The sequence below is a fragment of the Rattus rattus genome, chromosome 1 (assembly GCF_011064425.1).
Source record: "Rattus rattus isolate New Zealand chromosome 1, Rrattus_CSIRO_v1, whole genome shotgun sequence".
NCBI classification, from domain to species: Eukaryota; Metazoa; Chordata; class Mammalia; order Rodentia; family Muridae; genus Rattus; species Rattus rattus.
Genome location: NC_046154.1, coordinates 124,201,123 through 124,489,480, shown reverse-complemented (window position 1 = coordinate 124,489,480; position 288,358 = coordinate 124,201,123). Strand labels below are relative to the sequence as shown.

Sequence of the window (288,358 nt, the reverse complement as noted above, 5' to 3'; positions counted from 1 at the left end):
GACTGGGTTTATGATATATCAGATGGTAATAAGGATTCTCTTGCAAATGAGGCTGGAGTCCATTTGTGTTACAATGTGGCAAAGAATGTATCTGTATTCTATCCTTGTCCTTAGACTTTCAGGGAGGCAGAGTTTAAAAGTAATAAGCAAACTAAGTTAGGTATCCTGGAATGTCACTGCAACACTGGTACTTGGAAAGCAAGAGTATAACGGTTGGGAGATAGGAAGAAGACTGAGGTAGAAGAGTGGTGGCATTGTAAATTCATAGCCAGTATGAGACAGATCTAGAGATTGAATCTAAGAAGACCTAAATAATCTTTCTGAGTTCTGTGGACTGAATTCTGGGTGTTCTGTAATTTTTTTGCTAATATCCACTTATTATTATTATAGTGAGTAGATACCATGCATATTCTTTTAGGTCTGAGTTACCTCACTTAGGATGACATTTTCTAGTTCCATCCATTTGCTTGCAAAACTCAAGATATTCTCATGCATAATATATGAGTAATATTCTATTGTGTAGATAAACCACATTTTCTGTATCCATTCTTCTGTTATAGAACATCTGGGTTGTTTCCAGCTTCTAGGTATCACGAACAAGGCCACTGTTTGTGGAACACATGCTTCTGTGGCATGGTAGGGCATCTTTTGGGAATATGCCCAAGAGTATTATTTCTAGATCTTCAGGTAGATCTATTTTTATTTTCTGTGGAATTCTAGATTTGTTCCAGACTGAAAATGTCCCACCAGAATAGAAGAGTGTACTATTTGGCAGTATGTGCTGTCCATGAGATTTTGATCCATTCTGATTGGTCTAAATGTCAGGGGTTGATTTGAAAACATTTCCCTGATCACTAAAGCATACTTTACTTTTTTGAATATTGTATTTTTTTATTTACATTTCAAATGCTATTCCCTCTCCTGGTTTCCTTGTCCATAAACCCATTATCTCTCTCTGCTTCTATGAGGATGCTCCCTCACCCACCCATGCACTCCCTCCCACCTCTGCTCTGACATTCCCCTACACTGGGGGTCCAGCCTTGTCAGGACCAAGGGTTTCTCTTTCCATTGGTGCCCAACAAGGCCATCCTCTGATACATATGCACCTGGGGCCATAAGTCCATCCCTGTGTACTCTTAGAATGGCAGTTTAGTCCCTGGGAGCTCTGGGGGGTAGGAGGCCTGGTTCAGATACTCCTTGGGTTGTACACCCCTCAGCTTCAGTCCTTTCTCTAACTTTGTCCAGGCCCCCGTTCTCATTCAATGGTTGGCGCAGCATCTGCCTCTGTATTTTTCCATGCTCTGGCAGAGCCTCTCAGAGACAGCTCTACCAGGCTCCCTGACAGCATACACTTCTTGGCATCTGCCATGGCTTTGATGGTTCTTGAATGGATATCCAGATGGGACAATAGCCTTTCCACCGCTCTGTTCCACACTTTGTCTCCATATTTACTCCTGCGGTATTTTGTTTCCCTTCTAAGAAAGAAATGAAGCATCCACACTTTGGTCTTCCTTCTTCTTGAGCTAAATGTGGTCTGTGAATTGTATCTTGGGTAATCTGAGCTTTTGGGATAACATCCACTTATCAATGAGTGCATACCATATGTGTTGTTTTGTGATTGGGTTACCTCACTCAGGATGATATTTTCTAGTTCCACCCATTTGTCTAAGAATTTCATGAACATTCTTTAAGTGCTTCTCAGCCATTCATGATTCTTCTGTTTTCAATTTTCTGTTTATTTCTATACCCCATTTTTTTGATGGGGTTGAAATTTTGGTTGTTAGCTTCTTATGTTCTTTATATATTTTGGATATTAGCCCTCTTAACAGATGTGGGGTTAGTAAAAATGTTTTCCCAGCCTCTAGGTTGCCATTTTGTCCTATTGACAATGTTCTTTGCCTTAAAAAAAGCTTTCCAGTTTCATGAGGTCTTATTTATCAATTCTTGATCTTAGAACATGAGCCATTGGAGTTCTGTTTAGGAAATTTCCCCCTGTGCCAATGAATTTAAGGCTCTTCCTCACTTTTTCTTCTATTAAATTCGCTGTATCTGGCTTTATCTTGAGGTCCTTGATCCACTTGGACTTGAGCTCTGTACAAGGTAACAAATATTTTCATTTTTCTACATATAGACTGTCAGCTAGACCAGTACCATTTATTGCAATACTTTGTTTTCCATTGTTTTAGCTAATTTGTCAAAGATCAAGCATCTGTAAGTGTGTGATTTTACTTCTAGGTCTTCAATTCTATTCCATTGATCAATGTGTCTGTCTCTGTACCAATACTACTCAGTTTTTATCACTATTGCTCTCTAGTATAGCTTGAGGTCCTGTATGGTGATTCTCCCAGAAGCTCTTTTACTGTTAAGAATTGTTTTCACTATTTTAGGTTTTTTGCCTTTCCAGATGAATTTGAGAATTGTTCTTTCCATGACTTTGAAGAATTGTGTTGCAATTTTGATGGGGATTTCATTGAATCTGTAAATTGCTTTTGGTAGGATGGCCATTTTTACTATGTTAATTCTGCCAATCCATGAGCATGGGAGATCTCTTGATTTTCTGAGATCTTTGATTTCTTTCTTGAGATACTTCATGTTATTTTCAGACAGATCTTTCACTTGCATGGTTAGAGTTACCTCGAAGTATTTTATTTTATTTGTGGCTATTGTGAAGGGAGTTGTTTCCCTAATTTCTTTCTTAGCTTCTTTATCATTTGTATAAAGGAGGCTACTGATGTAGTTGAATTAATTTTATATCCAGCCACTTTGCTGACATTGTTTATCATCTGTAGCTCATTGGTAGGATTTTTGGGGACGCTTATATATACTATCATATCATCTGCAAATAGTAATACCTATACTTTTTATTTGTCAATATGTATCTCCTTGATCTTTTTGTTGTCTTACTGTTCTAGCTAGAACTTCGAATTTTATATTGAATAAATATGGGAAGAGTGGGCATCCTTTTCTTGTTCCCAATTTTCCTGGAATTGCTTCAAGTATCTCTCCATTTAATTTGATACTGGCTAAGGATCCAAAGGACCAAAAATAAAAATAAAAAAGTAAAAAAAAAAAAAAAAAAAGGATCCAGGACCCAAGTGAAGACACCTCAATCCCACTTGGAAGGAAGAAGAAAATAGGAAAGGGACAGGGGGGGGAAGAAAACATAATCAGGCATTGGGTGGAAGAACTAAAGCCCTGAGGGCCAATAGAAAGAATGGAAACAGGCAACCTCGGGAGGTTGGAGTCAGGGGAGACCCTCCAGAATGTACCAGAGACCTGTGAGGTGAGAGACTCTCAGGACTCAAAGCAGGGGTGGACATTAGATGAAATGCCCTACAGTGGGGAGAGGGAACTTGTAGAGCCCACCTCCAGCAGAAAAACAGGGCATCAAGTGAAGGATGGGGTTGTCATTACACAGTCAAAAACTCTAACCCATAATTGTTCCTGTCTGAAAGAACTGCAGGGACAAAAATGGAGAAGAGCCTGAGGAAAAGGAGGTGCAGTGACTGTCCCAAAGTTGGATCCAGCTCAGGGAGAGTCACCAAGGCCTGATACTATTACTGAGGCTATGGAGTGCTCACAAAAAGGGGCCTATCGTGATTGACCTCCATAAAATCCAACAAGCAGCTGAAAGAGTCAGATGCAAATCTTTACATCCAACAAATGGACAGAAGCTGCTGAGCCCTGTGGTTAAATTAAGGGAAAACTGGTAGACGCTGAAAGGAGAGCAACCCTGTAGGGGGGACAGCAGTCTCAATTAAGCTGGACCCCCGAGATCTCTCAGACACTTGACCACCAACCAGGCAAAGCTGATATGAGGCCCCCAACACAGAGGGCAGTCAAAGAAGATGCACTGAACCCTCAAGAAACCGGGGCTACAGGGAGTGGGGAGGTGGGGAAGGGGTGAGGATGGGGACATCCTTGTGGAGACAAGGGTGGGGGATATTTGATGTGGAACAAACAGAGGGTGGGCAAGAAAGGGTCTAAAATCTGGAGTGAAAAAAAGAATAAAATTAAAAAACAAAAGAAAGAACAAAAGAAACTATAACCTGAAAAAAACATAAAAATTAAAAAAAACATAAACAAATAAGACTCCTTTGGTGTGAACATTTCAAAACAGAACAGCATTCGACTGTGGCATGGGCACTAGTGGTCGTTTTTGGGGGTTATTTTTTGTTTTTGTTTTTGTTTTTTGACTTTTTGGGGTTTTGTTTTGTTTTGTTTACCAAGTTAGTATAAGCACTGGGAGAAAATATACAGAAGCAATCCTCTTATTTGTCTTGATTAAATGTCTGACAAAGCAACTGAAGGGATTTATTTTGACTCAGGGTTTGGGAGATGGGGTGGAGTTTTTAAAAATATCAGTTTCCTTTAAAAAAGCGAAGTGGTTTTTCCTGGACCAGCTCAGAAATCAGTAATCCCCACCAGTCACAGTCTTTCATTTAAAAGACTGTGCCTTGTAAAGCAAGAAACTTTATGACACTCTCATGCACCGAGCTCTCTATAAAGCTGTCTTCCCAGGACTTGTATTACATGTGTCATGTTTAGCCATACAAGGACTCGAAGTCCATTGATGTCATGATCTAAGACATCCCTACTACCGCTTAAGATAGCTATAGAACTTGATATCTTCCATGTGATGTCAATTGTGCAAGCACACAGAATTCAGCCAATACATGGAGTCTTCCACCAATATATCAAAAGAAAACTTAGAAAGCCAGATAATGTATACCAGAATCAAATTCCCTATGAGAAACTCTTAAGAAGACAGTGTGTATAAAGTTGAAAGAGTAGAGATGAAGACACAGTGTACACCCTCAAAACTGGAAAATCCAATAATATGAAACATTTACCAAGCAAAGCTTCAGGGTACAATATGGCTACAATGAGGGCTGCAACCAGAAAGGCCAAGAGGGATTTACTGCCCAAGCTATTTGGAGCTTGAAAGATGGACACAAAGCTACAGGATTTATTAGCTGTTTCCTGTATTGCTTTCATTCCATTACTCCTTGCTGTATTTTTTATCCCTTCCCCTTTTTAATAGGAAAGTAGATGGCGTCTTACCATTTTATATTTGAAGGATATAATTTTCATTTTTTTTTTGCAGAGCTAAGACCTACAAGTTTACATTGAATCTCACAGGAGACCTTAAGCATAAACTTTTGAAAGATCATAGGAGTTTGAAGACTGAGAGTGCTTGCAGATGGAGTAGATATAAAATAGACATGAACATTTAAAAGCTAGCGGCACAATGTTATGGTTTCGTGTTAATTATTTTTCAAGAGGCCATGGAAGTATTTCTCAGGTCAGGTTTTATAGGATTAATTTTCAAAATTAACATAAATATAAGGAAACAACTAAGCTTCCAAACTCTCATAATACGAGCAAATAAAAATATTACATTAGATTTTCTCATGACTAATATTTTCTTCTTGTTAATAACTGAGAACATAAAAATGACAATACACCTTATAGAAATGGGAAAACTAAATGTTTAGTAAGTGATCAGAAAAGTCTCCTCTTTCTAAACACACATATTATTTCCCTCACAGTTGAAATTATGCATGGATTATTTGAAATTCTAAATCAACAATTAGCTATATTTCATATAGAAAAGGTCAATGAATCCGAAACCTCCCTTCAGATAAAGAATGAAGTCTTTGATGCATTTGGCCTGAGTTTGTGCAGGGTGATTAATAGGGGTCTATTTGCCTTCTTCTACATGAAGACATACAATATGACCAGCAAGATTTATTGAAGATTCTGGTTTTTTTCTAGTGTGGACTTCTGGCTACTTTATCAAAATGGAGATGTCCAAATGTGTTTAGATTTATGTCCAGATCTTCAATTTGATTCCATTAATCAATAAAATGCAGTTTTTAACTGTACTGTACTGTAGTTTTCATAGAAATAGTTCCTTTATTGGGGATTAAACTAAATTATTTAGTTATGGTTTTGATCAAATACAATGAATCTGTGATGTCTTTAGCTAGGGTGGCCATTTTTACTATGCTAATCCTTCTATGAACACAGTAGGTCTCTATCTTCTGATATTCTCCTCAATTTCTTCAGAGATTTAAAGTTTTTATCATATAAGTCTTCTTCAACTTGCTTGGATAAAGTTACCCCAAGATATTTTATGTTATTTAAGGCTGTTGTGAAAGGTGTTGTTTCTCTCATTACTTTCTCAGTCCACTTGCCATCTGTATATAAGTAGACTACTAACTTTTGTTGTTGTTATTATTGTTGTTGCTGTTGTTGTTGTTAAGCATGTATCCAGACACTTCATTGGAAATGTTTATATCATAGAGTCTCCCAAAGGTCAATGAATTTCCAATTTGTATCCCCTCCTCCTTCAGTTCCATCAAATACTATATTGAATGGAAGTCTTTGAATTGCATTTGATGTTGATCATAGGTTTGGTGCAAATTGCCTTTTGTTATCTTTAAGTGTGATTAATTTCATCATGAATGAGTCAAAGGTCATTTATTGCATTTAATGGAATGATAATGTGTTTTTTCTTTCAGTTTGTTCATATGATAGATTCCATTTTCTGATTTTTATATATTAAACAACTGCTGTAGGGCCAGGATAAAGTCTGCTTGATCTTGGTAATGATCTTTTTCATGCATTTTGGGATTTGGTTTGCAAATATTTTATTGAGTATTTTTGCATCTATAGTCTTAAGGAAATTTAGTGTGTAATTCTTTCTTTGTTGAGTCTTTATGTGGTTTGACCTCAAAATTGAGCAATGGAGTTTCTATTTTGTCAATAATTTCAGGAGTATTGTTTAACTCTTATTTGAAATTTTAGTATGTTTTATACCTACCATCTTACCTGAGATTTTCTGTTTTTGTTGTTATTGTTGTTGCTGTTGTTGTTGTTATTTTTGTGGTGGTGGTGGTTTGGAAGACTTTTAATGGCTGATTCTATTTCGCAAGTGAGTTACAGGTCTATTTAAATTGTTTACTTAATATTTATTTAAGTTTGACTAAGTGGTACCTATCCAGAAAATTATTTATTTCTTAGAGATTTTCCAATTTGTTGGAGTACAGTATACACTTATGATTCTCTGCTGAATCAACTAAAAACAGGCACAAAACATTTCGAGCTCACATAAATTAACACAACAAGCATTGAGCATACATGGGTTCACAGTAGGTCCTCTGCATATGTATTATAGCTATTAGCATAGTATTTCTATGGAACTCCTAACTGTTTTGCCTACTCTTGGAAGTCTTCCTTCTATTAGATTACCACGTCCAACTTCAATATGGAAGTTTTTCCTTTATCTTATAATATTTTATTTTGTTATGTGTGGCTACTATCTTTTACAAGCCTGTTCTTTTATAATGAGAGACAGAAAAGAAGTGAATCCAAAATGGAGGGGAGGAGAGATAGGGAGGTACTGGGAAGAGTAGAGGGAAAGGAAACTATAATCAAAATATATTGTATTAGAAAAGAACCTATTCTCACATTTAAAAATTGATCTTCTTTCATACTAAAACAAAAGCCAATATCCAAACCAAAACTCTTCTGCCCAGGAAACAACAAAAACAAATCCCAGCAGATGAACTGGAACTCCTCCCTCTCCTTCAATAAACAAAAGCTACATTATTTGTCTACTAATTCATGATGCCGATGACTTATTAAAATCCAATGATTGTTAAGTAGCAAAATTGAGTGTGCATATAAGTTTATAAATAATAAAATCCTAATTGTATATCCAGTGAATGAACATACAGAAGGAAAGGGGCAGTATCAGCATAGTGAGGTTTCATTTCCTTGCTGCTTCTTTTAAGAACAGTGACCTAGATTTCCTGTGAAATATCCTCCTGCAATTTCACCTCCTCTAAATGACTGACTTTGAGGCTGGGTGCTTCTAATCAGTAAATCATGATTGCTGACTGAGTCTCCATTATCAATAACAGCACTGATGGGGCATTTAACCCTCATAACAATCTTTGGAAGTAAGAATTACAGTTGCTTTCATTTCCCCCGAAGCATACCAACACCCAGGGAGTTGAGGTCACTTGCAAAAACACCATCAAACAATGGGGATACAACAGAAATGAAAGATTGGAACAAAGAGAGATCCTCATATAACAGGGATGGGACATATTTGTAAAAGTCAACTGCTAAAATCAGAAAGAAAAAAGACTAATACCAGCAAGAATAAAAATTTAATGAGATATAGAGAAAAAGCCAGTATCTAAACTCAAAATGAGCTCTTAATGACACCCAGGAAAGCAAGTAAGCCAGGTGCATAAAAAAAAAAAACATTATAAAATATCAGATGTTAGCTTCTTCTGTAGGACCATCTGTCAGGAAAAATGAGGACAGATTATAGCCTTATCACTAGAAGCTCTCGCCTCCTTGAGCTGATCTACTCTGAGTTTCCCTGTGGATTAACAAAATAAAATCGACCTCTTGCTGTCAGTTTGAAGTCAATGCTGCCTAAATATTTGAAGGTAAATCGCATTCCTTGATGAATCTTTAGTTCATAAGACAATATTTAACACAAAAGTATTTGATGCTTTTGTTTAGTTCATATATAAATGAGAGGCAGGGATGACCTTATATGCTCAAAATTGTCAATCAGCCCTTAGTAAATAACACAGCAGTCCTGTTTTCTATTGACACAGCACTCGATGGCTTATTTCTACACTTTTACACTGGATCTTTACTACCATTCTGCAGCAAACACTAATTAGAATCATCTCTCAACAGATGCAATTTGTTTCAAACATAAGTGACATCTTCAGCCTAATATCAGTAAAGTTAGAAAGACACTGGCCTGGTGAATAAAGAGAAAGTGTGAAATACACATCTGCTTAATAAAACAATGGGGCATTGTACAAAAGAGTCAGAAGTTAAGGATTAAATCTAGATAAAAGTAAGGCATGGAGACATTATTTCTTACAAATTGAGTGTGTATACAATTTACACATTCTCGAATCCCTCTATTGAAGCCAGTGTTGGCTGTATTTTCGATAAAGCTGCCGAGGAGGAGAATGTGAAAGCTTATCCTCTCCTGCCTTACTCATCTGCAAAAAACAAAAAACAGCACCTCCAATAAAGCAGGCGTTCTGGACCTCCATCTTGACTTTCAGCTTCCATAATTATTGCTGTTGTTTAAAACTCTACTTGACAAACCCATGGCTCCAGCTGCATATGTAGCAGAGGATGGCCTTGTTGGGCACCAATGGAAGGAGAAACCCTTGGTCCTGACAAGGCTGGACCCCCCCCCAGTGTAGGGGAATGTCAGGGGGGCCAGAAGGGGGGTGGATGGGGAGGGGAACACCCTTATAGAAAAAGGGAAAAAGGGGAGGGGGACTGGATAGGAGACTTATGTCTGGGAAACCGGGACAGGGAATAACATTTGAAATATAAATAAAAAAAATCCAATGAAAGAAAAAAATATAGAGGTCATAACCTCAATTGGCATTATCCAAATGTGAAATGAGCAGATGTGTTCGGGGCAGCATTTACCTGTATTGATTTGCATGCTTCATCATAGCCTGACTTCTGAACATACAAAATGTACACGGGTCACAGGACATTCTAAAGTGCTCTGCACCAACAATGAATGCTACCTAAAACATCTTAGTTGAGCTTTGAGACTATTACGCATTATGAATTTCAGTGCTTTTACTATGCATACAAAGATTTCCGCTCTCACAGAAAAATCACAGCTTAATTATAGAAAACACAGGTTTTTAATACTTTCCTGCAATCATTCCTTATCATGTAAGTTTTAAATTAGTGCAGCTTTTAATGACACAAAGTTTGAACATTGCATTTAATTTTTAAGATTGCTCTTTGATTTAATGACTTGTATGTCATTAAAAAGCTCATTAAATGAATTTTGGCTTAGAATTAGGACAAAATTTCTAACAATTTCTGAAATGGCCCAAAACATTCTTCTGACATTTTATAATAAATGTTTTTGTAAAGTAGCATTTTCAGCATTGATAATTATAATAAAAATCAAAACAGCAATCAATTCTGGGAAATGTTGAAGGTATTCTATATCCTGCAGTATTGTGTTCACTCAAGATATAAGTATATAAAAATAAATTCAACCTCATAATTAGAATAAAAATCCGCTTTCATTTAGAAGTAAAATTATATACATGTGTCAAATAATTTGCTTTTCTTTATGATTTATTATCAGTAAACTTTTGATTTGCATACAAATTAGATATGCTTATATACTCAAGGCACTTAAACATTCCTTAGGCAAAGGGTTACAAGCTGTAAAATTTTATGAAGCATTGGTCTAAGTTACCTAATCTGTCATTTTTTAATCATAGCAGCCATATGAAATCAAGTCATGTTTATGAGAAAATCAATAGAAAGAGAAGCAAGAAGCTATTCATTTGCTCATCTAAAACACAGATAGCACATCTGTAGGTGGTAGAGGCAATCTACTATGTGACAGCCTCAGTCTCAGGTGAGTTTCGATAGGACAGAAACAGAGGAATTTCTGGAATAATCTTTTAAGTGACTGAGCTGAAAGCAAAAATGTAAATGATATCTGGGTCAAGAATGATCTAAATGCTTATGTTCTTCCCCAAATTTCTGATGAAAATCTAAACACCGTCATGTACATTTCAAAACAAATTGGGACCATCATCTAAATATCAGAACCAATCAAAAGTTCCCAGAGAATTGTTTAAACAATCTGTTTCAGAGTCACTTTTCTCAAACTAAGATGTTTGACAAAAACATGCTTCATAATTCTGAAAGCAGGAATAGTGAGACATGTCTCTACTAGAAATAAAGTCTCTTTGCTCCCTCATGTCCCATTGTACATCCCGGAGGACTTTGTCTTTGACTGTGACAGCTTACCTAACATAAGTCTGGATTATCCCTGCTCAAAAGTGAATTCTTTGGGAACTAACTTGAGCAAGTACATACAGGCAGAATTCCTCCATGGAAGGAAATGTGACAGTTAAATACACTCTCAGGCAGTTTGTGCCCCAAAATCTCTGCTGTGGCTATGTTCCCAGAAAATCTCATTCTACTATGGTTTTCCAAAATAAGAACTGCCCATATAAGAGTAAAGCCTTTCCATAATTTGCGTAGAGTGGCATAATCTAAGACTCTTCAATTTAGCAACATGAAACTGAATACTCTACTCATAGTATACATGAATCAAGCTTTTTATAATCAATAGACTTTATAGTAGGCATTCATTAATAAATTTTCTTCTCCTTAAGAAAAGAAGTTAGTTACTTCTAACTCTTGGAGTAACTCATTCCTCTTTGTCCTCATGACTAAACATTTGCAGATCAAAGACAACACCCTGGACAAGATGTGAAATCAGCTTTGAAAAATGCTGGGTGACTGCCAACTACTCCAACCATGACCTGGGTGCTAAAATATCAGAGTTTACACTAATGTTTCCCATCATTAAGAAGAAAGACTCCATATCCCTAGAGTTGAAACACAAGCAATCTGAAGAACTCTGACACTAGTTGCCCCTCTCACCCCTACGTCATCCAATCTTCCTCTTTCCAAAATGAGCAGCTGTACTCCATGTAGTTACTGCAACCAAAGTCTCCAACTCTTTCTGACAGAATCTTCACCTTTTCATAAAATGTGCAAGTATTCCACCGGCCTGTTGAAATACCAGTGAAAATAAGTAATTTAAGCTAGAAAGGGCTCTCATATCATACAAAAGAAGAAGCAACAGGGTGAAGAAAGTGATCCTAGGTTTTATGTGCTCATGCAGAGTCACATTAGGGTCCTTAAAAATTATAAACTATGACTTGAATAAGGAAGAAGACAGATACTTAAGGAAAAAGGCTTCTGATTGCTTGGGAACACGCTGAATTGGATCATTAGCGGAAGGAGGACAATGTAACAACAGCCGCCAATCAATGCTTCCCTGTTCCCTTCTTTATACTTCAAAACTGTAAGTAGTCAAAGATGAGTTCAGAACATTCAAGCACACTACAATTTGTCCAATATTCCTCTGTGTCAGGTTCATGTGAGATAAATGGAAAAATAAAGGTAAAACTGGTGATTTTTCTAGCATAAAAACTACTGAGAATGTGGTATATTTGGTGTTTGTGTTCAGACTCATTTTTACCAGATATTATTTTCATATATGATAAAAGTATAAGTTTCTCCAGGGAGCCTGAGGTTATCAGGCTTTCATTACAATCATTAGTGACACGGCACATGTTTTCATTGTTCTTTCTGTAACATGAACAAATGATTCCTGAGCTTGAACTCACTATTTAACCATGTGGATTGGTAATAGGGAAAAAGGAAACACTTAAAAACCACTCACTGGGCTGGGGAAACCATGGCTTATGCAGGAACGCACTTACTGTTCAGATCCCAGAACCTACATAAAAAAGCAAAAGTAGAAGAAAATTTCAATAATGCTTGTAAAGGCTGCATGGAAACATTATTGCATAAACTTACTTAAATTATACAACATACACACAAACACACTCACACAACACATACACACATATATATTATATATGCATATTGTTATATGATATGGGGTTCTAATGTACCCCAAGAATCATAGACTAACTAAAACCCAATGTTAAGCATATGAAACCTCTCTTCAAATTCTTTGTCACAGGTATCCAAGAAATTTCTCCCAAATTTCTATAGGAGATTGCCATATCCCTCGGTTGCCTCCCAGAAACTGAAAGTAAGCTTGCTGTATACACCACACACTTAGGATACTTGGAAAAACAGAGCTGGAAGTAACCTAGAAGCTTTTCACTGAGAATTGGCTCACAGTATTAGAATTTGACATACCTACCAAGGAAAGAAAGCAATGATTGGTTCTACACAGCTAAAACAATTACCATCCAAAACAATTAGTCAAGCCACTACAATTAGTCAGGCAAGGTTTTCTCAACAGTACAATACTGATATTCTTAGAGATGACCAATAGTTATCTAATTGAACTAATATTTCATTCCAAGGAAGGAATTAATGCCATAAACATACCCAAATGTTTGTAGATAAAAAAAAGGTATAGACCCCAGAAAAGAACCTACAACTGCTATTTAGAGAAAGGACTGAAGGAGCTGAAGGGGTTTGCATCCCATAGGAGAATCAATATCAACCAATCAGATTCCCCCAGAGCTACCAACCAGACTCACCAAACCTCCAAGGGACTAAACCACCAACCAAAGAGTACACATGGAGGGACCCGCAGCTCCAGCTGCATATGTAGCAGAGGATGGCATTGTCTGGCATCAGTGGGAGGAGAGGCCCTTGGTCCTAGGAAGGCTCGACGCCCCAATGTAGGGTAATGCCAGGGCGGTGAGGCAGGAAGGAGTGGGTGGGTTAGTGGGAGAGCAGCCTCATAGAAGCAGGGAGAGGGAGGATGTGATAGGGAGTTTCTGGAGGGGAAACTGGGAAAGGGGATAGCAATAGAAATGCAATAAATAAAATATCTAATAAAAGAAAAAACAAGAGAGAGAGGGAGAAAAAGAGAGAGAGAGAGAGAGAGAGAGAAAGAAAAAAAAAAAAAAAAAAAAAAACAAAACTAAAAGCCCAAAACTACCAACCAACTCCCAAAACAAAAAAACAAAACAACATCAAACTATAACAAAATAAAAACACACAAAAATACTGTTGCACCCATAACTTCCAAACAAGCTGCTTTTATTATTATCTTGTAATGTTTATTGTTGTCTTTAATTGATTATTTTTCTTAAACAATTTGCTATGAATGTGCTTTCTCCTCCCTCTGCTCCTCATTCTCCTATCCTCACTCACTCCCTTTCTGTCTCTGATTATTAAACAAACAGGCTTCTAAGGGATACGAAAAAATAAAATATAATGTAATAATAATTTAAAAACAGCTCAGAATAGGGCAAAGTACACAAGAAGAAAAGAGGCCAAGAGTAGGCATAAGAATTGAATATCAAGTGTTATAGCTTCAGACACGTGGTTGTTAGCACACTCAAGAATTCCAAAAAAATGCAACAATGAAAACCTGTAAGTGGAAAAAAGGGGAAAAAATAAGTAAAATTTTAAAAGGTAAAAGAAAAACCTTCCTCTAAACCCAAATCCCATGTGGGAGAGAGCTGAACTCTCAGAAGTGTGGATAATCCTGAGAGATCAGAGGAGACCACCACTTCTGCTCACATTCCTGGACCAAGAGGAACCTGCTTAGAGCCCTGTGGACATAGGAAACTAGAAGCAGTCAGGGTGAGGATTCTTCTACTTTCACCTGCATCCAGAGCTGAAAGCCAGTCACCAGGAGTACTGACACATCTGAGAGGAGAGGTAAGACCACCACAACTTCTCCAGTGGACCCTACTGGAGCCCTCAGGACACATGAACCTAGGAGCAGTCTAGTTTGTACCCACACCCTTAGTTGGCCTGGTCCCACAGGTCTCTGTACCCAGATCCCACTGAAAAAAGCCAGTCTCAAGAAGTGCTGACACCAGGCTAACAGGAGGATCAAGCCACTATCAGAGAAAGCGAGATTGCTTAATAACAGAGACAACCTGTGCAAGACGCAAGCACAGGAACCTGAGCAACAGACTTCAAGACTACTTGGCATCATCAGAGCCCAGTTCTCCCAACAAAGCAAATATTGGATATCCCAACACACCAGGCCTTCTTAAAAGGGGGAACTAAAGTATTCATAGGAGGAGATATGGAGACAAAGTTTGGAGCAGAGACTGAAGGAATGGCCATTCAGAGCCTGACCCACCTGGAGATCCAGCCCATATACATACAGCTTCAAACCCAGAACCAAGAAGTGCATGCTGACAGGAACCTGATATAGTTGTCTCCTGAGAGGCTCAGCATGACAAATACAGAGGCGAATGCTGACAGCCAACCAAGGAACTAAAAAGAATGTCCCCATTGGAGGAGTAAGAGAAAGGATTGAAGGAGCTGAAGTAGCTTGCATCCCCATAAGAACAATACCAAACAACCAGAGCTCCCAGGTACTAAACCACTACCCAAAGAGTACACATGGACATGCCTATGGTTCCAGCTTCATGTGTAGTAGAGGAGAGCCTTGTTGGGCACTAGTGGGAGGAGAAGCCCTGTCCTGCCAAGGCTGGACCCTCCAGTGTAGGAGAATGTCAGAGTGGTTGGGTAGGGAACACCCTCATACAAGAAGGGGGAGGGGGAATGAGATAGGGGGTTTTTGTATGTGAAACAGAGAAAGAGTAACATTTGAAATGTAAATAAAAAAATACCCAATAGAAAAAAAGAAGAGTCAAAGGAAGGATTTAGGGCCCTGAAATGGACAGGAAGACCAACCAAGTCAATTCACCTTGACCAGTGTGGGCTCTCAGAGATTAAACCACCAACCAAAGAGCATACATGATCTGAACCTTGCCCCTCATACTATGTAGCAGATGTGCAGCTTGGTCTTCATGCTCATTCCCCAACAACTGGGGTGGGGGCTGTTCTTGACTCTGTTGCCTGCCTGTGAATCCTGTTCCCCTAACTGGGCTGTCTGGCTGGCTTAGTGGGAAAGGGTGTGCCAAATTGTGCAAACACTTTATGTGCTAGGGTTTGGGGGATACGGAGAGGTGACTCTATTCTCTCAGAGGAGAAGAAGATGGGGAGTTGGGGGAGGGACTGTGGGGGAGGAGGTCCAGGAGCAAGTTGCAGCTTTGGGGATATGAAGTGAATAAAAAATTAGCAAGACGCAATACAGCCTTGTTAAAAACCAAAATAAATAAATAAATAAATAAATAATAAAAGAGAGAAAGAAAAGAAAAACCCTATGACATTATGCCAAGGAATCTTACAACGTGTCATTGAGTCCATTTTTATGGGCTATCTACTGCTAGGTGTACAACTTATCCTGAAGAGCAGTTTGTTCTCCTGAAGAAACTCCTTTAGACAAAAACTAAAATTGAATTTTCAAGTGGTTATCAACTGGGGATAACTTCTGGTTTAAAGACGGAACATGTGTCCACTTCTCCTTTCAGCTCTAGGACTGCATCAGACAGTGACCCATGCAGTTCTTATGCATGCTGCCTCTGTATTTGTGAATTCACATGTGGTGAGCCCTGTTGAACTTAGAAGACCTTGTTTCTTTGATGTCCTCCATTTCTTCTTGTTCTTGAATTCTTTCTGCTGTTTCTTGCACAGGGTTCCCTGAACCTCTAGGGGAGGCTCCTGTTTCAGACTGAGTTTCAGAGGTATCACCTTCTCTGGACATTATTTGGATAATACGGGAGGGAGCGTCTATGATGATAGCTAAGCAAGAATGTCATTAGCAATCATTTTATTACTAGGATCCTTTAGTAAAATAGGCTTCTAAAACATCCAATTTTCAAGCTTTTATCTTTCAGATCATGAAGAGGTTGATTATAGAACAAGTTTACTGAGAAAACAATTGGCCCCATTATGAATAATCATAAGGCATTGATTTTATTTTTCTTTGTTTTGTGTTTGATTTCTTTTCTTGGTTAGCTCAGTCAGTGAACAGTAGACCATATCAGAGTTACCAAAACAGTATGCCTCATTTCATTTCTTACTGACCAAAAAGAACACCATAAAGAAGGTAATTTATAATCACCAAAACTTTATCAGTCTGTGACTTGGGAGACTAGAAGTGTAGATTAAAGATGTTTGACCTGACAAGAACCTTCTGGTGCCTCATTCATGGAAGTAACACAAAAAAGAAAACAGGAAGCTAAAATCATCCTTTCACAAAAAGGAAGAAAGAAAGAAAGAAAGAAAGAAAGAAAGAAAGAAAGAAAGGAAGAAAGGAAGGAAGGAAGAAAGGAAGGAAGGAAGGAAGAAAGGAAGAAAGAAAGAAAAGAAAAGAAAAAATCACTGAGTTAGAATATTTTAACACAACTTTTTCAAATGTTAGAAATAAAAGAGTTTGCCTTTGAAATTTTGGTATATTTACTTATGCATTACATTATAAGCTGGATTTCTTCCTTGTCACATCTTGAAGATGAATTTGGAATTTGAGTCAAATTCCAAAGAACTACTATCAGACTTGATTATTCACCAGAAAGACCACTGACCTCAGAAAAGCCACAATACAGTTAATCTTTTATTACAACAAAATGTCATGAATTAAAAAAAAAACAGGCTTTTGAGTTCAAATTCAGCAAATACTTAGAATTCTGCTAGAAAGGACTTGTGACAATTTGTCCTTGATGATTTTGGCCAAGGAACTTCTCCCAGGTCTTTGTGTTCAGAGATTTTATAAAAAGTCAGGAAGAAAAGTTATTTGCATGAGTGACTCTAGTTCCTGAAACAAAGAAACTATATGGGTTTTATTTTATAAATTATCTAATTACAGAGGTTACTTTTGGCTGGAGGTCTCAAATAGACATGAAAATTCTTATCAGAAAATTCCTGGGGTTCAGAGTTTACCTCCCAAAAGGTAACTCAAGGACAGGCAAGACAAAGTTTTGCTTGGGAATGGGCATGGTTGAGCCACTTGACCTGTTCAGTCAAAAGTTTGTTCAGGATCCATTTCTGTTTCTTCATAAAAGAGAAACCACCCAAAGTAAAAATAAACAATGTAAACATATTTCTTATTGGTTCAACAAACAAGTATCTTGTTTTTCCATAGTTGTCTATGATATAAAAAATTAGATCAAAATTGAATGTTTTCAAAATATTTTTTTCAAAATAGATTCATTTGCAACTGATAGCTTTCCAACTCTAAAATTTAGAAGCTTAAAACAAATATGATAGTATTTATCTTAAACATTTGGACTGGTTGAAAATACCTGCTCTAAGCTGGACTCAATTGGATTCACTCAAAAATAACAGCAAACTAATTAGAGTCTTGCTATTCCCAGATAGGGCTTTACTTGAGGTCTTTCAGGTGTTTCCCAACCTTCTCCTAGAGAAAATTAATTGTCAAAATACATTGTGTTTCTATGGTAGATCAGTAAGACAGCCAATATATGCTTGTCCTATTAGTAAAATCAGTTTAGGTGATCAATTCCATAGTCAAAAGACAAGAAAAAGCACCTTACTAACAAGAGGTTCCTGAGAAGTTAAATCAAAACACTTTAATGCAAATGTCTGAGAACTAAAGGCCTAAAATAAAATGTATCATAGTAAAAAAAAGAGAGAGAGAGAGAGAGAGAGAGAGAGAGAGAGAGAAACCACTTAATTTTCTGCAATAAAAATCTTCTTCGTTATCTTCTAAAGTAATCACCATTTCAGGTATAGCACCAGGGAAAATTAACAAGTTAGTCAGGAAACTCAACAGGAAAAAAGTGACATGTAGATTGATAATTGTTGTATAGACTCTAGCTTTTCTTATATACTAGTAGTTTTCACTAAGTGAATAGGGAAAACTGCTACAGATTAATTTCCTATCCTCCATTGAAGCTAACTGTGGCCGTGTAATTAGGTTTTTCTCAAAGAAATATGTGTGCCAATTCCGCAACACTGCTGAAAGTGAAATTACTTCCCATGGGAGCATTTCCTCATTTCTTCCAACATATTGTCAAGGCCACATTTCTGACGAAGTCCTAAGAATACAAACCTATTTCTACACAGATTTAAGAATCTCTGCCACTCCACCTAGACTATCAGGACAGCAGGCTGACAGAGAAACTTCTAGTTCCCATTCCTCCAGAAGGAGGTCCCAATCACTAACATAACAGAGTCCAATTCTATCTTAGTTTTCTGCTGAGTTCCCCTAATAATTTCTCAGTAATAGTTAATTTAGATCTCAATAACAAGAATCCTAAATGAATAACTTCTTAGGATAAAAGACCAAAACTTACCCTCTAAGCAACAGAAATCTTGGCATCAAGAAAGCTCTACATGGCAGATCCTGAGATAATGGTCTGAAGTATTGGTTCCAGAACCTCAACAGACCTAGGAGACCAGTATTGCTAACATGAAACCCCTATTCTTAGCTATTGATTCACTGCTTCATGTACCACCGAGATTACTGTGAGCACTTTAAAGATAGATGTTTGGTTATTTTATCTCTGTCCTACATATTGTGATTATGCAAAGATTAATCTCCTATCCTGCTTAACCACAATTCATTTGTGAAACTGGCTTCCCAGGGTGGGTAGCAGAAGCTAGGCCGTTGGGACTCTCTGAAGGCCAATAAACACACACCAGGTACCTATGTTTCTACATGTTCATAGTATGTGTAGAACACTATTTGAGTAAGTTAAAGAGGTAGATAGATAGATAGATAGATAGATAGATAGATAGATAGATAGATAGATAGATAGATAGATAGATTCAATAGTAAAGCCAAATAAAGTCTCATTCATGGGAAGGGGAAAATTCTCATTCATGTCCTAAAGAAAATACATCGTTAGAAGCCCAACAAGCACTGTTTGACAAAACAGATTTAGAAGAATCTCATTGTCCTTCATTATCACAGATAATCAAAATCTGGTGGATTTCTAGCCGGCACGAAATGTTCATACTATGTAACTGGTTTATGGCACAGGCTACAAACAATCAAGATGAATATCAGCCTTGGCATCTGAACAGGATTCTAAAGACCATCCACCTACCCTGCAGCAAAACAGCGAAACATAATTAAACCCAAAAGCTTGGTGTTAACCCTGCAGATGTTAGAATGTGGAAGGCCTGAGCTACAGAATAGCTCTCAGGAGAAACCGAGCAGGCTGTTTGCCTCAGTTTTATATTTGAGTTATCGCTATGACCATAAGCATGCCTGCCAACTGAAAAATAGCACTGTGTGGAGTGTTGGGCATTGGCTCAAATTATTGGACTACAAGTTGACATGCACATGGATGAAATATATGAAATAAAATAAGGAGTATTTGGGAAAACAATTAAATTAAATGCAATTGAACATAGAGAGTAATGCATATTTTATAAACACTAGTAAAAGGGTATACTCTGTGGTGTTACATAAGAAGAGGGAGTCAATCTAAATCAAGTTCTAGCTCTATCCATCTTGGTCACATAGCCAAAGGATGCTTTGTGCAACCATAAGGACACTTGCTCAACAATGTTCATTCCTGCTCTATTTATAATAGCCAGAAATTGGGGGGGAACCCCTAGATATCCCTCAACAGAAGAATGAATACAGAAAATGTGGTACTTTATGAAATAGAGTATTGCTTGGATAATTTTTTTAAAAGGACATCATGAAATTTGCAGGAAAATAGATAAAACTAGAACAAATCATTCTGAGTGGGGTAACCCAGTTACAGAAAAATAACTATGGCATGTATTTACTTATATGTAGATATGAAACATTAAATAAATGATAACCAAACTACAACTCATAGACTCAGATGATAGGTATAGAGGAAGAGACTAGAGGGGAGTGGTTCATGATGAGAGAATGGGAGGGAGAGAAATGAAAGGAAAAGTGATGTAATTATAATATCAAACATAAAAGAAACAATACAACATAATTATAAAATGTATAGACTGTGTGATGAGCAAAAGCGAAATTTGATGGTAGGGGAATCTAAAGGATTTGAATACCTCAGTTACATGAGACTTGATTCTCCAAAAGAATAAATATTGGTGGGAGGACAATTGTTTTAGCAATGAGAAAGCAAGGACAGCTAGGGGGGCACTAAGAGCAAGAACCCTCAAGATAGGAGTTTTGAGGTAGGTCACCTGTGTGAACCTGTTTGTAGGTCAGAAAATGACCCAAGATGAAAAGTCAAGATATAAATATTTTAAAAGAAGACCATAAAGGAAAAACAAGGGAAAATCTGACCTTCTGAAGCACCGGTATGTCTCGCAACCTAGTTAGATAACTGTATGAAATATGAGAGAAAAACATTCACCAATTTTCTCTGAAAATACTGCTGGTTCCTTAGAAAGAAAATCTTTTAACCTCCCGGCAGCCCCAAAATTATGCCACAGCTTAAACTCTCCATTAAGTTCAAAACATGAATTTTCAGAATTTAGAGGTGAACTTGGGAAAGAAAGAGCAGTACCTTCTTGTTTCTTTATTGTGATTTCAGACTAAAAATGTTTTTCTTTGGTGTTGAGCAACTTAACTCCACAGAGAATCTATTCCCTCCAAGCAATGATCACCCACTGTGATGGTTTGCATATGCTTGGCCCAGGGAGTGGCACTATTAGAAGGTGTGGCCTTGTTAGGGGAAGTGTGTCACTGTGGGGTGGGTTTGGGGACCCTCCTCCTAGCACCTCCTAGGATGCTGAGTCTGTTCTGGCTTTGGTGAAGATGTACAACTCTGCTCCTCCTGCACTATGCCTGCCTGGATGCTGCCCTGCTCCCTCCTTGATGATAATGGATTGAACCTCTGAACCTGAAAACCAGCCCCCATTAAATATTGTCCTTTATAAAACTTGCATTGATCATGGTGTCTGTTCACAGCAATAAAACCCTAACTAAGACACCTACTAACAGAATTTCAGTTGGAAAGTCAATTAGCACAATTTAATATATCTAATATTATTGATTTGTTAAACAACCAGAAATAGTTTCCTACAATATAATGCCATTCTGCCTAGTAATTACAATACAAGACCAGATAGCCAGACTTCAGTAAGGAGGAACTAAGGAGATTTGACATTACAATTCCTGAAGATTTTTCTCTCCCAGGGAAATTACTTCATATAGCTTGGGATATATTTTTTAATTTTTAGATTTATTTAACTTAATGTGTATAAATATTTTGCTAGTATGCATATACATATATGTGCTAGTATACATATATACTATGTGTGTCTGTTGCAGCCCCTTGAAGTGGGGTCATGTATGGTTACAAGTCACCATATAGATGCTGGAAAGTGTTAGCCACCCCTCCAGGATCATAGGGATAACTAGTAGTATAATTCTACGACATAGTTAATCTCTTCTTTCTCTTATATTAAAAAAACAGATTTTATAATAAAAACATTTCCAAGGATTACTAATATAAGGCAATTTACTCAAAAGTAATGTTCAACAGATTTTTAAAGCAAAATCATGAGTTGATTATTCTAAATTCCTTTCTATTATTCCTATTGGTCATCTGTACTCTTCTGACATTTAAGAAGCCAATACAATTTGTTTGTTTGTTATGTGTTATTTCACCTTGACAAAATGCTTTTCAAGCATTTATAACAAAGATCATATAGATTAATGCATTAACATTTACACTGTTCCCTAAATATCATTCTGAAACTCATTCCATGAAACAATTATGTCCTTCAAATTTCTCCAACAGTCAAAATTCTGACACAAATCTAATGTATAGTATTTACAGACCAATTTGGGGTGTGTAACTAAGAAATGGTGGGGTGACTTGTTCTGAGGGTGGACTCAGAATTTCAATCTTTCTTCATTCATGGAACATTTTACTGTACATCCTCTGTTGCTGGCCAGATTTCCATACTGATTACCCACAATTCAAGTAGATCCTTGGTACATCAATGAAATGCCTAAAAGATAAATTTTATCATAATTTTTTCAGAGCTTAAACTCATTGCTGGCTTTATTTACATGAAAGTCAGACTTGGTGTCCTATTTCAGTTCATCTCTAACTAATTCTTTTTCTCCTTTTTACATTTCAAACTCTGAGTGTCTAGATTTCAAGCTCTCCATATTTCTCCACGTTCTATCTGAGCTCTTTGGCTAAGAACTTTTTCAGAGGCTTGCCTGTGTCCTTGAACAATAAGTGCTACCAATATCTGAATCCTTTATTCAGTAATTCTGGAAAGTATCAAACTGCTTTTGAAGAATCATTTCAAGCCACACAAGTGGATCCATGCCTAAAATACCAGCTCTTGGAGAGTAGAGCCAGGAGGGTGGATCAGCACAAGGTCCTTTAATGCTAGTGTAATCTATAGAGTACATCATAAGTCAACCATGGTTATCTAGCAAGACTCCTTTAAAAGTTTCATCTTTGTACAGTACATAACAGATAACTCAAAAATTTACAACCTGTCAAAATGCAAACTCCATATCTGTGGAGAACTGTGCTGGTTAGTTTTTGTCAACGTGACATAACCTAAAGTCACCTGTGAAGAGTGAACTTCTCTTGAAAACAAAAAGTATAAGATTGACCTGTTGATTAGTCCGTGGGACATTTTCTTGTTTAAAGATGGATTGTGAGAGTACAGCTCATTGTGGACCTTGTCACCACTCCACAGGTGGTCCTGGGTTCTAAAAGAAAGCAGGCTGAACATGCCTGTGGAAACAAGCCTGTAAGCAGCACTCCTCCCATAGTCTTTGCTATATCTCCTTCCTCCAGGTTCTTTCCCTGATTGCAGTCCTGCCTAAAAAATGATTAGTCAGGAAGCTCCAAATTCAAGTACAGCCTAAAGTACAAGCAAGCAAGCATACGAACAAACAAAAACTACCTAAAAAGTTATCACATGTATGAACAAAAGAATTTTCAATAACTTTTGACCTGGTAACATTTAGATTCACCTCAACTTTTACCACATGAAAATTTCTCCTCAGAACCCCTCCCCTAAAAATACTATTTCCTTTTTAGCACATATAATAGTTTCTAATACATCTTTTTCCCCCTCCCATAGGATCTGCATTACAATATTTATGGCATTCAGTCACACTAATTCATTTTTATGTCTCTCTATTACAGCCAAGAAGAAGGGCATCTTATACAGTGTGTGTTGGGTAAATGCTAACTAAATGAACTGAGTACTAGATTTGTCTTATTTAGAATAGTCTACTCTTTGTTTCTTGGCCCCACTCTATAGCGTCACGGTTGATAATGGATTTTTCACACGAAAGGATGCAACCAAAAGAGTAGGGAGCTCTGTGATTGGACCTAGAGTTCTGTGATCTTATTCAATGGCATTTAAATTCTAGCTTCATCTTCTGGTTAACCTTAACTCTGTTCTATTTTTTAAGTTTCTCAAAATCTATATATCAAACGTACCCATACTGTTACAGAGGTAGGAAGCTCAGAAAGCTATTAAATAATTCATGTCCCTATGACTAACTAACTGAAATGTGGTGATTTATAAGGAGGAAAGAATCAGTCAGCCAATGGTTCTAGAATCTGGGAAATCTAAGAACATGATTCCAGCATCTGTTCCACATGCGAGGTCTTCTTACTATTTCAAAACAGTGCAGAGATGTTTGGAGAGACAACTTGGCGGATAAAGTGCTTGTGGCACAAGCCTGAGAACTAACCTTCTTCCATGTTAAATTCTGGGATGTATGATGGCCGCCAGTAATCCCAGCATTGAATACAGAGATGGGGAAATTTAAGGCAGAAGCTGGCTAACTGCGCAAGTCAGCATCATTGAGATCTGCTTTTAAAGGGACTCTGCCTCTGTAATCAATTCAAGAACACTGGAAGAGACACCCAGTCAAATGCAGGCCTCCACACATAGTTACACACTTGAACATACATGTTCACCTACACACATGTAAATATACACAGACATACACCTAAAGTGCACATGCATGCACATGCAAAGACTTATTGAGAACATCACAAAGAAAGGAGAGCAATCTGCTAGTTCGAGGACCACACCTTTAAGACTCACCTGTCACTACTTCCCAAAAGGCTTGTCTCTTATTGACATTTAAATTTAAATGACATTTAAATTTGGAACCAAAGTCCTAACACATTTTGAGAAATGCATTCAAACCACATCAGAAAGTAATATAAGCCTAAAATGAACTACACATGTCTAATCTATCCCTCCAACTGCCTTATTGTAGGCATGTGAGACTCCTTTTTCTCCAATCTCATTTGCTTCCAAGTAGGTTCTGCCCTGGCAAAACAGAGTACTTTCATCGGACCCTACTAGAAAGGAGGACATCCATAACCTTTGTGCTATAAACAAATTGTAAAATCATTGTGATTTTGCTCAAAACCTAGAAATCTTACCAGCTTTGCTACTTCACCCCATGACCACCCTCACCGGAATGATGACTGAATGCTGAAGGGACACTTCCACATATTGCTCCCCCGCAAAAAGAGATATTCCTGGAAATCGAACAGTAGATTTCATTTCTATTTTAATTCTTCTGCTTTGAAACAACTCTATGTTAGCACAGAAAATAGTTGATTAGAATTCCTGTTAATCAGAAGTTATTGGGTTCAAAAATAGTTTTTTCATGAAAATTAAGAGCAGAAAAAGGTAAAGAAAAACAGGAAAGGGACGACATCTTCTCCTTTCATTAAGACTGTTTCTGCTCCTGAATGCGGTACTCTTTACCATCCATTAATGTTTACGAGAAAGTAATTAAATAATAAATTCAAGGTTAAAACCTATGTCAATGACAGATGAGTACCTAAGTATGACTTGGCAAGGCTTAAAACTCTCAAAAATCCCTCACACCCAGTATCTTGACAAAGCTCTACAAAGGATAATTTTAAACTATGTATACGCTGTCGGTACTTTTTATTCAATATAAAAGTAGAGTGATTGATGGGATTATTTGTATCTATTTCATTTTGTTTCATTTTCCTTTTGTGACTATGTTCCATTATTCTGTGTCAAAAGTAAATATACTTTGATTCAAAACACCATCAAGTTGTTGTCAAATTTAGATGGGTTTAATATGAACAATCGCATTTTTCATATTCTTCCTGAATAATAAAGCACACAGCTTGGGATTTTATTGCCGTACAAAAATATGTTCTCTCCGTGTAAGTGGATGTAGAGAGCAGAATCAGGCTTTGCCAATATGCTCAACCGAGGTATATTAAATCGGACCTAAGTCTTCAAATATTTCGTGTTTGGTGAAAATAAATCATTTATGAGTTAACTCTCCTCATGCTGACTTGTAAAACCTGCAGCCAAAGGCATTTCCACAGCATTAAAATTCTCTACTGCGTGTCGCTTGCCTTGACAGAGCACTAAAGGCAAAGCCAGCAGAAACATTCAATTTCCTCCTTGTCTTCTGATTAAAAGAAGAAGCCAGTACTAAAAGGACTTTCTGGCCTCAATAACGTGCAAATTTTCTCTTTTACTTTTTTTCCTTGCAGCTATGTTGGTAACAGACATCTGTGCTTTCAGCAAACATATAAAACTTAGCAACAAAGAATGGACAGGGGCTGAACTTAATCAAGTGACAGCTAACGTGCTTTTACAACTCTTCTCATATCTTGATTGTGTTGTTGTTGTTGTTGTTGTTTACATGCTGTTGTTGTTGTTGTTTACATTTTAAATCTTCTGCATTTTTCAAACTCCTCTCATGTAAGGCACAGCCATGTGACCTGATGTTTCCCAATCAAGTATACCACAAGAAGGTGAATTTGTCAACTGGAAAACATTATGGCAAGCTACATAGTAGGAGATTTGTCTCCTGGCAAAGGAGGCCGTGAAAGCATTTTGTTTGAAGAGCATCAGTAACAGGGCTCCTCTTGCCCAGTCCCAGTTGCCAGCAGCAGGAATTAGCCACCAAGTAGACCTCTTCCTACCACATTCTTCAATAGTGATTGGCAAGCATTGGTGCCAGATCCCTAAGGCTCCTCAAACTCTTCCCCTTTAAACTCTGTGTGCCATGTAAAACCCAGTAGAACCTCACTTTATAATCACCCCCCAAACTCAGAGCTCAGGTCTGGATAGTTTTGCAAGCTTTATAGATTATACCTCTAAATGGTGCACTTTCTTCCAAATATTGTTAGTTTTACACCTTGGAAAATCCATTTATTATTTAAATGACTTTGACTTTAATGACTTGTTTTTTGCAACATCCTACATTTTCTATGCATGAACTTAAGTATGTTCTGCAAGACCTCGAATTAATGACTACATGGGTAAAACCATTCTACAGAACATAAACATATGATTTTTAATATTTTTACCACTTAAATTTGTAACAACAATTGGACTGGAGAAATCGAGCAAGTGGATAAGAGAACTCATTACCCTTGCAGAGAACTCAGGTTCAGTTCCCTGTACTAACATCAATATCTGCAGACACCAAGCAGCAAATGCCTTTGGGTAAAACGAGAGAAAGAGAGAGAGAGAGAGAGAGAGAGAGAGAGAGAGAGAGAGAGAGAGAGAGAGAGAGAATTCTACCACTGCTCACATGGTTTTCACAATTACGAGCAGTATATAAGAGGTTAAACGTGCTACTTTGGGGATTTATTTTCATATTTTATATCTCAGGTAAAAAACTTTTATTTATTATGCTGGATAATTTCAGAATTACTTATTCCACGTCTCCCAGACTGGCTAATTGTATATTATTCCCATGTTTCAGAGTTGAAGAATTTTGATAAATAGTATTGCTAATTATCAAAAATCATAATGCAAGCACACAGAAGAATGATGTTCAAGTGAAGATTTGCCTGACATCAAGGCCCACGCCATTTCATATCTCATCATCATTCATCCAAGTGGTTGCCCAACTACATTTAAAATCTCTGTCCTGGGATCATGGTAAGTCTGCCACCTTTTCTTTTACAATGTGCATCAGCAAGAACTAATGAGCTCTCAATCCCACTTATTAAAAAATAGTCTTTCCTTATAGTCATGCTAAGTAACAAAATCTCTCAGTTAGCTACCAGTTTGCAAATATATGAGGAGAATATCATAACCAATTCCAGAAACACCACACCATGCTCATCACACCCAGATGCACATGTAAGTACACATACATTCTCCGACTTATACTGGCCACACACCTCCCCTGGGTCAATCTTTCTCCAGTTTCTTAGAATACTGTCAAAAATTTGTCTGCCAAACCTTCCTTAAAGCTGGGTTTTTCCCATTCTTTCCATCACAATGTCACTATCTTATGCCTTCTTAAAATTAATTAAAAGTGACTCACTAAGGATACAAAGCTACCAACTGGTCAAATACAAGACGTCTGTGTACTCTCTTCTTGCTAATAGATATTAATGTCCCTCATCAGGCATTCAGGATTTTGTCATTGTATTTCCATGCATTTATTCACATTTGAATACACAGATGATAAGGTATTATCTGATAGCCTGTTTCTATATTAGCAGCTTTGCCTAAGATATCAGCTATGATAGACTTTTTCACTATAGGGACTGAAATATCAGAACACTTACAATGTGGTAGGCAGAAAACAATGTGTTGAAGTATTCTAACTGCCTTGGTGGAAATTTCAACCAAACACTGACTCTAAATCTTTTTATACTTGAACTGGAAATAATTCCTAGCTAAGTAGCATATGTACTGTTCACATTATAAAATGGCCCAAGTCCCTAGTAGGCCCCCAGATCTTAGCACAACTGACTGATGGTGATGCTATTCAGGTTGTAAGATACAGAACACTACCTATTAAAACAAAAACAAGGAAAAATCTAACCTATCAAAGTCCATAGTTCTGTGTAAAGTCTCTAAATTTATTAACCTTGCTTTTGTGCTTCTGTAGTTGCTTTTCTGGCTAACCATTCTTGTTAACTGAAGTATGTCACCATAGGACAGTTTCTGTGCTTAAAAGTTTATTGAGAAAGTCATAGCCTTAAACCTGGAAGCCAAACAGCTAGTGTAGTAACCAGTTGCCTAATAAAGACATTCTATCAGCTTAAATGCATGTCAGGGCAGTCTTCTCTGGTGTACCCCATAACAATAATTATATATTTCTCCTCCAGGGAGATCAAAGTAACTAACCATTTAAACTGACCATTGAAGAAGAAATGGGCAGCATGCCATCACAGACAGGACTCAAGGTGAATTCAGAGGAATTGAACAATCAACAAAGAAGCAAGAATATATTCAGTACTGCTCTGTACTGGAGGAGGAATTGGGCATCAATGAGATCATTAATCTTTCTGGTCAACTGGATGCCTGGGAGACTAGTAGCACCTCTCTAGGTATATGAACATTTTCATATGCCTACAAACTAAGGATTTATTTTGGATTAATTGTTCAATTAACGTTTTGCTGAGGCAGAACATCATGGCAGACAGGAAGTAGTGTCACAGAGCTGTATCTTGTCCTTGGGCCCTTCCTTTTATTTTTTCATCTTTCTGGCTTCCATATGAGTAGGTCTGCCACACTACTTACAGTCTATCATGATGCTCTGCCTCAGCTTGTGTCCAAAGCAATGGTGGCAACTAAGAGTGATTCGAACTATTAATCCAAAATAAGTCCTTCTAGTATGGATAGATAACTGCACAGAAGTGTTTACAACACAAGAACGAGGACTTGAATTTTAGTTCTAGGACCCACATAAAACCAGACATGCAGCACAAGTGATCGATAATCCCTATATAGATATAGAGGGCAGAGACAAAACAATCTCTGATATCCTCAGTCCATTTTCTTGGACTACAGACCCTACCTCAAAAGGGGGCAAAGTAATGATTGACACCTGAGATTATTCTCTGACCTCCATACCCATGCTGGCATTTCCACACACAAACACAAGGTCACACACACACACACACACACAATTTTTAAAAAATTTGTTCTCCTTTTCAATTATTTTTCTCCAATACTTGTCTTATAAATAAGTCTGAAGAACATAGGATGGGATAAGGAATAAGAAAAAAAAATATAAGTAGGAATGAGAAAAGGAGAACTGTGTTATATAATATATGTCACAGTTTCACTCATCTAAACCAGCTATTATCTCTCACAGTGCCAACCTAGTGATACCCACTCCACTTTCCCTCTACTATTCCTATGTTCCACCATGTAGATTGCATCTATCCATATCTATCTATATAGAAATGCATTACATATAGTAATAGACATTTACCTATTTGCCTAAAACTGTCCATAAAAGTCCTAAATATTTTTTCTTAACAAAATAATAACTATAATAATCATTACAAAACAGGGAGGGACAGACTGTAAGACCTAAAGGCAATAAGGCAATAGATGACAGAAAAAGAAGAAGGAGAAGGAGGAGGAGGAGGAGGAGACGATGAAAGGGAGGGGGAGGTAGAGAATGGGAGAGGAAGGGGAGTAAGAGAAAAGAAAGGAATAAGAAAGAAAGAGAGAGACAGAAGAAAGGCAGACAGACAAACACACATAAACAAACAATATAGTGTACTCTCTACCCAACATGAAAGTTGTAAATATGAACTGAAAGCAACCACAGGATCAAGCTAGACAAAAGTCCCAAGAATCCCAGAGGGCAGAGGCAGTCACAAAACCCCACTGTGATAAGAGGAACTGCTGGCTATTGATGACAGTTGGGAAGGAAAAGTAGGTTTTCTTCAATAATCTGGCTGCTTATAGACAGAATAAATGTTGAGTTGAAAGTTTTGCGAGTGGGTTGCTGTTTTTATCACCCCACTGGGGTTCCTGCCTGGCTACAGGAGGTGGACTCTCCAGGTTCCATATCACTAAAGTAGTGAGTCACAGCGAAGGTCACCCTCATTGATTCTTGGGTGCCTCCCTTACCCCAGGTCTCTGTCTCATTCTGGACATGCCCTTGCCTACCTCCTCACTCCCATCAGTTGCAGGTTTCCATTCATTTCCATTCATTTCCATGGCCATCTCGCTATCTCTCCTATTCTTCCCACATCTGATTCTGAACAAACTATTCCTATCCCCAACCTCCCTTCCTCTCAGCTTCCTTCCCCCATCTGCCTCTTATGACTATTTTATTTCCTCTTCTAAGTGAGATTCAAGTTTCCTTACTTAGGCCTTCCTTCTTGTTTAGCTTCTTTGGGTCTGTGGAGTGTAGCACAGTTTCTATATTTTATGGCTAATACTCACTTATAAGTGATTACATTCCATGAATGTCCTTTTTTGGACTGGATTATCTCACTCAGAATGATATTCTCAAGTTCTGTCCATTCACCTGCAAAACTCATGATGTCTTTGTTTTTAATACCTGAATAATATTCTGTTGTGTAGATGTGCCACATTTTCTTCATCCATCGTTCACCCAGCAGCTGACACAGATACAGACACCCACAACAAACAGTGAATGGAGCTTGGGGACACATATGGAAAAATAGCAGAAAGAACTGAAGCTCCTAAACAGAATGGAAACTCCACAGGAAGACGAACAGAGTCAACTGACCTGAACCCTGGGACTCTGAGAGTCTGACCCCCAGCCAAGGAACACACACAGGCTGAACCTAGTCCTCCCCACACATATGTAGCAGATGTGCAGCTTGGTCTTCATGTGGGTCCCAAACAACTGGAACAGGGGTTATCCCAAAGCTACTGTCTGTCCATGGGATGTGTTCCTCTAGCTCGGCGGCCTTGTCTGGCCTCAGTGGGAGAGGCAGCACCTTGCCTCAAAGAGACTTGAAATGCCAGGGATGGGGAATACCCAAGGGAACACTCACTCACTCAGAGGAGCAGGATTGGGGAAGGGGAAAGGTGTGTGGGAGGGGGTGATTGGGAGGGGGCAATGAACTGGACTTAAAGTAAGTAAGTTAGTAGTAGTAGTAGCAGTAGTAGTAGTAGTAGTAGTAGTAGTAGTAGTAGTAGTAGTAGTAGTAATATAAAGAATCTGACTGTTGAGAGACCACTCATACTTCAGCAGTTATCCCTACATTCAGAGAGCTGATGGCACACACTCAGTGAGCGAGGAGAGTAAAATAAACAAAGAAGTAAATAAGCTGTGGGCAGATGGTGGGGGGAAGAAATGGGGGAGGAGTCAAAACTGAGGGAATGGCTGAACTTGATCAAAACACACTGCATACATGCGTAAAGTTTGTCTTGTTAATATTCATTTGTACTCTATTTGCAAGATTATTTTTCCTGCATGTATGTATGTGCACCACATGAGTGTAGAGCCTTAGGGGGGCCAGAACAGGGTGTGGGTCTCCTAGAACTGCAGTTAGAGGTGGTTGTAAGCTGTCATGGAAATACACAGGATTGAGTCTAAGTCCTCTAGAAGGGCAACCAGTGCTTGTAACTGCTGAGCCACCTACTCAACCCTGTACAGATCCTTAAGCAATAAAAAGGTAAGAATGGACACTATTTGTGTGTGCTAAATGGGAGCATGCGATCCTCTAAACTGGTTAGTTTCTCTCTCCAGTGCTCCCTGGTTCACTGTCTGTCTGGTACTGAACCCACGCACATCTGTATTGCGTGCTAATTGGGTTTTCCTCCTTTAAAGATAATTTGATTTCAGACATCTGTCTTCAGGCTTCCTTCAGTCATTACTACACTGGCCCATATCCTCTCCCATAACCCCCCCCAAAAAGCCTTAAATTATGTCCCCTCAATTTTCTCTGGATTGGATTCTAGGCTCTAGTGCCTAAAATAAATATTTTATTCCAACTCCTGATGTCTTGGTCATACAGAAAAGATGTACTTAACATAGCTTCTTAGCATGTGCCATAAACAGTATTGCTTCTGCATTAATTCCCATTGTGGGTGTTTCTCTTCTATTTGTATAAAATATGACTTTTAAACAGAACTACTAAATGGCTCAAGGCATAAATCTGTTTTAGCTTCTTACAATTATACAATTCACACTTCATCCCTGAACAAATTTTTGAAAGGGACGTGTTTTACATAAACATTTTCCTATAGTCGATGGCCGGGGGTTATTAATAGCTCCCTTGTATGCAGTGCTAGAACATTGTTCTCTTTATCCTAGAGTTCTACAGAGCTAACTAAGACTCAGAACACATGAGAAACTAGGGTTTTCAGGTTTGGTTTTTGGTCTTATTCTCACTCACACGTGTAACTGCTTGCATCAATATTCACAGCTCTTGCTTCATTTTTGAAGATAAACAAGATTCAAATCTAAAATCTAGCTATGATGAAGTTAAATAAAGCTGAATGAGTTCATACACAAAAGGAAAACTAATACATAAGACTGTTATATACATGTTCTTTTGTAACCATAAATGACAAAAGGATATGTCTGTTTTGACTTCATAAATTCAAATAACTCCTTATTATATACGTTAGGACAGCTGACTGTTAAAAGGGAATTATAATTACACTACAAAACCAACACATATTTTGTGACTCAATGTATTGCATGCTTTGAGTTTAAACCAAGCTGAGTAATGTTAGAACATTCTTAACTTCAAAGTAAGAGAAACAGTGCTTTAATCCAGATTTAGTTAATGGCAGATCAATAAGTCAACCAATGTGAAATATACGTCTGTGTATTCCCATTTATATTTATTATGCTTTCTGATACATTTCTATTCTCTCAAATAATCTTGGTCATTCAAATGTAGATGAGCCATGAGTTATAGTGGCTGAATTCATGATGTTTTTCATTTATGATGGTGCAATAAAGCCAAACACATCAACAGCAAACTTTGAATGTGGATCTTGGCAATGTGTTGCACGATCCTCCTTCATAACAGTGGATAAGCTCCAGTTCTAGGCATCATCTCATCACAGAGGAAAGGAAGGAGCATCCTACAGGGTTACTGATTGGTGTATTACATCCATCTTCCACTTACATGTGGAAGTGGGTTTACTAGAATATAACAGTGCTGTTAAGTCCAGGAGCATCTGCACTGTTAGTAAGAGAAATGCTTGGATTAGATTAGCTTTGAGAACATAATCAGTGTCATGTGTAGAGAAATCTGAACTGAACTGACAGTGAGAGAAGAAAAAAAAGAAACCTTTTAATTAACTCCATTAAAGAGAAGGCACAGGATTAAAGAAAGAGGAAGTTTCTGTGCAGATGCAAACATGTTCAACTATGCTAAACAGATGCTCCAATGTTACCCTGCGTTCTCGAACAGATGCAATACATAAATCACTGTTCTATTTCAGTAAACAGCAGCTTCAAAACGAAAGAAAGGGCACATTTGGCAACAAGATATCATTGATTTTGTAAATTAAAAGTGTTGAAGATGAAATCTTGCAAAAGAGCTTGCTACAGTAGTCTTTGTACCTGGTGTCTACCCTTTCAATTGACCCAGTGAGATCAAGTTTAAGAGATAAAAAGTGAACAGATTAGAAGCTGATTTTGAATCACTGAATTGGTTTGGGTTTTTTTGTTGTTGTTGTTTTTTTATCAAGGCAAATTTGCATTGTAGCATGTTAATGTAAATTATAGTAGTAAATGTCATATCTCCATCTGGTTCAACAATCTGTTCAAATGTACAACTTTTAGAAGAAAAAATGGTTTATAATCTTTTAAAATATTGTTTTTGGTACCCTTCTTGACAATAAATTAGGTCTTGTTAAAACTGATTCTTCACCAATTACGCATCCTAGCAAAATGTCTTGGTGACATCTCAGAAGTGTACAAATGTGCTTTCTCTATTCCTAGAAAGGGTTTCACTGTCTCTGGACAACGTCCAACATCATAGTGCATCTGGATTAAATGCACACTCTGCATTTAGAAGTCACTGTGAGATCTAGAAGCTGTTCATAGTCACATACTCGCTTTAGAGGGGAAGGAAGTCAAAGAGGATAATGGTGCTTTTAAACACAGAAATGGCAAATTTATAGATCCTTCAGATTTAGTTTTCCAAGGCACTAGCACCTGTTTAATGAAAAGACCTCACCCGTTGTCTTGAAAGGAGCTTGAGCAGCAAGGCTAACATTCAAAATCCCACTTAATATCTACACCATTGAGCAGATGACATCACATTTGTGAAAGGAACTCATAAAACATCAGAGAGATATCAGTTATTGAAGGAAGGACAACCACAGTTCTCTCCTGCTTATGAATATTACAGAATATAAATCTGAATATTACATTCACATTACTGTGTTCATTTCCCAGACATCCATCTTTCTTTTTTTTTTTAATCTTTATTAACTTGATATTTCTTATTTGTTTGATTGTTATTCCCTTCCGGTTTGGCGCCAGCAACCCCTCCCCTCCCTTCTATATGGGTGTTCCCCTCCTCATCCTCCCCCCATTGCCGCCCTCCCCCTAACAATCACGTTCACTGGGGGTTCAGTCTTAGTAGGACCAAGGGGCTTCCCCTTCCACTGGTGCTCTTACCAGGCTATTCATTGCTACCTATGCAGTTGGAGTCCAGGGTCAGACCATGTATAGACTTTGGGTACTGGCTTAGTCCCTGGAAGCTATGGTTGTTTGGCATTGTTGTTGATATGAGGTCTCAAGCCCCTTCAAGCTCTTCTAGACCTTTCTCTGATTCCTTCAACGGGGATCCCGTTCTCATTTCAGTGGTTTGCTGCTGGCATTTGCTTATGTATTTGCTGTATTCTGGCTGTGTCTCTCAGGGGAGATCTACACCCGGTTCCTGTCGGCCTGCACTTCTTTGCTTCATCCATCTTATCTAGTTTGGTGGCTGTATATGTATGGGCCACATGTGGACACCCACCTTTCTGTGCCCCATAAGTTCAGGAGTTAAAGGCATGCACCACTGTGCTTATCCAAAGTCTTTAAAACATTAATTTAAATTTGACAGATGAAACAAAACTAAAATCTGAGAATATGAAATGAGTGCATTTCAAATGTTGCTTAGTTTAACGTGTTCTTTTTAACCAATTGTTAGAAGTTATAATTTGATACTTATCTTAGTATAAATACTGAAATAATTTTATTCAACCCTTTTTGAGTATAATGAATCCATTTTGTCTATATTTAAAACTCATCAAAGATTACCGTAAGATGATGAATGAGAGAATGGTTTACATACCTCATTATTATACACACACAATATAGTATAGACAATACATCAGGATCTGGTCAGTACAGGAGGAACTACATGGCATCAGAGAGATGTCCATGTTCAACAACCTATAGTCTATAAAGAGAAGAAAAAAAGCAAAATCATGAGGCTTCACATAGGTGAAAAGTGTAATGAATGTATAAATATAGTGTACAGGAAGAGAAACTTGTCATATTCTAGTCTATTATTCTGAATTTATTTTCAGTAAATACTCTGAAATCTTGCCCCATCAGATCATACAGAAGACTCTCTTGTTTATGTTTGAGATTGGCTTGATTTTTTGATTCAGGATCTCAAAAAATGTACTCTAGCTTGGCCTAGAACTTGCCCAATAGTCCAACTACTCTGAAATCTCTCTATAATGTTTTCTGAGCTTCCCCCATGCTGTTATTATGGGTAAAAAGCACCACCTCTGTCGCTCCAATTAGCTTCTTATATCCTTTTCTTCTTTATTGAAATTTTTCATAAAACATATTTTAATCATATTTCTCCTCCTCCACTCCTTATAATCACCCCCACCTCCCTGCTTACCTGAACTCATGTTTTAAAAAGGGGCCAAAAATTAAAATCAACACACACACACACACACACACACACGAGTTTTGGGGTTTTTGTTTTGTTTTGTTTTGTTTTTGGTTTTTTTTTTTTTTTTTGGATCAGTCCAATTACTCCTGGTATGACTAAAATTCTCAATATCACTCCATTGGAGCAAATTTGTATTGCTCTCCCAAATGGTATGCATTAAAAATAGTTTCTTTGTTGGGTGTAGGTCTTTGTGTTCAGTTCTCCTTCTCCATGCTGTGATTGTGTCTGGTTTGAATCTGTGCGTGTCCTGTGCATTCTGCCATGCTCTCTGTGATCTCATACGTGCATTAGTCCTGTTCTCTCTATAAGACAGTTTTCTTGGTGCCTTCTACCATATCTGGCTCTGATAAACTTTGCACCATCGCTTCTGCATAGGTACCTGAGTCCTGACAGAAAGACTTTGATATAAATATCCTATTTAGATCAGTATATGATACAGTCCCTATCAGAGAAGCTTTTTCTTGCATTAGACAGCAGCTAACACGGAGACTCATAATAGTGTATAACAGGACAATGGTAGGTATATTTTTTAGACTTCTTTGGGTGTCAGACTAATTCAGTCATACTACTCCTTGTGCCCTGGGCAGGGATAACTTATACTATGCTGCTTTTCCAGCACCAAACCGTTGCACTGTATGGCAGCAACTGGTTTCCCAAAGCTATGTGAGATAAATAGAAAGCAAGAAAATTACCTTCATCGGTTTGCAATTTGCTCATGCTGCCCTCCCCTCAATTAGTTCCTATCTACATACACGGCATAGTCAACATGGATGTGCTCTGAATCAGTTTGACAGCCAAGTATTTTAAGTATTTTTAATATTTCTTTATTGTGCTTATAAGTGCTTACCTACATGTATGTACATGATCCACATGCATACATGGCTCCTGTAGCAGCCAGAAGCGGGTATTGGATCTATTGGAATTGGAGTTATAGATCATGAACTGTCATACAAGTGTTGGGTACTGAACTTTCTGGGCACTGAAAGAACAGCCAGTGTTCTTAAACCTGGAGTCACCTCTCTACTTTCAATATGAATATTTTAAAGTAACAATGAAACAAAAGTGTGGGGACATAGACATGCAGAAACTAGAAAATCTGTGTAATTAAGCTGACTGACACTCCTTGGTTTCCTAATAATTAAGTTCCCAGATACTCTTTGATAGTCAGATAATGTTGATCACAATGGACAATGGCTAAAGTTCATCCAAAGAATTTTAAAGAACATAACATGAGCAAAAACAGAATAAAATATTGATGTTAGATTTCTTCTTTTTGAAGAAATGAAATGTTTTTATAATGACATGAAGAACCAGAATAGACCCTTCCTGCATTAATTTAATTTGGACCCTTCCTCCATTCATTCTTTGTTAAATACCAGAAATTTTCATTTATTTGTGTATTCACATTATTCCAAGATACCATTTAAGGTGTGAAACTATGAAAAACACTATACAGATCTTATCCCCATATTTCTATTGAGATTTTAAATATACTGTAATACCAAATGTTGTAGACATGCACCTAGGAAATGTGCCCACTATTCATTCGAAGGAAATTATAAAGTGCTCTTCCCTACAAATGTGCATCAGACTTTAAGAGTACGAGCTAACACAGTACATAAACATTAAGGGGAATAAATAAATTCAGTAGAACATATTTCATGAGAAAAATTACAACCATTATACAAAAGCCACCACAAGCTGTCATAGGACATATATTTGGTTTTAGATACAATATGAAAACAAAGTTTTAACTGAAAAACATGGTCGATATGCCCAAGATGTAGAGAACTGGGGTGTCAATGAGCATTAGGAGACACTTGGAGACTTGTTGCATGGCAAAGCAAATTAAGTGCAAGTTCCGGGAGAGCTTTCTAGTGAGGCACTATAAATCCTCTCCTTGAGTTTTATGTTGTCAGAAACAGTTGTGCCTTTTGATCTCTACCCAAAGAAAACGTCTTAAGTCCTGTGCTTCAAAAACCCATCCAACTTACATAATAAAACCTGGCCTCAGATGTAAAAGGCAGAAAAGAAAACATTCTTTGAGTCACTATTACTTGATTTTTCTTGGCTATTTTGTGTTATGTATTCTTGCATAAAGTCTTTCTGGAAAAGTAAAAATTAGGTTCAGTTATCATATCTTGAATCTTTAAACAGCAATGCTTTTTGAATATTTTTTGTGAATGTGACTGTGCATGGACCTTCCACAGTGTGCTTGTGGAGATAAGAAGACATTATGTAGAAGTCAGTTCTCTCTCTACATTGTGTGTGCCCTGGGGAATGAATTCAGCTCATCAATCATGGTGAGTTTACCCACTGAGCCATCTCATGAACCTTGCATCAAAGCTATTGATCAAGCATGACTACATGTGTGTTTGTATTTGTGGAATGGTCCCTCATAACTACAGCACTCATTCCTGAAGAGATGCTTCACTGGGTTTCTCACTTGTTTCCAAAACGTCCCTGATCCCCATTTTCTCTCCCAGTACTCTCTCCCTCCCTCCTCCTCCCAACCTGATCCTTCCTGTTCCAGGCCCCACTCCATCCCACACCTGCCCTAGGTGTTTATTTTATTTCCCCTCCCCATGGAGACTCAGGAAAATGGTGGATTGTAAAATGGGACTTGAGGCAAACTCAGAGGTGCGAGAAGATAGAGTTTATTACAAGTTAAGAAAGGAAAGTGTAAGGTTGTCTCTTCATGAACCTGAATTGTATATCATAGCAATTATCTCCAAGCAAAGGCTGCACAATGCACAGCCAGCTTCTGCCTTGGTCAACTTCAAATGACTCTCAGAGCTAATAGTAGGCAAATGATCATCAGGTAGATACCATATGAACTCCCTAAATTTTTGTCAAAAAACTATGCTTGCCTCTGGGGTTACAATTGTGAGCAAAAACAGCAGTGGTTAAGAGCAACATATTTTAACCAAAGCTACCACAGATCTACCAAAGAGACTACAGAGTATTAATAAACTCATATCCCTAGCAAACACAGAGAGAATATTAGCTCAGAACAAAGTGACTCAGATTTACTTCCACTACTCTGCAATGGCCCGCATGAAAATGGAAAACTGTCTATATTTAATGTGACAGAAAGTAAATATTAATCTCAAAGATTTAAGTAATTTATGGCTACAAATTTTACTCCATTTAATTTCATTAATCATTTTTAAGATGAACAAAATGAGCTTGGCCTGCTACCTCCACAGAGTGGTGCATATAAACGGCAATGGGTTTGAACAGCTACATATTTCTGTTTTCCTTTGATCATTTTATTTCTAGCATCTTCCAATATTTCTTACCCAGATGCTCCTTTTTTGATTTATTCCATGCCCATGTTATCAATTCAGGGAAAATTTAAAACATTTGGCTTTCTTAAGCATCTCTCAAATGTTCAACATATTCTGTATCAAATTAGTATTCATCCTCATTTCTTCAAAACCTTAAATTAAGACTTGATTTTAATTACTTCTCAATTATACCTTGACTACTCCTTTGAGTTTGTTATTTTAAATGAAGTTACTAGAAAAGGATTGGGTTTCAAAATGAAGTATGACAACTTCAGATTTAACTTCTGGTGTGGTCATGGGAGCTTCCTCAACAAGACATTTTCATGTAATTTGTTTTCTTTATTGATCATCTTCCTCTTATTTGTCACCTTAAATTTTCAAATATATCAACTCCTTTTCAAAAGAACATATAGACAGCAATAAGGATTCATTCATTGGCTGTCACAGATATGCAGACATGAGCACAAAGCAGATCTGGGTGAATATTGTGGCCAAAGGCCTTCCACTGACTGTAAAACATAGTTGAAAATATTGAAAATAGTGTGAAAATATTCGTAAATGCTTATTACCAGCTTAAGTTTGAAAAGCAGTATACGCAAGCTTTTTATATGAAAAATTATTGTGTCTTTCTTACCTTCCTATTAAATTCATAAGTAATGAAGCAACCATACATAAGAATAAGGAAAAATGGTGGGAGGTAGTGATGGTGGTAACAATCCCATTTATCAAATATCCAGTGTATTGTGAGCACGGGTTTTAATGAACCAATAAACTTCATCCCATCCAATTCTAGGAGAAATGTTCTACATTTTATCATCACATAGACAAGAAAATGGAGGCATATCGGTGGTATAGTGTGTTAGTTTGCTTTTTCATTGAACTTATAATCACCATGTCTAAAAGCAGCCAGGAGTGCGGCAGTGGGAATGTTTAACTCACGTTTCCTGCACTTAGTCCCTCCCAGAAGGAAGACAGGACCGCACTGAAGGAGGAGCAAAGCCAGAACCAGGCAGAGACCATGCAGGAACAGCAGCTCTTGTTCCTCATATTCACCTGTCTTTCTCGTGCACTGGACAGGCATGGTATTGCCCGTTGTGATACTTCTACAGGACTGAAAAACATATGTTCGTATTCGTGTCCTTCTCATAATTTCTCTAAATTCTACTTCTGTTTAGAAGTCAACAGACAACTCTTTTATCCTTCTTCACCAGCTGTGAACAAACTGTTTTGAAACACAGCATGTCCATATGCTGATGAATTAATAACCACAAACAGCTACTTCGGTCATCATCTTTGCAAAAGGTAAAGCAAGAGATTCCAACGAGCATGGTCTACCGTGCGAGCAGTGCTGCTGCTTTTAGAACAGTACAGGCCTTTTCCCCCTCTCAAGGACAATGGAGAATTCCCTAAGAGGAAGCAAACCGGAAGGAGAAGCCTTTTTGTTCAAAGTAGGAGGCAAGCAGCAGCTAATAAGAACAGAGCACACAGACAGCTGTGAAAGCATCTCCAAAATGGCTTGTCTCTAAAAACAAGACAGGAGCAGACAAGAGTTTCAGGAACCTTACAAGTAGACTGGGCTTTTAGGCGGCAGTTAATTGGTGAGACGGGATAAGGCTGAATCACGAACAGCCCTGGAACTGCCAGTCTTAGACGTCTGGAAGGAAGCAGAGTATAAAATGCTTCATTCAGAGACACACGTTGCTGTAAGAGTTGCTATAGGTCTTTAACTCAAGTATGTAGTGCCTTTAGCAAAAGAGATTTACAGTCAAGTTAGGAAAGCAGTAGTAGGCATAGCCTGAAATGTTTAAGAGTCTATACAAACTTACTGGACAACAACTCTAAAAGGTAACCTATTTCTCCCACATGGTATATTGTATATTTTATTTTAGCTAGTAGTGGAACTGTCACACCATTATAGGGTAACGAAATTTTAACTATGCATGGTGTGTGTGTGTGTGTGTGTGTGTGTGTGTGTGTGTGTGTGTGCGCACGCGCGCGTGTTTGGAAGCTTCTAGTTTAATAGCTTTCCTTATGATTTCTTAAAAAATTTTTCTGCCTTAATTATCCCACCCATATTCCCATATACCCTGCCCTTGCATCACTCAACCCAATTTAATGCCACTAACCAAAGAGTACACATGGAGTGACCCATAGCTCCAGCTGCATATGTAGCAGAGGATGGGCCTTGTTGGGCATCAATGGGAGAAGAGGCCCTTGGTCCTGTGAAGGATCGATGCCCCAGTCTAGAGGAATGCCAGGCGGTGAGGCAGAAGTGAGTGAGTAGGTGGGTGGGAGAGCACCCTCATGGAGGCAGGGATGGGGTGTTGGAATGGGGGTTTCCAGAAGGGAAACCAGGAAGAGGAGTAATGTTTGAAATGTAGATAAAGAAAACATCAAATAAAAAATGAGAAAGAAATTAACAACAACAAAAAAGAAAACAGAATAACTATACCACATAGATACAATGACTTGGAGAAAATAATAACTACAAAGGAATAATTATAAATTAAACTATAACAAATAAAAGAATAGTAACACAAATTCAAACTGCACTGAAAAAATTTTGAAATTAAACAAAAATTAAAGAATTCAATAATATGACAAAATACATAATACAGATAAATATATTACACTGAGTGCTAAATCAACATATTGGTTTCTTTCACAAAAACATAAAATAAATCAAGAAGGTTAAACTAAAGATAAGCAAATATAAACCAAGGCAAAAAGCATATACTAAAATAATACTATTTGAAATATCAATGTAAAAAGTATATACAACAAAAAGCATACTATAAGAGAAAAATACACATTCTAATGTGCAGAATTATACCTATGACTAATAAGCATGCAGACAATACTCAGAAAGTAAAGATTTTTAGATATGAATGAGATCTAACTTACAATATTGACCTCTATAAATAAAAGTTGTAGGAAATGAACAAACTATTTGGGAACAGACTGAAAGTTCCTTAAATTAAGAAAACACAAACACTTCTAGAGATAAAGTAATGAAATAAAAGATTGTACACACCCACTTATTTGTTTCCAAATAAGAACAATAGATTACAAAGGATGAAATCTCTAATTTGAATTCAGTATTGCTTTTATTTTTATCAGTCGTGAATACAGACAAACATTTTTCTTGATTTGTATCATTGCTACATATAAATTGTTGAAACAAGAAGAGTAAAACTACTATTTTTACCCAAATCCATTAACATATAGCTATAAATGAACTATGGAAGAACACTGCTTATAGAGGCCAACGAGATGACACAGAAGAGAAGCCTGCCATCATTCCTCATTCCCAGATTCAGTCTCCAGATACCACAAGGTGGAAGGAGAGGACCAACTCCTGAACGTTGTCTTCTGATCACCCCATGCTGTCTTTGTCACATGCACACCCACAAATGTATACATAGACACAAACACTCACATGTACTAACATACACACATAAACAAATAAAATGTTTAAAACTAACTTTCAATAATTATCTAACTAAAAGACAATTTTAACAGATTTTTTTTCAGAGTGCTTTTATTTGTTTCTATTTGTTATAGAAGTATTCACATTTATCTTGTAATTCAAAATTGCCACTCAAAACAATATATATAATACTTGTATAGGTTACCTACTTAAAACTAAAATTGTTTTCATCCTTTTGATAGAGTATAACATGAATATGTGGTATTATATAAAGACTTTTAATGTAAGACTCTATATAATAATATATAATTACTACAATAAAAATTTCTCATATGTAGGGGTTGGGGATTTAGCTCACTGGTAGAGCGCTTGCCTAGCAAGCGCAAGGCCCTGGGTTCGGTCCCCAGCTCCAAAAAAAAAAAAGAAAAGGAAAAAAATTTCTCATATGTAAGTGTCCTGCAAGCAAAAGAAATCAACCCACCAGAAGTCTAAATGTTCAAAACTTCTAGAAATCAGAAATGGTCACGTTCACTGACATTTAATAACAGAAACTAAGTAGAATGGGTTCATCTCTTGGTGACTATACAGTTCAAAGAGGACAGCAAAGGGTTAGAGGAAAGTTTACTCTTTGCATCCAGCAGTAGTAAAGCAGTGTCTCCCCAAACAGAAAGTAGGAGGACTTTACTGAGGAAATATTCAATGGTCATCACATGTGAAGGCGGACATCCCCTCTAGTGTTCATATGTCAACGAGGGTGCAGAGGGTACCTGGAAGAGAATGGGGGACAAGAGACATGAAGAAGGATGCCAAGACAAGAGTCTGATCAAGGCAACAATTTTATGGTTTCCCAAGGCTGAATTTATACCATAACAAGGGTAAGAGAGAGGGAAGTGTGAAACATTTACGTGGGCCAAGGATACAGTATTCGTTGGTCAGCTGATGTCAACAGGATATTGGTTTTTCAGAAAGGTTACAGGTCATCACATTGGGCATCTTGACGTCAGATGTATTTCTCGACAAGGTCACAACTTTATCATATCATTATTCATCTTGACCACCGGATTTATATTAGTCTTCTGCAGCTGGCTGGGGATTTTCCATGATCTCAGTCATACTTAACTCTAACCATAATATTAATATTAATAATGGAAGGTGTCAAGGGCATCATTCCCAACATTCATACTTCAGCATCACATTTCTCCATCATTGTAGGTTTACAAAAGGGCAGAGGAGAATATCTCAGGACAAAGTATTTGGTATTATAATGAGAAATTTTAACTCTTGGTTATCTACAAAGAGTGGGACAGAGTAACCCAACAGTTTTGTATGATTCCTTGTATGCTTCCCTGGAGAATATTATCTGAAACAAAATAGATGACATTTAAAAGATCAACAACACACAACACACACACACACACACACACACACACACACACACACACACACTTACATGCTTGCCATTAGGTGATATCCCTAAGGATGTCACTACTACAACTACAAGGTAATGTCACTGTACTGTTAATAAGTTGGCTAATGAGAATTTTAGAAAAAAAATCTTTAGGTCAGTGGCAGAAATTTATAAAAACCCATGCTTTAAAAACTGAGTCTAAATTTGAGCAAGCCAAAATTAAAAATTATCTGACAAAACTCAGAAGAAGCAGATTTTGTGCCAACTTTCTTACAAACTTAATTAATTTTACTTCTGATAAGCGCTCCTACCTAAAACCAAATAAATAAATAACTGGGAAAAATAATTGTATCTTACAGCCTAAAGCAATATCACCAAAATTTGGTACTAGATTAAATATTCTCAGAAAGAGGTGGAGATTAAATCCTTATTTATTATTAAACAAAATATTTGAAGATAAAATCTTTATATTGATTTTTAAAACTATGATTTTCTCTAATAAAATGTGTTGTATCAAACTTCACTCTCTTTTGAGTAATATTTTTCTCTTCTAATCAGCCTAATCAAAACATATCACTATAGCTTTATATGAGATAAGAGTCACAATTTAGAAAATATACCTAAACACTTCACATAAAATATATAAAAATTACATAGCTTTACTTGGCTTAAAAGCTTAAATGGAATATGATTAAAATATATTACAAATCAATACTTTCATCTCCCTATATACTTGGAAAATAATTTCTTATAGTATGTGTATAAGCTATTTAATGATTGTCTTCTAAAATACCTTCTCTACAATAAAAATGTGTATGCCAATTAATCTTTTAAAACTGTGCTAAAAGAAAGAATTTGATTCTATTTACAGGAATTCTCTTGGGAGTTCTTCTCAGTAGGATGTTCCTAAACAGAATAGGATTAGTAATCATGCCCATATCTAAATTGACATCAAAAAAGAAGGAAATATTTTTGGGATCATGATTTCAGAGGTATTAGAACAATGTGGTTTACCTGACCCATTTGCATGTTCATGAACCTGCATATTTGTTATGCGTTATATAATAAAGAACTCTATAAAGATGTGAAAATTTAAGGAAGTTCACTAGAAAAATCATGCTCACTTTCTATCTTTTCTATCCTAAGGTTTGTCTTTTAGTTCCAATGCTGCACTGCCTTGCCTAGAACTTTATGCTGCCTTCTCACTTTATATCTTGATTTAACAGCATGGCACCCAAAACAGTGAGTAAGAGTATCTTGACAGCAGTGCTTTTGTTCATGATAACACCCATTACATATGCTATGCACATACACTGATATAGAAAGTCACTCATTTAAAACCCTTCATCTGCATATTTTCATAACATACTTGTCTTATATTTGCTCTGGCAACAATTTCCACCTGTTACAGACACCCAAGGCAATACTTGCTTTATCTTATTTTTCAAGTCTTAGTAGTTATCACAAAATTGGGTATTTATATTAGTAGAAGTTAAAAATGTTTGCCTGTGGATACAAAGGAAGAAAAGGAGGCTAGGACTACCGCCAACTCTGCAAAACGAAAACTATGGAAATGATAATGTAGAAGAAAAGTGGACTTAATCAGGGTTGTTGAGAGCAAAAAAAAAGCAGGCATGGGCTGGAGGAGATAAAGGAATTCAATACAATATTTCGTCTCCCATAAATTTCTCTCTGCTTCTATTATGATGTTATTACATGCTGTCATTTATCTTGAATTTAGTCACAGAATGTCACAATTTTAGTAAGTGATTTCTCTCCCCAGTTTATAGATAATAAAGCATGGGATTTTGACTTTTTCAAAACAAAATATTTATTGGAGCTTTGATCTCAAGAAAAAGTCTATGCTATACAAAACTGCTAATAGTGAATTGGTAATTCTTGTCACATTTTAGGAATTATTCCATTTAAAAGTATTTTCTCTCTAAGATACTGCTTACTATCACTACTGTTAGAATAAATCATTGATGAAAAGTATAAATAGCTGAAAGAAGCATAGATTACTCAATATCTACATGCATATTTTAAACTTTGTACGTTATATTTTTCTTATGAAGTATTTTCTAACAGTTAGGATGAGAATTCCACAGTGGGATTTATGAGCAAGATGAATTCAGGGAAATCTATGTTGCACAGTGAAAACCCCAGACATCTAGCTGCAAATTCCTATGAAGTAGATAAGAATGAGTTGTTTGTGAAATTCATTCTATAAGTCATCAAGATTTAGTCTCTGTGATTTATGCAATTAGATTAAAAAATAACAGCAACTAATCACTTAATGAATTAGTAATAAATGTATAGGCTACTTTAACTTTTCTATATTTGTAATTACAAATCCTGAGCCACATTTTCTAATCCATTGATAGGGAGCTACTTTTCTCTTTTGATGACCTGCAGAATAGAGTAGCTTACAAACTTCCTTCTCAGGAACTCTTCTCTACCATAGCTTCAAGGAATAGAAAAACACAACTGCATCACAATACTTCTGTAGCAAAATTCTTTGATTCCGCCCAGATAGTCTCCTACATATACTGCTCTGTGACCATTTTCATTGTGATTACACCATTCTAAGTGCTACATAACGACAGAGTACAGCAAAGCTATAGAATACCATTCAGTTTTCAAAAGAGTGAAATATATTTTAGTTTCAAAAGATGATAATGCCATTCATTTGCCATACACTTATTAGAAACTAATTGCTCATTGCTCCATTTAATAAATATAATAATCTTTAAAATTGTATATTGCCATTTTTAATGAAAATTAGTAATTAAGGCTTAAAAAGATTAAGAAAATGTTTCTATAGTTATCAAATAAAAGAAAAGGAAAGGACAGACTCAGTAAAAGACATCATTATAACTTAGGACTGAAATTAGCATACCTGAGTCCTTGCTTTCCGGAACATAGCACTAAATTGTTTTCCACTCTCATTCTTGTCCTTATTCATACTCCGATCATAGCACAAACCTCATGAAACATATAGAGCCATCATCGATGTGGTTCCATTGCATAAAATGATCTCATTAAAAGAAATAACCATTAAAACAGATAAACACTATTAATATAAGTTAGAGAATATTAGTCCCCACTCATGTCCCTCAAAAGGCATTAAAGATACAGGTCCATACACTTGCTAGTAAAATATCTTGTCCCCAGTGCTATAATAGTCTACAAACTTGCAGTGTTTTCAGATACCGTGGTCTATGCAATTAGTCACAAATATCAGGAACTCAAGAGCATGTGCTGTGATCAATATAGATTAAGAAATACTAGCCTGTTATACCTATCCATATACAAATTTATCTATAAGAACAATAATAGAAAAAATTTATTCTTTATTTTTTGGATTTTTTTCATCTTTATTAACTTGAGTATTTCTTATTTATATTTCGATTGTTATTCCCCTTCCCAGTTTCCTGGCCAACATCCCCCGAACCTCTCCCCCTCCCCTTCTCTATCGGTGTTCCCCTCCCCATCCTCCCCCCATTACCGCCCTCCCTCCAACAATCACGTTCACTGGGGGTTCAGTCTTAGCAGGACCAAGGGCTTCCCCTTCCACTGGTGCTCTTACTAGGATATTCACTGCTACCTATGAGGTTAGAGTCCAGGATCAGTCCATGTATAGTCTTTGGGTAGTGGCTTAGTCCCTGGAAGCTCTGGTTGGTTGGCATTGTTGTTCATATGGGGTCTCAAGCCCCTTCAAGCTCTTTCAGTCCTTTCTAAGATTCCTTCAATGGGGGTCCCGTTCTCAGTTCAGTGGTTTAATGATGGCATTCGCCTATATATTTGCTGTATTCTGGCTGTGTCTCTCAGGAGAGATCTATATCCAGTTCCTATCGGCCTGCACTTCTTTGCTTCATCCATCTTGTCTAATTGGGTGGCTGTATATGTATGGGCCACATGTGGGGCAGGCTCTGAATGGGTGTTCCTTCTGCCTCTGTTCTAAACTTTGCCTCCCTATTCCCTGCCAAGGGTATTCTTGTTCCCCTTTTAAAGAAGGAGTGAAGCATTCGCATTTTGGTCATCCTTCTTGAGTTCCATGTGTTCTGTGCATCTAGGGTAATTCAAGCTAATGGCCACTTATCAATGAGTGTATACCAGGTATGCTTTTCTGTGATTGGGTTACCTCACTCAGGATGATATTTTCCAGTTCCATCCATTTGCCTATGAATTTCATAAAGTCATTGTTTTTGATAGCTGTGTAGATGTACCACATTTTCTGTATCCATTCCTCTGTTGAAGGGCATCTGGGTTCTTTCCAGCTTCTGGCTATTATAAATAAGTCTGCTATGAACACAGTGGACCATGTGTCTTTGTTATATGTTGGGGCATCTTTTGGGTATAAGCTATGAGAGGTATAGCTGGGTTCTCAGGCAGTTCAATGTCTAATTTTCTGAGGAACCTCCAGACTGATTTCCAGAACGGTTGTACCAGTTTGCAATCCCACCAAAAATGGAGGAGTGTTCCTCTTTCTCCACATCCTCCCCTGCATTTGCTGTGACCTAAGCTTTTTTTTTCTTTTTTTTTTTCAGAGCTGGGGACTGAACCCAGGGCCTTGTGCTTGCTAGGCAAGCGCTCTACCGCTGAGCTAAATTCCCAACCCCATCACCTGAGTTTTTGATCTTAGCCATTCTCACTGGTGTAAGGTGAAATCTCAGGGTTGTTTTGATTTGCATTTCCCTTATGACTAAAGATGTTGAACATTTCTTTAGGTGTTTCTCAGCCATTCGGCATTCCTCAGCTGTGGTTCTTTGTTTAGCTCTGAACCCCATTTTTAATAGGATTATTTGTCTCCCTGCGGTCTAACTTCTTGAGTTCTTTGTATATTTTGAATATAAGCCCTCTATCAGTTGTAGGATTGGTAAAGATCTTTTCCCAATCTATTGGTTGTCGTTTTGTCCTAACAACAGTGTCCTTTGCCTTACAGAAGCTTTGCAGTTTTACGAGATCCCATTTGTTGATTCTTTAGAGCATAAGCCATTGGTGTTTTGTTCAGGAAATTTTCTCCAGTGCCCATGTGTTCTAGATGCTTCCCCACTTTTTCTTCTATTAGTTTGAGTGTATCTGGTTTGATGAGGAGGTCCTTGATCCACTTGGACTTAAGATTTGTATAGGGTGATAAGCATGGATCGATCTGCATTCTTCTACATGCTGACCTCCAGTTGAACTAGCAGCATTTGCTGAAAATGCTATCTTTTTTCCATTGGATGGTTTTGGCTCCTTTGTCAAAAATCAAGTGCCCATAGGTGTGTGGGTTCATTTCTGGGTCTCTAATTCTATTCCACTGGTCTGTCTGTCTCTGTGCCAATATCATGCAGTTTTTATCACTATTGCTCTGTAATACTGCTTGAGTTCAGGGATAGTGATTCCCTCTGAAGTCCTTTTATTGTTGAGGATAGTTTTAGCTCTCCTGGGTTTTTTGTTATTCCAGATGAATTTGCAAATTGTTCTGTCTAACTCTTTGAAGAATTGAATTGGAATTTTGATGGGGATTGCATTGAATCTGTAGATCGCTTTTGGTAAAATGGTCATTTTTACTATATTAATCCTGCCAATCCATGAGCATGGGAGATCTTTCCATCTTCTGAGGTCTTCTTCAATTTCTTTCTTCAGAGGCTTGAAGTTCTTATTGTACAGATCTTTCACTTGCTTGGTTAAAGTCACACCAAGGTATTTTATATTATTTGGGACTATTATGAAGGGTATCGTTTCCCTAATTTCTTTCTCAGCTTTTTTCTCTTTTGTGTAGAAGAAGGCTACTGATTTCTTTGAGTTAATTTTATACCCAGCCTCTTTGCTGAAGGTGTTTATCAGATTTAGTATTTCTCTGGTGGAACTTTTGGGATCACTTAAATATACTATCATATCATCTGCAAATAGTGATATTTTGACTTCTTTTCCGATCTGTATCTCCTTGACCTCCTTTTGTTGTCTGATTGCTCTGGCTAGAACTTCAAGAACTATATTGAATAAGTGGGGAGAGAGTGGGCAGCCTTGTCTAGTCCCTGATTTTAGTGGAATTGCTTCAAGTTTCTCTCCATTTTGTTTAATGTTAGCTACTAGTTTGCTGTATATGGCTTTAAGTATGTTTAGGTATGGGCCTTGAATTTCTATTCTTTACAGGACTTTTATTGTGAGGGGGTGTTGAATTTTGTCAAACCTAACAGGTTTGAGTTAGTGAGACTGGATATTTTGCATACGTCTCTTTGTGTTTCCTGGGAGTCACATTAGCTTCTGGAGGCAACCATGAACATGCTGAGGATGCCATAAGACTTTGGAGACTTTCTAAACACCTGAGCACCTGAAATGGAAATGAAAATGCTGTCCTTTGCTCCTCCAGTCTAGCCATCGGCATTCTAAGCATCTAGTCACCTACACTGATATGTTTTAAGTAGAGTGGGTGGTTTCTGTTGTATTCCTGACAAAACTTTTCATGATGTATGCTATAGTTCTCTAACTAGCTTCTGCTTTAGAGCACATATCGTCTCCTGGAAGATAAATTAATGGGTCGGTGTCCATAGCTTACAATTTGGTTAAGCAACTGAATCTTACTGTGCTTATTCACTTGAGTAATAACTTCTGCCTGCTGGCTGCCACATAAAAGGTATTGCTCAGTCCATGATGTACTTATACCCACTATTCTCACAGCTTTCCTTACTGAACCAACTGAAGAGAGGGGAGAAAATGCCATGGCTCTTGCTCTCCTTATGAAAAAGAAAGGCACAAGTAGAAGAAAGAGTAATGTGCATAAAAATATAAAAATCAAGTGCCAAAGTAAGACAGAGCATCCTCCACCAGTGAATACCCTAGAAAACCTTACCCCTTTTCATTTATCTGTGGCATCATATATGTCAATAATGTAATTGACAGTCTTCACCAGAAAATTTTAGTTCAGTTGCTGTTTTTTCTCAGAAGAAAGAGAATAAGCCTGTGGGATAAACAAAATTATCCTAGAGAAAGTCTTTTGACTGGATCTCTGTGAGCTAAGACACTTCTCTTAGGTGATCTTATTGTATGAGACAATCTACATGTATACTTAAATCTGAGAATGTCCAAACTTCAAAGTATTAGAACCGGCATTAAAGTTAAACTCTAAAATTTAAGTTTTTATATCATTTCTGTTTCTATCTTTTTATTGTTTATCATTTCTCTGAGCCTTCAACTCATTCTTCAAAAGCTTTAGCTAGTTCTACAGTCCATTCTACCTCTATTGATTAGGAGTCTAAATCATACAGATAGGAATTATACGACAGGGGAGGTCTTTCTCTTCCTCTCTCCTGTGTATGCCAAGTAGTCCCAGAATTACTCTGGATATCTAAAAATGTCCCCACTATTCTTTATGAGGATATTTTAAAATTGAAATAGCAATATCAATCTTCAGAATTCACATTTTCAATATTAGAAGTGTCGTGTACAAATCAAAAAGAATAAGATATTTTTGTGCATCTGAAGCAAAATCCTGCTGAAGCAGATCACCAGCTTCAAAGGGAGACTGCCTCACTACCTGTTAACTGCACTGACACCTGCAGAGTCCTCCTCCAGAGCTTTTCAAGCGCTCCACCAGGGGGATAAGGATTAGCACTATCTACTTATAAAAAATATATAAACACACCCTTTATCTTTGAATATACAGTGATCTAAATTTGGAGACTCATTCTCATGAATATTTAAGTAATCAGTAAGCAGTAGTAATCATTTCCATTTTATAATTAAACTAGATGGGTCTTATTTTTAATTTAGGGTGAGTTATTTTCTTCTCTCTCTCCCTCTCTCTCTCTCAGGCAATCAAAGTAATTCTTGATGAATGTGTGATTTATCTAGTAAGGAACATCTACCAAAATAAGAAGACACTGTGCTCTGGGGGGAAATGTATTAAATCAGATAAATTTTGACTGGTATAATTAAAATGATGTTTAATTTTTTTAATTCTCAAGCTACAGATTTACATGCAAAAATACATAACGTTAGTACACACACACAAGCACACACACATATGATATATATATGCAAACTAGGAATGTGGAATTTGTATTCATAGAGAAATTATCTTCTTAAATCCATGTTTTCCTTTACTTTAATCATATTCCATACTAATTCCAACATCTACTTTTTAAAAATTATTTTTCATGAATTTGTTGACAAACTAAACATTTTAATAAAAGAATAACATTCATTTTATTCACCATTCATATTTATTTCTTCTTACCTACAGTAAGGGCAGAAATATTTTCCTTATGTTATTTTGCCTTAAAAGATAATTACAAGAGTACACATGACAAATTCATGGCTCAAGCTGCAAATTTAGCAGAGGATGGCCATGTTGGGCATGAATAAGAGGAGAATCCCTTGGTCCTGCCAAGACTGGACCCCCCAGTGCAGAGGAATGTCAGGGTGCGGAGGTGAGAAGGGGTGGATGGTTGGGTAGAGGAACACCCTCCTAGAAGAAGAGGGAGAGGGGACGGGATAGAAGGTTTATGGATGGGAAACTGGGAAAGGGGATAACATTTGAAATGTAAATTTTAAAAATCTAATAAAAATGTTTTAAAAGCCATAATTACACCATTGGATTTAGTAATGGCTTTTCCTGTACTAAAATTAACAGTAATTCTAAACCAACTCTGAGGGTAATGGTCTCCGGAATAAGATATGGGTATCTCATACTTCATGTAGCAGAGGCAACAGGAATGAATCTCTTCTAGCCCTGGATCTTGTGCCTGTTGCCTTGGCAACAATGGGTTACCTATCCCAGCACAATTCTGGTAGCAAGAACATCATTGAATGTTTAAGTTCTACCATTTACTGTGCTTTGATATTAACACAACTGTTAGGCATTGATGATATAAACTTAAATCTAATAAGTCGTGTTGTCCCTGATGCCAATCCGGTTCTTTCGGTGGATCAGTGTTCCAGAACACACACCTCTTCTTCATCAGCACAAGATTGCCCAAAGGTTGGCTCAAAATGAAACATGCCATCTGCTGTTTTCTGCCCCTTCTATGAATTTCTCACAGAAGCAATCCAATGCAGGCATTTGTCAAGTCCTCCAGGCAAAGAGCATGAATTCTTTTTTTTTTTTAACTCTGGTCACATCATTCACAGATGTTAGGTTGCATGAAACAGTAACGTTAAATAATTAAGGCGTATGACGCTTAAAATGTATATTAAGTTTTAAAAAATTCTTAATTATCCTAAAGAAGGAATCTTGCTCTCCATTTACAATGGTTATACAGGGAATACATTACACAGTGGATGGTTTGCTTCAATTTGTCCATTACTTCATCTAGTCTTTCGATATCATAAGTTTAGTTTGAATCAGAAGAAAAGTTGTAGAAAAACAATAATAATCTTTGTTCTAAATATCTTCTAGGATTTATTCCCAAACTAATAGTCAGGTAAACAATTATCATTAGGATACAATCTCTGTCCTCAAAGAGTCTAAAATCTAGAGAAGATAGAAAACCTATTAAAATGTAAGTATAGGGATTGGGATTTAGCTCAGTGGTAGAGCATTTGCCTAGCAAGTGCAAGGCCCTGGGTTCGGTCCCGAGCTCCAAAAAAAAGAAAAAAAATGTAAGTATAAACACATCAATGCTACAAGAGGAGGCACACAGAAGGTGGTGGAATCTTAGAAGACCTGAGCTTAAAATCTGGGGAAATTCAATGATTTGTTGTTTAGAATGTGTATTGAATTAAACTCTTGTACAGATATGAGTCATCACAATCTATCCTCAGAATAATGGCATAGAACATAAAGTACATATGGACAGAAGAATTGGGACACAATCTAAAACTCTTTTTAGAAGGATAAATAATTAAGTATTTTTTGACATTTTGTGTTGACAATCTCATATTGATTTGCTTAAGAATCCTAGCTCATTTTCATTTCTGAAGTTATGTGAGTATTAAGGAAGCTATGTTAACATGAGATCCAAAAATAACTGAATATGATTTACAAATCCAAAAAGAAAAAGTAGATAGGAGGAAAAAAATCAATTGGCAGGTACAGGCACTTGCCACCAAGCTGAACAAATGGAGTTCAAATCCCAAGATATACATGGTAGAAAAAGAGAATTGACCAAAACAAGTTTTCTCTGATACACACACATGTCACACACACACACACACACACACACACACACACACACACACACACACTAAATGAATGAATGATGAATGAATGAATGAATAATTAATTAACTAAATAAAAAATAAAAGTTCAAGTGGAAAAAAGTAATAATTGATGCTAAAAATTCTATTCATTTTCATTACAATTATTTCCTATCATGGAAGAGGAAACAAATTACAAGACACAAATCAAATAAAATATCCCTCAAGAAAAAAGTAATGAGCTTTAAAAAAAATCAATGATCTGAGTAGAAAACACTTTGTCTAGGTAGTAATAAAATTATCAAACTCTTTACAAAACCAAAGGAAATCAGTCAACTGGTTTGGAACAATAGAGGTCAGAGAAAGTCCCTACTGATGTTCCAGAAGTGAGACCAGGCATGCTTACAGAGCTCCACTACCCATGGGCCTGCAATTGCCTGCAGTCGCCAAATGGTTGGTGTAGAGGATACTGGGAAGTTTCTGGCCAGATTTCATATAGGCCCATCTGTTGAAGCCCATGAACTTGCCTGCAGGGGCAATAATGGCTTCTGTTGCTCTTCTGCCTTCCAAATCTTGCACAAGAGCCTCTCATGGGTAGAATCTAATCCAGAACCCTGCTGGCACAAACTCTGGAAATGTTATTAGCAGGAATCCAGGAGAAAACATGGGAGGGAGGAAATGGTGCTGAATTTCCATCAGGCCATCTGGCACATACATCAGAAACTCAACACTCTCACTTATTAAGAATAATTTTCTTTCATATTTTAGGGATTTATAAAATTAGCTCTTGCCCTATTTCTCATTTTATGCCAGGCTGGGAAACATATGCATGTTACGTGTTCTTCACTTTTCTCTCACTCTGGAATTACCAGGGAAAAAACATGGTCAAGTTATACGTACAACTGCCAGTGAATATGTCAAATCAACATGCTGAAAATGACAAATCTTTTCCCTAATTTTATTTAGAAACTCAAGGAAAAAACTTTCAAAATCATTTGTGCTCATTCAAGTAAATACACTGCTACAATTTTTGTAAGACTCACCAAATATTAAAAGTTAATATAAGGGTTGTAAGTGGAAAATATAAACAAAGACAATGATGCATATATATTAAATTATCTTAAAAATTTAATTATAAAATTAAAAGGAGAAAAATACTAACATGTTGTTTATAATGTGCAACATTAATCATAAAACTAAAAATGGAATGTAGGACACATGCCTCAGGGCTAGCTCCCAGAACTACAGTTTCTACCTTCATATAGACCTGACTTAGCATCTGTGGGAATCTTCCTTTTCTGGGATTCATCATTCTCATTTGCAGACACTGACAGGAAGAAATGATATAGCATACTCTGAGATTCTAGAACAGTGTTGACTCTAAGAAAGCCCTTGATGAATATCTCCTATGATACTCAGTAAGCATCTCCTTGGTGCATAGGGCACCATCTTATGTCCTAGTAGAAATGCAATACTGAACCCATTCAGCACAAAATTCCCAGAAGATGATGTTCAGGCAAGAGTGCCTACTGATGAGCCTGACCACTGGATACCTGGGAATCATATATGGAAAGGAGAAAATGGACCCCTGCAAATTATCTTCTAACCTCTATTCATGTACACACACATACACACAGAGAGACAAATAAGTAAATAAATAAGCCATTTTGAAACCATTTTAAATCAATGAGCCTGCCTTTATGGGACTTGTATTCTAGTATAAAACAAAGAAACAGTAATGTGTTGTTAGGAACAAAAGCATTAAAAGTCACAAATAGAGCAAGGAAGAAGGTAAAAAGTAATATAATTTATGGATCAAAATCAATAGAAAGTCTGTCTGAAGTGGTGATAGAGAACAAGAGACTTGATGACTGAGATATTTTCAGTTCACTGTCTAGAAGGTTGACCAGAACTCTCAAACAAGACTGATCACAAAGGATCCCGGGGAGTCATACAGGCCGAGCTCAAGAGAAGGTACAACAAGGAGGTCAGAAACATGATGTAGAAGCGTGAAGATGGGAAGCATTCATTGTGTGCACAAGCCTCAGAGCACTCTCTCTTTATACTTTGTACATCAATATTTCACTAACCCCTACTATGCAACCGGGAAAGCCAGATCATAGAGAAACTTCCAAACCATTCAATGAGTTCAGAAGTTTATTAAATAATTAAGGAAGTTGATATGAATTACTTGATACTTGAAGAAGTCATGTGATAAGTATGGTTATCTCTGAAGACTACATCCAAATCTCAGAAACTGTGAATGTCCTTCTCACATGACAAAGGAGAAGTACAGATGCTATTCAACTAGCTTGAAAAATGAAAGAGTATACAAAGCAGTCCAAATGTGCCTGACCCAACTACTGACACTAGAAAAAGGAGTAACTCTCTGCCCTATCCACTGAGGGAGTTTGGCATCTCTGGACCTCAGGAGGCTTGTAGAACCACTCCACCCTGGAGCCACATTGGGCTGCTTGAGGTCTGGAGCTCAGCCATAACCTCTGTATCCTTTGAGGATGTGACTGTGGAGTGCATTTTGCTGAATTTTCCCCCAAAAAAGGCTGTAGAGAGATGTGATGCAGGAAACCTGCAGGAACCTGGCTGTCATAGCAAAAAAAGCAAGAAAACTGGATCCTTGATGATGACTCTGAAAATTCAAGGAAAAATTTTCCCATTTCAGTTCAGACTGAATACAAACTATGTGAAAGTCAAGAATATGAAGAGAAACCTGGCACATGTAAGGAGTGTGGGAAATTCTTTAGTGCTCCTCAAAGTTTTCTGGAACATATGAAGACACACCGAAGAGAAAACTTATAAATTTAAACAAACTGCAGATGGTTTTAGCAGACACAGCTTTGTTCAGGGGCATGAAAGAATACGTGCTACAGAAAAGCCCTGTCTGTGTGTTAAAGCAGAGTGGGAAAGACTCTTTGACTCTTGCTGGTACTCAACAGCACATAACACATAATGGAGATGGGTCATATATATGTAAAGTATGTGGTAAAGCCTTTCACTTTTCCAGTTCTTTCCTGACACATAAAAGAACTCACACTGGAGAAGAGTTTTATATATGTAAGCAATGTGGCAAAACCTTTACTTATTCCAGTGGCCTTTGCTGCCGGGAAAGGATGCATAGTGGAGAGAAACTCTATGAATGCAAGCAATTTCTGAATGAAAGTCATGAACAAACTCACCATGGAATAAAATATATATGTAATCAATGTGGGATAATCCTCAGTGATCACAGTTCCCTTCAGTGCCATGAAAAGATCCATAGTTCAGAGAAACCCTATGTATACAAGCAATGTGGGAAAACATTCACTTGCTTTAGCACCTTGTGAAGACATGAACGAATTCATACTGGAATGAAACCCTATGAATGCAAGGTATGTGGGAAAGCCTTCGTAGATTGCAGTTTTCTTTAATGTCATGAAGGATTCATAGTGGAGAAAAACCCTATGTATGTAAGCTGTGCGGGAAAGTGTTCAGTTGTCAGGGCTCTCGGAAATGTCATGAAAGAATTCACAATGGAGAAAGGTTCTCTGCATGTAAGCAGTGTGGGAAAGTCTTCATGCATCACAATGATCTTCAGTACCATGAACAGATTCACAGGGGAGAAGGCCTATGGTTGTATGAAAACCTTTGTGTTGAGCAGTGCACTGAAAAAACCATGAGCAAATCCATAGTGGATTGAAACCTTTTCTATGCAGGGTGTGTGGGAAAGCCTTCACATTTTTATAGTTCCTGACATTGCCATGAAAGGATTCACACTGGGGAAAAACCCTATGTATGTAAAGAGTGTGGGAAAGCCTCTATGTATCACAGTTCTCTTCATTGCCATGGAAATATTCAGTGCAGAGAAACCCTCTGTGTGTAAGCTGTGTGGAACAGCCTTCACTTATCACACTTCACTTCAACACCATGAAAGAATCCACAGGGGAGAGAAACCATATGTATGTAAATTCTGTGCTAAAGCCTTCACTGATCATATTCTCTATGATGCAATGAAAGAATTCATGTTGGAGATAAACCATATGTATGTAAACAATGTAGAAAATCCTACAGTACTCATGGTTCCCTTAGATACCATGAAGGAATGAACTGTGTGCAAGTTACATTGAAAGACCTTCTTCTCTTTGAATAAGTTTTAATTTCATTAGCTCAAAAAAAAGCATGATTATAAGTTATGTGAATAAGCCTTAGCATGTTCTAGTTCTTTTAAAATAAAATGTGGAGACTTATCTCTAAATATAGACTAAAGGAAAGTTCCAGATCTTTCTAGCAAATATGATGGCATAATGAATTTAACTTGTATCAACTTAAAGCATGTGGGATTATCACTATTTGTCTCAATTCAGTTCTGAGAAACCATGATGGGGATGAGAAGATGGCTCAGTTTGTATAGTCTCTGCCATAAAAGCACACAAAAGGCAATAGTCTAGATTTTCCTACTAGGCTCTTGTCATACATCAACCTCCTGACTCTATGTGCAAGTATAATGTGTACCCACACATGAACACACATGAACACATGTCCATACACATCACACACATATAAGAACACATCACATCAAGAACCTCGGTTAGAAGAATCCTGTAAGTCTTCAGTTGGCCAGTATATCAAAATACACAATCAAAACCATATAAATGTAGGTCGAATTGTCTTTTGAAGCATACAGTGTCAAAGTGTGGTGCACTAGGATTCTGTTAACACAAGCAATATGAAGAGTCTGGTATAAAGTAGTTTGTGTAGAATGCTTCTGAAATTGCACAGTTTAGAGGAGGGTTTGTCAGTGGCACATTCATAGGTAGACCTGAATAATATAGAGTGCTCCTTATTTTATTCTTTAGAATAAATGTTTTAGTGAGATTATTTAATAAGCTTTACTTAAATAATTGCATGTACTTAATCTATAGTAAAGTCAGTTAATAACTTTTCCTGCTTTTAATTTAAATATTGAATTAAATGTCTTTCTAATATGTGAACTGCCTTAATTCTTCTGTATTTTTAAAATAATTGTGTCTAATGAACCTATAAAAAGGTTTAATTGGGGAAAAAAGAAAAAGAGGTGAAAGTGATTATCTAGGCATTGTTGGACTTCAATGTGGAAGAAGAGGCAATGGGCTAAAGACCACAGAGGCTTGTAAAAAACTGAGAAATGCAAACAAGTTCTCATCCCTAGAGGTTCCAGAGAAAAGTACAAGTCTGCCACCATCATCAATTAGCCTTCTGAACTATCATACTCTAAGGTAATAGGCTAGTGACTCCTCAGGTATGTTGGTGGGGATTTGTTACAGCAGGAAGAGAAAGCATACATGGTGAATGTGGCTGATTCGTAGCAAATAAACATCAGTGGCATTCACTCCAGTGTGCTGGCAAGAACAGTGGGAGGAAAACCTGTTGCAGGTACAGTAGCATAGCACTTGATGTGCTAATGGAGACTGTGACGAGTGTATTCAATGAACATACGCTATGGAAACCAAAACAAGAGGATAATTATGGATATACACTAAAACAGGAGGCTAATTGAATGAGAATGGCCCCTTAGGCACATACTTTGATTGTTAGTCATCAGGGACTGGCAATACTTGACAAGAATCACGGGCTTTGTGGTCCTTTTAGAGAAATGTGCCACTAGGGGTGACATTGAGTTTTCAAGAGCCCAAACCATGGCCAGTGTCTCTCTCTTCCTGCTGTCTGCACATCTGGATAGAGAACTCTCATCTACCTCTCTAGCACCATTATCTCCCTGGATGGTGACATGCTTCCTATCATGATAAACAGACTAAACCTCCAAAACGATAAGCAAGCACCCATTAAACATTTTTTATAATATGTGTGTTTGTGTGTGTGTGTGTGTGTGTGTGTGTGTGGTAACTTTTGAGTTACCATGGTCATAGCATCTCCTCACAGTAATAGAACACTGACTAAGAAAACAGCTAAGGAAAATTGAAGTTGAGTGCATATTACTTAATCTTCAAAGCAATGCTCTATCACAAAGGAAACACTGACATTTTGAAAGATTCTGGGTCAATGCTGGACCTACCTTTCATGTCTTTATCTGGTCTCTGGTTGTTCTTCATAGGTTTACCTTCTGACCATCTCTTCTAATTATTCCATCTAAAACATTTTAGTCTAGTTCTGTATCTTCAGAGACATTGAGTACAACCGTATCTGTCATGGTATTTTCCATGAAAGAACACCAAAGGGCTAGTTGATGGCCCATGTTCAAACCACTTGGTTCATAAGCATGAAGATCTGAGTTTAAATTCCCAGCACTCACATAAAAAATTGAACATATGGATCCTGGGAGCTCACTCAACATCTAGTCTAGTCCAAAAGGTAGACTAAAGTTTCAGTGAGGGACCATATTTCAAAAGAATGAAGTTAAAGCAGGCCATTTGGCATCCACAAATGCATGAACATTCATAATCATACACACACACACAGCAATTGTGCAACCCAATACATACACATATATGCATATGTTCATATGCATACACCCTAAATAAATAAATAAATAAATTTTTAATTAAAGAAAGCACACAACTGGCTTGTGTATTTGCAAAAAGATTGTTAATTAACAGGATGATGAAGGTCAATATACAGGAAGCCTTATATCAAATAGTGACAAAGAAAGTTGCCAAGGATTTTGTGAAATTTACACCTTTCGCCCAAATAGCAAAAGAAAGAGAGGGCCCAAATTAACAGAATTGCAAATGAGTAAATAAACATTACAACAGGCCACAAAGACAAATGAGACTATACTAAAGGAATAATTTAAAATCCAGTACACCATTAAGCTGGAAAACCTAAAAGAAATTGATGAATTTCTATATTCACCCAAATCACGAAAATTAAAGCAAGAAACCAACAACATAAACAGACCTGTAAAAATAAGATTGGAATAATAATCTAATGCCTCTAAGTAAAAAAGAAAAAAGTGAGGTCCCAGATGGCTTCGCAGCAAAACCTTACCGGGCTTTCAAAGAAGATCTATACCCAATTCTCCTTAAACTAAAGCAGAAACACAAGGAGAACTTCCAAAATCCTCCTATGAAGTTCAAAACAAAAAAAGATGCAAGTAAAAAAAACTACATGCTGATATTTCTGATAAACATAAACTTAAAAATTCTTACCAACAAAATATTTACAAATAGATAACATCAGAAAGATTATATATCACAACCCAGTAACATTTATTCCTGAAATGTAGTAATGGTGCAGCATGTGTAATTCATTAAATGTAATAAACCACAAAAATAGATTTGAATACAATAGATTTGAATAGACTTGCACCTATTTCCATCCACTGATAGATGAGACTTCTCAGGAAACAGTTATGCTAGATTCCTCTATATAGGCATAGCAGAGTATCATTCAAGACTCAACAAAGAAAGAAAACTTTAGATCAACTTTCCTTATGAACACTGATGCAAAAATACTCAAAGAAATATTCACAAACCAAATCCAAAATCATCATCTACAAAGTAGGCCTCACCCCATGGATGAAAGGATGGTTCAACCTATGAAAAATTCATCAACATTATCTACCATACAAACAAACTGAAAGGAAAATATCACATGACCATCTCAGTAGATGATCAACATTTGAAAATATCCAATACCTTTTCATGTTAAAAGTCTTGGAGAGATCAGAGTTACAAGGTACATAGCTAAACATAAGAAGAGGAATATATAGCAAGCCAAGAGCCAACATTAAATTAAGTGGAGAGAAAAAATAAAGGAATTTCACTAGCATCAGGAATAAGACAAGGTTGTCCATGTTCTCTTTGTCTATTATACATGATACTTAAAGTTCTAGCTACAGCAATAAGTCATAGACTATTAAATAAGAATATCACAGCCATCAGAATCAAAGTACACCTCCTCATAAACAGTGGAAACTTCTCTAAAATAGGCCACATTCTAGATCACAAGATGAATCTTGAAAAAAAAAGACTTTAAATATAGTATCAACTCCACATGGGCATAATACTATAGAACCTAGTCAAAGCTTGTGGCTGGAGAGGGCATGAGCCAGAAGGACAAAAATATTAGTATAGTTATCAAGCTGCCTTCAAAGTTTATACTTTAGCTTTATACCCATAGAGAAGTACCACTTCACTTGAAGCAAAGAGGACACCATTTGTAAAGAGGGTTGATTACTCCAAAGACTCATATTTGATCAAAGTACTAAGTAACTGATGGTTGCTAAGCTCTAAATGATGTACCTCTGTTAACCTCCTTTCAAGGCCTCGAGAAGGAAAGGAAGAGATCTGAATGGAGATAGCATGAGAAGAAAAGAAAAACAAAACACAAGATACAACGCAATCCTTATCAAAATTCCAACACAATTCTTTGTAGAATTAGAAAGTAATTTGCTAACTCATTTGGAATAACAAAAAAACACAAACAAACAACAAAAAAAACAAAAACAAAAAACAAAAACAGGATGGCAAAAAGGATCCACAACAATAAAAGAACTTCTGGGGGAATCTCCATCCCAGACAGCAAGCTGTGTTACAGAGCTGTAGTGATAAAAACTGGTTTGGTACAGAGACAGGCAGGAAAATCAATGGAATGGGATGGAAGACCCAGAAATGAAGCCACACACTTATGGTTACTTGAACTTTGACAAAAGAGCTAAAACCATTCAATAGAAAAAAGGTAGCATTTTCAGCAAATGGTGCTATTTCAACTGCAGGTCAGCATGTAGAAGAATGCAGATCAATCCATTCTTTTGTTTTTCCAGCTAGCCACTTTATACTACCAAACGTCCATCTTTGCCTGTTTGTTTATTCATAAGAATAAATTAATTTATTCAACAGCATCTTTTTAAATTTTTTTAACATTTTTATTGGATTTTTAAATCTACTCTTCAAATGTTACCTCCCTTCCTGGTTTCCTGTCCATAAACTCACTATCGCAGCCCCCTTCCCCTTCTTCTATGAAGGTGTTCCTCGACCTATCCCCCGCCCCTTCACACCTTGCTTCCCTGAACTTTCCCTGCACTGGAGGGTCCAGCCTTGGCAGGACCAAGGGTTTCTCCTCCCATTGGTGCCCAACATGGCCATCTTATGCTAAATATGCACCTGGAGACATGGCTCTATACATGTGTACTCTTTGGACCATGGTTTAGTTCCTGAGAGCTCTGGTTGGTTGGTATTGTTGTACTTATGGGGTTGCAAGCCCCTTCAGCTTTTTCAATCCTTTCTCTAACTCCTCCAATGGGGACCTCATTCTCAGTTCAATGGTTTGTGGCTAGCATTCACCTCAGTATTTGACATGCTCTGGCAAAGACTCTCAAGAGGCAAGCTATATCAGACTGCTATCAGAAATCACTTTTTAGAATCAGCAATCTTGCATCTGTTTGGTGGCTATATGTATATGGACTGTATATCCATGTGAGACAGGCTCTGGATGGCCATTCCTTCAGTCTGTTCCAGACTTTGTCTCTATATCTCCTCCTATAAATAATTTTCCCCCTTCTAGGAAGAACTGAAGCGTCTGAACTTTAGGCTTCCTTCTTCTTGAGCTTCATTTGGTCTCTGAATTGTATCTTGGATAATCTGAGCTTTGGGGCTGATATCCACTTATCAGTGAGTGCATATCATGTGTGGTTATTTTTGTCATTGGGTTACCTCACTCAGGATGATTATTTTCTAGTTCCATCCATTTGCCTATGAATTTCATGAAGTCATTGTTTTTGATAGCTGAGTAGTACTCCATTGTCTAGATGTACCACATTTTCTGTATCCATTCCTCTGTTGAAGGGCATCTGGGTTCTTTCCAGCTTCTGGCTATTATAAATAAGGCTGCTATGAACAGAGTGGAACATGTGTAAAGGACTGGAAAACAATTTTCCAAGCAAATCGTCCCAAGAAACAAGTGGGAGTAGCCATTGTAATATCAAATGAAATCAACTTTCAACCATAGTTATCACAAAAGATAAGGAAGAGCACTTCATATTAATCAAAGAAAAAAATCCACCAATGTTGGGAGTTATCCCCCTAAAACCCTCCATTATTGATGCCAATATTATAGTTAAAGTTAAGTAAGATAAAATGGAAAAATGCTAGAATAAAAATTGATGACTGGATGCATTAAGAAGTCAGGATGATGAAAAATACCCAGCCAGCTGGAGAAGGCTAATACAAATCTGGAGTCAGGTTGCCTAATGATATAACAAACTTGTGACCTTTCTGAGAAACCAATATCCTGTTGATGTCAGCTGATTATTTGACCCTAAGAGCACAGTGTCCTTGGCTTGCGTGAATATTTCCTGCTTCCCCCTCCCTCTGTTACCCCTGCTATGGTATAAATTCAGCCTTGGGAAAAAATAAAATTTGTCGCCTTGATCAGACACCTGTCTTGGCATCCTTCTTTGTGCCTCTTGTCCTCCATTCTTTCCTAGGTGGTCACCAACATCTGCTGACTTCCCAGCGGGTTGGGGCGCACCAAGAAGAACTGTCAATTCTGAACATCTATGCTCCAAATGCAAAGGTGCCCACATGTATAAAAAAAAAAAAAACTTTACTGAAGCTCAAAGCACATATTGCACCACATACAATAATAGTTAGAGACTTCAACACCCCACTGTCATCAATGGACAGATCATGGAAACAGCAACTAAACAGAGAAATATTGAAACTAACAGAAGTTTTGAACCAAATGGAGTGAAGAGATATCTATAGAACATTTCATCCTAAAACAAAAGAGTATACATCCTTCTCAGCACCTCATGGTAACGTCTGGAAAATTGACCATATAATTAGTCACAAATCGGTCTCAACAGATAGAATAAGATTGAAATAATCCCATGCATTCTATCTATAAACTAAGTTTGGTCTTCAATAAAATTGAAAACATCAGAAAGCCCACATATACATGGAAACTGAACAACACTATACTTAAAGATAACTTCATCAAGGAAGAAGTAAAAAAAAAAAGAAGAAGAAATTGAGAACTTTTTAGAGTTTAATGAAAATGGAAACATACCCAAAATTATGGGACACAAATGGAAGTAGTGCTAAGAGGAAAACTTATATCTCTGAAGGCCTCCAAAAAAGAAAAAATAAACTGGAGGGAACATGTGCTAACTTGACAATACACCTGAAAACTCTAGAACAAAAAGAAGCAAATACACCCAAGAGGAGTAGATGGCGGGAAATAATCAAACTCAGAGCTGAAATTAACCAAGTAAAAACAAAAAAGAACTATACAAAGAATAAAAAACCCAGGATCTGCTTCTTTGAGAAAACAAATAAGATAGATTAAACCTTAACCAGACTAACCAAATGGCACAGAGACAGTATCCAAATTACCAAACTCAAAAATGAAAAGTAAGCCATAACAACAGAAACTGAGAAAATTTTAAAAAATCATCAAATCCTACTATAAAAGCGTATATTCAACAAAACTGGAAAATCTAGAGGAAATGGACAATTTTCTAGACAGATATCAGGCACCAAAGTAAACAAAATCAGATAAACCATCTAAACAACCCCATAACCCATAAAGAAACAGAAGCAGTCATTAACAGTCTCCCAATCAAAAAAATCCCAGGACCAGGTGGGTTTAGTGCAGAATTCTATCAGACCTTCAAAGAAGACCTCATAACAATACTCTTCAAACTGTTCCACAAAATAAAAACAGAAGGATTACTACCCAATTCATTCTTTGAAGCCACAGTTATGTTTACACCTAAACCACACAAAAATCCAACAAAGAAAGAGAACTTCAGACCAATTTCCCTTATGAATATCAATGCAAAAATACTCAGTAAAATTCTCACATACCAAATCCAAGAACACATCAAAATGATCATCCATCATGATCAAGTAGGCTTCATCCCAGGGATACAAGGATGGTTCAATATTGGGAAAACAATCAACATAATTCACAAACTCAAAAACCACATTATCATCTCATTTGACAAAATTCAATACCCCTTCATAATAAAAGTCTTGGAAAGATCAGGAAGTCAAGGCCCATAGCTAAACATAATAAAAGTAATATACAGCAAATGAGTAGCCTACATCAAGGTAAATACAGAAACTTGAAGCAATTCCACTAAAATCAGGGATTAGACAAGGCTACCCACTCTCCCCCTACTTATTCAATATAATATTTGAAATCCTAGCCAGAACAATTAGACAACCAGAAGAGGTCAAAGGGTTACAAATTGGAAAGAAGAAATCAAAATACCACTATTTGAAGATGATATGATAGTATACTTAAGTGACCCCAAAAGTTACACCAGAGAACTACTAAGACTGATAAACAACTTCAGCAAAGTGGCTGTATATAAAATTAACTCAAATAAATCAGTAACTTTCCTCTACTCAAAAAAAAAAAAAACAGGAGGAGAAAGAAATTAGGAAAATGATGCCCTTCACAATAGTCACAAATGATATAAAATACCTTGGTGTGACTCTAACCAAGCAAGTATAACAGATCTGTATGACAAGAACTTCAAATCTCTGAAGAAAGAAAGTAAAGAAGATCTTAGAAGATGGAAAGATCTCCCAAGCTCCTGGATTGGCAGGAATAATATTGTAAAAATGGCCATCTTGCCAAAAGCAATCTATAGATTCAATGCAATCCCCATCAAAATTCCAACTCAATTCTTCATAAAATTAGAAAGAGAAATTTACAAATTCATTTGGAATAACAAAAAATCCAGGATAGAGAAAACGATTCTCAAAAATAAAAGGACTTCTGGGGGGGGGGGATCACCATCCCTGACCTCAAGCTGTATTACAGAACAACTGTGATAAAAATTGCATAGAATTTGATCAGCGCCAGGTAAATCAATGGAATAGAAGTAAATATCCAGAAATGAACCCACAGACCTATGGTCACTTGATCTTTAACAATGGAGCTAAAACTCTCCAATGAAAAAGAGATAGCATTTTCAACAAATGGTATTGGTTCAAATGGAGGTCAGCATGTAGAATAATGCAAATTGAACCATTCTAATCCCCTTTTACAGAGCTGAAGTCTAAGTGGATAATAAACCTTCACATAAAACCAGATGCACTGAATCTAATAGATGAGGAAGAGCCTGGATCACATTGGCACGGGGAAAAATTTCCTGAACAGAACACCAATGACTTAGGCTCTAAGATCAAGAATTGATCTCACATAATTGCACAGCTTCTATAAGGCAAAGAACACTGTCAACAGGACAAAACGGCAATGAACTGATAATAATCCCATTAAAATTGGGGTACAGAGTTAAAGAATTCTCAGCTGAGGATTATCGAATGGCTGAAAAGCACCTAAAGAAATGTCCAACATCCTTAGTCATCAGGGAAATGCAAATCAAAACAACCCTGAGAACAAAACAACCCCACCTCATACCAGTCAGAATGGCTAAGATCAAAACTCAGGTGACAGCAGATGCTGGCCAGGATATGGTGAAAGAGGAGCACTTCTCCATTTTTGATGAGATTATAAGCTGGTACAACCACTCTGGAAATCAGCTTGGCAGTTCCTCAGAAAATTGGATGTAGTACTACCTAAGGACCCAGCTATACCACTCCTGGGCATATATTCAAATGATGCTCCAACATATAACAAGGACATATGCTCCACTATGTTCATAGCAGTCTTATTTATACTAGTGAAAAACTGGAAAGAACCCAGAAGCCCTTCAACAGAGGAATGGATACAGAAAATGTGGTACATTTACACAATGGATTACTACTCACCTATTAAAAACAATGACTTCATAAAATTCTTAGGCAAATGAATAGAACTAGAAAATATCATCCTGAGTGAGGTACCCAGTCCCCAAAAAACACACATGGTATGTACTCACTGTTAAGTGGATATCAGTCCAAAGGCTCTGACTACCCAAGATACAATCCACAGACCATATGAAGCTCATGAAAAAGTAAGACAAAAATGTAGATACTTCATTCCTTCTTAGAAGGAATACTCACAGGAGGAAATACAGGCACAAAGAGTAGAGCAGGAACTGAAGAAAAGATCATTCAGAGACTGTCCCACTAGGGTATCCATCCCATATGCAGCCACCAAACCTAGTCACTGTTGCTGATGCCATGAACTGTTTGCTGACAGGAACTTGATATGGATGACTCCTGAACGGCTCTGCCAGAGCCTTACTGATACAGATGAGGATGCTTGCAGTTCACCATCAGACTGAGCATGGGGACCCCAATGCAAGAGTTAGAGAAAGGACTGAAGGAGCTGAAGGGTTTTGCAATCACATAGGAAGAACAACAATATCAACCAACCAGACCCCCACAGAGCTTCCAGGGACTAAACCACCAACCAGTTAGTACACATGGAGTTTCCCATGGCTCCAGCAGAGGATGGCATTGGCTGGCATCAGTAAGAGAAGACCTTGGTCCTGTGAAGACGCGATTCCCCAGTGTAGGGGAATGCCAGGGCGTTAAGGTAGGAGTAGGTGGATTGGAATGGGAGCATCTTCATAGAAGCAGGAGGAGGCAGGAGATGAAATGGAAGAGGGGGGTTACAGGAGATAACCTTTGAAATGTAAAGGCATAAAATATACAATAAAAATAAAATAAAATATATACAAATAAAAAAAGAAACAGGGTATCTTGCTATTGTAGGTAAAGATTAAATGAACGAATTAACGAACGAACAAACGAATGAATGAATGAATGAATGAATGAATGAATGAATGAATGAATGAATTACCAATAAATCACTGGTCTTGGTGACATGCACCTGTAATCCCAACACTTAGGTGGAAGCCGATGAATCAAGCAGGAGGCTACAAGTTTTGAGGCCAACTTGGACGATATAGTATGACCCAATTAAGAGGGAAGAAGTGTGAAGGAAAGATGAGAGTCAATAACTCCAACCTAAAATTAAATTCAGGTCAGAATTCAACATGTATAAATATTTAAGAAAAACATCAATCTGTTACTTCGTTTTTATGCACACACTCTCCGTGTTTAAGAGTCCAAAAAATCTCTTCCTGCCAGTGTAAAATAGATACTCAGTACCAAAAGACTGTATCATGACTGGTAGAAATTTTTGTTTGTCTGTGTTTTTTTTTCTTAGCATTATAGTACATTTTTCTAACAGATAATGGTTTCCTACATTTGGTGAAATGGAGGCCAAATCTATTACCTCCTCTCCTGCCAGCAATCACACACTTAGCATTCAAATTATGCTTTGAAAATGAGATGTAAATGTAGAAAATATGCATAAAATAACCTACAGTATGCCTCTGTAACAAAGAAATGTTATCTATCCCTAAATAAATAAATAAATACATGCATGCATACATACATACATACATAGATGGATAAATAAATGAAAATAAAAACTACTTGTAAACTGCTAAATGGGAAGCTTGGCAATGAGATTGGGCCGATGCCTTAGCAGATAAGGATAAAACAACATAATAAAATAAGTTTTATTTTCTTCTTAAGAAAAATGTGTATAGTAACAAAAGAGAAATGACAGGGGAGGCCAAAAGGGGCATTTAAAAATGACTATTCAGAATAATCCAGAAGTCATAACCTGACACCAAGATAACTATGCAAATAGATTCTAGTACACCTCAAGTGAGGACAGATGTACTGAACCAGTGTTGTTCTGAATCATTATCTCTTTACTGGTCCACGTCCACCAAGGGACATGGTACAAGCTCATCTACTTACTGGGGCAGGTTGCATGCATAAAAAGGAGGAATAAATAGATCAGGTAAAACAGCAATTGTGGCTTTCAAAACGGGGGTATAAACATGGATGTTATCTAATCTTTAAAACTGCTAACTTCAAAGTAAAATTTTCCTGTATAGAAGTGAGTTGTGCCAAAAGTCTAAAATTAGTATTTTTCAAACTGACACACATCACAGTTAAGTAGATGGCTGCATAAACACAGGATTGTTGGACTCCACTCCACAGTTTCAATTTTAGAAAACCAGGAATAAGGCCAGAGAATTCTTATTTCTAGCCAAGTATCCAGATGTTATAGTGGCACTGGTCAGAAGTTTACACTTGAGAGCCACTGCTTTTATTCAGGGGAGTTTTAAACCACTGTAAAAAAAATAAGGATTTATGACAATTCTCGTTAGTGTCACTTTGCAGCTGCCTGTATGCACATCAAACTGTGTTGTTTTCATTTAATTAATAAAAAGTCAGAATGAAGAGTCTGGATAAAATGAACAGGCTCAGACCAACCCCTGCATGTGTCCTTTCTGAATGCTGCATTGATAAATGACTTTTGAGGATTGTTATTTCCTTGTATAGATTCCGGATTCTCACTTATCACAGCACTATAATCCCAATCCCAATTCCAGATCACCATCCCTAGGCCTCACTGATAGAACAACAACAAAATAATAATAGTCCCTTCTTCTTCCAATGGAGTAGATCAACCCCACCGTACGGAACAGGTCAAGTAAGCATTTGCTATGAATGAGTATTAGCATCTCTTCGGTATAGCCCCCAAGATACCTCTCCAATATTGTGCCAAGACTTCTATGCCTGTCAAAGTGTCTTCCATTGACCTCAAATTGCCTCAGAGTAGTATATCATTAACAGGATTCCCTACAAAAGCAACTTTCTCCATGCTACTCAGCCCCTGTCCTAAATACTCTGTTCATATATTCTACTCATTAAAAGTACTTAGAGATTTTGATTTCACTTTTTGTTGTTTTTCTTAGTTTTGTTTTGTTGGGAAAAAGGAAGAACATGAAGTAGGGTGAATAGAGGGATGGGAGATCTGAGAAGAGGTTAGGAAGGGATGTATGATCAAAACAGACATACATGTTCTACAAAGATTAATAAAAAATTGAAATGCTTAACAAAGCACATATTTTGTGCAGTCCTAATGCTACATTTCTTGTGCCTTTGATAAGAAAGGAGTTATAATTTTTAAAGGTAAAAAAATTCAAATGTGAAATTCTGAAAACATGCCCTTACACATCCACTTGACCTTGTTTCTGCTACAGTCTACTACCAGAGATCATAGTATCCAATGGTTGGATAGTTGAGCTGGTAATCACCGCTGCAGTGTAGGATTCAGATTCACATTCAGATATTAATAACCACATGATTTCCCCAGTGCAGCTCTATTAGTTAGTTTTTACTGAATTATTTTTAAAAAATCCAAATAGATAATACTACTTGAGTGATATGGAAACTTTACCATCAGACCTGTGACATGCCTTATTAGTTTGAAATTAAACCAGTTATTATATACCTTGGATGAAAAATTTTGTCTTACAATACACAGATATATATATATAAAAATTATAGGTTCCATCCAAGTCTCACTGCCTCACACAACTATCGAAAATATCCTAATAAACTGCACCCTATATATCCTGGATCTTTCTGCTTCTTTTATGTGGCCTTGCAGTGCTCAGACCAGTCTCAAACACTGGGATTAGGCCATCTCGTAATACCTAGTTTTCAAAATTAGCATTAAAATTTCTGGTCCCAAGAACTTTGAAATTGTAGATTGATGTTACAAATACTTCATTTAGCTTAGTCAAAAATATTTTCACATGTAAATAATATTCAATAAAATTGTAAAAAATAAAAAATAGGAAAGTACATTTCATAAAACCTGTGGGTTGCTAAAACGCACAGCTGCTGAATGCTAGAACTGGCTCGGTAATCTTTCTCTGGTATAAATAGTCTGATCTGTTTGCTCAAGTTGCTTCTTTCTAGTGACTTATAATGCTAATTCTACTACAAATAAAAATACTCTAAATATCAAATTTCTAAGAGAAATAAAAGAATTTACAATATATAAGTTAAATATACTAGTAGAGATCAAGTAATGTAAGTCATAAGAAAAATTAGTTCAAAAATAATCTGGTATTTGGAAGAATTATAATATAATTAAATATTTCTTCATTCCAAATCATCCCATATTCCTTGCTCTCCTTTAAAGTCATGGCCTCTTATCTTTTAATTGTTGTTACGCATATGTGTGACATACATGCAAATATTTCTAAGTGTGTAAATATGACCATTTTAATCTGTGCACTGTTTCTTGTATGTATATGATTCCAGGGATATCTATTTAGTATTAGACAAATTTGTGTGCTCTTCCCTTTGAAAGCCTATGTTTTCACTTTCAGTATTCTTAATTGCCTAAAGTTTTTGTTAGGTTTGAGATCTCATTAGATTTCAAATACCCACCCAAGTTAACATGTCTATTGGTGTTTTCCATCCCTCTCAAGGAAACTACTCTTTTCAACAGATGGAGACCATTACAGAAAACCACAAGTGATTGAAATACACAGTTGTTGGCACACACACTTTGGCAATAACTAACAGTAACTCTCTGATTGGACTTAAGACCTGCTCAAGAAGATGGAAATTATGCCTAGTACTGAAACCCTAGCCAATCACTCAGGGATAGTGAAGTCATGAATCTTGGAGGAAAACCTATGACTATCATTTTACTGAACTGGCACGATCCATAACTTATTCTAAATATTTGTCTTTATGCCCACAAATTAGTACAACCCTTAACCCTCATCAGGGAAACTTCCCTTTGCAACACTCAGAGACTATTTCGGAAAACTACAACCAATCAAAGTATGGAGTTGTGGAGCTCATTCCCGTAGGATACACGTGCAATATGATCACACCCCTAAGTCTCAGGGAACATTGCAGAACAGGGGGTAGAAAGATTACTAGAGCTAGAGGACTAGCCAAACATGAACTTACCAAACGTTGAAAAGGCTACCCAGAGGCAAGAACCACATTCTCATCCTGACCTCTGAAAGACCCCCACATCTGTGAACAGCTTCTGTAGACTCACCTACCAATGAAACAACCAGAGGTGTGATAAACTGGAACCAAGGAACTAATGTTGATAATCAAGACCAGAACCAAGAAGACATGACTGCACTTCAGGCTCTATAGCCCTATCCAATGATCATCCCTTCATTTTCAATCCACCTTTATTTAATACCCAATATCAACTTAGCAGAATGGCTAATTTGCTAGCCCTGTTTTATCCTCATTTATCCCTTTAGAATTTCTTCTCTTTTTCCTCCTTCTTCCCTTTCTCATTTTCCTTCTGGTAGCATAACCCAAAAAAACTTAGAATGACCTGATTTACAATTCAACCTCCTGAGAGTTGGCATGGATTAAGGTTATCTGATAGCATTTCTATATCTCTCTGTCATTCTACATTTAATCAAAACAGCCTCTTCTCTGCTTCCCAACATCCCTACTGCTCCATTCCTATGTTTACTTTTCCTTATTCTACTTCTATTCTAATAGTAGAAAATGTATTACTGCATACAGTACAATTAGTGTTTATTTACTTCATAACATGTTGGAACATAAGAGGTGATCGTGGTTTTTATTTCACCATTACTATATGTACATGTTATGGCAAATCCTTGATAAAATATTTATTTCCAGGTCAGGCAATAGTTCGTTCCTTTAATCTCAGCACTTGGGCAGCAGAAGCAGGAAGATCTCTGAGTTTGGGGCCAGTCTTGTCTACATAATGAGTTCCAGAACAGCCAGGGCTACACAGAGAAACCTTGTCCTGAAAAATGAAAACAAAACAAAAAGTAAGAATAATTTATTTCCAGACTGCATTTTTCAAAATTACTGGGGATTGAGATATGATCTCTAAACCAGATCTCCAAAAGATGTGTGAAGAAATACTTCAGACTAAGGGGAAAAATAAACTATCCACATGGCTACAGGAAAGAATAAGCCATAGTACAATTAATTAAGTGAATGAAGAATAGAAAGATACCAAAAATTTTAAAAGTCAACAGTGACAAAAAATAGTGCACACTTTCAATAATTATAAATATTGATTGTCTCAACTCCTCCCAAAAAGACCCAGTGTAGCAGACTAAATTAAAGAGGAAAAGTGAATTTAGTTGGAGGGAATAGATATAAGATGGGTATGAGAAGGATAAAAATATATAATTATATTTAATTATTTTTAACGAAAGAAACAAATAAATAAAACCACAATCTATTGGTTGTCTTCAAACAACATACTTCACCATTAAAGACAGATATAGCCATTAGGTCTAAGAAAGGAGAAAGGTATTCTAAGCACCTGATTTCTTACCAAGATACCAAAAAATTGTAGAAAAGACAGCCTCTTTAATAAATAATGCTGAGAAAATTATGTATCTACATGTAAAATGATGAAACCCATATCCCTCTCAGTAACCATACAAAATTCAGTTCCAGGGTCTGTGAGATGACTTAGTAGGTAAGGCACTTGCCTCCGAGCCAAACGTCCCAAGTTCCATCTTCAGAGCCCATTTAGTAGAAGATGAGAAACAATTCCCACATACTGTCATCTGGCTGCTATATTTGCACACAAGTCCACACACATGTATACACACACATTAAATAAATATAGCAAAAACTTTTACATTCCATATGAACAATTATATTATTATAAGACTGGAAAATATGAAATGGTTGGAGAAAATACTTGAAGCTTGAGGCATAGAAAGACTTCCTGGGCATGACTCCAGTCACAAGAAATCATGTCAACAACAGACAAATGGCTCTTATGAAATTAAGTTCTACATTGCAAAGGAAACAATTAGTCAAATACAAAACAGCCTGCAGAAGGGGAGAATATTCACTACTTGTACATCTGAAAAAAGATTACTATCTAAAATACACAAAGAATACAAAAAAATTAAACAACAAGAACTCCAACAGCCCAACAAGGCAATGGACTAATGAATAAACAGACTATTTTCAAAAAGATTAAGTAAAAATGTCAGAATAAACATACAAAAACTATGTTCATCATAGAATTATAAATTAAGACCTCATTGAGTTTCTGCCTGAACCAAGTTTTCATTTCCACCTCTAATGTCCATAGCAACAACAACAAAAAAAAGCTAAAGAAATTCTTCATTGGAGGAACGTGCTAGAAAACAACTAATGTAAGTCTAAGGAGTCATCTCAAGCAATAAGAATATTCATCTTCTGTGTAGTAATGAGAGAAGCAAGCCTCACATGCTCCTGTGCCTTAGGGTTTGTCACTCAGCCTTTGTGAATAAGATGGATGCAGCCATGAATGATAGACAACTTGAGATGAATGGAGAAATTTGTGGAACCAAAGAGAGCTATGTCAAGAGAAGACTGACAAAGGCAAGTTTCCACTTAACTGTCAAAAATATCTTCTGATATTAAAGATATTTCTGAAGAACATTGTCTGGGAGGTCTTTTGGAACGGTATAGGAAAGTGGAAAGGATTGAAATCATGACCTCATGGCTGTCAAAGACAGTAGAAAGAGGAGAACCTCCTTTGTTGTCTTTTGTTGACCATGACTTCAAGAGTAAAGTCATTCATAAATACCATACTATGAATGGCCACAGCTGTGAAGTGTAAAAATCCCTGTCAAAGAAAAAGGTAGCTGGTGTTTCATGTATCAAAGAGGTCAAAATGTTTTTGAAAACTTGGGTGGTAGCCATGGAAGTGGTTTTGGTGGCAATGACAATTATGGTCATGGCAGCTTTGTTGGCAGTCATAGTGATAATAGAAAAGATAGCAGTAGAATTGATTATCATAGGTTTGGTAATGATGAGAGCAATTTTGAGGATAATGGAATTTTCAATCTCTTTGGCAATTGCAACAATTAATATTCAAATTTTAATCTAAAAGAGGATAAAATTTTTGAGGCAAAGTGTTGGCTCCTACGGTAGTAGAACCGCAAAACTAAGGTGAGTGCAATGGTGCTAGCAGGAGCTATGTCAGTGAAGATGGTTCTAATTTTCACCAAGAAACAAATCTTAGCAGGAAAGAAAAGCCAGAGAAGTGACAAGAAGCCAAAAATTACAAAATATTATGAACTCAGCAAAGTACAGCAAATCACTGCTACAAAGGTGACTTTTTTTAGGTAAAACCCATGTGTATGGGCAAAAACATTCATGCTGTTTGTGATAACTGTATAACAGGTTATTTTCATTTCTTTTACATGAAACATGTAAAGTTTTTCAACAAGGGGTTTTCATGTAGATTTCTTCTATCACTGATGATATGGCTTGCTACATATAAAAGCCAGATCATGATGCTTAGTAAATGTCTTTTTAAATCTGCTACATAAAGTTAGTGCACTCTGAAGCCAATTTGGTAAACTTCCCCAACAGTATAAAGTTAAAATTGCTTCAGAGTAATGCCAGGTTCCATTTTAAAAGTGTTTATAACTGCTTAGAAGGAGAAGCCTTCCCATGCTCACCACCAATGTCATTTCTTGAAATAGTCTTTCTAAGCTTATTAACATACATTCTTTCTCAAATTTCCTTTGCTCTAAAGCTCTGGTATGTATACATATGAATTATGTTTATAAAATTAGGATGAAAGTTTATATACCCTGCTTATTTAGCTTGTTGGGTATTTATTCCCCAAAAACTTTAGTTTCCCTTACTGATTTTTTAAAACACTATTAAGAATTCATAGGTGTATTCAATGGAATAAGACTGTATCTGACTCCCTATTTTCCCCCTTCAACTGTCTTCACACCCCTCCTATATACCCCCTCCTCTCTCTTCCTTATGATCTACAAAGTCCAGTTAGTGTTACCCATATACACATAGTAGATGAAGCACTGGAAACCTACCATTGGTCATGTCTTTGAATATTAGTAGCAATATAACATATACGAATAGTTTTGTTTCAAATGTATAAGAATAAAATTAATTATAAAATAATGCTAATGATTAGTGCACAACTACTGTAAAAAATAAAACATTATCCAAATATAAAATCACCATGAAACATACACTATTTCCTTGTGCTACAGTTTTCATTACTTTGTAGTACACTTTAAAAATATTTCAAAATATATTATCAGTTTTCTGATGACTACACTGGAAGACTAAACATTAGGGATATTTAAAAATCAATTCAGTGAAACAGGTGAGTTATTTGATATTAAAGAAAAATGTGTAGCATTTATTTTACAGAAAAAAGGACACAACATTGCTCACAAGGGCACTCTACTGGAACCTTTGTCTCTCAAGTTTGATTTTTCTGCCTCATCCCCCATTCAGGCTGTGATCCTAGCTTTACCTGCACTGCTTATTGCTTTTTCCAGCCAACCTAGAGTAATTAAAGCAGTACAATAATATCCAAGAACGTAGATGTAGTGGTAATGAAGAGACAACAAGCAAAGGTTTTATAGAGGGCAGATCAAAAATAAGTCATTATTTCATATAAAAATCATAACAGGAATACCAAATGAGTAAGTGGGCCACCAACAACACAGGAACCCAGGAGAAGCTAAAGGCTGTAGGTAAAACTGGTGGATTTCCTTTTAAGGGGTTGAAGAGTGAAGTGATTGGAAGACTGGAATGAGGTAGACTCTGACTTCTGAAAGAACAAGTAGTCCTTCAGTAGTTCTGACATACCTAAGAGCACAGGTAAGACAACCACTTCTGCTCCAAAGTACCTGCCCAGAGCCCTAGGACAAAGGAACCGAGGAGCAGTCTGAGACAGGATCCTTAGAATTTCTGCCTGCTCCCTGAGCTGACCCTGTGCTACAGCTGTCTATACCCCAGATCACGCTGGGAGAAGGCTGGTCTCCATGAGTGCTGACACACAGGCTTACAGGAGTGTCAAGCCACTGTCAGAGACAGCAAGACCAGCTAACACCAAGGACAACCTGATGGCAAGATGCAAGTGCAGGAACCTAAGAAAGAGAAAGCAAGATTACTTGGCGTCATCAGAGACTAGTTTTCCCACCAAAACAAATACTGGATATCCCAACACACACCTGAAAAGCAAGATTTGAATTTAAAAGCACTTCTCATGGTTATGTTAAAGGACTTTAAGAAGGACATAAATTCCTTAAAGGACAGGACAACACAGGTAAACAAGTAGAAGCCCTTAAAGAAGAAACACAAAAATCCTGTAAAGATTTAAAGAAATAAAAAAACCTAACAGGTCAAGGAATTGAACAAAACCATCCAGGATCTAAAAATGGAAATAGAAACAATAAAAAAATCACAAAGTGAGACAATCCTGGAGATAAAAAACCTAGGAAAGAGAACAATAGTCATAGGTATAACCATTACCAACAGAATACAAGAAATAGAAGAGAAAATCTCAGGGGCAGAAGATACCATAGAAAATATTGACCCAACCTTAAAACAAAATAAAAAATGCAAAAAGGTCCTAACCCCAAACATCCAGGAAATCCAGGATAAATGAGAAGATCAAACCTATAGGCAATAGCTATAGAAGAAAGCAAAGATTCCCAACTTGAAAGGCCAGTAAATACCTTCAATAAAATTATAGAATAAAACTTCCCTAACCTAAAGAAAGAGAAGTCCATAAACATACAAGAAGCCTAAAGAACTCCAAATAGATTAAACCAGAAAAGAAATTCCTCCTGTCACATACTAGTCAAAACACCTAATGCCCCCCAAAAAAGAAAGAATAATAAAAGCAGTAAGAAGAAAAGGTCAAGTAACATATAAAGGCAGACCTATCAGAATTACACTAGACTTCTCACCAGAGACTATGAAACCCAGAAGATCCTGGTAAGGTGTCATGCAGACCCTAAGGGAACACAAATGCCAGCCCAGGCTATTATAGCCAGCAAAACTCTGAATTAACATAGATGGAGAAAACAAGATATTCCATGACAATATCAAATTTACACAAAATCTTTCTACAAATCCAGCCCTACAAAGGCTAATAGATGGAAAAATCCAACACAAGGAGGGAAACTACACCCTAGAAAAAGTAAGAAAGTAATCTAATTTCAAATAACCTAAAAGAAGATAGTCACACAAACATAATTCTACCTCTAACAACAAAAATAACGTAGACAACAGTCATTGGTCCCTAACATCTCTCAACATCAACTCAATTTCCCCCCAAAAAGGCATAGACTAACAGACTAGATTTGTATAGAGACCCAGCATTTTGATGCACACAGTAAACACATATCAGTCAAAAAGACAGACACTACCTCAGAGTAAAATGCTGGAAAACTATTTTCTAAGCAAATGGTCCCAAGTAACAACCTGGAGTACCCATTCTAATATCAAATAAAATCTACTGCCAACCAAAAGTTATCAAAATAAAAAGATAAGGAAGGACATTTCATATTCATCAAAGGAAAAATCCACCAAGATGAACTCTCAATGCTCAATATCTAAAGCACCCACATTCATAAAAGGAACCTTACTAAAGCTTGAAGCACACATTGCATTTCACACAATAATAGTGGGAGATCTTAACACCTCAATCTCATCAATGGACAGATCATGGAAACAGAAAGTAAACAGAGACACAGAGAAATTAACAGAGGTTATGAACCAAATGTATTTAACAAATATTTATAGAATATTCCATTCTAAAACAAAATCTTCTCAGCACTTCATGGAACCTTCTCTAAAATTGACCATACAGTTGGGCACTAAACAGGCCTCAACAGATATAAGAAGATGGAAATAATCCCTTATATCCCATCAGATCACCACAGATTAAGACTGGTTTCCACTAACAACAAAAAAACAACAGAAAGCCCACATACACATGGAAGTAGAACAATGCTCTGCTCAAGGATAACTTGGTCAAGGAAGAAATAAAGAAAGAAATTAAAGACTTCTTAGAATTAACGAAAATGAAGGCACAACATACCCAAACTTATGGGACACAATGCAAGCAGTGCTGAGAGGAAACTGACAGGTCTGAGTGCCTCCAAAAAGAAACTGGAAAGAACATACCCTAGCAGCTTGACAGCACACCTAAAAGCTCTAGAACAAAATGAATCTACACCAAGAGGAGTAGATGGAAGGAAATAATCAAACACCGGGCTAAAATCAACCAAGTAGAAACAAAAAGGACCATACAAAGAATGAACAAAGCCAGGAACTGATTCTTTGAGAAAATCAACAAGATAGATAAACTGTTAGCCAGACTAACCAGGGGACACAGAGAGAGTATCCAAATAAACAAAATGAGAAGTGCTAAGAAAGACATAACAAGAGAAACTGAGAAAATTTAAAAGAATCATCAGATCCTACTACAAATACCTATATTCAACAAAACTGGAAAATCTGGAGGAAATGGACAATTTTCTATACAGATACCGGGTACCAAAGTTAAATCAGAATCAGATAAACCATCTAAACAGTTCCATAACTCCTAAAGAAATAGAAGCAGGTATTAAGAGTCCAAAAAAAAAAAAAAAAAAAAAAAAGCCCAGGACCAGATGAATTTAGTGCAGAATTCTATCAGACCTTCATAGAAGACCTCATACCAATACTGTCCAAACTATTCCATAAAATAGAAACAGAAGGAACACTATCCAATTCCTTCTATGAAGCCACAATTATGCTTATACTTAAACCACACAAAGACCCAACAAAGAAAGAACTTCAGACCAATTTCCCTTTTAAATATCAATGCAAAAATACAAAATTCAACACACCTTCATTTTAAAAGTCTTAGAAAGATCAGAAGTTCAAGGCTCCTACCTAAACATAGTGAAAGCAATATACACCAAACCAATAGGCAACATCAAACTAAATGGAGAGAAACTTGAAGCAATCCCACTAAAATAAGGGACTAGACAAGACTGCCCACTCTCCCCCTACCTATTCAATATAGTACTGGATGTTCTAAGCAGAGTAATCAGACAACAAAAGGAGGTCAAAGAGAAACAAAATGGAAAGGAAGAAGTCAAAGTATCACTATTTGTAGATGACATGATAGTATTCTTAAGTGACCCAAAAAAGTTCCCCCAGAGAACTACTAAGCCTGATAAACAACTTCAACAATTATCTGGGTATAAAATTGACTCAAACAAATCAGGAGCCTTCCTCTACGCAAAGGATAAACAGTCTGAGAAAGAAATTAGAGAAATGTCACTTTTCAAAATAGATCCAAATACCTCAGTGTGACTCTAACCAAACAAGTCAAAGATATATGTATGACAAGAACTTAAAGTCTCTGAAGAAAGAAATTGAAGATCTCAGAAAGTGGAAAGACCTCCCATGCTCATGGATTGGCAGGATTAATGTAGTAAAAATGGCCATTTTGCCAAAGGCAATCTACAGATTTAATGCAATCCCCATCAAAATTCCAACTCAATTCTTCATAGAGTTAGAGCAATTTGCAAATTCATTTGGAATAACAAAAAACCCAGGATAGCAAAAACTATACTCAACAATAAAATTACTATCCCTGACCTCAAGCAGTATTACAAAGCACTAGTGATAAAAACAACTGTATAGTAGTGGAACAGAAACAGTCAGGTAGATCAGTGAAATAGAACTGAAGACACAGAAATGAACCCACACACCTATGGTCCCTTGATCTTTGATAAAGGAGCTAAAACCATCTACTAGAAAAAAAAGATAGCATTTTCAACAAATGGTGCTGTATCAACTGGAGGTCAGCATATAGAAGAATGCAAATTGATCCATTTTTATCGCCTGTACAAAGTTCAAGTGGATGAAAGACCTCCACATAAAACCAGATACACTGAAACTAATAAAGATAAAGTGGGGGAGAGCCTTGAATACATGCACACTGGGAAAAAATTCCTGAACAGAATACCAATGGTTTATGTTCTAAGATGAAAAATCAACAAATGGGATTTCCTTAAATTGCAAAACTTCTTTAAGGCAAAGGACATTGTCATTTTAAGGCAAAGGACAAAACAGCAACCAACAGATTGGGAAAAGATCTCTGCCAATCCTCCATCTGACAGAGGGCTAATATCCAATATATACAAAGAATTCAAGAAGTTAGACTCCTAAAAATCAAATAACCCTATTTAAAAATGGTGTACAGAGCTAAACAACATATTCTCAACTGAGGAGTATCGAATGGCTGAGAAGCACCTAAAGAAATGTTCAATATCCTTAGTCATGAGGGAAATGCAAATCAAAACAACCCTGAGATACCACTGTATACCAGTCAGAATGGCTAAGATAAAATACTCAGGAGACAACAGATAATGGCAAGGATGTGGAGAAAGAGGAACACTCCTCCATTGTTGGTGGGATTGCAAGCTGGTACAAGTTCTCTATAAATCAGTCTGGTAGTTTCTCAGAAAATTGGACATAGTATTACCTGAAGACCCAGCTATACCTCTCCTGGGCATATACCCAAAAGATGCTCCAATATACAACAAAGACACATGCTCCAATATGTTCATAGCAGCCTTATTTATAATAGCCAGAAGCTGGAAAGAACCCAGATGCCCTTCAACAGAGGAATGGATACAGAAAACATGGTACATCTACACAATGGAGTATTACTCAGCTCTCAAAAACAATAACTTCATAAGATTCATAGGCAAATGGATGGAGCTAGAAAATATCATCCTGAGTGAGGTAATCCAATCTCAAAAAAATACACATAGCATGCACTCACTGATAAGTGGGTATTGGGTCAAATGCTCAAATTACCCAATGATACAATCCATAGATCACATGAAGCTCAAGAAGAATGACTAAGGTACAGATGCTTCAGACCTTCTTAGAAGGGGAAAATACAGAATACCAATGTATTCAAAGGAGGAAATATGGAGACAAAGTGTGGAGCAGAGACTAAAGGAAAGGCCATCCAATGACTGCCCCAAATGGGGATCCAGCCCATATATATACAGCCACCAAAACTAAACAATATTGATGAATCCAAGAAGTGCATGCTGACAGTAGCCTGATATAGCTGTTGCCTGAGAGGCTCTGCCAGAGCATAACAAATACAGAGGTAAATGCTAGGAGCGAACCATTGAACTGAGAATGAGGTCCCCATTAGAGGAGTTAGAGAAAGGATTGAAAGAGTTGAAGGGGCTTGCAAACCAATATGGACAACAATACCAACCAACCAGAGCTCCCAGGGATTAAACCACCATCCAGAGTACACATCGACAGACTTATGACTCCAGCTACATATGAAGCAGAGGATGGCCTTGTTGGGCACCAATGGGAGGAGAAGTCCTTGGTCCTGCCAAAACTGAATCTCCAGTATAAGGGAATGTCAGGGTGGGGATGCCAGGAGGAGTGGGTGGTTCGGGTGGTTCGGGAGGGGGAACATCTCATAGAATAAAGGGGAGGAGGGATCCTATAGGGGGTTAATGGACAGGAAACCGGGGAAGAGGATAACATTTGAAATGTAAATAAAAAATATCCAATAAAAGAAGAACTAATGCACATTCTAAGTGATATTTCAAATGGATGCAGATTTCAAAAACCTTCAGTTCTGACTACCCTTATCTAATAAAGATGTTTTGTGCTTGGTAAATTTGAATGCTAAGAAATAATCTGCTTGTGCTAGGTCCAACACCAACACATACATGAACCAACCTTTCATAAACTAGCAGCTATTTTTTAAAAGCCGTTGAATATATATTTATTGGAATAAACAATACCTTAGCTTGGCTCAGATTCCTGAGGCTTTACAACAGATTATTCATAAATTAGAACATAAAAAAAAACACCATTAAAAGCAGCTTAACTGGGAAGCTAATTGTAGATACACAATCTTCTTTGGGAATTGAACTTTTAATCTCCTTACATTTCAGTAGATCATGATGTTCAATTAATTGAAATGCTTTTAGTTAGCTCACTAGATGAAAATAAATGAGCAATTATGGTCCACACTCGGTTCCAAAAACAAGAAAACTTTACACACATACCTCATCTTCATTCACGGAAAAAATCCATCACAATATGATTACTGTTCCTCCTACACTAACATAAGGATTTTTTCAAAACATTTATTCTGTTAGTCACAGCCTAAACTAATATAGTATTCATTAGTCACAGATGCGACTAGCTATTAACGATTTCCTGAAGGCATTTTTACTCTTAATGTCTGTTACATTTGCTGCTCATACATTTTAATTGTAAATTTAAGACTTCAAATGTTATAATCAAAGAAACAGAAAGAATTGCTGGTGACTGAAGTACTTTACTTAAAATCATGTTAGTGTCTCAAATGTCCATGTCAGCTGAATTGTTTCCTATGTGCTCACATTGCACCTGTAGCTGACTGAAGAAAAATTATTAATATGCTAAATGTGTTTATTCCACAAAAATTACCATTACAAACAATTCTAAATAGAGTCACAGAGATTTTATGATATAAAAGTTTTTTTGAGTATCAGTTTCTGTAACTCAACCTTATGAATTTGGGAGTCATTAAAGATTCCATGCCATCAATTCAAGAAAAATCTTAATATAGTTAGAAGTTTTATTTGAGCATTTTTTAAGTCTAAAGCTAGTAGTTTACTAACTGCTTAAAATTAAAAAAAGAATGTAAAATAAATATCTTTAGTCCCCTTGGAGCGTGGTATGATCTGTACCTATGTACAATGCAGAAAAAGCTGTGTCTCTGTTTCTTACCTACAGTGGATACTGCACTGTAGTTTAACAAATCTGTGTTGTGGGTTTCCAGAGAATATTGTGTTGTCAACAGAAACTGCTTCCTACAATGCTACTGTGGGTGACTGGATGCTATGTCTGTCTGCAGCTTCCTGATTTATCTGGAGAGAGATATCCTCATCCTCGAAACTGACAAGAAGGATGATTTACCCGGGCAAGCTTGGGACTGTTTTATAATACCCTCAGACAAAGACAGTTACTGTTCGTAATTGCTGGGGTTGGGCTCACATGCTTCTTCCATAGAAGTTGTGTTCTGATGTCCACAAACCTTCCTCTCTCATAATATTGTTTAATTACTTAACAAACATTTATTAAATACTTGATTTATACAAAATAATGTTTGTAAGTTACCGTATACACTACCAAACTTGGTCCACAGATGAAATTCAAATTGAATTAAATGCTTTGTCTTTTGAATGATAATAAACTGAAAATTTAGTCATAATTTAATTCCTACCTTACTAAGTACATGCACTTACTCAGTACAGTGAAATTTCATGACTCACCCAATATTCAGAATTATTACTAACTTATTATCTTCTCCTAAAAATAGATATTGCTCCAATAAACTAGCTTCTGTCTGTTTATACATTAAGTCATTCGGGTGGTTTAGGACTGTTCCCTGGTTATATCCTTTATTTTCCGAGGTTATTCTTCTCTTTTGAATTATAGTTAAGCTGTTTGAATTTAATTCCAAGGAATCTTAGAGAATTGCTTAAATCTTCTTAATAGTCATGAATCAAACACCACTTCAGTTGTTTTTGTAAAGTTTAAGATACTCTATTTACTGAAGCATAAAGCTTTTTTCTTTCTTTTTTATTCATTCTTTAATCTTTTTTAACACCCCAGACTTTATCCCCCTCCCAGTCCACCCCCACTTTTCCCCATCCTACACCTCCTCTCCCACCCCACTCCTTCTCCAATAGGATGTCCCCACCCCTTCCAACCCCACCAAACCTCAGACCTCCCCCCTCCCTGGGGCCCCAAGCTTCTCAATGGTTTGTGGCATCTTCTCTGACTGAGTTCAGACCCAGCAGTCCTCTGCTGTATGTGTGTCAGGGGCCTCATACCAGCTGGTATATGCTGGCTGATAGGTGGCTCAGTGTCTGAGAGATCCTGAGGGTCCAGGATAGTTGAAACTGCTGGTCTTCCTAGGGTTGCCGTCACCATCATCTTCTTCCAGCTTTTCCCTAGTTCAACCACAGGGGTCAACAGCTTCTGTTTATGCAAATATCTGCATCTGACTCTTTCAGCTGCTTATTGGGTCTTATGGAGGGCAGCCATGATAGGTACTATTTGTAAGCACACCATAGCATCAATAATAGTATCAAACCTTGGAGCCTCCCCTTGAGCTGGGTTCTAATCTGGACCTGTCACTGGACCTCCTTTTCCTCAAACTCTTCTCCATTTTTCTCCCTGCAGTTCTTTCAGACTGGAACAATTATAGGTCAGAGTTTTTGACTGTGGGATGATAATCCCATCCCTGCACTTGATACCCTGCCTTTCTACTTGAGGTAGACTCTACAAGTTTCCTCTCCCCACTATAGGGCATTTCATCTAAGATCCCTTCCCTTGAGTCCTGAGAGTCTCTCACCTTACAGGTGTCTGGTACATTCTAGAAAGCCCCCCTACCTCCTACCTTGCCTGTTTCCATTTTTTCCACTGGCCCTCAGGGCTTCAGTCCTATTCCCCTCCCAATACCTGATCAAGTTTCCCTCTTCCCCTCCCTGTTCCCTTTCCCACCCAGGCCCCCTCTCCCCTCCCTCCTGTGATTGCTTTCTTCTCCCTCCCCAGAGGGATCGAGACATCCTCCCTTGGGCCCTTCAGCTTGTTAACATTCTTGAGTTCTTGAGTTCTGTGGATTGTATCCTATTAGTGAGTACATACTATGTATGTCCTTTTGGGTCAGAATACCTCATTCAGGATATTTTCTAGTTCTATTCATTTGTCTGCAAAACTCACGATGTTCTCATTCTTAATAGCTGAGTAGTATTCCATTGTGTAAATAAACCATATTCTCTGTATCCATTCTTCTGTTGTGGGACATTTGGGTTGTTTTCAGCTTCTGGCTAACACAAATAAAGCCACTATGAACATATTAGAACATGTGCCCCTGCTATTGAATATTTGTTCTTATTGAAGGAATGCAGTTACTGTGATTTAATTTTCTTTTTATTACCAGTCATTGTAGGTAAGACAGTTTTATGCTTATTTGGGGGTGGGCTGTTTACTTAAAATAGTGATCTGTTTTACAAGTGGTGTCACAGACACCACAAATGGTAGGCAAAGGGCAGAGTACTAGCATGTAAAAGTACAAATCAGAAATCAATGTAGTGCCATGCTTATTGCAACCAATAATTTAGTGTCCACAAAGTTAAGTCTTCATGTTGTTTTAAATGCATTCAGTTTTCTTGACATGAAAAATAGGCAGGAGTTTCATGCTTCTTCAAAATGCAAATTGCAGTTTGTATGGTTGTTTCATGTGTTAGCCTCCTTAAACACCATTCAAGTGAAATGATCCGAATCAACACTGGAGTATCCACAACTCAGTTTGTACGTAGTAGGAGCCCTGTTTGGATAATATTACCTTTCCTTGAAGATGCATCAGTGATAAGATTTCATGTTCCTATGGGGGCTGACTTAAGGTGGGGAAATTTTACCTCCTGTTATTCTCAAGTTGCTTTTGTTTCTTCTGAGTGATGGGTTGAAGCTTTCTGTTTTTCTGTTGGAGAAACAGAATGTTTTCTGAAAGCATTAAACATTAAGGCTTTCATTTACATCTTATTGTGCAATAAGCATTTGAGTTATTATGTTTCATGCACTCAGGTAACTACTTTGGAGACATAGAGATGGTCATACAGGGAGCTTGCCCTGGTGCTTTGGAAAGTAGAAACTGGAGCACAGCAGTTACACAGCTTCAAAGACATTGCTCTATTTCCTCTCCTCTACATCAGCTATAGAGAATTCCTTTATTCCCAGTCCACAACTGAAAGGTGATCTGCATCATTCATTCAAGAAGCATTCCCAGCATATTCACGCTATGCCAAGGGCTGAACTAAATGCAGGAACTAAAGGACGCCAACACATAGCCTGAAGAAGAGAACAGGGTGAGAGCAAAATGGGGACCCAGCACTGGATTTAAAATGAGAATTGATTGATTTCTATGTGTGACACAGGTACAACAGTAACAGCAGAGATTGCCTATCTATTTGTTTGTGGTAGAGAAGAGGAAAGAGAGTTGAAAGAAGAAAATAGCCAGCTCTACCTAAAGATACAAGAAGAGAAACAGCACTTGAAATAGAAGATAGCATATCTGAGCAAGACACTGTATTGGTTATGATCACACCTTGGGGCAAGTACCTGGCAGAGCTGAAGAAGGAAAAACTATCATGGCTCATGGTTTCCAGGGGATTTCAGTTTATCACATGGGTAGGCAGCCTTATCTGTAGTAGCAAAGGTAAAGAAAGGGTATTCCAAAGGCCCAGAGTGCAAGGAGTTAATAGCCTTCAAAGGCCGAGCTCTGCACCTACCTCTACCAGCTGAGTACCTCCTTCTAAAAACCTCACAGTGTTCCGAGACATTGCCACCAGATGGGAAACAAACACTCAATGCAAGTGCCTGTGGGGGACATTCCACTTTTAAATAAAGAGACATGCGTAGAAATAAGAAATGGCAGAGTAATTAAAAATAATTTACCATGAAGGTGTTCAGAGCAAAAAGCAGAGACCCCAGACAAAGCCAGGAAGTAAATAATAGTTGGTCCAGAATGTCTTGGCCAGAAATTTAGACATTATAATTTAGGATAGAGAGTAGCTGAGCTGATGGAATTAGACAAATGGTCAGATTTATGTGGAAGGATAGCTGCTTTTACTCCCATTGGCTTCTTCTGCTCTGTCATTGAGGGAAAAAATGGACAAAAATAAAAAAGAGTGTTACAACTGTTAGTTGGCTGTTGGTACAACTTGTCAGCCAGTGCTACCCAAAGCACTTGCCCTTCCCCCCATTCTTGGAGGAAAAAAATCACAGAATTTAAGATTAGAAGAAAATGTAAACATCTTGTTAAGGCAAAAGAGTTACTACTATGATTCACATACACAGTCCCGATGATCAAAATTCATGTTCATTATCTCAGACCTCTTCAGAAAAGTTTTGTGTGTGTGTGTGTGTGTGTGTGTGTGTGTGTAGCAGATAGAAATTCACAATTTATCAAGACCCAAAGAGTAAGTATCTGTGGAGTGCTCAGTCACAAATGAGGTATCTATAATCCTCTCTTCCCTAGGCCCAGTTATCATGTCCTGAACAAGATCTGCACAAGGTCAAGCCAGTCAAAGTTCCAGCATGGAGAGAGGGTGGACTCATGAGTTCCTTTACCTTAACTAAGAGGCTATTGACAGCTGATAGCTTCTGGAAAGAAAAGTCTGTTTTCTATAATGATGTATTCAGTGCTATGTTGCCCACTCTCCAGTGGATGGCCTCACAATTGTGAACATATGGCCAGCAAAAACTGGAATCAGTAATCAGTGGGCTATAAAAACAGGGAAAATGTTTCAGCAGACAAAATGCCTACTGCACAAGAATAAAGATCCTAGTTTAGAGTCACACACAAAATAACCAAGCACATCAGCACATATCTGCCCTGTAACCCCAGTGCTAAGGAGGTAGAGACAAAATGGTTGCTGTGGCTTGCTTAATGGCTCCCAGCCTAGGTGAACCAAGGAGCTGCAGGTTCAGTGAGAAATCATAACTGAAAAAAAGATGAAGAGTGATTTGTGGAAGATACCCAAAGTAAATCTCCAGGCTACACATACTCGCATGCATGCACACATACACACAGGCATACACACACACACACAGAGAGAGAGAGAGAGAGAGGGAGAGAGAGAGAGAGAGAGAATTTTACTCAAAAAATAAGTGCTGACACAGGTTTGTAACATTCAATAGCACAAAACATCAAAGAACTTTGGGCTCTTGGTGGATAAAGTTTTTCTAACAATTCTTGATCATGAACTTGTGACTCTCAAAGGGTGGAGACCCCAGTCTACATCCAAACAGAGACTGCATTGCACAGATTTTCCAGCCAGTGATATGGAATCAAACTCTGGGTGAACAGATAACAGACGTGTAATGGTAAAGTCGTGTTTCATCACTAGAGATGGGCACTTTGGCAAAGGAGACTACTTGCTTTAAATTAGAACCTTCCTGCGTGTTTCACTAGTTAATCATTCACATATATCCCTTTGTTTAAAATTGGGCACAGATAAGAAGGCGAGCAATTAGAAAGGAAGGAAACAAGTCAACGGGCAGCGTGATTGTTTTTTAAACAATTCGATTCAACTTGTTTAATCCTCTCATCTTAAATTATTCACAGGGGCATTTTGATTCTCAAAAGTTCATAAACACAGTGCAAATCACCCAAGCAGAAGTAATGTCCTGCTTTTAAGCCAAAGCCCTGTCTAGCTGGGGAGTCAGCTGTAGGAATTAACCAGAACAAAATCCTGATTAAACAACTAATTGGTTTGTCTACTAATGGAAAGAAAAACAAAGCACATCTCTCCTGCCCGAGATACAGGGTCATAGAATCGGAAGTCTTTCAGACCTGCCTCAGAGAAGATGTTAAAATCTCTGACAGTAAAATGCAACAAAGTGAAGCCCATGGAAGAGAGGACCGAGAAGCAACCCTGCCCCCACCTGAGCAGTGGGTCTCAGCCATCCATAGCACAGGTATGTTCTTTATGTTCCTTGTCAGGCACTCTTGAGTCTCATCCTTTGTCTGCTAATAGATGCTAGTGCATGCTGCTGTATAGAAGATTGCTCAGTAATTTTAGACGGCAACATCTAGGTTGGGTACTGCCTAAGTTATGTTCTTATTAATTTATATATTCTGCATATGCATATTTAAAGGGAGCATAATAATGTCAGGAGATATGTTTGGACTTGAAAGAGTTTTAGTTGCTAATTTTGTTTTCTCACAGGCCACACAGAAATTGCTAATAGGTCTTTTTCTTGAAGAGCATGAGCATTTTCAGCGCTCACTGTGCACTACGAAGTGTCGAAGGGTGCTGAGCCCTTTGCAAGCACTGACATCTGTGAAACAGAATCCTACTCTAACACGGCTAACACATAGCTAGAACATGACCGAGGCTGTATTAGATCCCACTTCATAAGCATTACAGCAGAAACCTCATCACCAGCCAGGCTGCATGGTGACAGAGGAGAAGGAGCTGAGTCAGCCCTTCCAGATGAGTGGCCCACAGACTACAGGACACTTAAAGACAAAGCAGAACAGATGCTTTTCAGGACCCATCTACCCCTGAAGCAGCCATGCTGGAAGAGAGTTTAGACTATGCCCAGGTAGGACAGCTCTTGGGTATTGCCAGCACCCTGTGGCAGCTGTGATACCGGGGTGTTAATTATGAGAAGACCGGCTGGCAACAAAGACTCTTAGCAGTTCTATCTGGGAATGCTTTGTAACTGTCCTTTCTAAGTACATGTGGGAAATAGGTGAAACAGGTTGTTTTTAGGTTTTTGTATTTACATTTCAAATGTTATCCCCCTTTTCAGTTCTTCCCTCTCCCATACCCCTCCCCCTGCTTCTATGAGGATGATCCCCCTCCCACCCACCCACCCTCTCACTTCAACACCCTGGCATTCCCCCACACTGGAAAAAAGAGAGCCTTCACAGGACCAAGGGCTTCTCCTCCTACTGATACCAGACAATGCCATCCTCTGCTACATATGCATCTGTAGCTATGGGTTTCTCCATGTGTACTCTTTGGGTGGTGGTTTATTCCCCAAGCTCAAAGGGTTCCTGTGAAATTTCTGTTCATCAACAACAGATACCTAAAGAAATACAAAGCCACCCCAATACAAACATGTTCCTTTTCTTCTGAACATGACATTGATCATATGAGCAGATACAACATATATTTAGATGTTATATAAATATATTCATACAACATATAAAGACAAGGATGGAAATTTTTACAAATAACATCAAAGCATGATGCAAAAGAGTTGTACAGCTTCTTTTTATTATTATTTATAGATGGTCTTGATTCACTCCGCCTCTATGTACACATAGTTAGCCATTCAAGCAACTTTATAGTGTAGAGGAAATAACACCAGACTTGCCTAATACATGTGGTCACTGTGAGCCTTAAATGAGGTCATCTGATAGTTAGTATTCAGTGCTCACACATAATGCTAAAGACTCCATGTTATAGCACACAAGTACTCGGAGTCCTTGCCCTCTTCCTCATCTACCATCACCTCTACACCTTGGGCTTTTCCTCATCTTCCACCCCATCCCAACCCCACCTTGGGTTTCTGTTCTGCACCTTTTAATTTTGTCCCTTCCCCTTCCTTTCTACTGCAGAGCAATTTACTTTCAAGCACCATTTCTATTCCCTACAGGTATTTTCTCATCACCTACACTTCCTTTTGAGGGATGGAGGTTAGAGGTCAGCATTCAGGTTCATGTATACGATCTTATGTATGCGTGCATGAAAGCCAGAGGCTAACCACAGGTGCCATTCTTAAGAAACTGTCCACCACATGCTGAGACTTATGGCCCACCACTTCAGCTAGGTCACTGTCCTGGAAACTCCAGGGATCCTGTGGAATATAATCCCAGCATTAGTGTTACCCATGCCTGCACCACACCTGGTTTTTTATGCCAGGCCCTCATCCTTGGGAACCAAGTGCTTTACCAACTATCTCCCCATCCTATTCTTCATACTCAGTTTTTTGTTCCCTCTACTAAAGTTTGGCAGTCAACCTTCCTGTCCTGTAACCTTTGTTTTGTGTCAGTGGATCCCTATAGGAACACCATCAGTTAGCCACTGGCTATATCCAGTGTGACATAATTCTGTCTCAAAGAAAAGGTTAGGAAAAATGTTGATATGCAGACAAGAACAAACTCATGAAGAGAACAAAGTTAGTAATGATAGAATGGAACTGCTATCTTCTTCCTATTGTTTTCAATTCTACCTCTAAGGATACTGATAGGCCAATGCTAGGGCATCAGAAAGACCAAAAGTAATAGGACCACGGATCAGGGTTACATTGACAAAATATTTTGTGAATTGTGGGAGGAAGGTTATCAAAGCTAATTTAATAGTAGGTTCTTCAACAGTCAGGTTGAAAATATCTATTTAGGTACAAGTTAAGCATTTTTAGGAAATCGTAGATAGATGTTCAGCTTTACTAAGTGAGAACAGTGACATTGTACATTCAACTTTATGTTGAAAAAGCTACAATCTCTATTTTGTTTCTCAAAGGGAGAAAACCAAAGGGAAAACGAATCTCTGACGAGCAGGACACCAGCCACAGTTGAAAAATCACACAGCAAAGAAGGTCAGAATGTTACCTATGATGGTGGTAATTGGAGGGTGGGGTAAAATACCAAGACGAAGGAAAGAATGATATCTATGGCTGGTGGGAATCAAATATGTCTTTGTCTAAACTATAGTATTTGATAAAATATTTGTCCTTGGCCCAGCAGATTGTCTAAACTATAGGCAGTTTGAAGAACTGAATTATTTATGAAAATAATGTTTCTTCATTCAATCTCTCATTCATGCATTCAGTACACTAGACAGTGTATCTTTTACGAGGTATGTGAATGCATTTGTATGTGTGTGTGTATGTTTGTGTGTGTGTGTGTGTGTGTGTGTGTGTTGCATGTATTTGTTCAAGTGTACTTGACTGTATAGATGTATGTGGAAACCAGTGGTGACCATCAGGTGTCTTCCTCAATTGCTCTCCATCTTATTTTTTGAGACAGGGTCCCTCACTGAACCTGTAACTCACCACTTATAGCTACACTGGCTGGAGAGCAGCCATAGGAACACATCTCTGACCCCCAGTTCTGGGATTCCAGCCTGACACCACCATGCCCAGCTCATGCTTTCATAACCAGTCCTTTACCACCCAGTCTTATTTCTGGCCTCTCACTAGACAGTTCTTGATTCCCTACATGCGTCAGGTACCATTCCTGGGCCTTGAGGTATAGAGGTATACAATAGAATCCTAATCTTTGTTCATGGCGAAGTTCTGTTAGAGAAAACTTAAGCAGGTAGTGAAGAAGCTCATGATGAGCCCTTCAGGCACTGAGGAGTTATTAAGACAATAAAGCAGGTGCGGCAGCACATGTTTGAAGCTTCATTGCCCCTCTCTTCTGCACCCTGTCAGCTGGAAAGCTCATCCGCCTAAGGCTGCACACTCGGTTCTACATGGATAACTCCGAATCCATATCAGGACGATTACTTTTGTGAAACGCAACCCAGAATTTTCCCATTGGCACTGCACATATATACCTGCATGTTTTGAAAAAAATATTTAAAATTATAGCTGAATTAATCATATTCTTATTCAAATAAACTACCTTTCTTCATTGTCTTTGCTACTATCATCATTTTGGTAAATTCCTCAAGCATTCAACCTCACTCATTTTAGTTCTCTACCATGAGTCCTCTAAGGGCTGGACCTTACCTGCCTGAGTAATACCATAGAACCTTGCTGACTTCCTTGCACCCTCTGCAACAGCGTCCAGAGCCAGGCCTTTATTAGTTAAGTCATAACTACACTGCGCTCAGTCACTAAGTGGCCTCTTCTCTTTAGGAGTCTGTTTCATCAATTTCTCTCCTTTTCCCTCAAGCACAAATACTATGGGCATATTGCTTTCCTGTAACTACCACTTTGACCGCACACCTCAGCTCAAGAGTTGTGAATGCCTCAGTACTGCCTGCAGGACAAACATAAATACTTTCACTTGGCTTTATAGCACCCAGTGCATTCTGTCCTCAGCTCCTCTTGCCAACACATCTTTCCCTGTATGAAACCCACATTCTAATGAAAAAAAAAGCAGCAGTGGCAAGGGAATCATTAGAGTGGAATACAGTATTGTTTAATGGAACAGCACAAAAGTTGTGACATAAATGAAGAAAAAAGGTTTATTTTACATCTATCAGACAATCTTTATAGTGATTTGAATCAAACCAAATATTTGAAGAGAAGTTTATTCAGTTTCTATTTCCTTAGACTTCCTGTCTCTGAGAAGAAAATAGATACATGCAAATCACAGACAGGGCTGCAAATAAAGGATTTGCAGGCTAAGGGCACAGTAGAGTGTCCTGTGACTTACCTAACATGGACAATGTCCTAGGTTCAATCCTTAGCAGTTAAGGAGAAAAGATCATTTAAAGAAAGAAAGAAATCACAAAAAGAGTCATAAGTAAATAAATTCCTAGCAATGAATGCTGCTGCTGTCAGAAGCATCTCTTTGAAAACATGACCCTATTCTTATATATGCAGATGCTCTTCTTTAAGAGAATCTGAAAGAAGCTAAGTAGAAAAAACTAAATTTAGCAGATAAATATGCAACAATAATTGAAATGAAGTAAGATGTTCCATCCAGAAGAATAATGTTATAAAGATACTGGATATTTTCTGCTGGGTCAGTGTTACACTGTTGCGTTTTTACACTCTTCTCTCCATTTACTTTCATCATATATTTTTCAAAAATAAGGAGAAAGTCTCTCCAGATCTCTGAGCATGCTTATTTACTTATTTTTCAAGAATGTCTCTTGTTTTTTTATTGCTCAACTCAGACTATAAAGGATGTTTGTGGTTTTAGGCAAATGAGGTGTTTCCATCACTGACGTCCTTCTGGGTTTTCATCCCAGCCAAGTAAACAGGAATAATAGTCTGCATCCCTTACCTGAAGGCAAGCCAAGAAGCATTCCACAGGAAGTTATCCCTCTTGGATGCGATACACACTCAGTTCCTGTAGCCTGTCTGACTCGAATGCTTAGATGATGTATTGACAAAAGGAGAAGGCTTCATTATGGATAAAAATTCACATAAAAACTGTCAAAAGTGAGAGTTATATTCTAGAAGATACAGTTAAAATGAAGAAGACATGATCTCACTCTTTTAAAATTGTGTCTGGTGTGATATGGTGGTGGGGGAGGTTTGGGAGGTGTGGTGTGTATGTGTATGCATGTGCTTGTCTGTGTGCGTGTGTCTGCGTGTGTATGTGTTCATGCATGTGTATGCATTGTTTGTACAGTGATATATATATACATATATCACATCTATGTGAAGGGCAGTAGGCAAAATTTTAATAATGTGTTTGTTCTCTTCTTCCACCTTTCATTCTGGAATCAAACTCAAGATCTGCTTGTGGAGAAGCTATCCTACATGCTGCTCCATTTCACAAACCCACTCTCACTTTTAAAGTTTTATGTGCACGCAATGAAATATGATCATATCAACCTCATTTCCCACTTCTAACACCCCACATCCCCCCAAGAATTCCTCCTCCTCACAATGTTTTATAAACCCACTAAGTCCCAATAGTCCTGCCCTTATGGGCCACTTGCTTTTTCTTTAATCAATTTAATGTCATTATTTAATGATCAAAAATTCATGCGTGACATATGTGTTTGTATGGTTGTATGTGTATGTGTGGGTGTTCATGCATGCGTATGAGCGATGTCAGTGTATGTGTGTGTGTACACACACCTAGAGGTTAGAGGCATCTTCTTCAATTGTTTTCCACCCTATACATTGAGATGAGGTCTCTCGCTGAGCATGAAGCTCATGGATCTTTCTAGGTTAGCTGGTCAGTGACCTCTTGGATTCTGCTTGTCTCTGCTAACCCTCCTCCCTGACAGTGTTGGGGTTACAGATGCAGACAGACCAATTTTGTATTGGATGCTGAGGATACAAACTTAGATCCTACCCTTGTCTAACAACCACTTTAACCACAAGTCCTTTCACCAACCCCTTCAATTCTCGACCTTTTAAAAACATGTAGGCTTTATTTGTCAGAATGAAAAGATTTGCCATGATAGTTATACATTGTAGTCTATTGTGAGGCCTCTGAAGAGGGAAAAATATTCTACTGCCTATCTGGAATAAAGAAAGTATCAAGAGCAATAAGCAGCATAGGACTTCATAGGAGAACAAGTCACTCCAAAGCTTACAACTATCCTTTCTTTAACAAAATTACAAAATAGCAGAGAAAGACATGTGCATGGTCTTATGTGCTTGGTCAGCTATAAAGCTTTCAATAATGTTTACCTCAAAACAGAAGGGAGAGATGGAGGGAGGGAGAGAGGGAGGGAGGGAAAGAGAGTCCTCTACAGATAATAATATAAAGCAAAACATGATAGCAATTATACAGACGAAAGTAGGAATGTTGCAAAGCCTTCATGAACAAAGGAAGACAAGAAAATACAGACAACACTGTAGAATTATCAAGGTAATTCAAAGGACACTTGTTTTACAAGAAGTAGTTGGGGGTAGATTGTTTAAAACTAAAAATCTTCACACAAAAAATGTATAAAATTTAGTAACATAAAGACAAGAATCGAAGCTTCAGGATAACAAATCCATTCTTGTCCTTGTTATGTGTGTATTTATAGGAAGAAACCTTTCACGGCTGGTAATGAAAACTCTTTGATGGAGTTTTATTCAACAGAGAAGCTATTTAACTGTTTCCGTTAAACAGGCAAACTTAGTAGAACTTCAAATTTTCTTTTTTTAAAGATATTTTTATCATTAAGAAGCAAATTTATTAGTATTTAAAGGTAACATATGATATCCTGTTGGTCTTTTTATTTTCTTCACTCAAAAAACACAGGTGCAAAATCTGCAGGTGTTGGTTTCTGATTTTAGAATTCTTATCTTCTGCAGAACATGATTCAGTTTATATCTACCAGGGAAATGAAGAATGCAATATATTTTGGAATCAAATAAACATAGCTTGCTAATGTCCTCCCTTGAGTACAAACATCTGTTTTAAGGCTTCTTATATTTATTTATATTAATAGCTTCTTTAAAATATATGTATTTTCACCCATAAAATATGTATATGACTTACCTAATAGTGATTTATCATTATTATTGTTTATATATTACATATATGCTTTAATGGAACCTTTTTGTGTAGTAATAGATCAAAATCTGGTGCTTATAATCGGTAGTGTGGTAGGTTGGGTAATGGCTATTCAAAGATCATTACGTCATCATACTCTAAACCTATCAATCTGGTTTTATGCATTGAATTTTGTTTCTTAGGCTGTTAAAATTTTTGAGATGGGAAAATCATTGCTAACCTGATATCCTCAATATAATCAAGGGGTAATTGTGAGTAGACAGTGAGAAGGATAAATAGAGATAGAAGAAAGAGATGATACAGTGAAAAACTCAGGTTGACTGGATATATCCTGGAAGTGGAGCAAAGGACTACAGAGGAATGGAGAGAGCTCCAGACTAAAAATGAATAGGACTCTTTCCTGGAAGCCTCAGCGCCAAACAACTCATCCTTTCACACATGCTTTAGACTTCTGACCTCTAGAACTAAAAGAAAATAAACTTGTTTTCCAAGCCATTGAATTTGTGGTGGTTGCTCCTACATCCGTAGAAATCTTGTATAGAAAAAAATTAAGAATTCAAAAGCAAAATTAAATTGTGTTACGACCAATCATGAAAAGTAAGGAAAGCATGTGACAAAGAGCAGTTCAGGGTCTGACTCTCTGTTGCTTTCTACATCCCAAGTGCAGATATTTAAGATATTTGAGTCTGTTTGCTTGTGTGCAAAATAAAAGGAGAATATTATCATCAGCTGGCCATGAATGAGAATTATATGAGGTACTATACCTTCATCATTTCGCACTGATCGATAAATTGAATATTGATAGAAGGCAGATGAAAAAGACTAGTGAGGTCATAGACGTCCTGTATTCAGCGGCAACTCCACTACTCTTGCCGATTGATAGGAATTGTGGGAGATGCAGACTATAAAGACAGTTTTTAAAATGAAATTTCTGAATTTTTCAATGCCAATTTATTATTATTTTACACATTTAATTAAAATCACCATGTCTACCCTTTCCTTTTGTCCCTTCAAATTCCAATAACCTCTGCTCACAAATTGGTAGCTTCTTTGATTCTTGTTATGTATGTCTATGTGCAAATACATGCACAAATATATAAATACAACCTGCTGAATTAATTTTTCTTGTTTGTGTGTATATGGTTTCAAGAATGATGACTTTGTATTAGATAACCAATTAGAGGAGGCTTAGTCCTGGAAGAGTCTAACTCTCTTTCAGCATTCATTGTTTCCTATAGCTTTGGCTATTGGTTGGACCCTGTGAGATTTTTCACCCTTGTGTGTTAGCCTGTCTGTTGACTTTGCTATTGTTCACTTCTTGTTTATGTGGCCATTTCTAAGAGTCACAGTCTCACAGCAGACTTCTTGGTATTACAGATCTTACCATCTTTCTGTCCTTCTGTGACATTCTCTTGAGCTGTGTTGCAGAGTATCCACAAGTACTAAATTCTCCAAAATGCAGTGACCTTTGTGGTTTTCTGTAGCAAGAAAAGTGGAGACATTTGCTGCAGATATGGATGCTTCTTTGATGAGAGGCAATAGCAGCACTTATCTGTAAACATAAGATTCTAAATGTAGCAAGGAACTATGCTGACTTAACAATGTAGTAATAGTAGTAGTACATTATTGTCTTCGCTCCAAGACTTCACTATTAGAAGCTGTTAGGTTCTAAAACCAGTTGTGATTTCATTCCTGTTGAGTCCTCAGGTCCTATTAGAAAGCTGTTTGTTATCACCAAAACATAACTATCACTACTGAACTTTCTTGTATATCCTATCACACTTGTCATTGTGGTGATTCACGGGTGTCACAGTTGGGTAGAACTATTCACTGCTTTGCTCCCTTGGCTGATCGCATAATACTTTCTCTGGAGGAACTATGGAAGCTAGCATGCAGGAAAGAGACTTTCCGATTGTGTCTAGCTCAAATGACCCAAGTCTTATGTGTGGTGTCTTCAGCAATACAGGCTAAACTCCGACTTTTGAAAGGCATACAAGGATGAGAGGTATAGTCTATATTGTTTTGGGAGTCTTTTGGACTTCCCTGAGCATTCACACAAAAGGAGGCTCCTTATACCTGGTACTAGGTGTTTTACTGTCTGTAGTGGGGCATTCTTATCCCAAATGTCATAGTTTCACCATGTCTGCAAAATATACTATGATTCCTTGAGGCTTTAAACAAACAACCTTGCTGGGGTTTTTTTACCCCTACTTCTCTCTCCTTCTGTATTTGCTTTCTTTGACTTTCCCAGTTAGAACTCTCCTCCCTGTCTTTTCTGTTTATTCCCTTCGCATCACCTGTATCCTTCTATCCCCTGCTCCGTAGCCTTTTTATGTTTTCCTTGTTTCTGCGGTTACTCCATGTTGTATACTCACATCATGAGGACACTTAGGTTGTTTGCATTCCCTAGATATTGTGAGGAGGACAGCAATTAACACTAATGAACCGGAATCTGTGGGGTGATGAATCCTTTGGGGATATACCCAGGGGAGGGATAACTGGGTCATATGGTAGATTTGCTTTTAGCCGTTTGAGAACTCTCCACACCGATTTCCAGAGCGGTGGCAGCAGTTTGTATTAAGAGTAAATTTGGGTTGCCCTCTGTACAACCACCAGTGTTTGTTGTCTGTTGTTTTTGTGGATAGTAGACATACGGGCTGGTAAGATAAAATCTCAGAGTTGTTTTATTTTGAATTTCCTTAATCGCTAAGGATGATAAACACTTCTTTATTTATATTTAAAAGAATTATTTTATTTATAGCATCTGTTGTCTTTTCCTTTTTTATTGGCTATTTTTTATTTACATTGCAAATGGATAAACACTTCTTGATGTATTTCTTAGCCATTGTTATTTCTTCTGTTGAGAACTCTCTGTTTAGAACTGCAGCTCATTTTTAAGTGGTTCATTTGTTTGTTTTACATTTTTATAATTTATTTGTATATTCTGGTTATTAACATCATCAGATGTATATGTAGCCATTATTTTCTCCTATACTTTGGGTCTCTACTGAATTGTTGTTTCCTTAGCTATACATAAAGTTGTTGGCCTTCATTCCTGAGCAAATGGAGTCCTATTCAGAAGTTCCTTTTCTAAGCCTATACTCTGTAGAGAATAGCCTGTTTATCCTGTAGCAGCTTTAGTATTCCAGGTTCGAGTTGAGGTCACTTAGAGTTAAAATTTTTGTTCAGGGAAATAGATATGGGTCAAATTTCATTAATTATAGTTTTGTCATTTTCTTTCCAGAGTCTCATAACTATGCTTATTCCTCTCTTAAATTCTAAGCATTGCTTACAGTATTCTGTTTACTGCTTTGTCATTACTAACAAATGCCTTTGGGTTTAGAGGTGTATTTTGATTGTTTGTTTGTTTTGTTTTGTTTTGTCCTGAACTTTCTAGGCCGATTGAATCATGAAGTTTTTCTTTTTCTTTCAAAGATGGCAGATAGAGAAGCTGGGAAGAGTGATCTATGTTGGCAGTCATGGTTTTAGAACTGGGAGTGTAGTATTCTGGGCTCTTTTGGCTTCTAACGTTTCCATTGACAAATCAAGTGTTATTTTGATGGGTTTCCCTTTCAGCTCCTTTAGTCCTTCTCCTAACTCTTCCATTGGGGTCCCCAGGCTCAGTTCAATAGTTGGTTGTATTTGCATCTGTATTCAGGTGCTTGTGTGTTTCTATAGTGACTTAGTTGTATGTGACTTGTGTTTTTTCTCTTGCAGCTTTTAATACTTTTCTTTGTTCTGAATATTTAGGGTTTTAACTGTTTTAAGACTTTGGGAGATGCTTTTCTGGTCTGTCTACTTAAGATTCTGTATGTGTACAGTTACATCTTTAATTAGGAGATTGTTTTTTTCTTCAATTGTCTATGCTATTGTCCTGAATTTTTCTCCCTCATCTCTACATGTAATTTGAAGATTTGTGATTTTTGATGGTATCCCACTTTTCCTGCATGTTACTTTCTTGTATTTTTTGTGTGCATTTTTTCATAGACTTTGCTTATTTAGTCCCTTTTATCTTTGATATCTGATATTCTGTCTTATGCTTGGTTCATCCTACTTGGAAGCTGAGTTTTCTAATAGAAACAGTAAGACTTGTTGTTGTTGTTTTTACTTCCACCTTCATTTACACTTGTGTTTAGTTCAATGTTTCTATCTTTTAGAGTTTTTTCTTTTTCATTGGTTATTTTATTTATTTATTTATTTATTTTCAGTGAGATATCTTCCTTTAATTTACTCTTCCAAATTAAAGCAAATAATATAGTCATCATGTGGCAAGAAAATTACAAGAATATTTTATTTATTTATATTTAAATATTGTCCTCCTTCCTGGTTTCCCTCCCACAAAACTCCCATTCTATTCTCCTCACTTTGCCTCTAGGAGGGTGTTCCTACACACACACACACACACACACACACACACACACACACACACCGTTCCTGCCTCATCACTCTAGCATTCCCTTACACTGGGATATCAAGCCTCCATAGGACCAAGGACCTCCACTCCCATGGAAGACATATAAGTCTACCCTCTGCTATACATGTAGCTGGAGCCATGGGTCCCTTTATATGTACTCTTTGGTTAGTGATTTAGTTCCTGGGAGCTCTGGGTGGCCAGGTTAGTTAATATTGTCGTTCTTCTATGGGGTTGCAATCCCTTTCATCTCCTTCAGTCCTTCTCCTAACTCTTCCATTGGGGTCCCCGGGCTCAGTCCAATGGTTGGCTGTATTTGCATTTGTATTGGTCAGGTGCTTGCAGAACCTCTCAGGAGACAGCTATACTAGGCTCCTGTCAGCAAACACTTCTTGGTCTCAGCAATAGTGTCTAGGTTTGGTGTCTGCAAGTGGGATGGATCCCTGGGTGGGGTGGTCTCTGGATGGCCTTTCCTTCAATCTCTGCTTCATTTTTTTTGTCTTTGCATTTCCTTTCACTGATAAGTAGATATTAGCCCAAAAGCTCATAATGCCCACAATACAACTCACAGATCATATGAAGCTTAAGAAGGAACACCAAAGTATGGATGCTTCAACACTTAGAAGGAAGAACAAAATAATCACTTGAGACAGAGGAAAAAAGAAACCTGGGAGAGAGGAAGAGGAGGGGAAAGAGGGACGGTAGGATCTGGTATGGAAGAAACAGAAGAGAAGTACAGAGGGTCAAGATATTGAACCGAAATATGTAGCAATGGGAGATGGGGAACTGTGGGTTAGCCACTAGAAAGTCCCAGTGCCACAGAAGTACGAGGTTCCCAGGACCCAACAGGGATGACTTTAGCCCAAATACCCAATAAAAGGGAGATAGAACCTGTAGAGACCATCTCCAGTAGATAGGCACAGCCCCCAGTTGAGGATTGGGGCCACCCATCTCAACATTTCTACCTTATTATTGATTTTAGTCTTCAAATTGTAAATTAGCTCTGTCATTTCATTCAACCCCATAGTTCTACTTTCTTGGATATAACTGAGGCTTTCATTGTTAGCCTCTTGGAGTTCAATGAAGTATTTGTTCATGTGTCCTTTAAATTCCTTGAATTATTTTTGGACTAAAATATTAATCAATTAATTAATTGACTAATTAATTAATTTTTACACCAGATTTTATTTGCCTCCCGGTCCACTCCCCGAGGGTTCCACATCCCATACCTTCTCTCCCCACACCCCACCCCACCCTGCACTCCCTGTCCCCTGTCTTCATGAGGATGTCCCCACCCTACCAGACTCTAAACTTCCTGGGGCCTCCAGTCTCTTGAGGATTAGGTACATCTTCCCTAACTGAACTCAGAGCCAGGTAGTCTCTCCTGTATATGTGTTGGAGGTCTCATCTCAGCTGTTGTATGCTGCCTGGTAGGTGATCCAGTGTCTAAGAGATCTCAAGGGCCCAGGTTAATTGAGACTGCTGGTCCTCTTACAGGGTTGCCCTCCTCCTCAGCTTCCTCCAGCTTTTCCTTAATTCAACCACAGGTGTCAGCAGCTTCTGTTTGTTGCTTGGGTGCACAGATCTGCATCTGACTCTTTTCAGCTGCTTGTTGGGTCTTTTTGGAAAGCAGTCATGGTAGGTCACTTCTTGAACACCCCATAGCTTCAGTAATGATGTCAAGTCTTGCGGCCTCCCCTTGAGCTGGATTCTTGATAAAAATTTATTAGTGCTCTTTTAAATTCTGTGCTTTTGAGCTCATTTGGTAATTCTTGTTAGAGAACACCTCTGTAAAACTGGTAGATTTGATAGAAAACACGCTGTCTTGGCTATTCATGTTGCTTTCACTCTTATGATTTGATCCAGGTTCTTTCTTTGATGGCGAATTTGGCGTGAGAATTTATCCTGCCTTAGATTGGGCAGTTACTGGAGCTAAGGCAGATAATGCTGGTGGATGAGATGCTTAATTGGTGCAGGCAAATATGGCTGCCAAACCACAGATCTGGAATGAGGTCAGATTGTAGAATAGGCAGTGGGTAGAAAGAGAAAGGGAAGAGGAAAGAAGTTTTTTGCCAGTCACAAGTTGCTTATGAGCAGTCCCATAAATGTAAGTACGGACTGTGGGTATAGCCACAGAGGGAGGATGGACCACAGAAGATGGGATAGCAAATTGCAACTTACTCTGCAAAGGTGGCTCAAAAATGATTAACATTCAAAGGCATGTCTGTGACGATGCTGGCAGCCTGCAGTGACAGGAAAATTTTAAACTTTTTCTTTTTTTAATTGATTTTTTATTGAAAATAAAGATACTTTCACACAATACATTTTGATTGTGGTTCCCCTCTCTCGTTTATTCCCAGATCTTACCCACCTTCCCACTCCCTTGCCTTGCTCCTTCTTTTATAAGAAAACAAACAGATAAATAAAGAAAAACCAAATAAACAAAGAAGAAAAACAAAAGAAAGTATAAGAAATGCATATGGACGCGCGAGCGCACACACACACACACCATCAAAGCTCTAAAGATTCAAAATGTGAAACAATAATGTTCAAATAAAAAACCAATGAGGAGGGGAAAAAGTCCAAACAAACCCAATGCTAATTTTGTTTGTTTCTTTGTTTGTTTTATTATATTGTTTTACAGTCCAGTCATTACCCGCCTCCTGGTCCACCCTCCCACAGTTCTCCATCCCAATCCTCCTCCTCCTTATGTCTAAGAGGATGTCCACACACCCCCAGCCAACGCTAATTTTTTAAGGTTCAAATTCTTTTTTTTTTAAATCACTGAGACAACATTCTAGTTCTTGCCTGATTTAGTGTAAATGTCAATACAGTGAGCTCTTACCGAACACGTGGTAGGTTCTCAGTGCTGTTCAAACAAGGGAAAATTGTCTATAGACAAAATTATGAGTCTGCCAATGTTGTCAGTTCACCTCTTATTGCTCCCTTCCTCTTTGCTAATGATGCCCACTCTGACTCTTGTGTTTTGCTTTGTTTTTTAGGAAATATGAATTATTTTATGTATTTTATTTTGGTTTGGTTTGGTTCCTTTACTCAAAATAGGTTTTTCTTCACCTAATACATCCTGATTATGGTTTTCCTTCCTTATATTCTTCTAAGTTATTTTTCCACTTCCCCAATCCAGATCCACTTCCTTTCTCTTTCCAAGAAAACAGGCTTCTAAGGGATAATAAAATAAAGTAAGATAAAATAAAATTGGGAGGAGTACAGAGAGGAGAAACCATAATCAATGTATGCTATGCGAGAAATTAATCTATTGTTAATAAAATGTTGAAAGAGAGGGAGGAAAAGAGATAGCAATCTTCAATATTAGCAATGATTAATACACACAATTTTATTTTACTTCTGTGTTATATAAAAATAAACTGACTGCATTAAAATTTACGAACTCAGAAAATCTTCCAACCAATCTGCCTGGAATCCATGAAGAACATTAAGGCTAATTTTAATAGTATGCCCACATTAGTTATTTTCATCAACTAAGCAATAATATGTGACTGTATTTTTAATTATAAATTTTTTATTTGAACTGTCCCAGTATCTCATTGCTTCACCAAGCAAAGTTTAGTCTTACATAGTAAACAATTCCATTTACAGAACTTTCAAAATGGTACCAGATACAAGGATAAACAAAATAATCTAGAAACAAAGAACCTGGCCTGTGAAATTTCTGAAAATAGCGAAACACAAATATGAGTGGTTTTTCTAGTTTTAAATGACGCAATTTGTTCTGAGTTCACTTTTAGACAGAGAAAAGATGGGGCATTCCAGGGTCAGGAGGTCATCCTAAGGAATTTATGAGTTAGTGACATGATGAGACATTTACAGATAAGAGCTAGCTGTGTCTTTCCCTTTCGCCCACAGTGAGTGAGCTTTATTTCTAGTAAGCAGCTCCCTCTACCTCTTCACTCTTCACCTCCCTCATGTCCATGTACTTACCTCCAAGTCCGAATTGCAGTAAGAGTACTCCCAATCTTAGACAACATGGGAACCCTTCATACCACCGTGGCTATTACCAACCGGCTAGAGGCAGGCCATACTCTTAAGGTCAAGTGTCCGGACACATGCACCATCTTTGTGTGTTCCTGCATGGGGCACAGAAGGAGATGCCTCACTGAAGAGGAAGAAGCAAACAAGGCGACATTCTGCTTGGAAAACGCAGCGTGCTAGAAATAGTCACTAGAAGACGACACTCTAAGTTGTATAATGACTATTACTACTAATCTCATCAACTCAAGAGAGCCTAACCCAAAAAAGTGGGATGTTTTATTTTCTTTTACATATTTTTAATAATTTTATATGATTTAAATATACTTGCAATTCAATTAAATTGTTGCCTTTTGTATTTTTTTTTTCTGCTAAGGAGCACAGCTGAGTCATGAGAAGCTCCATGATGTTTTCTTCAGTCTGAAGCAGTTATTAAGTAAGTGGAAGCTCATGTACGATCCACATATAAAACTGCTGAGCAGACCTGAAAAAGTTAATATAAACTTTTTAAAGACAATTATTCACTCTGACTGATAGAACACTTTGTGTTTATATTGGATTTTTCTCAAATGGAGTCTTTATCTAATCCTCACAGAAATCCCCAAGACAAAAATATTTCTCATTTTATGGATGAAGAAACTGTTACAGAAAAAAATGACCTACCCAGCATCAGCCACAGAATTTGTGATGCAAGGATTAGAGTTCTTTATTCAATAGCTGGTGCTAGTAACTCACAGTGTTCCTTCATATCTGCTCATAAAATGGGTTTTCTAGATGAATTAATTTCAAGAAAAGGCCGAGTGTGGCACTGAGACAAGATCCCATGATTCTTGTCTTACCAGAGCTACCTTACACTAAGTTAGTCACCTTTACCCTTGATTTGCTCTATTTTGTACTTGAGACAATATGTTCCACAGTTTTAAAAAATTGGTTAAATATCCCTTTATATCTTGATGCTACTTTACCACTTTAAGACTTTCGAGAGGATGTGAGAGCTCTATTCTGCACTACCTGCTGTAGCATAGTGTCCAGCTTCCTCCTAAATACCTCCAGGCCAGGACGCACATGGCCTCCCAAAGGACCATGCTATTTGTTGTCAAAAGAGTTACTAGAATGCTTTGTAAATCCATGGATAGATCTGTGTTCTGCCTTCACAAGAATTAAATCTATTGTTTTTCTTTGTAAAAAATATCTTGATGAATTTCAAATGGTTCAGATCATTCATATATATGAGTCACACACACACACACACACACACACACACACACATCCATATTGGGGGGGAAACATGTATATGTGTACTGAACTCATTTATAGGTGTGTTTCTATGTCGTGTGTGTGTGTGTGTGTGTGTGTGTGTGTGTGTGTGTGTGTGTGTGTGTGTGTGTGTCTATACACCAGAATTAGTCATCTCTAGTCCAGCTCCACGGCACCCCAGCTGTAACTGTAAACACAGATATCATGGCTAGCTTTCAGTTGAATGCTGGAAATCTAAACTGAGCTCCTCATACTTGGAAGGCAGACACTTACCTGCCAAGTTACCTTAGATGTTAACTAAAGACCCCAAGTTTCTCAAACCATTTCTTTTTTTATTTCATTTAATAGTTTTTTACACTCCAGACCTCATCCCTGTCCCAGTCCACCCTCCAACTGTTCCACATCCCATACCTCCTTCCTCTGTCTCCAGGAGGATGACCCCACCGCCAACCCCTACCCCACCAGACCGCCCCACTCCCTGGGGCCTCCAGTCTCATGAAGGTTAGGTGCATCTTCTCTGACTGAGTCCAGACCCAGCAGTCCTCTACGGTATATGTGTTGGGAGCCTCACATAAGTTGGTGTACTGCCTGGTTGGTTTCTCAGTGTTCAAGAATCTGGTGTCCAGGCCAGCTGAGAGTGTTGGTCTTCTCATAGGGTCGTTCTCCCCTTGAGCCTCCTCTAGCTTCTCCCCAATTCAACCACAGGGGTCAGCAGTTTCTGTCCATTGGTTGGGTGTAAATATCTGCATCTGACTCTTTCAGCTACCTGCTGGGTCTTTCAGAGGGCAGTCGTGAGAGGCCCCTTTTTGTAAGCACACAATAGCATCAGCAATAGTGTCAGGCCCTGGGGCCTCTCCTTGAGTGGATCCCAATCTTGGCCTGTGGCTGGACGTTCTTCTCGGGCTCTTCTCCATTTTTATCCCTGCACAAGGACAGGAACAATTCTGGGTCAGAGCTCCTGACTGTGGAATGGCAACCCTATCCCTCCTCTTGATGCCCTGTCCTTCCACTGAAGGTGGGCTCTACAAGTTCCCTCTCCCTACTGCAGGGCACTTCATCCAGGGTCCTTTTCCTTGCGTTCCAAGAGTCTCTCACCTCCCAGGTCTCTGGTACATTCTTGAGGGTCCTCCCATCTCCTACCTCCAGAGGTTGCCGGTCTCTACCCTTTCTGCTGGCCCCCAAGGCCTCAGGTCAGCTCCCCGCTCCCAATATCTTATCTATCTCTTCCACCACTTTCCCCCTTCCCACCCAGGTCCCTTCCTACCCACTCCTGTGATTGCTTTCTTCTCCCTCCCTAGTGGGATTGAGGCATCAATGGACTGGTTCCCAGAATACTTACTGAGGCTCAGCCATTTAGATTTTCAAGACTTGCTTCTCTAGAGTTTGTATTTTGCTTGTACATTTATGAATATCAGAAATGGCATTTTCCTCTTCCTGAGAATATTTTAGGGCACATTAAGTTTCCATTTCGTGTGCCTTGCTGTCATGTTTTTTCATCTTCTCTCCTGTCATTTGACAGTAAGAAATTATTCTAAGAACGTGATACAATTGAGAATCTATAAACTGGCCACACGCTGAATAAACTACACAATCATGGGTGCTGTAAAATAGAGAGTAGTTATGTGCTTTGTGAAACTGTTACTCATAGCAATTCCAAATGTCTGTTCACTGAGTAGAGGTAAAAGTATCATTCATGCATCTAATGACTTTATCTCTCTTGACTCACCCATTCACTCAACATAATCACTCAAGTGCTAATAGTACATTTGTAATTTTTTTCTTTGTGCAAGTGTTTTCTTTATTTTAAAAAACTATATAATACATTCTCAAAACGGTTTCCCTCCCCTAACTTCCACCAGATCCTCCCCAATTTCCAACCCACTTAACTGCATTCCCTTTTTTCTTTCTTTCATTTTAAAATTAGTTTTGTTGTTGTTATTTTAAATATATGGTTATATGTGTGTGCGTGTATGTAGGAGCAAATACAAGTATTCACTCAAGGAGGTCAGAAGAGGGCACCGATTTCCTGGACCTGGGATACCAGGAAGTTATCAGCTGCCTGACATGAATACTGGGAATAAAACTAAAGTCTTCTACAAGACCAACAAGCGCTCAACTTCTGAGCCATTTCTTCAGACCTTATCCTTAGTTCTCAAGTCTTTGAAACAGAATCCACAATATGTTTGGTATTGTTGTAAGACCCCCAAAGTGGCCCTACCTCAGGAGTGCCACCCACAGAGCACAAATTAACAAAGTGACCGCTGGAATAGCAAGAGGGTATAAGTTTTTTAATCCACATACGTGAGGTTGCTCATCCACGCAGGGAGAGGCAACCCCGAAACCAAAAATCACACAACTTTTATTCCTTACAGAGGGCAGACTTCAGCAAAAGGGTTAGCTGGCCTATTCTCACTGGTGGTACACAGGACAAAGGATCTGGTCAGGTATTGGCTGGCCTGCTCAAGGGGCTGTTCTAGGCTCAGATACTTTCCTCGTCCAGCCCTACCCCTGGCCTTGGAGAATCACTGGGAAAGGGATAAGTTGGCAGTCTCTTAGAGGGGTGTGAACTGGGTGGTCAGGCAGGGTCTGGATTACATCTTGCAGTTGTTCTGGGAATTTACCACAGCGAGAGGTAGAGAGAACAGTTGTTATTGTTTTGTCTTAATTAGCTTAGTCAGAATTGCCTCAATATCTTGATCACCAAAACTTTATCATATCACTGGGCATCCTGACATCAGATGTATCTCTCAGAAAGGTCACACATTTGTCATAGGCATCCTGACCACCAGATGTATTTCTCAAAACCTTGCTTTTATAACTTTGTTTCTCATATCTATGAAACTATATTTCGTCAGTATCATCCAATTAGAAATTCAAACATGAGAAACCATCCCATGGTAATCCTTCGACCAAGGAAAGCATTTCAATTTTTCTGTTTTTATAAGCATCCAAAAGAAAACCAGTTGAGTACATTTATAATTGAAGTCTTATTCCAAAAGAGGTTTTACCATGAATCCTTTTCCAGCATTTAATTAATGCTCCTGATAAAATGCAGGAGGTTAATGTCTTTTCACATCACATACTCCCTGACTTGAAAAGACAAGCAGATGTTTGACATCTTCTCTGATCTCCATGACGCACTGCTGTACTAAGCCCAGCAAAACTGGAAGCATATTATTACACTAGCCCCATGTGACATGCTGCCAGTTTGGTGACAGGTGTTTGGAGGGGAAACCCAATAGCACTAACTTTTACACATTCAGAAAAGGCAGCCATGTCACATCACTTTGATTTTAAGTTTTGGTATCTGCTATGGACACACATGTAGAGTCAGAATTTGTGCAACTGCACTGATAAACAATAGGCAGATTTATACTATCCATCTGACTTTGATGACCAGAGGGGAAGTTGAGGACAAGCTCACTGTGTAACTGACAAACTTCCCCTGGTTTTTGGAAGCAAGATTTGCATTATATTTTATATTTCTCTTTCACGGGGATGATGAACCCCTTACCATCTGTTCCCACAAAATAGCATGCTGTGTGGATAAAAGGAGACCCTCCATGAACCACAGTTGATGAGCGTCTTCTTGTTTTGATCCTCTTGATTTTTCTCCTATAAATCCAAGAACAGGCAATATTAGTGTCTCATCTCCATCAAAAACTATTATGTACTTATTTTATAATTAATGGCCTAACCACAAATCAAATTAGACTTTAATTAAATTCATGAATCCCTTAGAATTGTCACAAAATCAGTGTCATTTTAGAAGGGTGTGGTAATGACCCTGGAAAAATATGCCTAGGTGCTGGGATTTACTGAGGAGTAAGCCAACATGGGATGGAGATAAATTTTAAAGGTCTCATTGAAAGAAAAGAACAGTCATGTATTTGCTACAAGCATAAGGCCATTCTGCAAATGCACATGCACTGTAAAAGTGTGCAATGCAGCACATGTCTTTATAAAAAAGAGTTAGAAGCAGATGAGATGGCCTACTGGTTAACAGTGCTTATTGCTCTTCCAGAGGATGCAAGTTCAATTTCCAGTACCCATGTCAGACTCAAAAATACCTGTAATTCTACCTCCAGGGGATCCAAAGCTCTCTTCTGTTTCTTTAGGCACCTACACACTTGTGGCATACAATCACAAGGACACATATACACATAACAAAAATAAAAATAAATCTTTAATTAAGATAGAAATAGTCTATACAAGTCATGATGCTTTACAAATTCTACCTGGTTAGTATATTAGAAACTTCTTAAAGTCATTTTTATGATCATTTTAAACATATTTCTCTTTTAAAAGGAATGTTCCTATACCCCATAGTCAATATGGTTCATCTTCTATTATAGCCCATGATAACTATACGTCGTGTGTGTGTGTGTGTGTGTGTGTGTGTGTGTGTGTGTGTGTTTTCAGTCTCCAGAACCCTGAGAACTCTACTTTGAAATAAACAATGATTGTGTCAGTGTGTATGGATGTAAGAAAGGATAGGCCACCACATTTTAGATACCTAGAATAAAATGACATTGCATTGGAGATAAGAGGGAAAAAAATCATCCTTTTTTTTGGATAAAGAAAAACAGTAAAATTCATGATGTCCTCGGTTTTAATAGCAGAACAGTTCTCCATTGTGTAAATGAACCACATTTTCTGTATCCATTCTTCACTTGAGGGACGTCTGGGTTGTTCCCACCTTCTAGTTATTATGAAGAAGCCTGCTCTGAACATACTGAAGCACATGTCCTTGTAGTACAGTGGGGCATATCTTGGGTATATGCCCAGGAATGGTGTGGCTGGGTCTTCAGGTAGAACTATTTCTAATTTTCTAAGGAAGTGCCAGATTGGTTTCCAGAGTGGTTGTGCAAATTTGCACTCACATCAATAATGGAAGAGTGTATTTTTCCTCCACATCCTCACCAGCATGTGCTGTCACTTGAGTTTTTATCTTAACCATTCTGACTGGTGTAAGGTGGGAGGGATCTTAGGGTCATTTTGATTTGCATTTCCCTGATGACTAAGAATGTTGAACTTTTGTTTAAGTGTTTCCAGGTTCCAGTGGGAGAGGGTACACCCAATCCTGTAAAGAATCCATGCCCCAGAGAAGAGGAAAGCTTGGAGGACACCTCTAAGAGGGGAAAGTAAAGAACACTAGGAGGGAGGACTGGGGAGGAGCAACAATTGGGATATAAATAAATAAAATAATTAATAAAAAGACATAGTTGAAAACAAATAAAAATAAAATTACACCCCCCAGAGAAAAATGGTAAAACAGAGGATGCCTTGCCACAAGCACATAGGGAGCACAGATCCTTCTTCTGTGTTTCTATCAGAGCAATCACATGCCATGGAAAGTGCTGTTCCTTTACTCTGGAAGCTATTGGCTAGTGATAAACTAATTAATATTCCATACACATGTGGCAGGACCAAGAACATGCTGCACTGCAGTTAAAATATGTTTCAGCGTCTCCTTGAGAAGACGGTCCTTATGCAGACTTCAGCGTTGTAATTACACTGGTGCTCTTTAGCACTCAAAACAGTGTCAACACTTGAGGGAGTCCATTTAAACATAATGAGAATATATTTAGTACTATGTTTTCTATCTTGTAGAAAAGTACTTTAAAGCCAGGAGGAAAGTAGTCCCCTGGGAAAGCCAGGAGTTCAGGCTTTCTGAGCCACAAACATTTTAGAAACAGTAAACAGCGACTCAGTTTTTACTCCCGTAATGTACTTCTGAAGGCGTATTGTATTGAAAGAGTTTGAGGAATTTTTGAGAAAAATTTCACGTTAAAGGTCTTATATAATGAAAACTTTTACACTGTGATTTCTCCTGTTTTATCAATTTTGTACAGCTAAATTTCCAATTTTAAGTTGGTCTGCTTCTTTTCATTTGTTTTTGCCTTTTATTGAAAAGAGATTCTTTTCTCATACAGCACATGCTGGTTATATTTTCCCCTACCCCCATTTCTCCCAGTTCCTTCCATCTCCCCTTTCATCCAAATCTACTCCATTTCTCTCTCTTATTAGAAAAGATCAGGCTTCTAAGAGATATTAAGTCATAACAAAATAAGATATAATAAGATAAAACAAAAGCAATCATGTGGAAGTTGGATGAGGAAGACCAACAGAAGGAAAAGAGCCCAAGAGAAGTGAAGTACAAGAATCAGAGACTCACTTGTTCATACACTCGGCAAGCCGCACAAATATTAAACTGGAAAATGTAATAAATACACAGAGGACCTGCAGAAGACCTATGTAGACCCTATGCTTACTGCTTCAGCTTCTGTCAGTTGATATGAGCTTTGTCTGGGTAATTTAGAGGCCCTTGGTTTCTTTTGGTGTCTTCCATTTTCTGCTCTTACACTCTTCCTGATTCTTCCTCTGCAGGGTTCCCTGAACTCTGAGGAGAGGGATTTGGTGGAGACATCTCATTTAGAACTATGTGTTCTAAGCACTCAATGAGTAAAAGCATTGAACAGAAACAAGGCATTGCTCTATGAGTATAGCAGAATATATCACTACTATTTTTTTAAGACCAGTAGTATTTGGCTTTACCTTGGTTCTCTGGGCTATGTAGTCTCTCGAGTCTCTGAGTCGTTTGGCCACCCAAGTCGTATCAGAAATGGATTCTATCTCATGGAGCGGGGCTTAAGACAAATCAGACGCCATTATTCCCATGAACATTGTACCACCATTGCTCTAGCATGTCTGGCAGTGAGCATGCCACTGCAGGTTTGTGGCTAAGTTTACATTACACTTTTTTACATTTACTGTCTGTCTTGTTAAGCTGCAGAGTACCTTCCCATACCAAACATACTAAAAGGTAGGATCTATGTTGGGACCAGCTCTGCCTCTACATGGCCTCTACATGGCCTCTCCAAGAGATGGCCAGTAAGAACTGTCTATCCCCATTATTTGGAGACTTCTTCAGGATCACCTTCCTAACTTTAGAACCCTTCCACTGCACTAGGCTTCCATACCACCTGTCAAGTGCCCATTAATTCTAGCTGTCCCCCCCGACCCCGCATTACCTACCTCAACCTTTATCCCATACCTACCATACCTGATCCTTGAAGTACAATGATATTGATGATTTTGTCTTGTTTTAAATTTCCTAAGTATAGTATATATGCTTAAAAATATGTGGGATACTGTGGATAATAATCACTCAAATATGTATTGCCCCTTTTTACCTTTTATAAGTTTTAATATTCAATTATTTACTTTCTATAAAGCATTCTCTATCATTCAACTATGTAGCAATGAGTTGACTATTCTCTAATCAAATAGCAATTCTTAATCTTAATTAGAAATTATATTTGTAAGTCTGATGGAAAACTATTTCTGAATTGAAAATAGAGCTATTCTGTACTAGTAGCTGGTGTAATTTCTATAGAAAGAATTCTCTCCAAAGCTACAAATAATCAAATCAAACTGAGAAATTTGATATCATAAAAATTAGAGTGTGGATTCTAAACTAATATCAAGGACAAAGAATGTCTGCCTTTTTCACTTGGCTGAAACTATCATGCATTAATTGTAGTCATAAATTGTGAGTATAGCAAAACCAACAATGACATTTGGATGCTGAGCGTTCATCCTGCGTTTTGCTAGCGTTATAAGGCAAATATACATGAAAATTTTGTCATGTAATAAACAAACTTCCAGTATACTTTTTTCTTGGCCTGACAGTATCTCCAAGTTAGTCCTCCTGTGTGAGGAATTCTACTGGATGATTTTTCTAGAAGAGAATCAGCATCTCTGTAGATAATGTTTCCACATAAAACTGTGTCAAGAGTGGCGTGTGTTCTTCTATTTAGTGTCATTTTTTTGCCCTAGACAACAGCACTGGGGAGAACTCCCTCAGGGGTTTCACCACAAATCCTGACCCTGAATGTCCCGCAGAACTCACCGGAACAATATCGGAGATGGAGCAAACTAGGACTAGGAAAGAAAAGCCAGCCAGGTAAGAACATGAGGCACATAGCACAGGTGGGAGACTTCATACAGACAGTTCGGGGAGGGGGGAGTAAATTTCCCTCCTGAAGTTAAGCAAAAGTTTAAGCAAGCAATCCACAGAAGAATCTTAGCCAAGGAACTGGACCAGAAAAGGAAAATTCACTTCATCCAGCAGTTCATCATACATTATTGAACAGCCATGATACTAACCAATGTCCAGGCAGCCATTGGCTAAATGACAAATTCCATTCATACAAACACTGCAGCCACATGTGTGAGTCACTGTATCATCATAGAAACAACCCACATACTTATGAGACATGTTTTTTTAAGACAATTTTCCATGTACAGGAAGAAATCACCATTTCAATTCTGTAAACATTGTAATATTCCAAAAGACAGATTATGGTTTTCTTTGTTAGAGAAAGAGCTACATAACCAATGACAGTCAGAGAAGCAGGCAATCTATCAGCCACTGAAGGAACAGTTTTATAAATGCTGTGGCATAAATGATTTGAACTATCACAAAGAAATGCCAAATTAAATGTAAATCTATGAATTCACATACACAGGGGTGGGGGAATGGGGGGGGGCTGAGAAGATCTTCATTTTGCTGCCTGTCATGGTGTTACACGCCTGCTAACTCTATTTGAATTGCTTAGCTATGATTAAGGTAATTGCAATGGGTGTATGAAACAATAAAACATAAACTTCTGTATCAGGCAAGAAGAATTGTTATTTAAAGAGAAGTAGGAATAATCTCTGTAACCTCAGCTCTACTTTTCTTCTGTGTCCATTGCCCCAGGACTTTGTTGAACCATCTACTCTTCATGGGCATCTTTAGGATTATCTAAGATCAGAGTCCTGACTGAACTCTGAACTACACTGGCTGAACAATAGATATTAGAGAATGTATTGTAGGTGAGCACAAACTTGGCTGTACATGAAGATAAACGCAATCTCACTCTCTCTCACACACAAACCAAGGTTAAAACAAAATCTGAAATATCACATAAGCAGAGAAAAGATGCTAAATTCTGAGTTTAGGGCTAGATTTTACAATAAAATACACACGTGTTTATACTAGTCATTTAATTACTGATGTTTATAGAAGGATTTTCATTGCCATTAGTGCCCCCCTTATCTTCACCCTGCAAATAAGCAACCTAGGGTACAGAAAGGTTAATTAGTTTCCTAAAGGAAAAGGGTCAGTTCAGAATAAAATTACATTAAAGAAGACATGAATTCCTGAGTGGAATTTTCTTCTTTCCACCAAACACTCTTCCCTTTAATCAGCAGTTTAACCTCTGAACTAACTTTCCTTGTTAGCATTTATTTTTAGCATATTTAAGCTTTTTCAATAAGCTATGGTAACTTTGGAAGAATTTTAATCCAGCAACATGGCCGCTCTGGCAAGGGATCCTATGCAAAGACCTCATAGGTCTTTGTGACCTGACTGGAATGGCATATCTCTAAGACCAAACAATGAAAGTAAAGTTAGTTTGTAGAAGGAAGCAGTCATGTTGAAAGTGACATTTAATTGAGGGGCAGACAAAGTGACAAATCGAAGAAAGATTTGACAGAATGAGTAAGATATAGGATATGCCCAACTCTCATGAGAACAGGAAAGAGAGGCTGCTTAAGAGCAATGCAGAGTGAGCCAAAAGTAGATGGCAGGCAGTTCATCTGAGATCAGGCAATGCAGTGGAGTTCAATTAAGCTCAGTTGGGTGCAGTTAAGTTCAGGTGAGTTCGTGAAGTTCCAGTCAGTTTGTGTATTCAGTGCAGTCTCATTTTGGAATTCAGAGACAGTTTTTCCAAGCAGAGCAATTCAGTGAGAAACCAAAAGAAGCCAGATTGAGTAAGTTAGTTCTTGGAAGACAAGGTTGTACATAGTTAAAAGCTTCAAGGTCTAGGCTTAGGAATAGTTACAGAAAAGAAAGACGTGTTCTGGGTTCATCCTAAGCTATATATTTGCACAGCTTGAGTACAGTTCTCATCTCATCCCTCCATCTGAAGAAATATATGTGATATTTATAAGTAACAAGGTCTCAGAAGGCTATATTTAATTCCATACTGCCTTTTCTGCTCATACAACTGTCTCTTCCTCTGTCAGTCCTAACAAACTCCTTACCCATTCCTCAAGTACCATCATATCCTCATGTCTCTGGAGGACCTTGCCTGAATGAGGTCACATTCTCACATGAGAGCTCTTCCTTGGTACATATCTCTGCAGATGTTCATGTGATTATCTGAAGTCATCAGTCTTCTCCTCGTCCTCCTTCAACTCCTCATCTTCCTCCTCCTCTTCCTTCATGCTGCATGAAGTTAGGAACAATATCCTCAGTACCCAACTCAATAGCTGGCACAATATTGATTAAATTAATCAGTAAATGAATACAAGAATACTTAATTCATTTCTCCAAAAATCCTAAATTTTCAAAACTATACAGCTCATCAGTAGGAGTAAGCTAACTATGAACAACACCCAAGATTTCCCAATCATTTTCAACATCCTTGGAGAGCATAAGCGTGACCATTACCCCCCAAAGGTCTAGAGGGATCGATGCTGTACTCAAAGGCCTCAATTCTTTACTCTTTACTAGACTTTAGTCAACCTAACTATTCTGAGCTGACAAAACTGTTTAATTCTAGATGACCTTTTTGCTCTCTTCCCGACAGCTCTCTCTGAACTGTAGGTAGCAATGCAGCTTGGGAATTATTAACAAGCTATGTACTATATCCAAGCTAACAGGATGCTTCTGCTTTCTTATGGAGAGGCTGTCATGTATTTTCTCAGAATTAAGGGAAAATGAAGCTAAAAGTGACATACTTGATTAAAGCTAAGGGAACTAGTGTGATGCTACCTGGGAGTTACAGAATCTCTCTGTCGACCTTGTGTGAACCAGTGCTACCTAGCTAGAATCCTATAGAGCTAGTGTCTTGCACAACATCAAAGATAACTATTAAAGGGAAACATTACTTCACAATATTCCCAGTGAATCAAGAATCTTTAGTACCTATAGTAAATACAAAACAGTATCTTCAGCTTTGGGCAATATAAAGTTTAAAAAGTTCTCCTCCCTAGTTGAAAAAGTAAGGGATTAGTTGATTATAGGCTAAAGTAGATTTGTGAATGCCTAGTTCTTGCCTCAGTTTTTATGTTTGAAAGAAATATACTATTAATAAAATCTAAATATAAGATTTTTATTCGAAGTAGATTCACTTCATTGTCTGACCGAAACTTTGGGCCAAAAGGAGATTATTGGGTCTGAAAGAGTTAACATGTATTTGAGGATGTTGTGCAATGTATATTTGAAATTTTCCTGTAAAAATTGCAGGGTGATATTACTGGTTGGATATTGATTTCCATTGTGTGCAGAAGATGGAGAGAGGAATATGTAGAGAAAACATGAACATAGACACTGCCACTGCATCGGTCACCAGAATAGAACCAACAACATGTACACACAGATGGAAACAGTTATTAAGGATTGACTCATGAAATAATAGAAGCTGAAATTCTCAGTCTTTATAGTCAGCAACCAGGTAACCTGGACAGTCAACCATGTAGTTCTTGTCCAAGGAAGACTCATGTAAGTTCCACTGTAAAAGCAACAAGCACAAAACTCAACAAGTCAATTTTCAGTGTCCTGTGGGAAGACAAGAGAAGATAAATGTTAAAGCTCAAAATGTGAGGCTCCAGAGACCTTCTGCTGCGTCTGTGACCCACTGCTATTGAGAGAGGCAATCTGCTTTGCTTGGTCTTAAGATATCCTTGTACTTTTCAACCAAAACACACCAAAGAAGTTTTTCCATGTACCAAGGTCCCAATGGCCCTGTCAAGTGGATATATAGTGTGAATTTTCTCTCTCCATCTCGATCTCATTTATACATATAAAGGAATCGAAACTACACAGATACCTATTTTTCTGATTCTAACATAAGAGTCTTCTCACTACTTCACATTCTTCTCCTCTTGCTAATCTCATGCTTACTCAAAATTCTTCAACATAAAATTTTCATTCATTTGAACATTCAGACTAATGATCTCCATTCGGTCATAGAGAGAATTGCAAAGATAACTATTCAAAGAAGCAATCGTTCAATTAACAAAATAATCCATTGTGTCTTGGCCTCAAATACTGTTTTGTGAGGATAAAAAATGTGGTTATGAATTTAAGTACAGTATATCTGCATTCTAATTTATATAAACAAAAAACATGATAGCACATATTATATAAATTTGATTTTTATAAAACAAAAAATTTCTATGATATTTTTAACTTGTTTTCATGTAATTTTAAGGGTAGCCAAATTAATTTTCACCAACATGATAACATTTATCTCAAATGTATGTCATCCAAGGAAGAGACTTTTTTAAAGATATCTCAGTATTGCATGTTCACATTTCTGATTGGAATCTATTTGTATTAAAGTAACGTTCAGATATCTTTCCCTTTTTTTCTATATCTTTTCACAACATTTTCTAAATTGTCCATTTGAGGAAGAAATTCTCTGTAAATCTTCCTTCAAAAGAATCAACCAATTTGTTATCTTGTCAGAGAATCATTTAGCTTCTGAAAGACAGAGTTCGCCCTAGGAAGACCCATTGAAGCCATTTGTTCATTACCAAGAAAAAAAAGGGGTTGTTTCTAGCATTCTATCTCAGCACATCCTTATTTTTTAATATAAAAAAGGTACCATTTGATGGACACTAATGAATACCAAGCAAAAGATGTGTTTTGCCTGGAAATGTCAGATAGCTACATCTGAAAGAGAAGCCAGAGCTGGGTGCTGATAGGTTAAGTGGTTAAATGGCAAACAAGGAAGTGAGTAAAGCATTCATTGCCTGAGCCAGGGTGGAGCTGCCGCAAGCCTGACTTCTTCAGAACAGGATTCAGCCATCACTGCTACCCAGGATGCTGAGAAAGAAGGTTATTTCTATGAATAGCCTGCTCTGTTCATAATAGCAATCAGTCTCTATTTGGGTGGCTTTAAACTAAGCAATCACTTCACAGCAGGAACAATGAGAGGAGAGGAGAATTCAGAATCTCGTCAGCACTCATAAACACCGATGTTTATTGTTCTGTAACTAGCAAAAGCAAGAATCGCTGCGGGAAAGATGCTTTAACAATCCATATGTGACTTTATAGCTGAAATAGGAAGGGAATGTCAGCTCTCAAGTTTATAAAAATAAAACGCAATTCATAGTGCAATGAGATGTAAGCTTGTGATTTCAAAAATAAATAAATAAATAAACATAGAGAAACCAGCCATGCTAGTTTAGCTTTGGGAAATATTTGGGGAAGTATTGTGAAAATTGCGGGCTACCACTTTTAGTCCTAAATTAAAACTTCCCTCTACGGTAAACACCGCTTTTGTGATTAAATATTAAAAACACTCAGGAGTGGTTGTAGTAGCCTATGCCTGTAATCCCAGTGTTATGCAGGTCGTGCCAGAAGGATCCACAGTTGGGGAACACCTTCTGCGACATTGCAATTTGAAGGCCAACCTGGATTACATGAGTTGCTGTGGCAGAAAACAAATGAAAAAAAAAACGTAAAACACTTTGAACAACAGATTACTAATCCATTCTCAATAATGACTGCTGAGTTCTCTTACTAACCATATGACATTAAATATCTGTAAAGAAAATCCTTCAACAAGAATATAATTTAAATCACTAGCTAATCTGTAAGGCAAAGGACACTGCCATTAGAACAAAACAGCAACCAACAGATTGGCAAAAGATCTTTAACAATCCTACATCTGGTAGAGGGCTAATATCAAAATATACAAAGAACTCAAGAAGTTAGACTCCAGAGAGCCAAATAACACTATTAAAAAATGGGGTTCAGAGCTAAACAAAGAATTCAGAGCTGAGGAATGCCGAATGGCTGAGAAACACCTAATGAAATGTTCAACATCCTTAGTCATCAGGGAAATGCAAATCAAGACAACCCTGAGTTTCCACTTCACACCAGTCAGAATGGCTAAGATCAAAAACTCAGGTGACAACAGGTGCTGGTGAGGATGTGGAAAAAGGGGAACACTCCTCCATTGTTGGTGGGATTGCAAACATTTATAACCACTCTAGAAACCAGACTGGAGGTTTCTCAGAAAATTGGACATTCCACTACCTGAGGATCCTGCTATACCTCTCCTGTACATATACCTAAAAGATGCTCCAACATACGACAAAGACACATGCTCCACTATGTTCATCGCAGCCTTATTTATAATAGCCAGAAGCTGGAAAGAACCCAGATGCCCTTCAACAGAGGAGTGGATACAGAAAATGTGGTACATCTACACGATGGAGTACTACTCAGCTGTCAAAAACAATAAATTCATGAAATTCATAGGCAAATGGATGGGACTAGAAAATATCACCCTGAGTGAGGTAACCCAATCACAGAAATACACTCACTGATAAGTGGATATTAGCTCAAAATCTCGAACTACCCAAGACCACACAAATATCCACAAACCACATGAGGCTCAAGAAGAAGGACAACCAAAGTGCAGATACTTCAGTCCTTCTTAAAAGGGAGAATAAAACTATTCATAGGAGGGGATATGGAGGCAAGTTTGAAGCAGAGACTGAAGGAATGGTCATTCAAAGCCAGCCCTACCTGGGGATCCAGACCACCAATATTCATGCACCAAACTTAGACAATATTGCTGAAGCCAAGAAGTGCATGCTGACAGGAGCCTGATCTAGCTGTCCCCTCAGAGTTACAGCCAGAGCATGTCAAATACAGAGGCAAATCCTAGCAGCAAACCATTGAACTGAGAATGAGGTCCCCATTGGAAGAGTTAGAGAAAGGATTGAAGGAGCTGAAGGGGCTTGCAACCCCTTAAGAACAACAATACCAACCAACCAGAGCTCCCAGGGACTAAACCACTACCCAAAGACTACACAGGGACAGACCCATGGCTCCAGCTGCATATGTAGCAGAGGATCGCCTTGTTGGCCACCAATGGGAGGAGAAGCCCTTGGTCCAGCCAAGGCTGGACCATCCCAGTGTAGGGGAATGTCGGCGGGGTGGGGAGGTGGGAAGGGTGGTGGATGGAGTGGATGAACACCCTTATAGAAGAAGGGCAAGTGGATGGGATAGGTGTATGGCCGAGAAACCAGGAAATGGGATAACATTTGAAATGTAAATAAAAAATATCCAATAAAAAAGAACAAAAGAATAAAAATTAAAAAAATTAAAAATTAAAAAAATAAAATAAAACTCTAAATGAACAAATATAGATGAAATAGGATTTGAACCATGCACCTTATAGAAGTCAGAAAAAAATGAGAAGGCAAACACACAACTAAAAATAAAAATTACACTTTAATATACTAATTACATTTTAAACAAATAATGTAGTAAGCCAAGATAGAGATTCTTAGAGTAGATTACAGATCTCACTCACTAATATGATATTGAAATTCACTTCAAATTTAGTGGTATAGGAAGGCTAAAGTGAGAAGCTGGGGGAAAATATATAATACAAATATTAATAAACAGAAAACATATAGAATTCAGATCAAAGCAACTTACAAAAGACAAAAAATGCATAGAGAGATTCAAGATTCAAGAAATGTCTTGAAAAATACAAAAATGAAAATAAGAGAGCCAGTTTTTTATTTTCAAATACGGTCCCTGATAGGCTGCCCATGCAGGGTAGCTGAACCTACACTTATTTATGCAGCGGTAGGTGGTCCTATGCTGAGTAGATGCATGTACATTACCGGGAGCATTAAGCCAACTTGGTACATTTTAAAATATTATTTCTTTTATTTTTGTGATATAGTATAATTAGATCATTATCTCTTTTCTTTGATCCCTACAAATCTTCCTATAAACCTCACCTTACTCCCTTTCAAATCCACAGTCTTCTTTTTCCATTACTACTACTCCTATATATTTATATTTCTAAATACATAAGTGCCGTTTCTTCAGTCTGTATACTGTTATTTGTGTGTATGTTTTCAAGTTGGAAGGAAAAGTTGGTAGGGTATGATAGGAGAAGTTAGAGGTAAGGGAGTCAACATGAATTTTATTAAAATATGTCACATTCACATACGAAATTAAGAAAATATAAATTTAAAAATAAGTAAATCACTAGCTAAAACGTACTCTTATGGCATAGCTAAACTGATAGAAAATAAATGAAATGGATGCGAATTATTAAGAATCAAGGTTTGTTCTTTTGATTTTTGTCTTTGATTTCTATGCCTGGATGTGGATAAAACATGGTAGTGGTGACGCATAGCACAAGGGATAAACTGGACCGAAGGGTAAACTGGAGACTCCTCTATACACTTGGACCCTGAAAAGCAAACCATTGAAAAGTAAGCTATCCCCCAAAACACACGGTGAAAAGAGAATTTACCTTTGCTCTAGTTCTAACTCAAGGAAGGAGAGGGAAGAGGGGAGACAAGATGGGACTAGACAAGATGAAAAGAGGAAAAAATAAGATAGGCGTGGAAAGTCAAGAAAGTGACAAGGAAAAAACTACCTCCCTGGAGACTGTGTGCTGTGAGTCAGTATTCAAACAGACCTACAATAAAAACTCTGGATATCTATATCTTACCAAAAAAACTAGTCTAGCTTAAAACACACATTTAGAATTATTCAATGGGAATATGCAAACATTGTCTCTATTTTGTGGGACTGGGGCGGATCAAATTTTAAAACCAGTTTTCAAAGTATTCCAACAGGCAAAATCACAGTGAATATTGTAATTGATAATAAAAAAAATTACTAAATGAGACCTTAGAGAGATGGCTCAACAGTTGAGAGCTCATAGCATTCTTACATGGGACTCAAAATGATTGGATCAAAAACTGGTATAAGTCTGGCCCCAGTAAACTCAGTACTCTCTTCCGACTTCATAGGCCACTGCAGTCACATGTACAAACCCACACATGAAGACATAAACAACATGAACTTTTGCAAATATGACAATAGAAACAGAATCTTGTGGTTAATGGAAATGATAAAATTATCAGACAGCATATAACATAAAAATATTTAAAGTCCCAGGAAGGGGTCCCAAGGGGGCTCCCCCTTTTCTCAAAAGAAGCAGTGGGGAAAATAAAGTGTAAGGGTCATCCTGGGAAAAGAAGAGGCAGGAATGTTCTAATAGAAATATAAAGTGAATAAAAAATTAATTATTGAAAAAAAGAAATCAAGAGATGGTTGAAAATAAAACAAATGTAGAAAATAATGAATACACCCATTTTCACAAAAGAATGAAGCAGAATTTCTATAATGAAAGTACAGTCAGTAAACTTGTAACAGAGAAGATTACACAGTTGAAGAATCCACACAGTGGATGATGGGTCTGAAACATGGAGTACAGTGAGAGAAAACACCACACGCATGTAATCAGAATTTCAGAAGGTGAGCCAAGAGAGGAAAGAGATGAAAGGGACAATGAGACTTGGAACCTCAAATAAATGCAAATCAATGAAAATAATTTACCTTAAATGCATTCTAGTGAAACTCGAAAGTACAAAAGACAAAATTCTGATCTTTAAGATAGCCAGGAAGTAAGCATAAAACAGGTATTTGATTCTCAACAAAATCTATGGACACCAGCAGACAGGAGAATGGCATGATTCAGATTTCATGATTCAGGCTAAAATTCTATACCTGGGAAAATTGTTTTTCAAAAATAAAGGGGAAGCTTGGCCAACAAGAACGGTGAATGAAAACCTCTGAAAAGAACAGAGACTCATTGACTATCACAAGTGTCCAACCAATGTGATGTCTTTCATCTGGATCAGATGCTAATTAGAAGCCCCATTGCCTAGCCTTTGACTAGCATTCCAGCCTTCTTGGACCCCTCTAACAACATCCCAATGCCAGTAGGAAGCAGTTACACAAAAAATATGACATCCATTAACCCACCTTACAGGCTAAGAGGCTAAGTCAAGAGGCCCACATTTTGGCATTAACTTATGATTCTTAGATCCCAATTGACCCCATAGCCAACGACTCAGATCTTGTGAAAAAGAAAAGACAAATCAAAGGTTTGATTCAGTTACAAATCAGAGAGGGGAGTGAGAGGACTCAGCCAGAGCCAGACTGACTCCATGACAGGCTGCAAACCGACAGTTTGGGAGACTAGGCCTAAGTTTCTGTTTCCCAGAAATAAGAACCCGGATCCAGGAACCTGAGGTCAGCCAACCACAGCTGCAAGCAGCTAATCTGGGGATACTTTGCCCCCCTCGAACATCCACAGAGCCCTAACCAATCACAAAGGCACCCATAACTCCGGAGATAGAAGTCAACCAGTCCTATCCTACTGGGCTTTAAATTGACCCTTAAGAAGGCACGAATAGGAAGACTCCTATATGCAGGAAATTATGCCGAATAAATGCTCTGCTTTTGCAGGCTATTTGGGTCTAGCAATTCTTTCAGCCATTCTTGAACACTAACACTGTGAAGATATTGGAATGTTGAGGGTTCAGAGGCAAATTACTTTCTTCTAGACTAGTTCTAGCACTGTAGAGCAGCCCTTCCTCGCCTACCTCTGTGTGTGAACTAACGTCATGTGACTAATACATCAAGAACTTTACCAACTGAGTCATCTCCCAACCCTTCTCTTATTTTCCTTCTATTGTTTTCAAAATTGAGACAGACATTTTATGGATTTTGAGAGAGTAGAGAATGGTATAAAAACAGTACTCATATGTGAAATTCTCAATAAATAAAATATAGAGAAACAATTCCATTACAAAATAAAGATGTCTATCTATAGGAAAATAAGATTACTTGATGTTGCTTTAGATATAAAGCATTTATAGACAATAGAATCAAAATAAAAGAAGAAAAATTCATATCATTATGTCACATAATACATTTATATGTATTTTAGTAATTGTATTACATTTCATTTTTGTTGTTTTCAAAGTTTTCATTATCAGTATTTGTGGTTGTAGATATTTTATCTGACTCTGTATGATAAGCAGTTCTGTGCTGTATTATTTATATGATCCGAATAGTTTCATTAGGGTTGCTTACAAACAGAAGGGCTTTTAAAATATTTCAATTATAATAGTGTGTGTGTGTGTGTGAGAGAGAGAGAGAGAGAGAGACAGAGACAGAGACAGAGACAGAGAGACAGAGAGATAGAGACAGAGAGAACAGAGGGAAGGAGGGGAGAGAGATAAAGAAAGAGGGAAGAATGAGAGAGAGAAAGAAAAAGAAAGCATGCATGCATGATGCTCAGAGGACTACTTATTGGAGTTGGTTCTCTCCCTCCCCAGAGATAGAAGTCAAGAGGTTTGGTAGCAAGTGTCCTTATCTGGTGAGTCATCTTCCCAGGTCCTAGAAGGGTTTCTAGTCACCTTCTTTAAAGATTTCATAATAATTTAAACAGAAATCAATATTAAGAGCCTATAAAAAGCATTTGGTTGATTTTATTTGAAGGTTAATTAATTGGTGAAAATTGGAACAATATGGGTGAAATAGGCCCAAAAAGAATCTTATGGGCTTAAGAATGTGAAAGAATAAATGAATGATGTATGTGTTCCTTAAAATCTACTTGAAGGAGGAGTGTTGCTCAAGTATAGAGATGGGGAAAGTGTGGGGATACTTCCCTGTGAGAGTAGCAGCCAAGAGGCGGATCCTGTGCAAAGGAATGGGGATTTCTACACAATGAGTGGTGGTTTCCAGCAAGGCAGATGACAGAACTGGTACACTGATTTACAGCATTTACAATGAAGATGTCAAAGTAAGCTAGACCAGGGCATCAGGGTGAAACATGTCAGCGTGTAATTCACTATTTTCATCTCTTAATGAGCATAATAAGGACTTGAACATTTTGTCATTCAGCAGCCAAGGTATTGGGAATTCGGTACTTGCTGGTGTGAGTGGATTGCCAGGCCATTCCATTTCAGACCTTTAGCACCAGGCCTGGTACTGAGTACATGTAGTCAAAGACACCCACTGTGTAAATAATGCATCACTTGTTTGGTACTAGGTTCTTAAAGAAGTGATGATAATTTTAAGTGTGTGTGTGTGTGTGTGTGTCCTTTTAAAACCTCATGAGTACAGCTTTAGACTTAAGTGTTGTTCTCATTTTAAATAAAGTATTTCTTTTCGTGTAAGACTCTTTTCATTCCCCCATGAAATGCCTCAGCTGTTCTTTTCTCACATGAAAGGTAGTGTTTGTGGAGTCTTTGTTTGGTTTTGTCATTGTTAGTTATTGGTTTGGTTTGGTTTGGTTGTATTTTGCTTTTCAGAGTTCCATGATTCAATACAGTTCTGCTGTATAACGTGGTTAAAACATAAAACTGAAGCATTAAATACATAATAACTCTGAACCAGTGAGTGCCCAAATGGTGCTCAGACAGTAATGATCTATCAATTAGCGTATATGCCAATGATCAGCTTGACGAATGGCTTCTACCTGGCCTAGTGATTCATTTCATTGTAACTGCATATTCCAGTATTCAGTAGTGCCCAAATGTGTGTGGCCAACTCACAGAACTGGGCTATTTGCACTGTTGACTGTAATATAGAGACAGACAATAGAGTCATTACTCTGCTACTCTGCAGTGTAGAAGAAGGCAGTATGAAGGAATGTAGACACAATGGGAACCTTTGGAAGAGAAGGACCACATGATTCGACCACAAGATGTACTGTATGAATGTCTGTGTATTGTGTAGCAGTTTCCCCCAGCTGAATCCCTCCACCCTGGAGTGAAACTCAAGTCTCAGCATGTCCTAAAGACAAGTTCCTTGTCCTTTATTCCTCCTCAGGAATAAAGAGCTTGTAAGTCTCAGGAACGCAATGAAACTGACTGAATGCACAAGGCCTTTCCATTCCAAAGTTAACAGAAATATTAAGAACTGCTCATTAGATATGGAGCAGCTGAACATCCTAGAAGGAGCCCTTTGACCTATCAGTATGCCAGTATGTCATGCAGAGAGTTTGGGGCTCTAACTTTCATCCATTCTGGGGTGGGCTTTTGGTGATGCAGCTGTCTTTGTGTCATTTTTGGACCTATAGGTAGCCCCTCACATTTACTCCTGTAAACAACCCCAATAAATGTATAGACTCTTTAAGTTTAACTTTGGTGCTCTCATTATTTTGGTCTGATCTTGATTCCTATCAAGAGTGAGTAGATGTTTGCTCCTGTCTCCCTAACAACAGTGCCACACAGCACTGTGTTACAGTCTTCTCATCTGTGTTCACTTCTTGTTCTCTAAATAAGCTGAGATTAGTGTGTCTGAGTCTGACTCTCCCGTTGCTATGTCCATCCCAACAATCTTTCCTAATCTTTTATAATATCTAGATCTTTTTCTCTCCTTTGAATTTTTATAAACCTACAGCATTTCCTACACTTTAATCATGGTAGCAAAATGCCTCCCTTGGCACTATGCAAGTGGGTCATTTACTGCGCCATTTCTCTCTCCTGTCTCACAGAAAATTTCTTCAAACTATCTACCTATATTTACTTTTTCAAGTTACTCTCAAGCCATGTTCTCTTAAACTTTCTTAAACCAAAATTTTACTGCTTCATGCAACCTTTGAAGAAAATATCTTTCAGGCACTCTTCCTAAAATCAAAGGTGTGGTCTACTTCAAGAGTTCCAATGAGCTTAAGTCCTACAATGTTTCACCTATCAGCAGAGATCTATCAATCCCTGTCCTCCATTCCAATGTGTCATTCTATTGGGTCGATACATTACTGGTTTCTCTTTCTCACTGTTTACTAATGGCTCATCCTCGACTCCCAATCTCCTAAATCATTCCAATTTGTTTTATCATTTGACAACTACAACTCTCCTCTCTCTCTCTCTCTCTCTCTCTCTCTCTCTCTCTCTCTCTCTCACACACACACACACACACACACACACACACACGTTTTTAATACCACCATTACCCTCTCCCATCTCTCCTCTCTCCTGAGGAAATTCTTCTCAGCAAGCCCCTTCCTAATTTAACGGACTTTTTTTGCTTTAACGTTCTGAGTTCACTTATTGATGTTTGCATGAACATGAGAGTGTTTTCTACTGGAACATGGACATCATAACAGTGGGAAATGACACTGAAGAGAATTACAACCCCTCTCTTAGCACTTATTAACGACCCATAGTCCCTCAATGAGAGTTGGGTTCTGATCAACCCTAAGGCTGTATATGATGAAATGGGGGTGAATCTAACCTTGTGCAAGTAAACACAGCTCTGTTGAGTGTATGAGTGTCATGCTGTGTCCTGAATAGAGCACCCTATTTCACATCATACTCTCCATCCCTGATCCTTACTCTTTCCACTCCCTCTAATGCTTCCTGAGTCTTGAAAGAGGCTTTTTGCTGTCTTTATTAATCATACATTCTCTCAGTATATGGTTTAATCCAATCCACCAGCATAAAGCCACACTGACACACAAGAAGTGGCACATGTGGGTATCAAACTGGATTTCTCACCAAAACACAAGTTGAATTACTAACAGCCTGTGTACTGTCTCCATGTTTCTATCAGACATATCAAAATGAGTGCATCCAAAACCAATCTTAATTTTTCTCAGATCTTCCAAACTTTTGCTTTGTATGAAATTTCCCATCCCATTACAAGATATTCAGCCTTTGTTAAGGACAAAAAATTATGTTCTTTCTCCCATACTCTCTAGTCAAACTAAGTTATTTCTTTGGGATATATGAATAATCTATTGTGTTCTTCCTTAGCTTTATCACTGCTATTACCCTGGCCTATCCTCTGCCACACAGCCATTGTTGCAACCTAGCAATGAGTCTAGCTTTCACTTTTCACCCTCATATGGTCTATGGGTAGAGCTGTCAGTGAAAAAATCTATAAATCAACCTTATTCTCTCCAGATTCTCTGGTGGCTTCTTGTCCTATACTGAGTAGAAGCTATGCGGAGAAGTCTTTATGATGTTCCCCAGAGATCCATTATCATCTGCCCAACAGCTCACGACCTTTACTGTTTCTATGACCTAAGGTCCTTTCTCTCCTCCCCTTTCTCTCTGACCCAGCCACATTTCCACAGTCTCCTTGGAATGCCTTGCTTCTTTCAAAGTCTGCTCAAATGTCACCTTGTTGGAAGAGCCTTCTCTGACCTCTGTGAAAAATAAACAGCTCTACCTCTCTCGCCTTCCTCCTTCTGACCTGGTTTTCATTATAGCTTTTGTAATAACCTACATTCTGTGTTTCTGTAAATGTGGACATCATCTCTCTCCCTCCACTAGAAAGCAGAGTATTGGAGAATGAGATATTATTATGTTTATTTTTATATTCCTAGTTCCATGACTAGGATAAGTAAATCCTACATGGATGAATGAATGAGATCCCCAAATTGCATAATTTTACATGGAAGATAACATGTTTTCTATACATCTTTGACAATTCTTAAATCATTCAAGTTAAGATATTGTCATAATAGTTTCCCTTAAATAACTTCATACACACACACACACACATACACACACACACACATAATATAATCAAGCTGTCTGTTTTAATAACATTTTGATCATAAATACCACTAAATGTTTCCCAATAAAGTACATCAAATTCACAGTTTAATGTACTTCTAAGCTATTTGAGGTCAAGAACCAAGTTGGACCCATGTGTTTTAACTGACTTCACGAGAACAAAAAGAAGATATGTGATTGATTTCCTCTCTGCGACTGTTGGCTTCGGTCGTGGGTATTTTAATGACTCCGGTGCCAGCCAGGTTTAGAGGCAGCTCTGCAATCATTGGTGATCACACTAGGTGTTCTCCTCCAAAATCTAGGACATGATTTAGAACTGGAATGAAAGGAAAGCAATGGTTAAAGCATTATTACATACCACAAGGACACCGGCTGGTGCCAAACAGTGAGCCTTCTATTCAGGGCGAAGCTAATTGAAGGAAGATTTTGCTTCCCCCAGGATTAAGATACAAGTGTGGCCACATGAAAGAGTTCTGCAGGCCGCTCGACTTCTGCCTACTTAGGAGCTCAAGGCTGTGTTTTTCTCACACTAACGAGCAAGACCTTTACTCATGCTTTTAAAATTAGAAGCAGAGGGTATTACTTAAAGTAATGAATGTTTTGTCTGAGCCATACCAACATGTGTTTTGAGAGAAACTGAAAAAGTAACATATAGGTCATGTAGACTTAAATAGGTCTTGTTATCTGGTGAGAAGGACTGTGCACCTCGCCTACCTCATTAGGAAATACAATCTTTATTCAAGCATTAATATTTCCTGCTTAGATCAGATTTTTTTTTATTTCAGCACCCTGAGAAAATGTACTTCACTTCCTACATTGAAAGATAATATTCACAGAATATTCTAAATATTCGCTGAAGAATATAATAAGAAAAATTATATTCCGCTTATCGATTAAGTACAAAAAAAAAAACTACAGTTGAGTTACCATAATTAGCTCACTACCAGTAGGAGGTACCAATAATAAATAAATAAATAAATAAATAAATAAATAAATAAATAAAAAAAAATTTTTGAGCTAACAATCCTTATAATCACCAACCTGGTGAAAACCTAAGCAGATAAATAATATCAACAACCAAAGTGTTTTGTCTACTCAGTGTCTGAGTTCCCCGAGTCTGAGTCTCACTAGGACCAGAAACATTTGGACGAACTTCATGGGTTGGGACAGACCCAAATTTAGCATGCTTAATGAGTACCAACTCCCTGCTCACCAACCCATACAGTAAAGCAACTGCAGTGCCAGTCAGGAAAGATGAGACTGCTCTCCCAACTCAGGAAGGACGGGTCTACTCTCTAACCCTCATCTTCCTGTCAGCTCTATCTATCCTTGAAATCTCCTCTACCCTGGGTATTCAGTTTTGGAGAGAGAAAAAAAAAATGTATGCAATCTCTCTTCTGCTTGCAGCCACATAAGGTTTTCTACTTTGGGGGGTTTACATGATTAGCTTGAACCCAGGCAGATAATCCAAGATAATCCCCCATTTGGAACACTGTGGCCCACAGGTAATTTTCGCTGTGTATTCACAGACTGCATGGGTGAAAATGTGGACTTTGGGAACATCCTGCTGGTGTCTTCATTTTCCTCAGACCCCAGAGTGATTTGCTGTTAACAGTTTAGTCTGCTGACCCATATTACAGTGCGGGCTGGTAAGCATGGAGAAAGACTGGAAACAAATCTTAAAAGTGCTGAAAACTTTTCCAGACTGTAGGTTTAATTAGCCAAACGGAAAGGCTGCCTCCTCGCTAACAGAAATACATAGGAGAATTCTCCTCACTGTGAAATATTGGCAAAGGACTTGGACAGATAATTAGAAATCCTAGACAATGTGGTTCTTCCAAGGCAGTTTTGGGAAATCAGAGGGAACAGCTTATTGTCTGTGGACAGCTTTTAAATGCTTGGACGTGAGCTAGTTTACACTGATTTCAAGTCCAATATTTATCCCCAATCTGTTTCTTAAGTGACATTTCCAGTCCCGTATTTCTAACTCTCCCAAATGAAAGAAACACTCTAGCACTTCCCCAGCGTGTGAATGCAGATGATGCTTTTAAAAGACAGTAAGAGGAGGGTGGTCTTTTGAAAGTCACTAATTCGTTGAAACACCTAATGTATCTGATTTCCTGTTTATGCACGTTACAAGTGACAGATGGCAAAGTAGGTCCGCAAAAGTCAGCTTGGGTTATAATTTTCTTAGGACCTGTGCTGCACACAAAGACCCATAGAATTAACTTCTTAGAAACTGTATTAAGTGCTAGCTTGAAGCACATCAATGCTACCCCAGATGGAGTTCCTTGTCTCACTGAGTTCTCCCCTTCCTGGAATAATCAACAGAGAAAGTTCCAGGTCTAGGATGCATCTCCCAGGCAGAAAGTCCTTCAGAGCCTGGTTCCCGAAAAATGTCCAAGTCCACAAGGCTTTTGTGAATATGGACCCATGTAAGTCAGAGCTTCCCTCCTAGGAATCCCATGGGATCCTGTCCCTGACCCTTTTCCTCTCCACTGACACTTGGAATAGCTCAAGTTTCTTTGGTTTTATTGGTTATTTTATTTATTTTCATTTCAAATGTTACCCCCCTTCCCAGTTTCCCCTCCACAAGCCCCCATCCCTTCCTCCCTCCCACTGCCTCTATGAGGGTCCTCCTCCACCCACCCACCTACTCCTGCCTCAGCGGCCTAGCAAGCTCCTATCCTGGGAGCATTGGTGGGGCCTGGTTGGTTTGCAGATTGTTGTTCCCCATCCCTAATTAACGCCGTAGGAAAAGGCAGCCCCATACATTGCTTTACATCTCTTTGTCCCTATAATGAGCACTTTTTTTTTAATAATTTGCTGTAAACTTGGCTGCTAGAAACAATGAAATCGGACTCTATTCAGCCATAGTACTGCCCTCGTTTTTGATAGCTAGTTTGTATAATTCCACATAAACTCCAGACATCACAGTTATCTCTCCTGGTATACTTAATGACGACTTGTTTCATTATGTTGAGATTGAGCAAACAGTGGAGGCAGCCACTGGCTATGAAGATGCCAGCCTATTGGCTCCTGTCACCTCATACATGCCTGGGGCACATGCTCTGAGTGAGACTCTCAATGTCAATAACATACATTAGGGTAGCTGAGTTTTAGAGAGAAATGTAGAAGACCTGTAGACCCGACCTGTCCTTGGCATGGCTCTCCTGCTTTCCACTCTTTCACGTAAACACGTGATAACGAATCCGTGAAAACTCGTGCCCCAAAAAGAAGCAATGGAATTTTAAAGTTTTATCCTATTCATTGTTTCTAGTGGTGTAATTTCGCTCACGTACACTATCATAGGAAGTCTGAAAACACCACAGGATGAAAGTGAACATGGCTCATAATCCAAACAGCTCTCGTTCTTTGCGGAAATGTACAAATAAGTTCACACCACAAGACCCAAACAAGGCTTAACTTGCTTGTAGTACTCTCTGGCAGCATTCAGCCATCCGCCCAGCGCTGCTCACACTACACAGGGGGCTCCTGAACCAAAGCATGGATTAAGCTAAGAACCAGGCACAGTAGAAATCAGGCACAACAAAGCTGGAGTTTGGCTCAAAACCACCTCTAAGAGTCTCGCTTCCTTAAAGTGCGCTTTTACTGCCCTCTAGCGTTCCTCCTCTAGATTCCAGGCAGTCCCATGCAGAACCGGAAAAGCTGGAGATGAAAGGGAAATAATGACTAAGGGGCAGGAGAGAATGATTACAATAGAAATTAAATTCTCTGATCTTAGAGAACCATTATTCAGAAAAAAAAATAATGTATCCTGAAGCTGTTAATTTCTTGTTCTTCTCCTCAACTCCAAATTTCGTGATTTACAAAAAACATCGTCTTTATTTCTCTCCGACGGTGTTTTTCCCTGAAAGAGAAATGGCTACAGTGATGAACTATGAATAAACAGTTACAGGTTTGCTTTACATATGTGGGATTGTGAAAACTGCTCAAATAGTCTAATGGGAAGTAAAAATATAATAAATAAAAAGAGAACAAACTCACTAAAGAAAAACAAAGATGGCATATCACAAATTATAAGGAACATTATTCAAAAGAAAATAAAAAGCTCAGTGGTTCACCAAGATTTTACCTTCTTGCCTCACACAGAAGAGTCGAAAGGATCTCAGGAGAAGCTAAAAGTAAAATCAGTTTGGCTATTTTCAAATTAAAGTGAATTTTCATCAAATACTTGAAGTTTTGAAGCCCAAAGAAATGACGAGAATTTTTGTGAATAATTAGCTTATCTGAGAACAATACTGTTTTAGCACCTACGTGACACATAAAAGACCTGTGAACAGATGAAAACAGCAGACAGCTTCAAAAGCAGCAGTTAGAAGGTGAGAATGAGTAGATGCGCTCACTTTGGCCTCACAGCAACCGAACACTCTCACCAATATTACTCCATGTTTTGGACAGCTCACATTAACAGAAATACTTTAAAGGAGTCTATAACGCTAGAAAAAAGAAGATATAAGGTCAATTTTTGCATGTTAACGGTTATTCTTTTATAAAAAAAAAAATCAGATGACAACAATATTTTTAGAAATAGCCATACCCCATAATAGACAATGTTTTTGTATTTAATAGTCTAAAAGAATACTCTGAAATGTATAAAATGTTCATTGTCAACGGTGTTTCAATGTATCTATTAATGGTATAGGTTTGTATTTTAAATGCCAGTACTAGAAAAATGTAGCAGAGTTTCAAGAGGAAACACACACACACACACACACACACACACACCCCACTGGGACTAGGTCTCATTGTACTATAGATAGGAGAATCATTGATCCTCTCAACACTCAGAGGTGGTAATAGGATCTGCTTGTGCAGACAGAGCCCCGGGACACTTGCCTTTGGCCTCAAGCACTTTCTTCTGTTCACTTCCAAAGCACCTTAAAAACAGCTACTTCCTAAAATCCATAAACTAGAAAGGGGAAAAGAAGCATTTTTTGGAATAATATTGGCTTTCTCTTGTATTGAAAATATTCTTTACACAAATATCCTGATAATAGTTTCCACCTCCTCCAACTCCTCTCCTATACAAATCCATGGCCACGGTTACAAAACAAACAAGTATATAAAAATAATAATAAAATAAGTAAAGTAAAAACAGGCAAATTGGAGTAGAACAAAACAAACAAACAGAAAAAGAGGAGCCTAAGAAAAGCTCAAGAAACACATGTGGACACAGACACACACACACACACACACACACACACACACACACACACACACTACCACATACAGAAATCCAATGAAAACACAGGCCAAAAACCATAACATATAAGCAAAAGCCCTGTAAGGTTAAAAAAGGAAGGAAGCAAGGAAGGAGGGAGGGGAGGGGAGGGGAGAGGAGGGGAGGGATTGGTCTGTCTGTCATTTTCTTTGATAGGCTTTTTTGTGGTTTAGGTGTCAAGGGAATTGCCTCCTCATAAAAAGAATCAGACACTGTTTTTTCTGTCTTTATTTTGTGGACTAATTTAAGGAGTATTGACATTAATTCTTCTCTGAAAGTCTGATACAAATCTGTGTTAAAGCCATCTCCCAATTTGTTGTTTGCTTGCTTGATTTTTTCTTTTATTGTTTGTTAGTGGGATTTGGGGGTGGGTGTTTGAAAATTTTTAATTACTGGTTCTATTTCATTAGGGGTTATAGGTTTAAGTGGCTTATATGGTTTTCACTTAACTTTGGTAGGTGATATATATCCTGAAAAATATCTCTTGGATTCAGATTGGAAACTGAGAAAACTCACTTCAGAGACCAGAGACAGTAGCTTAAAAACAAAAGCATGTCTGTGGATTGTCAAGCCTTCATGTTTAAGCTACAATCCTCGGATCACATAAAGCTCAAGAAAAAAGACGGCCAAAGTGCAGGTGCTTCAGTCCTTCTTAAAAGAGAGAACAAAAATATTCAGAGGAGGAGATAGGGAGACAGAGTGTGGAGCAGAGGCTGAAGGAATGGCCATTCAGAGCCTGCCCCACCTAATGATCCAGCCCATATACATACAGCCACCAAACCCAGAAAATATCGCTAGGCAAGAAGTGCATGCTGACAGGAGCCTGATGTAGCTGTCTCCTGAGAGGCTCTGCTAGAGCATGACGAATACAGAGGCAAATGCTAGCAGCAAACCATTGGTCCCCACTGGAGGAGTTAGAGAAAGAATTGAAGGAGCTGAAGGGGCTTGCAACCCCTTAAGAACAACAATACCAGCCAGAGCTCACAGGGACTAAACCACAGTCCAAAGAGTTCACATGGACAGACCCATGACTCCAGCTGCATATGTAACAGAGGATGGCCTTGTTGGGCACCAATGGAAGGAGAAGCCCTTGGTCCTGCCAAGGTTGGACCTCCCAGTGTAGGGGAATGCCAGGGTGGGGAGGCAGGAAGGGGTGGTGGTTGGGTGGGGAACATCAAGAAGGGGGAGGGGGGATGGTATAGGGGGTGTATGGAAGGGAAACCGGGAAAGGATATAACATTTGAAATGTAAATAAAATAAAATTCAAAATGAAAGCAGTACAAGAAGGCGGCCAGTTCAGGTTCTGAACCAGGATCCTGAAGCAAGATCATACATTTTTATAGGATGGGAACACAAAGTAAGGGGGAGGTGGGTGGACAGTTGCATTGGCCAATCATATTTTGGTACAAAGGGTTAAGCTTAACGTTGGTGACTGAGCCTTATCCCAGTCACCTGGTTTCAGGGTTCTTGATTCAGCTTTTGCAGTCAGGTCCCCTCGTGGACTCTGGTCCGGAGTTTAAAATGATACGGGGAACAAAGGATGGGCAAGCGGCACATGGTGGATTGAGTCAAAACAGGCTACTTGCCTCCTCAGTTTAGATTATAGGCCACTTCCCTCTTTACATTGTCTACCAACTACACGAAACACCTGACGAACAAGGCTAGGCATTGTTTCTGGGTCCTGGGAACATGAACTCAGTTTTGGCCCTGCAAGCAAGACGCAACTTGTTCTGAGAGGCCAAACCTACTCCATCTTGGGACCGGACTCCATCTTAAAAGAAACGGAGCCTGAAAATTTGACCTGCAACTGAACCCAAGCTGCGCCCAAGTAGCAGGAGGGACCCAACGGCTTGTCCTTGGCCCACACCCCAGAGTTACTCCCTAGCTACTTCCCAGCAACAGTCAATCAGATATTACTGTGACTGTTTCAGACCTACTTTCAGACCGTTATGGTTGTTCATGGTTGTGCTTCAGAGCACTCACCAGTTGCCAGGCTGAAATCCCCTCACTTAATCACTGTTTCCTATAAAGCCGTATCCTGCTGAGCGCTTCACCTTCCTGTCCTGTTGCATCAGTGATGATGGTGGGGTCTGAGCGCTAGCTTGTTAATAAAAGACCCCAGAGCTATTCCATCTACATCGGGGTCAGCACGTGGGTGGTCTTCTGGGGTAAATGAACGCTTCCTGGCATAACAGTTCCTGAGATGGCTGTGCTCAGGAAACTGGCTCCTAACAATACACTTCTTTTGATTTTCCAATTCGGGTGGAGTAGAGGCTTTTAAGGGATGCTTTTATGATTCTATGGATTTCCTTGACATCTGTTTTTATGTTCTCCATTTTCATCTTTAATTTGGTTAATTTGGATTTTTTTTTTCTCTCTCTGCCTTTTAGTTAAATTGGATAAGGGTTTGTCAAAGCACCAATTCTTTGTTTCACTGATTCTTTGTATTTCTTTTTCTACTTCATTTATTTCATACCTGATTTAATTATTTCTTTTCATCTACTCCTTTGGGGGACTACTTTTTCTTTTGTTCTAGAGCTTTCAGGTGTGCCATTAAGTTGCTAACATGAGAATTCTCCAATATATCTATGTGGGGCTGTGAACTTGCCTCTTAGAATCCCCTACATTGTGTACAATAAGTTTAGGTCTTCTGCATTTCCATTTCATTCAATTCAAAAATTATTTTAATTTCTCTCTTCAATTCCGTCTGGACCCATTTTTCATTCAGTAGTGTGTTGTTCCTTTTGTTTCTGTTGTGGTTGACATCTAGCCTTAATCCATTGTGGTCAAACAGGAAGCAGGGTGTTATTTAAATTTTCTTGCATTTGTTGAGACTTGTTTGGTGTTCAGGTCTATGGTCAATTTTGGAGAAAGTCCTATGTGCCCTGAAGAGAAGGTATATTCTTTTGTGTTTGGGTGAAATATTCTCTAAATATTTGTTAGTTCCATGTGGTTTATGGTGACATGTAGCTCTAGCATTTCTTTGTTTCATTCTTGTCTGGATGTTCTATCTATTGGTAAGAGTATATTATTGAAGTCAGCCATTATTACTGTGTGAGAGTCAGGTTATAATTTTAACTGAAGTACTGTTTCTTTTAAGAACATGTACGTCCTTTTGCTTGGTGCATAGATATTTAGAATTGCCATTATCTCTTGGTAGATTTTTCTTTGATGAGTATAGTTTCCTTACCTGTCTCTTCTGATTAGTTTTAGTTTGAAGACTATTTTGTTAGTTATTAAAATGGCTACACTATCTTGCTTCTTAGGTCCATTTGCTTAGAATATCTTCTTCCAGGCTTTTACCATGAGGTGGAGACTGTTCTCATATTGAGGTGTCTGATGTGTTTATAAAAAGATAAAGAGAGGAAGGAATGTGTTTTGGTGGTGAAGTGTAGGGAAGGGAGTGCCTCAGCGGGCCCATATTGAGGCTCCCTTCCCCCTGATGACCAGCCACATGATGGTATGCTATAGAATAGAGTTTATTCAGGGCATGGGGGGAGTTGAGAGTTGAGGCAGAGAAATGCAGGCAGAGAAGAGAGAGAGAGAGAGAGAGAGAGAGAGAGAGAGAGAGGAAGAGGAGGAGCTGAAAAGGGGGAGGGAATGGGGAAAGAATGAAAGCTAGCAGGCAAGAGAGAGCAAGGGAGGGAGGAGGGGGCAAACAGCTCCTTTTATGTGAGTCACACAGACCTGGCTGTTGCCAGGTAACTGTGGGGTGGAGCTTAGACAAAAAGCTGTGTTTTTAAAACATGCAGCAGAAAATGGATCTTCTTCTCTTATGCAACCTTTTTGTCTGTGTCCTTTGTGCGTGTATGGGAGGGGTGTTGAGATGACTGATTAGTAACATTATGAATAAGTAGTATTTCGATACCCTATGTTATGATGGTGTGAATTATTTTTACTTTTTTTCTGATCTGAGGGTTTTTTTGGGTTTTGGTTTTGGGGTTTTGGGTTTTGTTTTGGTTTTGGTTTTGTTTTCCTTGTGTTTCCTTGACTGTGGTTAACCTCTTGGGATAAAGTTATCCTTATATTCCCTTCTGTAAATTTGAATTTGTAGATAAATACTGCTGAAAATTGGTTTTATCATGATGCCTCTTTCTATAATGATTAGAAGTTTTGCTAGAAATAGTGTCCAGGGTAGCCTAATCTGTGAGCATTCAGAATCTCTAAAAGATCCATACGAAGTCTTGTGGCTTTTAAAATCTCCAGTGAAAAATCATGTGCTATTCTAACAGGCCTGCCTGTATATGTTACTTGTTCTTTTCCCTGGTAGCTTTTAATATTATCATTGTTCTGTACATTTACTGTTATGATTATTATGTGCCAAGGGGATGTTTTTTCTGCTCCAGTCTGTTTAATGTCTGTATGTTTATTGCGTTTTAATAGGCACCGCCTTCTTTAGATTGAGAAAACTTTCTTCTAGATTTTTTTTAAAAAGAATTTATGCTTTTGACCCAGATTCCTTCTCCCTCCTCTGTTCCTATTATTCATAGATTTGATCTTTTAATAGTTTTTCTGATTCTCTACTCCACAGGAGGGAGTCATGTTAGTCCCCCCCTGGGGGGTGGGGGGGAGGTGGAGATAAAACTGAGGAATTGGACTTGGAGGACAGGAAAGAGTAAAGATTTCCCACCTGGTTCTGAGGCCAGCAGTTCTCCAGGTATAGAGTGTCTCATAAACATTTTACAAGAAGTAAAGCACCATTTTCAAAAATTAAAAACAAAAACTTTTTAAGGTCTGTAGTAGTAAAATCCTTAACAAAATAGTATAAAATATTAAAAGGAAAGTAGTGACTTCCCAGGGATTATGTGTTGGAATTTTTTTTAAATAAAATTAAATAAAATGAGATGGCAGAATAGTGACTGTGCAGTGCTGCTCTCACCTGCTCCCTAACCTCTGAACTGTTTCACACAGCCGGCAGATGACCTGCATTTAGAAATGGTACAGCTCTCTAGACTGGATACAGGGAGGATTCAGACATTCAAGGGTTTGTATTAAGAAATTTATGAGATATACTGTAAAAGTCACTGTGTGAGGTACAATTCATTAACACTGTGCATTGTTGTTTGTGTTAGAGTCTTACATATTTCAGGAAATACTTCAACACTGGAAGTAGTTAAATCTCATGAATTTACTAACACTATCAATGTTGATACACTTTACCAATTTACACTTAAAATCCTGGGGTCCCGATCCACGTTCTCTCTTCAGTTTGCCAAAGATGTGTTTCCATCGTCACGGAGCAGCTGAATCTAAAGAAGATGAGATGGGGGCTGGGTAGCATGTGAGCAGCATGAGCTCACAGAAACTGAAGCAGAAAAAAGTGATGTCTATTTTCACACATGACAAAAGTATTTTCACTTTAATAAAGTCCTTATTCTAGGCTAAGGAAGCAGAGGATTTAATGGGGCCTCCAGATGCTATTTGTGATATTACATATTTAAATGACATTCAACATAATTATGTTAAATTCAGAAACTACTGATCAAGATTGGAGATGATTCAAAAATTTTCCTTCTTGCCATTCTACCAATTCATTCAGTTGCGGACCTCTGGTTTTGATTCATATCATCAATTGGAAGTATTGAAGATAGGAGGAGAAAAGGGATGAGCCTACTTTTTATTGCTCCTGAAAGAGCTTGTTAATAGAAAATATCTGACAGAAAGAAATTTTACTTCAAGAAAAATATAAAGATGTTTTTTTCATTTGTTGTTGTTGTTGTTGTTGTTGTTGTTGTTGTTTTACTTTGTCCTGTTCTAGTTTTGTTTTTAAACATAACTACCCATTTAAAGGCAACTAGCTAAAAATGTGCATTACAGAAAAATGTACCAATTTCTTTTGGTGAACATATATATATATATTTAAGCAAACAAATGGAAGACAATATTCTTTCTTTTAGAATGATTTCTAATAGGTTGCACCTATAAGAATAAAAGAAAGATGAGGGAGTAGCACCATAGCAGTGGGAACAAGTGTGTTTAGAAACAAATTTGAGAAGGACTGACGTCAGAGGTGAGAGTATGGAGAGGAAGGGAGAGAACACACTTGCCTCTGTGGCCTGCCATGTTCTCCCAGCATCAATGCCTTACAGTTGAGTTCATTCCTGACTAACAGCAAAGCAAAGCAGAAAGCCAGGTTTACATCTTATTTAAATGATAAAACCAGTATAAATGTTTCTGAAATATGGCAATTTAATGCCTTTGCAACACTAAATCAAGTTAGCATGTTTAAGCTTTGTGGAGATTTTTTCTGTTTCATTTGACTTGACAGAAAAGTGGTCAGAAGAAAGAGAAGGGAAGCAGGGAGGGGAGTGTTAGAGTTTGGGTTGAACTTCTCAGCTTATGTACTTGATCCCCAGCTCTTGGCACTATTTGGGAAGTTATTGCAACATAGCTTGCAGATAGAGGACAATAGGGCAGGTCTTGAAGGCTATTTCCTGCTCCTAAGTCCAGTCTAGCTCTCTGCTTCCAGGTCTACCATGATGTGAAGAAAGCACCAATTACTGCCACCTTGAATAGCGCCAAAAGGTCATACCTAACCACCAGAGTGCACTGTAGTCCCTGAAATCTTGAGCCAAAATAAATTCTCCCTCCCTAACGATGCCGGCGCCACCACAGTACCGAGAACCAGGAATAGGCCTGCGAGGTTTAAGAGAAAGCACATACTCGGGTCATTCGTGTTACAAAAATGCCAAAGCTTTTACTAAGGTTCACAGGATATATACCCCAACCACGGAGTAAGCACAATGGAGTTTACAGTCTCAGCAGGAAAACAGAAACTGAAACTAAAAGCTGAAATCAAAGATATAGTGCCCAGGTGTTACCCCAGAAAGGCCAGAATGTTCCTTCAAAAGAACAAAGGCTTTCACCTGCATCAGCAAGGCTCAGCAGGGGGCAAACACTGCTGGGGCCCAGGAAGGTCAGACAAGTCCCCTTCTATTAATTTTTTTAAGTAGTGCCTGTCTTAGGCCACGTTGTGGGGGATAAACCCTTGCCCATCTTTGTGACTATTTGCCAATCTCAAAACCCCTGTCTTAGGCAGGAATTGGTCCCAAAGAGTTGCCCGACTTTGGCTAACTACTTTTCATAAAGGCTAAGCCAGATTTGGGCACAGGGATTGTCTCCTACCAAGGATAGCAATACCTGCTTAGTCATTGCCTGAGATTGGAAGATAGAGATGCGCTGTTTGTGCATGTGATAAGAATCAAAAGGCCAACTACTATGGCTCGAGGGCCATAAGACAAAGGGCCATAAGAGATCAAGCTGTTTCTGTAAAAGCACTGACTGTTGCTTTAAATTTAGAATTCCCAATTGTCAGCAAAGTCCTGAAAGTTTATTCACTGTGCTTGCTTTAACATCAGATTGGGAGAGGGCAATCTCAAACACTGTTGCCACAGTGACCACAGTAGCAATGGCTGCTACAATAGAAGTGATGATGTCAAAGTCTCTCTTATAACAGTTCAGGATCAGCTGACCCTCTCCTGAATGACCAACAGGCAATGGAACCATGCCTGAGGTTCGCACAACCAGGGCAGAGTTCCCCTGTCCCCAGCAGCTTCACGTAGATGGCATTCCTGCGAAGAATAGTAAACACTATCTCCAGCATTAGCACCATTTGAGTAACACAAAGATCATCAGTCCATTATTACTAATGCATAAATCTTCTTGAATACTCAAAACATTAACATTTTTGCTAAATGATTAACAAAAGTCAAAGCAATAGTGTTATTAATTAAATAACTATGCCACTATACCAGAAATAATCAAACCCACTATCCTATAGCTTCTGCTGAAAGCCTGACTCACTTTTTCCAATATTTGTAAGCCTTTTTCAGAATATCAAGGACCGATAATATAAGCAATAAAACAAAGCTGGTATATGCAAGATTTCAATACAGTAACAAAATTAGAAAGTGTAAAATCAATATAATTTACATTAAATAATGTAGAAGAAACAGAAGTAATTTTAACATGACCAATAAATAAAAGATTCGGAGTTTTAATACATGTACTAACATTTGTTCAAAATTTAGATCCTATATCAATTTTTTCCACTCCAAATGTAACTTCATACAAGACAAATGTGAATTTTTATATGTCTCTGAAAACGTTCAGAACCAATCTTCCAAATGAAAGTTGTTATTTCTAATATTGGATTGACCAGTCTATTATTTGGTCAGACTAACTTGTCACATTAAGGGAAAGAGAAGAGTCAAAACTTCTCTTTGATTTTCTGAAGTCATTTTCCACAGTCTCTATGTTCTCTGTCCTACAAGGTCTAAAAGCTTGAAGCAAGGCAGCTTGTACAATCTGGGATATAGGCAAGTAAAGATGGGTCAGGAACATACATCCAAAACAGCTTTCCAGTCACCATTGTCAGGGCACTCAGCAAGCTCACAGTCAGCATCATCCTTTGTCCCAGCATCAGCATGCTCACCAGCCACTCTGGCAGCTAGCACACTCTTGTAGCATCCTGTAGAAAAAAACACAAATATGCCTTCTTCCCCATATTAAATACCTGAACAGGATCATGCCGTATGCCAAGATGTGGAGTGGCTTCTTCCATTTCACCTAGGCGTAAGTATGCCTAGTTGTAGGGTGCCATAAACACTCAGAGAGTTCCCTGGCATCCACATTTTAAAATTTAAAATAAAAAGAGCATTATTTAAATAATTGTATGGCATACAGGTATATAACTCCCCACTTTTTATTTTTTAACATAATGTTTTAAAGTTTTATAACATCTTGTCCTTGAGAATTATAAGGAATCTCAATAATATGGGTAACATCTATTTGTCAAATATCATTAGGTTGTAACCCTCTTGTGTTAACTCTCAAATTGGGAAAGGAAATAAATGGGGCACACTGGGGACATTGACTGACTATTTGGGCTGTTTGTTCCTTACTTTATTGTGAAACTTCAAAGAATTAGTATTAACATGAAATTTTCTATGTATCTGTAAAGCTTTATCATAGGCAGTACTATTTATCTATTAGAAGAACCATCAGTATTATTTTAACTGTGGACACTTCCACCTCAAAGACTTTAGAGCAGAGGCTATATACACACCTGACACATAGTAGGACTATTGGCCATCCCCTGAGGTAACACAACCCAATGACAGTGGGGAGAAGGCTCCTGAAAATTTATGGAAGGAAGGTTAAAAGCAAATCTCTTACAATCTTTAGGATCTAGTAGAATAGTAAAGAAACAATCTTTTAAATCAGTAATTATCATATGTCAATTTTTTGGTATAGGAGAAGGGAGACCAGGCTGAGTAGGTCTCTTGGCATCATAGTTTTCTTAATTTCCCTTAAATCTTGTAGTAATCTCCACTTTCTAGACTCTTTTTTAATCACAAAAGTGGGTGTATTTCAAGGGAAAGTGGAAGGAACAATATCCTGTGTTAATTGATGAGCTGCCTCCAATTTTTCCTAGGACAGGGGACACTGTGGAATCCACACCTGATCATTTAATTTCCAAGTGATGAGCAAAGGTTTAACAGAAGGAGGCTTATTAACAATGACCCTTAGGATAAATTTCCCAAGCCTGTTTTATCATGAGGATGTTTAATTACTTTTATCACTTCACTTACACTATAAGGTTTGCCTTGTAAATTTTTGCCCAATCTTCTTTCTGGGATGAAGCCTTGTTTCCTCATCATGTTTTGTACAGGCTGAGTTGTTGACACAGCTCTCATATCATTGAGTATAGCTTGTCTCCACGAGTTGGTAGGTATTTGTTCTAAAACAAAAGGCTAATACCATCCCTCATGTCCTTCCTCATCTCTCCATTTAAGAATCTTGTTGCTTTTTTGAGGAGCTGTAGCTGTCCCCACTCCTTGTAAAGTATGTAATGACTAATTACATTTTTAGTTGCTTCTCCTGTTAAAACAGTGGCAACCAGAAAATTTGAAATAGTCACAAATAAATCTAGAAATATCAAATTATTGTCTCTGGCTATTACTATTTTGATGATATAAAGAATGAGATTGTCTAATTGTTCCTATGTAAGGCCCAAAATCTGCCTGGTATATAACTCTATTGTGATATTGCCATCGTTAAGGGGTCCAGGCAATCCAGTTTGAGTTCTTAAATGGCTTATAAAGGAACAGATTCTCTTAAATCAGTTGCATTAGCATAAATAATTGTAAAACTTGAGGGTTAGCAGTATCTATAAAAGGAAAAATTTTAATTAATTGCAAACCATAAGCTACACATTGGCTTGATTTTATTTAGCATTTTAAAAACAGTGGCTACAGCAAGTGATTCAATAATCTGTGCTGAAGCAGGGGGAAACTCAAGAGAATAAACATGTGATCCAATTATATATGTTGCCTTTTCATTAGATGAGCCATCTATAAATACAGAAAGCACATTTTCAATGGGCTACATGCATAAATTTACAGGAAATACAAAAGCATGTATAGAGGAAAATTATCAATTTTGCCTGAAAAGTTTATATATGTAACAGGCCAAATATCAATATTCTGTAATAACCAATTTAATTGCTGTTTGGAAAAAGGTATGTTTCATCAGGTTCTTTTTCAAAATATTTCCATGATTCAATCTTACAATTCTGTATTAACATAATAACAGCTTCATAATAGGACGTTAAAACTTTTACTGGGAGAGGAAAAATGAGTCCATATTAATGGTTCCTTTTGCTAAAGGACTACTGTGGGTATAAACAACCAACAATTGATCATAGTCTATATAATTAATGTATCTGTTGTTGACACCTAGCTTTCTTTACTTTCTGTAAAGCTATTCAGTCCCTCCTCAGTTAATTGTCTAGGGGAATAGAATTTGCATCTCCCTTGGGGATATCAAACAAAGGCTTAAGTCCTCCTGTGGTGAACTTAAGGTTAGGTCTTAGTCAATTGACATATCCTAGAAGCTATTAAAAATAATTTAAAGTAAACTATCTTTTCTTACTTGAATTTTTGTGTCACATTTTACTTAGGATATAACTGATATCTCAAATATTATAAAGGATATTGCCTTTGACTCTTTTCTGAAGCAATAACTACTCCCCAAATTTTAAAAGCTTGTTGTATAAGAGCAAAGGCTTATAGTAAAACTCCTTTGGAGGGATGAGCTAATAAAATATCTGTATAATGAATAATGTGTACTAACTTCTTGTATTGAAGCAACGGCATTTTTTTTTATACAATGTAGGACTATTAGCCATTCCTTTGTAAACCTTTTCAATGATATCATTTCATGGGATCTCCAAAATTATAAGCAAGCTCACTAAATGAATGCCTTTTACAATCACCAGGATACAAAGAAATAGCATAAAAACAATATTTTAAATCTATAATAATTCTACTTGTATTTCTTGAAATGGCAGTTGGAGTAAGCAAACAGACTATAATGCTTTTATAAGTTCCATAGCCTCATCAACCCTTCATAAATCCTGCAACAATTTCTACATGTTTGATTTTTTTCTTAATTACAAATATGTGTGAGTTAGAATCCTGAACCTGTCTGTGATCGAACTGTAAACTGTAACCAATGTAACACAGGCAATCTTTAACCATAATCTTCAAGTTTTCCTTGTAACACCAGAGCACAACCTGTGAGTAGCCTGTCAGAAACAACAGGTGACCACCCTGCCTGGGGTAAGGACAGATAAGGAAATGGCCTAAACAGGGAACCACCCTGCCTAGGATGAGGACAGAGAGGGAAGTGACTTGGGGGTTGGGGGGGAGACAATGCCAGGAAATACCACAAATACCACAAATACCTGGCAGGTCAGGGCCAAATAAAGGAGACAACCTTCCCGTATGAGTTGAACAATAATTTTAAACGTTGTTCAGGGTAACCAATCACAGTCATCCAACTCAGGCAAACGCTGAATTCCCTGCCAAAATGTTTATAAAAAGTGTGTGCTTTGTGAGCTTGGGGTCTCCTCTTGCCTGCGTGCTAGGGAACCCCAACGTACTTTGGAACAATAAACCTCTTGCAGATTGCAGCGATTCCAGTCTATGTGGCCTTATTGAGTTAGGGTCTTCCGACGGACTCTTACAAACTACAACTTTGGAAAGCAAAATTCAACCTCCAACAAACAATCTAGTCTCCAAAATCTAGTCTTTCCAAAACACCAAGTCCATCCTTCATGTTATAAAGTTTGACTGCCAATTCCTGTATACGAATGCATGATGGTGCAGACTCTAATACCTCAACAAAGAGACACTGCCCCAAATCCTTTTATAAGTCCAGTTTCTAGGATAAGAGTTAAATAAAAATATTATCCCAATTTAGACCTGTTTCCCTGGGTTGGCTCATGCCACAGTTGTCTAGAATGACTTGAATTTTAAGCCAAGTTTCTGTTACCAATGTTACAAATTTTTAACCATACCCAATAACTTAAAAGACAGTAATCTATAACCAAGACATGTGGAGCATATTTATATATTTAAAACTAATCTGAAACAAAAAATGAAGTGACTATACATATCTTTAATATTTAAACACCATTTTTACTTTTTCTAGCTGTAATTTTAAGAGAAGCACCTTGTCACCTGTGGAATCCAATAATCACAGTCAAAGATTTTTCTAAGAGAAACAGCCATCAGCTCCCTTACCATAGAGGCTGAGAAGCTGCTGGTGCCTTTAAGATCTGCTTGTGCAAACATTCAGCTCCCGGGGACTTGTCCAGCTGACCTAGGCTCCAGATACAGGGCTCCAAAGGACAATTGTGAAAGGAAAAATTAAAAAAGTAAACTTCAAAGTCCACAGACTCAGGGCTAAACACTGTCCAGGCAGGACTAGCAGGCCATAAAGAATAAGAAAAGGAATGCAGGAACCAGCCCGAGTTACCAGGACTGATTCATAGAACACCTGGCAAGAAGACACCTCCCCCCAGCTCACTCAGGGCCATGCTTTAACTAGGTGTCCTCCAGACCCTGATAAGCCCCTGACTTCTAGCACGTACTCTTTCTCTTTGTTCTCACTGCTATGTTTGAATGAGCCAATCGTGTGTAACCCCGCCAAAACCCCCTAGCTTTCCCTATATAAACCCCCGACTTTTAAGTTTCGGGGTCGACTCCCCTGTCTCCTGCGTGAGATACGTGTCGGCCCGAAGCTTCGTTATTATTAAACGGCCTCTTGCTTTTACATCAAGACCGGTCTCTCGTGTTTCCTGGGGCGCACCATCCCGAGACTAGAGCAAGGGTCTTTCAATTGAAACTGCTTTTTATTTATTTATTCTTTTTTTTGAAATGAGTTAAAATTAAATCAAGGGGTGAACAACCAGAATTTAAAGTTTTAACCATTTTTTTTTCTTTTAAACATGAAACACAAAACATTCAAGCAATGAGAAGCAAGATCCAGACATAAAATGACATACATAGACAGCTTGATGCACCAAGGACAGACAATAGACATAGAGGGAGAGAACTAGATGGTGTCCCACCAAAGGGACTCAGATATCCTACCTAAAGGACCCAGAACCAGAAATAAGCATTTCTCCAATAGGAGCCAGCAAGGAGGCAGGACGTCTCCGACCTCCTTCTGTCCTAAAAAAAAAAAGCTCCAAAAAAGCTTAAGCTCATTTTCAAACCCATTCTCTCTCATGTCTAGGATGTATACTGTCTCTAGTCAGGGTCCAAAGACTAAAAGCAGCTATGAGAATTGACTTCACTTTTCTAGATTTTAGCAAAACTCTAAAAGAACACATACACAAAAACACTTTATCATTACCTTGACTTTTTTTTAACAAGGTTTACTCACCTCTAGCCCAAATCTTTATTTTTCTTTGCACATGCTTTCAATTCCCGCAGTGTCCTTCTGTATCCCACTTCCTGGGGCTCTTCGTGGCCCATTTACCCAATTCGTTCCTTCACTTCGTCGGTGGGCTTCCTGGAATGACCTCGTCAGGTACTCCTCTCTACCTGACCAAAGTGGGACCTCCATTTGATGACACCCGTGCCGCCACAGTACTGAGAACCGGGCATAGGCTTTCCAAGTTTAAAAGAAAACACATACTTGGGTCATTCGTGTTACTTAAATGCCAAAGCTTTTACTAAGGATCACAGAATATATACCCTAACCACTGAGTGGAAGCACAATGGAGAAACGAGGTTACATTCTCAGCAGGAAAACAGAAACTGAAACTAAAAGCTGAGATCAAAGATATAGTGCCCAGGTGTTACCCCAGAAAGACCAGGCTTTCACATGCATCAGCAAGGCTCAGCATGGGGCAAACACTGCAGGGTTGGCGGGGTGGGAGGGTGGTCCTACACCGCCCATTGTTCCTGCCAGCATTTTATCACCTCAAGGAGAAAGAAAATAATGCAAAATGTGAGGTACAATGGAGTGCCTAGTTAAGAGGAAGAATGAGAGCACACAAGGAGATAAATGGAATTTTTGGCTCTATTTAACTCCCATCTTAGGGAGTCTGAGAAGAAAATTAAGGATTAGCCACCTGCTGCAATGAGAAGACTATGAACACTGTTTAGGTAAAATATTCTGACAGTCTTATAAATTTAACCAATAGAAGCTAACACATTGAAAGGATAGCAAATTGAATTTTCACACAAACTAATTACAGTAACCCAACAATAAAAAGTTTGATCACTCTCGGCAGCTTTTTTTTCCATTTATTGATTGCTGGAAATATCTACATTTTTGCCTTGGACCAGATCACACATACTGTTCAACATTAATCCATAAATACTAATGAGTAATTCACTGGAAATAGTATCTACAGTATGGTAACACCCTGCAATCTTGATTCATTTTTATCTATAAAATTAGGTCAATTTATTCATATTTAAAGTAGTAATCATTAAAGCAACATAACAGAATAATTTTAAAATGCTACCATAATTTCATATATATATTGCTTTTATAATAGACAAGTTCAAGTTTGGTGAAACCTAAAAATTATGCTTTCAGAACAAAAATTGAATTGTGGGGCTACTCCATTAATCTTCTGAATATAAACATGAATTTAAATAGTCACCCAGACTGCTGTCAGTAACTAATCACAATAGGAAAAGCGTTATTATGAAGCAAAACTTAAAGTAGAACCCAGGATAAGGAATTATACGGCCAAATAGATTGGCCCTGTGTTTGCTCTCTGTCTTTGGGCGCTTTACAAGGTAGAGGCGAACAGTAAGAAAGAGAAGAAAGCTAGGCTGAAGAGTGCAGAACTTGAGCATTCAGAAGATGAAGAGAAAGAAGAAATATTTCCCCCTGTCTATCTTCAGATCCTTAATTTTAACCACTCTGTGGTCTAGTCTAATCCACTAATGAATCACAATTCATTGCCTTATCTCATGCATCCTTGGTTTCTCCCTGCTAATACTTTTCTTCCTTGTTTTCAGGCCCTCTTTCTGCTCTTTAGTGAAATCCCACCTTCTTGTCATGCCCTCAGTCATGTCACCCCTGACCTACCAAAAACCACTCCTTAGCCCAGTATCTAAGTCTGCAGCAGGAAATAAAAGCTCGTCAATATGTATCTTAACACCAATTACCTACTGCTTCTCCAAAACCTAGGTAAGCCTAATTCTATTTATAAAATAAAAGGCTTTTCTTCTCTAAGGGAATTTTAAATGTCACCACACACCTGAGAAAGTGCTGGAAGGGCTAGAATGGAATCAAACTCCACAGATAATTGTTTCCTTCTATTTGTAAAAACGATTTATTGCCCTAGTCAGAGCCTCCAACAGGAACAAGCTTGAAATGTAGTTTCTATTTCATTCCTGAAAGATAATTACCTTAGACTATAAAAGCACAATGGTGCTTGCTCACTTCCAGGTACAGCCAAGTGTGTTTTTTTTCCCCACGCTCCTGGAAATAATATTTATATTTGATTCCCAAAGAAGATTTAAACAACAAATAACATTTTTTTGTTTGCAAGTAAATTTGAATCTCATGCATAAAATGAACAAATACACTTTCAAAGAGGGAGATGATAAGACTCGAAATTCTACATCATATAGTTTATGTTGATCCCTGGAACAACACGAGTCTGGATTATCAAACATGGATTTTGAAAATGTAAATAATAAAACAGTATCTCTACATGACAAACAGATTTTACAGATAGGTAATCCCTACTAACTTCATTTTTAAAAGATTTTTCGAACTTCTTTTGATACTTTTCAAACAAGATGAATAAGTAGGGTCAATAAACAAACAAGTATTAGCCAGATCTGAAAATCTAATTACAGACTCCATATTTCATAATGTAGGTCTCAATTTCTTCATTAGTGACCAGGATAAAGTCCTAAACAACACAATTTAAATGCCCAACAGTGGAGACAGGGAACTGAAGAACCTACCTCTAGTAGAAAGATAGGGCATCAAGTGGAGGGATCCAGCTGCCATCCCATAGTCAAATTTTCTGACCCAAGTCTTCCTGTCTAAAAGAACTACAGGGACAAAAATGGAGAAGGGACTGAGGAAAAGGAGATCCGGTGAGTGGCCCAACATGGGATCCATCTCAAGAAGAGGTGTCAAAGCCTGGCACTATTACTGATGCTATGGTGTGTTTAGAGACATGAGTCCCCATTGCTACCCTCCAAGGCCCAACCAGCAGCTGACTGAGACAGATGCAGATACTTACACCCAAACATTGGACTGAAGTCTGGGACCCCTGTGGCTGAATTAGAGGAAGAGTGGACGAAGCTGAGGAGGAGGGTGACCTCATAGAAAGACCAGCAGTCTCAATTAATCCTGACCGCAGGGAGCTCCCAGAGACTGAGCCACCAGCCAGGCAGCATACATAAGCTGGGCTAAGGCCCCTGACACATACACAACAGAAGACTACCTAGTCTGGCCTCCATGGGAGAAGATGCACCTAACCCTGGAGAGACTTGAGGCCCCAAGAGGGAGGAGGAACATCATCTTGGAGGCAAAGAGGAGGGAAAATAGGAAGAGGAACTGTAGGAAGGAGGACAGGGAGGGGAACAATGGCTAGATTGTAGATAAATAAAACAAAACAAAACACAAACAAAAAAACTAATTGATCAAAAAAAAAACCCATTAGATAAGATAATACATATCTACTTGAAAGGTAAAGAACACAGACTGAACTAGTACATTGAAACAGATCAGCTATAGAACTTGACCCTATTAATCTCCGTCCTTTGATTGTTGGCTTTTCAAGCTTCGATAGATCTGTTATTCTACTAAAAGGTCAGTTTCCTCACTTGAAGTGTAAATAATCATGCACAAGCATCCAATTCATGGGTTCCTGTGATAATCAAAAGAAAAAAATTCCAACGAATAAATATACATCTTTAATGGTCATAATGATTCCAATAGTATTCAAAATTCACCACGAATAAAAGCCTAAATTAAAATTTAAAATATTCAATCACTTGACTATAAACTGAGAATGAGCTAGAAGGCTTTTTCTGGGTGGCTAAAGATTAACCAACATTGGAGCTTAACGGATCTAAAACATGATGATGAGGATGATGAGGAGGATAATGGTGATGATGATGATGATGATGATGTCAGAATATATAGTATATTTGCTATTTGCATCCTAAACTTTATGCAACTGACTTCAAATTCTTGGTCCTCTTGCCTCCACCTTCCAAATACTGAGATTTGCAGGTCTGTTGCCACCATGGTCAGCCTCAAATATACGTTTATTAACTCTTCAAATATCAAATTTAAAATAATAGATCTATAGTATCTCTTTAATAGTTTGAAGATATGTTTCATGTACCCTGTTTCTATACTTTGTTTGAGGCCGATAGGAAGATCCTATCATTTTTAACTAAGATGAATCAAAATGCATCAAAACTTACATGACTATAGATGTCCCTAATTTGCATAAAAATCTATGATGCCATCCATAATCTTTACTGGTGGGTTCCCTCAGCCATGCACATGTGATTTATATGCCAATTCTACAGCTATGACTGTTCTGCTCCTCAGAAATTAGGCTATTAGAATTGACTATCCCATGTGACAGACTATAAAAATTATTTTCACAAGACGTTGTAAGTAATTTTGACTGTAAAATTTGATGACAGCATTGATCAGGAAAGCAATCCACAGCTCCGAAAACACTTTGAAAATTTGTGTGAAGTACCATATGGTGTTCTAGGTCTCCTACATTTTCCACTCCAAAATGTTCTTTAAAGATGACCAAACACTGAGTCCTACATATTTCTCCCTATTAATATTTGTTTATAACCTTTTAACACCTATTTTTATGTCTGGCTTCTAAATCAGATACACTCAATGGGAAGTCAATCCATTTGAAAAGGACATCGTAAAGCCCAGCTCATTGAGTTTTGTGAGACCCGTGTATCACACTGACAGAGCTCGTGTAAGAAAAAATGTCAGGACTTCTGACTTCACAAACAGATTCAGTGCTTCAACTTACAGAAAAGTGGAGCTCCTGACTAAGGTCTAAACTTACCTTACTACTATTTATTATTCATCTTATAATAAACCTTATTGTTAAAAAATCTTGCAAATAAATTAAAAACATCACACATCAAAATTAACCAGGCCCAAGTTCTGTAGTACTTAACGAGCTTGCAAACAGTTAGAACTGGCCTTCGAACAGAAAGTCATGAAGCTTCACATTCAATTGTATACTCTTAGTATTGAGTATATGTTATGCCTTATCCAAAAAATGAAAACAAGGTCTATGACAGAATTAGAAAACAATTAGTTTCATGTTCTCCTTCACAACTCGTGCCCATTACCTGGATTCACTCCTCCCTCATCCCTAATATTTAGTCTTACTTGTTTTATGTTTTCATGTTATTCTGTGTTCATAGGCACATTTGCTTACATATATACATGTATGGTTGGATAGATTCCACTTTTCAGAAAGAAAATGTCATTTATTACTTTCTGAGATTGTGTGACCAACCTAAATACATTGTAAGTTCATCCAGTTTTCTACCAATTTATTAACTCCATTTTTCTTAAGCTGAAAAAAGTTGTCTTATCAAACATTGTTCTTCAGTCTTTCATAACATAGAAACCATTTTGAGGAGCTTCAGCAATAGAGATTCTCCTTCCACTTCTGTAACTAATGACAACAGCAATAGCCTCTGATGATTGGGGATTTCTTGGACAACCCTAATCAATAACTCAGCAATAGAGACTCTCCATCCAGATTCTGATTCAATAAGCATAGGAGAAAGGGGTGCTGGTGCTGCAAGAAATAGATATCTCTAAGTTATAAAGTTACAGAATTCTATGTTCCCGTTTAAGTATATTAGAAATGACTAAGGCAGTCTGACATTGGGTTAATACGGGTATCTGTTAACTGGAAAATAATCTAGGAGAATGAAGTAATCTAGGAAAGATCGTATACTCTTTGCTCAATTTTCTCAAATAAGAACATCTTGCAAAACTGTAGTTCTGGTGTCACAGCCTAAATATTGACATTAATAATTTAACACCCTAATTCCAATTTTCTTTATTTTATTTGTGTGTGTATTTAATGTGTGTTTGCTTGTTTTTGAAGTGCTGAGGATCAAGCCTGGGACATGCAATGCAAGCACTCTATGACTATGTTACATCCTCAGCACTACTTTATCCAATATTACCACAAATGCAGGTCCACGTTTCCACAGCAACGAACAGACAAGCAATCGCTTCCGTGTGCCCTTTTCTAACCAACTTCCTTCCCTATGTTTACAATCCACCAAAGTCTGACCTGACCAATGTAAACCTGATATCCATGAGAGCATTTTGTCGCTTAAAAATAGTTTATAAATAGAAGCATGTGTTTGTACCTCTTAGATTATAATTAGATTAATTATAGTTTTAACTTTTAAGATTGTATAATGTGGAATACTATTCAACGGTGAAGAAAAACTGAAATCTGCAGATAAATGGATGGAACTAAAGAAGATTATATTGATCCAAGTAACCAAACATAGAAAAACAAGTGTTAAATGTTTTTTCTCATCTGAGGTTCCTAATACAAATCTTCAGATGTGAGTATATAACCATGAGTACACAGAAACCAGAAAACTAAAGAAGAGGCTACTGTAACAAGTAGGGTGTGTGAACAATAGAAAAGAGAAAATCAGGATACACATGAAGGGGGTAAGGAAATAAATACAGAAGAAAGGAGACAGTAAAAGAACAGTAAGAATGTCTGAGCAATCTAAAATACCTACAATACATGTAAGTCTATATATGCAGACATATATAATTGAAATGAAAATTTCTCATTTGTGCTGACAGTGCTCCCCTCCAAGAACCATACACTGTCTAACAAAAACTTCAGCACCACATATTCGAGTCCCTCTTTTCAGTTGACGGTTGGAGCCTCCAAGGGACTCCCAAACATTAGAGGCTATTGCTGTTGTTGTTGGTTATAGAGGTAGAAGAATAATCTCTATTGCTGAAGACACCATGTACTTCACGCAAAGAACCCAGAGGGGCAGACCTGGACCCAACCTGAAAGCCTCCTATTGAATGACTAGTTTTCATGATTTCAGAAGGATCCATGGAGATTTCCAAGGGAAGGAAGAAACGGATAGTCCTACAGAACTAGACTGGTGTGTGTGTGTGTGTGTGTGTGTGTGTGTGTGTGTGTGTGTGTGTGTGTGTGTGTGTGTGTGTGTGTGCGCGCGCGCGCTTGTGTGTTACATGTGGGACCATAAATGTTGCCAGTGTCTACGAGAAGGTCAGAGAATAACTTGAGAGTGATAGTTCTCTCCTTCCACTATATGGGTCTAGGGATGGAACTCAGGTTATTCTTGACCAAACATCTATATTCTTTTGAGTCATCTTGCTGGCCCTAGACTTTTCACTTCTTCTTCTTTTTTTTTTTTTTTTTTTTTTGGTCTTTTATGATTTTTTTTTTTTATTATTATTAACTTGAGTATTTCTTATATACATTTCAGATTCCCTTTCCGGTTTCGGCAAACATCCCCTCCCCCTCCCCTTCCTTATGGGTGTTCCCCCCAACCCTCCCCCCATTGCTGCCCTCTCCCCAACAGTCTAGTTCACTAGGGGTTCAGTCTTAGCAGGACCCAGGGCTTCCCCTTCCACTGGTGCTCTTACTAGGATATTCATTGCAACCCTCGGGTCAGAGTCCAGGGTCAGTCCATGTATAGTCTTTGGGTAGTGGCTTAGTCCCTGGAAGCTCTGGTTGGTTGGCATTGCTGTACATATGGGGTCTTGAGCTCCTTCAAGCTCTTCCAGTTCTTTCTCTGATTCCTTCAACAGGGGTCCTGTTCTCAGTTCAGTGGTTTCCTGCTGGCATACGCCTCTGTATTTGCTGTATTCTGGCTGTGTCTCTCAGGAGTGATCTGCATTCACATTTTGATCATCCGTCTTGAGTTTCATTTGTTCTAGGCATCTAGGGTAATTCAAGCATTTGGGCTAATAGCCACTTATCAATGAGTACATACCATGTATGTCTTTCTTTGATTGGGTTAGCTCACTCAGGATGATTTTCCAGTTCCAACCATTTGCCTCTGAATTTCACAAAGTCATTGTTTTGATGGCTGAGTAATATTCCATTGTGTAGATGTACCACATTTTCTGTATCCATTCCTCTGTTGAAGGGCATCTGGGTTCTTTCCAGCTTCTGGCTATTATGAATAAGGCTGCGATGAACATAGTGGAGCACGTTTTCACTTCTTCTTGTTAGAACACTAATTTTCTTTGCTGATTTGGGGTTAGATTTTGTTTCTCTGTTTGCTTGCTTGATTTTGGTTGTTTGGCTAAAAAAGGATTCTCTGGCATGAGTGTACAAATTTCCTCAAGCATTCACCAAGTGAAGAGCATCTGCATTACTCTCTCTTTTTCTTTTTATTGCATATTTTTTATTTATATTTCAAATGTTAATCTTTTTCCTAGTTTCCCGGATATAAGCCCCCTATCCCATCCCCCACCGCTTCTTCTATAAGGTGTTCCCCTGCCCAACCATCCCCCCCTTGCCACCCTGCCCTGACATTCCCCTGCACTGGGGGATCCAGTCTTGGCAGGACCAAAGACTTCTCCTCCCATTGGTGCCCAACATGGCCATCCACTGCTACCTATGCAGCTGGAGCCATGGGTCTGTCCATGCATAGTCTTTGGGTAGTGGTTTAGTCCCTGGGAGCTCTGGTTCATTGGTATTGTTGTTCTTATGGAGTTGCAAGCCCCTTCAGCTCCTCAACCCTTTCTCTAATTTCCTCCAACAGGGAAACCATTCTCAGTTCAATGGTTTGCTGCTAGCATTTGCCTCTGTATTTGACAATAACTATATTTGGAAATAATTATATCAGGCTCCTGTCAGCATGCACTTCCAGGCTTCATCAATATTATCTAGGTTTGGTGGCTGTATATGCCTATATAGCCATGTGGAGCAGACTCTGAATGGACATTCCTTCAGTCTCTGCTCCAAACGTTGTCTCCATATTTTTTTCCTATGAATATTTGTGTTCCTTCTTTTAAAAGGTCTGAACTATCTGCAGTTTGGTCAACTTTCTTCTTGAGGTTCATGTGATCTGTGGATTGTATCTTGGGTAATTCGAGACTTTGGGCTAATATCCACTTATCAGTGGGTGCATGCCATGTATGTTTTTTTGTGATTGGGTTGCCTAACTCAGGATGATATTTTCTAATTCCATTCATTTGCCTATGAATTTCATGAAGTCATTGTTTTTGATAGCTGAGTAGTACTCCATTGTGCAATTGTACCACCTTTTCTGTGTCCATTCCTCTGTTAAAGGGCATCTGGGTTCTTTACAGCTTCTAGCTATTATAAATAAGACTGCCATGAACAAGTGGAGCGTGTGTCTTTCTTGTATGTTGGAGCATCTTTTGGGTATATGCCCAGGACTGGTATAGCTAGATACTCCTGGCAGTAAACACAGTGTCCAATTTTCTGAGGAACCTCCAGATACATTTCCAGAGTGGTTGTACCAGTTTGCAATCCCACCAACAAGGGAGGAGTGTTCCTTTTTCTCCACATCCTCACCAGCATCTGTTGTCACCTGAGTTTTTGATCTTTACCATTCTAAATGATGTGAGATGGAATCTCAGGGTTGTTTTGATTTGCATTCCCTTATGACTAAAGATGTTGAACATTTCTTTAGGTACTTTTTAGCCATTTGATATTCCTCAGCTGAGAATTCATTGTTTAACTCTGTACCCCATTTTTAATAGGATTATTTGAGTCTCTGCAGTCTAACTTCTTGAATTCTTTGTATATTTTACATATTAGCCCTCTATCAGATGTAGGACTGGTAAAGATCTTTTGCCGATCTGTTGGTTGACATTTTGTGCTAATGACAGTGTCCTTTGCCTTACAGAAGCTTTGCAGTTTTATGAGGTCCCAACTTTCAATTCTTGGTCTTAGAACATAAACCATTGGTGTTTTGTTAAGGAAATTTTCCCCAGTGCCATGTGTTCAAGCTCTTCTTGACTTTTTCTTCTATAGTTTGAGTGTATCTGATTTTCTGTGGAGGTCCTTGATCCACTTGAACTTAAGCTTTGTACAGGGAGATAAGAATGGTTCAATTTGCATTCTTCTACATGCTGACCTCCAGTTGAACCAGCACCCTTTGTTGAAAATGCTATCTTCTTTATATTGGATGGTTTTAGCTCCTTTTTCAAAGATCAAGTGAACATAGGTGAGTGGGGTCATTTCTGGGTCTTCAATTCTATTCCCCTGATCTAACTGCCTGTCTCTGTACCAATACCATACAGTTTTTATCACTACTGTTCTGTAATACTGCTTGATGTCAGGGATGGTGATTTCCCCAGAAGTTCTTTTGTTGTTGAGTATAGTTTTTGTTATCATGGTTTTTTTTTTTATTCCAAATGAATTTGCAAATTGCTCTTTCTAACTCTATGAAGAATTGAGTAGGAATTTGGATGGGGATTACATTGAATCTGTGGATTGTTTTTAGTAAAATGGCTATTTTTACAATATTAATCCTGCCAATCCATGAACATGGGAGGTCATTCCATCTTCCGAGATCATCTTCAATTTCTTTCTTCAGAGACATAAAGTTCTTGTCATACAGATCTTTGACTTGCTTGGTTAGAGTCACATGGAGGTATTTTATATTATTTGGGACTCTGGTGAAGGGTGTCATTTCTCTGATTTCTTTCTCAGCTTGTTTATCCTTTGAGTAAAGGAAGGCTACTGATTTGTTTGAGTTAATATCCAGCCACTTTTCTGAAGTTGTTTATCAGACTTAGTAGTTCTCTGGTGTAACTTTTGGGGTCACTTAAGTGTACTATCATATCACATGCAAATAGTGATATTTTGACATCTTCCTTTCCAATTTGTATCCCTTTGACCTCCTTTTGTTTTCTGATTGCTCTGGCTAGGACTTCGAGTAGTATATTGAGTAAGTAGGGAGAGAGTGGGCAGCCTTGTCTAGTCCCTGATTTTAGTGGGATTGCTTCAAGTTTCTCTCCATTTAGTTTAGTGCTGGTTACTGGTTTGCTGTATGTATGTATATATATATATGTATATATGTATATATATATATATAAAACTATGTTTAGATATTGGCCTTGAATTCCTGATCCTTCTAGTACTTTTATAATGAAGGAGTGTTGGATTTTGTCAAATGCTTTCTCAGTATCTAGTGAAATGATCGTGTCTTTTTTTTTTCTGTGAGTGTGTTAACATAGTGGATTATATTGATGGATTGCAGTACATTGAACCATCCCTGTATCTCTGGGATGAAGCCTTCTTGATCAGGATGGATGACTGTTTTGATGTGTTCCTAGATTTGGCTTTCAGGAATTTTATTGAGTATTTTTGCATTGATATTCATAAAGGAAATTGGTCTGAAGTTCTCTTTCTTTGTTGGGTCCCTGTGTGGTTTAGATATAAGTGTAATTGTGGCTCCATAGAAGGAACTGGATAGTGCTCCTGCTATTTCTATTTTGTGGAATAGTTTGGACAGCATTGGTATAAGGTCTTCTATGAAGGTCAGATAGAATCCTGCACTAAACCCATCTGGTTCTGGGCACTTTTTGGTTGGGAGACTTTTAATAATTGCTTCTGTTTCTTTAGGAGTTATGGAATTGTTTAGATGGTTTATCTGATCCTGATTTAACTTTAGTACCTGGTTTGTCTAGAAAACTGTCTATTTCCTCCAGATTTTTCATTTTTTGTTGTATATAGACTTTTGAGGTAAGATCTGTTGATTTTTAGAATTTCTTCAGATTCTGTTTTTATGTCTTCCTTTTCATTTCTGATTTTTGTTAATTTGGATACACTCTTTGTGCCCTCTGGTTAGTCTGGCTAAGGGTTTTTTTTTTATCTTGTTGATTTTCTCAAAGAACCAGCTCCTGGTTTTGTTGATTCTTTGTATAGTCCTTTTTGTTTCTTCTTGGTTGATTTCAGTCCTAAGTTTGATTAGTTTCTGTCTTCTACTCTTCTTGGCTGTATTTGTTTTTTTTTCTAGAGCTTTTAAATGTGCCATCAACCTACTAATGTATGCTCTCTCCAGTTTCTTTTTGGAGGCACTCAGAGCTATGAGTTTTTTCTTAGCACTGCTTTCATTGTGTTCCATATGTTTGGGTATGTTGTGCCTTCATTTTCATTAAATTCTAAAAAGTCTTTAGTTTCTTTTGTTTTTACTTGACCAAACTATCATTGAGTACATCATTATTCAACTTCCATGTATATGTGGGCTTTCTGTCGTTATTGCTGTTATTGAAGACCAGCCTTAGTCTGTGGTAATCTGATAGGATGCATGGGATTATTTCAATCTTCTTGTATCTGTTGAGGCCTGTTTTGTGACCAATTATATGGTCACTTTTTGAGTTGCTGAGAAGAAGGTATATTCTTTTGTTTTAGGATAAAATGTTCTATAAATATCTGTTAAATCCCTTTGTTTATAACTTCTGTTAGTTTCTCTGTCTCTGTTTAGTTTCTGTTTCCATGATCTGTTCATTGATGAGAGTGGGGTGTTGAAATTTCCTACTATTATTGTATGAGGTACAATGTGTGCTCTGAGCTTTAGTAGTTTCTTTTATGAATGTAGGTGCCTTTCTATTTGGAGCATAGATATTTAGTATTGAGAATTCATCTTGGTGGATTTTTCCTTTGATGAATATGAAGTGTCCTTCCTTATCTTTTTTGATAACTTTTGGTTGAAAGTCAATTTTATTCGATATTTGAATGGCTACTCCAGCTTATTTCTTTGGACCACTTTCTTGGAAAGTTGTTTTCCAGCCTTTTACTCTTAGGTAGTATCTGTCTTTGTCTCTGAGGTGTGTTTCCTGTATGCAGCAAAATGCTAGTTCCTTTGTTAGTCTATGTCTTTTTATTGGGGAATTGAGTCCATTGATGTTAAGAGATATTAAGTCATAGTGATTGTTCTTTCCTGTTATTTTTGTTGTTAGAGGTGGAATTATGTTTGTGTCTCTCTTCTTTTGGTTTCATTGTAAGATTACTTTCTTGCTTTTTCTAGGGTGCAGTTTCCCTCCCTAGGTTGTAGTTTTCTCTCTTCTATCTCTTGTGTTCTGTTGGTGATGCTTGCATTTATGACTCGTGATCTCTTTCCTAGGTTTTCTATCTCCAGGGTTGTCTCCCTTTGTCCTTCATTTATTAGTTCTACTTCCATTTTTAAATCCTAGATGGTTTTGTTCAATTCTTTCACCTGTTTGGTTGTGTTTTCCTATAATTCCTTACAGGATTTTTGTGTTTCCTCTTTAAGGGCTTCTACTTGTTTACCTGTGTTGTCATGTATTTCTTTAAGGGAGTTATTTTTGGTTCTTCCTAGAGTCCTCTATATTCATCGTGAGATGCAATTTTAAATTCAAATCTTGCTTTACTGGTGTATTTGGATATCCAGTATTTGCCTTGGTGGGAGAACTGGGCTCTGATAAATCCAAGTAGTTTTGGTTCCTGTTGCTTAGGTTCCTGTGCTTGCCTCTAACCATCAGGTTGTCTCTGATGTTAGCTTGTCTTGCTGTCTGTGACAGTAGCTTTACCCTCCTATAAGCCTGTGTGTCAGCACTTGTGTACAGCTGGATCTGGGTACAGAGGGCTGTGGGACTAGTTCAGCTCCAGGCAGAGGCAGAAACAGGAAGGGTCCTGTCCCAGACTGCTCCTGGGTGTCTTGAGGCCTCCAGGTAGGTTGCTCAGAGCAGAAGAGTTAGTCTTCCCTCTGTTCTCAGGTGTGTCAGCCTTCCTGGTGATTGGCTTTCAGCTCCAGGCACAGGCTGAAACCAGAAATCCCTGACTGCTCCTAGTTTCTTGTACCCAGAGGGCACTAAGCAGGTTCCCCTTTGGCCAGGAATGTGAGGAGAAGTGATAGTCTCCCCTGAGCTCTCAGGAATGTCTGCATTTCTAAGAGTCCATCTATCTCCCCCATGGGATTTGGGTACAGAGAGCTATAGGTGACATTCATTCGTTTACCTCTGAATATACAGAGAATACTTCAAAGTGTGCCATATGTCATATGAGCTATATTTACTTCTTTAAACTATTTACACACACACACACACACACACACACACACACACACACAGAGAGAGAGAGAGAGAGTCAACTAGTAGTTTTTTAGTGGTGAATTGAGTATCCTGCGTCAGATCAATGACAATAATCAGGAGTATGGCAGTGAATTAGTCAGGACAGATGTCTTCATGGAAACAGGACTACTAAAAAGAGAAAGTTATTACCAGCTGCTTGCATCTTTAGCAGAGTTTCAAGACAGAGAGACAGACTTCCAGTACAATTCTATCATTGAGCTTCAGCACTTAGCAGTAACTACCATAATTCCATCTTGCCTATTACTAACTCCTTTCAATAAAAGTTAGATGCTTCACCCTTTCACCAGTTAAAAGTCAAGAGTTGAAAGGAAGAAAGAAAGAAAGAAAGAAAGAAAGAAAGAAAGAAAGAAAGAAAGAGAGAAAGAAAGAAAAGAAGGAAGGAAGGGGGAGAGAGGGAGGGAAGGAAGAAAGACAAAAATTACTTAAGCTCTGCCATCAGGTACAGTTGCCATCACCAATATTTGCACTTTTGTCCTTATGCTTCAGATTGCTCAGTGCCTCCTCTCAACTCTATTTAAAATAAGAAAAAGTGCAACCATGAATGGCTCTCTCCTTCGAATACATGCACCACTCTCTCCTTTATTCAGTATAAAATGGGATATTCATACCACATTCTTTATTAAGTGTCATTCACTCTCTATCTGGCATATAAATTATGTCTCTTATTCATCCTTCAGAAAAAGAGACCGCAGGTATTCTCAAGCCAAATGAAGTCTACCACTGAAAACTATTTGCTACCCTCTTGCTTTTAAAGAAGAACCTGTCATAAAGCAAAACCCTCTGACTCCTATTGATCAGGAGCTGACAGACAGCCTGATTCTCCAGGACCCCAAAAGGTGACCACAACCACCAGTGTCAAATTCTCTCCAGCAGTCCTGCCCCAGTGTGCAGACTCGTGGCCTTATCTGCATGGCTGATTATCAACCACCTCGCTTCTTTTTCTTCACGGGTCTGATTTCCTTCTGTGCTATTTCTGGTTACTCTGAGGCTTACATGTGATTTTACTTCATTGACTCGCACAGTCCTTGATTTCCTTCTTACTGCAAATTGCCTTCATTTGCATTTAGATTATTCAATTGCTCTGAATGGGTCCCCTCCCTGCCAGAAGCTCTTCATACATCTCCACTGGAAACCCTATGAATGAAGCCAATCTCAGCACGCTCAGCTCTGCTCCCATTCCCCAGACTTCAATCCCACATACTGCTGCCAAGGCAATGGCAAACACGGCTTCAAGGCAATTCACATTTGGTTCAGGAGTTGAAGTTATTTTAAAATCCTCATGAGACCTATTTCCTGCCTCACTCCTATGTTCTCTGCCTCACTCCAATTTACTCTCAAGCGTGGGTGGGGGGGAACTTGAGTCAGAATTCAAGACAACTTCCATCATGTTTTAGCAGCATTGGGGATTTCTGTGCCTTAACAGCAGGAAAAAGGAGCCTTACCTTGTCTTTGAATGTTTCTTCCTCTGTGTAGTACGGGTTTCTGAACAGAGATTAGCTCTCAAGGAAACTCGTGTAATAAAGGAAGGAGTAGACTCACAGCCTGAGATGACTCCATTAAGATCAGCTTCTACTCATGCTCTTCTGTGCTATCAAAATGCCAATGTCTTCCATTGGCCTCCCATCCTGTTACAAGGCATTGCCTTTAAATCATTTTCATACTGTAGTAGCTTTCTGTCACTGCAGTAACATCTGGAAAGATCAACGAAAGGGGAGAAAAGATTTATTCAGCTAATGGTTTCAGAGGTTCACCATATGACTGGTGGGATATTTCTTTAGGGCCTTCAAGAAACATGCAGAGAAGTCACTCAGTTCATGGCAGTGTGGAAGCAAAGAGAGCAGGAAAGGGCTAATGTTTCAAATGTCTCTTCTAGTGTATACCTCCAATGATCTAACTTCCTTCTATCAAACTTCTCTGCCTGAAGACTACCCCACTTCCCAGCACTGCCTTAGGCCGGAGATCAAATCTTTGACAAGGAACCTTTGAAGGACATTTAAGATCCAAACCATAATACTCAGGGTCAATGAAAGAAGTTGCCCTATTCCCCTCCTGGAGGTTTTAGGGGTTTTCTTTTCCATTGTAATCTTCTGAGATTTATGGCACAGATTAGATTGTTTGAACAACAAAAATCTATAGTAGTACAGGTAGCAAGAAGGCTGAAAGCAAGGTATCGGGTTGGTTTCTGGTGAGGACTGTTCTCTGACTTAGAGATATTACCTTCTTGCTGGGGCTCAAGATGTCACTCTGTGTGTATAGAGAAAAATGCATTCTGCTGACTCTGCTCTTCCTCTAAGATTGTCAATCTTGACACACTCGGGATCCCCCATTCAGGACTTTCCTTTTAGTTTCCTAAAGGCTTCACCTCCACATAGAGTCACATTATGGGAAGGGGCTTCGATGCATGAATTTTTTTGGCACAACTTTCAGGCTGTAGCATATTCTAGTAGAACGAAGTTTAAAATTTATTTTTAGGTTGGCATGCAAAACATAGGGTTTAATCATACCATCTTTAGTCACATGTCATCAAAGCTACTTTAAATTAAAGAAAACATCAAGATACTTTTAACAAGTATATAAGTAAATCAAGATTTAGAGGGTATAAAATGGAAGAGAATAATATTAACTGAAGAAATAAAGTAAATATAGAATGTTATACTTCTTGAACCAATGAAAGTATATAATTAATCTGTTTAATATATGCATAAGAAAGGCACCTCAGAACCTCTCTAAGATAGCACTTCTGAACACATTCAGAAATGTTTGTGAATACATTCTTTGGCTCTTTAAATCAGGAAAAACAAGTTTTAGTCACCTATGTGCCTCCTAATAGGCCACCCATGTTTCAGTAACTATACTTACACCCATATACATAAGATAGTACTAAATAAACTTAGTAGCTTTTATTCTTTGATTATTTTGTTTTATTCTATTTTATTTTGAATGGGCATGTGTGAGTGTTTTACCTGTATGTATCTATTTATGTGCACATGCGTGTGTCTGATGTCTATGGAAGACAAAAGTGGACTTTGGATACCCTGACACTGGAGATAGGGACCATTGTGGAAATGCCTTCAAAGAGCAACAAGTGCTCTAAACTGAGCCATCTCTCCAGACCCCTCAGTGGGTTTAGAAAAGAAAAGAACACAAAAGGAAAATTGGTAGGTGGCTAGAGGAAAGTTGAAAGGGAGGTGATGGGAGAGGGTATTTGATCAAAACACATTATAGTCATGTATAAAATTCTCCATAATGATAAACAAATGGATTTTAAATTTTTATTGGATATTTTATGTGTTTACATTTCAAATGTTATCCAGGTTCCCCTCCTCTCCTTTGCTTCCCCTCTCATCCATTCACTCTCACTTCAACATCCTGGCATTCCCCTACACTAGGGAAACAAGCCTTCACAGGGCCAAGGGCTTCTCCTCCTACTGATGCCAGACAATGCCATCCTCTGCGATATATGTGGCTGCAGCCATGGGTCCTCCATGTGTACTTTTGGTTGGCAGTTTAGTCCTTGAGAACTATATTTTAAGTAAAATTTAAAATTAAAAACCACCTACTTTTTTCTTGCCACTATCTGAAATTTAGCATATATCAAAATAAACTGTATCAGTAGGAACAATCTATGCGGCCATGTTCTTAATTGTCTTGTTACTTGGAAAGAGTTATATAACTTTTAATATGGTTAATCACATTCATGGGCCATTACTAATTGATTCACAAACAAAAATGACATCACAGCCATAAAGCTCAGCAATTACAGTGTAATAGAAGGAATACTCTAAAATGGAGATAATTAATAAGGAGACAGGAGACAAGACTTGAGGACATAAAAGTATCATGGTATGTTACAGATAGATCAAGAATCACTTAAGCTAAGAAATGATATGTCATCATATACATATGTATATGAGCATATGTACAAACCAATGTGTACCAACAATATCATATGCAGATATGAAATGTGATTAAGAATCCAGAATCGTATAGCACTTAGGGGTGAATGTGGAAAGAGATGGCTGTTACATTTATAGTCACAAAAATTGCTAAAAACTTGAAGGTTTTATGGTAGACAGCCAGATCTTCTAGTAAAAAATCAGAAACTTGTGTCACTTCTAACTACTTTCATTTATAAGCATAATCTTCTCAAAGCAGGTGTTTTTAATCCAAATATAGCTTTTGAGGACAGCTATCTGAATTTATCTTATTACTCAAATAGTGAAAATGAAAAAAGATCTCTTCCTCTCTTTCCAAAATGCTTCCAAGTAGAGTATAATTCTGTTTGCCTAATTCCTATATGCAAATCCACAAGATAGAAATAGCAGGTTTAAAGGGAGTTTAACCACATGGGTAATTTTTTTTAATTTTTGATAAGTGAATTACTCTTGAGCAGAATTTAGCAAAAGTCAAAGTTTAGTCAAGATTTCATTGAAGAAAATAAATACTACTGTTAAATAAATCTCAGATATCAAAATCCAAAATATTACTGAAAGAGCAAAGGCATGGGGAGAAAGTGACAAAACTTGGTGGCCTTACCATTTTTCTTAAATATCACCAATAAGAGCTTCCTTGTTAGCAAGTAAAGGTCTCCTCTCCCTGATTTGTATGCAGTGTAATACACCACTGACCCCCTTTTTCAAACTCTTTCTGTCTCCAATTTTGGTGACATATTTTTCTCTTAGACCTAGCTTTCTACTTGCTGCTTCCAAGTTACTTCTTTTTATGCTATTTTTAAAATGTCAACAAATTCCAAGGTGATAAATCCAATTATGTCTCGTTCCATGCATGCTCTTACAAGTAGTCTTACCCACAGATTAACTTCTATCATCTCTTCTAGCCAGTGACTCCCACATCAACATCTCCGACTCAAATTCTCAGATACCTGTATACTGAATGCACTTAAACAGCTCTTCATTCTAAATTCATGCCTCCAGTGCAACATACACTGAGTATATTTCTCTCTAACTCCATCCTACATGCCTATGTGGGGTCACAATGATCCCTCCTCCCAACTCAGTTTCCTAGAGCAGCCATAACAAATGAGCACAGAATGAGAGGGTCAAGATAACAGAACGTGACAGTTCAGGATATAGACATTGCAAACCACATATGATGGAAAGGGTTGTCTTCTTGGATGAAGCAGCTGTAGGCTGATCTGTATATGTGTATATGTAAGCTGCTCCCCCTGCTTGTGGTGCTTCGTGGTTTGAAGACGCATCTCTCCAACTCCTGCTCCTGTCATCACATGTAAACATGGACTGTCAAGCCACACTCTTTTTCTCAAGCATAGTTTCCTTTTATTTTCCTTCCATTTTTAATTGGATAGTTTATGTATTTACATCTCAAATGTTACCCCATTTCCTGGATCCCCCCTCTCCCATTCCCCCTCCCCCTGCTTCTATGAGGATGAGTCCCCTTCCTACCCACTCACTCCTACCTCAATACCTGGCATTCCCCTGGACTGGGGATAAGAGCCTTCACGGGACCAAGGGCTTCTCCTCTCAAGCATAGTTTCTAAGACAGCTGATGACGCCCTCTCTCCTTAGAATTCTGATATGATTCCCACACATGTCTATGGGCCTTTCAGTTATCTATAATTTGAAAGCCTAGATTTAATTTTTTATTTCACTCTACAAGACCACAACTATGTGTGCTCATGTTATTTTATTTGCCTGCCCTTTCTATAATGAAGTGGTATTTGTCCTCTAAAGTTCAATTTAAATATCTCCTCTAAGAACTTATTTGCGGGATTAAAGAAATGTTAAGAGCACTGGCTCTTCCATAGATCCAGAGTTCAACTCCCACCATATGATAGCTCACAACTGTCTATAATGAGTTCTGATGGCATACAGGCAGACATACACACGAATACTGTATACATTATAAATAATTAAATTTTGAGAGAGAGACAGACAGCGAGAGAGAACTGACATGAGGACGCGATCAACCCATTTCATCTCCCCATAAGACTGGTAATATTAAATAAAAGTATGTAGATAATATATAGATATAGATATAGATAGATGAACATGTGTATGTATATATAACTTAGAATATTATTCTGCCATTTAAAACAAAATACTTTGATTTGTGACAACATAGATGAAAAGCAAAACATAATTTAAATAAAATCAGTGAAGTACATAAGGATGAATGCCACATGTTCTCACTCATGTGGAGATTTCAGGAATTAATCTGATAGAAGTAGACAGAAGAGTGATCATTGAGTAAGGGACATGTGGATAGAGAGAAACTGGATGACAGATACCCAGACATAGTTATATCAGTTATAGTGGGAAAAACAAATCCTAATGATCTATACATAGTAGTACAACTACAGTCTATAGTAATCTATTAACATTGCTATGAATAATTAGGTGTTTGAAAATTCTAAACAGAAGACATTAGAAGTGTTTAAAGAAGATATAGTGAAAAACCCCTCATTTTAATCATTACAAATTATATACACGCACTGAGTCATCAGTGTTCTCCATTATATGCACGATTTTACCTGGTAAAATTAAAACAAATAAATGAAACAAAAATAAATCTGAAAATACACCTTTAATCATTATTTTTTGATAAGCTACAACAGCAGCCTTAAACTGGAGACCTTTTTTAGATTTTATTTTATGTATAGATGTATGTATGCATCTGAGCATGAGTAAGTACACATGTGATCAGACACTCAGAGGCTAGAAGGCAGCATCAGATGCCCTGAAGCTGCAGTTATAGGTGCTTGTGAACCACCCAAATCTGGTCCTCTGGAAGAGCAGCTAGTACTCTTAATAGCTGAGCCATCTCCCAGGCCTGCCTTAAATGTACCCTCATCATCGACACATGTACCCACATATAAATGATAAGTGTTTATTTCCTATCTCATTTTTCACAGTTAGCTACTTCCTACATTTCAGTATTGAAAGCCTACATCCAACACACCCAGGTATTGTTATGATCCACTACCCAGAAGGCAAGGGCCTTACAAACCATGAAACAAGTGTCATTTGCTCAATTTTAAGCTATGAGTACACCTCTGATTGAATTATAACTAAAGAGGTAGTATAACTAAGACAGTGGTGAAGAGGGGTAAAATTATACTCCTGTGGCAATTCCACAGTCAGCTAGAGCTTAGAGATATTCACAAAATGAGAAATATTCTCCTCAGACATCAGGGTTTGAATTGGACATTTTGACAATTTAAGTTCCTGACTTTGTAATTAATGACCCAACAGCACTCAGATTTGCTTCTTTATAGATCTTTAACGCATTGAAGTAAATCAAATAAGGTCAAGCAAAAGGTAAGAAGAAGCAGTTTTATTGAATACGCTAAAAGTCTGACTTGTCCTCAGTCCTCTGGGGTATAAAAGAAAGACTCTGCCCTTGACCTTGAGGTTGCATAATCTATGATGATGTTATCCACATAAGTTCTCTAATATCCCTTTAAGGGATGACCATCAAGTTCTTGCCTTCAGAACATTATCTTCAATGTCTTCAGGGTAACAAAAACATGACCCTATTACTTACCCCAGACACTTTGAAATGAATACATACACCAAAATAAAACCTCTTTTTATTCCCATGCACCCACTACAAATGAACATCTATATTATGGTTTAAGTCTTAATGTGCCTGTGCTGGTTTGAATGAAAGTGGCCCTGGTAGGCTCACAGAGAGTGTGCTTGTTGGAGAATGTGTGTCACTGGGGTTGGGCTTTGAAGTTTCAACTGCTCAAACCAGGCCTGCTCTCTACTGATCCAGATATAGAAATCCTGACTCCTTCTCTAGCACCATGTCTGCCTGAACACCACCATGTTTCCTACCATGTTAATAATGGACTAAATATCTGAACCTGTTAGCCACACCCAATTAAATAATTTTATTGTATCTCTTCACAACATTAGAAACCCTAAGTAAAACAGTCCACCTACCCATAGGTTCTTATGTGAAACCCTGGTCTCCAACTGGTGACGTAGTTTTGGGAAGTTGTGGAACGTTTAGGATATGGAACATGGCTGGAAGAATTAGGTTGCGATCAGTAAGCCTTGAAGGTTACACTCTCCTTTAGTTTTAGTGTGAACTCTTTTTCTCTTGGTTACAGACACTTGAAAAAGTACTCAACACTTTGATCTCTTAGGGGCTAGGGGGCATGAGTTGTAATCATAAGGAAGGAAGGAAAATAAACTGGGCATAGTGGCATATGCCTTTTATCCCAGGACTCAGAAGGCAGAGCGAGCAGATCTCTGTGAGTTGAAGAGAGCTTGAACTGCATAGTGAATTCCAGGCCTACATAAAGAGACCCTGTATCAGAATTACCACTGAAGGAACAAGCTTGAGACAACTCTCAGCCCAGTGCCACGTGGCACTGTGGGGGACATAGCACTCCTAAAACAACCCCAAACAGCCAGAGGACCGGGTACCACTAAGATGAGAGAGTATGTGGTGAGAGATGGAAGGGAAAGAAACGCAGAAGGATGTATGAATAATGAAAAGAGGTGGGCTGGAGAGATGGCTCAGCGGTTAAGAGCACCCAACTACTCTTCCAGAGGTCCTGAGTTCAATTCCCAGCAACCACATGGTGGCTCACGACCATCTGTAAAGGGATCCGATGCCCTCTTCTGGTGTATCTGAAGACATCTACTATATATATGAATAAATCTTAAAAAAGAAAAGGAAAGGAAAGAAAAGAAATGAAAAGAAAAGAGAGGTGACTACACCACCTAACGCCATGGTGAGATCTACTGAGGTCTGGGTCCCAGAAGCAGGGGTCTGTTACCACCAAAGGCCAGGCAGGCAGACATCCCTGGTCTGGACTACTGCCTAGAGCCATGTTGATTCTTCTAAGACCTAGGCAGAACTAGCCCCACCCCTTGCCTGAGTATCCTGGGACATCTGGCCCTGAAGTCATGAGAGCATGAGACCTATACCTGCCACGTGCCTGCTCTGAAGTGAAGAGGGCACAGGAAGATGCTTTCTCTCCCTCCCCCTCTCCACCTGAAGCACTGGGAAAAGCTAGCCCGGGGGTGGGGGGTCATGAGAGCTAGGGAACTGTCCCGGCCCCTCAGTGGTCGCAGTATTTGGGACAGAAAGCATTGCACCTTGCCTACACAGTAGAGTTGAACTGGTCCTGGTGGCAAAGGCGAAGAAGAGCTGCCTCAAAGAGCTTGAGAGGGACAGAGCTGGCCCTGCACCTTGCAGATGAAAAGATGAAAAGCCACAAGATCTCCATGACACGGGGCAACAACAGGATATCCAAGAGGAGTCCCGGTAAGGATCCAGAATTGATAGTGTAGCAGAAACCAGAGGCCTGGAACTCGATCAGTGGCTCACAATGGCTCACTGCAATGAACATTTGCAAGTAAAGATGTGTGGACAAACTGTGTACTGTGTGACATTCGCTGACACACTACAACTTCTACAATGAATCTCCTTTCTTCTGTGGGGGAGGTTGCAAGGACAGAGGGTGGATATAAAGGGACAGTGAGATAAGTGGGGTTGGGGTGCATGATGGGAAACTCACAAAGAATCAATAAAAAGTTAAATGAATAAATAAATACACCAAAGAAGGAAGGAAGGAAGGAAGGAAGGAAGGAAGGAAGGAAGGAGAGAGAGAGAGAGAAAGAGAGAAAGAGAGAAAGAAAGAAAGAGAGAGAGAAAGAAAGAAAGGAAGGGAGGAAGGAAGGAGGGAGGGGAGGAAGGAAGGAAGGAGGGAGGAGAGAGAGGGAGAGAAGAGGGAGGGAGGAGAGAGAGAGAGAGAGAGAGAGAGAGAGAGAGAGAGAGAGAGAGAGAGAGAGAGAGAGAGAGAGAGAGAGAGAGAGAACAGTAATCCTGGGATCTCGAGCTTTTACAGATACATACTTTCTCTCTCTCTCCATGATATTCATCATCCCTAGGGTTATGAAGTCATGGTATGTCATTTTAGATCCTGCCTGTCATACCAACTTTGCTTGTAGTGACATGGATTAATTGTAAAACCACATGCTAAGGTCCCATGGAGCAAGTAGGAGATAAAAATTCACACGTGTGGGCTTACTAGAGGATTACTTAGAGGCTGTAAGTAGCCTGTACAGGTTTCCCAGTAGCAATGTGAAACCCATTGCCACACAACACAGGAGGATGGCACCTAAGCAGATAGTTACAAAATGGACTTACTTAACGTTTACTCAGTAGTCATATGCTTCTGCTTTTTCAGAATGGAAGTTACTTAAGAGATGTCAGTTGGATTACTTTTCTTTTGTTGTAAAAAAAATCACCACACACCTAGAGGCTTACATCATCACCTCTCCAGGTTTCCTGGATCAGAAGCCTGGGGGGCTTGTCTAGATTCTCTACAGAAACTCTTACGTGGCTAAAATCAAGGGATCAGCCTGTCCAGGCAAGGACCTCATAAGGAGGATTTGGGAAGAATCTACTTTCATATTATGGTCAAAACTCAAATCCTTGTAGTTAGAGGACTAAAGCCTGTTTTCTTATTATCAGCTGTTCAAAAGTCACTGTCAGCCTAGTGGCAACCTCCTGAAATTCATTTTTTTTTTTAAATTGGTATTGCTTTATTTACATTTCAAATGTTATTCCCTTTCCCGGTTTCTGTCCATAAACCCCTTATCTCCCCCTCCCCTTCTTCTATAAGGGTGTTCCCCTCCCCAATCACCCCCCTCTGTTACTGCCCCCCTCTTATCAGTGACCATCTTTTTCTCTGAAGACCACCATGGGGTGGGGAATTTCTAGCCAATAACATCCTCCCTACACTTCAAATCACTGATTTCTTGTCTCTCCAGTCAGAGAATCTGTGCTTTCGTGGATTTTACATAATTATATCAGCCTGACATACCATTTCATCTTGACATAAATCATGCCATATACTATTTGCTAACTCCAGGAGCAAAACACACATATTCATCATCCCTGGGGTTATAAAGTCATAGTGTCATCTTAGATCCTGCCTGTCATACTAACTTTGTTTATAGTGACAGGAATTATAGAACCAAATCCTAGGGTCCCATTTTGTCAAGAATGACCATTTGCTATTTATAGAACTGTAATTTTTCCAATAGCCTATGTGCCACTGAAACAAGTACCTACTGTCTAATTTTTCAATGGCAATCTTTGTTACACCAGAACTATTCCATTTTATTTTTGGATTTTTGTTATTTTATTCTATTGCAAAATGGAGATATTAATAATCTTGAATACCTAAAGGAAAAAACTATATGCATCTCCTCAGGGACTTGTTACCATTTTTTCCTTGTTTAGCATTAAGACCAAAGTGCTTGAAACTTCAATTATAAATGAATATACTGATGCCCATCTACACAACCTAGTGGAGAGAATGCGTGAAAGGACTGCCTTCTACAAGAGAACATTGACAGAGGGAGAGAACTCCCCCGAATTAGAAGCCAGCTCTCAGACTGGTAAGCATTATTCCCTCAAAGTACTAGCAAGAAGGAAGTTATAAAGGAGCGAGTGTTTAGCCAATTATTCAGCTTAGAACCAGAAAGACAGCTTCCGAGAAAATAATTCTCTATAAATTATATTACTTTATTTTGAGAGAGATTTAGAAATCTGAGAATAGCAAGAGACAAATAAGAAAATTAAGGTGAGGGTGCATTAGTGTGTCCCTGTATGGCTGGATCTAGCAGAAAAATAAGAGTTACCCCAAGAAGAGAAAGAAACTGGGGTGTGTGTGTGTGTCAGTAGGATCTGAGTTCAATCAGCAGAACCCACATCATTTTTAAAAAAGCATTGTATGGAGCATGCTCAAGAAAAAATTGAGATAGAGAAAAAACACAGGGATTGCCCAGCAATCCTGCTATGAGGTCTATTGTTAATATCAAATTATACAAAATGCATTGTATGAGCATTCAAGAATAACTAGTGAAGAGAAAGTGACTTAAAAAGTCACATAAAGGAGGGACAATTAACATTTTTAATAATAACAGAAATGTGGGTATGATAAAATAATAAGAACAAATGATCAAAAATAAAACATATGATTGATCCTTGCTTAGTATAAATCATAAAGAAGAGAAATGACTGCTTAAGTGCAGATAAACATCTTCAAGTCTAATTATAATGAAATGGCGTGGACTGGAGGGAAGCTGTATTTTCTTTTTTTTTTTTTTCACATTCTTTTTTTTTTGTCTTTTTTTTTTTTTTATTAACTTGAGTATTTCTTATATACATTTCGAGTGTTATTCCTTTCGGTTTCGACAAACATCCTTCCTCCCCCTTCCTTATGGGTGTTCCTCCCCACCCTCCCCCGTTGCCACCCTCCCCCGACAGTCTAGTTCACTGGGGTTCAGTCTTAGCAGGACCCAGGGGAAGCTGTGTTTCAAAGGATACTGTGCATTATACAGTAGTTAATGTTTGAAAACATAAGGTTGAAATAAATCATAGTATGATATATATACTGAAAAATAATATTTTTGAACTTTGTTTACCCATAACTTAAAAGATATGCATGAAATAATTTTATTCAGTGTTTTTATACATAAACCACTGTTTTATTTAATTTTTGTATATATTTAGGAAGTACAAGATGATGTCTTATAATACTTATAGAAAAACAAAGGTCATTAGTTTAAACATGACAGTTTTGTTTTGCTTGTCTAGATGGAAAGGGGAAGATTTTCCAATACTCTAATTTCATCAAAACCAAATGTTTTCCTCATCAATCCAACTTATTTAACCTAATAAACACATTTCTTTTTTTTTCATAAAGCAACGTCTACAGATATATCACCAAGACAAGAGAACAATTCTAAGCCAAAAGAACACCACCACAAACTCCAGAGAGTACCTGTAAAAGAGTACCTAAGAAGAATGAGACTTCCGAGAAGCATAGATTCCTACACAGGTACCATCGAAGGGGATCCCACTAGGATGGCCAGCAGTCACCAGAACCCCTTTGGCCCAGACATTTGGAGACAGCTTCAGTTTTCCTCCAGTGTTTTCCATCTTAAAAGCATAATATAAAATGTATGATCTGCAAAGGCTTTTCTTTCTCTGCTGAAGACAGATAAAATACTCATTGCTGTTTTAAAACACAGGCTAGGACTTTTTCTGGCCCAAATAATCTTTGAAAAGAAAGTCTCAAGGAACTTGGCAATATGTGTACACACACACACACACACAAACACACACATCCACACACACATCCATATGTATGTATGTATATATACATTACATAAATAATTATACATACATATATATATGTATATAATCCATAGCTTTACTAAGTTAATTACTCAAATCTAGCAAATTCTCTCCTAAATCCTCCCAGAGGCAAATAAAAGCAACATGTGAAGGGACTCTGGTTCCCTCAAGAAACTGGTTCCCTCTTCTTTCAGAGCCAATTCTCTTCTAGTAGGATGAGCCCTTTCTCCCACTTGCCATGGGCAGACTTCATAACTAGATGGGAGACCAATGATCTTTTGCTTCAGGAAGACCTCCCCAATGACGCAGTATTCCATTATCCTGAATCCAAACAGTGAAGGTACACCCTGGAATAGACTCAATCTAACAGAGAACTGTGTTAAATATTTAACAGAGGTTCTTCCTGACGTGCTTATCTCCTAAGTATCAGGGTTGGGGAGATGTTTCAGTCTACACCATGCCCACCTACCATGTAAGAATGGGAACCTGAGTCTGGATTCTCAGCATCCGTGTAAAAACTGCTCTTGATGCTGCATAGTTAATCCTAGCAACTGAATGGAAGAAGACAGATCCCCAAAGCTTGGTAGCCAGTCAGTCTAGCCAGTGGATAAACTAAGACATGAAATGAAAGTTATAAAAATATGGCAGAAACTGGAAGAGTTAGACACCCAGTGTCAGTCTCTATTCTCTCCACACCATTGCACACATGAACACACCACACATACACTCAAAGATAGTACCTTTTCTTAGGTTTCATCAACCTAAGAAAGAAACACTTTAGAATGCTTTTGTAAAGCCATTGGCATGATATCAATTCTGTTTTGCTAGATCGGATTTATCTCCTGTGGCTCCTGCTTGTCACCATTGCCTACAACTGGAACTGTTGGCTGCTACCAGTACGCCTTGTCTTTCCATGCCAAACACCAGACAACAGGAACTACTGGATCATTACTGACATCATATGTGATATCATCTACCTTGGTGATATATTATTGATCCAGCCAAGACTCCAGTTCGTAAGAGGAGGAGAAATTATCGTAAGTAGGGTTTGGGGAAAGAAATTGATAAATGAACCATGGCTAAATGGACTACAAAGACATCTAAGTTTGCAAGAATGTTTCATTTAATATTTGACTGTCTTTCTGTGAATCGAGCTTTGTCTTGGTCTGAACATTCTACGTCATCTATCTTGTCATCTCTATCTCAAACGTCTTCCACTTGATCCATTCTATTGGTAAATCATTTTGCTGGGTTTCTGAATGACTAAATGAGCTTTACATTTCTAAAACATTTTTTCAGTATTACTCTTTACTGAATTCTTCTTTCATATCCGCTATTGATTTACATTTTGGTTCAACTGGTTCTTTGTATTCTCTTTGAATTAATTTATGAGTTAGTTTTCTCTTTGATTTCATTTAAACAGTCTTATGGTTATCCTTTTTAATTTTGTATGACATTTTACCTAACTCCCTTTCATTGGAATCCTCTTTAAGGAGTTATTTTTAAGGGCTCATACTATCTGATTTATACATATATATACTTCTAGATTAGAATGTGTTCATCTAGGGTTATTTTGATGGTTGCCTTTTTACTATACATTTTCTTTCAGTTAAAGGGTTTCAATGTTCCAATGAGACTAGGTTGTGATAAAATTAAAGAACTGTTCATCTCACTGGACTAGTAATGTTATCCAGTAACTTCATTTACTCAAGGAACCTGGTAGAATGCCCTGTAACAGAGTGTTTACTGCAGAAACCGTAAGTGCTAGATACGCCCATTGTGTAAATATCCTAACATCTGACTTAAAACAGCATCTCTTTATCTTCAATAACTATTGGGAGACAGTGGAAGACGAGTGGTGTAGAATATGCTGAGATAAGGCTAGAGAGGGGAGGAAAATGTGGTAAGGACAGAGATTAGTGTTACGATAATTGAGGGAGAAAAGAAGAAAAGTAGATACAAGTGGAGAGTTGAGGTAGTATTAAGATGCAGAGTTTAAAGGTTGTTAATGCTATGGAATGCTAAGGTAAATAAGTAAAAAGAGGAAGGGATGAGAACAGAAGAAGTAGAGATGGGGTAAGAATGACAAGGAAAACATACACGATGTTTCTGGGATGGCTAGAAGACTGTACACCGTCTGCCCTCACCCTTTCATAGCTGTAATTTCACTGCACTACCAGTATGTATGGCTGCTGATCATAAGTGTATTCAAATTTTACAATTAAATAATATGAAAGTGCAAAATTCCCAGCTGTACTTTATCCATCTTTCTAGCGTTCAACATCATGGAGCTACTGTGCTGTAGTGCCCTGATTTGAAGCACTGTTCTAAGCTTTGCTTGTGGAAAACCATGGAGAGCACTGAGAGGCCTTGGGCTCTCCTTCAGGAGTCCAGTCACAGGGAAGAAAACACATGCCTCACCATGAACAAATGAAAAGCCCACGGTTGTCTGACTTTGTAGTGAATGTCTTCCAATCTACTTTTTGACTTTCCAAATCCATCACTTCCCATTTCTCAGGATCAAATGCCGCAGCCTACTTCAAAAGCCAAAATTCCTACCTTTGAGAAAGTATCTTCTTCTAGATTTATTTCCCATTTTGCACTTTCATAATCCATCTGCTTTTCAGACCCTTGTGAAAAAGGCCAGGAGGAAGGGTTTCCCCCAGATGTCCCCTGTGACTCCCTTGTCACAAATTCCTACCAGGACTACATAAATGTGCTTTCTAAGATCAGAGTATGGAGGGTCAACTGCCATAATGCCGAGCAACTCAGAATCATATGTATTACTGAATAAGAGACCAGGCTTCTTTAATTCTAAATATTTTCTTTTGAGTCTTCAGAAACTCTTATGTTTTCAAAATTATGAAAAGAGTAAATTTATTAATTCTTATTTTTAACTTTTGGTTTTCTGGGACATGTGCTCTATATTTAATTTTTTTTTCACTGAAAAAGTTCTAATGGTAATAATAGCCAAAGCTGCAGCAGACATCTATTTATAATATTCCCACTGAAGATTTCAGAACATGAGTTCACTCATTCCCCAAGCCTGGACCTCACAGCAGCTTGATAAATGATGGTGATGATGATGGTGATGGTGTACAAATAAGAAGTGAACACCAAAAGAAATTTAAAAACCACTAATTTCAGCCTCTATTAGATGCACAAAATCAATGTTTGACAAGTGGAAAATGACAAAATCACTAAAAGGAGACTTTTATTTTCAATTTCCTAAGAGATGTTTGCACACGATAGACTGTTAAGACCATGAAAAATAATCAATAAAAACACACTCGATGGGCTCTATTTAAAATGCATTACCACCAACGACAAACACAGAGCAGGAACTAATTGCTGTGTTTGTTCAAAAGAAGCTTAATGACTCCTTTAATTTGGAGTAAGTAGTTTTAGCCTTTGAAAGTTGATTACATTTGGTACAAAGTCTATGTACACTGGGTTCCCAACCTGAAGGTCTCACTATGCTCCCGTTAAGTGATACCACAGAAGTGTTCATCCATCTATTGAACAAATGTTTAATGCCTACATAGACTGGGTAGATATGCCTACCTGCCTTCTGTACACATATTGTATTTAGTTAACATATGTGGCACCAGAGCTGGAACATGACAATATTAATTCTGCAAGTCTTTTAGGAAAAAGCCACCAGGAAGTTTACACATGTTCTATATTTATTAACATCTTCTGAAAATGATGCTACATAGAGAATGAAACGCCGATACTATAAAAATTCCCTTATATGTAGCTGAAACCAAGTGGGCAGTGGATTTAATGTTATTTACATGCTCATTTATTGTGTGTGCCTATGACTGTGTGCAGGTGCATGCACACAGGTACCTCGGTGTGTGGGAAGGTAAAAGGACAACTTGCAGGAGTCAGTTCTACCCTTCTGTCATATGTGTTCTAGCTTTCGTGAATGTGCCCTTAATGCTGAGCAAGCTCGCGGGCCTAGCTCTGGGTATTGGATATGAGACATTACTATAACTTTTGATTGATAAAGTTCACACAAAGGGTCTGTGGAAATGTTTAGTGCCAACTAACGGCCATGTCAGTTAGGTCCAGGAAACTGCTTGGCACACTCAACCTTCACAATTACTGTTTATAGAAGTGACCTGAAATTCCTTTGCACTCTAGACATTTTAATGATATTTATTTTATTTAACTTTGATAAATAAAACCTAGGCTAACTATAACACCTAGAAACAAACAGACCAGGATCAAATTTTACTACTAAAATTTACTAATGGTATTATTTGAAGAAACACGATTAACTCTCTCTTCTACTAAGTTAAAAATAGTTTCAATTGTATAAGTCTATGATAAAGGTTAAATAAGATGATATGTATCCCAAGATATGGCTGGCAGGAGTAAACTATCAGGTGCATTCAGTGAATAAATACATTTACTATTCCCATGCTGTCTCCTTAGCTGCCTTTATTCGATAAATAAACATCCACACATTTCCCATTATATCTTTTCTGTGTCTTTAGCTGTCTTTCTCACCTGACAGTCAGTTCCTGAAAGGTGAGATCAGTGTTCTATCTCATTTTCTTATCTATCCTTGGAATTCAAGGATATTCAAGACATGTTTGTAGGAGTGAATACACAATAAAGATTTTCGTCCTTTGAGTAATTCTTTCACTGCATGTGATATTCTTTTTTAAGTACTCTTCTTGGTTCTATATAAAATTGCAGAATTGTTGATCAGAGGAGGTAAATAATGACTAAATGTACTAGCATCTGGGAAGAGCATCCTCTAAGACTATTAGGATAGGATTTAATGTAATTAGCATATCCTTCCTAAGGTAAGCCTCCCCTGAAGAAATGCCTTCTGCATAGTAAGCAGGCTTGAATGAGAGAAGGAATTAAATAGGGTGACATTTTAAAAAGTAAGGGCCTAATTGTCACTAGTAAACACACTGATCCTCATAAGGCTGATGGTGCCAAATTTATTTAGCCCTCAAAAGAACAGGGATTTTAAAATTGCTAAATGCTACTTTCCTTTAATCAAGCATTTTTAGCTGTGTTCACATTTATTCAATCACAGAATTATAGACTCTGAAAGGAAAGGTATAAATGTGAAAAGAAACTTCCTAGTTAGTGGGAGAATGCAGAGTTTTAACTTAACAGCTTGGCACGTGACTTGTGTCCATCTGTCTGCATTAGGGCTTTGATGGGGCTGATTTTACTCAATCTTTCTTGGCACAAAGTTTATAAGATTACCAATGAAACCTGTCTATGTCTACCTGTGGATCAGTAATCCTTTTATCTTCATCATAGAAATTATTAAATTATCATATCATGCACATATTTCAATATATTTCTATAAAATTTGCTGCATCTATGTGGGTAAAGGGTATAACCAAAGTAAGAGGAGAGGGACTAGGAACTGAGTTGACTGGAAAGTTGGGGGAAATGATGTGGTACATATGTGATGTATATGTGTGCTTGTGTTCATATGTGACCATGAGTGTATCTGTATGTGTCTATATGTGTGTGTATGCATGTCTATAATGTGTATCTTTGTGTATCTGTCTGTGTGTGTGTGTGTGTGTGTGTGTGTGTCTGTTTGTGTCTGTATATGTATATGGATACCAGAGGTTAATGTCGTATGTTTTTCTTCAGTTGCTTTCTACCTTTATTTTGTAAGACAGAGTCTCTCACTAAATGGGAAGACCATAAATTTGGCCACAATGGCTAGCCACTGGGTGTTAGAGATTTGCCCATCTCTACTCACACCCACACATAGCACTTATTCTATAGATACATGCTATTGTGACCACCAACTCAGGTTCTCCTGCTTATGTGGCAGGCATTTTAACAAATGGGCCATCTAACGAGCCCCAACTAATTGATCTTTAACATTAGTTGGGGGCAATTAAAAACTTCCATATTAAAGATCATGGATAATTAGATGATAAATATTATTAGACAATGATGCTGCTTCAGTATGCCCAAGTTCCGATATTTAAATCAATTAAGAGTTTATAAGAAATCTCGTCCTAACAACAATATCAACCAACCAGAGCTCCCGGGGACTAAACCACCAACCAATGAGTAAACATGGAAGGAACCATGGCTCCAGCTGCATATGTAGCAGAGGATGGGCCTTGTCAGGCATCAGTATGAGGAAAATCCCTTGGTCCTGTGAAGCCTTGCTTCCCCAGTATAGTATAATGCCAGGGCGTTGAGGTTGGAGTGGATGGGTGAGAGTGAGAACATCCACATAGAAGCACGGGATGGAGGAGGGGGTATGGGAGAGGGCGGAAAGGGGATAACATTTGAAATGTAAATGCATAAAATATAAAAGAAAAATAAAAATTTTTAAAAAGATCTCTCCCACTGGGAGAATAATGGTAAGTTCAGCTTTACTGAACACAGCTCCTGGATGTGATGCTAGGGGAAGGGACAGAGATTTGGTGTGGTGCTCTTTGAAACTACAAACATGGATGAGATTTTTCAAGAGGTAAATATAATGAGAAGAGAACATAATGAAATTTTGGGATATGCTGCATTTTCAAATGGCCAGCTGATGGGTTCAAAATAGACACGCAAATGCTGGACCTTAAGCAACTCAAGCAGGTAAACCAAAAGTGACATTTCTCCTTCCTTGAAGAAGAAAGTCTTAAAAAGAGTAGTCCAGAAAAATGCCAAATGCCAAATGTTATAAAAATCTCTTACCCTTCTCTTCATGCTCCTCTATATATATCCACTCAATATTTACTAAGTTCTTAGACACTCGTTTACCCAAATGTCAAAGTCAGTCCTGTCCTCAAGAAGATTACAGTTTAACCAAGTGAAATGGCAAGATGGCGTTCCTGCACAAGCCTGGTGATGTGATTTTGACCCTCCAACCCAGGTAAGATGGTAAAGGAACACTAACCTCACAACCTTGTCCTATGATGTACACAGACACACATATGCATACAGGTACACACGTGTACACACTTATTATATAACTATATATAATAATAAATAAAGATTTAAAAAAGACCCAAGAAATATATGCACTATATCAAAATCCCTTGAGTTTCACAACACAAATGTTAAGTGTGGAAGGGGTCCTGTGTGGACTTTGCACTGTTAGTTTTGTCAGGATGAAAGAAATAGGAAGACAAACTATAACCAAACGCTTGTAGACTAGGGACGACTATGAAGAGAGTAGGTAGGGTAAAGAAGTGTGGCTGACTCTCCTGCAACTTCTATGTTAAATAAAAGGACGACAACAAAAAGGAAGCAAAACAGCTTCCATGTTTGCTTGTGTGTCTATGTGTGTGTATAGGTCTGTGTCTGTGTCTGTGTCTGTGTCTGTGTCTGTGTCTGTGTCCGTGTCCGTGTCCGTGTCTGTGTCTGTGTCCGTGTCTGTGTCTGTGTCTATGTGTGCATGTGTGTGTGCACACACTCTTGGTTTTGTGTGGTTTTTGCCTTACAGATTTTTATTTATTTTTCTGTCTATTTGTACTTTCATATTTGATTTTTGTTTCCTTAGTTTGGAGGGAGAAGAACATAAAATTAGGTGTGTAGAGAAGCAAGTTGGATCTAGAAGGAACTTGGGGAAAGGAAAGAATATGATCAAAATATACTATATAAAACATTTTAGTGGGGTTGGGGATTTAGCTCAGTGGTAGAGCGCTTGCCTAGGAAGCGCAAGGCCCTGGGTTTGGTCCCCAGCTCCGAAAAAAAGAAAAAAAAACATTTTAGTGAGAGGTAAATAAATAAGTAGAGTTAGTGAAAAGGATAAAAGCATGGTGGACATCTGTGTGTTTTTAAAATGCAAAAGGCTGAAGCATGATTATAGGCTGGGGTTGAAGAAAACGAGTAGAGAGAAATAACTGTGAACATTCCAAAGAAAAAATAATAAATACATTTTCTGATCATAATCAAAAGTACGAATGTATTACAGGTAGATTCAAATGAGCTGAAGAGGCACTACAGGAGTTCTACAAAATTCCAGGTAGGTGACTCACAATGAGTCCAGAACGGCTTGAGCAGAACCAGCTTCACTCTAAGTCGCATTGCTACAAATATGATGCCTTCCTGTAACAAGCACCACACAGGCCCGAGAGAGTTTTATTCAGCAGGAGCAAGTCCTGCTAATACTTCACCCTCCATACTTCATACTGCATCCATTCCCCGTATCTGCAAATTTGGTGTTAAATATGTACAAGCCAAAGTCAGGGAATTCTAAGTTGGGGAAAATGGCGTGTACCTTTTATTCTCTACAGAACTCTAGTTTCCAGTTCTTGCACTGTGGTGGTGTAAAGCCTGCAATGATTTCTATTCCTTCCTGAACTTCATAGAAGCAAAGTAAAGAAACTGAGAGAAGCAGTTACTTAGACAATACAGCATCTTTCTTTTCTAAGATGAAAACATGATCTTATCTCATACGCTTTTCTCTCAATCCGGCTACAAATCGAAAAGTAGGCAGATATGAGATAACCTAAGGTTACCTAAATCCATTTCGGTTATTTAGTTCCTCAAAATATGCTAGTAAATGTACTGCCAGCACACGCAAATATTGTTAACCCCTCCCTCTGTCATCCTCCATCCCTCATCCTCCCCCTCTCTCTTACACACACAGACACACACACACACACACACACACACACACACACACACACACACAGGCTATATATAGGCCCTAAATCCCGTTCAATTTTTTATTTCTGATGAAATTTTTCCACTTTGACATTTATATAACAGATCTATAATGCTTTAACAAATTGAACAAACATGAAGATTATTCTTTGTAAAATCCATAGAACTCTGAATACTTTTATGGAATTTGGAGATATGTAAAATCCATTTGTGTACATTTATTTAATTATGGTCACTCCTTTTGATTTCCCTTAGCACAGTCCTAGAGCACTGCAGTATACTTAATTTTTATTACATTTATTTTGGTTTGTTCAGTGTATGTATGTACATACACCGAGACACAAGTGTGGAGGACAGAGGACAACTTAGAGGATTTAAAACTTTCCTTCCAGCCTTTGGGCCCCAGGTATCAAAGTCTGATCTTCAGATTTTGTGACAAGTACCTTTACCTACTGAGTCATCTCACAAGCATGACAATATAGTTATTTTTGTCCTTGATTATTATATCATTAGATTAATCCTTAGAAGTGGAAATAATCTTACTCTTTCAATACTAAAATGTCTTACAAAGCCCTAGGTACAGAATTTAAAGTTAATCCATACTTAATTCAATTTCCTACAATTCAGCAAGAAATAAATTATCTGTGTCTACACAAATCTACATGGGGAAGGTAAGATTATGAATGACTGAGGATTACATAGAAAAACCAAGTGGTAAGTTGAACAAACAGGGAGCATGCAAATAAAACTATCATTAGCATTTGAGGTGAAAACCGTGGGTTCTAGGGTAGCACTAGACAAGTCCGAAAACTGTGTTCCTGCTTCCTTGTTTAAGACATTATTTTTATTTTTTTTTAGATTTATTTATTTATTTTATATGAGTACACTGTAGCTGTCTTCAGACACACCAGAAGAGGGCATCAGATCTTATTACAGATGGATGTGAGCCATTATGTGGTTGCTGGGATTTGAACTCAGGACCTCTGGAAGAGCAGTCAGTGCTCTTAACCGCTGAGCCATCTCTCCAGCCCAAGACATTATTTTTAATTAATGTCCTATACACGTCTCAACTTACAATGAGGGTCAGTATGTACAGGGTAAAGGGGTGATGGTATGTGAAATTTCTGAGCCAACACATTGAGAGAATCATTTGCTTATGACAACTAATCTGGTTAAGTAAGTAAGTGATATTTCTACTCAATGGTTGTTGGCTTTGAAATTGTTACTCACTTCCCAAAGCGTTTTATCTCATATATGTGGTCTTACAACATGTTCCTATAACATATCATTTTGTCTACTCCACTTTGTGTTCCCACATGCACACATGCACGCACCTGCCCAGGAGCTATCTCATACCCACGGATGAAATACACACAAACACATTAGGTTATTTTTAGTACGCTTTTTAGTTTAATGGCTGGACACTTCTAAACAGATTCCTGACCAAAGCATCACAACCACCCCCCCCACATGACCCTAACTGCTATTTATTATCTCAAGATAGTTTAGATTTTTTTAATGTATTGGTTAATAAGCTACTTATGAAAACAATTATTTTATTGTAATACCTTATTGTTATCGCAGTCAAGGAAGTCTATAAGGGATTAGAGAGACAGACAAGTGGTAAGGAGCACTTGCTTCTCTTACAGAGGACCAAAGATTGGTTTCTAGGACTCATGTCTGGAAACCTCTTATAACTCCAGCTTCAGGGTAGATAGTGCTCTCTTGTATACACATGGGCACACACACATACACACATACACACACATACTCACACACACATACACACACACATACACACAGATACACACACACATACACACACACATACACACACACATACACACACATACACACACATACACAAACTCATACACACACACAGATACACACACACACGGAGGGGAGAGGCAAATATATAAGCACAAAATATACAAAAGTAGACAAAATTATGTTGATTGCTAAGGAATGCCCTTTGATTATCAAAGTCTGAGAATAATGTAAATGCATGGAAAGTTTTAAAATGAATATTTTAGTGATATCATGGTGCTTCTCCGTACTTTTTTTTTCATCTGAGTTGATGATCTATTGTAAGCAGAATTTATTTCTTTCTGTCTTTTAGCCTGTGTAGTCTCTAATAGAAGCCTTCATGGCACATAGTTGGTAGCACAACAACCCAAAGAAGATAGTGGTGGAAATCACCAAGGAACCTAGATGAACAAGAACTATATAATCCATGCTGAGCACTGAAGGAATAGATGGACCACAGAGCAATGGCATTGCGGTGAATTTATAAGAGTTTCAAACAAAATTAAAACTAGATTTGATTTGTACTCCACAACCTCATGTTCCAGACTATCAAAATATGTTAGCATCTGCTTCATCACTGAACTATACGGGACACGAAAAATCTGATCAAAGGTCATGAGTAAGGAGAAGTCAGACACATGAAAGTAAAAGAGAAATGTGTAGACTAGACTAGAGTACTAGTTTGTAAACTAATATTTTAAAAACTAAGTTTTTATTTATTTAATTTTATCTTTATTAACTTGGGTATTTCTTATTTACATTTCAATTATTATTCCCTTTCCCGGTTTCTGGGCCAACATCCCTCTAACCCCTCCCACCCCTTCTCTATGGGTGTTCCTCCCCATCCTCCCCCCATCACCACCCGCCCCCCAACAATCACGTTCAGGCCAAGGGCTTCCCCTTCCACTGGTGCTCTTACTAGGTTATTCATTGCTACCTATGAGGTTGGAGCCCAGGGTCAGTCCATGTATAGTCTTTGGGTAGTGGCTTAGTCCCTGGAAACTCTGGTTGGTTGGCATTGTTGTTCATAAGGGGTCTCGAGCCCCTTCAAGCTCTTTCAGTCCTTTCTAAGATTCCTTCAACAGGGATCCCATTCTCTGTCCAGTGGTTTAATGATGGCATTAGCCTATGTATTGCTGTATTCTGGCTGTGTCTCTCAGGAGAGATCTACATCCGGTTCCTATTGGTCTACACTTCTTTGCTTCATCCATCTTATCTAGTTTGGTGGCCGTATATGTATGGGCCACATGTGGGGCAGGCTCTGACTGTAGTACTTGTTTTAATGATATGTCTTTACATGGCATCGTGTAAGTGAAAGCTATTTGGATTAAATAGTAAATAATTAATTACAGCATGACAACTTTCACATACTGTTGCAGTTTGAATGTGAACTATCTCCTGTAGACGCATACTTGGTCCCGAGATGGTATGAGAAGGTTTTATAGCCTTTAAAAGGTGAAACCTTGCTACAGACATTATCTTACTGAAGTCAAATTTGAGGCTTTATAGCCCTCAGGCCACTACTTCCTATTCACTCTAGACATCCTGAGTTGGAATGCAGTTGATCGGCCATCTTCCTGCTTCTCCCCTCTCTTCCCTGCCTTGACCATGTCCTCTCCACTATGATAAACTGTATCCCCCTCGATCCATAAGCTAAAATGAACTCTTTCATCCTTAGGTTACCTGGCAGGATAATTTATCACAGCAATAGAAAAGTAGCTTGCACATATATTGGCATGTTGGGTTCAATTTCTAGCATAGAGAGGCAGGCAAGTGCCACATGAATGTGAATATGCTCTGTCAACAGATGGATGTGGCATCTCTACTGCCATTTGAAGTTCTCTACATCTTCTTTGGAGTCAATCCAATATTCAGAACAAATCGGATATTAAAGGTAAAGAAACCGTATTCAGCTGCTTCTTTTTCTCCTGATTGAAATCTTGAAGTAGTTTAGATATCCTAAAATTCACAGTGCTCAACTTATTGTAAACAGTGCTCCATTTCTCTGCCTTCATCACTGCTATTTTTGAATGGATAATGCCATAGATTCTACAGATGGAAATGACTACTACCTGCCTATCTTACAAACAAGTACTTTTTTATAATCCAAAATGGAATGTTTTTATACTTCTAAAGATGACGAGAATTACAAGTAAATAATTTTTTTTCTCTGCAACCTATTTTATCAGAGATTTCCTGAATGCCTAAAATATCAGGTGTTCAAACAAAGCAATAAATAAACAAAAAAAAAAAAAAAAAGAGGTTAAATTTCCTGAAGCCCTGAGACACATCTACAATTTACCTGGAAAGCAAAGAAAGTTTTCTGAGTAATAATATGGAAAGAAGTTCAAGATAGATTGTTAAGGAAAATGGGAAAAGCTAGATACAAAATACTTTACAGAACAATATTAATTTATATAAACCAGAAAAACTGTTAAATTGTCTAAATTGAAGTAAATTACTAAATACTACAAATGTTTTTTCAAAAACTATTTAAAGCAGTTGCCTAAGATGAAAAAAAATCAAGATGAATAGAGGCAAGAAGGACAAAAATGTTGAAGTGATGTATTTAATATTGATTTAGAAATACATATTGCCTATTCAAAATATCCTAAGACATACATATTTCATAAACTTAGATTTGTTGGGTAACTTGTACAAGTGAGAGGCAAATCTGAATGAATTTTTACATACATCTTTAAGAATAGCAGTAGTTAAGAATACTGACTGCTTTTGCAGGATCCAGTTTCAATTCTCTGCATCCACATGCCAGCTAACCACGGTTTGTACCCCTATTTCCTGGGGATCTGGCACCCTCTCCTGTCAGCTGTCAACATCTTATGTAGAGCAAATAGACATGCAGGCAAAACACCTATACACACATTTTTTAAAGGTGTTTTTTAGCTTTTCTAAAAAATTGGTTATTTTATTAATTTACATTTCAAATGTTATCCCCCTTCCCTGTTTCCACTCCACAAATCCCCTGTCCCCTCCCTCCTCACCCTCACTCACTCAAATTTTTGGAAGAACGCCAATGATACTTCTACTTCAAAAACAATACTCTTAAAAGAAACTCAAAATATGTTATAAATTTGAATTGTGTATCTTTTGCATCCTGGGAAAACAGGTTGATTATATTTCCAGCAGGATCTAGCCACCATGATGGATTGTACAATGGCAACAATTACTGGGGCTAACTTTGCTACACACTTTGTTAAAGCTCTGCTTCCTTTATCTATTTTATTCCTTCCCACACTGAGGAAGACGAGAGTCAGCATACTTGGAAAGCTGTCCACCCTCACTGATGATGTTGACATTACTTATCTTACTGCGGATTATTTGTTATACTATTGGCAGATAGAGATCAGGCACAAAAACCTACCTATGCTTACAATTTTTCTAAGTTTAAAGAATCCTGACCCTGTATTCCCATATGCCCAAGAAAACTCTAGAGTGTCCTGGTGTGATGTTGGAATATGAGTGTTAATCAAGGCAGAGCACTATACTCCATCTCTGAATCTATGCTAGAGAGCTTTCTAGAGGCAGCATTTAATACAGAATATCACGTAAGTCAACACTGATTTTTTTTTCTTAGCTGAGTAGTCCTATGTTTCAGTTATTTATAAAGGTGTTATTTGGAGAGACAATTCTCTAGGGTAAATATTATCATGTACCTGTCTCCAGATTATAAATGAAAAAAAAATGCTATGAACATAAATTTTCTCTTTGAACACGTTAGTTTTAAAACATTGTCCTTTCAGCAAACTTCTAGTAAAGAAGTTATCAAAAATTGTACTTAACATTATCTGAGCTTTTGAAGGATATTTTCAGGAATTCCAGGAAAACAAACATTTGTGTATATTTCTACCTTAAGAGGAAACATTTCTATTTCACATATAAGATGAATGTATTGCACATAACAGTATTCTATTACATATACTATTTTTTAATCCAAAGGCTCGGCAGTCACATACAGATTGGGTGATAATTTGGAGTAAGTAGTGGCTGAGGACTCTTCTCTGTGAGATCTTTCTAAACACATTCAGTATGTCAATGTACACCTTCACACACTCTTTTCACTACATCATTTTTAGGTAAGGAGCCAAATATGACATAGACAATTTTTCCAGAACCACATCAACAATAGTGCTGGCAGTTAGTTCTGGGATCCATGGTGATTTCATGGTCCTATTCTGTGCCCTGTGTCCTATAGAAATGAAGGAAGAAGGAGAGGATGAAGTAGGAGAACCCCAAGGAAGTGAGAGCTGAGAAAAAAAAACTAGAAATGAAAGAGAATATACAGTGTTTGTCACCCTGGGCCTGGGTTACTTCACTTGGTATTTTCTCTAGTTCCATTCATTTACCTGAAAATGTCATGATTTCATTTTTCCTTACAGCTGAGGAAATATTCTTTGTGTGCATCTGCACATTTAAGAACCTTGAGGGAAAGAGCAACTCTGTTTCGATTATATCACATGAAGCCATTGAACCTTCAGATAGCACAGAACACAAGCCTCTAATAACGTTTAGTGGACTCTACATTTTGAAAAAAAATATAGATTTACTGCCTCTTCCTTAAAAATAAAGTCACTGTTAACAACAATTTTTTCTTCTTTTACTTATATTTGGAAGTATGATTTTAACCATTGCAGAGTAGAAATTCACTATATGCGTTAGAAAGAAACCCATTATTGATTTTCCACATGCATCACAAATAAGACTGTAATAAATGGATAAAAATAAAACAAGACAATCATTTTTCTAGGTTTGGTACCATGTTAAAATACTATTTCAAGAAAATATCATTAAATATGACAGACATGGGATTTTTTTAAAGGTGTGAACAAAATCATTTCTAATAAAACCTGTGTTGTATAGTTTTAACTAAATCAGCATACGGTTAACTTATTTTTTTATTTCTTTTGCTTATTTCTTATACAGTACACTTCATTCTTTGAGTTTAACCATCACCTGGAGTCTATAATGGACAAAGCATATGTCTACAGGTGAGCTTCATTGGTAAATTTGGGGGGAAGCAGAGAAAGTGGTGGCAGGACATTTTAAAAGGCATTTAGGAGACAATGACCACCCTGCTCAAAAACATTTTCTATCTTGCTATATAAAAATGAGTGCATATTCTAAAGCCAATTGGGCTGTTTTGAGTACACTTAGATTAAAGTAAGGAAGAGAACCCATCATGTGACAGTTTAAACAATAAGAGAGGAGTACACTCTTGCAAGTCAGATCTCCAACTCTCATGGCAATTTATGCATAGCCTAAATTTCACTCATTTGCCATTCTGAATTTCCTGAGTAGAAACCTTCGATCACAGTTCATCACAGCGTGAAGTCCTGTGAGTCTTTCCGATCTCCAGGTAAATCAGTGCGGCGTATTTTATGGGACTCAAAATGAAGAAGTGACCCTTGAGGCGTGTCTTTCACAGAGTTGACTCAAGCCATCTGTGCAAAGAAATGAAGACTTTCTTTACACTCCGTCAAGCCCACTCAAGACTCTGCAGGCAGACAACATGTGGTGTCACCTTCGCTTTCTACTGCACAAATGAGAGTTGACACTTAGCAAATCTAAAGCGAGAGAGCTCATTGGAAGCATAGAGAAAAAGAAAACGTTGAAATCAGCTGCTTTCCAGAAACAACGTCAAGCCTTACTTTCCATTTATTCTCTCTGACAGGATTATCCGAACAACTGGCTACTTGCTGTTTCTTCTGCACATTAACGCCTGTGTTTATTACTGGGCTTCAGACTATGAAGGAATTGGCTCAACTAAATGGGTCTATAATGGGGAAGGAAACAAGTGAGTTCTAATTTTGAAAGAGACTTTTCTTTCTCTTCTAAATTTTCAGTTTTAGTATAAGAATTTTCAATAGCCCCCATTTTCTCCAAGCTTTTATAAGTATGTTAGTGGTACCTTGTGGGGCTCTGGTACTGTGAGCGGGGGTGGAGCTCTCCACGATGATCTCTCATACAGCTAGGTGCATGGGTTCCGGCGAGGGGGAGAGAACTCAGGCAGAGGCGGGGAACAGCTTTTGCTAGTTCTGCTCCTTTCCACCACTGCTGCTTCAGTTGCTCCCCGGTAAGGGGTGAAGGAGAGATTCTGGCTGCGATTTCAGTGAGAGCAGATCTCTATCCCAAGAGACAGTGTTATAGATCTTATGATAGAAGCTCTCAGACCATGGAATAATTCCTGCACAGTTTTAATTCAGGACACAACATTTAAATACAGTTTTTGGATGGGTCAGTGTCTGACAGCAGGTACTTCCTATTTACTGGTTGGGCCTCAGAGCTTGAGAAGACCTCATCTACATATTTGGGGTCATGGTCCTGCTTCTACATCTGATCTGTGTTGAGCCTAAGTTAACTGTGGTCACTGTCTTCACCTCTGGAGGAGGGATTTGGGGCATTGTCCTCTGTGCCTGATCTGTCTTGAGCCTATGTAACCTGTGGTCACATCCTCATCTGTGGAGGCAGGGCTTGAGGCATTGCTCTAAGTAACTGATCTGTCTCAATCCTCTCTACAAGGGTTGGGGGTGTGGAGCTAGTGAGGCCTTGATCTGGGAGGCTGAGAATGTACCTGCCTTCCCTATTAGGGTCAATTTTTGGGATTTGCCTTGTCTCAACCAGAAACCAGGGTACCTTTCACAGCTCACTGCCCCACAGTACATGAGTTTTATTGTGATATTTTTTCATGAGAGTATATAATCTATTTTAGCCATATTGACACCTCTAATACCCTTGTTCATGCCCTTCCTACTCCCATTGGTCGCCTTCCTCTTCCCAACTTCCTCTTCTACTTTTAGTGTGTGTGTGTGTGTGTGTGTGTATAAGCATGTGTATGTTTATGTTTGGGTGTGTGCATGTGTGTATATTAATTTGTACTATTTACAGGAGCATAAATAGGAGGATATGGAAAAATAAGAAGTCTACCAGTAGCTACATCACTAAAGACAACTGTTAGTCACTGTTCAGCCATAAGTAGTAAAACCTCTCTTGTGGGTTAGCATGCTTTTAAGTGAAAAAGTATAAGAGAAAATAGAAACTATTGGAGCAGGGTGTGTTGGGGGGGCGTTGTGGGTGTATGTCTGTGTGTGTCTATGTGTGCATCTATGCATGGGGGTATATGTGTGTGTATGAATGTGTGTGTCTATGTGTGAGTGTGTGCATGTGTGTGAGTGTATCTGTGTGTCAGTGTGTGAATGTGTCAGTGTGTCATGCGTGGTGTATGTCTATGTCTGTGTGTGAGTCTGTTTGTGTATGTTTGTGAGGGGGTACGTGTGTGTGCATATGCATGTGTGTATGTGTCTGTCTGTCTATGTGTGAGTGTGTACATGCATGGTATATATGTGGTTGTGTATATTTGTAGATGTGTGCATGTGTATGTCTGCATGTGTGTGCAAATATGTAGATGTGTGTGTAGATGTGTACATGTGTGTGTGTCTGCATGTGTATATGAGTATGTGCATGTGTGTGTAAATGGGTGCATGTCTGTGTATGAATGTATGTGTGTATCTGTTTCTGTCTGTGTGTATTATGTACATGTGTGTGTATTTGTGTATGTGTGTGTGTGTGTGTGTGTATCTAGGTGTGTGAACATGTATGTGATGTGGGTGGTGCTTGTGTCTGTCTGCATGTGTATGTGTGCATGTTGGTAAAGATGTGGGTGTGTGTTTGTATGTATGTATGTGTAATGGTTTGTATATGCTTAGACCAGGGTGTGTCACTATTAGAAGTTATGGCCCTGTTGGAGTAGGTGTGTCACTGTGAGTGTGGGCTTTAAGAACCTTATCCTAGCTGTCTGGAAGTGAGAATTCTGCTAGCAGCCTTCAGATGGAGATGTAGAACTTTCAGCTCTGTTGCACCATGTCTGTCTGGACTTTACCATGTTCCTGCCTTCAGATGGAGAGCAAAGAGAGTAAAAATATCTCAAACATTATATACTATCATAAGCAAGCCAGTTATGTGTAAAGAATTATAATCGTCTTTTTTTAACCAGCACTGGTTTTCTAAATATTTTTGATAGTACACTAACTACATCATTGCCCCCTTCCCTTTCCTCCACCCAAACAATCTCACGTACTCCTCCTTTCTCTCTTCCAAACCATGGCCTCTTTTCACATTCATTCACTTTAGACCTGATTTTTTAAAAATCTTACAAAGACCACTGATTGTAAAACACACATGCACACAGAGTAAACATGGTCTTAGAAATCTAAAAATCGATCCTGTATAAACAAAATGAACTTAGAATGTGAGTATTTACTTTAATATGAATAATTTTATGGAAAATTAAGACACCAACTATATTTAGTACATTAATACCACAGTAGCTAATGGTGAAAGACTGGCGGTGTAAGGGTTATGTTAAAGTGAGTAGTATGTGTTAGTCAGGTTTCATTTCTCTGGAAAATATCTGAATGAGGCAACTTATTAGGGAAAGAGGCTGTTTCGGCTCATAGCTTCAGAGGATTCACTCCAGTGTAAGCAGGCTCCCTACAGTGGACCTGAGATGAGGTGGATCACCAGGAACAGCAGGAAGCCCTTAGGACAGCAGATATCACATCGTGGTTGGTACCCAGGAAACAGAAAGAGAGCAAGCCTCTGAAGTTAGTGGGCTTTCTCCTTTATCTGTCTCTTTTCTATCTGGGTTACAGTTCATGAGATAGTGCCATGAACATTCAGGAAAGATCCCCAACTTCTTTAATTCTCTCTGGAAATGCCACCCCAAGGGTGGCATTGATTACTCTTCTAGATCCTCCCCAGTCTTGTACTGTAGACAATTACAACTCTCCATCATAAGTTACAGTAGCAAGTGTTAGAATAAATTGGAACTTCATGGCATGGAAGTAAAATGATATAATGATTTTGAGACAGGGTCTCTATACATAGTTCTGACTCCCTGGAACTTTTTATATGGACCAGGCTGTCTTTGGATTCTTAGAGATTTGCCTGTTCCTGCCTCCCCAGTGCAGGGATTAAAAGTATGTGGCACTACACCCGAAGAATATAGCAGTTTTAAGAAAAGACCCATTAATTATGCAATTACCCTGCAACTTAAATTTTGCGCACGTTTTTATTGAATAGAAATTAAAATATATATCAAAGTGGTAGAAGTACATCAGAATATTCAGAGAAAATAGATTCACAATAATCAGAAACTTTATATAGCCAAGGAATGTTTTTGATATTTTTGAAAGCTGTACTTATATACATACAATGGAGACTACTTAGGAATTTGTATAAATAAATTACATGTACACAAGTAGCTCTCAATAGACTACACAAAGCATACGTACTTTGTGATGCCATTTGTATAAACCAATGGATTAAATGATTCTATTTACAACACCGTCAAGTGGAATAAAAAACTAAGACATTCAACAGAGATACCCTGAAAGCTACATCAGGCAAATGAAAGCCTGTGAAACAGAAGTGATTCAACAGAATGACATCTGGGTTCATGGATTAGATGAGTGATTATTGCTCAAATGTAACCAACTCGGGGCAAACTGTCAAAATCCCGGTGGAATCTTTCCCTGCCTTACATCACCCATAAAAATCAAGTAATTAGATTGAAGACTCAACTGTGAGACTCCAAGCTATGAAACTGCTAGAAGAAAGCAGAGCATGATAGCTCCATGACTGTCTTGAACAATAATAAGTTTAATATGGCCCCTCAAACGCAAAAGCAAAGGTCAATCCACGGGTTTCCATCACACTAAACATATCCTATACCAGAAACAAACATTGGTTTCTATTACACTAAAAATTGCTTATACTAGAAACAAAATAATCAACAAATCAAAGCTGGACAGAATATTTACAAACCATACCTGTGATAATGGGCTAATGTCCCAAATATGAAAAATTCCGACAATTTAATAGCAAAAGCTTTTAATGAACAAGGTTTGAAATGAGACTTCTAGAATACAGAGAAATGGCTGATAAAAACATCAAGGGTGCTCATCATTAATCACCAGGAAATATATATACCAAATCTACAACATGGTTTCTAATTACCACAGCTAGGATTACAATAATCAGAAAAGGAAAACAGGTATTGTGAAAAACACAGGGAAGGAGGCAGTGCAATGAGTGTCTCTATATGGCCAGGGACTTGGAAATCAATATAGAAAACAGAACATTGACATCTCACATTTTTTAAATGTCTTTTTAATTACAAGTAGTCTAATGAGTAAGATCGTAACAATATAGCTTTGATTTGCACTTCCCTGATAATCGATGATATTGAGAGGTTTTTTTATACTTTTTGTTTAGATTATTTTGAGTTTCTTACATGTTTACAGAAGCAAAATTTCCAGTTCATTTTCATGTCCAATGTTAAATTTTACCTTATTGTTTTAACTGGGAGCTATGTGTTGTCATGCATTAAAATTTTATAGAGAGTCTACATATTAAATCAGTCCAATGGACTCTCCTTGAAAAGATTTATCTGCCTGGAGTGTAGATATTAGAGATAGACACCCTTGACTAATTAAGCTAATCCTAGAAAATCAATATGATGCCATCTAATTAAATTACAAATCTTACCTTTGGTTGGGAATGTCTTGGTGTGTAAGACATGTCTGAGAAAAGAATCCAAAAATAAACCACAAAGCATCAGGGCAGAAAATTTTCCAATTAACATAGCATACTATTTAATTTTTTAAAAGTTCAAGGCTAACCCTTGAGACTTGGGAAATCAATGCCAACATTTCAGATTCAGCTGTCATTTTTGGCATTTATAAATAGGAAGGTGAATGAAGGTAATACTGTGCTTGTTCAAAAGTGATGTATAATAGAGCTGACCACATAGGAAAAAAATTAGCCTCTTCCCACCCTTTGGAGGTATTAAATTTTAAAAGCTTCCTTATTTTAAAGAAACCCAGAGGTGAGAACTTGTAACCAAAATAAATTAAGTGACGGTGTCCTTAAAATTTGGACTTGAAAAGTTGAGATTTGCCCATAAATTTACTTTTGTTATTTGTTTCTTTGAAATCAAGTCTACTATTATAAGCCAAAGCATTCTGGACACTCAGTGACAGATTTACTATTTTGACACGTGATTCTAAACTCTCCTGAAAAACTTAGTGGGCTCTTTGTTACTAATTTTGTTGTGGTAGTTAGTCCTTTATCTACCAGGTTAAAGATATCCCCACATCCTGTGAGCCCTGCTTAGTTGATTCTGTGGACACATAGAGACTGGAGTGGCAATCAGGGAGCCTGTATGGATCTGAGGTAGGCCATCTACAGATGTGTTACAGTTAGGTAGTTTGGTGTTCCTGTGGAACTCCTAACAGAGGAGGGGTTGTCTCTGACTCTTTGCCTGCTTTGAGACTCCTTCTCCTTACTGGGTTACCTCATCTAGTCTTGATATGAGGCTATGTCCTTGGTCTTATTGTAACTTGACGTACCATGCTCCATGGATATCCCTGTTCTTTCTGAAGGAAAATGGAGGGGGAGTAGATCTGGGGGAGAGTGTAGGTGGGAAAGGAGCTGGGGAAAGTGGAGGAAAGGGAAACTGCCGTTGGAATATAAGAGGAGAATTTTTTTTTAATTCCATATCCTTTAAAACATATTGAACTTGAAATTTATTACTTATAGATTTTACTTTAATAAATAAGACACCAGCGTGTTTTGTTCTTTCTTAAACTCCATTTCTTGGTATTTGAAAATGGTTACCCTTGTTCAAAGACTAATAATCCAGTCATAAAGTTCTAAAGTGTTCCTGCTCTGTGTGACCTGCCAGAACAAGAAATAGAACCTGTTTTTAACTTATTATTAATTGTTGCTAGGAGCTGTGCTTCCACACATATGGAGGTCAGAGCTCGACTTTGTGGAGTTACTTCTCTCCTTCTATCTTTACAGGAAACCCAAGGCTTGACCTCAGGTTGTCAGACCTGTGAAACAAGGACTTTTCCCATTGATCAATCTCCTGAGCCCCACCTCTCAAAATGTTTTAATTTAATATTTTAATTGGCCTATTAAGGAGCAGTTTTCCTTGTGGGACTTTGGAACATACTTCAGTTTGGTTGGTTTCACATCTGCCCTCCTCTTCCTCATCTTTCTGTCCCTCCTCCTCACTGAACCTTGATGTCCCCAATATTTCCACTTTATTATCTCATGTGTTCTATTGATTTCTAAATGCTCTCCTTAAAGACTCTTTTCCATTTCATCGATGCCTTTCTAGTATCCCAGTATTTACCATCATTTATGCTATGTAGATCTGCATATAAGGGAGAACATACAGTATTTGTCTTTATGATTCTGAGTTGCCTCTTGACTAATTTAATATTTTCCAGTTCAACTCATTTTTTAAAAAAAATTGTGACTAATTTTTCTTTATGGTTATAAAATTTAACTCTATGTTATATATTTTTCTTAGCCATTCATCGACTAATAGAAATCCAACCTTATTTCATTTCCTGTCTGTTGCATATAACACAGCAGTGAGCATGTGTATGACAGTCTCTGCAGTAGGATACAAAATCCTTTGGGAATTTACCTAGGAGTAGTATGACTAAGACATTTAGTACTTCTATTTTAAAAGTAAAAGCTTGACTAAGGCAGAATTCTATAGAAAGTTTTAATCTACCATGAACACCAGAATGAAAGAAAAAAAAAACTAATTGAGACCACTGAGTTCATTGCCTATCTAAAAATTATTTGGATTTTTTTAAGTTTAATTTTATTAATTCTTTGAGAATCTTATACAATTTGCAGTGGTCACTACTAATCTGTCACTCCTCTCTCTAAATCCTCACATATCTGCCTGACCTCCCTACCACCCCAAACTTAATGTCTTAAAAAGAAATTAGAAATCTGATTTGTGTTACCTGTACACTCCTGGGTGTGAGGCCATCCGTTGAACCATGGTACACCCCCTTAAGCAAAAGTGACAATCTTTCCCCATGAAGCTATCCACTGTCCACAGCTCTTGAGTCAGGAGTGGGTCTCTCTACGCCTTCTCACTCTCTGCTAGGGTAGTAACTGTCTTGATCTTGAGCAGCTGTTGTGAGGGCATCCACAGCTGCTGAGAGCACGAGAACTCAGCCATCTGGGTATTATAGCATGGTTATCCTGTACTTTATATATAATATTCGTTTATAAGTGAGTACATACATGTCCTTTCAAGACTGGTTACCTCACTCAGGATGATATTTTCTAGTTCGATTCATTTGCCTGAAAAATTCATTATGTTTTTATTTTTAATAGCGATAGTATTGAGGTAATACCCAGGGGCTCCCCATTCTCAGAAGAAAAGTAGAGGGGGTAATGGGGGAAGAGTTGTGTGAGGGGGAACTGGAAGGATGGGGGCTGATATTGGGATATAAAGTGAATAAAAAATAAATGAAAAAATATTTAGAAATGATAGTGAACATATTTATGTGCTCTATTCTTCATATCTGGAAACAATTTAATCTAAATTATAAAGAGTTATCAACATTCTCCACATATTGCTGGTTTGATAACTAAAATTTTTGTTACATTTATTTGCTTTAGAGAGGTTGAGGATAGGACAGTATGCATGCGTGGTTCTCCTTTTCCAATAGTGATTCCTAGTTATTGGACATGGGTTATCAGGCTTGTTAGCAAGTACCTTTACCTGGTGAGCCATCTCAACACCACTGGTTTGTCAAGTTAAAGATAGCCTCAAATTCTTTGCTATCCATTGAGAGATGGAGCCTAATTTATCTTCTAATTAATTCAAGCTAGTCCTAGGGATTTGCTTGACAAATAGAACAAGGCAAGAGATTATGATATTATGGGGTTTCAGGATTATATCTTAAGCTACATATTGGGCTATGATCTAGAGGAAGCAGTTGCTATTAAGAAATCCATAAACTTATATATTATAGTTTGATTTTATGTTCTTATGGTGTGTGTGTCTTTTTCTTTGTTTTTGTTTTGTTTCGTTTTGTGTTTTTTTTTTATCTGTCTCTTTCCTTGGGTTTCTTCTGGTTTATTTCTTGGTTGGTCTGTTAGTTTCTAAAAAAGACAGAGAGAAAAGGTATGGAGTTGGGTGGGTGAAGATGTGGGGAAGATCTCTAATGAGACAAAAGGAATGTGTATAGGGAATTTTGCAATTGAAAAAAAGGTCTACATGCCTTGAGGCAGGCAGAGTATGAGGAAACGCAATCAAGTCTCATTAGGAAGGTAAGTAGGAAGGCTTTCTTCTGGCATCTGTTACCAACCAGACCAGACTTAGATTTGTAAGGCAAGAAGATAACCTGGGCATTCCAAGAAGAGATTATATGGAGAAAAACATGCATATCAAGCCAAGAGTAAGATTCAAGAGACAAAGCAGATGACCTCAAACTCATCTTCCCAGAAGTCTTCAAACATCCAAGTTGTTCCACGTTACCCATTCACTGTGAAACATAGAGTGCATCCTAGCTAAATTTTGTACAAGTCTTTCACTCAAGAAATAGAAGCCTGATAAAACAGTCTACCGATTTTTGGAAATAGCTAGTAAATACCCTCCTTTTGTTTAAGTGTTTAGTCATTTCCTAATGTTTGTTAAGAAGTGTACTGTATTTCCTCACGTGAGTATTTTGTTCTCCCTTCTAAGAAGGAATGACGTATCCATATTTTGGTCTTCCTTCTTCTTGGGCTTCATATGATCTGTGAAATTTTTTTAGGTATTCCAAGCTTTAGGGCTAATATCCATTTATCAGTGAGTGCATACCATGTGTGTTCTTTTGTGGCTGGGTTAGCTCACTCGGGATATTTTCTAGTTCCATTCATTAGACTAAGAATTCTATGTAGTCACTGTTTTTAATAGCTGAGTAGTACTCCATTGTGTAGATGTACCACATTTTCTGTATCCATTCCTCTGTTGAAGGACATCTGGATTCTTTCCAGCTTCTAGATATTATAAATAAGGCTGTTATGAGCATAGTGGAGCATGTGTCCTTGTTAAATGTTAGAGCATCTTTTGGATGTATGCCCAGACTGCCCCACCTGGGGATTCATCCCATATGCAGTCACCAAACCCAGTCACTATTGCTGATGCCAAGAAGTACTTGCTGACAGGGGCATTGAGGTGGGAGTGGGTGGGTGGCAGTGGGAGCATCCTCATAGAAGTAGGGGGAGGAGAAAGGGGGTATGGGAGAGGGGTGAAAGGGTATAACATTTGAAATGTAAATACATAAAATATCAAAAAATAAAATTTAAAAGACTTTATAGTACACGTAGTGTTTGCCAGTTCCTGCACATACAAACTGTGCGTGGGAGCAAATTGTGTTACAGTGGTATGTACACGAGAATCTATGCATCCTTTTTTACAGGTATCTGCGATGTTTTTATTGGGCAGTTCGAACTTTAATTACAATTGGGGGCCTTCCAGAGCCACAGACTTCGTTTGAAATTGTTTTTCAACTCTTGAATTTCTTTTCGGGAGTTTTTGTGTTCTCCAGCTTAATTGGTCAGGTAAGCTGACAGTGAATCCCTATGTACAAAGTATGTTCATTTTTAAAAGGTGAACAGATATTTATAAATTTTATGGAGGAAATATTGAAATCTGTGGTTCTTTTGTTCCTTTCTCTCCTTGCTTTGCTACCTTTCATCTATTTAATGATGTGGAATAGAATATTCTTGGATCAACATTTCAACATTGACTTTCAGTGATGTAACAGTTTTGTTATTTAGTCTAGGCTAGCCCCAAACTTCTTTCATCTCATTGGAAAATGGATTCAAATTCTTAGTGTTAGAATTACATATAAGTGCTGCCTTACCCAGATGGTTTTCCTTTTTAGGAACTAATGACCTGCCAGCTAATTTTGTTAAGATAAAAACCCTATGAATTTACAGTAAAAACATTATAATGGGGTCTAAAATTTGAGCCAGGTGTTTCAAGCATGTATTCTTGCATAATGTGCTGCAAAGTACACAATTCAAAGTGGGCCTGTAGTGTATCAGAACCAGGGCTACAGTGAAGCCATGTAGGACAGCCTGGGCAAACTCTATCAGAGACACCTCAGACTCATTAAATGTTTATTTAATTATTTTTTGGTTAAGGCATCAGAAAATGTTTATTATCTCGATTTTGCAGCCCCCACATTCGGTTATGCATGCCCATATAAGGCTGTAATGCATGATTTAAGAACCCAAACTATATCACAAAATCAATAGACCCACTAGAAAAGCTATTGATTCCTAAGACATTCACTGCAGTATAGATAAAATTCATTCTGTAACAATAAGAAATACTTCCCATGATATTCGATACTGCTCAGAAATTGTCAGAACTCAAATAGTTCATCTATTAACATTAAGTGTGTCTGCTAAATATGGCATATGGCAGGGAAGTTCAGAAGCCATCTGCTATTCAGAAAAGGGAAGCCTCTCAGGTTCTATGGAACAGAATCAAGTGAGACATTTTTTTTTTTTTTTTTGCGGAGCTGGGAACCGAACCCAGGGCCTTGCGCTTCCTAGGCAAGCGCTCTACCACTGAGCTAAATCCCCAACCCCAAGTGAGACATTTTCAAGAGTCAGGTAGTATTCAGTTAGCACCAACAGGCAATTCCATTGATCATAAGGAGTTTTGAAAAGATGTCAGTGGTAAAGCAGGAAATGTGTTTGAGATCCAAATAGCAGTGATGAGACAAAGGGCTTTTGGAAGTAAGAAACAAAGTCAAGAATAAAATACTTCAAGAATTCTGAATATTAAATCTGAGTTTTGCTTTGAGAGCAATGGGAAGCCAGTCAGGGAAGAGCACTGAACAAGATTATTCAATGTTAATTCTAATATAAACCAAATAGGACCTGCATTTTTAAATGTGTTTTTTAAGATGTATTTATTTATTTTATGTATATGAGTACACTCTAGCTGTCTTTACACACACCAGAAGAGGGCATCAGATCCCATTACAGATGGTTGTGAGCTACTATGTGGTTGCTGGGAATTGAACTCAGGACCTCTGGAAGAGCATCCAGTGATTTTAACAGTTGAGCTATCTCTCCAGCCTTAAATATGTGTTTTACTATAACTTCGATGTGGTGACTAGTGAATTAAGGACACTTGTTATTGAAAAGTGGTTATGAATCTTAAAAGAAGGGCACACTCCATATCATGAAGATGAGGATATTGGACAAAATAATGAACTACTAGTGGTAGAGGTACCTCAGCTAACTAAGCATCAAAATTAGCTAATTCAGGTAATTTTATCAAGCTTTGAGATGTAAGTCTATTGTTCTGGTGCCTAGTACTATCCTGTAAAACAGGTAGATGGAGAGAATATGGTATCTATATAAAGTGTAGGAATTATGGATTAGTTAATGTGAATTATGAAAAACACTCTCAGGAGAGAGTCTCAGAGATGGCATGACTATCTGTCAGAAACTGGCTACAGCTAGGAGGAGCAAGCAAGCCTCCAAGTACAAACATAACAATACAGACAATAGATAGGCAGCTATTGTCAATGCACAGCGGCAAGTCAGCTTCAGCTTAGACATGTTATTAGACTAGAAAGGGAAGTTGCAAAAACAACTCCATTGAGAAAACATTTAGGTATTAGAAAATGAGCTTCAAGAATTTGAGCATTGTAGGTGTAAATACCATATCAATGGATAGGGATATTTACTAACAGTTGAAATATAAAAGAATTGGATATTTTTATTGGACTTTTTAATTTACATTTCAAATGTTATTCCCTTTCCCAGTTTCCCATCCATAAGTCCCCTATCCCATCTCCCATTCCCCTTCTTCTATGAGGGTGTTCCTTCTCTCCAACCACCACCTTTTTCTGCCCTGACATTCCCCGAAACTGTGGGGGGGTGTTCCAATATCCAATAAAAAATTCCATTCTAAACGTTTATATATATATATATGTATATATATAAAATATATAATTCAATATCTAATATCAGCAAAATAAACTATAAAATAATCTAAATCAACCCAAGCTTATGCTTTGGAAACAATTCTAAATTTAGCACAACTTTTTTCCTTTAAAATGGAAAATGTATCATATGTCTGAAACATTTTATACTTTACTTTGAAGGTCAAACAATATCTGTAATATCTAATTTGTCCTCAAATTTCCAAAACAAATGTTGTTTTCCTTCAATATAGGGTGTCAATTCATCTTATATTTTGAAGAAAATATAAATGGATATGTAAATGATATGAAAAAGAGAAATATAAAAGTAATTGGAAAATTTTCTCGATTTAAACTTAAAAGCAGTGAAGCAGTATACATAAATATATGAATACATTATGTCATAATATACCATAAATTCACATGGGGTGCATTCACTGCTTTCCCATTTTTACAGATAAAGAGACTCAAGTTTAAAGAGATTAAGAGGTTAAGTAGTATATGATGGCATACATCTTTAATCCCAGAATATGGAAGGCAGGGACAAGAAAATCTCTATGAGTTTGAGGCCACCTAGGTCTACATAGTGAGTTCCAGGACAGTCAGAGTGACATAGTAACACTCTGTCTCAAAAAGAGACAAGATGAAGAGCCATTGCAATTAACACATTAAATTCATACTGAATCAGAATAGAAAAATATGTGATTAAATGGACAGTTAAAGCAAAATTCAATACATATTGAGAACTTGGTGCGTGCAAAGCAATTTTCAAAAGACCAGAAACTGATGTTTCTGTCCTGTGATCTGAGCCCTTGGGAAGCAGAAGTAAGAGGAAGAGGAAAAATCAAAGCCAGCCTAGTCTATGTAGCAAATTCGAGCTCAGCCTGGACTACATCACCTGAGACAGTCTAAACCTGGACTCTACTTTAGACCTCCTGAATCCACGGCATACATCTTAAAAAATGTTTTCGTGCTCTTCTTTTTAATTATTAATTAATTTATTTATGTATTTACATTCCAAACACTGCAATCCTCCATCTCCCTTCCCCTTCTCCTCTGATAGGGTGGCCCTCCCCCTGGGAATCACTCTACCCTGGTGCATCAAGTCTCTGCAGGGTTAGGTTCATTCTCTCCCACTAAAGCTAGGCAAGGCATTCCTGTTACATATATGCTGGAGACTGTGACCAGTCCTTATATGCTCTTTTGTTGGTGGCTTGGTCTCTGGGAGCTCCCAGGAGTCCCACTTAGTTGACCCTGATGGTCTTCCTGTGGGGTTGCCATCCCCTTCAGAGCCTTCAATCCTTCCCCTAACTCTTCCATAGGGGGCGCTGACCTCTAACCAATGATTGTATGTGGTTATCTGCAGTCTCAGTCAGTTGCTGTGTAGAGCCTCTCAGGGGACAGCTATGCTTGTAGGCTCCAGTCTACATGCACAACATAGCATCACTAATAATGCCAGGAATTGGTGCCTGCCCATGAGATGGGACTCAAGTTAGACTAGTCACTAGTCAGCCATCTCTTTACCATCTGCTCCAATTTTGTTCCTTCATTTTTTGTTTTTGTTTTTTGTATATTTTTATTGGCTATTTTTTAATTTACATTTCAAATGTTATTCCCTTTCCCAGTTTCCTGTCCATAAGCCCCCTATCAATCCCCCTCCCTCTTCTTCTATAAGGGTGTTTCCTCTCCCCAACCACCCCTTTCCCATTCCCACCTCCCTGCCCTGACATTCCCCTACACTGGGGTCCAGCCTTGGAAGGACCAAGGGCTTCTCCTCTCATTGGTGCCCAACAAGGCCACCTTCATTTCTTTTAGATAGGACCAATTTTGGGTAGATAGCTTTGTAGGTGGGTTGGTGTACCCATCCCTCCACTGGGAGTCCTCTGTCTGCCTACTGGGGATGGTTTCTTCAAGTTCCATATACTGTTGGGCATTTTGGCTAAGGTCACCCACATTGACGCCTGGGGACCTCCTCCCAGGTCCCTGAGACTTCCTAGATGTTCTGTTATGCCCCCATCTCGACCCCAGCAGCTATATCCATTCATTTTCCTGGCCCTCTGGCCCTCTTTCCTGTCTGTCCCCATACCTGATTCTGCCCACCTAGTCCCCTTGCACTCTGCTCTCTCACCCAGGTTCCTCCTTCCCTCTGCTTTCTGGGACTATTTTGTTCCCCCTTCTAAGTGGGGTTCATGCATCCTCACTTGGGCCTTCTTTCTTGTTTAAGTGTTTTGGACCTGTAGGATATCATGTGTATTCTGTATTTTTTGGCTAATATCCTTTCATCAGTGAGTATATACCATGCATGTCCTTTGGGTCTGGGTTACCTCATCACCTCAATCAGGATGATATTTTCTAGTTCCATTCATTTGTCTACAAAATCATGATGTCCTTGCTTTTAATACCTAAATAGTATTTCATTGTGTAAATGAACCACACTTTCTGTCAACATTCATTGGCTGCGGGACATGTGGGTTGCTTTCATTTCTGGCTATTTCAAATAAAGCGGCCATGCACATAGTGCAGCACATAACCTTGTGGCTTGGTGGAATATATTTTGGGCATATGCCCTGGAGTTGTATAGCTGGGTCCTTAGGTAGAACCATTTCCAGTTTTCTGAGGAACTGATAGACTGTTTTGCAAAATGGTTGTACAAGTTTCCCTCACTCTACATCCTCTCCAACATGGTGTTGTTGATTGAGTTTTTTATCTTAGACACTGTGATTGAGTAAGGGTCATTTTGATTTGCACTTTCCTGATGACTAAAGTTGTTGAACATTTCTTTAAGTGTTTATCAGCCATTAGAGATTCCTTTGTTGAGAATTCTCTGTTTAGATCTGTATCCTATTTTTTTTAAATTTTTTTTTATTAACTTGAGTATTTCTTATTTACATTTCGAGTGTTATTCCCTTTCCCGGATTCCGGGCAAACATCCCCCTAATCCCCCCTCCCCTTCTTTATGGGTGTTCCCCTCCCCACCCATTGACGCCCTCCCCCCAAAAATCACGTTCACTGGGGGTTCAGTCTTAGCAGGACCAAGGGCTTAACCTTCCACTGGTGATCTTACTAGGATATTCATTGCAACCTATGAGGTCAGAGTCCAGGTTCAGTCCATGTATAGTCTTTAGGTAGTGGCTTAGTCCCTGGAAACTCGAGTTGCTTGGCATTGTTGTTCATAAGGGGTCACGAGCCCCTTCAAACTCTTCCAGTTCTTTCTCTGACTCCTTCAATGGGGATCCTGTTCTCAGTTCAGTGGTTTACTGCTGGCATTTGCCTCTGTATTTGCTTTATTCTGGCTGTGTCTGCCAGGAGCGATCTACATCCGGCTCCTGGCGGCCTGCACTTCTTTGCTTCATCCATCTTGTCTAATTGGGTGGCTGTATACGCATGGGCCACATGTGGGGCAGGCTCTGAATGGGTGTTCCTTCTGTGTCTGTTCTAAACTTTGCCTCCCTATTCCCTGCCAAGGGTACTCTTGTTCCCCTTTTAAAGAAGGAGTGAAGCATTCACATTTTGATCATCCATCTTGAGTTTCATGTGTTCTAGGCATCTAGGGTAATTCAAGCATTTGGGCTAATAGCCACTTATCAATGAGTACATACCATGTGTGTTTTTCTGTGATTGGGTTACCTCACTCAGGATGATATTTTCCAGTTCCAACCATTTGCCTACGAATTTCATAAAGTCATTGTTTTTTTATAACTGAGTAATATTCCATTGTGTAGATGTACCACATTTTCTGTATCCATTCCTTTGTTGAAGGGCATCTGAGTTCTTTCCAGCTTCTGGCTATTATAAATAAGGCTGCTATGAACATAGTGGAGCACGTGTCTTTTTTATATGTTGGGGCAAATTTTGGGTATATGCCCAAGAGAGGTATAGCTGGATCCTCAGGTAGTTCAATGTCCAATTTTCTGAGGAACCTCCAGACTGATTTCCAGAAGGGTTGTACCAGTCTGCAATCCCACCAACAATGGAGGAGTGTTCCTCTTTCTCTACATCCTCGCCAGCATTTGCTGTCACCTGAGTTTTTGATCTTAGCCATTCTCACTGGTGTGAGGTGAAATCTCAGGGTTGTTTTGATTTACATTTCCCTTATGACTAAAGATGTTGAACATTTCTTTAGGTGTTTCTCAGCCTTTCGGCATTCCTCAGCTGTGAATTCTTTGTTTAGCGCTGAACCCCATTTTTTAATAGAGTTATTTGTCTCCCCGCGGTCTAACTTCTTGAGTTCTTTGTATATTTTGGATATAAGGCCTCTATCTGTTGTAGGATTGGTAAAGATCTTTTCCCAATCTGTTGGTTGCCGCTTTGTCCTAACCACAGTGTCCTTTGCCTTACAGAAGCTTTGCAGTTTTATGAGATCCCATTTGTCGATTCTTGATCTTAGAGCATAAGCCATTGGTGTTTTGTTCAGGAAATTTTTTCCAGTGCCCATGTGTTCGAGATGCTGCCCCAGTTTTTCTTCTATTAGTTTGAGTGTATCTGGTTTGATGTGGAGGTCCTTGATCCACTTGGACTTAAGCTTTGTACAGGGTGATAAGAATGGATCGATTTGCATTCTTCTACATGTTGACCTCCAGTTGAACCAGCACCATTTGCTGAAAATGCTATCTTTTTTCCATTGAATGGTTTTGGCTCCTTTGTCAAAAATCAAGTGCCCATAGGTGTGTGGGTTCATTTCTGGGTCTTCAATCCTGTTCCATTGGTCTGTCTGTCTCTGTACCAATACCATGCAGTTTTTATCACTATTGCTCTGTAATATTGCTTGAGTTCAGGGATAGTGATTCCCCCTGAAGTCCTTTTATTGTTGAGGATAGTTTTAGCTATCCTGGGTATTTTGTTATTCCAGATGAATTTGCAAATTGTTCTGTCTAACTCGTTTGAAGAATTGGATTGGTATTTTGATGGGGATTGCATTGAATCTGTAGATGGCTTTTGGTAAAATGGCCATTTTTACTATATTAATCCTGCCAATCCATGAGCATGGGAGATCTTTCCATCTTCTGAGGTCTTCTTCAATTTCTTTCTTCAGAGTCTTGAAGTTCTTATTGTACAGATCTTTTACTTGCTTGTTTAAAGTCACAGCGAGGTACTTTATATTATTTGGGTCTATTATGAAGGGTGTCATTTCCCTAATTTCTTTCTCGGCTTGTTTCTCTTTTGTGTAGAGGAAGGCTACTGATTTATTTGAGTTAATTTTATACCCAGCCACTTTGCTGAACTTGTTTATCAGCTTTAGTAGTTCTCTGGTGGAACTTTTGGGATCACTTAAATATACTATCATATCATCTGCAAACAGTGATATTTTGACTTCTTCTTTACCAATCTATATCCCCTTGATTTCCTTTCATTGTCTGATTGCTCTGGCTAGAACTTCAAGAACTGTATTGAATAAGTAGGGAGAGAGTGGGCAGCCTTGTTTAGTCCCTGATTTTAGTGGGATTTCTTCAAGTTTCTCTCCATTTAGTTTAATGTTAGCAACTGGTTTGCTGTATATGGCTTTTACTATGTCTAGGTATGGGCCTTGAATTCCTATTCTTTCCAGGACTTTTATCATGAAGGGGTGTTGAATTTTGTCAAATGCTTTCTCAGCGTCTAATGAAATGATCATGTGGTTTTGTTCTTTCAGTTTGTTTATATAATGGATCACGTTGATGGTTTTCCATATATTAAAACATCCCTGCATGCCTGGGATGAAGCTTACTTGATCACATGTGGTGGATGATTGTTTTGATGTGCTCTTGGATCTGGTTTGCCAGAATTTTATTGAGTATTTTTAGAATGCATATATTCATAAGGGAAATTGGTCTGAAGTTCTTTTTTTTTGTTGGGTCTTTGTGGGTTTAGGTATAAGAGTAATTGTGGCTTTTTGCGGATAGAAGGAATTCGTAGTGCTCCATCTGTTTCAATTTTGTGGAATAGTTTGGATAATATTGGTATGAGGTCTTCTATGAAGGTCTGATAGAATTCTGCACTAAACCCATCTGGACCTGGGCTCTTTTTGGTTGGGAGACCTTTAATGACTGCTTCTATTTCCTTAGGAGTTATGGGGTTGTTTAACTGGGTTATCTGTTCCTGATTTAACTTCTGTACCTGGTATCTGTCTAGGAAATTGTCGATTTCCTGCAGATGTTCAAGTTTTGTTGAATATAGGCTTTTATAGTAAGATCTGATGATTTTTTTAATTTCCTCTGAATCTGTAGTTATGTCTCCCTTTTCATTTCTGATTTTGTTAATTTGGACACACTCTCTGTGTCCTCTCATTAGTCTGGCTAAGGGTTTATCTATCTTGTTGATTTTCTCAAAGAATCAACTTTTGGTTCTGTTGATTCTTTCTATGGTCCTTTTTGTTTCTACTTGGTTGATTTCAGCTCTGAGTTTTATTATTTCCTGCCTTCTACTCCTCCTGGGTGTATTTGCTTCTTTTTGTTCTAGAGCTTTTAGGTGTGCTGTCAAGCTGCTGACATATGCTCTTTCCTGTTTCTTTCTGCAGGCACTCAGAGCTATGAGTTTTCCTCTTAGCACAGCTTTCATTGTGTCCCATAAGTTTGGGTATGTTGTACCTTCATTTTCATTAAATTCTAAGAAGTCTTTTAATTTCTTTCTTTTTTGATCCTTGACCAGGTTATCGTTGAGTAGAGCATTGTTAAACTTCCACATATATGTGGGCATTCTTCCCTTATTGTTATTGAAAACCAGCTTTAGGCCGTGGTGGTCTGATAGCACGCATGGGATTATTTCTATCTTTCTGTACCTGTTGAGGCCCGTTTTTTGACCAATTATATGGACAATTTTGGAGAAAGTACCATGAGGAGCTGAGAAGAAGGTAGATCCTTTTGCTTTAGGATAGAATGTTCTATAAATATCTGTTAAGTCCATTTGGTTCATGACTTCTCTCAGTCTGTCTACGTCTCTGTTTAATTTCTGTTTCCATGATATGTCCATTGATGAGAGTGCGGTATTGAAATCTCCTACCATTATTGTGTGAGGTCCAATGTGTGTTTTGAGCTTTAGTAAGATTTCTTTTACATATGTAGGTGCCCTTGTATTTGGGGCATAGATATTTAGGATTGAGAGTTCATCTTGGTGAATTTTTCCTTTGATGAATATGAAGTGTCCTTCCTTATCTTTTTTGATGACTTTTAGTTGAAAATTGATTTTATTTGATATTAGAATGGCTACTCCAGCTTGCTTCTTCCGACCATTTGCTTGGAAAGTTGTTTTCCAGCCTTTCACTTTCCTGTAGGCAGCAGAATGCAGAGTCCTCGTTGCGTATCCAGTTTGTTAATCTATGCCTTTTTATTGGGGAGTTGAGACCATTGATGTTGAGAGATATTAAGAAATAGTGATTATTGCTTCCTGTTATATTCATATTTGGATGTGAGGTTATGTTTGTGTGCTTTTCTTCTCTTTGTTTTGTTGCCAAGACGATTAGTTTCTTGCTTTTTCTAGGGTGTAGCTTGCCTCCTTATGTTGGGCTTTACCATTTATTATCCTTTGTAGTGCTGGATTTGTAGAAAAGATATTGTGTAAATTTGGTTTTGTCATGGAATATCTTGGTTTCTCCATCTATGTTAATTGAGAGTTTTGCAGGATACGGTAACCTGGGCTGGCATTTGTGTTCTCTTAGGGTCTGTATGACATCTGTCCAGGATCTTCTGGCCTTTCATAGTCTTCTGGCAACAGTGAAAAGTCTGGTGTGATTCTGATAGGTCTGCCTTTATATGTTACTTGACCTTTTTCCTTACTGCTTTTAATATTCTTTTTCTTTTATTTTGTGCATTTGGTGTTTTTAGACTATTATGTGTTCGGGAGGTGTTTTTTTCTGGTCCAATCTATTTGGAGTTCTGTAGGCTTCTTGTATGCCTTATGGGTATCTCTTTTTTTTAGGGTTAGGGAGTTTTCTTCATGATTTTGTTGAAGATATTTACTGGTCCTTTGAGCTGGGAGTCTTCACTCTTCTATACCTATTATCCTTAGGTTTGATCTTCCCATTGAGTCCTGGATTTCCTGTATGTTTTGGACCAGTAGCTTTTTCTGCTTTACATTATCTTTGACAGTTGAGTCAATGATTTCTATGGAATCTTCTGCTCCTGAGATTCTCTCTTCTATCTCTTGTATTCTGTTGGTGATGCTTGTATCTACAGCTCCTTGTCTCTTCCTTTGGTTTTCTATATCCAGGGTTGCTTCCATGTGTTCTTTCTTGATTGCTTCTATTTCCATTTTTAATTCCTTCAACTGTTTGATTGTGTTTTCCTGGAATTCTTTCAGGGATTTTTGTGATTCCTCTCTGTAGGCTTCTACTTGTTTATGTCTTCCTGTGTTTCTCTAAGGGAATTCTTCACCTCTTTCTTGAAGTCCTCCAGCATCATGATCAGATATGATTTTGAAACTAGATCTTGCTTTTCTGGTGTGTTTGGATATTCCGTGTTTGCTTGGTGGGAGAATTGGGCTCCGATGATGCCATGTAGTCTTGGTTTCTGTTGCTTGGGTTCCTGCGCTTGCCTCTTGCCATCAGATTATCTCTAGTGTTACTTTGTTCTGCTATTTCTGACAGTGGCTAGACTGTCCTATAAGCCTGTGTGTCAGGAGTGCTGTAGATCTCTTTTCCTGTTTTCTTTCAGCCAGTTATGGGGACAAAGTGTTCTGCTTTCAGGTGTGTAGTTTTTCCTATCTACAGGTATTCAGCTGTTCCTGTGGGTCTGTGTCTTGCATTCACCAGGCAGGTCGCTTGGAGCTGGAAGGTTTGTCTTACCTGTGGTCCTGAGGCTCAGGTTTGCTCGTGGGGTGTTGCTTATGAGCTTTCTGCGGCTGCGGCGGCAGCAACCAGGAAGATCTGTGCCGCCCCTTCCGGGAGCTTCTGTACACCAGGGTTCCAGATGGCGTTTAGTGTTTTCCTCTGGAGTCAGAGATATTGGCAGAGTGCAGTCTCCTCTGGTTTCCCAGGCCTGTCTACCTCTCTGAAGGCCCAGCTCTCCCTCCCGTGGGATTTGGGTGCAGAGAACTGTTTATCTGGTCGGTCCCTTCAGGTTCCGGCGGTGTCTCAGATGCAGAGGATTTCCTGCTCCTGTGCCCTTATCTAAGGGAACCCAGAGGCTGTATACAGTTTCCTCTTGGGCCAGGAATGTGGGCAGTGTTGGTGGTCTCCTCCGCTCTGCCGTCTCAGGAGTGCCCACCTGTCTCAGCGGTGAGCTCTCTCTCCCATGGGGTCTGGGAACAGTGAGCTGGAGGCAGGGAGCGCGAGCCTGTATCCTTTTTTTTTTTTTTTTTTTTTCTATTTTTTCGAGCTGGGGACCAAACCTAGGGCCTTGTGCTTGCTAGGCAAGCGCCTACCACTGAGCTAAATCCCCAACCCCTGTATCCTATTTTTAAATGGGTCATTTGGTTTGTTAATGTCTAATTTCTTGAATTCTTTATATGTTTTGGATATTAGCCCTCTTTCAAATGTATGGTTAGTGAAGATTTTTCCCAATCTGTAGTCTGCCATTTTGTCCTATTGACAGTGTCCTTTGCCTTACAGAAACTTTATAGTTTCATGAGGTACCATTTATCAATTGTTAATGTTAGAGCCTGAGCCATTGGCGTTCTGTTCAGGAAACTTTCTCCTGTGCCAATGTGTTAAAGGCTTTTTATTGCTTTCTCTTCTATTAGATTCAGTGCATTCAGTTTTACGTTTGGGTCTTTGACCACTTGGACTTTAGTTTTATGCAGGGTGATATATATGGATCTATTTGTATTCTTCTGCATGCAGATCAACAGACCAGCACTATTTGTAGAAATTGCTTTCTTTTTCCCATTGTATAGTTGTGACTTCTTTGTCAAAAATCAAGTATCCATAGGTGTTGGGGTTTGTTTCTATGTCTTTGAATCTATTCCATTAATCAACTGTTTCTGTGCCAATATTATGCAGTTTTTATTACTATTGCTCTGTAGTACAGCTTGAAGTCAGGGATGGTGATTTCTCTAGAAGTTCTTTTATTATCAGGATTCTTTTGGCTATCCTGGGTTTTGTGCTATTCCATATGAAGTTGAGAATTGTTCTCTTAAAATCTGTAAGAAGATGTGCTGGAATTTTGATGGGAATTGCTTTGTATCTGTAGATTGCTTTCAGTTACATGGCCATTTGTGCTATCTTATTCCTACTGACCCGTGACCATAGGAGTCTCCTTCAATTTCTTTCTTCAGGGGCTTGAAGTTTTGTCATACAGATCTTTCACTTGCTTGGTTAGTTACACCAAGACATTTTATATTATTTGTGGCTATTGTAAAAAGTGCTATTTCCCTAATTTCTTTATCAGCCTGTTTTTCATTTGTATATAGAAGGTCTAATGATTTTTTTGAGTTAAGTTTGTATTCCACCACCAGTTTACAGTTTATCAGTCATAGAAGTTCTCTGGTAGAATTTTTGGGTCACTTATGTACACTGTTGTATCATCTACCAATAGCTATACCTTGTCTTATCCCTTTCTAATGTGTATCCCTTTGATCTCCTTTAGTTGTCTTATTGCTCTAGCTAGAACTTCAAGTTTATATTCAGTCACTCTGCTGAAGTTTTATCAGCTATAACAGTCCCCTTCAAGTTAAAATCCTTGGAGAAATAACAGATTCAAGACACAAACATAAACACAATAAAAGCAATATGCAGCAAGCCAATAGCCAGTAGCAAGTTTAATGGAGAGAAACTTGAAGCAATCTTACTAAAAACAGGGACAAGACAAGGCTGCCAACTCTCTTCCTATCTATTCAATATAGTACTTGAAGTTCTAGCTAGAGTAATAAGGAGATTAAGGGGATGGAAATTGAAAAGGGACAATTCAAGGTATCACCCTTTGCAGATGATATGAGAATACATAAGCAACCCCCACAAGTCTACCAGAGAACTCCTACAGCTGACGAACAACTTCAGCAAAATTAATTCAAAGAAATCAGTCGCCCTCCTTGTGGTGATTCTTGTGCATTTGAAAATCTAATAAGTATAGTGTACTTGTCTTTCAAATTGCATTTGAAGCTGTAACCTGGGCAAGCAACACCTGAAACTGTGGTACTGATATACAAGAGAAAGATTAAAGCTGCAGATAAAGACTTCTACCTTAAGCTCTCAGAGTGATTAAAAGATGTTAGGAAGGAAAACAGAAACAAAAGTAAGAGAGCCTCAAACAAAATTGCCATGTATTTAAAATCTATACATATGGTCATACCAGTGACTGTGCCTCAAATTAATGATCATTGTTTACTCCTGAATCCTATTTTCTGATATAATCCCCAAACCCTGATACTTTCTAACTCTCTAACCATCACATGCTTCCCTAGACTGGAACTCCTGTGGAGTACATATTGCCCTCAATTCCTACATGAGTGAAACCCAGCCCTGGTGAAGGATAGCACATAAGATGATCAGATGAATACACTACACATCTTTGGACCCTCAAAACCATTTAATAATGTTTAACTTTGTCCTTGAGTCCCAGCTAACACCTTGTTAGATCTCTTAATCCAATCTCTAATAAATCATGCCTGACAGCCTTCAAAAACTGAATAATGCTCTTTGTGGCATGTGAAGATGGAAAGAGATGATCTAGGTATCGAGACCATAGAAAAAATATTTGGAAAGCTGTTAAAGAGTAAGCCCTCTGAAAGATGGAGAAAAGGATTGTCTGTAGAGCTCTTTGCAAATACTTTGAAGAAGTAGTATATTCTATTACCTCTAAAACTGTAAATTTAGGAGGCCATCACAAGGTAAGGTATTTGAGCTATATTTTTTAAAAAATCAAGAGGTTTTTTTCCCATAAGCAGAAAAGACTCCGCAGCTACTAGAATGAATGAGCAAAGTATTAGTGAGACCTGGCTTTCTTCCTATAATAAACTCACAGTCAAAGCAAATTTATAACCACTTGCTTCTCTCTATGTGAGAGGAAGAGCCGAGCAATATATCTTTTTTGTGCTGAGACCTTAAAGATCAGCTTTTAACCTAGAGTGGGTTTTTATGGCTGAGTTATAAACATCCGAGAACTAAACCTGACAGTTCCTTAAGGACTGTCACAGCGGCAGACAACGCTTCAGTAATTTCAGCACATTTCAACTTCTGCTGAATACTATGCCTTGAGCATGGGACGGTTTGATTTAATCTGTCTAAACAACACAAAGGGAAGGACAGAGGCTGAAATTGCATGACGAGTTGAGCTGATAGAGGTAACCACCCTGGCTGATCCGTGAAAGGTACTTTAGCAAAGAGACTCTCAAAACCGACTAGCCATTCTGCGGGATAATTGCTCGTCTCTCTTTACACTTCCCTTGCATCTGCGCAGGGATTGCTTTAAAATGTCAACTATCATTTTCACAGTGATTCATAAAGCATATGAAGATTGTGTGCAGTCACCTGCATTATGAGACCAAAACCTCACAAAAATCTCGCATTATTGGTCTAATGGGCCTTATTATCGTCAGCGAAATGATCTCATTTCCAACCTTTTATTAGGACCTGATGTCGGTGTGTTAAAATCAAGCAATCAGGGCAGTAGACAGGAATACTGTGTAAGGACAAGCAATTCAGATGGAATTTCTCTCCTGGGTGAGGATGACCGTATTTATGGTTTTAGATGCGTGATGTAATTGGGGCAGCAACAGCCAATCAGAACAACTTCCACGTCTGCATGGACCATATCATTGCCTACATGAACAAATACTCCATTCCTCAGAGTACGCAGCATCGAGTTCGGACTTGGCTGGAATATACGTGGCATTCTCAGAGAATCCTAGGTGAGCGTGACCAGTGATTGCTTATATCCCTCTAAACTTAACGACGTGATACAAATTGTGTAAGATAAAAGAGGAGATTTTTGGATTTGAATAACAGGTTGAAAAATGAACTCTTCAGCATTAATTTAACATGAAGAAATTTTTCTTAAATGTAATTGCAAAATTCCCAGGCATGTCTTGGGAGAAAATGGAGAAATCTTACTCAGTGACTACCAGATGCTAGAAATTAGTTACACATACACACACACACACACACACACACACACACACACACACACACATTGATACACATAAGCCACACACAGGCAAACACAGGCAGCACATATACATTCTTACACACATATAGGTGCACACATTTTACACACAGACCCAAACACATACACACATGGACACATGACATACACACAACACACACATTTACACATACATGCACATCACACATTATCACACACACACAAATTGGAGAAATTAGATGCCATTGACCCCTTTTCAGAGGCAAAGAAACAATTGAGGCTCCAACTGCAAAATTTGACCGAGGACTCATAACTGGAACTGAGCTATGAATTTGTTATCCAAACTCTTACTCTGCCCCCGACAGCTCCTCTCCTCAGGATCACAGTGTGCATTGAAAGCGTAAGCCCCCGGTTCACAGTGTGCATTGAAAGCTTAAGCCCCCGGCCATTCTCACTACACAGCATGGTTTGCAATTAGTTCTAAGAGACCATTATTTATCAATATTGCTCTGCAACTCCGGTACTTGAGCTCAAACAATAATTTTTACTAAAGTACATAAACTAAGTTACGACTTGGTTGACAATTCAATTTTAGTTTTTTTTTCTGTAAAAAATAAGAATTAGTATTACTGTGAAGCCAACAAAAAGCTACTTCCTTTAGTGATAAAAGATTTTCAAATCACAATTTTTCCTAAGAGAAAAGGGTGTCTACTGGTTCTGGTTATGGGACTTTCCTTCACCAGTCTGCCACTGGTAAGGAACTACAACTCCCAGAATCCTCAAAGCACTATGGATCTCCTTTTTACATCTACAGCTACTCAGGAAAGCAATTCTAGGGGCAAAGAAACTGCAAGGAGTGGCTCCTGGTAGAAGCTGTAGACACTGATTCAACTCTGACTGACTGAGACAAATAGCCCTCAGAAATAAGAAAGTATTTTATTTTATTTTGCTTTATTTTAAATGTGAGGGCCTACATGCATTTATTATGTACGCATGTATGCCTGGTGTGTGCATTGGCCAAAAAAAAAAAAAAAAAAAAAAAAAAAGATGGGTTTAAGGCCCCTGCAACTGGAGTGACAGAAGGTTTTGGGGACCGACATATGGGTACTGGGAATTGAACTTAGGTCCTCTGCAAGAGCAGAAAGTGCACTTTACAAATCAATCACCGCTCTAGCCCCTGAGTTATGATTTTATGTGAAAGATGGCTGTATCCATTATCTATGTTGAAATCAAATTAACAATATAGCACAGTAATTTTTCTTACTTAAGTAGATATAAGAAGATAACCAAAATAAAACTGAATCTAGTGAGACATATAATATACACACACACACACACACATATATATATATATATATATATATATATATATACACACATACATACATATATCTCACATCCTAGCACTTTGAAGACAGAGGCAAGTGAGTCTGTGAGTTGAAAGCTAGCTGGTCCACATTGCCAGTTCCAGGCCAGACAGAGCTATATAGTGAGACTCTGTCTCAAAAGTTGCAAATTAAATTTTGATAAGAGAAAGAGAGAGAGAGAGAGAGAGAGAGAGAGAGAGAGAGAGAGAGAGAGAGAATAACCTAGATAATGCAACTTCATGAACCCCAAGTATAATTCATAGTAAGAGTGGACATTTTTGTTTGTTAAATATTTTGTCAGTCTGCTGGTCCATCACTTAACTCACATGTAAAAAAAAAAGTCCACAATGTATTCAGGTTCATTACTGAAGTTAATAAGCAACTAAATAACAATAATTTAAATTTACTCACTTAGCACATTTCTTCATTAGATTATATTCCCAGCTGAGATGCCTACTAATTATGCTTAACCCAGCAAGTCACTTACAGCCTCTCTGAGTTTAAATTATTTTATTCTTCTTCTATCTGCAAACTAGAAACAAATTCCCGGTCCCTAGATTATTATAAAGGTCAAATAAAATAATGGACATGACGGATCTCCATATGCCTTCAAACACCCTACCACTCATCATTGGCCATCCTTAAGCTGACAGGGCTGGCAGAAACAAGACCTAGATCATTTTTTCATCTAAGCCTCTTCACTAACCTTTGTCTCACAGGCATTAGATTTAATATCTTAAAACTTCTAAAGATGATGCTCCAGAATATTCAGTTTGCCATTTATAGTTAAAATATGTCTTTCCTCTCATGAGCAGAAGAGCACCATTGCGATGTGTGGCGAGCTGAGTAGGCCACTGCCTGTGATTCCAGCATCAGGGAGGCCCCAGAAGGAAAATAAATTGCATAAGACCAACCTAGGCTACACTGCAAGGTCTTGAGTCTCAAAACAAGAAAGGGACACATCTGAAACCCCAGTGCATTAAAGGTAAAGAAGGATCTCTAGAATCTATTGGCGAACCAGTCTAGATGAGAGTTCCAGGGTCAGTGAGAGCCTTTATGTCAAAAATCAGAGTGGAGAGTAATCAAGGAAAAGCCCAGATGTCCTCCTCTCACCTCCATACAAGCACACATGGCACATGCACACATATGAGTTAAACACATACATGCACATGAGCATACACACATATACACACATGCATACATACACACACAGCCTTGATGGTAGGTATCTAGATCTAATATTTATAATAGAGACACCGATTATTCAGATATATTTGTTTATACAACATTTGCATGTTGTTCATTTTCAATTGTTTTTTTACTTACTCTTTGGTGAATTGTTTTCCTAATTGTTCTTCTTTGGACATTGATATATTTATTTTTACAAAGATGAGTCCAACTTGCTTGAGACCCTCCCGACAACAATGCAGTTGTCTGTTGCCATCGACATAAACTTCAGTATCATCGACAAAGTGGAGCTGTTCAAGGCAAGTACTTTTATAGTTAATAGAAAGATGCAATATCAATTTCTCAAAACCAATCTAACTTGTTGCATTATACGGAATTCATGAGTTTTTTCTTATCTTTCCATTTTTATTGCATTTTATTAATTTGTTTTGGCTGTGCATGTGGACAATTTAGAATACGCATGTGCCAAGGTACGCATGTGGTTATCAGAGGGAAATTTATAAGAGTCCGTGGGTCGAGCTGAGGTCAACAGATTTGGCAGCAGTTGCCTTTGCCTGCTGAGGCATCTCACAGGCCCTGCCTTATGCTTTAACAAAGTCAAAATAACCTGGACAATTTACAAGAATCAAAAGGATTATGGGTCCCTGCTCAACAGACAATTTGCTCTTTAGAAACCTCTCTTTTCTAATTAGTGTCAAGGAAGAGGAGTTATTCAGACAAGTTCTTCAGACTCGCCTTGCATAAATTTAAATTTAATTAAACTCCACTGCTCTGTCTTTGCTAACAAGAGCATCACCTTCCATTATGAACGTGCCTTAGCAACGTATGATGAATCAAGTTCTAAGATCGGCTCTGCTTTGACCTATTCATGGAATTATTACTAATGCTTCAGATGTAGCTTTTTTACTTTAAGGAAAAGTCTTTCAATATAGCATTGGTCTGCCTAGAGTCTGCCATAATAAAAATAAACCAGCTTTAACATGGTTCGGGTGATGACATCATCACCAAAATTAATGCTGAAATTCAATTCCTGTATTAAGAGACTTAGAGCTAGTGACTAAGTTATTAAAACTCTATTTTCTTGCTGCATGTCTTTTTCTAGGGAGGCATGGATGTCTTATTCACTTGAGACAGAGCAATAATGACAAAATAATTTTGCTCAAGTAAAGCAGTGAGTGTGTAGGATTTGATTACAGAAGCATAGGTCAGGAGTTACCTACAGAAGCAGGGGTAACTCAAAGACATGGTAGGAAAGCCCACCCCAGCATCAGTGATGTCTCCCACAAGCTGCACCTCTGAAACTCTGCTCAACTTCGAAGCAACTCCCCTTCCCCAGCAACTACTTACTGCTTACGTCACCTTACAGACAGCCCTGTGAAGTTGGAAACTATCTGAGATTCCTGGGTCTTAAAAGTTCTGTGAATCTCATAAGTTTCATTACCTTCTTATGAGTTCCCGCCTCTCTCAAGGAGAGACTGAATTCAGACGAAAGAGCTACACCTCTCCTGAATACGAACACACAAACAGACTAAGCTGTGTTAGCTTAGAGTGATAAAACTACTGCATGGACATGTCACGTAAACAACTTGATTCCAAATCTTCTGTTCCTGGGAGAGGTTTATGTTAGAACTATAATTTAGACCCCTCCATATATCGATGTATTTTAAGCCATAGCAACCATGTGAACACTGAGTTCCAGCAAAGACTGAAAAGAAAATGTAATCCATGAAGGAGCACATGACATAAAATACATAATTACCACCTGTGAACTGTAGATTAAAAAACAGAAGCTGTGTGGTGGATTGTTAGGCAAAGTTCCTTCAAATCCTGGGCCAACTGCTGGCTGACTCCGTATACTACTAGAAGCAAGACAATATCCAAAAACCCTTAATTGTGTTCTGATCTAGTTTTCCACCAGGATTTTGATAAAAGTATAACAGGTATGATATTAATGTTGCTAGATGACATAAAACAGAAAAAATAATCTTGATTGTGCTGATTGTAAATTATAAATATTCAAAGTAAACATTTTTTAAACAGGGGATAAAGCCAAATTGACAGCAACAAGCAGGAAAATAAGACATTTCAATGTTTAGAAGAATGCTAGCTCTTTAAGAGTTCTTTTTTAGACCTAGGATCTTTACTGTCTTCAAACTCTGCAAATCACAGTTACAGATGAGATTTCTCTAAATTTTTACCTAATATAGGTTTTGCTGATTATGTAAACTACATGAAGTCTAACATACCATGTCATGAATAGTAAGTTTTAAGAGCGGCACTGAATTTGAATATTTTTTTCAGCTAACGTGAGAATGGGGATTGAGTAATAGGCCAACTGACAAGACAGAAATATGATCAACAATTGCTTCTAGGGGGGAGTTACGAATGGAGATATCAAAAAGGAATACGTCTGTAGGACAGAGTACACAGCACAGTTTCTGCCACAGAACAGCTGTGAGATCTCTCTCCCTCCCCACAGTATTTAAGCAGTTAACAACTGCTCTAGCGAGAAAGGCTACTTACTTAGAGTTGATATATTTGATCCTATGCAATGACTCTCCTAAATAGGACAGTTAAATTCTGGACCTGAGATCTATGTGTCCTCCCTAGACCCCTCCCTCCTTTTTACCTAACCTCTCTGCATCTAAATATTATAGCTTGGCTATCATCTTCTTAATGGTTAATATCTACTTAGTAAGTGAGAACGTACCATGTGTGTCTTTCTGGGTTTGGGTTATCTCACTCAGGATGATGTTTTCTAGTTCCATCCCTTTGTTGCAAGTTTCATAAAGTTATTTTTTTTGAAACAGCAAAGTAACACTTCATTGTATAAATATGTAAATGTGTAAATATACCACAGTTTCTTTATCCATTTTTCTGTTAAGAAACATCTAAGTTACTTGTTTCTAGCTATTATGAATTAAGCTACAAAGAACACAGTGGGAAGTGTTCTTATGGTAAAATGGAGCATCCTTTGGATGTAATGCCTGGGTTTTGAGGTAAATCGATTCCCAATTTTCAGAGAAATGTGATATTGATTTCCATAGTGGCCATACAAGTTTGCACTCCCACCAGTAATGGAGGGGTGTTCTTTTTGTTCCATATCCTTGCCAGCGTGAGGTGTTACTTGTGCTATTGATCACTGCCATTCTGACAGGAGTAAATGGAATCTCAAAGTAGTTTTCATTTGCATTTCCCTGGTGGCTAAGGTTGTTGAACATTCCTTTAAGTGTTTCTAAGCCATTTGAGATTCCTCTATAGAGATTAAATCTCTACCCCATTTTGAGTAAATTTATTTAGTTTTTTGACATCTAGCAGTTGAGTTCTTTATATATTTTGCATATTAGATGTCTATCAGATGTGGAGTTGGTAAAAAATCTTTTCCCATTCTGCTACTTTGTCCAATTGATAGTTTCCTTTGCCTTACAGAGGCTTCTCAGTTACATAATGTCTCATTGGTTAACTGTTGATTTTAGGGCCTATGCTTTCAATGTGCTCTTCAAAAAGTCATCTCTTGTGCCAATGGGTTAAAGGCTATTCCCCCACTTTCTCTTCTATCGGGTTCAGTACATCTGGATTTATATTTAGGTCTTTGATGCATGTGATGCATGTGTTCTTGAGTTTTGTGAAGGGTGATAAAAACTTCTTTTAATCAGAAGTTAGGTGTCCACATGTATGTAGATTTGTGTCCTGAGACTTCAAAATTGGTTTCATCAATCAATGTGTCTGGTCTGCTTTTATGTCAAAACCATGCAATTTTTATTACTCTATTTCTGGGTACAAATTGAAATCAGGAATGGTGATACTAACAGCAGTTATTTTATTTTTTGGGTTATTTTAACTCCTCTGGTTTTTGTCGTTGTTGTTGTTTATTTGTTTGTTTGTTTGTTTTGTCTTATGAGGTTGACAATTCCCCTTTTGAGATCTGTAAAGAATTGTGTTGAGATATTTATATTACTTGAGGCTATATAAAAAGTGTTGTTACCTGATTTCTTCTCCAGTTTGTTTGTCATTTGTATATAATTTTTTAAATTAATCTTGAATCCAGCCACTTTGTTAAAAGTGTTTATCAACTATACAACTTCCCTGGCAAAATATCATATCATCTACAAATAATGATACTTTGGCTTCTTCCTCATAACTTATATCCCCATTGGGCTCCTTCGGTTGACTTATTGCTCATGCTAATACTTAAAGTACTATACTGAATAGATATGGAGTATATAACCTTGTTTCCCTGATTATAGTGAAATTGCTTTAATTTTTTCTTTACTTAATTTAATGTTGGCTATAGGCTAGCTGTAAATTGCCTTTATTATATTTAGTATGTTTTTGTATCCCAAATCTCTACAGGACATTTATCATGAAGGGGTGTTCATTTTTTTTCAAAGGCCTTTTTTTACATGAGAAGATTATATTTTTTTCTTTTGTATGGTGGGATACATTTATTGATGTTGAACCATCCCTGAATATCTATGATGAAGCTTACTTGATAATAATGATCTTTTTCATATGTTCTTGGATTCAGTTTGCAAGTATTTTTATTTTTTATCCAGTTTGCAAGTATTATTGAATATTTTTGCATCTATGTTCATAAGGGAAACTGGTCTCTAATTTGCTTTGTGAGTCTTTATGTGGCTTGAATATCAGGGTGACTGTAGCCTTATAAAAGAAATTTGTCAATGTTCCTTCTGTTTCTATTTTGTGAAACCATTTGAGCAATGAGCTATTAATTTTTCTTTGAAACTTTGGTAGCATTCTACACTAAAACTGGGCTTGTAGTTGTTGTTGTTGTTGTTGTTGTTGTTTTGTTGTTGCTGCTGCTGCTGCTGTTCAGTTTCCGTGAGTTTGCAAGCCTTCTGTTGGAACTATTGTTATTGGCAAACAGATTTACTCTGTGGTGGCCTGATAGGGTGCAGAATGGTATTTCAATTGCCTTGTATCTGTTGAGACTTGCTCTGTGTCTAAGTATGGAGTCAATTTTGGAGATGAGGTGCTCAGAAGAATGTGTTTGGAAGAGACATTTTATGAATATCTGTTAGGTTCACTTAGTTTATAATATCTGTTAGCTCCAATATTTCTCTGGATGACCTACCTCCCCACTATCAGTGTGTCAGGGTCTATATGTGATTTAAACCATAGTAGTGTTTCTTTTATAGACTTGGTTGTGCTTATGTTTGGGGCACCAATGTTAAGAATTGAGATGTCCTCTTGGTAGACTTTTTTCCTTCGATGAGTGTATAGTGTCCTTTCCTATCTCTTTGGAATAATTTTAGTTTGAAGTCTATTTTGTTAGCTATTAAAATGGCTATCCCAGCTTGCTTTAAGTCCATCTACTTTGCATATCTTTTTCTAACTCTTAATCTGAGGTAATATCTATCTTTGAAGTGTCTTTCTTGGATATAGCAGAAGGATAGATCCTGTTTTCTAATAAATTCTGTTAGTCTGTGACATTTTATTGGAGATTGAGACCACCGATATTGAGAGATTATCAATGACCAATGATTGTTGATTCCTGTTATTTTGTTGGTGGTGGCGGTGGTAGTGATGATATTGGTGTGTGTGTGTGTGTGTGTGTGTGTGTGTGTGTGTGTGTGTCCCTTCTTTTAGTCTTGCTTGTGAGATTACTCATTTCCTGTGTTTCCATGGGTTTAAGTACCATCTTGAGGTTTGGGTTTTCCATCTAGCTTCTTCTGTGGGGCTGGATTTGTAGATGGCTATTGTTTAAACTTTATTTTTATCATGGAATATGATAAAAATTTTCTCCATGTATGGTGGTCAAAAGTTTTGCTGGGTATAGTAGTCTATGCTGACATCCGTGTTCTCTTAGAGTCTGTGGAACATCTGCCCAGGTTATTCTGACATTTAGAATCTCCACTGAGAAGTTACATGTAATTCTAACAGGTCTGCCTATATATGTTTCTTGACCCTTTTTCTTTACAGCTTTTAACGTTATTTATTTTTCGGCATGTTTTGTGTTTTTTGATTATTATGTGGTTAAGGGGATTTTTCCTTTCTGGTCCAATCTATTTGGTGTCTGTATCCTCCTTTTATCTTTATAGGAATCTCTTTCTTTAGGTTAGGACAACTTTACGATTTTGTTGAAAAAAATTTGGGGCCTTTGATCTAGGATTCTTCTCCTTCCTCTGAATCTATTATTTTTAAGTTTGGTCTTTTGATACTGTCCCAAATTTCAAAATGCTTTGTGTCAGGAATATTGTAGACTTACCATTTTCTTTGACCGATGTATCTATTTCTTCTATTGTAACTTCAGTGCCTGAGAGTTTGTCTTGCATGCTTCATATTCTGTTGGTGAAGCTTGCCTCTGTAGTTCTTGTTTGAGTTCCTAAATTTTTTATTTCCAGTTTGTGGTTTCTTTATTGCTTCTATTTCCATCTCTGGGTCTTGACAGTTTTATTTACTTCCTTCAACTGCTTATTTGTATTTTCTTGACTTTATTTAAGGTATTTGTCATTCTTTTTCTCCAATAGTTTGTTTGTGCTTTCAGGGACTTCTTTAAAGTATTTATTCATTTTCTCTTTAAGGACTTCTATTTTCTTCATATAATTGGCTATCAGGTCTTTTTTTTTTTTTTTTTTTTGTGCTATTCAAGGTCTGCTCTGGTAAGATACCTGGGGTCTAGTGGGCACACGTTGTCCTCACTGTTATTGATTGTACTTTTATGCTGGCTTCTAGACATGTAGGTTCAGGATGATAATAGGTCTAAGTGCTGGCTTCTGGATTTGACTTTGTTGGATGAGTGTTTTGTGCCTTGGTGGCTTTTCCTTCTCTGGGTTTTCCTGGCCTGCTCAGCTGGTGCATTCACAGGGAATGCCTGCTGGTGATAGAGGCTGGGATTCAGACACAAGTTGGGGGAGGAGTGTTAGGAGAAGATGGTCTGTGGGATCCACAGGGAATATGGGCAGTGGAGGTGGGAGGCTACAGCTGGTGATCTTCTCTTGCAGCATTTGGTTTAAGCCTGAGGGATGAGGTGTAGGTGAACAGACACCAAAGAGGACTGTGAGCAGCCTACCTGATTTTCAGTCAGATGTCGCCTGTTGCTAACTAATACACTTTGAAAGAAAGCTCAGTAGGCACTGTGTCTGTTTTATGAGGCAGTAAACAATGTAGCCAACCGAGGTAAGGCCCAGAACTCTAAGCAACACAGTAGAGTTTAAGCATGGGTCCTTCACATCACAGACTGAATTTAAGCACTGTGGGATGGTACATTTTGGTTTCCCTCCAACCTCATCCTAGTAATTGATTGGACAATGAGTGCATCAGTCTGCCCTCAGTCAATGAGATAATCACCTTAGAAGGCGTACTTGTGCTTCATGCTTCAGTAGTGTGGCTGTTTGGCACTGTTACTCTGCACTTCTGTCAGTCAGTACAATGCATGATGGTGGGTGGGAAGACTCAGGAGAGAGGGTGATCACCTCATGGTAGCTAGAAAACAAAGAGTTGAAGAGTCAGAGCTTGAGTCACAGCATTCCCTTCAAGGACACATCCCAAGTCATCGAATTTCCTTCCATTAAGCACTAATTACTATAGAGTCCAGCAACTCGGATCTCTCTGGCATGCTATCAACTGGGGTCCAGCTTTTAATATGTGAGCCTTTGAATGCATTTACTATCCGAACAGTAGCAGTTAGGATCGAGGAGAAGTTCCCTGAGAGTGCAAGCATTAAAGTGATCCTTACTCAGCATTCTCCTGCTTAGATGGAGTGTACCAGTCAGAGACAAAGCCACACACACTTTTCTAATAGGTTAGTCACACATCTGTTATTCCAGAATGTGGGAGGTAAAAGCAGAAGGATCAGGAGTTAAGACCAGTCTCGGCTACATGGTGAGTTCTATACCGTTCTAATACACAAGACTCTGTCTCAAAAATAAATTCAATAAATAAATAGATACCAAAATGCTATGTACTTTTTTTTCCCTAGTAAAGGTAGAAAAAAATTAAACTCAGAGGTGTTTCTAAAACTTTGCTTCATTCAATCTGTGTTAGCCAGTAACTTTTGCTACACTTACAAGGAACTATTGGTTTTAACACAGCTTAATCATAAATTGTGCATTTTTTCCATTATAATGGCTCCTTGAAGATTCTTTGTTACTTCAGGCCCAAAACTGATTATTAATCTTATCAAGTGTGATTCATTTTCATTGTTTTGGGTAATTAATGTTCCCTATTTTGTGATGACTTATTATACTTATTTTGATGTTTAAACGTATATATTTTTATTAAATTAAGCTGGAGAAATCACACTTTGACTAGGCCATGAAATTACCAGAAATGGAATGAAATTTAATAAAAGTTCTGCCATGCCACCTAGTGGCTAGTATTAGAACCTCATTCCTAAAAAATCAAAATGACTGGGAGACCTTGAGACACCAAAAATGAAATCTGAGTATCTACTATGTGCCAATCAAAGGAAACATAATAAATCTGAGCATTTTCCTACTCTGGAAAAAGTGCAGACTCCATCCCGTGCAGAAGACGGTACTGTGACGAGTGACTCACTTATGACTAAAGGCTTCTCAAAAATCTGTGGCTTCCTCTGTAGGAAATAACAGGAGGAATCATTTGCAAGTGAGTGACAGTCACACCAGGAATAGAATGGGAATGGCAAAGTGACAGCCACACTCACACTGAGATCCCAGCAATGGGGGCCAATTCAAAGATGCCTTCCCGCCTTGCCTCACCAGGGCCTGAAATCTGAATCTACCCAGCATTTCCACCACCTTTGCTATTACAGCAGGAGTGTCAGTCAGGAGGAGCTGTGACTAAGCTTTTCTCAAAGCCTTTGAAAAGTCAGCTTTTACCTTAGATGAATCCCACGCTTTCTGAGTGAGCTGGAAGCTGGGCAGTAGGGGGCACCTCCTGTAGGGGTCCTTCTGTAGCTGTACTCTGTCTGCTCATTAGGGTCCCCTAGGGTGAATAGACTCTAAGTAAATATAACATTGTGTGTGTGTGTGTGTGTGTGTGTGTGTGTGTGTGTGTGTGTGTGTGTGTACTCTATATACTCTATATCAATATTTAACACCTAGGAAAGTAGAGCTGTCTACCACTGAGAAACAAAGGGATGCACTAGCCAGGGAACTTTCACACTGCTAAATGCAAGTTCTTTACATGGCCATGACTTATCCTAGAAGGATGAGTTAGCTTTATCCACAGGTTTCCATCTAGCTAATAAGAACTTCTCACTTGGACCACATAAGGTTCCTGGAAAAACCTGTACCTATATTCCTAGAGTTATTGACAGCTCTCAAAGAAAGTTGATGAAGAAACCTATTTCTAGTGTTTGCAAATATTGAGTCTATGGCTAGGTCTGATGGGATTTAAGACAGTATTGATAAGCTATGAACCTATAACTCAACATTTCCTTTTTTAATGGGAATGAAGTTTAAGATAGCACAAAGTATTTCCCTTTACAGTAAGCAAAACCAAGTTGATAGAAGCCCTGAAGACCGTTGTTAGTACTTAGGAGTTGTAGGATGATGTCATTATGCAGCAAAGCGAGTCCAGGATAAGGCATAGCCTATCACTGGATGAGAAGAAATGGTAGGCAGGAAAAAGTCTAGGAAGGAGGGAGCAGAAGAAGGAGCTGAGAGAACATGGCGGCAGATATTAAGATTCTTCTCTGTGCATAGTTACAAGTTGTTATGACTAATTTTAAGAGATGGATGTGTACAGGATTTTGTGTTGTCTAGATGGGCAAATTATATCTTATCAATGGATCAGAGGATAGTGTGTGGTATGTTCTTTCATGTGGCAACTTAATTGAGTTCAAAAGAGTACATGGTGGCAGGATGCACTGGGCCCACCATGGAATTGGGATGTGTACGCATGGCGGGGTAATAACCCACCAAAGGGAAAGTGTGCTCCCAAGGGTCTATGCTGAGTGACAACATGGTGAACCAGTTCCACCACTTTTTTATTTTTACTGCAACAAGGAGTCATAGTGAATTATAAATCACTGATATCTTAAGGTCTCTTTCAAAGAAGTCATAAGAAAAAAGGTGGGTGGGGAGCCTAGAAATAGACATGGATAAGTCCCACAAAGCTAAAAATGTAGAGATACTAAAGATAAACTTTATCAGCTTCACAATTGTGTTCCACATTTGTAGGTGCTTTTTTAAAAAATGAGTTTCCTGGAACCAGCACTCATCAATTTGGTTATGTTTTGAATAAAAATGGAATTTCCCACAACTCAATTCAGATCTCCAGAATCTTTACACAAACATTTAATACAATTTTTAAGCAGCACGGGATTTCTCATCATCTAAAGTGAAACCATTTCTACCGGTTTTATTTCATACATCAGCCCATAATCATTGAGGGTCTAGCATGTCCAGAGCCCTGATGAGGAAAAGAGAGTGAATCGCACAGGCACATTAACCTGAGAATGCTCAGGAAGTGACATCATCTGTATGGGTGACCTATGAAGGAGTGAAGAGGCTTCCTGAACTTCTATACCTTTGTCTAAAATACAACATTAGCTCCTAGTCTCATAGGGATGTTGGAAGACAAACAAAATGATAAAATTTAATATAAGTGCTATGTATTTCTACAATAGTCCCGTCTATGTCTCAGAAGTCATTCAATTCTCACTGTCTTATAGAAAATGAGAAAATTCCTGCCTGCTTCCCATTAATCTATACACTTGGCAACTCAGATCCCACATAGTGCTAGAGATAGATATGCCAATATTCCTAAGAGAGGTGCTCACTGGGGTTTCCCTGTGAGGATGTGGCTGTCTAATCAGGCAGGTTGCTTTAGTACCTCTGCTTTCTCCTGTGAACCATGACAGATCTGACCCACATCCTTCACTGGTGCTCAGGTCAATGTGGAAAGGAGACAGGTAATCGTGACCTCTGCCCAGTAACACCGTTTGCCAAGTTTAACCAGTACAGCCATGCTGGAAATCTTGTGGATCAAGAAAATGGGAAACAAAGCAGATGACTCTGTTGGGGTGAACACCTTAATAGCAACATTCATGATCCCACAATCCTCTCTGTTTCCTGGAGATGCTTCAAGGAAATCTAGGAGACATTATTTGGATGACAAAAAAATTCAAAAAGAGAATCAAGAGGACTGAGAGAAGCTGTAGGGGAAAGTCAGGTTACCTACACTCTTCCCCTAGGGTACATGAAATAGAAAATGTCAGTCACACAACAGCCTTTTCTTGTACCACCCAAAAAAATAGAGCTTAAAAATTTAGATGCTTCTTTAAAGTTACCACGTGTGCTTCAGAGTTGTTTTGTCAAGCCAACACAAGTAAGAGTCATCTGAGAAAACAGAACCATAATGGAGAAAATGTCCTCCTCCTTCAGATTGGCATGTAGGAAAATCTATGTGCAATTTTCTTAACTAATTATTGATATGAAAGGGTCCAGCACACTGGGGGCAGTAGCGCCCCTGGTGAGATGTTTTAAATATGAATAGTCCCCTTGGGCCCAGGTATTTGAGTACCTAGCCATCAGGGACTAAACACTATTTGAAAAGGATTCAGGGGTGTGGCCTTATTGGAGGAGGTATGTGACTGGAAGTGTGCTTTGAGGTTGCAAAAGCCCATGCCATGCCCAAGCTCAGCCTATCTCTCTCTCTCTCTCTCTCTCTCTCTCTCTCTCTCTCTCTCTCTCTCTCTCTTCCCCTTGTGCCCCCAGGTATCTCAAACTGTAAGCATGCTTCCCAATTAGGTAACTTCTTTTATATGAGTTGCTTGGTCATGGCGTCTCTTCATACCTAGGTAGGTGGTCCTGGATGGTATAGGAAAGCAAACCATGGTGAACAAATCAGTGTGCTGTGTTCCTCCATAATCTCTGCTTCAGTTCCCACTCTGATTCCTGTCCTTCCTCAGCTACTGACTTGGCTTCCCTCAGTTACAGATTGTGATTATCACGAGTACACCAAATGAACACTTTCCTTCCTACCTTGCTTTTGCTCCTTGTCTTTACCAAAGCAACGGAAAGCAAAGTGGGACCCTGTGACATGGCACAGCAGTGGAGCTAGGAGTCCACTTCCAAACTTGGATTCAGTAGAGACTGACTCAGAAGCACCTAACCCCTGTGATGTTGACTGTCAGGTTCCCTAAATGATTGACTTACTCCATTTACTATTCAATAATACACGGGGGAAAACTCATACATAGATCCACTGCAAGGCAGATGGAAATTGTAAGGCATTACGTCAGTGAGCAGTAACCTGAGCTACACAGAAGAAAAATCGCACTAAATTGTAAAAACAAACAAACAAACAAACAAAGACTGTGATTTTAAAGGCCACATGAAGCATCCTCCTGGTTCTTCTGTCCTCTAAGTCCATGAAAACTGCCCTGATATGCCAATGGTATTTCTTATAGCCTTTGGAAACACATTGGTTCTACCCTGAAATTATCCATAAGTGAAAACAAGAATACACATACTGGCAAATGCCTGTTTTGACACCTGGGGAAATAAATGTGAATGTCCTTGATAGGTTATGTATGTCCGTGTTATTTCAAGAGTTTTTTTTTAAATCTGTGTGTAGTATGTTTTCTTCAACCCTACTTTACAAATCTCAATGCTATTTAAAATAGAGGAATTTCGACAGTTTGTCACCGGTAATGAAAGACATCTGCTTTATGGATGCCTAAAGCAACCTCCTACAAGCTACAAATGCATGTCTAATATGACCCATGGCTACACACAAAGGTTTTGTACTGCTGCCCAAATTGCCAAGTAACCTAAATAAAATTTAATTTGAGTACACATACAAAAAAGAAAAAAGAAAGGAAAAGGGGAAATTAACAGAAGAGTAGCTTCTCTTTAAATTTCTGTAACATCAAAACATCTAATGACTTTTATCAAAGAAAGTTACACATAAAAAGGAAAATAAGTTAATCCAAGATGCTACTCCTTTTAACCATAAAATAATGGAATGGAATAGGTAAATATGCTTGCCACAAAGCTACAGGACTGAAGTTCCATTCCCAGAACACATGTGACAGAACACTGAGTCTTACAAGTTGTTTTCTGACCTCCACACACCTGTGAACACACATACGTAAATAAATGAATAAATCCATGTGGAAGAAATAATTTTGTGGAGAAAAATAAAGTGTAGTAGTTCTCGGACACATCGTAAAATAGAATGAATTCTCCATGCAAGTATCATTTCCCTAGGCTGAAGTCTAGACGGGAAGGGTTGACCTCTAATGCACAGCAGCCAGACCCAGGGTACGTGACCATAAACAATCTGTCAGAGGCAGCAGTGCTTGGTTGGTAAAGCAAATCTAATGTTTACTCTCTTTAGATTTTATGTTGAGTGTGCATGATCTGATTCAGGTTGTGTCCGAATGTGTTAATAGAAAGTCATATTTCAAACCGTCCAAATGCCCCTCTCTGGGGAAACCTAAGCAAGACCTTGTAAACTATTGATGGAAGTGCTCTGTGCCTTCCTGCTGAGAAGAGGGCTAATTGTCTGCTTATCTATTTTAGGGCTTATCTCCTAGGTAGGTCTAACAGCTCCCCATTGATTTGTTCTCCTTTATTAGTGCTTTCTGTCAGTGAGCTCACCTGATGGCTAGAAGAGGAATAGTGAAATGCCTGTCTCCACCCAGAGAGAAATTCTCACTTTTATTAACATTTTAAATAAGAATAATTACTGATGTCTCATGTGTTCTCACAGCTAGGCTCCTTCCTCCTTCCCCAGACAGCACCACTAAAATAAATATTTTTAAGATATCTTTTACAGAGATCATTTTCTAATAATTTTATTTGTTACACATGAATCTTAAAAGGTATTATTTTATTGTTTTTTATAATCTAATAGTATATTTAATTTATTTCATTTTGTTTTAGTGAAAACCACATAATTTAAATAATTATATATAATCATACATGTACTTTATTTCAATCCTTTTTTATACTCAAGCCTAAAAACAGATGTTATTTTATTTGTATTATTTTATCCACAATATGGTGTTGCCTTTCTATTCAATAATGAAAACAATAGTCCCTATTTATCAACAGGGGAAATAGTCTGTGACCTTAAGCAGATGCTTAAAATTCTATAACTAATGCCTTTTCCAAAAGTACTGTAAATTTTACACTTTTAGGTACAACCAAAGAATTACCATTACACACACGCACATGCACATACACTTGCACACACACACCACACACACACAGAGAGAGAGAGAGAGAGAGAGAGAGAGAGAATGAGAGAGAGAATGGAGAATGAGAAGGAGAGAGGGAGAGACAAGGAGAGAGGGAGAGAGGGGGAGAGAGGAGAGGAAGAAAGAGTGCTGATGTATTCACACATATCTGGAAAGAGGGTAGCTCCAGGTCTCTGAAACATAGAGAAGAGTAAAAGAAAGAGGGAGAGCACTTAAAACAATGGAAGCAGCTGCATTGCTTACAAATCCCAAACTGAAGGGAGAACAGCTTACAGGAGTGGCCCTGTCCTCCAGCTCTGATCAGTTAGTGCAGAAGGAATCATGAAGGACGAAGGCCAATGAGCCAAGGTGCAATCCAGAATGGTCCCAGGAAGGTTTCTCACAAGATGTTCTAACTGGTTGTTTTGTAGCAAGCAGCTATGAGTTTCTTACAGTCACATTTTAAGTGAAAAGTCATAATTCAAGACCTTCCTTTGTCACCCTGTAATGCCAAATCCAGTCCTTGAGTCTTATCCCTAGTCCTACAACAGAATGCCAGCCTCAGCCTCTGCTCGATCCCCTGCAACCCCGACCACATATCCTTTGACTCTCAAGAGATCATCTTTAGATCTGCTGTGCCCTCCTTATGCATTCAGACCTCATTCTCAATGGATCACAAAGATCTCCAAACTTTCTTCTCCCAACTACCCAACTTCCAAAAACACAGCTATTTCCTATGAACACACATTCCTGGCTGAATGGGCCAGGAAAACAGGCAGCATACAAACATCACACTCTCTGAAAATCTAGAAACCGAGGGAAATAGAAACCAAGGTAAAAAGCACCCATACTACCAAAGTCAAATTCAGAGATTAGCACCTAGACCTATCATCGTCTGAACCCAATGCCATGGCCAGCCTAAAGGCAACCGCCATGGCAATTTGTATCCACTAGAGCCCAGCTATCCTACCACAGCAGGCCTTGAATAGTTTAACCTACCTAAAGCATAAAAAACACACATAAAAACAACTGATATGAATATGATAGAGGTCCTTAGAGAGGAAATTAATAAATCCCTTAAGAAAATAAAGAAAAACATGAACGGTGTAAGGAAATAAAATCATTCCCTGAAATTGGAACTAGAAGCAATGAAAGAAATCTGGAAAAAAAATTAGGAATTCAAAGTTACAAAGGCAAGCTTCACGGGCAGAATATACCACATGGAAGAGAGAATCTCAGGCATTCAAGATATAATAGAATAAATGGACAAATCAGTCAAAGAAAATGGTAAATCTTAAGAAACAAAAACAAAGCAAACAAAAAAAACTCCTGGCACAAAAAAATCCAGGAAATCTGGGACACTAGGAAAAGCTCAAACCTAAGAATAATAGGTATAGAGGAGAAAGAAGAATCCCAGATCAAAGACCCAGAAATGTTTTCAATAAAATCATAGAAGAAAAATTTTCTAACTGAAAGAGATGCCTATAAAAGTAAAAGGAGTGTACAGAACAACGAATAGATTTGACCAAAAAGAAAGCCCCATCACCACACAATAATCAAAACACACAGAAATAAAGAATATTAAAAGCTGCAAAAAATCAAGTGATATATAAAGGCAGACCTGTTTGAAATACTCCTGAGTTCTCAATGGAGACTCTATAAACCAGAAGGGCTTGGACAGTTGTGCTATAGACAATAAAAGGCCATAGAACTCAGCCCAGGCTACTATACCAGGAAAACTTTCAAACATCATAGGTGGAGAAAATAATATATTCCATGAAAAAGACAGCTATAAACAATATCTATCTATAAATACAGTCTCATAGAAAAAGCTAGAAGGAAAAACCCAACTTTCTAAATGGTACCTATACCATAAAAGCATGGGAAGTGAATAATCTCACAAGCAAAACCAAAAGAAGGGATACACACACACACACACACACACACACACACACACACACACACTCAATACCATCACTATCACCAACAACAAAATACAAGAATCACCAAAAACAAGAATCAACCATCGTTGGTCATTGATATCTCTTAATATGAAAAGTGTCATGGACTAACAGAATGGATTAGAAAAAATATCCCTCCTCTGCTATATCCAAGAAAGTACTTCAACATCAAAGAAGATGTTACCTCAGGTGAAGAGTTGGAAAAAGATATACCAAACAGATGGATCTCAGAAGCAAACTGGTGTAGCCATTTTCATAGCTAACAAAATAGAATTCAAACTAAGTCTATTCAAAAGAGATAAGTAAAGACACTACATACCCATCAAAGGAAAAATCTACCAAGAGGACATTCTAGTTCTTAACATTCTTAACATCATTGCCCCAATCATAAGCACAACCAAGTCTGTAAAAGAAACACTACTATAGTTTAAATCAATTATTGATCATCACACACCAATAGTATGAGACGTCAATATCCCACTGTCATCAACGGACAAGTTACCCAGACCCCCCCCCAAAAAAAAGTGTCTAACAGAGAAATACTGGGCCTACAGGTGTTATAAACCAAATGGACATAACAGGTATTTATAGACGATTTCTCCCAGACACAAAAGAATATTCCTTATTCCAGAATCTCATGGAACTTATTTGCAGATGCTGTGATAGTATACATAAGTTACCCCCCCCAAAATGCCACCAGGGAATTTTTATAGCTGATAAATATGTTTAGCAAAGTGAATGGATGCAAAATTAACCAAAAGAAATCAAATTAGTAGCCCCTCTATGTACAAAACACAGACTGAGAAAGAAATCAGGGAAATAATATCCACCTTTCACAAAAGTCTCAAATAATATACAGTATCTTGGAATAAAACTAACCAAGCAAGTGAAAGACCTGTATGACAATACCTCCAGGTCACTGAAGAAAGTAATTAAAGAAGATCTCAGAAGATGAAAAGCTCTCACATGCCCATGGATGAGTAGGACTAACATCATAAAAACGTGCAATCTTTCAAAAGCAATCTACAGATTCAGTGCAATCCCCATTAAAATCACAACACAATTCTTTACAAACATTGAAAGGACAACTCTTGATTTTGTATGGAAAAAAGAGTAGCTGAAACAATTCTGAATATTAATTTAAAAAAAACCTGCTAGAAGTATGAACATCTTGATTTTAAGTTGTACTTCAAAGGTATAGTAATGAAAACTACATGTATTGGCATAAAAACAGACAAGAGATTAATGGAATAAAGTAAAGTCCTTGACATAATTTACACCCACACGGACACCTGATTTTTTTAATACAGAAGTCAGAAATATGCATTGGGAAAAAGAGAGCATCAACAAATGGTGCTCATCTAATAATGATGAGCGTGTAGAAGAGTGTAAATAGAACCGTAGCTTTCGCCCTGCACAAAACAAGTCCAGGTGGATCAAAGACCTCAACATAAAACCAGAGTCACTGAACCTGACAGAAGAGAATGTGGGGAATAGACATGAACACATTGGCACAGGAGATGACTTTTTGAACAAGAAACTGGTCGCTCAGGCTTTAAGATAAGCAATGGGTTTCATGAAACAAAAGCTTCTGTAAGGATATCATCAATCAAAAACAGTTGTAGCCTACAGAATGGGAAAATATTTATACCAAATCCTCATATGACAGAGGGCTCATATCCAAAATACATAAAGAACTCAAGAAATTAGATATCAAAAAAACCAAATAATCTAATTTAAAATGGGGCTTAGAGATCTAAACAGAGAATTCTCAACACAGGAATCTAAAAATGACTTAGAAACATTTTTAGGCTCAAAATCCATCAGGAAAATGCAAATCAAAACTACTTTGAAATTCCAATTTACAGCTGTCAGAATGGTAAAGATCAATAACACAAGTGACAGCTCACGCTGATGAGGATATGGAGCAAGGGGAGCTCTCCTTCATTGCAAACTCATACAGCCACTGTGGAAATCAACATAGAATTTCCTCAGAAAATTGGGAATTGATTTCCCTCAAGATCCAGGTTTAGCACTCTTGAGCATATACCCAAAAGGTGCTCCATCCTACCACCAAGATACTCACATGTTAATTGTGGCTTTATTTACAGTAATCAGAAACTAGAAACCACCAAGAAGTTCCTCACTGTTGATGAATGTTGATTGATATTTTAAAAGTATACATTTACACAATGTATTATTCAGCTGTTTAGAAAAATAACTTTATGAAATTTGCAAGCAAATGTATAGAGCTAGAAAAAAACATCTTGAGTGAGGCAACCCAGACACTGAAAGACAAATATGACATGTGTTCACTTATAAGTGGATATTAGTCACTAATTAAATGATAATCAACTACAATCTGTAAATGCAGAGAGGTTAGGTAAAGAGAAGGGGGGGTGTATGAATATCCCTGGGAAGAGGAAATTAAATAGATCTTACAGGTGTACTGGGGATGGCTGGGGATGGATTGGGAGATACCAGTCTGAGGGAGATTGGATGGAGTGATAGAGTACAGGGAGAATTGACCGGAACTGGGAAGTATTTATGGGGTGGTGTGGAAACAGTGCAGTGGAAGCTTCCTGGACTCTATGAAGGCGATCCTAATGACAACTCCTGGAATAGGGATAAGTATCTCAACTGACCATCTCTTAGAGTAAAGCAAGGCTTCCAATGGAGAGACAAAGTTGCATTCAATTGAGTCGTTGGCCAACAGAGTACAGTGGAAAGCTCCAAAAAAACCAGAATGGGGTTAAAACAAAGGGTTACTCTCAGAGAATTGACAGTGAGACCCCCATTATCAAGGGCAACCCCCACACAACTCACTGAACATGGAAACATCAAACTGGTGAAAACATGGAGCCTTCACTCCTAAGTTCTAGTCTCTTTGGTATAGGAAGATACTGTGCAGGCTACTGAAAGAGAAACATAAACACAAACACAGCCACAAAAACTTTGACATACAATTTGTCCTGCTTGCAAAATATGCTAGGGCAATAATGCCTCAGAACTTGTGGGAATAGCCAGCCTACGTCTGATTTGACTTAAGTCCCACTCTACATGAGTTGGAACTCATATCCAACACTGCTTGGAAAACTAAGAACCAAAGACTGAATACCCCAGAAACCTATGGTAAAACCAAACAGGACTGGTCAGATAAAGAAAAAATCAATAAAATGATTCCTAATGATATTCTGCTATACTCATAAATCAGTGCCTTATCCAGTCATAATCAGAGAAGCTTCCTCCAGCGGCAGAGGGGATCAGATGCAGTGAGCCACAGGCAGAGTATAGGGGATCTAAAGTAGAAATCTGGATCAAATCCCTCCCCTCTGAGCTCAGAGAATCCAGTGAAATTGGTGGAAAATATAAAGTTCTAGGAGAGATAGAGGACACCAGGAGAACAGGACCCTCTGAATTAACTAAGCAAGGCACACATGAGTTCAGAAAGACTGAAGAAACAAGCACAGGGCCCACAGGGGGTCTGCAACAGATACTCTGCATAAATAGATAGGTGATAGATAGATAATAGATAGATAGATAGATAGATAGATAGATAGATAGATAGATAGATGAGAGATAGATCGATAGATAGGTAGATAGATAGATAGGTAGATAGATAGATAGATAGATAGATAGATAGATAGATAGATAGATAGATATTAGATTAGTATTTTTATTAGATTCCAGACTTTGAGAACAACTGGGTCTCTGACTCTTGTGGCTGCTCTTAGAACTCTTCTCGTGTTGGGTTGTTGTGTCCAACTTCAATTGATAGTTTTTGCTCTACCATATTGTATTTTGTCATGTTTGGCTGTCATCTCTTAGAAGTCTGTTATTCTTTAGTGAGAGATAGAAAGGGAAGATATCCAGAATGGAGGGGAGGTGTGGAAGAATTGGAAGAAATAGAGGTAGGAGAAATATAATTAGGATATATTGTATGATACAAAAAATCTTAGAATCTATCTTCAGTGAAAGAAAAAAATGTCATAGGTCATAGAAGGTATAAGCTTGAGTGAGGCAAATAGTTTGTATTTATAGTCACCTGACAGACAAGAGATCACTAAAAGGTGACTATTTGAAGGAAACTGTCCCACCTCATACCTTACATACTGCAGATACAGCCTTTATGTGTATTTTCTTACCTTTATGAAGATAATAATTATGTTGGAGAGGAAAATCACATATAAGTTTAAAGAGTTAAGTAATATCAAAGTTTTGATTAATGATGCTTTACAAAAGAAAACTCTTTATCGAATGCTGTAAATCAGGTTAATCCAAACAAGTCTAAACATTATCACTAAGAGCTGTCATTAAGCACCATGTAAAGTTTCATTTATGAGTACTTTTTCATAACAATTTCATAGTTTAGAAGAACGGGAACACAATTGAATGATAACAGGTGGGAGAGAAGGGACTCAGTCCACATATTTCTTTATTGAGTTCCAAGCTCTTATTAAGAGCTATCATTTTCTTATACAGTTTAGGTCACGGCAAGTTCACAACTGTTGTAAGTTAGCAGTTGGAGATGAGGACAGGTGTCTATTAAGTATCTTTATTGCTTTGCTGTGTCTGTAAAAGTATTGTTCTCCTTATCAAGGGCTGTGACACCCAGATGATTTATGACCTGCTGCTAAGATTGAAATCCACTATTTATTTACCTGGTGACTTTGTCTGCAAAAAGGTAAGTAAATACTATTTTCAAGTGCACAGTTAATAATGCATTGGAAGAATTTGTTCATAGGTCAATAATGTATTTTAAATGAAATCTGTCCAGTTTGACTTCCCTATTATAAAATACTATGACATATACTTAGTTCTACAAAATGACAATGAATGCTTAGAGTGCAAAATGGAACAAGATAATATAAGTTCAACTGCATAGATCATTGAATAGACATGTAGGAGGTCCAAAAGGTCTTTGTACAAATGTAAATTACCAATCACAATTAACTATTTTAAATGAAGGATAAAATGTAAATGTGACTTGTGCTTTTGCCTTTTCTGTACCAGCTATCTGTTGCTTCTATTGTGTTCACAGTTAATAAATAATCAATGCCAAATTTTTTAAATATTGTGAATTTGATGACTACAAAAGTATTAGATGTTTATAATTTCTTAAATAGAAAACATGTAAATGACAAACATGAAATTCACCATGAAAATAGTAACTATTCAAATATTGTTCCTGTCTCCTTTTTTGATTGGATATATTGCTTTATTTACATTTCAAATGTTATTCCCTTTCCCAGCTTCCTGTTCATAAGCCCCCTATCCTCTTCGTCCTCCCACTCCCCCATAAGGGGGTTCCCCCATCCACTCCCCCTTACCACTTCCCCCCCGACATTCTCCTGTACTGGAGGTCCAACCTTGGCAGTACCAAGGGTTTCTTCTTCCACTGGTGTCCAACAAGGCCATCCTCTGTTACGTGTGCAGTTGGAGCCATGGGTCAGCCCATATATAGTCTTTGAGTAGTGGTTTAGTTCCAGGAAGCTCTGGTTGGTTGATGTTGTTCTTATGGGATTGCAAGCCCCTTCAGCTCTTTCAATCATTTCTCTAATTCCTCCAACAGGGGTCCCATTCTCAGTTCAATGTTTTGCAGCTAGCGTTTGCCTATGTATTTGACATGCCCTGGTTGTGTCTCCCGGGAGACATGTATATCCGGTTCCTGTCAGCATGCCCTTCTCAGCTTCATCGATTTTAATCTACTTTTGGTGGCTATATACATATGCGCTACATGTGGGGCAGGCTCTGATTGGCTGTTGCTTCAGTCTCTGCTCTAAACTTTGCCTAGATATCACCTCCTATGGATATTTTTGTTCCCCCTTTTAAGAAGGAGTGGAAGCATCCACATTTTGGTCATACTTCTTCTTGAGCTTTCTGTGGTTTGTGGACTGCATCTTGGGTAATTCAAACTTTTGGGCTAATATCCACTTATCAGTGAGTGTATACCATGTATGCTTATCTGTGATTGGGTTACCTCACTCAGGATGATATTTTGTAGTTCAATACATTTGCCTATGAATTTCATGAAATCATTGTTTTTGAGAGCTGAGTATTACTCCATTGGGTAGAGGTACCACATTTTCTGGATCCATTCCTCTGTTGAGTTACATCTGGGTTCTTTCCAGCTTCTAGCTATTATAAATAAGATTGCTATGAACATACGGGAGACTGTGGCTTTGTTGTATGTTGGAGCATCTTTTGGTTATATGCCCAGGAGTGGTATAGATGAGTCCTCAGGTAGTGCAAGGTCCAATTTCCAGAGGAACCTCCAGAATGATTTCCAGAGTGGTTGTACAAGTTTGCAATCCCACGAACAGTGGAGGAGTGTTGGTCCTTCTCCACATCCTCACCAGCATTTGCTGTCACCTGAATTTTTTATCTTAGCTATTCTGACTTGTGTGAGGTGGAATCTCAGGGTTGTTTTGATTTGCATTTCCCTGATGACTAAGGATATTGAACATTTCATTAGGTGCTTCTCAGACATTCGTTATTCCTCAGCTGAGAATTCTTTATTTAGCACTGTACCCATTTTTAATAGGGTTATTTGGCTCTCTGGAGTATAACTTCTTCAGTTTTTTGTATATTTGGATATTACTCCTCTATCAGATGTAGGGTTGGTAAAGATCTTTTCCCAATCTGTTGGTTGCCGGTTTTGTCCTAATGACAGTGTTCTTTGCCCTACAGAAACTTTGCAGTTTTATGAGATCCCATTTGTTGATTCTTGATCTTAGAGCATAAGCCATTGGTGCTTTGTTCAGAAAATTTTCCCTGGTGCCCATGGATTCAAGACACTTCTCCACTTTTTTATCGATTAGTTTGAGTATACCTGGTTTGAGGTGGAGGTCCTTGATTCACTTGAACTTAAGCTTTGTACAGGGCAATAAGAATGGTTCAATTTGCATTCTTCTACATCTAACCTACAGTTGAACCAGCACCATTTGTTGAAAATGCTATCTTTTTTCCATTGGATGGTTTTAGCTCCTTTGTCAAAGAACAAGTGACCGCAGGTGTGTGGGTTTATTTCTGGGTCTTCAATTCTATTCCACCGATTTATCTGCCTGTCTCTGTAACAATGCCTTACAGTTTTTATTACTATTGCTTTGAATTACTGCTTGAGGTCAGGGATGGTGACTCCCCCAGAAGTTCTTTTATTGTTGACTATATTTTTCGATATCCTGGGTTTTTTGTTATTCCAAATGAATTTGCAAATTGCTATCTCTATGAAGAGTTGAGTTGGAATTTGATGAGGATTGCATTGAATCTGTAGATTGCTTTTGGCAGTGACCATTTTTACTATATTAATGCTGTCAATCCATGAACATGGGATGTCTTTCCATCTTATGAGATCTTCTTCAAATTCTTTCTTCAGAGGCTTGAAGTTCTTGTCATACAGATCATTCACTTGCTTGGTTACATCACACCAAGGTATTTTATATTATTCAGGACTACTGTGAAGGGTACCATTTCTCTAACTTCTTTCTAAGCCTGTATATCCTTTGAGTAGAGGAAGGCTACTGATTTGTTTGAATTAATTTTATACCCAGACAGTTTACTGAAGTTGTTCATCAGGTTTAGTAGTTCTCTGGTATAAGTTTTGGGGTCACTTAAGCATACTATCATATCATCTGCAAATAGTGATATTTTGACGACTTCTTTTCCAATTTGTATCCCTTTGACCTCCTTTTGTTGTCTCATTGCTCGAGCTAGGACTTCAAGAACTATATTGAATAAGTAGGGAAAGAGTGGGCAGCCTTGTCTAGTCCCTAATTTTAGTGGGATTGCTTCAATTTTATCTCCATTTAGTTTGATGTTTGCTGTATATTACTTTTATTATGCTTAGGTATGGGTCTTGAATTCCTGATCTTTTTGGGACTTTTATCATGAACAGGTGTTGAATTTTGTCGAATGCTTGCTCAGCATCTAATGAAATGATCATGTGGTTTTTATCTTTGAGTTTGTTTATATCGTGAATTATGTTGAAGGATTTCCATATATTGAACCATCCCTGCATCCCTGGGATGAAGCCTACTTAATCATGATGGATGACAGTTTGATTGTGTTGGTGGATTCAGTTTGTGAGAATTTTATAGAGTATTTTTGCATTGATATTCATAAGAGAAATTGATATGAGATCTCTTTCTTTGTTGGATCTTTGTGTGGTTTAAGTATAAGAGTAATTGTGACTTCATAGAAGGAGTTTGGTAGTGCTCCATCTGTTTCTATTTTGTGGAATAGTTTGGACAGTATTGGTATGAGTCTTCTTTGAAGGTCTGATAGAATTCTGCATTAAAACCATCTGGTCCTGGGGACTTTTTGCTTGGAAGACTTTTAATAACTGGTTCTATTTCTTTAGAAGTTCTGGGATTGTTTAGATGGTTTATCTGTTCCTGATTTAACTTTGTTTCATGATATTTGTCTAGAAAATTGTGCATTTCCTCCAGATTTTCTAGTTTTGTTGAATATAGGCTTTTGTAGTAGGATCTGCTGACTTTGAATTTCCTCAGATTCTGCTGTTCTTCAGATTCTCCCTTTTCATTTCTGATTTTGTTCGTTTGTATATACTCTCTGTGTCCTCTACTTTGTCTGGCTAAGGGTTTATCTATCTTGTTGATTTTCTCAAAGAACCTGCTCTTGGTTTTGTGGATTCTTTGTATAGTTCTTTTTGTTTCTACAGGGTTGATTTCAGCCCTGAGTTTGATTATTTCCTGCCTTCTACTCATCTTGTGTATATTTGTTTGTTTTTGTTCTAGAGCTTTTAGGTGTGCTGTGCTGTCAAGCTGCTGATGTATGCTCTCTCCTGTTTCTTTTTGCAGGCACTCAGAGCTATGAGTTTTCCTTTTAGCACTGCTTTCATTGTGTCCCATAAGTTTGGGTATGTTGTGCCTTCATTTTCATTAAATTCTAAGAATTCTTTAATTTCTTTCTTTATTTCTTCCTTAACCAAGTTGTCATTGAGTAGAGCATTGTTCAACTCCCATGTATATGTGGGTGTTTTGTAGTTATTGTTGTTATTGAAGACCAGCCTTAGTCCATGGTGATCTCATAGGATGCATGGGATTATATCTATCTCCCTGTATTTGTTGAGGCCTGTTTTGTGACCAATTATATGGTCAGTTTTAGAGAAGGAACCTTGAGGTGCTGAGAAAAAGGTATATCCTTTTGTTTTAGGATGTAATGTTCTATAAATATCTGTTAAGTCCATTTGGTTCATAACTTCTGTTACTTTCTCTATGTCTCTATTTAATTTCTGTTTCCATGATCTGTCTATTGATGAGAGTAGGGTGTTGAAATCTCCTACTATTATTGTGTTAGGTGCAATGTGTGCTTTGAGCTTTAGTAAGGTTTCTTTTATGAATGTAGGTGTCTTTCCATTAGAATATAAATATTTAGGATTGAGAGTTCATCTTGGTGCATTTTTCCTTTGATGAATATGAAGTGTCTTTCTTTATCTTTTTTGATGACTTTTGGTTGAAAGTCGATTTTATTCAATATTAGAATGGCTACTCCAGCTTGTTTCTTCAGACTATTTGTTTGGAAAGTTGTTTTCCAGCCTTTTATTCTGAGGTAGTGTCTGTCTTTGTCGCTGAGGTGTGTTTCCTCTATGCAGCAAAATGCTGGGTCCTCTTTACATATCCAGTCTGTATATCTTTTTGTAAGGGAATTGAATCCATTGCTGTTGAGAGATATTAAGGAATAGTGATTGTTGCTTCCTGTTATTTTCATATTTAGAGGTAGAATTATATTTTTGTGTCTCTCTTATTTTGGTTTCATTGCAAGTACTGGGTAGTTTCTCTCCTTGTGTTGGAGTTTTGTATCTATTATCCTTTGCTTGGCTGGATATGTAGAAAGATATTTTGTAAATTTTGTTTTGTCATGGAATATCTTGGTTTCTCCATCTATGTTAATTGAGAGTTTTGCTGGATATAGTAGCCTGGGCTGGTATTTGTGTTCTCTTAGGGTCTGTATGATGTCTGCCCAGGATCTTCTGGCTTTCATTGTCTCTGGTGAGAAGCAGGTACAATTCTTATATGTCTGCCTTTATATAACACTTAACACTTTTCCCTTACTGCTTTTAATATTCTCTCTTTGTTTTGTGCTTTGGTGTTTTGACTATTATGTGACAGGAGGAATTTCTATTTTGGTCCAATCTATTTGGAGTTCTGTAGTCTTCTTATATGTTTATGGACATCTCTTTCTTTAGGTTAGGGAAATTTTCTTCTCTAATTTTGTTGAAGATATTTACTGGCCCTTTAAGTTGGGAGTCTTCATTCTCTTCAAAACTTATTATTCTTAGGTTTGATCTTCTCATTATGTCCTGGATTTCCTGGATGTTTTGGGCTGGGAGATTTTGCATTTTACATTATCTTTGAAGGTTGTGTCAATGTTTTCTATGGTAACTTCTGCCCCTGAGATTCTCTCTGTTGGTGATGCTTGCATTGATGACTCCTGATCTCTTCCCTAGGTTTTCTATCTCTAAGGTTGTCTCCCTTTTGCTTTCTTTATTGTTTCTATTTCCATTTATAAATCTTGGACTATTTTGTTCAATTTCTTCACCTGATTGGTTGTGTTTTCCTGTAATTCTTTAAGAGATTTTTGTGTTTCCTCTTTAAGGTCTTCTACTTGTTTACTTGTGTTGTCGTGTATTTCTTTAAGGGAGTTATTTATGTCCTTCTTAAAGTCCTCCATCATCATCATAAAATGTGATTTTAAATCTAAATCTTGCTTTTCCAGTGTGTTTACATATCCAGTATTTGCTTTGGTGGGAGAACTGGGCTCTGATGATGCCAAGTACTCCTGGTTTCTGTTGCTTAGGTTCCTGTGCTTGCCTCTTGCCATCAGGTTGTCTCTGGCATTAGCTTGACTTGCTGTTTCTGACAGTGGCTTGACCCTCCTGTAGGCCTCTGTGTCAGGACTCCTGTAGACCTGTTTTCATGTTTTCTTTCAGCTGTTTTTGAGAACAGAGTGCTCTGCTCTCAGGTGTGTAGGTGCTCCTGGCAACTGGCTTTCAGTTTTCAGAGCAGGCAAGAATTGGAAGGGTCCTGCCCATGACTGCTCCTAGGTCCTTGTGCCCAGAGGACACAGATGGCACTAGGCAATTTCCTCTTGGGTCGGGAATATGGGCAGAGGGTAGTCTCTCTGATTTCACAGAAGTGTCTGCACTTCTGAGAGTACAGCTCTCTCCTCCATGGGATTTGGGTGCAGGGAGCTGTTTGACCAGTTCAGTTTAGTTCTGGGCGCAGATCAGAACCACAGGTACCTGCTGCTGACTTGTCCTATATTCCTGAGTTCAGAGGCACCATGCAGTTTCCTCCTGGGCCAGGGATGTGGGCAGAGGTGGGCAGAAGTGGCAGTCTGTCCTGTGGTCTCAGGATAGTCCACAGGATAGTTCTTGGTGTTTAGCTCTTTCCCCCATGGGATTTGGGCAGGGAACTGTGAGATGGGATCAGTTCAGTTCTGGGCACAGCCAGAAACCACTGCCTGTCTTTCTCTACAGATTAATGGGTCTCATTATGTAGTCCTGACTGCCAATCCACTATATAGACCTGGTTGTCCTGCAACTCATAGAGATCTGCCTATCTCTGCTTCTCAAATGTTGGGATTAGAGGTGTTTGTCATCACACCCAGCTCTGATGACTATCTTAAACATAATTAAAAGTATGCCTCTCAGGATGATCACAAAGTCACAACCAGCAGGAACTACATAGGGAGTTCTACACCACCTAACTTGCACAGCAAGTTCTTGCTTCCCAAAAAGAGAGAATGAGTCTGTAACTTTTATATCAAACTAACTCGACGATAAAGCTAATAATCAAAATTATTGTTAAAGTAATAAATTATAAAATTATGTGTTTATGTGACATTAAAGTAGAAGTAAAAATGTCTAGAAGAACAAAGGAAACTAACAAGTGAGACTTTAAAAAAGGGAAGTTAGAAGGGTGTAGTTGGATATCAGCATACAATATACGCTTGTATGGCTATCTAAAGAGAAAATAAAAGTTTAAAATAAAGGAAAATGTACAATGCAAAAAAATGAAGATGATATGAGGAATTGAGGAGTTCACAAATGAGTGTGCATGAGAAACACATGATTCATCCCAAAACAGTGTGGAATAATCACCATGTTATAGGACATAAAGCAAGGCCAGCAGCTGGAAGACTTCCTGAAGAGGAAGGCTGTAGTAAGTCTTGGGAAATGAACTGAAGTGAACTCACTGTTATCTAAGTATGGAAAAGAACTAGCTTGAGCCAGGACAGATAGGAAGGAATTGTGACCACAGCAAGAATGTAGAGGACTACAGTAAATGGTGTTAAGGGTTGGAGAGATGGCTCAATGGTTAAATTAAGAGCACCAACTGCTCTTGCAGAGGTCCTGAGTTCAATTCCCAATAACCATATGGTGGCTCACAACAATCTGTAATGGTGTCCAATGCCCTCTTCTGGTGTATCTGAAGACAGCTACAGTAGGCTCATTTACATAAAATAAATAATTTTTTAAAGTGTTAAAACAGTGTTAACTTATTTCATAAACAAAAGGTGGTTTTGAATACTCTAGAACAATACTAGCCAAAAGACAAATGCCCGCCCTTGAGTAGTTTTACAGTCTAGTGCTAAATTTGACAACTCACACTATGTCAGCATCATACGAACACAGGAGACTGGGATCCACACCTAGTCCTGATGAAGCCCACATATTAGCATTTAAAGAAAACACATATGATTCTAAAATACAGCCATAAGAAGGGTAGACCTGATGGAAGAGAAAGGAAACAAATTTTAAACAAATTACATATCTGTAAAATGTACAGTTATATAAGTAGAGGCCGAAGTTGTTAGTGGAAGGCAGGGTAGTAAAGGTACATATTCATATTAGAAGAGGAGAGAGAAGTTGTCAGTTTGACAGGAATGACCTTTTAAAATCTAAAGAACAAAAGTAAAAGGAAATCAATAGGATAATACTTTTTATGAGAAGTTGCAGCAATGATCCAAGAAGGAAAACAGAGCCTGTCATATTCAAGTAATGGAGCAAAGGAGTGAGCAAAAGATGGGGAAAAGAAAATCACATGAGGTGTGAGACACAACAGATACATCAGATACATCAGATACACTGGCTTACAGGTGAAACCAATCAAATGAAAGAAGGGGAAAGGGCAAGTAAAGGGTTTGTAACTGGAATGGAATGAAAGCCAGCTTTAAGAGTTCAAGGCACAGTATGAGAAGAAAGGCCGAGGCTGTAACTCTGAAGACACCAATGGTATGAAGGAGATCAGTGAAGGCTATTATGAAAAGAGACAATTAAGAAGGAGCTGGCAAAGACAAGAGAGGATTCTGGAATTCTAGAAAGCAAGCATACACATCCCACCTAAAATGATCCTGGCAAAATACGGGATGTTCATAAGTGAAGTCAAACCATGCTCATTAAAATGGAACAAAAGAAAGAAACAGTGCTTGGGAGCTAATATCCACTTATCAGTGAATGCGTACCACGTGTGTTCTTTTGTGACTGGGTAACCTCACTCAAGATAATATTTTCTACTTCCATCCATTTGCCTAAGAATTTCATGAAGTCATTGTTTTTAAGAGCTGAGTAGTACTCCATTGTGTAGATGTAGCACATTTTCTGTATCTGTTCCTCTGTTGAGTTACATCTGGGTTGTTTCCAGCTTCTGGCTATTATAAACAAGGCTGCTATGCACATAGTGGAGCACGTGTCCTTGTTATATATTAGAGCATCTTTTGAGTATATGCCCAGGAGTGGTATAGCTGGGTCCTCAGGTAGTACTACGTCCGGTTTTCTGAGGAACTGCCAGACTGATTCCCAGAGTGGTTGTACCAGTTCGCAATCCCACCAACAATGGAGGAGTGTTCCTCTTTCCCCATATCCTTGCCAACATTTGCTGTCATCTGAGTTTTTGATCTTAGCCATTCTGACTGGTGTGAGGTAGAATCTCGGGGTTGTTTTGATTTGCATTTCCCTGATGACTAAGGATATTGAACAGTTCTTTAGGTGCTTCTTGTCCATTCGATATGCTTCAGGTGATAATTCTTTGTTTAACTCTACCCTATTTGTAAAAGGGTTATTTGGCTCTCTGGAGTCTAATTTCTTGTGTTCTTTGTATATATTAGATATTAGCCCTCTATCGAATGTAGGATTGGCAAAGATCTTTTCCCAATCTGTTGGTTGCGATTTTGTCCTATTGACAAAACACAATTCACAGACCACATGAAGCTCAAGAAGAGAAGGGAGAACAAAATACTAATATGAGGTAGAGGGTGGGAAGGACTTGGAAGGAAGGGGAGAGGGAAGGGGGCCAGGACCAGGTATGGGAGGAGATAGGGATGATACACAGAGTCAGGAATTTAAACAGAGGTTTGTAGCAATAAGAGATGAGGAACTGGGGGCAGCCACCAGCAAGTCCCAGATGCCAGGACCCCGGGACCCAACAAGGATGAGATTAGCTGAAATGCCCAACAAAGCAGAGAGAGAACCTAGAGTCCATATCCAGACTTATGCAAGGCCCCAGGTTGGGGGATGGGGCCACCCACTCATCTACCAACATTTAACCCAGAATGGCTCCTGTCTAAAGGGAATATGGAGACTAAGTGTGGAGCAGAGGCTTAAGTAAAGGCCATTCAGAGATTGCCCCAGTGGGGGTCCATTCCATATACAGACAGCAAACCCAGACACTATTGCTGTTGCCCAGAAGTGCTTGCTAACTGGAGTCTTGGAAATAGCTGACACTAGAATGCTAATACTTTCTACATATATAATCACGCAGAGTTACCTTGTTCTACCTGAAGTGCTTGCCTTTCAACACTTTCTCCAAATTAGCACATGAAGCAGTCCTAAGTTAGGTTCAGTCTTGTTTTGCACATGCTGTCAGCCACTATTCTCTTAGAGTGATGTCTACTCCATCTGAAAGCTAATTAAGCTTGCAGAAAAGGCTTAAATTAACCCAGAAATATGCAAGACATAGTGGAAGTTTGGGTTCGTTGATTATGCCTGATCTCCTTGGGAAATTATCAAAATGATCATTAAGAAATAATTAGAAGTGCTGAACTATATTTATGTACCCATCATGCACTTCTCCTTCCAGTCAGGTGTAATAACTGCCTTTGAAACATCATTCCAGTTCCTTGAAATTTATTTCATGCTTAAAAAGTAATAATAATAGGAATATGACCCTAACCTAATGATCACTTCCTAGAATAAAAGAAACACGCTAATTTTCAAATGAGTTACATTATTTTTGATTCATTTATATTAGCTCATTCATTATGAAGATATCAGTCTTGCTAGCATATTCATTGTTAGATGAAGAATATGTATATATATGTCAGGTAACAAAGGTGCTGGGATTTTAATGCTGTCACTTGCCAGCCTAGTATTTTAGCTTGAGACACTGAACTTGCTTAGTTTTTATTTCCAATCTCTTTATTTCTTTTATTGGATATTTTTAATTTATATTTCAAATGTCATTCCCTTTCATGATTTCCCAGCCATAAGTCCTCTCCCCATTCCCCTCTACTTCTTCTATGAGGGTGTTCCCCCTCCCAAATCATCCCCCACTTGCCACTTTCCCTGACATTCCCCTGAATTGGGGCAACCAGCCTTGGCAGGACCAAGGATTTCTCCCCCCCCTTGGTGCCCAACAAGGTCATCCTTTGCTACATATGCAGCTGGAGCTACGAGTCTGTCCATGCGTAGTCTTTGGATAGTGGTTTAGTCCCTGGGACCTCTGGTTTGTTGGTATTGTTGTTCTTATGGGGTTGCAAGCCTCTTCAGCTCCTTCAATCCTTTTTCTAATTCTTCCAACGGGGACCCCATTCTCAGTTCAATGTTTTGCTGCTAGCATTTGCCTCTGTATTTGACATGCTCTGGCTGAGCGTCTCAAGAGACAGCTATATCAGGCTCCTGTCAGCATGTATTTCGTGGCTTCATCAATATTTTCTAGTTTTTGTGGCTATATATAAATGGGCTCTATACCCAGGTGGGGCAGGCTCTGAATGGCCATTCCTTTAGTCTCTGCTCCAAATTTTGCCTCTATATTCCCTCGTATGAATATTTTTGTTCCCCCTATTAAGGACTGAAGCATCCACACTTTGGTCATCCTTCTACTTAAGTTTCATATGCTCTGTAAATTTTATCTTGGGTAATTCAAGCTTTTGGGCTAATATCCACTTAAAAGTGAGTGCATACTCTGTGTGTGTGTGTGTGTGTGTGTGTGTGTGTGTCTGTGTCTGTGTCTGTGTCTGTGTCTGTGTCTGTGTCTGTGTGTTTCTTGTGATTGGGTTACCTTACTCAGGATGATGTTTTCTAGTTCCAGCCATTTTCCTTTTGAATTTCATGAAGTCAATGTTCTTGATAGCTGAGTAGTACTCCATTGTGTAGATGTAGCACATTTTCTGTATCCATTCCGCTATTGAAGGATATCTTGGTTCTTTCCAGCTTCTGGCTATTATAAATAAGGCTGCTATGTACATAGTAAAGCATGTGTCTTTGTTGTATGTTAAAGCATCATTTGAGTATATGCCGATGAGTGGTATAGCTTGGTCCTCAAGTAGTGCAATGTCCAATTTTCTGAGGAACCTCCAGACTGATTTCCAGAGTGGTTGTACCAGTTTGCAATCCCATCAGCAGTGGAGGAGTGTTCCTCTTTTTCCACATCCTCACCAGCATCTGCTGTCACCTGAGTGTTTAATCTTAGCCCTTCTGACTGGTGTGAGGTGAAATCTCAAGGTTGCTTTGATTTGCATTTCGCTGATGACTAAGGATGTTGAACATTTCTTTAGGTGCTTCTCAGCCATTCAATACTCCACAGCTGAGAATTCTTTGCTTAGCTCTGTAACCCATTTTTAATGAGGTTATTTAGCTCTCTGGAGTCTAATTTCTTGAGTTCTTTGTGTATTTTGTGTATCAGCCCTCTATTGGATGTAGAATTGGTGAAAATCTTTTCCCAATCTGTTGGTTGCCATTTTGTCCTAATGACAGTGTCCTTTGCTTTACAGAAACTTTGCAGTTTTATGAGGTCCTATTTGTTAATTCTTGATCTTAGAGCATTAGCCATTGGTATTTTGTTCAGGAAATTTTCCCCAGTGCCCAGACTCTTTCCCACCTTTTCTTCTATTAGCTTGAGTGTATCTGTTTTTTTGTTTTTGTTTTTTCGTTTGTTTGTTTGTTTTATTGTTTTTGTGGTTTTTTGGGTTTTTTGTGGAGGTCCTTGATCCACTTGGACTTAAGCTTTGTACAGGGCGATAAGAATGGATCAATTTGCATTCTTCTGCATGCTGACCTCCAATTGAACCAGCACCATTTGGTGAAAATGCTGTCTTCTTTCCATTGGATGGTTTTAGCTCCTTTGTCAAAGATCAAGTGGCCATAGGTGTGGGTTTCATTTCTGGGTCTTCAATTCTATTCCATTGATCTACCTGTCTATCTCTGTATCAATATCATACAGTTTTTATCACTATTGCTCTGTAATACTTCTTGAGGTTAGGGATGGTGATTTCCCCTAGAAGTCCTTTTATTGTTGAGGATAGTTTTCACTGTCCTGGGATTTTCATTCTTCCAAATGAATTTGCAAATTGTTCTTTATATCTCTATGAAGAATTGAGTTGGAATTTTGATGGAGATTGCATTGAATCTGTGGGTTGCTTTTGACAAAATGGCCATTTTTACCATATTAATCCTGCCAATTCATGAACATGGGAGGTCTTTCCATCTTCTGAGGTCTTTTTCAATTTCTTTCTTCAGAGACTTGAAGTTCTTATCATACAGATCTTTTACTTGCTTGGTTAAAGTCACACTGAGGCATTTTATATTATTTGGGACTACTGTGAATTCATTTCCCTAATATCTTGAGTAGAGTAAGGCTACTGATTTGACTGATGCTGTTTATCAGGCTTAGTAATTCTCTAGTTCCAATCTCTTTAAAGGGGGGAATAAAAAGGATATTTGCAAGAATTAAATGAATTAATGTGTACAAAATATTGTCCAGATAAAAGGTAATACACTCTGATTATGACTTAAAACAAAGAGTTATGTATCTGTTCCCTTGAAGATTTTTAAAGATTTATTTTTGTTTCTGTGTATGTGTATGTTTCTGTGTGAATATATGTTATATGCATGCAGATGCTTCAAGAGACCAAAAGAGAGCATTAGATCCCCTAAAACTGGAATTACAAGGAGTTGTGAGCCACCTGGTGCGGGAGCTAAGAATTAACTGCTGACCCATTTCTCCAGCACCCTATTTTGATGAATTTTCAAAGTACTACACAAAGGCAAAGTATTATTGGCACTGATATTATATAAGTAACTATTATAAAAATCTATATATATTACAATTTTTGCTTCAATCTACATTCCATATAAATATATGTTTAGTATAAATTTTTTCGTTTTTTCAAGTATTGAAAGGAAAAAAGTTTAAAATTGCCCCCTAGACAAAAGTTGAAGCCAAAAGCAGGCCCTGTAACTGCCTGTTCCAGAAACTAGCTGATCACAGAAAGAGTAATTGCACCAACTGGTTCAGCCACTTTGTTCCAAAAACTAGCTAACCATAATAGCAGCTGACCATAACAGTAGCTGACCATAGTAGCAAGAACTGGTTAACCATAAAGTTAGATTAAAATCTTAAAGAACAATCATGAGAAACAGGAGGTTCTTCCTTGTGATTCGGTATGGTTTTTCCTTTAAATACCCCTTCTTCCAACCATTCTAGGTCCTCTACCCCTGTGTGGGATATGAGTCTCGACCCCAATGCATTGGTTTCTGTCATCCCTATCAATAAACCTCTTGTTGATTGCATCAAGATCGGTCTCTCGTTAGTTCTTGGGGGGTTGCGTCATCCCATGACTTGAGTGAGGGTCTCCCTGCTCTGGGGGTCTTTCAGTATGAATTAAGAGGTAAAAGTTTATAATTGTATACTCCAACCTGATAGACAATTGTAAGCATTTGAAGTTCAGGAAAATAACCCTACATATCAATGGACTTTAGATTGTCCCTGAGACAGCTAAATTATATTTCCATTATTCATAAATGAATGCCTTTTATACATCACACTTTTTACTCAGCACTGAAACACAGTAGACATTTCCAAAAAGCTTCTAAGGCAAAGGACACTGAATAGGACAAAATGGCAACGTACAGATTGAGCAGAAGAGCTTCAGTAATCCTGCATCCAATAGAGGGTTAATATGAAAAGTACATAAAGAACTCAAGAAATTAGACTCCAAACAACCAAATAACCCAATTAGAAATGGAGTACTGAGCTAAACAGAGAATTCTCAACAGAGGAATCTCAAGTAACCAAGAAGCACTTAAATGTCCAACATCCTTAGTTATCAGAAAAATGCAAATCCAAATCATCTTACACACATCAGAATGGCCAAGATAAAATAGCTCAAATGATAGCACCTCCTGGTGAGGATGTGGAGCACTCCTCCATTGCTAGTGGGAGTGCCTACTTGCACAACCACTTTGAAAATCAATGTAGTGGTTTCTCAGAAAACTGAGAATAATTCTACTTCAAGATCCATATATACCACTCCAGGCATATATCCAAAAGATTCCCCACTATACCACAGAAACACTTGCTCAACTATGTTCATTGCAACTTTATTCATAATAGCCAGAAATTGGAAGCTGCCTAAATTCTCATCAGTTAAATTATATATATATATATATATATATATATGTATATATATATATATGTACATCCACTCAATGAAATACTATTCAGTCATTAAAAACAAATTCATCGTGAATTTTGATGGTAAATAGATGGAACCTGTGAATATCATCCTGAATGAGGTAACCTAGACCCCTCCTAAAAAAACATGCATGGTATGCATTCATTTATAAGTGGATACTAGCCATAAAATATAGAATATCCACACTACACTCCACAGACCCAAAGAAGCTAAACAAGAAGGCCCAAGGTTGTTTATCAGCTGTAGCAATTTTCTGTTATAAATTTTGGAGTAGCTTACATACTATCATATTATCTACAAATCATAATGCTTTGACTTCTTCCTTTCTAATTTGTATCCCCTTGATCTCATTTTGGTGTCTTATTGCTCTAACTAAAACTTCAAGTACTATACTGAATAGATATGGGGAGAGTGGGCAGCCTTGTCTTGTCCCTGATTTTAATGGAATTGTTTTAAGTTTCTCTGAATTTATTTTGATGTTGACTATTGACTTGCTATATATCGCTTTTATCGTGTTTACATATGCATTTTGTACCCTGATCTCTCTATGACTTTTAACAATCTCTATGATTACTTTTTGTCAACGGTTTTTTCAGCATCTAATGAGATAATCGTGATTATTTTTCTTTCAGTTTGTTTATATGGTGGATGATATTGGTGGATTTTTATATATTGAACTATATACCTGCATCCCTGGGATGAAGCCTACTTGATCATGGTGGATGATGTTTTTTATGATGTTATTCTTGTATTCAGTTTGGGAATATTTTATTGAGTATATATACATCAATGTTCATAAGAGAACTTGGTCTGAAATTCTCTTTTTTTTTTGTTGAGTCTTTGTGTGGTTTAGATATAAGGGTGACTGTGTCTTCCTAGAATGAGTTTGGCAGTGTTCTTTCTATTTCTATTTTGTGCAGTAGTTTAAGGAGTGTTCGTATTAGCTCTTCTGTGGAGACCTGATAGAATTCTGCACTAAAGCCACCTGACCCTGGGCTTTTTTTGGTCTGAAGAGTATTAGTGGCTATTAGTGATTGTAACTTCCTGTTATTTTGATGTTGATAGCGTTAATGTGTGTGTGTGTGTGTGTGTGTGTGTGTGTGTGTGTGTGTGTGTGTGTGTGTGTGCATGCATGAGCTTCCTTGTTTTTGCTGGTATGGAATTACTGATTCCCTGTGCTTTCTTGCTTAGAGTTTTCCTTCTTGTATTTTCTGTGGGAAGATATTGTTTAAACTTGAATTTGTCTTTAAATATCATATTTTCTCCATGTATAATGACTGAGAGTTTTGCTGGAAATAGTAGTCTAGGTTGTCATCTGTAGTCGTTTAGAGTTTGCAAAGTCCAGGCCTTTTGAACTTTTAGAATCTCTGTTGATAGGTCTGCTTTTGTCTGTTTCCTGGCCTTTTTCCTTTGCCTCTTTTAATATCCTTTGTTCTATAGATTTTTGTGTTTTGCTTATTACATGGCAAGAGGCTGTTCTTTTCTGGTCCAGTTTAATTGATGTTCTGTAAGCTTCTTGTATATTTGTATGCATCTTTTTCTTTAGGTTGGGAAAGCTTTCTTCTTTGAGTTTGTTGAATATACTTTCTGGTCCTTAGAGCTGGGACTTGTCACCTTCTTCTATTTCTATTATTCTTAGCTTAGGTCTTTTCATGGTATCCCAGGTTTCCTGGATGTTTTATGTCAGGAATTTTTTAGATTTAACTTTTTCTTGACTGATGTATCCACTTCTTCTATTATATCTTCTACACCTGAGACTCTTTCTTCCAACTCCTGTATTCTTTTGGTGATATTTGGATCTGTTGTTCCTGTTTTCTCTCCAAAGTTTTCCATCTCCAGGATTCCCTCAGTTTGTGTTTTCTTTATTGCTTCTATTTGCTCTTTTAAGTCTTGAATAGTTTTATTTATTTCCTTCACCTGATTAATTGTATTTAAAGGACTCTGTTCTTTAGGGGAATTATGTGTCTTTAAAGGCATCTACCTATTTGATTGTATTTTCTTGTATTTCTTTTAAGTGATCTATTCATTTCCTCTTTAAAGGCCTCTATCATCTTTATAGAGTTGGATTTAAGTTCATTTTCTTGTGCTTTGGTTGTGTTAGGATAACCGGGCTTGCTGTAGTAGGGTAGCTGTGCTCTGAAGGTGTCATATTGCTCTGGTTTTTGTTGATTGTGTCCTTTAGATGGCCTTTCGCCATCTGGATGGGTTTAGTCCCTGGATGTTTCTGTTGTAGTAGGTATAAGGAGAGGGCCTGACCTCAATGATCCTGGTGTGGCAGTCCTCTGAAGGGTACCCTTGGGCTGTATGTTTCCTGATGATGGTGGCCTGAGAGGTCGTGGAAGAATAGGGGGTCCAGTGGGGATAGCAGGTGGCTCAAGGCAACTGGAGTTTCCCAGAGGTCTCAGTGGGCAGGGAAGATGGGTGCGGGAAGGGAATCTAACCTGTGTGCTTTTGGGCCAGCAGGTATGATGAATGTGAACAGAGATGTGACAGGATAATGAAAAAAAGATTAAATTCTTTTTTTTTTATTATATACATTTCGAGTGTTATTACCTTTCCCGGTTTCCAGGCAAACATCCCCCTCCCCACTCCCCTTCCTTATGGGTGTTCCCCTCCCCCATCCTCCCCCTTGCCGCCCTCCCCCAACAATCTAGTTCACTGGGGTTCAGTCTTAGGGACCCAGGGGCTTCCCCTTCCACTGGTGCTCTTACTAGGATATTCATTGCTACCTATGAGGTCAGAGTCAGGGTCAGTCCATGTATAGTCTTTAGGTAGTGGCTTAGTCCCTGGAAGCTCTGGTTGCTTGGCATTGTTGTACATATGGGGTCTCGGGAGGCCCTTCAAGCTCTTCAGTAAAAGATTAAATTCTTAACAATTAAAATTTGAGAGAGATATTTAAATGACTGCAATAGCTCAGAAAATTATTAAAACCCTACTTATTTAGACTATTACCCAAATTATACCAGTGTTATGCTAACTGGCCTATTTAGAATTTAACAACTTGTGCTAAAGGGGTGGCTTAACAGTTAAGAATGTTTGTTGTGCAATCATAAAGAATGGAGTTCAGATTTCAGCACCCATGTCTTTATCTCCAGCCCTGAGTGGAGGTGGATACAAGTGAACTTCTTAGACTTGCTAATTACCAGAAGAACAGAGAAAAGCCTGAGCCCCAGTTTCAGGAAGAGACCTTGCTTCAAAGGAATGCATGGGGAACAAAGATATTCACACACACACACACACACACACACACACACACTTATATAAATAAACAGACAAGCAAATAAATAGTAGAATTTAACAACCTACTTTGACTTAAAATGTCAGTGACGTTCTTGTATGGCATTTTTTAGGGAGTAGAGATTGGAATTATTTAACATTATTTAATATAACACTATATTTATAACAATGTTTTTTATTCAATAGCAAAGAATACAGATAGGGATGGTGACAAAAAATATACATGTAAAGAGGAAAGGAATCAAATACAGTTCACATCTCAAGGATTATGTGGATACATTTTAGTCAACCCCAAAGACAAGAACAGAGTATCTCCATAAGTCCAACTGTAACTTCAGTCTAGTGTTGGTTTGGTTGGGAGGAGGAAGCTGGGAGAGCAGAAAAAGATATATATGTGTGGCATACATTCATGGTGTATGCATGCTGCTGGGTGTGGTTTCATGTTTGCAGGTGAGTCTGCATGTACGTATGCATGTATGGACTCCAAAGGTTGGCATCAAGGCTTTTCATACATTATTCCCCATTCATTTAGTCAAACAAAGTCCCTTAGTGAACTTGGAGCTAACCTAGTCAGCTTCTCTAGTTAGCCAGGTTGCCGAGGGAACCTCCTGTCTCTGCTTGCTGAACTGGCTGATTCTAATGAAGCCATCGTGTTCGTCTGGCTTTTATGTGAGTGTTGTAGATCTGAACTTCAGTTTTTATGCTTTCACAAAGAGCACTTGATTCACTTGAGTCAGCTTCCCGCCTGTTTACAGAATTCTTAAATGGGATTGGACACATAAGTACATAAACAGCTGTAGCTCAGATTCTAATTTAAGCAGTAGATACTTATCTGAAAATCATTATATTTGCATTAAATATTTAAATTAGGTTCCTATGTTTCTGTGAACTTCCCCACTTTATTTTATTCTATTCACATTTGAATATCCATACTGCCTCAGGAGTACAAAATAGCATCGTTGATCGGAAACTATGTGAACATTCTAAGAGGTGAATCGTTAGTTGTTGCTCTGACCTTGAGACTCATCAAATACAAAGAACTTAATGAGAACTGCAGGGGCATGGTGTTTCAATATAGTATAAGCACTTCAGAGTCTCCTGTTTCCTGGATCATACCTAAGGGACAGAGGCAGAAGATAGATTTGACTTTAAATGGCTGACACTCGGGCTCTTTTGTGACACAAAGACCAGAACAGTGGAGACCAAAGTCAGAAGACTCAGCCATCCATGTGATCAGTTACTTCTTTGTCCATACCCATTCCTGAAATAATACACTGACCGATGTGTCTTCTCATGTTTCATGATGGTTCTCAGGACTCCTATGTCTTCTCAGTCATTTTGCTTTATGTGAGATGTCTAAACAACATTCTAAAACTACCTATGATCTTAAAATAATTACTTTTGCAATGACATTCCCTGCTTTCTTTATTTGTATTTGCTCCTGTAGAAGACTTTAGATTTCTTCATGTGGGTTATAATCATTTCTTTTTTTAAAAATTAACTATAGTTCCCTTTCTTCTGTATGGCATTTAGGGAGAAATTGGAAAAGAAATGTACATCATCAAGCATGGAGAAGTCCAAGTTCTTGGAGGGCCTGATGGTGCTCAAGTTCTGGTTACTCTGAAAGCTGGGGCAGTGTTTGGAGAAATAAGGTATCTGAAAGACACCTTGTAAATGTCTAAGCCCATTATTTGTCATAAAGTGACAACTGTAGGTTATAAACTATATCAATTTCTACTCAAGCTTATCAAATGCCTGATATTCTGCTGAGACCATTGGAAAATTATCCTATCCTATCCTATCCCATTCTCCTCACCTGTAGGAAATAAAGACAATAGTTGATACTTCGTGAGTAAATATTAAATGAAAGACATAAAATATTTTAAAGAAATTAAGCTAATTTACCAACCTCTTTGATTTGTGCTATTGTAACTCTAATTATTAAGGTGATGAGACCAAAGAAGAATAAATAGGGTCAAGTAAGGAACAAGGAAAACAAGTGTATGAACTAGGGTTTAATTTGGTACCTGTTCATAATGGCATTACTACCTATTCAAAACCACTTTGTTAGCCTAACAAACCTTTTCTGACCACTAGATAACACTTCTACTTTTTCTTCTTCCTATTTATTTTGGCATGTGCATGTTAATTCACCATATGCTGAGCATTAATTACAAACTAGGTACTGACCTAGGTTCTAGTACTAAAGAATATAACAACTTGTTCTTTTTTCTACTCTATCCCCACTTCATATTAACATAAGAGTTTCCTTAGAATGTTGAAGCATATTACTTTTCTGTTGATACAACTGCTCTGTTTTTAAATATCCTCTTCCTTCTTAACAACTAGATGTGCATACCACTGACCTGTACTGCAGTAGTGGTAGGGAAAAACTTCTTAGAATGTCCAAGACCTGTATTCTTAGTCTATCTCCTGTTAGCTCCTTATGGGAAGCGCTTTCAAAAGTAATTTAATATTTCTGTGATTTAATCATCTCTGTTATTATCAAGGTAATAAAATATACAACAAACCTAATCTGAAACATTACAGAAATTAATTAGCTGACCTTCCCAAGGGCTTTATTCCCTGAAAAGTAAGGTCTATAAATACAAGCACATTAATTGCTGATATTATCATCACAGGAGGAAATAGCCTAAGAATAGAATGCAGGTGTTGCTGAGTTAGCACTACAAGGAACCAGGCACCCCTGACTTCAGTACCTTAAGTAAATCCCCTCTTTCGGATTTGGGTTAAAACAGTAAAGCCCTCATTCCCTAAGCCTGCAACAGTCTTCCTAATTCAAGCAGAGATTTTTGCCTTAATTCACTTCTTGGCTGTAGCTGAAAAAAGAAAGAAAGAAAAAAAAGGATGTGTTTGCCTTTCCCAGATGCTCATGGACTTCACAGATCCACATCTGTCTCCCAGACCTAGGCTCCAGTCATTTCTTACAAATGGAGGCACATCTGCCAAACATCCAGACACTGGAAAGATCTTGTAATAGTGTTTACTACTCAGAAATGCTGTGACCTTTGTTAAAATGAGCTAAATCTAGCACTGTCACGTAGCTTTTTACAGATTTCTTTTTTTCTTAGAAAAAACATAAGAAAGAAAATGGTGGAGAGATTTCAAGGACACAATATATATTAAAGCAACCATACACAACTTAAATGTAGATGTACAGCCTGTCATAGAGGAAACAAGACCACATTCCCAATTAACATGTAAAAAGTACTAACACCTTATTCTAAAGAAGAGGAGGAAGAGGAGAACAGGAGGAGCAGCAAAAGGCCAATGCCTGTTCTGACTCTATTCTTCTCACACGGGCAGAAACTCAAACTTCATACCACTCATACTTCAAAAACTAAAAAGCCACCTTTTCACCAACCCCAAACAGAGAGTAGCTCATTGTTCCTTGCTTCCAAGGTATTTCATGCACTGTGTTACAATTACTACTAATTTATAGTTAATTTGTTTATATGGGTTTTTCGAGAGACTGTATACCATTAAAACATAAAACTTAGCAGTTATTCATGTGTACATTGCCAACAACTATATGTAAATTATACAGTAATAATAGTTTTATTTATATCCCGTCTACATTAAAAATAATGACAGCTCCAGCTGAGTGATTAAATGTTCAAGTTCAGCTATAAGATTATTCACAGAAGGGTATGGAATACAAGTATAACACAGGGCCAATATGTCTTTCAGATCTGTCAAGTGTTTGAGGATAAACTTTGTGTTAACTAATACTTCACTTTAACAATGACAGGGGTAATTAACTTATAACAAGAAAAAATTGGCTTAGCCTCATGGTTTAGGAGTTCTGCATCATGATCAATCACCCCATGTTGAGACAGCACAACATATCAGGATCCTATGACAAAGAAACATTATTCACTTTGTGGCCAAGGTCAAAAGAAAAAAAGAGAAGGAAGGGGTTACAGCCTGAAATCTCCTTCAAAAATACAACCTTAATAATCTGAAGAAGTCTATCTTGCCCTCTTAAAAAGTCTACAGCCCCCATAATAGTCATCTAGAAGTCAGTCCTTTATTGCGTGGACTTCTGGGGGACACTTAGGATCCAAACTACCAAGGACTGAACTTGACTCGTCAGCAGAGTGTACAATTATGTGTACAATTGGTCAATCCTGCAGTTCCTACTGTGGGGTATAACTGTGGCAGTTATAGTATGGTAAAGTATACTCCATAAAGTATGTTCATGTGTTAACCATCAAAATATTTGAGTACGTCCTTACTTGGAAAAGGCAGATATCCTAGAGGTGAGAAGCTTGCTGGGCATAGTGGTGTATTATATTAATCTCGGTATTTGAGAAACAAAGGGAGGCAGACCTTTATGAGTTCTTGTCTAGATAGTGAGTTCTAGGATAGCTAAGGCTATTTAATACAAAGACTCTGTTTGCAGAGAGAGGGGAGAGGGAGGGAGAGAAGGAGAGGGAGGGAGGGAGAGAGAGAGAGGTTGTCATCAATGGAGAGGACAGAGCCACAGTTGAGTAAATGTCAATAAATCAGGCTATAGGCAAGCCTGAAATATATATGAAATTGTATTAATTAGTAATTGATGTGGGAGGGCCTAGACCATTAGGAGTAGTGACATCCCTGGGATGGTGGTCCTAGGTTCTATAAGAAAGCAAGCTGAGGGGGTTGGGGATTTAGCTCAGTGGTAGAGCGCTTGCCTAGCAAGCGCAAGGCCCTGGGTTCAGTCCCCAGCTCCAGAAAAAAAAAAGAAAGAAAGCAAGCTGAGCAAGCCATAAGGAGCAAGCCAGTAAGCATCACTCCTCCTTGGCCTCTGCACCAGTTCCTGCCTCCATGTTCCTCCCCCGCTTGAGCTCCTATTCTGACTTCCTTCAGTGATTGACCATAATATGGAAGCATAAGCCAAATAAATCCTTTCCTCCTCAAGTTGCTTTCGTCATGGTTTTTTCATCATATTGATAGAAACCATATCTAACACAGTTTCCAATCCAGTAACAAATATCTTTATGAAAGACAGGAAGAGAAACTGTCCTAAGACTGTGGCAAGAACTGCAGACGTGCAGGCACAGGCAAGAAATGCATATACATTACATATATACAAGAAATAATATCCCAGTAGAGTCACTGGCTAGAGCTCAGCCTAGCTGGCATGACTTTGACTATAAATTTGACCTTACTTTGTAAGGTAAGTTTTTATGGCTGTAGGGTGCTGTTTGGTGATAATTTATTACAGTAGCTGTAGGAACTTAATATAATACCCAAACATTTACAATTTAATATTGGAAAGTTTAGTGGAAACAGAGAAAAGGTGTACCTGAAATATCCTTGTGCTTTCCCTGCCATGACTATTCCACATCCAAGACCTATCCACATTTCCTCCTCAGTGTGCCTTAAATCACTGACATCTTACCTTCAGTACTGCCGCCATTTTGGGTTGTCCAAACCACCTCTACATCTGACTAGACATCGCCTAACCCCATTCTCCACAGTCCAGCCTCTAATCCGCAGTTGAATGATTGTGGAAAGCACTGATCTGATCAGATCTGCATCTTCCTGCCCTAATGTGTCCCTGCTATTCTTAAGAATAAGTGCAGAGGTCTTAGAAGAAATCTTGCAGCATCTGACCTGTCTAGCTGTCTACTTCAGGTTTTATGTTTAAACCATATGTCCTGCTAATCTCTTCTAGTCCCTTGACTGCCCTGCACTCTGTTTAGCCACAGGGATTTTTCTTTTTCTTTTTTGTACTTGTTATTACTTCTGCCTGTATACCGTATCTGTCTACCTCTACCACCACCTCCCTTCTCTACACACCTCCATGTGTGGAGTCTTTATGGATTCTCCACTGTAAGAACATCCCAAGTTTTCTTGCTATATTTTCTTGTCCAACTATACTCACTTTTTGGACCACTTATCTTTGTAATTGGATGTTCATTGGTATATTTATTACTTCATCACTCCCTCCAATCAGAAGTACCAGGGCAACCACTCATGACTGCTCCAAATGTGTGCCCAACCTCACAAGTCCTAAAGGAGTTAGGAGAGCTGGAATCCAGCACACATTCCTGGAACCTCCTGGGTCATGAGCCCTGGCTTCCATGCTCAGTCATGACTATGCTTTTACCTTGTAAAAAAGTCACTCTTCCGCCTAAGGTTTCTACCCACTGTACTACCTTTCCCAGAAACATTGCATTTCTCTAGTTTATGCACACTGCGAAGACCCCCCCCCCAACGTCCTATTAGACACCACATGTAGTTTGTCCTACATTTCTTCCTTGGCTGTTAAGACAATGTTAAGACAGTGTATCAAAAAATAGTTATTAGGGTCAACAAACCTTGACCCCTGGGAGCTCTCAGAATCTGAACCACCAACCAAAGAACATATAACAGCTGAAACAAGGTCCTCAGACACGTATTTAGCTGACAGACAGAACAGTCTTCATGGTTGTCCTGTCTGGCCTCAGTGGGACAGAATGTGCCTAATCTGGCAGAACCAAAGGTGTCCACCTTTCAGAGAAGGGGATGGAGGATGGGGAATGGACACGTTGAGGGAGGGACCATGAGGGGGAACATGATTGGATAAATAAATAAATAATAAAAAAGAAAGTTGTTGAATAAGTAAGTGCATAATCTTTGTTTACCAGTGACAGTTCAAATACCCATTATTTTGGTTGTGACTATTCATAGTCTGCCTTGTGGCCTTTGTCATTACCAAAAATAGCACTGCTGGATTTGTCTTTGTAAAATTACTTCATTGTTCTTTTGAACTCATTTCTTTCAGGTTTATTCCCCAAAGCGAAATAAGTAGGTCAAAAAAAGAAGAATTTCTGTAATGCCTCATGTATATGAGCAGATAATTTTCAAAAACAATGAGCACATGTACAATCCAATTAACATTGTATAGCCCTTTTCTCTCAGCGTTGCTGACCTCGCTTTATTTTTCCAATTGTTTTGCATTTTAATAGATTGTTCCAATTTGCATTCCTCTAAATAGTATGGCGAAGGGAACAGGTAGTCAATAAATACTTGCTAAGTGAATTCCTTTCCTAGGAGCCATTCCATGTTCATAAATATTGTCATTTACCTTCCATATTTTGCTCACTCTCCACTCCTCTTGACAGCCACAATACGAGTTATTCAATAGACTGCATGGCCTAAATTGCTTAGGTCTCAGTCAAAATATTTAAGAACTGACTTTTCTGGCTGAACTGCACATTCTGATGAATTCTTTCTATTTATATTAACTTTATATCACTGTGAAAAGGTCAAACATTTCGAAAGCTAATATTGAGTTTGTCTCTTCCCTTTGTTTTTATTTTTCTGGAACAGTTTCTAAACACATACCAGAGAAACAACTAGTTCTTCAGACAATTCTCATTTATATTCTTAGACTTAGTCCTGTTACTCTCTTTTGTAATTTTGTCTTCCTTTTATTAAAGACTGAAATAGTGAGTATATGAATTAACAAGAATAGGAATACTTGATACTATGGAATAAAGCCCTACATTTCTAATTTTCTCTTACCTCAAATGTGAATAAACCCTGAATTTAAAATTTAAAGTAGTAAAATTACTTACTACTTTCACTATGTCCTCTATAATGTGGTCTCTGTCTATAGAGATCCTGTTTGACCTCATCACAGACTTATGAACAATTATACAATCAATATCATTTTTATATGTGTTCAAATATTCTCAAGACCCCTTTGGAAATAACTCAATGTAATACTAAAGTAGGCTCTTTACTGCCATATGAAATACAGTACAGGGATTAAATTTTTTATTTGGGGTGTGTGTGTGTGTGTGTCTGTGTATGTGTGTGTGTTGTATAATGGATGACACAGACGCACAAGCGCATGCCCAGGTGTTATCAAACAGAGCCCAGAACAGGTCATTAAGTATCTTCCTTAGTCAGTTTCCCCCTCACTGCCTTGAGACAAGGTCTTTCATTTTCAGCTAGACTAGTTGGCCAGTGCGCTCTCGGGATCTCCCTATCTCTGAACCTCAGTGGCAGTGTTACAGTCATTCCCAGCCATGCCTGTTCTTGCCTTGGGGTTTTTGGTTTTTAATGTGGATGCTGGGAATTTGAACTCAAGGCCTTATGTTTGCAGAATAAGCCACCTTCCTAGCCCAATTCCCTTTACAAATCCTAGCCATGGTTAGAAACCACTGAGACAAATTAATGATATAATTAAGCAAGAAAACATCGTGGCTTAGTTTTGAAAAGAAAAACACTTTTAAAATGAAAAGCTTCATATGAATAAATGAAATTGTTAACCACTGTGATTCCAAAGAAACAGACAAATGTACTCTCATTTGATAAGTATTTTCGTACCAAAGTAGGCTTGTAAAGTATTCCTTTGACACTCGAAAGGAGATTAATATTCAAGACATAAAGTGATGCGTGCATCTTGCTGTTTCCCTCCGCTCTTCCTTAGACCTTCACCCAGATTCCTTATTGCTCATCCTCTTGTCTATTAGCCAATTCCACTCTGAAACAAGACCTGACCGAAAAAAAATAGAACCGGATGTTTGACAGCTGTGAAATCTAAACTCAGACTTTGTTAAAAAATTCAAGTGTGCACAAGTTCTTCAAATATTTAAAAAAAAAATCTAGGCTACTATGTACTTGCCATTTAGCATGTCCTTGATGAAAATCAAAGCTTCTGCAAAGAGCAAAGACACCCAGGCAGAGGTGACCCCAGAATATCCTCTGATGTTTGCTCACCAGCAAAAGTTTCAGAGAATGTATTCTTAGTCCAAGTTGGAAAGTTGTCAGGAACAAAGTGTTTCCTGACAAGATTAACTAACGTCTCGGGAAAAGTCCAGGGGATCAGAGCTCCTGTCCCCAAATATAGCTCAGCTGGAAATTTGCTTAATGAGAACAAATATTTGAAAGTTTTAGTCACTCAACAATGGAGATGATGCTTTCTCACACATGACATTTAGAATTAGTTTTATTTCTATTGTAGGAAATACATGAGAAAATACATTTAAGGCTAGGAAAGTCTTTATTTTAGAAACATTTCTGTTTCCTGTAGTTATCAAAGCTGATATATTTCTGAGTTGTGTAAGAGAGCTGACTAAATTTACACCTCGTGCCAAGACTTGTGGGTAAGTTTTGTCTGAAAGTACTTGTCTGAAACTGCTCCTTTTTTCTCCACCAAATATGGCCACAGTGATGGACAAGTGCCATAAAGGACTCTAAAGCATTAATTGGATTAATTCACAGAGCAACTCGTGAAGTTCTCTGACTCACAGTAAGCATTGGATGTTAACTAGGAATGCTCCTGCCGTCAACAGTATTAACATTTGCTAGTCCCACTGTCTTCAAACACACTTGCTCTTCTCCTAGCTACAAAGAGCTTGAGGCTGCTGTTGTACCTTTGCAACCAGCTCATTATGGTTGTGTCATGTCTACGTGTTCTTTTAGGGCTTTTCCCTTTTTGATTTTATAGTGAGTTCTGTATCTTTTCCTGAAGGATTGCATGCAATAGAATGTGTATTTATATGTGATCTCATACACCACAACCTACTTATCAAAGCTCAATAGTGAGTTGGATCTGTAGGTCAGAGGTAGATTTCTGACTTAGCAAACTCCTTTAAGGTCCTGGATTCAATCTCCAGAATTGGACTAATAAAGAGATAATCCCATCAAAGGAAGTGCTTGAAAATTATTAGTTCTCAAAATATTGTAAGTGGTCTCAGGGATAATGGCAGAGCAACATGAAGAGAGTTGGGTTTCTAGAATGCTCTGTTCTGAGTGATCGTGCTCTACCTAGCATAGTACTCTTACTGAATTGTGTTTGAAAACTATATGAATTAATATACTAAGAGATATTCAGAGAATATGGCTCCATCTATCACTTCACAGGGTGGACGTTTTATTAAGTCCTTCGGGAGATAACTCTGCTTCTCTACAAAAAAAAAAAATTATAGTATAAACGATTTAATGTGAAATTTTTAAAAACATGTGGCAAAGTTTAACCTTTACATAACTTTGACTTGTTCCTACTGTTTTCCTTAAGTTTCTACATTCAGTGTCTGCTCTTTGTAGTCTGTTTCCCCTATGAGTACTCCTAAATACAGCTATTCTGCAAGAGAGAGCTGGGTAGGTTGTACACTGCACAAATTCAGGGGTCTCCAACCACACTGGACTTTGTTCAGCACACAATTTGTAATTTCATGTGTGGCGTCCCTGATACAAAGCTTGAAATAAGTAAACGACTAAGGACTATCTACATATTATCACACTTACTCAAAAAAATATACTTGCACACACATACATATGCACAATGTATATGCCAAGACCTCTTACACTTTTTCTACCCTTTAGCCTATGACTCTTTTACACCACCAAATGTATGTAGGTATACAAAATAAGTATAAAAATGAAATGTTTACTGGCAATCATAAAATATCATTTATTTAGACAGGATCTCACTTTGCAATCCTGGCAGGCATACGATTCTCTGTGTTGATCTAGTTGGCCTCAAACTCATAAAGATCCACTTGCCTTTCCTCTCTAAGTGCTAAGATTACAGGCATGCACTACCATTCACAGCCATGAATTCAAAAACAAACAAAACTGAATGTCTTGGGGGTTGGGATTTAGCTCAGTGGTAGAGCTTTAGGAAGCGAGGCCCTGGGTTCGGTCCCCAGCTCCGAAAAAAAAAAAAAAAAAAAAAAAAAAAAACTGAATGTCTTTATACTTAGTATATTAATTCATCATCTTTTTGGTTATCTGCAATTGTACTTTTTGGTAAGAATGTCGTGAGAAAGCCCAAATAAGTAAATAATGTGGTCTAGTTATATGGATATATCTTTGGTCTACGTATTCAGTTTCCCTGAACCTCGGTTACCTAGTGTTTAAATATTGTAAAATATCAGCTATGCTAAAACAAACAGTTCTTTGTTATACATATAATGTTTACTATTTATGAAAGTAGAGGCACGTTTCCATATTTGTGAAGTAAATGTTCTTGTTCTTGCTTATTCCAAAGTAACATTAAATCCTGGCTGAATATTTGATACCATAACACAGAGAGCCTCTACACTGGTTTCAGAGTTGATAAATATTGTAATTCCATATTCATAAGTGCTTGAGAGTGAAGATTTACAGCAATACATAACATAAAATGACAAAATGTGTTTATGAATATTCTAAGAATTCTTGAAAATTCTGTCCAATTCCATCCTAAAATTCATTGAACAATTTTTATACAACTCAAACAGCAATTTTTAATCAAATATTCCAATGTAATTCAAAGACACTACTAATTTGATTCTTAAATACTTAGAAATGATGGTGGTAATGATGTTTTCTGGTTTTAAATTCTTATATTTTGATAGGTGCATTAAACTTCGAACAGTTAAAACATGCCATTTCAGAACATACAATTTTGCTTTGAATCCAACAGAGATGTTGCTGGCAAGCACTTGTCAGTATTGCATGGCCTGACCAGTAAAATTATGTGATTGATATATTTTGTGTTTGGTTTTCAATTAATTGGTGTTGTGTGATAAGAAAACATTTTTGGCTGTCAAATTTTCACAACCACTCAATTCAGTCATGGGACCAAATATAGGGTCATAGGCCACAGTTTAAGATGTTAGGATATATACCAAATGTAAATGTGAATGTGAACATAGTTACATACGTGTAATGACGAATCTTAGTCCTTTTTTTCTTTTTTTTTTTTTTTTTTTTTTATTGTAACAAAATTCCCAAACCTGGAATACTTGCAAGGAACAGAAATTCATTTTGCCTCTCAGGTCTCTGAAGTTCTTCCCAAGCAGTGAAGTCTTAGTAGTAGCATCTGCTGAGAGCTCTAATCATAAGATGGCCAAGGTGTCACATGATGAGAGAGCAAGCATGTTGGTGCTTATTAGAAAGCACTTTTTTTTCTAATTTTCTTTTGAGACAAGCTCTCACTGTGTAGTGATGGCTAACCTTGAACTCACTATGTACAGCAGGCTACTTTGCAACTCACAGTACTCTATCTCCCTGGTGCTATTTAAATGTGTGATATCACACCCTACTGGAAGCTTCTTATTCTAATGGATGCCCCGCCCTGGTGACCTCATTAGCTCCCCAAGGTTCTACTTCCAAATACTATTAATGTATCAATTTAGGGATGTTTTTCTAATACATGAATGTTAGGAAATGGGCAACAGAGGTGTGTGTGTGTGTGTGTGTGTGTGTGTGTGTGTGTGTGTGTGTGTGTATGTATGTGTTTAAGTTGGTTGTAGACTCACAGAACTACTTCAGTTCCTGCACCTACCTCTGAGTGTGTAATCACATATAACAAACGAGGGTTAAGAATTCATAGGCAAATGGAGGGAACTGGAAAATATCATCCTGAGTGAGGTAACCCAATCACAGAAAAACACACATGGTATGCATTCATTGATAAGTGGATATTAGCCCAAATGCTCAAATTACCCTAGATGCACAGAACACATGAAACTCAAGAAGGATGACCAAAATGCAAATGCTTCACTCCTTCTTTAAAAGGGGAACAAGAATACCCTTGAGAGGGAATAGGGAGGCAAAATTTAGAACAGAGGCTGAAGGAACACCCATTCAGAGCCTGCCCCACATGTGGTCCATACATATACAGCCACCAAACTAGATAAGATGGATGAAGCAAAGAAGTGCAAGCCGACAGGAACCGGATGTAGATCTCTCCTGAGAGACACAGCCAGAATACAGCAAATACATAGGCAAACACCATCATTAAACCACTGAACTGAGAACGGGACCCCCGCTGAAGGAATCAGAGAAAGGACTGGAAGAGCTTGAAGGAGACCCCATATGAACAACAATGCCAAGCAACCAGAGCTTCCAGGGACTAAGCCACTACCTAAAGACTATACATGGACTGACCCTGGACTCTGACCTCATAGGTAGCCATGAATATCCTAGTAAGAGCACCAGTGGAAGGGGAAGCCCTGGGTCCTGCCAAGACTGAACCCCCAATGAACATGATTATTGTGGGGAGGGTGGTAATGGGGGAAGGATGGAAGGGGAACACCCATAGAGAAGGGGATGGGGAAGGTTAAGGGGATATTGACCCGGAAACCGAGAAGGGGAATAATAATCAAAATGTAAATGAGAAATACTCAAGTTAATAAAGATTGAAAAAAAGAATTCATTAAGGAGGTGAGAGGGAGGGACTGAGAGGACAGGAGAGGGAGGGGAAGCTGTGATCAGGATGTAAAATAAATAAGTTCAATCATTTTAAACATAATCAAGAATCTCCCTGGTTGAAACTTCTTCATAACTGATTGCCATAGTCAGTTTCCCACACAGAAAAAAAGAGGTTTCTGTTTTCAGCAAAAGTGATTAGTAATATTTCATAAATGGATATATGAAGTGGTGATTTAGTTCCTAATCCTGCAGCCTTCTCACATAATGGTATCATGCTTTGATGGTGTGTCTCTTCCATTCCCTCTCATTGTCTGAATACACTGTGGGGTTTAATAGTTCCATGGATGAATAGAAGATCAAAAAAAAGTCCTTGAGCTATCTAAGGTAACGGCAATGAACAGGCCCAGGATTAGAATGAATTCCTTTATTTCCTCAAGTATTACTCAGTGCAAGCTTCTTTTTAACCCGGAGACATTTAACTGTAACATCAACTCTTTGTCCTCTGGTATGGAGTCTTTAGGAAGCTCTACATGAAATTGTGGATATTAAGGGAGGAGCCTTCTTACTAAGCAATTTAGTGAGTAAAACTTTCCACCCATGGACTGCTGGGGAAGCATTTTGTGGATAAGAGGGAAAAAAAGATGCTATTTAAAACATTGCTGAGAGAGTTTGGGCAAAATCCATCTGGCAGACATACTATTTCTTCCGTTCAGAAACTCATCAAGCACTCCAAACGTGCAACCTGTAGGCAAGTTTAATTAAAGCTTGAGAACTCTCAAAATAGCCTGACATTTAAATATGTTATTTCCGCTCTTGCATAGTCTGGCGTGCTCACAGAGGTTCTCTGGGTGTAGATTAAGCTCCCCAATGACATCCTGCCCTGCCTAACTACTTGATTACTCTGTATTAAAAACCACAGGAGTGTGAATGAAAACTACCTTATTGAATCCATGTTCTTCCACTTAATCGACAAGCGGGAAGGCAGATAGAAACCTGGGAAGATGAGTTAGTAAAATGATAGATGATAGCTAGCTAACTGGGTAGATAGATCATACATACACATGTTAATGCATGGAATGCTACATAGACATGTAGAGGGATGCAATCAAATGTGTTCCTTTTGTATTCTCTGGCAAAAGCAGTCACTGACTAACGTAACCATGCACTAACCCAGTCACAATGAAGGATTCTAAATACATATATTTTGTCTTGAAGGAGTAGTTTAGTTCTACAGTGGTTTGGAGAACCCTAGCCTTCATTTCCCAGCCCCCAGCTTCACTGTTAGGTGGAGTTAAGTGGCCAACTTAGCATTAGGTCCTCTTCCTTGCCTTTTTCCTTTTGCTCCGGTGTTTGTTTCTTGCTTTACTTTTGAGGTTGTTTGGAGACAATGTACTGTTATGTACAGTACTGACCTGGCTGACCTAGAACTCGTGGTCCTGCGGAAGCATCCCAAATGCTTAGATTATATGCCAAGTACCCAATCCAGCTCAGCTTCAGCTGAGCATTTCCCATGATTCCTGTTTCTCTCCTTTCTTAACATAAGAATTATTCTTAGCCTGGTACAGTGGTGCATATCTCTGACCCTAGCTACCCATTCACAGTGCAGGAGGATCATAGTTTCAAAGCCAGCCACAGGTACCCAGTATTGCCCAACCTCAAAAATGAAAACACAAATGTGTAGAGTGCCCCTTATCACAGTTCCTCCTCGCCCACCTTGTGACACTACCATTCACTTGCCCATATTCTGTTATTAAACACACACGCACTGCTAGTTTGTCACTCAAATAATCGTCTCTTACATAAGAAGATAAATATGTTTTCTTCCCCTTTATTTATTCCTCTCCCAGTGTGCTCCCTTTTTCTATGGAGACGTGAGTTTCTGATCTATGTTTTGTTTTTGTTTTTGATTTTTTTTTTCTCCTTGGGAATTCTTTGAGCATTTCCTGCAGGGTACGTTTCTTAGGAAAGAATCCCCTCAGTTTTTGCTCATTTGAGGAAATTTTTATTTCTCCTTTACTTCTGAAGAATACTTTCACTAAACATAGAACTGCAGGCTATAGACTTTTCTTTCACCATTGAATATTTCACTTCACTGTCTAGAGATGAGATTGCTTTTGGGTAAATCTACAGTGGTCCTGGTCTACGTGTAGCTCAAAGTATTTCCTGTTTTACATTCTTTCGAGATTTATTCTTTGTCTTTGGTTTCTTGTTGTTTGAATATGACATGCTACGAGTAGTTGAGGGGTATTTATTCGCTCATTTCCTTTGTTATATTTATCGTTTATTTTCCCTTTTTATTGTTTACATTTTCGTACATGCACATAACTTTCCTTGACCAAATTAAGCCCCATCCAGGCCCCTTCCTACAGCCCTCCCCATTTTCCTCTCCCAACTTCATGTGCTTTGTTTTAAACCTGCTGAGTCTTCTTACTGCTGCCTGTATGCGCATGAGTATGGGGCCATCTACTGGAGACTGAATAACATGTCAGAGACCACATACCTAAAAGAACCTGACTCTTCTCTGCCACTAGGCAGCAGTTGTCTATAGGTCCTCATCTACGAGTGGAAGTTCATGAGCTCCTCCTCATCCAAGCTGGGATTTTTGCTGGCTTATGCATCCAGTCATAGCCACTGAGAGTTCATGTGTGCACTGGTCCTGTCATGTCCTCCAAACACTGTTTTACTAAAAATATTCACTGCATTTGCCCCTTCTTAATCCCTAAACTTAGGGGGTATATATTTATAGCTGTGTGCCCCATAGTCTCTTAGTCCCTGCACACTGACCAATTATGAATCTTCATATCAATAGCAATCTACTACAGAAGAGAGTGTCTCTGGTGAGGACTGAGAAATGCACTAATTATTTATCCCTTTCGATGTTATCCAATCTCTCCGCTTCTGTGGTTTGGGTGTTTGGCATTAGTTTTGGAAAGTTCTCAAATATTATGCCTGAAATGTTTTTGCTCCCGCCTTTTTTTTTGTCTCCTTCTGGTCTTCCAGTTAGGTATATGTCTCATATTTCAAAGTGATCCCTTGTTCTCTGTGTATGTAGTATAGTTCTACTTGTTCCTTTTGCGTGTCAGTCTGGAAGGCTTCTATTTAAGTTCACTGCTTCTTCCCTGGACAACGTGGTGATGGATCCATCAGAAGCATTCTTCCTCTCTGTTACAGCATTTTTTATGTCTTGCATTTCTTTTATATTCTTTGACTTTTCATCTGTCTATATTATATACTTGTTCGTGCATGATTCCCCTTTTTGTTATATTCCTTACTGTATCGATCTCAGTTTTTAAACTTTTCTGTCTGTGAATTCTAACACCTGCGTCATCTCTTCTGTTTCTCGGATGTGCTTTGGTATGTAATTTGTAACTGCTTCAGTTGTCTCTGCTGGAAGCTAGAAATGGGGTAATGAGAAGTGAGGTAGATGAACACTTAACATTAGGTTTCAAGCAGCTCTGGCAGGGAGCTGTGGTATGGCTGTTTGTCAGAGCTGCAGGTGACAAAGGTTCCACACTCTTGTGCTCTCTTCTTTTTCTCTCTTCATGACCACACTTCCTTAAGTATTCTTCCTCAGAGGGGTTATCTGTTTCCATTGCAATCACGCTATTGCATAGGAGTCCTATTGGGACAAAGAACAGAGGGGAGGAAATCATCGACAGTCACGGGATCGAGTCTCCACCTTTTGAAGTATGTGTGAGCTAAGGCCTTACAGGACTTGTTTTGCTTTCCATCCCTGAGATAAATGAAAAGGGCAGGAAGGGCTGCACTAGGGAAAACCTCCTTCCTCAGCAGGGGTAAGTTTCCAGCGAAGTGTTTTCCCCTAAATAGGAGACCAGATGAACACTGGGCATGAAGGATTGTAATCATTGTTACCTATTTAAAAATATTTTTGAAGTATAGTTCTCAATAGAAGAAGTATACAACACAGCTATCTTCCAAAATTTCCTTGGGGAGAGGGCTCTTAAAATATTTGCAGTGGATGACTCTATTTTTAAGGTGTCTTTAGTGTGCAGAGTGCTTAAAGTGAAATGTTTTCTTAGTTTTGCTTCCTGCTGTCATGATATGTGTGTGTGTGTGTGTGTGTGTGTGTGTGTGTGTGTGTGTGTGTGTGTGTGTGTGTGTGTGTATCTTGTCAACAGCACTCAAGGAAGAAAGAGTATGTTTGGTTCACATTCCATACAACAGCCCATCATTGCAGGGAAGTCCAGGCAGTAGAAACTTAAAGCAACTAGTTATGCCAAAGTTGAGGTCAAGACTAGAGAGCAATAAACACATGCATGCATGCGAGTGTTCAGGTCTCTTAATAAAATGGAGGATCCGATGCTCAGAGAATGATGCCGCCCACTATGAACAAGTCTTCTGATCTCTATAAACATAGTCAAGATAATCCATCACTAGACAACCTCTCACTAAGATTCCCTTTCCCAAGTGATTCTAGATTGTGTCATAATTTAAGATGGACCATGTGACAGCAAACACACACAGTTTGCTAAAGATTCTGTATTTCCCATTGGGAAGGACTTACTATGTTGACAGTAAATCGATATCTTACAAACTAGCCTTGTGATACCAAGTCTAAAATCTATAACTGAATAATTAAATTTGTAGTTCTGTTTGAGATTTTTAAAAAGAGTGAAATGAATGGAGGGTGAGTGAAACCAGTGACTGAAAACCTGCTTTCTTGTCTCACAGCCTTCTGGCAAAAGGAGGAGGAAACCGCCGGACAGCGGATGTGGTGGCCCATGGGTTTGCCAATCTTTTAACTCTGGACAAAAAGACTCTCCAGGAAATTCTGCTGCATTATCCATCTTCTAAAAAGCTCCTCATGAAGAAAGCCAAGTATGACTTTTAAAGCCCTCATAGAAGCAGGTGTAATAGTGCGCACATAGTGTCCCAGCACTTAGAAGGCTGAGGCAGGAGGATTGGACTAAGTCCCAGGCCAAATGGAACTACAGAGTGAGGTACTATATGTAGAGATTAAGGTGGAGAAAGTTAGATTTCCTCTATAAAATCTAAGATGAAGGTAATTGTGTTATATGAAGTAAGTTACAACTTTCCCCAATGCCTAGCAACATAAAGACTTGAAGTGCCAAGGTGGGGTGAATACCTAGGGTGGCCCACACTGGCTCTGAAGAGAAGGGGAAGGGAAATGGGGATGGATTGTGGGATGGGTGACCTGCCGGGGGCCAGTGAGCAGGATGTAAAGTGAATAACTAAATAACAATAAAATAAAATTTTAAAAATTTAATATAATTTAAAAGAAAAAAGAAAAATATACCCCAAACTGAAAACTCAGGGGCAGAAAAATGTAGCGCTTTTCAGGGAGACTCTTGAAGCTGTCACAGAACTACCAAAACCATGTTCTTCCTGTCACCAGAGTTCTTTTAAGCCAGAAGGGAAAGAACACACAGGCAATCCCTCCGAGAACAAGATCTGCCTTTCTTTTCCCACCAAAAGAAGAGACACCGCGAATGCTTAAAGTCCTCCTGGGAAACACAGGAAAGGTGGACCTTGGAAGACTCCTTAAGGGAAAGAGGAAACAAACCACTCAGGTAACAAGGCTGACCTGAGGCAGGGACAGGGAGGCTCACGGGAGGAGTGGGGAGTGCCACAAGGCACACATTCAGGCCAGCTTTAGTTCAGAAATGGAGGAAATTTGGATGAATCTAACACTAACAATTGTGCTTTAGATTGCCATTTATTATTTAAACGTTATCCACTTTTATCATTATATGAGATCACTGCTGGTTCAATTTAGATTCACGTATGTATTCATAAATATACTCAAACTTAACTGCTCATGAACTCTATATGTGTAAATAACCTTACTTACTATAACTTATTGGTACCCCCCCAAATCAACACATTTTTTGTGTCAGTCATGACATACAAAATATGAAAGAAAAAATAAAAGGAGGAAATCTGGTAGGTGTACTGTCTGCTAAGTTCACCTCAAGTTTATGTCTCTTTCTTCTTCCAGCTCTTATGCAAACAAACGACCCAAAGCCTTCTGTTTGTCGTTATGGTTTTTTGTTTTGTTTTGTTTGTTTGTTTTAGCTTGTAGTTCTGACTTTTAAAATTATTTTTACTTTGTTGTACTAAGTTCAATACTCTAGTACTCTCCAGACTTCATAAGTACAAAATTTTACAGTGTCACTAAGAGAGGAAGTAGAGTATTATATAATCTTCACACAGGCTAGTCGTTACAGTCAAATTATATATTAGCTCAGTGTGGGAATGCATAATTCATTGGGTTAATTTGTTACATTAAATCATGTATTTCTAAAGAAAAACATACAATTAATAAAGTTATATATTGATCAGCTGATAAAAACAAAAAAGTTCTGGTCTAAGACTCACAGGAAGTTGGCCTGGTATTTCTCCTAGAAGCCATGGTTTTATTTGCTAGTCTGGTGTAACTTGATAAAATAGTTCCAGTGGGGAAGTCACAGTGGCAAGAGAAGGAGACCAAATGGTCACAGCATACCCACAATCAGGAAGCAGAGAGTAAACTGGAGGAGGAACCAAGCTACAAAACCTCAGGGCCCACATCTAGAGACTTTTTTCCCCCAAACAAAGCTCAACACTACTTCGTAAAAGTTTCTACAACAATCCCAAAAGGGGACTTTACACAATACATGGTAACAAATACATACACATAAAAAGGTAAATATATAAACCATGTCAAAAACATGCCAGGAAACAACACACTCAAATTTAAGAAAACATGTAAAGACAAAAATAACTCTACAGATTTCATCAAGGCATCTGTGGCATAAATAGACCCAGTCAATGATTTTAGATTAGATCCCAGTGAACTAGGGTGCAAACTGCTAATCAACATTCGGAATTACACCTAGTCACCTGGTAATTCCATTGAAAGTAAAGACAGGGAAAGCATGCTGCTTCCCCTCCTTCCATTGTTTCTGGCTTTCTTTGAAGATCATAGTAAATCTGTGTGCACAGGAACTGAGAAATTGAAGAGGTATTCAGGCTCCTGAAGTTAGTTGTCATGCTGTCTCCAACACTGTTAGAAATGGGTAACCACGAACCTCTCAGAAAGAAAATGGGAAAAACAAATATCGCAAAACAAAATCATCGAGTTTGAAGATTCTAAAAGTCAGATCTTTAGGTATTCTACACAGAACCCCCATGGTGAATATTAAGGGTACAATGTAAACCAAGTGCCTCATTTACAGCAACCTAAAAATAATGATTTTGCCCAAGAAGCACATGTGCTAAATATGTGATATTTCTACAGTAATACTAATAAACAGGACTCGTTTCAAACCAATAGCATGGGGCTGGAGAGATGGCTAAATGCACCTGCTGCCCAGTCTGCCAACCTGAGTTCAATCTAATATCTACATGGTAGAAGAATGAATCCATACAGTCAAATTCTCCTCCGCCTTCCACATGGATGCCGTGGCATATGAACCTACACACGCACACACACACATGCACACACACACACACAAACACATGCATACAAACACACACAAGCACACACAAACACACAAACACAAACACACACATATACAAACACATACACAGGTAAATTAAGAAACAATAGCTCAAGTGCTTATGAGACTAACAAGATTAAGCAAGAAAAGAAATATGAGTTTCTTCCTAAGGTTCCACCATGACTGGAAAGGATGCCAAACTTTCCTTACTACATATCATATATATTTTTATTAAAATTAAACATTTAAAAACGTCAACTCCATAAAATAAGCATAAAACAAACATTTAAACACAAGAAACTTGGTAAAGAATGGCAGTGAGCAGAAAGGTAGACACGATTCCTGTATTCATTAATTCATTCATTTATTCATTTAGACCGTGTCTGTTTGGTGATGGTTCCAGTATCACAATTATGATTACAACACTATTTCTTTATCGTGTCTTCTTCTAGAAATAAAGGTGAAAGCTCCAAAGGAAGAAAAAGAAGAAGAAGAGAATATGAAGATAAAGGAACAGAGCCAGCAGAAAGATAAAAACCATTGGACAGGTCAAAAGGCACAATAAGTTTTATTACAGTGGAGGAAATTCCCCAGTCTATTAAAAAGGCAGTTTTTCCCAAGCGACCTGCCTATCAATCATTCTTCAGCAACATAGCTCCTGCTGCTGAGACTCGGAGAGAGATTCTGAGTATCAAAGTCAAAGAAAGGCTAAGCAATAAGTGATTGTCTTTTAAATGTAATCTAGCTTATTCCCAAAGAGATTCCCGGAAATTGTAGCTTAAATTAATAAGGGAAACTAACCTCGCTGGGACCCTGGGAAACTCCAGGCAAATCCTTAGCTTCACTTCCAGGACTTTGAATTCATCAATAAGATTATTAAAAACCATCCTCTTACCCACTGTCAGCAGATTTGAGCAATTGCTATTTCTTTTAAATGTCTGCAGTAGATAATTTTTTTCTTCTTTCCTGATGAATTTCCATGGTCCACCTTCGTAAACTTGATTTTATGCTCCTGTGATTTACTGTCCTTTCTGCTTACAATTTTGTGGTACATAATCTCTGGCAAAACACTTTGGTCAAATGTCCAAAGTAGACTCATCTGTCCAAGGTAGACTCATCTTACTTCTTGTGTATAGTGAAAGTGTGAATTTTTTAATAAAATAGGTCATAAATCAAGTGGTTTCTATTTAAATAAGAAAGTTGAGTCACTAAATCCAGCACCTGATGTTGACACAGGCTGACGTCATGGATGAAACCTCCTGAATGAGAACTCTGATTTTCACTCAAGGCCAATGCCAGTTAGCAAGATTAGCTAGCATGCAGACAAAAGACCGAATCAAAAACAAAGTTCCCTCACTAACAACTGTGCCCCCAGCTTCTTGGAGCCTCACCCCTGTGACATGCAACATCTTACCGGAACCTTTCGAGCTTCACTCTGCCAACTGATGATTTCCTTTTCAATCATCCCACTGCAAGAAAGAAAACTTGATCCAAAAAATATTACAATTTAACAAAATAGTGTAGTGTTCACCTATTTATCCAGAATAAGACCCAATACAGATAGCACATGAGGTAAAATATAGATCCCCCTTAACTATTATAAAAAGAAGTCTCACTCCCTTACGGAGTCACCATCCTTTTGCACTTGAACAAATTGTCACTTGGGCTTTATATTCCCGTCACAGATTATTTTTATTTGCCTATGTCACTGGCACTGCAAATGCTATTTCGCATGGCAAAAACAGTTGGCAGCATCACATTGTGGCAAAAATCAGATTGCAGCAACATGCTGGAAAAAAATGGATCATTTTCCAAATAAAATTTAAATGTTTCCCTCATAGTAACTTAAAGGACATCAGACTGACTCTGATGGCCCAACAGACGCACAGCAGCGTCAGACTGTCTTCATTTTAACAGAGGCTAATGTGACATAAACAAGGCCATCCTCTGCTACATATGCAGCTGGAGCCATGAGTCCCTGCCACATGTACTCTTTGGTTGGTAGTTCTTAAACATTTCCTTAACATTTTCTTTCTTCAAAAGGCAGTAGATTGGAATTTCTATTGCTGCTTATAACTTTAGGATAAAATGATAAGATTAGGAATGCATAGTGTATATATCAGATTGACATATCCTCACAGTTTTTCAGAACTATATGCACAGTAGTTTACAAAACCTTCATGTTAGTTAAGTGCACTTCAGGAAGTTGTCCTGGGGCTTCACTCAGCACTGAGACGATTACCGAAATTACATGCTGGGAAGAGGCCAATACCGCTAGACTGGTATTGAAAGTACTCATGAACCCAAAATTTCCTTCTAAAGAATGCCTTTAGGATGTAATGTTGAATTCTGTGTAATATGGCTGTTTTCAAGTCCCAGAAGAAGGCTATTGTAATATCACGGTGTGAAGAGGATTTTAACAAATTACATTATCTCAAAACTGTACAACATGGATGCAATCAACTTGCTTTGTAAAAATCAGAAATCACCCATCTCAAAAATATTAATCCAGGATTGCTCCTGTCAAAAGGAAATGCAGGGAAAAAGAGTATTGCAGAGACTGCCCCACCTGAAGATTCATCCTATCTGCAGACCTCAAACCCAGACACGATTGCTAATGCCAAGAAACACTTGCTGACAGAAGCCTGAAATAGCTTTCCCCTGAGAGGCTCTGCCAGAGCCTGACCAATAGAGGTGGATGCTTGCAGCCAACCATTGGACTAAGTATGGAGACTCCAATGGAGGAGTAAGAGAAAAGAGTGAAGGAGCTGAAGGGATTTGCAATCCCATAGAAAGAACTGCAATAACAAACAACCAGACTCCCCTCCCCCAAGCTCCCAGGAACTAAACCACCAACCAAAGAGTACATGTGGCAGGGACCCATGGCTCCAGCTGCATATGTAGCAGAGGATGACCTTGTCTGGCATTTATGGGAAGGGAGCCCCCTGGGTCCTATGGAGGCTAGATGCCCCAGCACAGGAGAATGATAGAGCGCGGATGTAGGAGGAGGTGGGTGGGAGAGCACCCTCTTAGAAGCAGGAGGGACAAGGAAAGGATAGGAGGTTTAACTGAAAAGGGGGATAACATTTGAAATGTAAATAAATAAAATAACTAATACAATTTTTAAAATGTTGAAAAAAGGGGAAAAAAGGTATTGTCTGATAGAGTCACCATTTAAGTTTTAGAAAAGGTTGGTTGATACTTTTCAGACTTGAAAAGAATACGAACAAATTTTAAATAACAGTAAATATTATGAACTTGAAATATTGAGGTCCTGGAAAGAAGCTGTGCCTATAAAAGCTAAACAATTCAATAACTGTGGAGTGGTTGGAATGGCGTACATCCAGATCCTAATCACAAACTTACTGAGCTACCTTACCCTCCGTGATACCCACTCATTACCTACTTCTGGGTCTGACCTAATATCCTTAGGAGTATTAGATAAATCCCTTTGGATTGTTGGAATAAGTTCTTTTGCTTCTACAAGCCCCAAAGCCAAGAATGTCTTTTGATACTACCTAGGAACTCAACAGAGATTTCCCACTTCTGTTGTAATCAACGTACCTTACATGCTCGGCAATATGTGTATAAAGCTTGTTGATTTACAACTTTCTTCGTTCTGTCACTATAAAAACATCATAAATTGCTGCCACCTTGGAAAATATAATTTGAGATGACTTATATCTGTGGCCTGGGACCTCATATTTCCCCCCAGAATGTTGTTGTAGAAATATAAAAAATTAAAAATGTAATGTTGTCTTTTACCTTGCTTGGTCCGGCACCGCAGTGCCCCAAGATATCTGCTAGATATCTTGGCGGAAACACATCCCAACTCTGTGCGACCGAGTGTCTCCTACCGCTGCACATTTTCCTACACTCAAACTGTCACACAAAAGAACACACAACACAATAATCTTTGACCCAATTGGTAAGCTATAATTGCCCACCTAAACATACAAAGCCCGGTACTATCCATCCCTTAAGAACATTAATAACAACCTGTAAATACACAGAGCAGAATCTTAACGTCACCTTCCATGGCTTCTTGCCCTCTCCCTCCTGTCTCTTCTCTCCATCCAGTCTCCTCCTCTTCCTTCAAACTTCTCTCCCGCCCATCCTTCCTTCTCCTCCAATGACAGGCCTCCTTCTATCCTGTACCTGCCCCTCACCTGTATTTTACAAATTCAATGGGGAGAAGGTTCTGGTGAAGTCACCTGAGTCCTGAGCACATGACTAGGCAGCAGTCCTTGGGGCAGTGGAATTAGCATCAAAATACAGATAACTCCAGGGCAAACCACAACACCAGAATAAACCCATCTCTTAACCTTTTAACACAAGACTTGTGTTTTTGGACTGATAATATGTAGGAATTAGGGTATGTAAAAATCATATCAGAAAGAGTCTGCTAACAGGAAAAGAAAGAAGAAATGGTGAAATTGCATACATTTTAACTCTTTGACTCTTTTAAATGAAAATTCAAATACCACTGAAACTTATGCCATTCATTTGTGCACACTCAGGAGGTAAAGACTGGTAGATCTCTATGAGTTTGAGGTCAACTTGGTGCTCACATCATGTTTTAGGACAGAACTGTTACACAGAGAAACTCGGTCTTCTGTGATAGTCTCTAAGCCTTGGAAGGGATGGTATATAAGTCCCGTTTAGGAATAAGCATTGAACAGTCATTGATTCTCCGAGTTTTGATCAAAGCTGAGCATAATAATAAGGGAGTGGTTGGTCACCCCCATAACAGGCCTGCCACAGTTGTACCAATGGGCACGCATTTCCTAGCCAGCTGTTAGTATAGCACGCATAATTCACAGTGAGTAACACTGGTGATAGGTATTCTAATCCAGTAGCTTGGTTAGCAATTTCAGACACTATGAGAGTTCACAGTCAGGGAAGAATCTTCTCTTTCAGTTCCAACCTGATTTCTCTATCTCCTAAAATCAGAGACTACAGTGTTCTGTTGGGAAAACAGCCACAGTGGCAATTACGTGAATAGTTTTGGGAGCCTCAATGGTTACCTGATAAAAACTCATAGGAAGTAGCCCACCCTGGCACTGAGACTTTCATCTGATAGGGCCATTAAAAAAGTGTATCAAGAGGAAGAACCCTGGATGACATCGCAGGTCCAACTCATACCTCTGAACTGCTCAAATCTCAAACTGACACAAGGATCAAGCACTCTACCTTGGGATTCAACCACCAAAATCTGTGCAAGGAATTTAGACATTAAGAGCCCATGGACGACAGCTATATGAGATGGACTAACAAACCATCTAGTTCAACCACCAGTTCTGAAACTGATCCTGGAGACACCCACCCATTTTAGCACCTCGAAAATGACACCATAAATCCCACACTCGACCTGGCCAAGAGTCAGAATCCAGACATCCAAATTCCCCAAAGAATTTTCTTTCTTTCTTCCTTTACCACTAACCCACATGCCTGTATTTTCTGAACACCTGTAGTCTGTGTTCATTAATTATTTGTCGAATTAGTAAGTAGCCTGCTGACTTGCTGAATAACTGAAAATATATGAACTTACAGATATGTGATAGGCCTTCCCCACCTGCACCCAGACCCTACCTCAGAATAATGCAGAATGGGCGAGTTAACGGAAAGTTATAAAAGGATTTTCAGAGAGAAAAGAAAGCAATGCTGCCCTTAGCATATTTTAAACATGAAAAGACTATAGAGGCAAAATAATGCTTTTTATTATTAAGTTTTGACTTATTTTATATGTATGTATGTGAGTGTATGTATGTATACTATGTGCGTGTTGGTGCCCATGGAGGTTAGAAGAGAGTGTCAATGCCCTGGAACTGGAGTGGCAGGCAGGAATGATGTCGGTGACAGTACTAGAACCTCTGAAAGAACAGCAAGTGTTCTTAGTTGCTGAGCCATATCTCCAGCCCCTATACTTTTTTCTTTTACTTTGGATACAAATGTCTATCGCAACAAGTGATTTTGATTTACAGATGCTATTTCCATGTTCTTTGTTCAAACTTATAATAAAGAGTCATCTCCTATATTATGTTCATCTGCACCCCTTAACAAGATAGCATAACCTATAAATTGTTCTCTAGCCTTTGGCAATACCCAGATCAAGGCTAGGAATGTAACTCAGTAGCTGTGTGTTTGCCTAGCCTGAGTAAAGCCCTGGGTTCAATCCCCAGAACATCATAAAAATCCTCACTCTACCTTATGTTGTCATGTCTTCAGTCACTTTGGATGATTCAACCACCCCATCTTGGGCTTAAGGGAATTGGCTGGGGTGGGCTGAACTAGGACCATTTCAGATGAGAGGGCTTCTTTTTTCAATCTAAGCAGTTTCTCATTTATTCTCCAAAAGGTTGGCCTTGGCGTGGCAGATGTACAGGGCACCAAAACCACAAAAAAGCAGAAATGAGAACAGTCTAAAGCCTACACTCAAAGTTGGTACACCAATTCCTCTACCACAGGCTAGGGTAGTAAGTCACCAGTGTAGATCAAAACAATGAGCTCAGATTCAAAAAGGTAAAAAATAGCGATGACTTCCTCGTAGGATAACTGAAGAACCCCATTGCAAAACAACTACATCTAGAGGGCCTGAGAGGATTATGAGCACTTTTGCACCTCTGGCACAGTTGTCATCAAATATAGAATCCCTACTTGATGAATAGTTTGGGCTGCAAACATGCCTGTGACACATTAGAGACCAGCCTACTTTTATAGGTTTATTTATGAGATTCAAATTTAATTTATGTCCTGTACTATTGTTTGCTAAGTTTTGCAATCATATATATATACATACAGACCATATTGGGGAAAAAAAAGAAAACTCTTTCTGCATCTAAGAACAAAGGAACTTTGTCCTAGAAATTACTTTCTAGAATACTTCACATAAGTTAAGGTTAAAGAGGCCCAAAGCTCTGAACTCTAATGGGAGGAGTAACATGGTCCCTGCTCTATAGTCTAGAGATTACTTCTGGATTAATACTTACATTAAATAATCCTAAACTAATATGCAACAGATTGATTCATCTTGGCTATATGTTAGATAAAAAAGAATTGTTACACAGGAACTTGTCACTTTCTATAATTTGAACCTACTCTATATCTGCAATAATCTATTGTATTCCTAGGAGAATTCTTTGTAAATCTTTACCAGCTATTAATCACTACTCCACTCTGTGATTTATTATAGCTAATCAAACCAATGACACTTGAGATTCATGTTTTAAGCACCTTATCCATAACACTGTAGTAAAATTTGATGTTTTCCTCTGTGAAGTTTTATGACTGACCGTATTTTTCATACTATAACTTTTGTAACTAGAACAGATGGTAGAAAGGTAAAATAAATGAGCATCATTAAGCAATACGAGCAGACATTTCTAGACAGAACCTCCCTGAAATGAGGAAAGGGGGAAATACACAAAAGGTCACAGCCCCTCTCTGTCCCTTCCCAGCTCCAATCATCTCTGCTCATTTTACCTGACAATGCTCTCTTACCTGTGTGAGAACTCTCCTCTTTGAAAGGTGTAGGAATGCAGGAAGGACATGATGCTCCCTAAGGGTTTTTAATCCAACCGGGGATGTGCTTTCTCACGTCCAGCCTTAAATACACTCACCTGTAGCTCTGAAACTTGAAACAAATTTCAGATTCCTACTTGTATTCTCCTTTAATAAAATACGGAGTGAGATCCTGTGATCCTGTGCTCTGGGTTTAAAAGAATATGGTAGGCTCCAAGGACAAAGGTACCCAATTCTCAAACCTAAAGACTGAGGCTGGTAAAAGAAGCCCATTCTAAAAGAATTCTTTCTAGTAAAAACTTAGGGATATGTGTTTTTTGAATTCCAATAATAAAGCTTGCTGGGCTATGACTATTCTTATTTTGTCCCATAGAAAAGAAATAACCATAAATTTCACCAAAATATTGGACTATATGAAAGAATTAATATACTTTTTAAATGTCAGATTTGTAAGAGTTAGTAGAGAGATTTGGTTCTTAAATAACAATTGTTATTACAGTACACACTTATCTTGTTATCTTGACAATGCATCTCTAATCTATTCACCCTTTTTACTGTCCTTTGGCACTGATAACTCTCTAGAATACTTCTCTTATATTTTCCACACTATAAAACCTTATACAATTGTCCACCCCAGATGAAATGCAGAACACCAATGCAACTCTTTACCATACCTCCCTCTGTCTTCAGTTCCTGCATGAGAACTGGTTTGGAGATCCTAGAAGGAAGGATTTAAGATCATATACCCAGTGCAAAGGAAGAGTCTTTTTGTATCAGGAGAAGTCATCCTCTTCTACCAAGGGCACAGCTTCAGGAGGGACACACAGAATAATGAGGGAGGGTGGAGAC

The 288,358-nt window shown here is 38.1% G+C and overlaps 1 protein-coding gene across 1 annotated transcript; it reads left to right on the top strand.

Annotated features, from left to right (window-relative positions):
• Positions 1–90,263: 90,263 nt before the first annotated feature.
• Positions 90,264–281,461, top strand: Cngb3 (cyclic nucleotide gated channel subunit beta 3). Its single transcript, XM_032890369.1, has 18 exons — positions 90,264–90,374; positions 92,933–93,008; positions 115,076–115,202; positions 174,627–174,784; positions 176,095–176,229; positions 177,357–177,565; positions 184,447–184,497; positions 188,758–188,844; positions 191,892–191,956; positions 192,640–192,762; positions 202,253–202,394; positions 217,381–217,540; positions 220,530–220,627; positions 241,027–241,110; positions 260,913–261,031; positions 277,218–277,364; positions 277,903–278,077; positions 280,441–281,461. The coding sequence occupies exons 1-18, from the start codon at positions 90,264–90,266 to the stop codon at positions 280,444–280,446; spliced, it is 2,073 nt and encodes a 690-aa protein (XP_032746260.1). The 3' UTR covers positions 280,447–281,461.
• Positions 281,462–288,358: the final 6,897 nt, after the last annotated feature.

Coding starts and splice junctions, on each gene's coding strand:
- Cngb3 (XM_032890369.1), top strand. CDS start 90,264: ATGTTAAAATCTCTGACAGTAAAATGCAACAAAGTGAAGCCCATGGAA. Junction 93,009..115,075: donor AAAATCACACAGCAAAGAAG/GTCAGAATGTTA, acceptor TTTTTGCCCTAG/ACAACAGCACTGGGGAGAAC. Junction 188,845..191,891: donor GAACAAATCGGATATTAAAG/GTAAAGAAACCG, acceptor TTTCTTATACAG/TACACTTCATTCTTTGAGTT.